At 42.4% G+C, this 280578-nt stretch overlaps 3 protein-coding genes, 1 long non-coding RNA gene and 1 pseudogene across 5 annotated transcripts; 3 read left to right on the top strand and 2 right to left on the bottom strand.

Moving 5' to 3' along the window:
- Positions 1-14955: 14955 nt before the first annotated feature.
- Stx6 (syntaxin 6) lies at positions 14956-58504 on the top strand. Its single transcript, XM_040737252.1, has 8 exons — positions 14956-15164; positions 27466-27635; positions 30919-31013; positions 39204-39266; positions 42262-42387; positions 43887-43993; positions 47088-47182; positions 52681-58504. Exons 1-8 carry the CDS (start codon positions 15130-15132, stop codon positions 52755-52757), a joined length of 768 nt encoding a protein of 255 aa, XP_040593186.1. The 5' UTR covers positions 14956-15129; the 3' UTR covers positions 52758-58504.
- A 7417-nt stretch (positions 58505-65921) lies between these two features.
- On the bottom strand, positions 65922-94059 carry Kiaa1614 (KIAA1614 ortholog). Of its 2 annotated transcripts, none has more exons than XM_040738394.1 (10): positions 93930-94059; positions 91532-92463; positions 90769-90832; positions 83114-83257; positions 76529-78057; positions 75205-75361; positions 73025-73277; positions 70588-70715; positions 69728-69912; positions 65922-66367 (listed from the first exon to the last, which is right to left on the bottom strand). In XM_040738394.1, exons 1-10 carry the CDS (start codon positions 93971-93973, stop codon positions 66174-66176), a joined length of 3630 nt encoding a protein of 1209 aa, XP_040594328.1. In that variant the 5' UTR covers positions 93974-94059; the 3' UTR covers positions 65922-66173. The 2 variants fall into 2 exon arrangements, with proteins under 2 accessions (XP_040594328.1, XP_040594329.1); XM_040738395.1 differs by having other exon boundaries at positions 75205-75283.
- Positions 94060-94061: 2 nt separating this feature from the next.
- Positions 94062-96792, top strand: LOC121136886. The gene is made up of 2 exons (XR_005874062.1): positions 94062-94192; positions 96583-96792. It is a non-coding gene; the product is annotated as an uncharacterized LOC121136886 (long non-coding RNA).
- An 18707-nt stretch (positions 96793-115499) lies between these two features.
- On the bottom strand, positions 115500-256718 carry Xpr1 (xenotropic and polytropic retrovirus receptor 1). The gene is made up of 15 exons (XM_040738905.1): positions 256468-256718; positions 235904-235955; positions 190429-190530; positions 175439-175662; positions 172833-172982; positions 172498-172581; positions 167902-167983; positions 159899-160089; positions 159542-159721; positions 150292-150463; positions 148956-149150; positions 130969-131135; positions 127753-127892; positions 123054-123275; positions 115500-120914 (listed from the first exon to the last, which is right to left on the bottom strand). The coding sequence occupies exons 1-15, from the start codon at positions 256534-256536 to the stop codon at positions 120854-120856; spliced, it is 2091 nt and encodes a 696-aa protein (XP_040594839.1). The 5' UTR covers positions 256537-256718; the 3' UTR covers positions 115500-120853.
- LOC121137066 lies at positions 204474-205563 on the top strand (annotated as a pseudogene).
- Positions 256719-280578: the final 23860 nt, after the last annotated feature.

Below are 280578 nucleotides of genomic sequence, written 5' to 3'. Positions count from 1 at the left end.
GTAACAGCACCATCAACCCCCAAATAAAGTCCTTTTCTTTCTAGACCCTTTTATCTCAGGCCCGACTTGCACTTTGCTCACCTGAAATTTGGTAATTGGGAAATATGAAAGGCCTTCTCCAATAAGAACTGGAAAGATATCTTGTATCATCAGTTGCTAGGTAGTATAGATACCTACAAATTGAAAGTAATGAAATTTAACCCTTGTTGGATTCAGACACTGCTTGCTCCACTCGGTCAGCTTCTTTCCACCCAACTGTTGCACAATTACACGTAAGGCATAGGAAAACAAGGATTAATAACTCAGGTATTGCTTTTTGTTCTTTCTTGAAGTTTAGACTTTTTAGCCAAGTGGCAAGGAAAATGACACCCGGTTTCCAGGATTTGGAACTCGCTGCTCGATCTAATTTCCCCACCTGCCTCATACAGCGTGCGTCATTTAGCCTGTCCTGTAATTTTTACTTATGTCTGTCTTCCCTCTCCTGTTTCCCCTAGAACAATAGGCCCCAAATGTGCCTGTTGAAGTGGGAAAAGAAAAAGCTTTTTGGGGGAGATTCAGAAGGGTTGATGATCATCTTGCAAGGGAAGCAATTTCCAAGGCCAAGCTGTGGTCACATTGTCTTTAGAAGCACAGGGCACGTTAGGGAAAGGCAGCTGAAGTTGTTCAGGGGAACAGGTCTAGACAGGAAAGAGGAAGTGCAACGGAATGGAGAGAAGAATGGAGGCAGAGCAGGAAGGCAGGCAGGCTTTGGCTTGGGTCCAGGGTTTGACCTGGGTTTCCTATCAGCTCTCCGACATGGGGCAGAATCTCAAATTGCACCAAGACTGGGCATCTTCCACTTTAAAAGCAATCTGGCATGTGTTCCACAGGACTGCTGAAAGGCTTGGGGAGGTTTTGTGTATTATGCACATGAGGGATAGTAGAATCAAATATCCTGATTTCCTTCAGAGCTGATTTGAGCGATGGCTCAGAACCTGTGAATACAGCAGCATGTCACAGGGCAAAAGGGACTTTCAGATGCAATTGAATTAAAGACAGCGAGGTGGAGAGAGGATCCTAGATTATCTAGTAGACACAGTATAATCACAAGGGTTTTTTAAACATACTTTTTATTGATTTTTGGGGGCATTTCTTTCATTCTCCCCAATCCTACTCACCTCCCAGTCCCTCCATATCCTCCCCTCACCCCTACAGCATGCCCCACCCAAATTAATTAAAACCAAACCAAACAAAAAAAAATCATATCACTCCTCCATCTTTCTAACACTTCCTTATTCATCCTGGCATGGGGAACTGCAGTGTGTCACAAGGCATACTCATGTCCAATCAGCCCCACCCATAAAATGTTCACTTCAATGAGTCACTGGCCTGGTTCAAGTCCCCTGGCACACCATCATCACTGGATCCTCACCAAAACTCCTCTTTGGTGTCCTACTGTTGCCCCAGGTCATGGAGATCCTGTGGTTATTGTTCCACAGGACCAATCCCTTAATGCACGGCAGCAGGTCATAGATGGAATAGGATGTGGGTCTGGGTTGTAGCTGAATTGGTAGGTCCTGGTCACTGGGACCACAGCCTCAGATGAGGGGCAAAGCCAGCTCTCCTAGGCCCATGCCACTGGGGATCAGCTCTCCCACACCATGGTGAGGGGTAGGATCGTCTCTTCCATGGGGGGCAGTGCCATGAGAGGGTTCTTCTTACTGGAGGCAAAGAGTCAGAATCTGAGAAAGAGCCGTGACAGCAGAAGCAGGAATGGCAACAGTGCGTGGCTGACGGGGGCATGCCAAGGAGGACCGGTAGCCCTGGACCTGAAATGAGAAGGCAGAGATTCTACCCAGAACCTCTAGAGAGAATGCAAGTATCAGCACTGGATTTCCTTTTGCTGGTAAGACTTGTCTCCAGAACTTTGGCATCCTGAAGTACAAGAGAGAAAGTGTGTATTGTTTTCAGCAACCTAATTTTTATGTCTGTTTGTTTTATTTTTGCTTTTGGAGGTTTCTCTGTGTATCCCTGGTTGTCCTGGAACTTGCTCTGTAGATCAGGCTGGCCTTGAACTCACAAAGATCCACCTGCTTCTGTCTCCTCAGTGTTGGGATCAAAGGTATGTGCCACCACTGCCTGGCTTAGCCACCTAATTTTTGCTTTAAAAAAGAAAAAAGAGCACTTTTAGCTACGTCTTTCTTTCCCCACAAAAGACCAAATGAAGTCATTTGAAGGCCACTCCTTTCTTCCTGTCCTTCCTCCCCCAACTTCGCCATCATCTAGAAAATATAGATATCCATATCCCCCTCCCAGAGACCTCTAGTTATTGCTCAATAATGCTTGAGTTCCATGCCAATGCATTTGTTCCTTTGCTTTTTTCTGTTAATAGCTTGTCCCCCAAAATGTGCACTGTACTCTTAAAAAGGAAGTATGAAAAGCATTGGTAGATTAAAATAATTTTATTTTAATTGCAAACTAGTGAAGGGTAGGAAGGGTCACTCAACAGAGGATACCATTCCTGGTCTATTTTAGTATTTGATTCTTTGATGATTTTGCTGTGGATATGCATGAGGTATGTGTATGTGTGGTTTTCTTTTTAAAAAGGGTTTCTGTGTTCTAACCCTATTTTATACATTGTTTCTCAAATTCCCATTTCCCAGGACTTATACACGTATTTACTAGCCCTCATAATTTTTCCTTTTATTATTTTTGAGATTACAAATTGATTACATCATTTCTCCCTTCCCTTTCCTCCCTCCAATTCTCCCATATACCCCTCCCTGCACTTCTTCAAATTCATGGCCTATTTTTTTTATTAATTGTTGTCACATGCATATGTGTATATGCATACACACATACACATATATATTCCTAAATATAACCTGTTCAGTCTACATAATATTACCTGTTGTATATTTTCAGGGATGACTATTGGCAATGAGCAGCCAACTGGTGTCTTCTTCCCTGGGTAAGGCCACTTCTCCCATTCCCAGCCTTCCACAGTTACTTACAGCTCTTTGTGTAAGGTTGAGACTTTGTGGTCTTTTCTCCATATAGTTTGGCATGTTCATGGTGCCATCCTTATTCGGCTCATATTTGGCAATATAGTGGTTTGAACGATATCGGCTCCACAGGCTCATATACTTGTTTGCTTTGTCCCCATATGGTGAATTGTTTGAGAAGGATTAGGAGGTTTGACCCTGTTGGAGGAGGTGTGGCTTCTGGGAGGTAGTGTGTCACTGGGGGTGGGCTTTGTGGTTTCAAAAGGCTCAGTGTCACTCTCTCTGGCCATTGCCTGTGGATCGGGATGTATAAAGCTCTCAGCTACAGATCCAGTGCCATGCTGTCTGTTTCCCACCATGATGATAATGAACTACCTTCTGATGTGAGCAAGTTCTCAATTAAGTGCTTCCTTTTATAAGAGTTGCCTTGGTCATGATGTCTCTTCACAGCAATAGAACAGTAACCAAAACAGAAGATGGTATCAGAAGGGGGGTATTGCTGTGACAAGCCCGACCATGGTGTTATTTGGAGGAATACAGAAGACTTTGAGACTTTGGACTAGAAAAGTGGTTGGTTGGCTGATTGGTTTAGTGTGACTTAATAGGACATCCTAGTGTGAGCTTGGAAGACAGTGGTACTGAGACCAATGCGGAATGTGAGTGGCCAGCCCAACAGATTTCAGAGGGGAAGAATATTCTGGCTGGCTTAGAGACCATTCTTGTGATACATTGGCAAACAATGTGGTTGTTTCTTTCCCTAGTCCTAAAAATCTGCCTGAAGCAAAATGGAAGACTTTTGGATGAATGGCTTTGGCAGAGGAGACTTGGAGACAGCCTAGTATTGACTGTGTCGAGTGGTTAATAGTGATCACTCTTAAGCAGATCCACAATGAAAATGAACAAGCAGGCAAAAAGAAATACTAAGTGTACAGTTTGAGGATAAATGGTGTACCAGGAATAGTGAGGCCCTGTCTCAAAAAAGACCAAAAAACAACAACAACAACAAAACCCACCAAACCGAAACAGTCCATGCTTGGCGCCTTTAATCCAGCACTGGGGAGTCAGAGGCAGGCAGATCTCTGTGAGTTTGAGGCCAGCATGGTCTACATAGTGAGTTCCAGGACAGCCAGGGCTATATACTGAGATGTGGTCCAAAACCAAACCAAACCAAATCGTCAACAAAGAACAGAAGTGTTGGAGCCAAGTCCTATGCTCAAGGAGATAAAAAGTTTAAAGAAAAGCCTAATGCTAAATGAACAAAGGGAGTGGTGACCTCAGGCCAAGACCCCACCCAGCTGTGCTTCCAACTTGTGAAAAGGAATTGTGAAAAGGAAAGCTTAAGCAGCAAAGGAAATCAACAACAATAGAAAGCTTATGCAAATGAAGTCAGGGAGGGGCCCAGGTTCCAGCCCCAGCAAGCAGAAAAACTTGGCGTCGTCAACCAGGTGGTTCTGGTTTTATCAAGAAATATACAGAAAAGGGGTTATAGACTCTTCCTCCATGGTTAAGGAAAGCAGCCGAGGCCAGGTATTTAGCAAGACAGTCCCCAAATGTAGGCTTGGAGAGGCCATTGCATGAAACTGTGAAGGCTAATCCTGGATTGAGTTGGAGACACCAAGATGGAGATGCCAGAGCTGTGAGGGGGCGCCTGTTAAGGAGAGCTGCAGGCTAGGTGTGGAACCAGCCTGGAGAGAGAGAGAGAGAGAGAGAGAGAGAGAGAGAGAGAGAGAGAGAGAGAGAGAGAGAGAGAGAGAGAGAGAGAGAGGATTGTAGTAAACAAAAATGCTGGAAGGAGCTGAAGTTCTGGAGAGCTTTGACATTGGAAATGGAGGAGCAGAATTTGGAGTTTGTCCTGCTGGGTTTTGGTCTAGTGTTTCCTCACTATGTTCCCCTTTCTCTCTTTTGGAATCGAGTAGGTGTGGCCTTGTGGGAAGGAGTGTGTCACTGGAGGAGGACTTTGAGGTTTCAAAAGCTCAATGTTGCTCTCTCTGCCTGCTTGCCTGTGGATCAGGATGTAAAGTTCTCAGCTACTGCTCCATCACCATGCCTGGCTGCTTCTTGTCATGATGATAATGGACTAACCTTCTGAAACTATAAGCAAGTGTCCAATCAAATGCTTCCTTTATAAGAGTTGCCTTAGCCAGGGGTGGTGGTGGCGCACACCTTTAATCCAGCACTTGGGAGGCAGAGCCAGGCAGATCTCTGTGAATTCAAGGTCTGCCTGGTCTTCAAAGAGAGTTCCAAGACAGTCTCCAAAACCTACAGAGAAACCCTGTCTCAAAAAAACAAAACAAACAAACAACAACAACAAAAAGAGTTGAAAGAGTTGCCTTGACAGGCAGGCATGCCTTTAATCCCAGCAGAGGGAGGTGGATCTCTGTGCGTTCAAGATCAGTCAGGTCTACAGAGAGATTCCAGAACAGGCGCCAAAGCTACACAGAGAAACCTTTTCTTAAAAAGAGAAAAGAAAAAAAGATTGCCTTGGGTGGCTGAAGAGATGGCTCACAAAAAAGCAAAGAGAAGTTTTCTTGATGAGGGATGAAGATTTTTCAGATATCCTTATTGCCTCCTCCTTCCCTCAAGATGCCCCCCCCACTTCCCCATTTCTCCTATCAGAACTCTTATGCCCCAATATTTCCCTTTACCCTCTATGGTGGTGGGGAAAAAAATGGGCCCCTAATAGAGTGGCACTATTAAGAGGTGTGGCTTTGTTGGAGTGGGCGTGGCCTTCTTGAAGGAAGTGTGTCACTGTGGAGACTGTCTTTGAGGTCTCATGTATGCTTAAGCCTCACCCAATGTCTCAATTCACTTCCTATGGCCTGCACAAGACGTAGAACTCTTAGCTTCCTCTCCAGTCTGCCTGCATGATATTATGCCCCACTGTTGTAGGATAATCTTTTTGTACACTGTGAAGATGTGTCTCTGCCAAGGCATCTTCTGATTGATTTTTAAAAAGCTGAATGGCCAATAGCCAGGTAGGAGAGGATAGGTGGGACTTCCAGAAAGAGAGAGAGATGGGGGTGGGAACTCTGGGAAGAATCTGAAGCACATGAAAGTCATAAATGAGATGTGGACCAAGTCATACATATAGTATGGAGGAGAGGCAAGAAGCCATGTGGCAGAACATAGATTAATATAAACAGGTTAATTTAAGTTATAATGGTCGGGAACAAGCCTAAACTAAGACCATGTTTTCATAATTAGTAAGAAGTCTCCATGTCATTATTTAGGAGCTGGCTGTCCACAGAAAGTCCAACTATTATCTCATCATGATGATAATGTACCGAACCTCTGAACTGTAAGCCACCCAATTAAATGTTTTCCTTTATAAGAGTTGCCGTGGTCACTGTGTCTCTTCGTAACAACAAAAACCCAAACTAAGACACCCTCTGTGGTGATTTGAATGAAAATGGCCCCATAGGCTCCTGGGAGTGGCATTATTTGAAAGGATTAGGATGTGTGGCCTTGTTGGAGTAGGTGTGGCCTATGGAGGAAGTGTGTCACTGGGAGTGGGTTTTGAGGTTTCAGATGCTCAAGTCAGGCCCAGTGTCACCCTCTCTTCCTGATGTCTGCTCATATGTAGAACTCTCAGTTACCTCTCCAGCATTATGTCAGCTTGTATTCCATCATGATTCTCACCATGACAGTAATGGAACTAAACCTCTGAAACTCAACTCCAATGAAATGTTTTCTTTGAAAAGAGTTATGGTCATGGTGTCGCTTCATAGCACTAGAACAGTAACTAAAACACTCCCCTCCAACCTTCTTCTATTTTTACCTCTTTCCCATTTTCTAAGGATCTCCCCTTTCATGTTCTAATTCCCTTTGTAAGTTCTTTTTCAAATTTATAAATCCCAAGATTGATATACATATTTAATGGTGTAACTTTATTGCTTTTTTAGGTTCAATCAAAATCAATATTTGTTTTCTTCACACAATTTAAAAATTGCATTTATTATTATTGTGTTTCTGAGCCTGATTGGGTGTGGGTACCCTTGTCATAGTATACATGTAGAGGTCAGAGGACAACCTTGTGGGTCAGAACTCTTTTCATCTTTATGTGGGTTCTGGCTATCAAACTCGTTAATAAAATACCTTATTGTAAAAAGTATTTAAAACTGCTATCTTTAGGGGGTTCCTTGTTCACTTGTGATCACTTGGCTTTTTTTTTTAATTAAAGGCATTCCCTTGTCATGACATACTTTTAAACATTTCTAATGACCATCAAGTGAACATTGCATAAATTATCCATCACTTTTTAGTGTTTAATAATAAAGTGACTAACATTGGTATTTATTTATTTATTTAGTTTTTTTGAGACAGGATTTCTTTGTGTAACAGCTCTGGCTGTCCTGGAACTCACTCTGTAGACCAGACTGGCCTTGAACTCACAGAGACCCACCTGCCTCTGCCTCCCGAGTGATGGAATTAAAGGCTTATGTCACCACTGCCTGGTGGTCCTTGTTTAAGCCCAAATGTAGAAGGCAAAAGCAGACATGTTGATGATAACCAAAGAGTGGAAAGAAAACACAACCAGTGTGTGCATGTGTGTGCACACTTTTTTTTTTTGTTTGTTTTGTTTTGCTTTTACGAGACAGGTTTTCTCTGTATTGTTTTGGAGGCTGTAGGTCCAGCCCTGCCTCAAACTCACAGAGATCCGCCTGCCTCTACCTCCCGAGGGCTGGGATTAAAGGCGTGCGCCAGCACCCCCAGCGCACACTTCTTATGTTACAGCCAGATCAATGGAATTTAATGGGTGAAATATATCCTGGAACGACCCAGAGAATGTCCATGGGCTTCATAGTTGTTAGGTTGGAATGCAGGCTGGAGGGATGGCTCAGAGGTTAAGAATGCTTCCAGCTCTTCCAGAGAACCTGTGTTCAGTCCCAGTACTCACATGGCAACTCACAATTCCCTATAAATCCAATTCCAGGGGATCCAACCCCCTTGTCTGACCTACAAGTGCTCTTGCATGTACATGGTGCACATTAACTCATGCAGTCAAACAGACATACACATAAAAAACAAACAAGCAAATAAAAGTTTTAAAGGTTGCAATAATGATAGAAAGTCTAATGTTTTATACCCATAGTACCCTTTTCTTTATCTTCTTTCACAAAAGACTTAGCATGAACTCATAATAAACAACCCAGTTAAAAACAGCCAAAGAAATTATACAAATGGCCCCTGAGTACATGAAAAGATTTTCAATGCCATTAATCATTAGGGAAATGAAAATCACAACCACCTCACACCCAGTAGGCTAGGTGCTACTTAAACAGACCAGAAAATAGCAAGTGTTGACAAGGATGTAGAGAAACTAGAACCCTTGTGAACTACTCATTTAAGTGAGAAATGGTACTGCCACTATGAAAATAGTCCCCCCAAAAGTTAAAAAAAATAAAGACTTACCATATACTCCAGCAATTCAACATTTAGTTCCTGGATATGTTCAAAATAGATAAATGCAGGGTGTTGAAGAATTATCTATACATTTGCACTCAAAGCATCTTTATTTGCAAACACCAAAACTTGAAAGCAATCCGCTTGTCCCATGATGGGGAATGGACAAATGAAAGGTGGCAAATAGCAGTAGAACATTATCAGCTTTGATAGTGGAACTCTGAAATTCACCACAACATGAGTGAACCTTGATGAGAGTATGCTTGGAGGAATAGAGTGCTGTGGAATAATTCCCTTGTGCACTGTGAATATGTATTGCTCTCATTGGTTTAATGAATAGTCAACTGGCTAAGCATGAAGAGGTTAGGCAGGAGAGCCAGACTCAGAGAACACTGGGAAGAAGGGCAGAGTTGCCAGCCAGACTCAGAGGAAGCAGGAGATGAACTTGCTATGCTGAAAAAAGGTGGTTGGACATAAATTTTAAAAAGGGTTAATTTAAATTGTAAGAACTAGTTAATAACAAGCCTAAGCTATCAGTTGAGCATTTACAGGTAACAATAAGTCTCTGTATGGTTATTTAGGAGCTGGCTGGCAGGACAGAGGAAGTCCAACTACAATAGAAAAATCACAGAAAGACAGATCCTGAGTCCACTCATCGGAGGTACCTACAGCAGTCAATTCAAAGACACAGGAAATAGGGTAGTTGATGTCAGAGATTGGGGGCAGGGGACAATGGGGAATCGTTTCATGGGTACAAGATCATAGTATTTCTAGAGATGGGTTGTACCGCTCTATACTTCAAGATGCCTGCAGGAAGCTAGAGAGTTGCCTTAGTTGGTTAAGCACTTACCATGCAAGCATGAGGGCCACCACCAGGAATCCTAGAACACATGTGAAAACTGGATGTGGTGGCATGTGCCTATGACCCCAGTGCTGAGGAGGCAGATCCCTGGAGCTTGAAGGCTGGCCGGCCTAGTCTAATCGGCAAGGTCCAGGCTGATGAGAGACCCAGTCTCAGGAAACAGGTGGACAATACCCGAGGCACAACACAGGGTTGTTGATTGACCTCTATGGGCCCTTGAACATATATATATATATATATACACATGGGCCATTGAACACACAAAAAACATCCGTACACACATTCAAAATGATAGATTTTATGTTTTAAGTATTTTTTATCATGATTAAAAAGTAACATTAAAAATGAGTTTGGATGGTCTCCAGTATTTCATACTTTGTAAAATGTATATGGGCACATTAGATATTTACAACAACTTATAAGGGAGAGGGATGAATGTTATTACTTCCACAGGAATGGGGATATTTTAAAGAGACATTTTCATCCTTCCCTTTGGCTCTCAGACTATAGAAACAATGATATCCCAAAAAATAGGAATTTCCCCTGGAATTCCATGCTGAGAGAAGGCTGAAGCCTGCTGCCAGCCAGAGGAGATTGTTTCCAGGAAAGAGGTTTCATATGGTCTGACAACTTATCAGACCACCTTGTAGGAAAGGTTGAACTGAGACAAGGATGGGGTCAGGGATGCTCAAGACTACACTTTGAAGATGTCCACTTAGCTATGCACCCCTCGATGCTGGCATCCGTGGTGGTTATGAGCTCTGATGCCATCTCCTCTGGCCTCCGTCCCCTCGGCTCTGTAGCACTGACACCTGTGCCCTACTCAGGGACTAGAGTTTCCCTGGAAAACTTTCTCAAGGGCTCCATAGAAAATGGAGCTGACATGTTAGCCTCCCTCAGCAACCTGAACAGACTTAGTGCCATGGTTGGGTGAATTCTGAGAAATAAGTGCACTCTGTACTCCACACCTTGTCAAAATACAGAGTATTTCTAGCAACCCAGAAAGTTTGCAGCTCTACTCCAAAGCATCTACCTACCCTCTGGGTCTTTTACTCTGTGAGAAATCATCACTCTTTTGGGGGGGCAGAAGTGGGAGTGTGGAAGGAGGTGCCTATTGCTGAACATTGTTCCTAAGCTATTGTTCTCATCCAAGATCTGGGACCTGCTAAATGGGGGCGGGGGCCACAAAAACACAGAAAACAAAGAAATAACTTCCTCTGATTCTCACATTGGGCTAAAACTTCCTTTCCTTGGATAGTGGAGGCCAAGTTCTAGTTTGAGAGAGGGTGAAGGAGAACGACCCTCCATACACACACGCTTTCTCAGTCCTCCACTATTTCCATTATTGGTACTTTTTTCAGACCCTAATTACTAAGCTTCTTTAAGTATCTGTCCTCTATCCTCTATTCCTACTTGTAAAACTCTTATGCCTTTGTAGCTCAATTAATAAATCCATAAGCTGGATAACAGGGGTCTGTGCTAGGCCTCGATATGGTAATGACATTTACACAGTACTCAGACCCTCCAGGAGCTTACAGTTTAGTGGGAAAGAGCAACATACATGAAACTAATGTATAAATGCCTTAAATCAGGTCACCTTCTGGAGTCTCTTTCAAAAAAAATTAACAGCTTCTTTTAGCATGTATTAGACATAATTTGTTTCATTGTGGCATTTTCATATATGCATATAATGTACTTTGATCATATTCCTCCCTCTCCTGTTAGCTCCCTTTGTCCCCTGCCTGCTTTCACCAATTGCCTCATTTTCCCAAATAGCAGGAGTCTCTTTCTTGGGGATACAACTAACTACCAACCACTCACTAACGACTCCAAACCCTGTAACACTTCTCCCTGGCCTCTTCATCCTCTTTTTTTTTTTAAATCCACCTTCTCTGCATCAGGAACCAACCACGTCTACTCCTGTGGTCTCCACACCTCTTCTCAAATGCATCCCCCTTCTATGTCTTCATTTCCACACTGGCTTGTGATCTCATCCATCTTCTGGACCATGACTTTCTAGCCACTGTCTCATCTGTCTCAATGCCAGTGTCTCAGTTACTTTTCTATTGCTATGAAGAGACACCATGACCAAGGCCACTTATAAAAGAGACCGTTTAATTTGGTGCTCACAGCTCCAGAGGTTATAGAGTCCACGATCATGGTGAGGAGCACAGCAGCAGGCATGTAAGCAAGGCGCTCAAGTAGTAGCTGACAGTTTACATGTTGAGACAACAACAGGGAGATAGAGAGAGACACAGACACAGACACAGACACACACACACACACACACACAGAGAGAGAGACAGAGAGAGAGAGAGAGAGAGAGAGAGAGAGAGAGAGAGAGAGAGAGATTGAGAGAGACACCTGGGAATAGTGTGGCTTTAAATTTCAAAGTTCACAAATGTCCTTCAACAAGGCCACACCTCTTAATCCTTCTCAAATAGTTCCATCAACTGGAGAACAAGCCTTCAAATGTACTATAGGGGTCATTCTCCTTCAAACCACCGTAGTCAGTCTGACCTAGTCATTTCTCTCACTTTTACAGGGCAGAAAACACTGTATTCAGCACTCCTAACCAGCTAGTCCTGTGTACCTGCAGCCTTAGCTCCTGCTGCCTGTTCCTTCTGAGGCATGGCAGAAATACAAAGGAAATTCATGGATCATTTGAACAAGACCCTCCCTACCCTGGGATCTAGTTTGCCTTTCCTGATGACAGAATCAAAGAACTTCAACACAAAGGATAAAAGAATCACCTACAAAATGATGTATGTTCTCTTAAACACATCTCAATACAGATGTTAAAAACAGTAAATGAACTAGTCTATTAATTTTAATTTTTTTAGTTTAAAATTTACATTTAATTTTGTGTGTGTGTGTGTGTGTGTGTGTGTACTTGAGCATACACATAGCACAATGAATATGTGGTAATGTGTTGTGGAATATCAGTTGAAGATGTGGTACATTCATTCATTCATTCATTCATGCTGTGGAGTATTTGTTTAACGATGTGTTGCATTCTTTTATGTTGCATTTGTTTAACTCGGTGAAGCTATGTTACTTTGCCGGTCTAAAACACACCTGATTGGTCTAATAAAGAGCTGAATGACCAATAGCTAGGCAGGAGAAAGGAGAGGCGGGGCTGGCAGGCAGAGAGAATAAGTAGAAGAACAAGAGGTGACAGGAGCAGAAAAAGGAGGAGAGGAAGACACCAGGAGCCAGCTACCAAGCTACACAACCAGCCATGGAGTAAGAAGGAAAAAGAGGTATATAGAATAGAGAAAGGCAAAAGCTCAGAAGCAAAAGATTGATGGGATAATTTAAGTTAAGAAATGTTGGCTAGAAATAAGCCAAGCTAAGGCTGGTAATTCATAAGGAAGAATAAGTCTCCGTGTTTTTTTGGGGGGGGGGGAGCTGGGTGGCAGGCTCCCTACTTAACTTTTAAACTTTAAACTTTAGACTTTGCTTAATTTTTAACCCCAGTAAATTACAACCTTAGAGAAGTTCAAACTTCTCAAAGTCACAAAATCATCCATATAGACACCCAAGGGAGACTGACTCTCTGTGGAAGAGCTCACAGTCATGTCTTGAGATTGTGCCTGTTTTTTTCCTACACAATTTGATTTCTAAATATTTAGTACATTTACTAACTTGATTTCACTACAGCTCATCCTGAAAAATCTTTCTGAGGCATAGTTAAGATTCTGTCTGTACCTGAGTGGCGGTCCCAAACATCAAAGGAATGACTCAGGCTGCTGGTAACCACGGTGTGGGGCTATGTCTCCGTGATTAAACTGACACTTCTACCCCAGCTCTGGTTCCAGGAGGCTGCTCTTCTGGTCTACACCACTGACCCCTCCTGTCATTAGTTACTGTTTAGGAACCTCCCATCCCTTCCCTGACATACCCACAAGCACACTGATATCTAGGTTCTGTTATCTGGCCAGTGTATTTCTCTGGTTACCAGTGCACTCTCTCATTATCTGTAACTGAATGCTCTTCCCCACAAGCCTGAGAGCTCCTTGAAGGCTAGGGTATTCATCTCTGAATCCTCTTTGAACAGAGAAAAAGCTCAGGTGTGCTAGGCTTTGTCCCAAGGCCTTTCACAGATCATCTCAGGCCTTGAGATACTGTAGGAGAAAAATGTTATTATGGTGTCCATTCACAGTAAGGACAGTGAACAGTTAGGAACTTTGCTCAAACACGGCTGCTGAGAGTAGCAGAGCTGAGGTTTTAAACTCAAGGATCAGGCTCCAAGTATCATTTAGAATCCCTGGTCTCATCTGCCCATCCCCTTACCTGTCATTGTCACGTGAACAATTTTATCTCTCCATCTCAGTAAGTAGGTAACCAAAGCCTGCAACTCTCCCAGAAGCCTCCTTTCTCTACATCTGCCATCCACTGCTCCTTCAGTTCAGTGACACTTGGAGTCTGCAACGTTCCCTTCCCTCCTCATCCCTTCTCCCATTGTGTCCAGGAACTATGTTTTGTATTCCATGGGAAACGTCTCTCAGAGTCACTCCTCTCTTGCTGCCGTCTGGTCAAAAGCTTCCTTCAGGTGTCTCTGACCTTACTACCTCTTTTTTGGAGGCCTCAGAGTTTACATACCAATACAAGAGCTAGATATTGTTTACATCCTCCCCCTCCCCCCAAGACAGGGCTTCTTTGTGTAGCCTTGGCTGTCCTAGAACTAACTCTGTGTACCAGGCTGGCCTCGAGGCCATAGGGATCCGAGTGGTGGGATTAAAAGTGTGCCTTGGTTTGTTTGCATCTTAAAGATGAGGAGTTGATTGAGGGACTACAGGTTCAAAAGAGATTTGTTTGATGCAAGTTCCAAAGAGACTAGAAACTTTGGGCAAGTCACTTAACCTCACAGAATCTCAGAAAGCTCATTCGTAAAATGCAGATACTAAGTAGCAGTAATTACCTTACTGAAGATAGTGAAGAAACTTAGAACCCTGCCCAACAAGACCTTAAGTGCGCGGTGGTTATCAGCAATGAAAGGTCACACTGTTTAACAATGAAAGATATGTACAGCGCTTCGAATATTCCAGTTTACTAACTGTGCCAGATAAAATGTTTTCGGGTGTTTTGGAATCATAGTTGAGAGGAAGTTATCCTGCCTGGTTCCTTTGCCCTCTGCTGTGAAGTTAATTTTCAGAATGTATTTCAAAAGATAATACTGTCCATTTTGGGGAAGGTGTCCAGGATCTGTGGTTCTGTGCTGCCTGGGTCGTGAGATCCTCCCTGTACAAGAGAGACTGAAGCCTCTCACAAAATAGAAAACAGTAGGATCGTCCCCCCAAAGAGTATTGAAGATGTTTACATACATGACTTAAGATTTTATCATAATCATGTTATTTGAGAATCCTATAGTGCAAGTCGTGGATGTGATGGGCGCGGGAGTCATACAACGTTAAAAGCAGGTATTAAAAGTTGAGGAAAGGTAAGAGGTCTAAGCAGACAGATTCAATAACTGCTAAAATCCCCACAGCCTTCTCTCAGCAGAGGCAGAAGACCTCTCCTACCTCCCAGAGCCCGCCTCTCGGACCCAGTGACGCTAGCCCAAGCCCCGCCTCTCTTAGGCCCTGAGCCTGAGCGGTCTGGGTCACGTGAGCTTGAGTGCGGAAGTGGAGCTGCGATACGCATTCTTGATTGGTCGCAGAGAATGTCCTGGGGGCGGGGCCAGGCGCCGGAGGTGCCGGGGGAGGAGGCTGCCGTGGGGGCCGGCTTGGAGTGGGATTCGGCCCACGGCGCTGACCGAGTGCTGGACCGGCGGTCGTCGGGCACCCAGGTCTGCGCGCACCGCTGCTCCGGGTCACTCGGCCGAGGCGCTGGCCACGGGAGACCTCAGGGAGGGCTCGGGCTGCCGGGCCGGGCGCCATGTCCATGGAGGACCCCTTCTTTGTGGTGAAAGGGTGAGTGTGGGCCGAGGACTCTCGCCGCAGGGGGAAGGGAGGGAAATCGAGGCAGGGCGGCACAGCCTCTGCGCCCCGACACCGCGCGTCCTGCGGGGCTGGGCCCCGGGGGTCCTCCTCTCGGCCCGCACGGCCACTTCCTCGGGGTCGCGCGCCGCAGGTGGGGAGCGAGGCGCTGGAGAGGGCGGACAGCATCTGGGCAGGAAAAGGGAAATGGCCCTCCTGGAGTGGGCGTGCGCGGGGGCGAGCTCCATTGTGGAGTCGGGAGCTAGCCCGGGACAGCCACCCCGCGGCTTGCCCGGGGGCGTCCAGCCGGTGCGGGAGCCGGGTGCGGGAGGACGCGCCGTTTCCCGGGGGAGGAAAAGTCCTCCGGGCCCGGTACTGATGTTGGAAGAAAAACAAGATGCAATCAGCCAAACCAAACTTTCCGAGGCTTTCTGTGAGCCACCGGGATTTTCCCACCGTGTCGAAGGAAATGATTGTTTCTTTTGAGCTCCTTGGTTTCGTCCTGGGTGTTTGACAGGTTTCCCTCACTTCACGTTCTGCCTTTTAGAAGTCATCTGCCCTCTTTTTGCGAGAGAGCTGTCCTGACTCCATCTTTGATTGTCTGTTGGGAAATGGATACATCTGTTGAACTTCAATGTATCAACTTTGTAGCCATTACACAAATGCAAGAAAGAGCAATTACGATGTCGGAACTAATTTCATGTCAGTCTTATGCTTTGAATGTCAGATAAATGTCAAAAATCTGAGACCTGCAGTTAAGACAGGATAAGTTCTACTGACTGTGAAGCGAGCGTTCCTTGTTTTTAGCTAGCTGCTACTTGTGTCTTATTTGTGGAGTGGCAAAACCTAACCAGTTGTGTGGGTGTTTGTTTTTATATTTAAGAGTACTGGGAATACTTAAATGGTATTTTAGACTAAATACTTTATTATCTATGGTGTATACAATCAAATATATTAAGACTGTTTCTTTTTTGTTTGTTTGTTTGTTTTTTCGAGACAGGGTTTCTCTGTATTGCTTTGGAGGTTGTTCTGGAACTGGCTCTGTAGACCAGGCTGGCCTCGAACTCACAGAGATCTGCCTGCCTCTGTCTCCCGAGTGCTGGGATTAAAGGCGTGCGCCACCAACGCCCGGCCTTTTCAGTAAAACGGTTTTTCTTTCACCTTGCTTTAATTTAGATGGACAATTAAGAAGGTATAGATTTAAAGTAAAATTTACCTATACAGAAAATATGTTATTTATACGCAATTGATTTAGGGTTTCTTGTTTTGCTAATTTAGAATTGTATATTTTTTCTTGAATGGGAGGCTTTTTTGTTGTTTTTCTTATTTACTCTGTGTGTGTGTGTGTGTGTGTGTGTGTGTGTGTGTGTGTGTGTGTGCGCTGAGGCACACATGTGAAAGTCAGAGGACAACTTGCAGGAGTCCCTTCTCACCTCCCACTGTGTGGGTCTCAGGGATCAAACTCAAATCCTCAGGCTTGGAGGCAGGCACCTTTGCCTGCTGAGACAGCTCATCATTCCCAGAATTGAAGTTTTTAACACTCAAGTTGCAAAAGTTATCTCTGGTGGTGAGTAGATGTCAAGAGAAAACCAGAAAATGTTTGTTTGCTTTTGAGTGTAATTTTTGACAACTCTTCATTGTTCAGTCATGTAGATATCCCCCCCATAGTCTCCCAGCACTTGCTTATTGACTAGATATTACTGCTTTATTAGAACACTGCCATAGGTCTTTAAGGTGCCTGAAGTAAGAGTAGTTGTCAGCCACACGATGTTATTGAAAAATGTCACAAATAGAAAAATTAAAGATGTTTGAAGTATGACTTTTCCCCCCTTTGGTTTTTGGATTTTCCAGACAGCAGCTCTAGATGTCCTGGAACTTATTTTGTAGACCAGGCTGGCCTCGAACTCACAGAGATCCTCCTTCTGCTTCTACTTCCTGAGTGCTGGTATTAAAGATGAGAGCTACTACCACCCAGCCAATGTCTTTGCTAATAGATTCAAAATATTACTGCCAGTAGTGATTTTTTTTTCTTCTTCTTCTTTTTTTTTTTTTTTTTTTTTGAGATAGGGTCTTGTTATGTAGAACTTGCTGGCCTGGTACTTGCAGTGTAGCCCAGGCTAGCCTTAAACTCAGCAGTCACTCTGCTCAGTCTTCTGAGTGCTGAGATTGTAGGCATGCATTTGACTTCAACATGCAGTTAAAGATTATTTGCATTAAATCTTCAAAATTCGTTATTTTAAACTTCTATCTCATTTCAATTTGGCTGCTAAAAATTTGAACATATTGTCATATATTTAGAATTCTTTAAACTTACAGTTCAAAAGATATATCCAAAGTCTGGGGTGATAGGGAACACTTGTAATCCCAGCACCTGGAAGCCAGAGACACAGGGAATGGATGTTCAAAAGCTAGCCTCATAATGAGTTTGAGATTAGCTTGGGCTACATGAGTTACTGTCTCAAAGAAAAAAGAAAAGAAGGAAGAAATTCACATACTCTAATTGCTTCAAACATACATAGTGCTTTTTTGGTAACAAGATTGTGTAGCAGTTTGTAAGATAATTTAAATGTAAGTTTCTCAAGTTTTAAAGACCTTAGTCATACCTGAATAGTCACATGCGACTTTCATATTGGACAAGGCCCAAGCAGATGTAACCTACTTAGTATCACTTAGGCTGCCTGTTGCCTAAAGAATAAAATGCAAAATCAAAATACTCTTCACTTGTTCTTACTGCTAACCAAATTCCGCCAAAGCCAGAAAGTCTCCACTTAGTTATCTACATTTTGACCCTAGCTCACTGCTGTCACTCACTGTCACAGTACTATATACTCACTGCTGTCATTCACTGTCTCAGTACTATAAACAAAATACTAGAGAGAACAAGAGAGGAAAGACCCCATTTCTGCCTCAGGTCTCAGAAGGTTCAGTCCATGGTCTTTTGAGCTCACGTGCTTGGGCAGAACATGATGTCAACAGGAGAGTGTGGCAGAGGGGAGGTGTTCATGCATGGCAGATGGCAGGCAGTAGCAGAGAAAGTGAGACAGGAAGAGCCAGGGTCAGGATTCCCCCAAGGACACACACACACACACACACACACACACACACACACACACACACACAGAGTGACTTACTTCTTCCAGTCAGATCCTCCCTGCTAAGGTTTTGAGAACTCCCAAACAGCATCACCAGCTGAGGCCCAGCCTGTGAGTACAAGGGCCTCTTGAGGTGGCCCTTCATATCCAAAGCACAGCATGCTGCTCCACAGTGCCCTGGGTAGGACTGACACCACTCACACTGCAGGTCTGGTCAGGAGTGAATCTGACTTGTCCTTGTTCAGTACACTTGACTCTAGACCCATCACACTTACTTTCCTGGAACAGCTTTGGTTCCTGTGACCTTGTGCTTTTCTAGTGTATTCCATTTCCCTTTCTCCACTTGGTTCCAGCATTCCTCAGGGTTCTTGTACAGCTTCTGGGTGCTCACCAGCATTGGGGGTGGGGTGGGGTTCAGAGCCCCTCTAGTAAGCTGATGAGTTTCCAGCTGTGTTTCCAACCCTAACCTCTTATCCAGGGTTAACCCCTTCATTGATAGCTACTTAGGAATACTCCCATTGCTAAGGCCAAACATCATCACACCTCCTGCAGGAAAAGCAAGTATTCAAACAAACAAGCCAAGATGGACTAAAAAGAAAGCCTGCTTCCTTCTCTAACTCTTTGGGTAGCCAACAGTGCCACCACTTCCCAGGCTTGGAAACCTATCTAGGTGGAGTCACTGGCCCTTCCTTCACTTCTCATCTTGTACAGCCTGCACTAAGTCAACCACTGAGCTTTCAGACCTGCAAGGAACTTTCAAGATAACCTAGCCTTCACCCACAAACATCTAAAGAGATCCAGAGCACAGACATTTTGGCTGCTTGCCTCAGTTCTGTTGACCTTGAGGATGAAAGCATTCCACTACCACGACTGTTTAATCTCAGCCTCCAAACAAATCTGCTTTCCTTATGGAACCAGAAGATCTGAGTGCGAGCCCTTGAAAAGGTGATTTTAAGTTAGTGAACAGGAACTTCTCTTTAAATACCTGCTGGCAGCTGGAGAGGTGGCTCAGAGGTTAAGAGCCCTTTTTCTCAGAGAGAAACCAGGTTCCATTCACAGAACCCACATGGCAGCTTACAGTTGTCCATAACTCTGTTTCCAGAGGAATCAATGCCATCTTCTGACCTCCGTGGGAACCAGGCATGCATGGGAACACAGCACTCATATAAATAAAATAAATTAATCTTAACATCCCACAAAAGCTTCCTTGACCCAGAGAAGGAGAATAGCAAAGCAAGCAAGCAAACAAACATATAAATGAACAACAACGACTACAAAAGCATCTCCTAAGCAAGTTGTGGTTGGTATGTGCCTGTAATCACAAAACGTGGCCAGAGGATTGCCATGTTTTTGAGGTCAGCCTGGGCTGCGTATTGAATTTCAGACCAAAACCAGAAGCAGGGCCTTAAGAAGGCTCAGTGGTTGAGGAGGCTGTGTTCCTTGGGAAGCATGTGGTGGAAGAGAGGACTGACTCCCACAATCTGACTTCCACATGGACACAAAATAAATACAAATCTAGTTTAGAGATATTAAAAAAAGCAAACTATAAGATAGATATGGCCTAGTGGTGTAGCTTTCTTAGTTCTTCTAAGTACATCTGTGTCATCTCACAATGACAACATTGTCTAATGAGGCATTTCTCAGACTGTAGCCCAATCACAAACAACACGTGACCATATTGCCACATCTCAACATGCTCAATTTTGTGGTTTTCTTGGTGTCTTGATTTAGTAGAATATGAAATTTCGAAAAAACTAATTCTGAAAACTTAGTAATGTGTGTGTGTGAAGAGCCAAAACTTGACTGAATTAACTCATCAAATACTGAATAAGTCCCTATACTGTATTTTTTCACACGATAAATTCATCCTGAATCTATGTACTAGCAAAGGATTAATGAAATAGGCCTGTTAAGATACCCTGGCCCATTCTAGGGGTAGTCTGTCAGTGTTCATGAAAAGCTTTGTTGTGCAAGTGTGCTGAATTAGCTATTATGCTACAGGAATACAGTTAATGAAAACAACCCAAAGCAGGAACAAACTGGGACAAATAATTTACCACCATGTTTAAGAGTGAGAAAATTATAAATGGTAAGTTACTTAGAAACTGCCTCTGCTAAACAAAACAGAAACAAAACCAGGGACTGCTCTTCTGGGCCTACCAGGGACAGCAAGGCCTCCTCTGCAGGACAGACTATGATCAAGATGAGAATAGTCTTGATGTAGAGACTACACCCTGGAGCAGCTCATCTAGTAGGAAGCAGATTGGTCTCCTAATGACAAAGACTACGTTACCTGATATGACCACCTTGTAGGACTGCTTGCTCATCATTGCACATTTAAATCAGTGCTTTTCAAGGTTTCCTTTTAAAATTTCCCTCACACTGACACACTGATGTCGCCAGCACTACTACCAAACCAATATTCCTAAATTCCTGTTTGACTTCCTTCCCAGTTCCAAAAATCTCTAAGGCCATCAAGATGAGGTCTTCCTTGGGTCAACGTAATTTGACTCTGTTCTGCCTGTCCTCAGTGAAATTAGATTATTTAAATGTGAAGTCTGTAGCTGTTTATTAGCAGTGTGGCCACTGTATACTCCCCAGTTTCTCCTCATTGAAATGAAACAAAACTCTCCACTATCTGGCTGTTTTTACAATGTGGCAATTCATATAAAGTGCTCCTGGCTCAGGAGATGCAGCCTTTAAATGCTAGGTATTATTTCTCAACAAACTTTCCCTCCACTTGACTGCTCTGTGATTGCTAAACACACAGTGCCCTCCCCCTTTAAGGACCTCCATGGTGGTGCTGCCTTCCACGAAGCACCCTACCTCCTCTACCAACTCCACCACCAGTAAGCAGTGCTTGCTAGCATCTGTCTGTGCTTCAAGGTACTAGGCCAGAAATACAGAAAAAAACAAAAAGAAAAAACAGTCCATCCCTCTGCTCACAGTCTAGACATGGAGAAGCAGCAGCATAATAAGGAATGATAGGCCCCAAAAGAAGCCCTTCCTGGAGGCAGTGGAGATGCTCACAGTGAGTCAGGGAAGCTGAGTGTGTAAATAGGCGGAGTGGGTGGTTGTGGAGTAAGAGCAGTCACAGACTGGACTGGCAAGCTGGAGCACTAGGGCAAAAGGGAGCAGAGTGAGTGCAGGCTCAAAGAAGGTGCTCCAACAGGTGCTGTTCTGTGGGCTAACAAGGACTGGGCTAACCCTGGATAAGAGGTTAGGGTTGGAAACACAGCTGGAAACTCATCAGCTTACTAGAGGGGCTCTGAACCCCACCCCACCCCCAATGCTGGTGAGCACCCAGAAGCTGTACAAGAACCCTGAGGAATGCTGGAACCAAGTGGAGAAAGGGAAATGGAATACACTAGAAAAGCACAAGGTCACAGGAACCAAAGCTGTTCCAGGAAAGTAAGTGTGATGGGTCTAGAGTCAAGTGTACTGAACAAGGACAAGTCAGATTCACTCCTGACCAGACCTGCAGTGTGAGTGGTGTCAGTCCTACCCAGGGCACTGTGGAGCAGCATGCTGTGCTTTGGATATGAAGGGCCACCTCAAGAGGCCCTTGTACTCACAGGCTGGGCCTCAGCTGGTGATGCTGTTTGGGAGTTCTCAAAACCTTAGCAGGGAGGATCTGACTGGAAGAAGTAAGTCACTCTGTGTGTGTGTGTGTGTGTGTGTGTGTGTGTGTGTGTGTGTGTGTGTGTGTGTCCTTGGGGGAATCCTGACCCTGGCTCTTCCTGTCTCACTTTCTCTGCTACTGCCTGCCATCTGCCATGCATGAACACCTCCCCTCTGCCACACTCTCCTGTTGACATCATGTTCTGCCCAAGCACGTGAGCTCAAAAGACCATGGACTGAACCTTCTGAGACCTGAGGCAGAAATGGGGTCTTTCCTCTCTTGTTCTCTCTAGTATTTTGTTTATAGTACTGAGACAGTGAATGACAGCAGTGAGTATATAGTACTGTGACAGTGAGTGACAGCAGTGAGCTAGGGTCAAAATGTAGATAACTAAGTGGAGACTTTCTGGCTTTGGCGGAATTTGGCTGGCAGTAAGACTGAGCGGGAGGGTGTTTTGATTTTCCCTTAATGCAAAGGATGCATGAGGAAGTCAAGCAACGGGAAGAGCTCTTCTTTCATCCATGATTGGCAGTGGAGTGGGGTGTGTGGGGTGCAGGGCAGGAGCAAGCTTGGGGAGCGTGGGAGGTGGGTGAGTAAAGTGGTTGCTGAGTCTTGCAAGCTTGCAGCCTGGGTCTTTGAGGTTGCACTTGTGAATCAGACTGCGGTTGCCTTTACTAGTCTCATATGTTGTTGAACCAGAAACTTCTCATTAAGTCCTTACAGGGAAGTTTGTTGTCCCAAACACAGGCTGCTGCACCAGTGCATGCATTGTCCCCTTTGCTTCTTCAACTGGGAAGCTGGCATTCATTTCTATCAGTCAGTAATCCATGCTCCCTGTGTTACACCTGGCCAGACCTTTGTAAGTGCCTTGACTGTCAGGATGAAGTGACACTGATTTCTCAAGTCCCTCAGCTAGTGCAGCTTCCTCTGGGTCATCTTCTTTTAGAACACAAGCTTAGGGTGTCTCAGCTGACACGCAGGAAGTCAGCTGCACTGAAGCCACTCCACTAGAGGGATGAGGAGAGACCTCAGAGCTTGGGAGAAGAGACTGGGGGGTGCCCCTGTTTTTAGCATTCTTCTGCTCAGATCTGAGACAGTGTGGACAAGTCATCCTTGTTGTGTCTGATTGCTCACCCACAGGACCTGTGAGCACAACAAACACCACTTTACAAGGAGTAGGGGAGTAATGTTGAACAAGCACAGTAAGAGGAACAAATGCCAACTCAGAGTCTGTCAAAGAAGCAAGACAGAATCCAAAGGGAAGTTGGAACTGCAATCATGCAGTTTCTTAACACAGCCAAATAGCAGCTACTAAGAAACAAAACCCTTTTCTGTAAGGCAGTAACCAAGGCTGGATACTTTGTAAAAAGAAGAGGTTTGATTAGCTCATGGAAGGTCTAAGACTGGGTGTAGAGAGAGTCCCCAAGACTGGGTGTAGAGACACTATGGTCAGTCATCTATGAGAGGGACAGGTGCTGTGGAGGCGGGAAGCCAGAGATCAAGGAGGGGCCAAGCACTGTCTTTTGTAGCAACTTTTCTTTTGGGAGCTAACTGGGGTCTCACAAGAACTACCTTTATAGCTTGAGTGCCATGACCCAGTGACCTAATCACCTCCCTCTGGGACATGCCTCTTAAGGCTTTCAACACCTCCACTCTGTCATATTGAGAGCCAAGCCACCAATATTCATGAACCCTTAGAGACGTACTCCAACCATATCCAAAGCTTGACCCTAGCTATTAACTGAGCTGTTTCTCATTTCTTTTCATACTTGGCAAACTTTCTTTTTCTTTTTCTCTTTTCTCTTCAAGACAGGGCCTCACTAGACCCAGACTAGCTTCACAGTCACAGAAACCCTTCTGCTTCTGCTTTCTGAGTGCTAGGATTAAAGGCCCAGCCTACACTTGGCAAATTCAATTAGATATAAGTAAGAAATTGTGATTTTGGGGGGAAGGGATGACATTTGGGGATATTCTTGTAGTCCTCCCAAACTAGAGTAGTTGGGTGGCGAGCCCCATACTATGGTGTGGCAGATTGCAATGTTGTATGGAAGAGGCTTTAAAATCAATAGCAACTGGTCAGCGTTGAGTTAGCTTCCAAAGGTTAGTCCTGCTGCTGTCAACTTTTGTTTAAAGGGGGTAAAAGAAATCTTGTGCCGAGCGTTGGTGGCGCACGCCTTTAATCCCAGCACTCAGGAGGCAGAGGCAGGTGGATCTTTGTGAGATCGAGACCAGCCTGGTCTACAGAGCTAGTTCCAGGATAGCCTCCAAGACAATACAGAGAAACCCTGTCTTGAAAAACCAAAAAAAAAAAAAAAAAAAAAAAAGAAATCTTGTTTGGAAAGTTTGGGTGACTCTTCTTTTTTTGCAAAGGTGTGTTCTTTATTTACTAGGAAAAAAAAAAAACCCTGCTCTGTTACAAGTGGTCCTGTAGCCATGTGGTGGGTTGGTGTTAGAGTCTGTCATTCTGTGGTTATGAGAACTTGTCAGGTCCCAGGGTTTTGACAGGCTCTGGGTAAAGTCTGTTTTCCAAGTTTTGCTGCTATAGTGCTTTGTTGCCTGTGACATGGTGTGTAAGACTGACTCTGGAAGCTATGAGCAGAAAACTTGCCTGGCTCACAAGGAGATACTTCTTTTCATCAGTGACTTGATCAAGGCATCTCTGCATGAGGAGCTGGAGCCACAGTTCATAGGGAGATAGCTAGTGAGTAAGCTTCCATTGAAATGCCAGACACGATTCCAATGCTGTTGGGGAGCCAACTGTTACTTTCCAAGAAGCTTACTTAGCCGAACCCTAAGAGGTCACAGTGTACCTGTGCTCTTGTATATTCTTTAATCATTCCTATTGCATATTTGGGAGAAAACCTGAAAATAGCTAAGCTGGACTGTCCAAGTAAAGGTATGTGTTTTGGTCACAGCTACTCATTTAATAAAGCGTTCACTGGGCTGGCTGTGTAGGGAGGCAGTTTCCTAGAGGCCCCTCCTCAGCTGGTTTGACTGAGGCCCCTCCCTTTCCTTTCCTGGGAAGTCTGAGAAAGAAAGAAGGACACTTACTTCTCCTTCTGCCCTCCAGGATGGCAAATGGATGGGTAACAGTATTATGTGCTGCTGGGGTTTATGGGTTGACCTAGTTGAAATGCTAGGTACTCCTTTGTGTTTATTGCTAAGTGCTTGTGTCAGTTCTGAGTGGAGAGGGTGTCCTGGTTGGTCTTGTGCATTATTAGAGTGGCTTGTGGCTCTTGGCACTGTGTAGAAATTCAAGTTCTTTGGGAAGTTCTGAATATTGTTTCCAAAAGTTTCCTGCAAGACATAGTTGCATATGCCTACAATAAGCTCAGCCTTCAGGAAGCAGAGGCAGAAAGATGATAAATTCAGTGTTAACCTAGGCTACATAAAATGGTGAGATTCTTTGAATATCCACCACCAGCTAGGAATGGTGGCTCACTCCTTTAATCTGAGCACTTGGGAGGCAGAGGCAGACTAATCTTGTACTAGTCTATAGAGTGAGTTCCAGGACATCCAGTGCTACACAGAGAGACTCTGTCTTGAAAACAAACAACAGCAATCAAGCCAAACAACCCTACCGCCATTAGAAATCTTGGTTGTGACCCACATTATTCCCTATTATTCATGCCTGGAAAATGTTACTAGCAGCAGGTTGGGCTCTTGGGAGGCCTCCGGGATACACTATGAGCTCTGCTTTTTTTTAAAGGTCTTAGCCATTGATGACAGTACCTACCTTTGGGTCTCTTGAAACATCTGCCTTCAAAATGTGAACTAATGACTATTTTACCTTTCTTTTTTGTTTGTTTGTTTTGTTTTACGAGACAGGGTTTCTCTGTGTAACAGCTCTCGCTGTCCTGGAACTTACTTTGTAGACCAGGCTGACCTTGAACTCAGAGATCCTTGCTGTGATTACAGGCGTGGGCCACTACTGCCTGGCTCTTTTTTTTTCCCTTAAAGATAGGGTTTCCCTGTAGCCTTGGCTGTCCTAGAATTTGCTCTGTAGACTAGGCTGGCCTCAAACTCAGAGATTTGCCTGCCTCTGCCTCCTGAGTGCTGGTTGGGATTAAAGGTGTACACCACCATACCTGACTTTCCTTTTTTTAAGGTTTACTTTTCCTATAATAGAATCTACCCCTCTTAGTGTCTGCTTCTGTACAATTACGTGGATTTGTGGTGTGCAATTGCTGGAGCTAGGGTAGCAGCCATGGCTATGGAGACCGTTCACTTGGAAAAGCACTGCTAGGCAAGCATGAGGACCTTGGTTAGCTCTCCAGCAGCCACAGCTTCTCATCCCAGCTTGGTCGGTGGAGACAGGGAGATACCTGGGGCTTGCTCCCTCGTCAGCTCAGCTTCATTAATGAGCTCCAGGCCAACGAGAGACACAGTCTCAAAACTGGGCGGCTAGCTAGCTGCTGAGGAACAGTGCCTGGGGGTGCTGTTTGGCCTTCACATGCACGTACACATATGTACATCTACATACTGACTTTTTGGTACAGTAGTCTCAGGATATAATGTTAAAATGGGATTTAGGTTCAGTGATAGTGAGGGGTATTCATAGACCCTTTTAGCTACACCCGCTGCATGGTAGTGTTTTGGGGCCTAGTTCCACTCTCTAAACAAGAAAAGCATCAGCCTGTTACACAGTGTTGCTTAATCTAGGAAAGCAGATACTAGCAAATCTGAAATGTTTAGAAGTCTTCCAGTGTGGTTTTGAGTTTAAAATGTGTCAGATTAAAATACTTTATAAAACAAAAGCCATGGGAGATTCGTTCTTCACTTCTCCTATCCCAAGCATAGAAAGATTGACTATCACACCGGATGAAAGCTGAATGAATGTTAAGGACCCTTGGCCAATTTATAGGATTGCTTCTTTGTGTCACTTTAGTATTGTCTGTTTAGAAAAAAACGGAACTGTCTTCCTCAAACAAATGTGATGTTAAAGTTGCTTAAATAATGGCCAATTTATTCTGCATCTGCTGGGAACAAAACAGTCTGTGTGTTTAGGCCTTGTTCAGTGCGACAGGTTGTGAGGGTGAGATGGGACTTTGAGGGTGTTGATATGGTGATGTGATGGGCTGTGAGGGTGTGATGGGCTGTGAGGGTGTGATGGGATTTTGAGGGTGTGATGACTCTGAGGGTGTGATGGGATTTTGAGGGTGTGATGACTGTGAGGGTGTGATGACTGTGAGGGTGTGATGGGATTTTGAGGGTGTGATGGGATGGGTTGTGAGGGTGTGATGGGACTTTGAGGGTGTTGATATGGTGATGTGATGGCTGTGAGGGTGTGATGGGATTTTGAGGGTGTGATGGGATTTTGAGGGTGTGATGACTGTGAGGGTGTGATGACTGTGAGGGTGTGATGGGATTTTGAGGGTGTGATGGCTGTGAGGGTGTGATGGGATAGTTGTGAGGGTGGTGATGTGATGGTTGTGAGGGTGTGATGGGATTTTGAGGGTGTTGATACGGTGATGTGTTGGGGCTGTGTGGGTGGTATGTGGTGTTGTTGCCTTAAGTCCTGCTCTCATCCACAGAATGAGTCATGTGTGACCTCTCCTTCCTTTCCCTCACTTGACTACAGAGAGGTACAGAAAGCAGTCAACACTGCCCAAGGATTGTTTCAGAGATGGACGGAGCTCCTTCAGGGCCCCTCTGCAGCAACAAGGGAGGAAATCGACTGGACCACCAACGAGCTGAGGAACAACCTCCGCAGCATAGAGTGGGATCTAGAGGACCTCGATGAGACCATCAATATCCTTTCTTCTCTGTGGGCTCTGCGTGTAGGGACTCAGGGGTGCGGGCAGGACGGCAGTTCTGTCCAGACCTTGAGCCATAGATAAGAGGTCTGCTTTTACAGTGACTGATCTGGCTCTTGCTTGTACCATGACACATGTGAAGTCTGCCCATTGAGCTCAGGTAGGACAGCCATGGATGGAGAGTCCTGCATTATCCAGGCTGCATAGAGCAGTGATCGTCACTTTGTACCCTGGAATCTGTCTGCTGGTGGTCAGTTTCTCACTCCACCATTGTAAAAGTAAGAATAAACTTCTTCCTCGTACCCAGTAAAATACTAATACTTGTGATATCTGTGCAGATTCCCCTCACACACCAGTTAGTTCTCCAGCAGACACTAGCTAAGTGTCCTGCAGTTTCTACCTGGAGATAGCATGGTATGCTGTAGCATTCATGGCTCCCATATCAGACGCCACGTGCAAACCCCAGGTTCTGACCTGTGCTTCAGACCCACATCCTGTTTGTTTAATTTTCAAGAACAGCTTGTAGAGCTCAGGAAAATGCATTGCTTAGGTTGTCTGTGTGTGTGTGTGTGTGTGCTTTTTTTCTTCCTTTTTTAAATTTAAGTTAGGAACAAGCTTGCTTCACATATCAATCCCAGCTCCCTCTCCCTCCCCTCTGTGCGGAAGAGAAGCGCGGGGAAGGTTTGACAGAAGAGCATGTGTGGCCTCCAGGAATGCCATCCTCCTATGGCACTCCACAGGAGCCTGTCCATTTCAGGGTTATGAGAGCTTCATCACAGAAATGTTATTGGTTAGGTGATTGGCCATTGGTGACTAGCTCAGCCTTGAGTCCCTTCTCCTCCAAGGGGTAGTTGTGGGTAATTAGTTCATATCACTAATTGTAGCATTTGTTTGTTTGATAATCAGAGGAACTGTGTAGCAATTATCAGTTGTCTACTAGCAATAGCAATAGAATCTAGAAACCCCAAGGGCTGTAGGAGCTCTGGGCCAGAGTGTTGAATATATATTTGATAATAGTGTTAATATATATTTGATAATAGTGTTAATATATATTTGATAATAGAAGCTTTGGCCACATTAGTAAGGTTTTCTGTGCTCTAGTTTCCTCTTCAGAAGAACACTAGGACAATGAGAGTCCCCAGCTTCTAGTGTCAAGAGAGCTAGATGTGTCAAGAGCTTAGCATGGTGCCTGCCCAGAGTAATTGGCTGTAAAGGATGAGCAGTTGTGCTGGGCAGGCTGTGTGGTAATACAGCACTTGACTAACCTAACACATGAGGACCAGGGTTCTGACCCTGTAGAAACACACACTAGTGATTGCACATACCACACAGGCAGTCATTGCTGCATAGCAGAATATTTAGACTAGTGCTGTAGCTTACTAGTTAGAACTCAAAGGAAAATCTCTTCAAAGACTCCACTTCCCCTTAAGAAGTGATTTTAAAATGCCACTGTCCATCGAAGAACTACCTGTACCATGAGAACTGTTTGTGAGAGCAGATTCAATATGCTGACCTATGCAGTTGATGCTGGGGGAAAGGTCAGACTGATGAACAGAGATCTGTTGAAGCTGAGTTGTGCAGCTTTCTGTTTTCAGCCAGAAAGTCTCGGGAACCAAATTTTAATTAGAAAGTATGCCAGTTCTGTGTCTGACTTCTGGTTTGTGTTTTTCTTTGAAATAACACATCAAGGAAACCAGCTTCTACAGGGTGCACTCACTGGGCGGCATGGGCTTATAGGAAGTTGATATGCAGAGTGTTTAATTGCAATTCTAGTGACCTTAGTAGTTTTTCTTTGTTAATTTTTTTCATGATATTTTTTACGTCAGTAAGAGACAAGTCAAAGCCGGGCGTTGGTGGCGCACGCCTTTAATCCCAGCACTCGGGAGGCAGAGGCAGGCGGATCTCTGTGAGTTCGAGGCCAGCCTGGTCTACTGAGCAAGTTCCAGGACAGCCTCCAAAGCCACAGAGAAACCCTGTCTCGAAAAAAAACCAAAAAAAAAAAAAAAAAGAGACAAGTCAAATAAAATGTGAGGGCCTAGGATTACAGGTGATTTCAAGGTTTCCTTTGAGACAGATTGGGGGACATGAGGCATGAGACCAGGAGGGCCGTGGGGCAGCGAGCAAAGGGTGTGGTGTGCTGCAGAGAAGCCACTGCTTCACATGGTAACCAGATTGCTAGAAGACTACACAGATGACTAAAAACTTAAAACGTGCAAGACAGAAGGGAAAGTTGTCAGTGCTAGGCATGGTGGTGTCCACCTGCACCCCTAGCACTCCAAAGAGCGAGGCAGGAGAATCACAAGTCAAACGACATCCTGGGCTTTAGAGCTATTCAGTGAATTCTAGGCTAGCCTCGATGGCATACTCTGCCTTGTCTCAAAGAAGCCGTGAGATAAAGAACAAAAGTTTGGGTATCTATCATTCATTCAGCAGTCACTTAATGAGTATTCTGTGTACCAAACATTTTCTTGGTTTTCGAGATTAGGGCAAATGAAAGTGACTACCAGGCTTCATGGAATTAGGCTGGGGAACAGATAATAAATAATAACATAGATAATGAATGTAATTACAGGCTATGAGAGAGACCACAAGCTTTTCTAGTGTCTGACCTAAGGCAATTGAGTCAGGCCTGAGGACAAAGGGAGCAAAGGCGGCTCCCTGATCTCTTTAGACTGAGGACGAGGGTTAGCATGTTGGCATAAGGAAAAGAGTTTTGGAATGGTGATTTAAAATGTTTGCAGAAGCTAGCTGTGGTGACGCTATGATTCTAGCACTGCAGGTTCAAAGCCTGGCTGCATAGTGACTTCCAGGCCACGCTGGGTTTCCTGTGTCAACTAACCAGAAGACAAAAAAGGATAGACACAAGTGCTGGCGAGCATCAGGAAGACCCAGTGACCTGTGGTCAGATAACCATGAGTCTGTGGTGAGCCCCTCTCGCCCTTTCCCTTCCTCTCGCCCCAGCTACACCCCTGCTCCTGGTTTTTGAGACACAGCTTGGCCTGGAACTGGCGATCCACCTCCCAAGTGCTGGGATTACTGGTGTGCTCCATTATGCCTAGCTAGCAGAGGTTATTTTTAACTTACCAGGGCATCTCTGTCTTGGGACAGAGGGATCTTCTCAAAGCTGCGTTTGGAGAGAAAATTTAGGCATGTTTATGTCAAGTTGGGTGTTTTCAGGAGATTTGGGCTGTTTAATTCTCATTTCAGGACTCTGTAGTTTAACAAGACGCTTATAGCTTCTGATGGTGCATTTGCCTTACCTTAACTTTTTGATCCACGCATAGTTGAAGCAAATCCTAGAAAATTCAACCTGGATGCAACTGAGTTGAGCATAAGGAAAGCCTTCATCACAAGTACTCGGCAAATTGTCAGGGTAAGGTGCACTCCTACGGTATTAACTGTATAGGAGATAGACACACTTCTCAAAACCCACCCTCAATCACAGACCAGCAGGTTGACTCTGAAATAACCTGTTAGCATGAACTCAATGCAGGTGTCCCATATACAACTTCTCTGGCTCGGCGGAAGTGAGGTGGTGGGGTGGTGGTCGTGTCTACTTTTAATGCTATCTGGTTTGTTAGAATGAACATGAGACAATAAACGGCTGGCTAAAAGGTTAATTTAACAGCATGATCTCACTTGCCTATATCGCCAATTTCTTTAAAATAGTGATTAAAACAATCTCTTAATGTGTTCTATTTCTGGACAAAAGGAAAGTCTTGTAGAAGCATTTGGTTTCCTGATTGACTGTTAATCGTGTGCATTGTTGAAAAGTGGCTCTTCCTGGGTTTGGCTGGTGGCCCTCTCTACCATCTGAGTTGCTTCTGGAACTCCTACCACCCACGCTATTGCTTTTGCCATATACAACTGCTTGACAATCTCTTAGGAATTACCCAGAGCAAGCAAGCCAAGATGGCATGTAAAAATAAGCCATCAAGTAGACACATCTTTAGTACTAAATTATTTAGAATACTACCCACTAGTAAAGTGTAAAAGAGAGAATATAGTTTAGGTAAAATCTTGTGTCATTCAGATGTATTTTGTATTTTGAAACCATAGAGCTAAACTGTTTGATTAGCATAACTAGATGTAAGAGAAGCAGCTGCCATTAACATATGTCCTCGAAAGTAGCTTCCTTGAAGAAAAAGACTTGGGATCAGACCAGTGCTGACATATGGCAGGAACCTTGCTGTGTGCTTGCCAGAAACTTTCATCATGTGATTTCCTCATGAAAAGATCTGAAATGGTAGATTATCATGAACTTTATACACCCTTGTTTCTTGTTTCACTCAGTAGTTGGCCTTTCCCTGTACTTATAACTAGGTTGTGTGTATAACACTCACATGTCATAGAGCAGAGACCTTTTTGACTTCAGGTGTCCCACGGAGACATTGGTATTGGATTCAACATTCTGACTTTCTAGGCAGCTGTAAATGCTCTGCTAAGACACTGTTAGGTGACATCTTTTGTATATAATTCCCTCAGTTGTCTTATTTACTTATTTAGACAAGATCTCACTCTGTAGCCCTCACTAGCCTCAGACTCATGGTGATTTACTTGCCTCGGCCTCCAAGTACTAGCTTTGTGAACCACTGCATCTGGCTGTCTGAGCCTGCGAGTATGTGCGCCTGAACCAAACTCAGGAACAGCAGCAGGTGCCCTTAACCACTGAGCCATCTCCCACCCTCAATTGTCTCTTAAATATAGATGGTTTTCCTTCTCTCCCCCATCCTTGCTTCTCCTGTCCCATGTTCTTTTCCTCTCTCTTTTTCCTTCCCTCTCTTTTTAAATATTGGTTTTTCTGAGGGATGCCTAATATTTCATGGTGCCTTGCTGTAAAGTATATATTCTTTAATCAGTGCACTTACGTTTTCGGTAAGGTGGTATTTGTGAATTTTGAAAATTGGAATTCAAAGATCTCAGTATACTGAAAATTAAATTGGCATAATTATGACTGGAGGTAGATACCAAAGTTCATTTCTTAGTATTTGAAAATCTGTTTAAAGTACATCTTAGAATTACTTTAATTTTGAAGATTTTATTTATTTATTTTATGTTTATGAGTGCTCTATTGACTTTACACCAGAAGAAGGGATCAGATCCCATTATAGATAGTTGTGAGCTACCATGTGGTTGCTGGGAATTGAACATAATACCTCTGGAAGAGCAGCCAGTGTTCTTAACCACTGAGCCATTTCTCTAGCCCCCTTAGGATTATTTTAAATCATGGCAATATATCAGATTTTACTATCCTTATGGAGTTTGAGATTGAACCACACTCAGCTGTGTTTTCAACAGACTATTTGATAGACTTTTAGTTTTAATTTGCCCTCTTCCCCCCATTTTGCAAAACTGTTAGTAATTGCCAGCTTTACTAACAGTAATTACACCTGAACTTTTGCTGATTTGGTTTTAATAACTTTTAATTGACAGTCTTACAGAAAAGAAGAAAATAGGAGTCTCCTTCACTAAAAACAAAAGGTTGCCTGGTAGTGGTGGCACACACCTTTAATCCCAGCACTTGGGAGGCAGAGGCAGGTAGATCTCTGGGTTCGAGGCCAGCCTGGTCTATAGAGTGAGTTCCAGGACAGCCAGGGCTGTTACACAAAGAAACCCTGTGTCAAACAAACAAACAAACAAACAAACAAATAACCCTAAACAGTTGCGTGTATTGGCTTCAGTTTCTTGGTGTTCAGCTGAAGAGATCTCAGACTCTTGATAGAAACTGTGGAGAAGAGACAGGGAGGTAGCAGATTTGGGGAGTGAGGCAAGACAAAGTTTACAAAGGACTTTGAAACCACAGGCTTAGGTAGCACTAATGCTAGTGACCTTGCCCTACTTTTTTTTATGTTTTAATTTAAAAAAATTTTTTCATGTATAAGTGCTGTATTTCTATCATTGCTACTCTCCTCTCTCCCTCTTTCAATTCCTCCTCTGTCTTCCTCACTTTCTCTCAGATTTGTGACCTCTTTGTTCACTATTATTGTTACACACACACACACGTATGTATGTATGTACGTATGCATATGAATGTATGTGTGAATGTATACATGTGAATACATAAATAGAACCTTCTGTTTCTGTTTAGTGATGTTTGCATGTATATTTGTGTAGATCTAACTACTTGGGATTGGTAGCCTGTCACATGCTTGTCCCTGGAGAAGACTGAGTGTCCCTCCCAGCAGCCATTTGTGAACGTATAGGAGTGGAGCCTGTGACATTCCCACATCCATGTTAGGATATCAGCTGGTCTTGTTTAGGTGACCATTGTTAAAATTCCATGGATGCGTTTCCCTGTCATATATAGAAGACTCTGTCTCACAGCAGACTTCCTCGTCTTCTGGCTCTTCCAGTCTGTCCAGCCCCTCTTTGGCGATGTTCCCTGAACCTTTGCTGTAGGGGTTGTGTTGTAGATTCATCAGCTGGGGCTGGGCACCCCACGGCCCATTTTGACCGGTTGTGGTTGCTGTATGGTCTCCATCTGCTGCAGAAAGAGCTTCTGTGATGAGAGTGAGAGCTGTGCTTGTCTGTGGGGTAAGGATAAGCACTTAGAATGCAGTTGGGAGTTACTCTAGTTTAGAAAAGTTTTTACCATATGTTTATACACACACAAATGTATACCACACATATGACAAAAAAACCACACACACATATAATTATATAAGATATATATATACATATATATAAACTATATGTTTTTTATTTATATTTTAGGCAGGATCTCATTACATAGCCCTGGCTGGCTTTGAACTCATAGAGATCAGCCTGCTTCTGCCTCCCAAATGCTGGGATTAAAGGCATGTGGTACCATATCTATTCCTTCTGCTTTCTTTTTATTTGTTTAGTTTTTTTTGAGACAGGGTTTCTCTATATTGCCCTGACTGTCCTGGAGCTTGCTTTGTAGACCAGGCTGGCCTTGAATTCAAGAGATCTGCCTGCCTCTGCTGGGACTAAAGGCATGTGCCACCACAGCCTGATTTCTAGTGACTGTGTCATTTTGTCAGGCAGAGGAGTCAGTGGTACATAATAACTTTTTTATGTGAAGAAGCAAATCTTTCTCCTGTATGATTTATGTGCGTGCGACTTGTGCGTACTGGACAAGCACTGCCCCTGAGCTACAGCAAGAACCCTTCTCCCAAGTGACTTTCTGGTTAATATTCATTGGCCACACACTTTATACTCGTCCCTTGTGTGAAGAATTTTGTGTATGTTTTTCTAAGCATCTTCTAAAACTGTCCAGTTTTTTTTATTAGCTTTTCCTCATAAGTTTTAGCTGAAAAAATAAATTTTAGTTTTTATGTAACACAGCCCCTTTGTCCCCTCCTTTTCTTTTGGCATAGTATTAGAGATCAAACTGAGGTTCTCATGCATACTAGATAAGCACTCTAGCACTGAGCTACATCCTGGCTCATTTATATTCAGGTAATATTTTTACATTGCGGAATCATCTATTTGCCATTCAAGGCTTCACAAGGGAAAGTTTTGTTTTGTAGATATATCCTGCAAGTGACTTTGGGTTACTCTAGCGATTCACTACATTAAGTTTTGCAGCATATACCAGGAGAACAATAAGATCCCAGGAAACATGAGTTGTATGTTAAGCTCTGACCTTAATAGATTTTCATCACAAACCATAAGCCTCCCTGAACCTCCATTTTTATCTATGAAACAGTCCTTACTAACATTCTCTGATTTTAACTTTGGGAGGAAAATCAGAACTACACCTGCATCCTGCACCCAACAGTTCACAATATGTTTTCCTCAAGAACTGTTTGCCACTTATTAGAGCTGAAGTGACTTTGGGTTAGTCCAACAGGTTAAGATAAGCATGGGTACACAGATAGCATTGGGACAAGGGGCTCATGAGTGGGGAGTGTTGCCACCGACAATGTCTCACTCATTCGACTTGGAAACAGTTAAGATGAAAACAGAAACATAAATAACCAGGACATTTGTTGTTCTTTTGGCAGATGGATCATGTTTTATTGGGACTAACTGCTGATCCTAAGCTTCATGTGTTAGAAAGACGATGAGTAATTATGTTTTTGGCATGAAACATTGTTACAAGATGTTTAAAACTGCTTAGTAACACAGCTTAAAATTCCATGTCCCAGTGTGAAGGTAGTCTGCTGTGTGATGTCTGGTGACCAGCCTACATATATGAAATGCCATCCACACGTGAAGGCTATGCTCCACCACAACTGTGAGCATGTATATAGATACACAGCCATTAAGAGAGTGTACCCATCAGGAAGGACTCTCTCTCTCTCTCTCTCTCTCTCTCTCTCTCTCTCTCTCTCTCTCTCTCTCTCTCTCTCTCTCTCAAATAAAAACTTTAAAAATCTAAGATTTAAGCATATTTCATTCAGCTATTGCATGTTTATTAAAGAAAATTAGAGTAGTCTTTTACAAGAGGAGGAAAAATGCCCTGTAACTCAAAATAATCACTGATCCAGCACGGCTGTAGCTTCCTCTTGATGAATATCTGGAACCCTGTTGTTAATCAGGTACATGTTCATGTCTTAAGAATACTCTCAGCCTGGTGTGATGGTGCACACCTTTAATCCCAGCACTCAAGAGGCAGAGGCAGGATTGAGGCCATCTTGATTTACAGTGCGTTTCAGGACAACCAGGGCTACACAGAGAAACCCTGTCTCAAAAGACCAAAAAAGAAAATGAAAGTCTTCATTTAAATTTTATAAAACTTGCAACTGAAAAGTAGATTTACAAACCCAACTTTTTATGGGCATGCTTAAAAGAGTTTACCAATAACAGAATTTACATTTTAGTTAATTAAAATAATTCACTGATCTTGTTTGAAGGAACCACGGCCTGTGTGGCTCCTGTGTTGAAAGAGCAAATTTTGATAATCCTTTGCAATGGGTACATACTTATATATGTGTTCATTTCAGTGGTCACTGTTAATCACCACAGTGGCCCTGTGAGTGTCTGACGCAAATGTACAGAAGAAATGGAAATTTAGCAAGCTGCCCAACTTAGCCCAGTCACCTATTGCTAGGTCTTGAGCTCAGCTCATCTTTCTTGGTCTATCTGGGAAAATGCCTCTAGCTTTGCTCTGTTCACTGGTGGGCTAGTGCCTTTTCCATGCTTGGTTGTCTATCGTCTGCTTTCGAAAAGGAGGCTCCTGATCAGCATGCTGAGTATCTGTAGTACCGCAGTGCAAGGCTTTACGGTACCTTCCTTCTGCAGGAAATTTTTTACACATCCATTTTGGTTAATTCCTTTCCATAAATTGCTATTGATGGGGCCAAGGCAATGAACTTTCTTTTTTCTTTTTTTTCTTTTAAAGACAGGGTTTCTCTGTGTAGCCTTGGCTGTCCTGGAACTCACTCTGTAGACCAGACTGACCTGGAACTCAGAGATCCACCTGCCTCTGCCTACCAAGTGCTGAGATCAAAGGTGTGTGCCACTACTTCCCAGATGGCAGTAAGTATTCTTAAGTTGTTTGAAACAAAACAACAGAATTCACTTTCAAAGAGTATTAGTTTCTTAAATACTTTATTGACATACAGCAGTATAGAAAAAGTCACATATCCTAAGCAGTTTGGCGTGTTTATTACAGGGATACACCATTTGAGTAGCACTTAAAAGCATGAAGTAGGTTTACATAGTACTTCAGGAGCCTGTTGGAGGTGTGTTCAAGTCATTACCTACCCCTACCATCCAACTTTAGTCAGTAAACATATTGTACATACAGCATTTGAAGGCTAAGGTGCTACATGTTTATGCACACAATGATTCTATTATGGAAGTATCATGTTCATTGTTTTCTTAGAAAAACTTATAAACTGTTTTAGAAAGACTGTTATAAAGTTGGCAAACTGGTGAACATCTCCGATATTGCTCTTTCTTACTAGTAATGTACACTAAATAAATGTAACTTCTGGATTGAATAAATGTTATCTTAGACTAACTTAGTTGATAAACAGAAAGGGAATTCTGCAATCCTGGACATGCTATCATAACCATCTTGTTTGAGGTTTCTAGAATTTGTATATAGCAGAGGCGCTCGAGTTTCAGTCTTTGCTGACAGACCTGCTCTGTAGTCCAGGTTGACCTCAAACTCACAGAGATCTGCTGCCTCTGCCTCCCAAGCACTGGGACTAAGGGCATGCATCACTATCTCCTGGTTCAAGTTTCAGTCTTAAGACTTTCCAGAGAGACTTATTAATAAAGAGCCCGTGGCATAGGTCAGGATGGGTGTCTGAGTCAGGTCCTTCATTGTGTGAGTTCCAAGGGAGCAGAGAACTAAACCATGCCACCTGCTGCATGCTTGGTACATGTCAGACATCAGTAAGTGCTTGCTGAATGAATGATCAGGTACTTTGAAAGTTGAAGTAAGGTGGTGTTTCAGAATTAACCCTAGTAGGAATTGTAAAGCCAAGGCACGCCCAATCTAGCATTCGCTTGTCACAGGTCTTGATACCTGGCAGGGTATGATGGTGCACACCTTAATCCCAGAACAGGGAAACAGAAGCATGCAGATCTCAGATTTCAAGATTAGCCTGGTCTACACAGTGAGTTCCATGCCACTCAGGGCTACAGAGCAAGACCTTGTTTACAACAACTTAAGTTGAGTAGCATAACATTTGCATCTGTAAGAATAAGTCCACTTGAAATTTCAGAAAATTCAGAAACTCAGAGGAAAAATGCAGAAAAACAGAAAATTCCAAAGTATCTTGACCTATTTCTTTACAGAAAGAGAAAATTGTAATTACAACATACTTACTTTAGATTTTTTAAAGTATTTTCCATTGTAGTTAAATGTAAGAATTCAAATGGCTCATATCTAATGAAGTTTTGCTTAAATAACATATCCCTGGTTTTTGATAGGACTTTAGAATCACAGTATAGAAGCAGTCTATACCGTGAAGGGATGCTGCTCAGCAGTAAGGCACGTGCAAGAGTCTCTCAGTATCAATGGTAGATGCACTTTAAGAAGAGCAGGTTTTACGTGTGTTTTAGAGGATGCTAGTCCTGAGCACAGGCTCTGCAGTCACACTGTCACACTGTCCTGTTGACTGCATGACTCTGAAAAGATCAGTCTTTCTGGACCCAGGGCCCCTCAACCTGAAAACCAAGATCACGTCAGCTTGTTCAAGTTCAGGAAAGTTTGGGAGAGCCCTGATTCTGTCTGGTAGTTGCCTTTTTCTTTCTAGTTAAATTTAGTGTCTATATTACCTGTTTTTTTTGTTTTTTGCTTTTTTTTTTGGTTTTTACGAGACAGGGTTTCTCTGTATTGTTTCGGAGGCTATCGATCCAGCCTGGCCTCGAACGCACAAAGATCCGCCTGCCTCTGCCTCCCGAGTGCTGGGATTAAAGGCGTGTGCCACCACCGCCCGGCTATATTACCTGTTTTTAAGGGAAGGTCTTTCCTATTTCCTTTATGCTTGAAATGGAAAATAAAAGTCAAAGAATGCTGTCTTTTTTTTGCTTAAAGATAAGACAATCAATTGTGTATTTTGCTAATATGGGAAATACTAGCCATGGTTTTCTTTAAGGGCATTTTCCCCTTTGTTTTCTGCCCTTTCTGTTTGATTAGGACATGAAGGATCAGATGTCAGCTTCATCCGTGCAGGCATTGACTGAAAGGAAAAACAGACAGGTGAGAAAGCATCGGAATGCAAGTGTTCATTAAAGAAAATATGTGTTTAGATACTTGGGATTTGAAATTGCTGGCCATCCCTGGATCATGTGATCAAGAACAAGACCTGAGTACGCTGGCCCTGTGGTGATAGGGCAGGTATGGTGACCGTCTTTTTTGTTAGTGCCTGTTCTTATTACTTGCCACTGTAACAAACTCCCAAACTTATCTGCTTATAGAGAAGAGGGTTTTACTTTGGCTCGTTGGCAGATTTTACCCATGATTGGTTAGCCCCAGTGCTTTTGGGCATATAGCAAGACATCATGCCAGCAGGACACAAACCCCTAATTCCTCTTCTTTAAAAACATTTCATACCATATATTTTGTTCATATTGTTTGCTGAAAGAGCAGAGAAGCAGAGCAGCCAACCACTAGCCCTTACCTCTAGCTCAGACCAAAAGGGCAATCCTGTCTCTAGGAATCCTTAGACTAAATGCTATGAGTTCCTGTCTCCTCCCGCCTTGTATTCCTCTCTCAGCTCTGCCATATCTCTTCCTGCCTCCACCTTCCTAGTGCTGGGATTAAAGGCATGTGACTGCCAAGTAACTGAGATTAAAGGTGTGAGTCTTCACTTCCTGGCTCTGTTTCTGTTTTAAACTGAATCTATCTCGTGTAGTCCAGAGTGACCTTGAACTCACAGAAATATGTCTGCCTCTTCCTCCCTAGTGCTGGGATTAAAGGTGTGTGCCAATAGTGCCTAGCATCTATGGGTAACGAGTGTGGCTAGCTCTGTACTCTGATCTTCAGACAAGCTTTGTTAGAGCACAAACAAAATATCAGCACACTCCAGCTCTTCTCAGCTTTCCCCCTCCTTATCTACTCCATTTCATACTCTTTCTTTTTCTTAAAAAAGCAAAGCCAACAACATGTTGTGTCCATTTTGTGTTGGTGAACTACTTCTGAACATGTGCCCTGCCCTAGAGTATAGTTAATAATGCCCAACGAATAATCTATTTTTCTTTGAAGAATAGGTTTTCACTCCTCCAGCATCATTTAGTGGCAACTAGCCCACTTCCTCGTCTCCATGCTGGGGTTCTGTCCGGTTTGAACCTGGGCAGGGCTTGTCCATGCTGTCATAGTTGCTGTAAACTCATGTGCGCACCAGTTTGTCTAGAGAAATGCTATCTCCTTGGAGTGGCTCACCATCTCTGGCACTTACATCTTTCCATCTCCTCTTCTCTGTAGATCCCTGAGCCTTGAGGGGAGGGGCGTGATGCAGACACCTCAGTTAGGAACAAGAGCTCCAAAGTCTTTGACTCTGCACACTGTCCAGTTGTGGGTTAATTACCATCTACCTCAAGAAGCAGCTTTTCTGATGAGGGTTCATCTATGCACTGATTTTATGGTATTAGCTACACTTTAAAAGATTCCATTATCAGGGGTGCCTCAGGCAGACATTGAGACAAACATTAGCTTCTAGACAGCTTTCCTCAATACTGCCACTCTCTCCCCTCAACTCCCCTGCTCCTGCCCATGGACCCATACCACCTTCTGCTCCTCAGGCACCTCCTGTGAGCCAGGCTTCTGCTAAAGACTCTTAGTAACTTGCTGTCTTTTTCCGGGACTCCAGGCTCCTTGATGACGGCATGATTATTTTTGAATTTTGATATAGCCAGGAGGTTGTCTGTGCCCCCTAAGATGGCTACAATTTCAAGGCCAGTCAGGTCCACATTAGTGTGAGCTCAGTACTAGCCTGGGTTATATAGTGAAACTTTGTCTCAAAACAAAAAAAAATGAAATTGATGTAGATAATTGAGTAATTCTTAACATGTTTCAATTTTATTTTTATTTTATTTTATTTTTTTGAGACGGCCTCTTTACTTAGCCCTGATTGTCCTGGAATTCAGCATATAGACCAAGCTGGCCCTGAACTCACAGAGATCCACCTGCCTCTTGCTTCCCAAGTGCAGGGATTAAAGGCATGGGCTACCATGCCTGGTGGCACATTTCAGATTAAATCTCTTCATTTAAAAATGTTGGTTATTGATTTGAGGAGGGGATTGTTTTGTTTATTTTGAGAGAGGGTTTTGCCATGCATGTAACTATGGATGGCCTATGTAGCCCAGGTTGTCCTGAAACTCAAAACAATCTTCGTGCCCTAGCTTTCTGAGTACTGGGATTACAGACCTGAGCCGCCATGCCTGGTTGTTGAAAGTACTTTAAGAAATGGCACACTTTTGTATAAAAGAAACTCGTCTGGGGGCTGGAGAGGCGGCTCTGCAATTCCAAGCACTTGCTGTCCTTCCAGAGGATGGAGGTTTGAATTCAGCTTTTGATACCTGTAGCCCCAGCTCCGGGGGATCCAGTGCCTTCATTCATATGCTCATAGCCACCTGCAGACACACACTAACACAGGGTTCCAATTGTTAAAATATAATTCTTAAAAAATATACAGCTACCACCTAGAACTAAAGTTGCCTTGAAGTTGGGATTGGTTTGAGTTTCTTTTGGTGAGGTAGAATATTCCTTCAAGTCTGTTCTTGTTTGCTTGGGTTTCTTTATGTTTGGTTTTTTGTTTGTTTGTTTGTTTTCATTGTTCTTAATTACCTCTCCTTCTCATGTTCTTTTTTGGAACTATAGCTAGGAAAAGCTATTGGTCATCTTGTCCCATCTACCTTGAACCCTTCAAAGGAGCTAGTGAATGGCCAAGGTGGCCTTTATCTCATGGGCCTTTGGCACACACTTAGCTAGACCTTAGCCAGCTTGCCCTAACACTGCTCCCCACTGCTCCTTCTCATCTTCCCTAGCTGCTCTCCTTTTGGAGCAGAGACCATCCGTGAGGCTCATCCTGGAGGTCTTGAAGACAGAGAGAGCCCTTCCTGGTGTTGCTCAAACCATTTCACCAGGCAGAAGCCTGCACTGCCACATCAGAGTCTGGTCCAGGTTTGAGAACGGTTTAAGTGGCTCAGCAATCGCTCCCGAGTATTTGCCTAATTGTTTGTCCTTACTCACACAGGCACTGCTAGGAGACAGCAGCAGCCAGAACTGGAATACTGGAGTGACGGATCGATATGGGCGCCTTGATCGAGAGCTGCAGCTAGCCAACTCCCATTTCATTGAGGAGCAGCAGGCACAGCAGCAGGTACCTGAGAACAACCAGCCAAGGACAGGAGGTAGCAGGCAGGGTGCCTCCCCTGACTCTTCAGCTAGCTGTAGGCTCATTACCTAATGAGTAGGTTAGACCCGAGCGAGTGCTATGCTTGGTTGTCCGGGTGTAATGATTTATGTACTGTTTAAAGTCTTGAGAGCATGGGATCCCAAAGAACCAGACTTGACCAGACCCCAGGAAATGCAGAGCTGGCATCAAAAGTGACAAGACCAAGGGTTTGTGCGGGTTTTGGTTTAGTTGCTGTTTTGAGATGGGTTCTCACTGTAGCTTCAGATGGCAGGCTGGCCTCCATCACAGAGATTTGCCTGCTTTTGCCTTCCAGATACAGAGTTTAAAAATGTACGCTACCCCCAAATAAGGCCAAGGATTTTTAAAAAAGAAAACAATCCCTCTTTCCTCTTCCCCTTTGTACATTCAGGTTTTTATTTTTTAACAAAGATACTTTCAGAAACATTGAGGTTTTGATTTTTTCATTGAAAGTTGTTAACTTGTTCATATAAATATATATATGAAGCCAGTTGCTTTGATGGAAGTTGAGGTATAGAAAGAAAATAAACTTGTCTCCATATTGTTACATCTTCTATTTATGTATTTATTTTAGTGAGACAGAGTCATGCTGTGTAGTCCAGACTGGCCTTGAACTCATGGTTGTTCTGCTTCAGCTTCAAGTGTGTTGAGCTCTTAGGATTGGATCACCATGCCAGTTTGTGTTCTTGCTTTTATAGATAGCAATGCTAGTAAAAGGAAGCTAACAATTACATTACATATCAGGATATGAGAATCACCTGTCCATTGAAATTTTGGTTCATAAATACCATGTTTCATGTATATATGTAGACTTTGTGTTATTTTGTTCTACTTGCATTATCACATTAGCCTAACAAGTTGTTTGCTCTCAAAATGTTACGATGAAGCAACGTTTTTAATAGAGAATAAGGGGAGCAGGCACAATTAAAGTCTGTCTTTGTCAGCCAGCAGTTGTCATTGAGGTAAATCATTGTCCTTGAAGAAGAGGAGACAGACCCTGTGCAGTCCTCCTATATCCAGAGATTTTCTAGGCTCTCTTTCACTGTTGCTGTGGCAATGTGTTGTGGACTGAAACCTTGATCTTGGCAGTGGGCTTCCTCTTCCTAACCAGCCCGTGATGTGGTGGTCATATGCCTGTGTGCTGTCGGCCATTGTCTGTTCCCTTATTGGATCTTAGCCAAGCAGAGTAAATCTATCTCCCTTGGTGGTTTTAAGCCCTGCTGACTGTTCACAAGTTGGATCAGCAGGCGATATGGGTAGCTTGACAATCCAGTCTTTGGAGCAGTGTGTTCTCAGAGGCAATGGTCTGCGTCTTTGATTCTGGGCTTTGCTTTTGAAAGTGAATTGTCCCAAGCTGGCAAAGAAACTAGCAGCTGCTGGAGTGCTGGGCTTGGAACCAGGTAAGATGGATTTTTAATTGCTTATTTCCGTTTCCCTGGCACCAGCTGATTGTGGAACAGCAGGATGAGCAGTTGGAGCTGGTCTCTGGCAGCATCGGGGTGCTGAAGAACATGTCCCAGCGCATTGGAGGGGAGCTGGAGGAACAGGCAGTGTGAGTAGTGAGATGCCCTTATCTGCAGTGAGGATGAGGGGGGAAAGCCATCCCATGAGACCCTGAAAACCTAACTGTGAATCACATGGCTGGTAAAGAGTAAAAACAACTTAATTTACAGTTTTTACTTTGTTGCCCAGATTAGCTCCCCTAAAGAAGCAAATCTACCAGATAAAATTCACAATGGTAGTTTAGGCAAAGCTGTTACTTTAAAAACCATTTAAAAGCTAGACAGATTTCTTTGAGCAGATTCTTTTTGTTTGTTTGTTTGTTTTATTTTTTAAAGACAGAGTTTCTCTGTGTAGCTCTGGCTGGCCTGGAACTCACTCTGTAGACCAAGCTGACCTTGAACTCATGAGAGCTGCCTGCCTCTGCCTCCAGAGTGCTGGGATTAAAGGTGTGCGCCACCACCCCACGGCTCTCTTAGTAGATTCTTTAGGCCTACAGACAGAACTGTAGACTCTGGAGGCAGTGTTCTGAAGGGGATAACAGGCATGAAGGAAGCCTTGTGAAGGACCTGATGGGGAGTCAGAGGATAGCAGGAAGGACCTTGTCAGTGTGACATGACTTTTCAGAGTGGTAGGAGCACAGGGAGGCAGAGTTTGGAGTGATGGCGTGAGCAGGTGCTGGGACTGGGATGCTATACCAGAGTGGAGCCAGGGGGTGTGCTGATGGGAATCTAGAGTAACAGGAACCTAAATGCACAGGTTAGTTTCCATTTAAAATGGAAGGGGCTTGCGCCACTTTGTTGGTGAGGCAGCTTGAGAATAAAGATAACCTGAGAGACGGCTAGTTAAAGATACTGAAGTGACGACAGTCTGTAGCTCCATTCCCTTCAAAGGCACCACAGCAGTAACAGAAACGTTTTTTTGCCATGATATAAAACCTCTGGAGAACATATAACCGGAGACATCAGTTATAACAATTTAGATGATGGACAGCAGGCAGGCAGCTGGTTGTGGATTCATAGGCCAAAGAAAGCTGACCCTTGAGCCAGTGGGGAGTGAGCAAGAAGCAGTGTGCATACCACTACAAACCCCTCAGCTGTGACTAGCCTGCACTTAGGTGACTTAAAGTTAATGTGAATATTGATCTAATCCAATTGTGACACAACTGTTTCAAAGAAGTGGGAAGGATTCAGGGGTGAGAATTACATGGACTAGGGCTAAATCCTAATCTAACAGTACTGCACCATCAAGAGAAGTCTGAGGACAAAAGTCAGCATTGTAAGACACAAGCATGCTTCTTCAGAAGTGGAGAGAGTACCAGAAGCAGCTGAAGTGATGGGAACAGAGAGAACTGTAGTTTATATAAATCCCTGTCGCTCTGTTTCCTTTTTAAAGTAGATTCTGATAAAAATAAGACAGAAGAAATATGGGCCCTGAGCTGATAGATACATGTGCTATATACATGTGCTAGCCACCAACCTCATATAGCTACTGAGCATGTGCAATGTGGCCAGACTGAACTAAGATGTGCTGCGAGCGGAAAGTGAATGCTACAATTTGAACATTGTTAAACATGAATATCAGAGGCTGAGGATGTAGCTCCATTGGTGTAGTCCTTGACTAGTGTGCACTAAACTCTGCAGTGAGTGCCCAGCAGTGTATCAGCCAGATGCGGTGGTTCACACATTTGTGGGGTAGAAACAGAAGATCAGAAATTCATGATCATCCTTGTCAGTTTGAGACCTGCCTGGACTGCGTGAGAGATCCTGGTTCAGTGTAAACCCTTTTAAAAGCACAGCTGCCAGAAAATGCAAAGTGCCATTTGAGACCTGCATGGTCTTTCTGTTGGGCAGAACCTTGGCTGTGACTGTGCTTGGCTGAAGATTGAGTGGCATGCCTGTTTCAACTCTAGCAAAAAAAGTTACACCCAGCCACACAAGTAGTCCTTGTTTTTCAGTGCGTGGCCTGGAGATGCCAGCCAGCCACAGGATCAAAGTGCTGCCAGTTTCGGAGATGAGCTAAACAAAGACTTATTTACTTAGTTGTTAATGTGGAGTTTGACAGTTAACTTAATGAGGGCTTAGTGGCTCTAGATCCTGAGGAACTGTCATGTGTCCTTTGTGGGCTTGCCCCAAACCAATGGCTTATAGCTACCAGTGACACTGTCAAAGTAAATAAGGTCTTTGTAGGAAGGCCCCGGTACTAATTGGTGTGTGAATTTTAGCTTCAAAGTAATCATATTCTAGTCAGAAGTTGAAGTCTGGAATGTGCTGTAATTTATGAAACAATGGTTCCTAGAATACAAGTACAGTGTTCAGTTTGCTGGATAACAAATAGTGGAGGCCTCCCCAGCTGGTTCTCCAGTTCTCCTTGGAGAAACTGAAGAGATGGGGTCACACACACACACACACACACACACACACACACACACACACACACACACACCATCCACACCCTACAGCATACACCATCAAGGATGTCAGGCCTCTGGCTCTTAACTTACAATAAGGCAGAGTGTTTTAAAGGAGAATCTAACTGATTTGAAGTCATTCCTTAACTCACACTGGCATTAAGCACTTCCGTGTGTTATGAGGTTTTTACTCTCAACAGGAATTGGGTTGGTAGAGGCACCTACTTGACAGGTGACAAAGTCTCAAGGAGTTGTATAGGGCGCCTTGTTCCAGGCAGCAAGAGACAAAGGCTGGCTCCCTTTGGTACTGTGCCTGAGCTGGCAGTGCCATCTAGTCAGAGCCACACCACCTTGTCTGCGAATCTGAAGTCCACAAATCCAAGTGTTCAGTTTGCAGCAGACTCATGTGATGGAAAAGCTCATCTGAACTGACTGACGCTGTGATTCCTCGTGGGCTCTGCAGAAATACAAGCGTGCTTGATTATGGGAACGCTGCCAGACCTTGCTGAGGGTGTTAGCTAACCTATAGCACATGTAACTTACCTTAAAACCAAAACCAAAGCCGTAGATTCCCAAATTTATAAAAATGCAAGTCATCCCAAGAATTTGGGGTAATAGAATGCAATCCTGAGTCCCAGAGGCCCCTTTTTATCTTTACTGAGACAGAGGCCCAGACCCACTGTAATCCACAGCGGATGCAAGGCTCTGTTTACCACCTGCTCTCTCTTCCTCTCAGCATGCTGGATGACTTCTCTCATGAGTTGGAGAGCACTCAGTCTCGACTGGACAATGTGATGAAGAAGCTTGCAAAAGTGTCTCACATGACCAGTGGTATGTATGTGTAACTCTTGGGAACTCCTGCTTAACTCTGCGTGTGACATTCCCTTGCCGGTGTTACTTTAGGGTCAGGAAATGGAATGCTAGTGTGTAGAGAACATAACTTCTGCTCACGATCTTGTACCCAGCACTTGCTGAATATTCTCCTAGTGCAGAAATTTCCTTGCAATTATAAAATCCTTTTTTTCACTTTTTTCTATTTCTCTTGCCACATTAGAGAACCTGAAATTTTTTCCTTTGGTATTTTTTATTTTAGCGTGTTATGTATGATGCACTCTTGCCACAGCACATGTGTGCAGCAGGCATGGCAGCAGGTACTTTTGCCCACCAAGCCGTCTCACTTGCCCTGGGGAACTTACTTAAAGCCACAGCTGGTATACCATTTGCTCCTTCCTTTGAACTATCTTCCTTTCATCATTAGAAAAGCACCTACTGCCTCAACTATACTAGCCTAAAGTGCTGTCCTAGCAAGTGTGTGCCAGGGTGGGGTGGAGAAGGAGGTTTTCAGGTCAGTTTCTGTGTTTGAAGATGTTTTCTAATGACTACATTTTTTTTTATCACTACAAATTGCCTTCCTTGTCAGACAGGAAGTGACACATTTTAAGTCAATACCCGTATCTCCTCTTTATCTGGAGGGAGTTGCTTGGTGCATGGAAGAACTGAGATATTTCTTGAGGTAATTTGAGTACTTTTGGGCCATAGGACGCCTGCCTCTCTCATTAAAAGACCCTTCCCCCATTCCCTGAGATTGCACCCCTCTGTTGGTTCTCTGCTATCAGGTACACATGACATGGAAGATTAAAATACAGATGCCTGTGTGCTCTTCAGCAGCTTACAGTGTAGCTAAGTTACAGAAGAGTGTCTGGGGCTTCATCTCTTAACTAAAAAATCAAGGATGTAGCTATTCCTCAGTGGTAGACTACTTGACCAGGCATGGGTGAGGCCCCATGTTCTCTGCTAAGCACCATAGAAGGGTGAGCATTGAATGAAAAACAATGCAAAGGTGTTTAGAAGTCGATTCATACTCTGTAAATACCTTAAACTACTGCAGGGTAGAAAAGAATGAAAAACAATGCAAAGGTGTTTAGAAGTCGATTCATACTCTGTAAATACCTTAAACTACTGCAGGGTAGAAAAGAATGAAAAACAATGCAAAGGTGTTTAGAAGTCGATTCATACTCTGTAAATACCTTAAACTACTGCAGGGTAGAAAAGAATGAAAAACAATGCAAAGGTGTTTAGAAGTCGATTCATACTCTGTAAATACCTTAAACTACTGCAGGGTAGAAAAGAATGAAAAACAATGCAAAGGTGTTTAGAAGTCGATTCATACTCTGTAAATACCTTAAACTACTGCAGGGTAGAAAAGAATGAAAAACAATGCAAAGGTGTTTAGAAGTCGATTCATACTCTGTAAATACCTTAAACTACTGCAGGGCAGAAAAGACCCCACAGGACAAGGAACCATCAAATCCAAACCAAAAAAAAGCTCAAGTTAAGTCTTTCTCGAGGCCAAACGTCTTTATGCTTCAAGCAGGCACCGACGCAGTGTATCTTCCCCATAACTAGAGAAGGCTTTTGAAATGTATTTTCTGGTTCCCTATGTTCTCTCCTCTACCTGTGTAGCACTCTAATTTATGTATCTGTTTTAAATTTGTATGTTTGTGTGTGTGGTAAACGTGTTTTTGCAGGTGTGTGCGTGTGTGGAGACCACACGTTATTTTAATTTTACTGTTCATTTATTTACTTACTGTGTGTATACATGCATGTGTAGGTCAGAAGACAGTTTGAGGAAGTCGGCTCCGCCCACCATGTGGGTTCTGGAGCTCTAACTCAGGCTGTCAGGCTTGGCACCTTTCTCCACTCAGCTCTCTTGACAGCCTCTCAGCCTTACTTTTTTGAGACTGAGTCTCTCTTTAACCTGAAACTCACCATTTTGGCTAGATGGCTGACCAGGGTGAGCCCCTGATTCCTGTCTCTGTCCCCTTGCCCTCCCCCACCCCAGCACTGGGGTTATAGTTGCACAACTCTATACTGTGGTTTTACATGGGTGTGGGGATCCAAACTCAGACTGTCATGCTTAACCCGACAGACACTATACCCACAGAGTCATCTCCTCACCACCTTTGTATTTAAAAAAAGTTGTCTTAAGGAAGTACTACATAACAAGTTTAAACAGCAGCGCCTCCCTGGTGTGTGTGTTAGCTGTCCTTCAAGTAGCTACTTCAGCAACACTCTGTCAGGGAGGTGGGTGAACAACGGTGACCTGTGTCTTTTGGTCTTTTGTTTTCTAGCCTGGGTGTGAATAGTTTAGGAAAATCCTGGCAGTGTGTTTGTAACACTGAGGCTTTCTTATGCTTTATTCTACTTCTTCCAGAAAGAAAAGTTTGGGGAACAACATGAGATACTTGGTTATATTTGTCTACAGAAAAGAGCCAGGTATATCAGCAACTAGCAGTCTTCATTTTCATTTTTGCTTGCTACCAGAGACGTACTGCTTCAGCTTGTTGTCTCTTTTCTCTCCTTAACTTTTGGTTAATTAAGTTCATTGCTTTATTATCTAACCTTGTGTAAAGACAGTCTGAAAACACCAGAGTTGATTGAGCAGGGCTGAGCACACGTCAGCAGTTTCTGAGAGTCAGGCCCTCCGTCCATTCTTGGCTGGCCACTTCTTGTGAGAAACGGGCCGCTTTTGTGAATGAACCAAGAGAGACACTAATTTGCTTTCTCTTACCCAGAGAAAAATACTCTTTTGAATAAAGCCAAGATCCCCTCCTTGATCAACAGTCTGTGATTCATCTTTTCTCTCGAAGACAGGAAAATATTTCAAGAAGGAAACTACCTTTGGAGTTCCTTTTGTCTTTCTCAACAAAAGTATACTCTGTGCTGTAGGTGTAGCTCAGTGGTGGAGTGCAGGCTTAGCTCTGAGTTACATGCCTGGTACTGCAGTTAGGACCCATTCCTGGCGTGCTTGAAGCCATACAGGAAGACCACAGATGTTGGCTAAGGTAGTAGCTCCCTAGGGTTGCCTAGTTCATGCCTAGTAGAAGCAACTTACCACTTCAAAGCAAAGTGGCCTTGAAAGTGCAGGCCTGGGCTGTGTTAGCTCTGTGGTGGTCCGCTTGATTAGTGCTCCTGGGCTCTGTCAAGTTGCCCAAGAGAAAGCCATTGGGGGAAAGCCATTGGACTGTCAGAGGCAGAGTGGGTCTAGGAAATCTGGCATTTAGATGGTGGGATGCTGGAGGGGGAGGAGCAGGAAGTATGTGTGAGGTTGTAGAAGAGGAAGGAGGAAGCAGTTACCTTCTCTGGCTTTAGCCTGGGCAAGTGTCAGTTGTTTTTAATAAAGTGATTTATTTTTCATTTTTATATTAATAAGCTTATTTCCTTTCTTCCTCCTCCTCCTCTTTTTGTTTGCTTTTTGAGTCGGGGGTCTCTCTATGTAGCCCTGGCTGTCCTAGAACTCGCAGAGATCCACCTGCCTCCGCCTTCCAAGTTCTGGGACTAAAGGTGTGAGCCACCACACCTAGCCTTGATGATGCTGATGATTCCCCTCCTCCTCCTCCTCTTCCTCCTCCTCCTCATTTGTTTTTGAGGCAGGGTATCATTGTGCAACCCTGGCTGGCTTGGAACTTGCTCTATAGATCAGGTTAGCCTCCAGCTCACAGACATACATCTGCCTGCCTCTGCCTCCCAGTGCTGGAATTAAAGGTGTGCGCTACCACACCAGGCCCATGTATGGGTTTTGATAAAAATATATGTAGCCATCATCATCCTGTCATACAGGACAGCCTTTCTTCTCTAAAACGTCTTGGTTAATTTACTTTTTGGAATTAACACATAATATTTGTACATATTTATGAACTGCATAGTAATGTTTTGATCTATGTGTACATTTGGTAGTGAAGAAAATGGCATATCCTGCACCTTACCATGTTTCCATTTCTTTCATATTCCCCAACAGGCTGGTTGAGCTTCTGGAAGTAAAGCTCACCAATGTTGGGTCTCCTTTGACTGGCCATATCTTAGACTTGTCCACATGGACTCCTCCACAGCTGGTCGGTTATAGCTCATGGTTCCCAGCCCCACACTGGTTCTAATGGATAGGGTGATAAGGCACAGTCCTCCATGGTGGACTGGAATCTGTAGACTCTCCAGCAGACTTTCACAACCTCTATACCTTTATTCTTCTGTTCCGATGGAGTTGTTACTCTTGCTGGTTCAACTACGTTTCATATTGTGTATGTGCTTGTGGAGGCTAGAGGTTGACTTTGAGTGTCTTCCTCTATCACTTTCCTTTATTGATTTTAGTTTTGAGACCTAAAACTTGTAATTTTTGCTCTAATGACTGGCCAGCTTCCCACCAGCCTTGGGCTCCAGGCCATGCTGCCATGCCTTATTCTCCCGAGTTCAGGGTGTTGGAACTCAGGTCTTCATGTCTGTGCACTAGACAGTTTGCATAGGCAGCCATCCCCATCATTGTTCTTTGCTTTTTATTAACAGAATTTGTGTAACTCTGGCTGATTTGGTACTTGTATAGTTCAGGCCGGCTGCCAACTTGTGGGAATCCTGTGTCAGCCTTCCTAGTGCTGACTAACAGGCATAACCAGCATGCCTAGCTCCTTAGTGACATTCTTTTGTAACTTCCTGGTCCTTGGTGGAGGACACTGGGACTTGCCAGTGGAAATGCCACTCACATGGTCTACATCTCGTCAAGTTTCTTAAGTGTCTTAATGATGATGGCGTCTCAGCATCTGGAGCGTGGCCCCTGCACAGCCTGTGATTCAGTTGTTACTTAACCCTCACAGGGGCCCCGTGGGTTAAGTCCTAGATGACTAGGACTGTGGACTGCAGCAGGCATTCCCGGGCCTATCTGTCCTTCTGTCATAGAGAGGACTTCCCTGCTCTCATCCACACAGAAGACATCTAGCTTCTTTGTTTCCTGTGCCAATTGCTCACAACTGGTGGTAGGGCTGAAGGTTTCAGCAGACACTGGCCTTCACTCACAGATACACTATGGAAGTCATTTGCACACACTGACTAGATGTGATGTGAAGTTGCTCGTTCCCTGTCGTGGGTGTTTGCGTACTCACTGCCCATCCCTCGAGTGACCAGCAGGGCTTTCTTCTCCTTTCCACTCTCCCGGTACACCTAAGAGCAGAGCCTGGGCACTGCTGAACTGCAGTTCTTTGGTGGGAGAGTAAAGCAGGCGGGCTTTGATCTGCCACACTAGCGCCAGCAGCCTTTTCACTGCCGCACAGACCGCCAGCAGCAAGCTAAGATCCGTGGCCTTCACTAGGGGCTTGGACTCACAGCCTGTACTTAACGGCCGAGTTGAAGATGTGCTTGAAGTGTAGCCCCAGGCACAGCATGGGGCTTGGTGCCCGGGCAGGGCCAGGATCTGCTCTGCCCCTCCTGGCTTCAGTCTGAGTACCTGTGTCTCGGGGAGGGAGTGCCTAATCCTGGGAGGGTCATCTCTGTGTCCTGCCTTCCAGATCGGCGCCAGTGGTGTGCCATAGCCATCCTCTTCGCAGTCCTGCTGGTCGTGCTGATCCTCTTCCTGGTGCTGTGATGTCGGCCCTCCTCAGGCCCTTCTGCACACGGACTCGGGAGAGGAGAAGCAAGCACTCGGCCACTTACCTTCCTCTCCCAGAAACACGCCACTGCCTGCTTCCTCCGTGTGACTCCGCCACTGAGACAGCTGTCTCTCCCAGCGCTGGAAGGACAAGGTTGGAAGAGGAAAGAGGTCACCACACCTCAGCTGGAGAGCAGAAGTCCCGGCTGCCCATTTTTTCTGAGGACAGCCAGCCACTGCTTTGCCTTACTGGACCTCTCTCCTTGAGGAAGACTCAGAGTCATCAGAAGAAATAACTCTGTTGCTTATTCTGTTGGTCTCTGGCAGCCCCTTCCCTCTGCTCAGATCCTTTCCCTGCTTAGATGGGCGCTGTTGTCCCTTCAAAGGAAACCTGGCAGGAATGGGGCATTTGGGGAGGACTTTTCCTACTGGGTTGTATTTCTTAGTCCCCCAGGAGCTGGCTTTGGAGGAGGACAGAAGGCTCAGAAACACTTCATGACAGAAATGCAGTGTTTCATTTTGCTGGGTAAGAGCTGAGATTAAATTCCTTTCCCAGGTGTGCTCATGGCAGGGCTAAGCCACAGGAAACAGTGAGATCCCTGGGGGCTTGGGAGTGCTGACGACAAATGGCTTTAATGGACAGGAGCAGTTGAGCACAACAGCACCTGTGTTGGTCCAACTTAATGAAGAGCTGGTGATGTCTCCAGAAGCCGGGCCAGACCTGCTGACTGTCTGTCCCGGGGCTTTCTCCCCCAGAGGTACAGCTGCATTCTTAGAGTGCCCCTCCATACAGCGTTGGACAGCATAGCAGCACTGAGTTGGGTGGGACAACGCCTTCTCCTCTGGTGCCTTTATTCTGATGGCAGTCCGAGTGAGGTGGAGGGTCAGACATTTATTGCAGTTATGCAGAAACTGTCCTGACGTACACAGGCTGGTTCAGAGCTAGACATCCCTTACTCTGTAATAGCTCGGGTGGGTAAGAGAATTTAATTCCTTGTTCTCTGAGGAGATGACGCCTCGACTCCATCATGCATTTGAGTAACTGGCAGATGGTCTGTTGGGTTAAAGTAGCTGAGAGCCGCTGACACTAAACTTCAGGCTTCAGGTGACTTTTTAGATGCTTCGATGTGCTCACATCCAGAGGATTTTTTATAATGTCCCTGATGCATAACCTGGTATTACAGCAGCTGTCAGGCCCAGGGCTGGTCCTTCACAAAGGAGGCTGCCGCTGTTCCATTGTCTTCTGTGCTGGGAAGAGCAACAGCTGGACAGAGTTTGACCTTTGACCTCCCTTGCTTTGCCTTTCTGTGCATTCCTTAGCACGCCAACTTAAAAAAAGAAATCCTGGGTTGTTCATATTCCTTGGGATTTTGATTTAGGATCCCCTTTTTTGTTTTGTTTCCCAATGATGTGCTTGCCCAGCTAACTTTTAAATTGCACTTTTAAATAAATATTTGTAACAATTTTTAAAAGAAGGATATTTTATCTCATTTAGGATCACGATAAGGAAACCTACCTGTTGGTGAAAGCTAAAAGTTGTAAAACCAAAAGTGTCGTCGGCACCACGTTTACATTCAACTCTGGTGTTTGATACAGAGATGTTTTTTCTTTTCAGATTAGAGAAAAATGTGAATATTGCAAAGGGCTTCAATGTAGGGTCTGTGTTATTTATGTTTCACGGAATTTTAACGTTTTGAATAGTCTTCTGTGAACTTAGGCCATGGATAGTCCTTAGATTTGCATTAAAATATAGAAGCCTTTTGTTAAAAATCAATGTGGGCCTTGTCTGAGTACTGTAACCCACACTCCACATTACACAGCCGTGAGCAGTCAAAGAATTAGAATTACCCTAGTTAAAGCCATGCTCTTCTGCTGTTAGAAGAGTGTCAGTCTGACCCCTTCAGAAATGCCCACTACTTTAGTAAGATCGGTTTAGGGAGGAAGTTTGTGACCCTGGGCTTAATTGTATTGGATCTATTTTTGAATTGGTGTGTTGACCTCACTGATTTACTTGTTGAACAGTGTTGTAGACCTGAAACAGGCTGGACTGTGTGTGCAGTGTGTACAGAGGAAGTCAACTTCATATGCAGGTGTCCCTCCCTGGGCCACATCGTCCTCAGCAGCTGGCTTAGCCCAGGCCCATCCTTTTGTGCCTGGGCAGCCGCTACAGAGCAAGGGCTCCTTTGAAATTGTGGCCGAGAGAACAGGACATGACTTTCTTCCTCAGTGACCTAGAGAGCTGAAGGGTTTCTTCTACCATGTGTCCTAGAACAGGGAGGGGGCAGCAGGGTGCCCCGCCCTGCTCGCAGGGCAGAGTCTCTTGCAGATCCCCGCCCCCTCCCGCCTTCTGCACTGTCTCAAATCCGTCACGATTAGAGAACTGGCAGAACATGCTGGATAACAGAAAGCTCAGCGTGCTTACTGGAAGAACACTTTACTTAACTGTTTGGGGGTGAGATGGAGGATGATCCATTGAGGGAGTTTGCCAGAGTGCAGATCCAACCGGAAAACCAAATTACCTTTAGTTTTCAGCCTACATTTTGGGTCTTGTCTTTGTTTGGGCTGGGAAATCCCAATGCTCTGCATGCATGCTCTGGACGGTGAGGCAAAGGGAATTGTCATGTATGCCTGAGCCCTCGCCTTGCATTTTCTTCAATTTCAGAATTCAAGCTAGAGCTGAAGCAGGGAAATTTGGTAACTTGCCCATTATTCTCTGCTTTTAGCCAGAGTTAAACAGACTGATGGGTCTGCTAGCCAACAACTTGGCAACTCCCATGCCTTCTCACCTCGTGCGAGTAAGGGCTGTGAAGAGAAATCCAGTCCGACTCCAGCAGGAGTCTGTCTCTGTTAGTGCTGTACCTTCTGTACAGAAAGGTGCTGCGGCCAGGGTTTTCCTTGTGATAATTTCTCTGCCCACAGAGTGAGACCAGAGCGGCATTCACAGCATCCGCACATCCGAAGCTCAAGGGAGGGAGGCGGTCACCGCTATGGAAGCGATTTGGTTTGGCTTCACCTTACCCACAAAGTGAGTTTGTAAACACAGCAGACGTGAAGGGTCTGGAAAGCGAGTTGTAAAATGTGGAGCGCAGCACCGTCTCCCTCTGCCTCTCTCTCACTCACAGCCTTCCCGCCCAAACTTGTAGGAACGATGGGGTTCTTTGTCCATTAAAAGTAGAGAAAAGGCAAAACTGGAATTCCCAACTGTATCAGCTCCCCATCACTGTGCCCGCCTCCCACTGTCAGTTCCTGAAGGGAAGACTCCTCAGCACGAGGTCTTACTAGGCCTCTGGAGACCCACCACAGAGTCCTCCCTGGACCTTCGCTTCTGAGAGGCCTGGTAAGGCAGAAGGGGTCCATCTGAAATGTCCAGCTGCCTGTACTCAACTCCTAACCTTCAGAAGCCATGTAACCCTGAGCATGGCCTCACTCTTGAGAGTGCAGCAATGGGGGCTGGTGAGGTGGGAAAGGCATCTGCTGCCAAGCCAGGTGACCCGCTTTGGTCCCCAGCTCCCACAACTCCTCTGACCTCTACATTCATGCTGTATTGTGGGTGCGTGCACGCACACGGATAAATATATAAACGCACATTTTTTAAAGAAAAAAAAGGATGACATTGGTCTGTTGTATATAAACGTGGATGCCACTGTCACCCGCTTTACTAAAGCTTACTGGTTTTAAAGCCAGAAAAGTGTGAGTTTGAAGTGAAACAGCGCCTGTGACCTGAGCAGCAGGGCTGTGACCCAGGCCAGGAACAAAGCTGTGAAAGGCTCACTTCTGCACCCCTGTCAGTGACTCGGCGAGACCAGAGGCAGAGCGCCCGCCGGCAGGAGGTGAATAGCCACTGCAGGCAGAGCTTAGCCACTGGGAGCCCACATACTTCTGGGACAAGTCAAGACACTTGCAGCTGGCCCTGGTATTCAGCTCCTCACCGTGGTGTGTTTGCCTTGGGACACACTCTGGAGCTCCGAGAGTTGCACAGTGCCTGTTCAGGTGGCTGCTGCCTGGCTGCATTCGAAGGTTCTCCATGTTACATCCTGTCAAGTCAGCTGTCAGGGCAGGGTGAGAAAGGAAGAGAAAAAGCTCGTGTGTGTGTGTGTGTGTGTGTGTGTGTGTGTGTGTGTGCTATCAGCTAACATGTTGGTGCTATTTTTCTTCTGACCTTAATCCAGAAATGCTCTTCCCCTGGCTGTGCAACTAGCTGCTCAGGCAGCGCCTGCCCCACTGCTGGGGTTCACATGACCATTTTATGGACCTGGGTTTGCCAAGTGTAGCCAGAGCTTTATGAGAAAGTGTATTTTACAGTTTGCTTTCTTATGGTTATGAGTTATCTACCGGAAGGCCACTTGGTCCTCGGGGGCTGTTAGAAGTAAGACGGCCCAGCTTCATTGTTTGCTGACCAGATATCTGGGCCCTTCCCCCTTGCCTTGCTGGAAGCCCAACCCCCTGTTCCGTCTGAGCTTTCGTGAGCCCTGGGGTGGGACCAAGATCAGGCTTTTTATTCCACCTCAGCAGAATGTAGATTCAGCTGGGATCAATTTGTGAACAGCAAGTGTGGCCCTGAAGCCAAGGTGAGTCCCGGGAGAGGCAGGTGTCTTTATTCCCGGGGAAAGCAGGGTACCTGTACCCTGGTTGTCTGGGGTGAGGGCAACCAGTTGCCCACTGATGAGACTTTGAAGTCCCTTTTTACTTTGTTGTGCTCTTTTTGGGCTTTGCTGTTGGCATGGCTCGGGATTGAACCCAGGACCTTGCACGTGCGGTGCATTGAGTACCACTGGGCCACACCCCAGCTTTGGCAAGTGTTTTCAGCTCCTGCTGACTTTTTCCTAATTAGCCCAGGCTGGGGTTAGCCCACAACATGCTAGCAGATATGAGTGCCATCTAGGAAAAGGCCAAAGGAACCACACTGTAGATGAGGTAGATTTGAGTTTTATATGTGGAAGTAGCTTCCCTGGCTCATTTTAATCAGAGATTGGTATAATGTACGTGACAAACTAGTGGGGAATAAACCCTTATATATTTTTCCAAGGATGAATAGCTTTACTGGGTTTTACTTTTAAATAATAGAATGTACACAGTGACATGGGGTCAGGGTCAGAACTTTACCTGGTGACTTCCAGGTCATGCTTCCCCACAGCATGGTAGGAGTGAGCCGGATCCCTGGGGTGACAGTTGTGTCACCTCTGCCACGGGTAGATTTATATGATGGCTCTCCCAGGTTAAGAAGCTTGTTAGAGCCAGGCAGTGGTGGCACACATATTTCCAGCAGTTGGGTGGCAGAGGCAGGTGGATCTCCGTGAGTTCAAGGCCAGCCTGGTCTACAGAGTGAGTTCCAGGACAGGCAGAGTTACATAGTGAGACCCTGTCTTGAAAAGCAAAGAAGCTAATTAGAGATGCATTTTCTGTGGAATCATTAAGTCTGGAGATGAGACCAGCTGTCCCCACACCCCAGGTCCCAGTGTATGCCATTGAGGACCCCTGCTGCTACACTGTGGACCTCCATCTATGGGAAACAAGCATTCCTTGCAGTCATCCCTGCTTTGATAATCTTTTGGTAATCCTAAAATTTGATGACATCACACACTTGGAAACATCTAAAACATACTTGTGTAAGATAACTAGCTATCCATAACAGTGATGCTCTTATTTCTTGAAGTCTGTTGCTCACATTTCTTACTGTTGCTCTTGAAGTTGTGTTGCAGCCATGTAAAAGAATTCTGTTCTGTATTAAACATGAAGTGACAAGAGCTTTGTCCTGGATTTCTTTCTACTTTTTTTAAATGGAGGCTTGAGTTTAGGTCACCACCCATGCTAGGCAAGTGCTCTCCCAGATTCCAGCCCCTTTGTTCATGATTTCACACTCAAATACAGGTTACCACCCCTTCCCCTCTGCGCTAGTTAATAGAACATATGGAGGCTGGGGGACAGCTCGGTGGAGAAGAGTACTTACTGAGTAGGCATGAGGACCCGCTTCAGTTCTTCAGTACTCACTTAGAACTAAGCTAGTGTGGATGCTCATGTCTGTAGCTTCAGTATTGGGGCTGGGAGGAGACAAGATGATCACTGGAACTTGCTGGCCATCCTAGCTTAAAACCAGTAAGCTCCTAAACCCAGCGAGAGACTGTGTCTAGAGAGTACCTGAGGACCTTCTCTGTCCTCTGCACATGAACACATGGGTACCTTCACACACACACCACACACACTACAATACACACACACTTACAAATTACTAACATAAAGGAGGCTGTTTCCAGTTGATAACTACTGGGTGTCAGGGAAAAATCATTTTTCTTCTATGGAGTGTCAATGTGTTTATCATCTACACTCTCAGGCAGCCTTCATGCCCAGCAGTAGTTGGCCAACACAAATGAACTCCATATTGTTTTGTGTAAATTTTTAAAGATTTCATTTATTTATTTGTTTGTTTATTTACTTATGTATACAGTGTTCTACCTTCATGTATGCCTGCATGCCAGAAGAGGGCACCAGATCTCTTTATAGATGGTTGTGAGCTACCATGTGGTTGCTGGGAATTGAACTCAGGACCTCTGGAAGAGCAGCCAGTGCTCTTAACCTCTGAGCCATCTCTCCTGCCCATTTTGTGTGATTCTTGTTTTGTTTTTGTCTTGCTGTTTTTTTCTTCCTCTTTTTAGTTTTTTGTTTTTGTTTTTTGAGTGAGAGAAAGAACTAAAACTAAAAAGGGGAAGAAAAAAAAAACAGCAAGACAAAAGCAAAACAAGAACCACACAAAATGGGTAAGGAGGAAATGGGGAAGACCTGGGAGTGATTGGAGGAGAGGAAGTATGATAAAAATATATGAAAAATTTAAATAAAACGATTTGAAAATACTGACAGACATCTGCCTGGGACAGAGAAAGCTGGCCACTGCTCGAAGAAGAGAATTGAGAACTGTGGGAGCTAAAGATTAGCGAAGTTGGTAGAGAGCTTCCCTATCAGGCACAAAGCCCAGGGCTTACTCGCTGGTACCACATAAAACCATATTTGGTACCTGCCTGTAATCCCAGCATATAGGAAGGTGGGGCAGGAGGACCAGAATTTCAGTCCTCCTGCCTCAGCTTCCTAAGTAGCTTGGATTAAAGACCTCTGCCCGCAGACTGCATTGAAGCTACTAAGAAATGCACCAGCATGGGCCTGGAGAGGGCTCGGCCATGGGAGCACTTGCTCTTGCAGAGACCCACATGGAGGCTAACACTGCCTATAATTCCATTTTCAGGGCATCTGACCTCTTGGGCACCAGGCATGCACAAGTGTGCATACATGCAGGCATTTGTTTTTTTCTTGACAGGGTTTCTCTGTGTAGCCCTGGCTGTCTCACTCACTTTGTAGACCAGGCTGGCCTCGAACTCACAAAGCTCTGCCTGCCTCTGCCTCTCTTCTGAATCTGGGATTAAAGGCGTGCACCACCATCTCCTGGCACATAAATCTTAAAAAAGAAGTTAACCACAGTCTAATGTCAAAGGCCTATAATTCTCAGCTATTGCAAAGGCTGAGGCAGGAGGATTTAAAGGTAAAGACCAGCCTGAGCCACTTCAGTGAGACCTTACCCTCCCCACACCCGAAAGAAAGAAAGAATTAAAGAAAGAAAGAAGTATGAAATGGTGTAGTGATAAAGATGCTTGCCATTGAGCCTGATAATACAAATCCAATCCAGTGAGCCCTCGTAGTGAAAGGAGAAGGCGACTCCTCCAAGTTGCTGTCTGGCCTTCACATGGGTGCCATGACACGTGTACCCACACATGCATCGGGGAGAGTGGTGGTGGCGTATGCCTTTAATCCCAGCACTTGGGAAGCTGGTCTCTGTGAGTTCAAGGTCAGCCTGATGTACAGAGCTAGTTCCAGGACAGCTCTGTTACACAGTGAAACCCTGTCTCGAAAAAGAGGCTGGTAGATGCCTGGCTACTTATGTGTGAGACCAAGTTCAACCTCCGGTACTGAGAAAAATCCAGTCAAGGATACAGCTGGAACTGAGTCCGCTTGGACAACAGGCTATGCTTTAGGGAAAAGCTGCCAGTCTGAGCTCAGTGATGGCAAACAGGTGCTCACTAGCTGTCTCTAACCTGACACCAGCATGGATGCTGTTCCTCAAGAGCCAGCCACCTTGGTGATTGAAGCAAGGTCTCCAGCTGGCTCTTAGTCAGCCAGCAAACTCCAGGGCTCCTCCCAGCTCTGGGATTCCAAGCATCCAGTCACTGTCACTGGCTTTTTAAAAACCAAGGGTACTGGAATTCAGGACCTCACACTTTACACGGCACTCTGCTGGTGGAGTCACCTCCCAGCTCCTAAAACACGGAATTCCTCAGTGCCCAAGGTAAAGTCTACTGTTAAATCAGGAAATCTGATCTAGGCCAGGCACGGTTGCATAGGCCTGTAATCCCAGCCATTTAGGAGGCTGAGGATCGGATGGAGGTGAGTTCAAGGTCAGCCTGGGATACCCAAAATAATAATTCTGGTCCAGGATCTCAAAAAGCCAGCCTCAGTGGTTGTGCTGGCTAGTCTGTGTCAACTTGACACACAAACTAGAGTTATCTAAAAGGAGGAAAACTTAATTAAGAAAATGCCTCCTTAAGATCCGGTGTGGAGGGGTCAAGACTGGGCTTGTTTAACCCACAGAAACAGCTGACCTGAACAAGGGGGAGCTCTTGGACCCCAGACTGATGGCTGTGTGGAAAGCATGGAACCGATCCAGACTCCCTGAATGTGGGTGTCAGTGAGGAGGCCTAGGTAATCTATGGGGCCTTGGTTAGTAGATCAGTATTTATCCCTGGCATATAAATGGACTTTGGGTGTCTATCCCATATTGAGGGATGCCCTCTCATCCTGGACACATGGGGGAGGGCCTAGGTCCTGCCCCGGATGATATGACAGACTTTGGAGATCCCCTATGGAGGACCTCACCCTCCTTGGCGAGTGGAGTCGGTATGGGGCGATTGGAGGATTGGTGGGGGTGCCAAGGAGGAGAGGAGGGAGAGGGAGCTGTGATTGACATGTGAAGCAAGCTGTTTCTAATTTCTAATTTAAATAAAAGAAGAATGTAAGAGAAAAAAAAAGATCTGGCTGTAGAAGCCAGGCGGTGGTGGTTCATGGCTTTAGTTCCAGTACTCAGGAGGCAGAGACAGGTGGATCTTTGAGAGTTCAAGGCCAGCCTGGTCTATAGAGCAAGTTCCAAGGCAGGTTCCAAAAGCTACAGAGAGACCCTGTCTCAAAAAACAAAAGAAAAAAAAAAGATCTAGCTGTAGGGCATTTTCTTTAATTAGTGATTGATTGAGGAGGGTCCAGCCCATTGTGGGTGGTGCCATCCCTGGGCTGGTGGCCCTGGGTTCTACAAGAAAGCAGGCTGAGCAAGCCATGGTGAACAAGTCAGTAAGCAGCACCCTCCACAGCCTCTGCATCAGCTCCTGCCTCCAGGTTCCTGCCCTGTTTGAGCTCCTGCCCTGACTTCCTTTAGAGATGAACAGCAATGTGGAAGTGTGAACCAAAGCACTCTTTCCTTCCCGGCTTGCCTTTTGGACACAGTGTGTTCAGTGCACCAGTAGAAACACTAAGACACTGGTGTTTGGATCTTGCTTATAAGAAAGCTGAACCCAATTGCTTATAGTAACTCGAGAAAACCTGGAGACTGATGTGTTCAGGAGGGCAATAGTAGCACCAGAACTCCTACTACATCCACATTGCTTCCTTCCAATTTAGCTCCAGAGCTGGGTCGAAGCTGGTGAACTTGGGAATCACAGAACCGAGGCTAGCCCTCCCCAGAATCCTTTGTGGCCCCCAAGGGAAAACGGGTCTCCTGTAGCCCCTGGCATGCTGATTTACCTTATCTCACAGCTCTAGTTGACTCCATTGTGGAGGTGTTGGCATCCCAAAGGGCAGTGCAGGCCTTGCCTTAGTGCCAGAGCCCCAAGGGCAGCCCCACACTGTCACAGAGGTCTGAGCCCAGATTGCAGAAGGACGAGACAAAGGCAGGCCTGGCAGGTGGCTGGGCATCCGCAGAACAGCCCCGGATGCCCTCCAGGACTGGCAGGGCAGCTGCTGAGCCCTGGCTCCAGGGGCACAGAATTTGAGCCAGTCCCAGCAGTCCCCTTCCTCGGGCCCAGCACAGCGACCTGGCCAAACCCACAGCCTTTGCAGGCTGGGCAGAGCTTGCCAAGGAAGGCTGCTGCCATTTCTGAGCAGGTGCTCTGGCTCCTAGGAAAGATGTCACAGAGCATGGTGGGAAGGGACTCGGGGATGGAAGGGCTTTTGAATAGCTTCAGAACGAGCCTGAGGATAGAAGAAATGGCTCGGGCAGGTGCAGGAGGGCAGAGCAGTTGCCAGGTGAGTCTGAAGGACAATTCAGCTGAAGACAACCATAATCTGAAGTCCCCGATTGCATCACTGAGTTAAAGGAGGGAATTGATGCCAGCATTCAGTGTCGTGGTTTGCTCCCAGGATGGAGACTTCTCTAGTCGTTGGAAAGGTTGCCAGGCGGTGGGTAGGTGGGAGAGTGGTCCAGCAAATGCCAGACAGACAGAGGGAGAGGATGAATGAATGTGTGGAACTGGAACCCCATGAAAGGGCGGTCAGCAACCAGAGCTGTTGTCCCGAATGCCGCAGTGGTTAGCCCCCTTCCCGGAGCCACTGCCAAGGGCCTGCAAGTCCAGCCACGTCTGCACATCTGCTAGATGTCTGGCTTCTCGGTGACTTGGGTTTAGAACCAAAGATGTCTTTCTCTAAAGACCGTGCCTGCGTTCATCAGTTCCACCAACTCAATCCACGGTGGTTGAAACTTGGCATTGTCCTGTGGGAGGTACCCTCTGTTTCCCAGCCCTTCCCCCAACACATCCCACTTTCAGTGTTTACCGAGGTCAGAAACACTGCCAGGACTGGGCGGTGGTGGCACATGCCTTTAATCCCAGCACTCGGAGGCAGAGGCAGGAACTCTGTGAGTTCCAGGCCATCCTGGTCTATAGAGTGAGTGCCAGGACAGGCTCCAAAGCCACACAGAAAAATTCTATCTTAAAAAACAAACAACAAACAAGAGAGAGAGAGAGAGAGAGAGAGGGAGGGAGGGAGGGAGGGAGGGAGGGAGGGAGGGAGAGGGAGAGGGAGAAGAAGAAGGAGAAGGAGAAGGAGAAGAAATACTGTCAGGGAATACCATCTCTCTTGCAAGTGGTAGGGGCTGGACCTCATTTTCCCAAAGGACCTCAAAGCTGAAAGTGATACAGCTCCCCTCCCCTATAAAGGCCAGCAGATCAGGCTGGCACCACTGCCTGCCCCTGACCCCCTGATCCCCAGCTAACTTCCAACTGTAAGCCATGTCTCCTGCGGCTCCCCATCTTACTTGAGATCTGGGGACACTGCACACGAGTACCTAGTGCTCATCCCTGCGCACACACACTTGGGCCCAGGGTGTGTGGCCCAGCATTTGCCTTCCCATTTGCCTTGTGTCAGCTTCAGCCAGCACCCCCACCCCAGCTGGCCTGGTGCCTCCTATAAGTACCCTTCCTCAATGACCCTCCCTCACCCCTCGATCTTCATCCAGGGCAGTGTGTGCAAGGTTGTGGTATTCTCAGTCTGGCAGGAGCAGGCCCTCTGGGAACCTCCCTCGATGGCCAGTGGCCTTGAAGGTGCAGCTGACAACTAGCCTGCCCAGACCCTCAGGGACACCTGCCCTTGCTGGACTTGCACCTGACTCTACAATTTTGTCCTAGGATGTGTGTGAGGGTTGCAGCAAAGCTGCTTCTGGCTGTCTGGCAGGGTGACAGTTACCTACTAGCCTCAAGTACACTTTCTACTCTGCAAGGTGAATCCTGTACCCACAGTGCCTAGCGGCGGGAATCCCGTGCTCAATTCCTGCCAGCTCCTGTGCAACCTTAGAGACACACCTTAAGGGTCACACAGTGTCCTCTTCCTGGAAGCAGATACAAGGCTTGATTCGTAATAGTGCCACCTGTGGGCCTCTCCATCCACCCCGCCCTGCAACCCCCTCCAGAGACTGGCACGTCTGAGGCCACGTTTAGTACTTGTTCTGTGGTCCCCAGCATTAGCTCCATCTGTGAGCTTAAGAGACATAGGTGATTCAGGGAAAACCCACATCTTTGCACAGGGTGTGTATCTTTAATGGCCGAGCATCCTTGCTCTCACTTGGCCAAACCCCACATGGGTGCACTGTTTCTCCTCTCGACACCAGTCTCTCTGGCTCTGCCCCATCCACCCTGGCTGTGACCCTTCCCCTGCAGCCTCCCGCCTCCTCCCCATCCAGTGTCCTCTGGCCTTACCTGTGCCCTTCTGCCCCTGCCCTGCCCCAGGCCCTTAGGGCTCACAAAGGTCAAGAGAACTCGGAATCCAGCAACTCCAGTGGAAGCGGCTTGGCTTTGGCTTTGTATTTTAAGAGTTTAAGATTGACACCTGCCCATGCATCTACAGAGTCCTGAGCCCTCGGGCAGGCTCTAAGATGAGCAGGCTGTGCCTAGGTGGGATGGCCACCCCCAGCACACAGTCACCCTGCCTGCTGCCCACCCACGGCTGCCACCAGGGAGGTCTGGACAGGAATTCTGCAGCTGGGTGACAGCCAGACACCAGCTGCAGCCCTGTCTCCACGCTGGACAAGAGAACAAAGACCAAGGCCCCGCCCAGACCAGGCTGCAACAACCACAGGGGCCACCTAGGCAGGGGTGGAGGCAAAGGGCTGGCTGGGCTGGCCTCCACTCCTGCACCCTTAGTACCATGGCCACACTTACTGAAAATGGTCAATAGTCTCATTTTTTCCAACTTTTGAGTTGATATAAAAAATTTCCTAGAAATTCTTAACATTCTGGCTCCCAGAAGCTCTCTGATGTTGACATTCCCAGACACTCCTGACAGGCCAGACTTCCCAGTGCTTGGTTTGGAATGTGCGCTCTTGGCTGTGGGGCTGTGCCAAGACACTGAACCGCCACTGGATCAGGAGCAAAGGTGTAGTCACGTGGAAACCAGGCAAGCCACAGCTGAAAGAGACAGGTGCGAGGCCAATGCGGCCACTTCGTCTCTGGTGTGCTGGGGGCTGGGGAGGTTTTCAGGGAGTGTGACCAGGCAGTGAGGCCAGCTCTCTGGGACCAACTCAAGGATCTAATCAGTCGCTGATCTCTCCCTCCAACAAAGGGACACATCCTGCTGCTACCACTTCTGTCGTGGAAGAAGACCATTATTTTATTTCCCCAGCTCTGCATAAATTAGTGACCTTAACTGAAACAAACAGGCTGTTCGGCTCTCCCTGCAGGTAGTCAATCAAAACAGCTCTGCCATAGCCGGGACAACTAGATGCCACCCTGATTTGTGAACCACATTTTCCACCCACAAATTATCTCTGTGTGGTGCATTTCCAGCCCCTTCTGCCATGTGGGGGTCGGGAGTGTCAGGGAGAGTAACAGCACATCTGGGTCACTGGGGAACAGGTCTCTGTCTCAAGACACGAACCGACAAGCTCTCCACATGATCCAGGAGCTCCTTGATGTGAGCCAAACCCAGCCCAGCAACCTTGGCCCCATTCACCTCCAGGATCTCATCCCCCACCCCAAGCAGCCCCGAGTACAGCTTGGCAGTATCCAGGTCAGCCATGGCCTGCACGTAGAGCCCTGAAAAGGAGAGAGGAGCGGGGATGAGAATCATCCAGGACACTGCAACACACACATGTCATGTGCTCCTCCTCCCTGCCTCCCCGCGCATTCCCTGTAGCCTCTTTTAGAACAGGAAAATCCATGCAAGTGATGCTTGAAGACATTACTCATCTACAGTTCAGTAAGAATAAACTAACCTTTTCTGAGAGCAGCTTTTAGCACAGAGGGGAAGTTGTTTTAAAAAGGAAGACCAATACCTGCTCTATGTCTTCCCTATGTTGCTCAGGACTCAAACAGATGTAGTCGATGGCTAAAAGGACCCATGCTCAGCCCAAAGGCCAAGGTGGGGGACAGTGTCACTAGAGTGTGCCTGAGACCAAATCTGCTTCACAGTACTGTCCAGGACTTACCCTGGCTACAGCCTCACTCACACAGTTCCTCATTTGGGATTTGGGGGCATTAGGGCCAAAGTCCACAAAAAATAAACATTCTGGCAACATTTATGGCTCACTTGTCCCTTTTTCTCGCACCCTTCCATCTCCACCAATCCAAGAGGCTCAGCCTGGCCAGCATGATCATTCCTTGGGTTGTGATACGGATCAAGCCTCTATTGGGGACTTGTGACTGGCTCAGGAAACCCATGTTGTAGGAGAGGCTATGAACACTTGGGCTGACAAGGCTGGCCTCTAGCCACTGTTGCCACAGTGAGGAGTGTCCAGCTGAGAGCCTGATACCTCTTAAGTTCTCTGTCAACTGCCCCCATCTGGCAGGGTACACGGGCAGGTTCCTGTGGAGAAAGCTGGAGCCCACTACCATGTTCTGCTGTGTGAGCATAGCCAGCCTGCTGGAGGACAGTGGGGGACAGCCATAGTGGGTGACTTTCCTGCATCTGACAACACAGTGGGATTTGGGGACAGCTGGGCACACTCCTGACCCCTTCACCAGCTGGCTGAGAAACACAGCAAGTACCCACACGATAGGGGCTCAGCACAGACTGAGCAAGATGTCTGTTTTGGTGCCTCCATCTCTACCTGGAAGCATCCTGTACCTTGGCCCATGGACCAGGAGGAGCCCCTTCATTACAGCTTCTGGGCCCCAGAGAAGCCAGGCTCTGAATATGGACTCTATAACTCCTTCACCAAGGCACCCAAAAGTTTGCAGCCATTTGGCCAATCTGAGCTGCATATGCACTTCCTCTCCTGTCTGGGGTGTGGATATCCCTCTCCGTGCTCCTTGGCCAAGAGGAGTCTTTTCACTGACGCTCAGCCTCTAAATGACCAAGCGTGCACCGTCCTTTAGCAGGTTTTTCCACTGGGGCCCTGCCCTATCCTTGCTCTCCTCTCTCTGACGCTTGAACAGCTAACCTGCTGGGTATACACACTGTCAGCCTGGAGAGAGGAAGCCACCCCCTGCCTCCCCACATGAACCCACAAAAGTGTTTGGAGTGCAGGAGGAGAGGCAGGTGGGGAGGGATGACAAAACCCAAAAGAATGTAGCCAAGCCAGACCAGACACTGACGTCACTCCAGCCATTTTGGGGAGACTTGGGTAGGCTTCCCAGCTGAAATCGTGACTGCAAGGCAGCTCTGGCATTTATGGTCTGCTGGAGACAGCCTTTGTTGAGGATGCTAGATGCCTGTGGTGTAGCCAGTTGGAAGCAGAAGGCAGGGCCTGCTGCTTTCGTGGGTGTGGTGTCAGATGGGACACATGCTGGCACCCTGACTGATGCTTAGCTAGGAGCCAGAGCAGCCGCAGGTCATGGCTCCCCTGAGGTTCAGGAGAAGTGTCCCTAAGCAGCTAGAGAAAGGCCTGTGGTGGGAACTGCCTAGTGTAAGATCTCTGGGTGACATCTGGTGGCTAAATACAACCGTAAGAGCTGGACACCAACTGGACAGAACCATGCAAGTAAGGGAACAGAGACAGCCTGGATGACACTGTTTCCCAAAGGTCAGTTCCCTGTGTGCACGGACATGCGACTCTTCCTAGGCCCAAACTGGGGGAGGCCTACCCCATTCTCTCTCTAAGAAGTTCAGGTCACACTAACTGCAAACCAGCCAGATTAAAGTTCCTGCTATTTTGTCTGTCTCCTGGACTACGGAAATCAGTCTAGTGCCTGTCCTTGTCCCACTGTGGAATCTCAACACAGCTGGTATCACCTCTTGGCTCCTGTTCCTACTCCATGAGGAACCCCAAGTCCCTCAGGGCAGTACAACCTGCAGCCTCTCTGAGCTCAGCTCCAGCCTGACCTCCTCATTTCCCTACAAACACCGTGGCCCTCTAGGACCTCTGTCCTTGAAACTCATCTCCTACCCTAGATGGCTCCTCCCTTTGTCCATCTCCACCCTCGTCATCTCAAGTAGGTCTACATGGCACCTGCCACACCTGCTTTATTTAATTTGCTTCCCGGCGCTCTTCACTGTGGCACATCCATGATACAAAATACATGAAGTCAAGTTGTAGATCTGGCCCAGTGCGTGAGGTCAGAGGTCTGTGTGCTCCCTGCGTGCCTGCGTGCTGTAACCCCACAGTACTTATGAGTAGGCACCTGGAAGACGCTGAGTGATGAACAAGTCAGCCATAAGGACACATGCAGTGCGGCAAACCCCGCAGCAGGAGGGCTTTCTGGGTTAAACAGCCTTGACCTTGGAGACTCAAGGCCAGGACTACCCCTCCTCTGCGGGGACCCAGGAGCACAGCCCGGGATTGCCTTTTCAAAGTCACCCCTCCCTCCCTCCCTCCTCCCTCCTCCCTCCCTCCGCCTGCCCTCCCTCCCAATCTTCCCGACTTAGCATAGCCTGTGCACAGCTTTCAAGGTCTCTTGTACTCAAATGCATTCTGGACCAGAAGCTTTAGCCTGGGCAAGTCAGGTCTCCATGAAGGACTCACGGATGTAGAGGGACCAAGAACTGGTCAGAATTCAGTGACAGTGGGATTGATTAGGACACAACAGGCAACCGGTTGGGCCAGGCGCCTGGAGCCAGACTCCATCTGAACAAAGCCCTCAGGAGTGGTGGGGTGTGGACAGGACTGCAGACAGGCAGGCCCACTCCACATGCCCAGACACCCCAGCAGCTGGAGGACAGGACCGTTGAAATACATCAACCACATCAAAGGAAGAGCCTAGAACTGGCAAGCACAGACAGTTTTCCTTTGCCTCTCTGAAAAAGCCTTGAGGACTCTGATTTCAAGATGTCACAGGACAGCCGGGGGACAGTGCAGTCAAGTCTGCCAGTTCAACCCCCACAGCAGCAGGGGCTCCTGAGATCCAATGCCCAGTAAGAGCTTCCGGAGGGAAGAAGGAAGCCTTCTCCACAGCTCGGCCAAAGCCCAGAAGGAACCGGACCACACCGGGGACTCTGCTGAGGCTCCCAAGGCATACCTGAGTCTCGCTGGCCATTGCCGTAGGCCACACAGAAACCAAAGGTGCCCTCTGGGGGTCGTTGCAGCTGCAGCTGACTCGTGCCATCTGGGAACACCTCCACCACGCGGCCCACAGTGCGGGCCAGGCTAGGGGCACTCACATCTTCCACACTGAGGGCACGACGAGGAAAGGCCTTGGCTGGCCTACAAGGAGACCAAAGACAGTAAGGGGGGGCCAGGCACCCGGGCCAGCTTTGTTGGCCCTAAGATGACCTGTGTCTCTGACCAGGAACACAGCAACTCGACACTAGGGGTTGGGGTTTCTCTGACCTGAGCTAGCAAAATGAGCTCCCTAGGGTGAAGACGGGAGTTTCCACATTTGCTGGCAGCTCCTTGGGGCTAAGTGCCTTGAAGCAAGGACTGTGGTTTCTAACTTTTTTTTTTTCTTCAGGAAGAGATCTCTGAGAGTTAGAGGGAGCTGTAGTTTTACATAGTGTTTTCAAGAGTTAACCCCTTCCCTCCAGCACAAAGTCCTTCCATGGGTAAAAGCAGATAGGCAAGAGGACCTGGGCAGAGGGGTCAGGAGTCAAGGGCCTCTGGGGTTCTCTCCTCTGGGTGTTTAAAAGGGTCTTCGCCTGTGATAGAGAAAATCTGAGCATTGATTATAGAATGTCATAGGACAGCCAAGGGAAAGAGGCGTCGAGCTTTCCAGCACCACCCTCCAGCAAACCTACACATCTCAGGGCTCACCAGCACAAGGCAAGGGCGCAGAGGTCACAGCCTCGCTTCCTCTTAAGGGGACAGACTGGCTCACTGCTGTGGTGCTAAGCTCCATTGACCACTCTGAGTTTGTCCTTCGGATTCTCGTGCCAAGCTTACCTGCTCGGTGAACTTGTGTCCTCTGACCCCTCTACCAAGTAGAGGCTGGACCGGTCTCCCTTGCCTCCTAGCAGAGCATGGAGGTTCTGAAAGGAAGTTGCTTTCCGATGCTGATAAGAGGGCGACACCTAGTGGGCAAGATCCAATATTGCAGGTGAGAAAAGCAGCCTGGGAAAGGGTCCCAGCAGAGAATTTGCTGACCTGAAGTAAACCTGAAGTCACTCCAAGAAAGCAATGGTACAAGCTTTGGCCAGCACATCTGTCTGGATGACTTGCAAGAGTCAGCAGAGCCTGCTCCAAGAGATGGGACTGCACAGGCATCCAAAGCAATAACAACTTAGCATTATGCTAGCTCTTATCTCTCTATGAAAGTCTACCCAGCACTCAGAGGCTGTGGCAGGGGGAACCAAGTCATGTACAAAACCCTGTCCAAAGGGGAGGGGCTGGGGTGTGGCTCACTGGTAGCATACATGATGTGACACACCTCAAGAATGCTTCCAGCTTGGAGTGGGCATGAGTGTGGTTACCTGATAGCTCCAGGAGCTTGTAACAAGTTCCTAGAGCAGAGATGTTTTGGTCCAGAAGGAATGGGAACAGGGGAGGAGCTGACACTTGAGTGAGGCTGAGAGCAAGAGCTCTCCAGCTGAAAAGAGGGGCGCAGGCACCCGGGCCAAAGGGAAAAAAGACAGTATGAGAGAAGGCATGGGGACATGGGAGAGGGCATGGGGACATGGAGAGGGCGTGGAGACATGGGAGAGGGCATGGGGACATGGGAGAGGGCATGGGGACATGACAGAGGGCATGGGGACATGGGAGAGGGCATGGGGACATGACAGAGGGCATGGGGACATGACAGAGGGCATGGGGACATGGGAGAGGGCATGGGGACATGGGAGAGGGCATGGGGACATGACAGAGGGCATGGGGACATGGGAGAGGGCATGGGGACATGGGAGAGGGCATGGGGACATGGGAGAGGGCATGGGGACATGGGAGAGGGCATGGGGACATGACAGAGGGCATGGGGACATGACAGAGGGCATGGGGACATGACAGAGGGCATGGGGACATGACAGAGGGCATGACTGTAGAAAGGTGAAAGGCTCTATCCAGTGGAGGCCAAGAGTGTTCTGGAAGTGGTGAGAAATAAAAGCAGATCCTCTCACAGCACTACGTGGTCTCAATTTACCCTAAACGTGATAAATGACCAAAATGGATACATTCTTGGCAAGAGACAGTTGATTTGGCCAGGTTCATGCATCCTCAGAAAATCACCATGGAAGCCACATGAAGAGAGACCAGACGACCAGACAGACAGGCCAGTCAAGCCTTGCTGTGACAATACAGATGGAAATTAATTGTGTTTGGGGGAATGGAGAGATGCCTCGATGGTTAAGAGCACTGACTTCTCTTCCAGCAGACCCAGAGTCAATCTCCAGCACCCACATGGCGGCTCATAACTGTTTATAGCCCTAGTCCTCAGGGATCCAATGCCCTCTTCTGGCTTCTGTAGGCACACATGGTGCACAGACATACATGCAGGTAAAACACATACACAGAAAACAAATCTTTTTTTTAAAGAAAAAAAGAAGAAATTGCATTTGGATTAAAAGAGTCACTGTAGCCAAGGGGATGGATAAAGAAATCAGGCCATGAACTCTCCAGGAAGTCGAGGGATAAAGGACCCGTAGGTGGGCAGAAGGGAACTAAGGGGCACTGCACACACAGAGAGCACAGGGAACTAAGGGGCACTGCACACACAGAGAGCACAGGGAACTAAGGGGCACTGCACACACAGAGAGCACAGGGAACTAAGGGGCACTGCACACACAGAGAGCACAGGGAACTAAGGGGCACTGCACACACAGAGAGCACAGGGAACTAAGGGGCACTGCACACACAGAGAGCACAGGGAACTAAGGGGCACTGCACACACAGAGAGCACAGGGAACTAAGGGGCACTGCACACACAGAGAGCACAGGGAACTAAGGGGCACTGCACACACAGAGAGCACAGGGAACTAAGGGGCACTGCACACACAGAGAGCACAGGGAACTAAGGGGCACTGCACACACAGAGAGCACAGGGAACTAAGGGGCACTGCACACACAGAGAGCACAGGGAACTAAGGGGCACTGCACACACAGAGAGCACAGGGAACTAAGGGGCACTGCACACACAGAGAGCACAGGGAACTAAGGGGCACTGCACACACAGAGAGCACAGGGAACTAAGGGGCACTGCACACACAGAGAGCACAGGGAACTAAGGGGCACTGCACACACAGAGAGCACAGGTCCTATGGCTCGGCTGTGAGGACACCAGCAGGTCTCCACTTCGGTGCCGTGGGCTCCAGGCAAGGACCCTTAACACTGCCTGTCCTTCCACCCTTCATTCCAATAGGCTGCAGTACTGTCCAGGGCCCTGGGGACTTACCAGATGCAGCATCTGTAACGACGGAGCTCTCTTCACTTTGGAGGCACTGGTTTGGGGGGCCAGTGCTGAGGGCTGCAGCTGTTCCACACTGTAGCTTCGGGATGTGCCAAGTCTGGGCCGGGGGGTGTGGCCCAGGGCTGAGAGGAGTTTTTTGAGCCCCAGGGTGGAGGTGATACTACTCCTCCTCTTCTTGTTCCCATCAGAATGGGCAGCAGAGGGTGGCCTGTGCCCTGCACTGGCCTCAGGTGATACTCTGAAACACAAGGGGGCAAAATGTGGTTGGGGATGGCTGAGAGGCAGGCAAGAACTGGCTGCATCCTGCATCCTAGGGCCCCACATGGACCAGTGCTGATGTCCCCAGAGAGGAACTATCAGCAAGGGGAGCCATGTAGACTCTGCTAGGTGCTGAGTGAAAGCAACTGCTGGAGAGAACAGTCCAGGATAGCCCCTGCCGTGGCACACAGCCATGAGTCCAGGATAGCCCCTGCCATGGCACACAGCCATGAGTCCAGGATAGCCCCTGCCGTGGCACACAGCTATGAGTCTAGGATAGCCCCAGCCACAGCATACAGCTATGAGTCCAGGATAGCCCCAGCCATGGCACACAGCCTTGAGTCCAGGATAGCCCAGCCATGGCACACAGCTATGAGTCCAGGATAGCCCCACACAGTCATGAGTTCAGGATAGCCCCTGCCACAGCATACAGCCATGGGCTCATCATCCATTCACTCCACCCCTTGGGGATGTCTGTCTCATGGGCTTCCTATCTGTCTGCCCTCAGCTAAGGGTGTATAGAACCTTATCAACAACAGACTGACACATGAGGGAGAAAAGCCATTCACAGTGGGGTGGGGGGTGAATCAGAGTGTGACAGGCACTTGTTTTAAACAGTTTCCAGGGACGGTCTCTTTGGGAAGATACCAAGGGCCAATGACAGGCAGGAGTCCCGACATTAATCCTGAAGGTGAGAGCCGCAGGCACACAGACAGCTGGGGTGTCTGCCAGAGCAGAAACAAGTCAGATGTGTTCAGCAACAGCAGCCAGGTAGTGAGAAGAGCAGGAAGAGGTGTGACATGAGGCCAGGCTGGCAAGCCCATCACACTGCCAAGTGTTGTCAGCCCCAGGAAGAGAAGGAGAAGAGAAACTACTGTGGGCCTTTAAGTAGGACAATGATTCCATTTAATTGGGCTTTTTAAAAAAAATATTCCCTCGTGCAGCTAAGAAGTGAGGCAGCTCAGAGCAGATGGCAGAAAAGGGCTGGGCTGGAGAGGGCTGCCGGAGGATGGGAGCGGGAAGCAGAGGGAGAACACGCAGGGTCTAAGCGCCGTGTGGATGGCGGCACGGCTGCTAGGAACAGGGCGTGGCGAAAGCAACTGTTGAGTTTTTCTTGAGGGGACAGCTACATGCCTGCGACAGATGTCCAGGAGAAACTGGCCAGACAGACCTTGCATTCGGGCAAACACCCAGGCCTGGCTGGGTCACAGGGAGGCTGTGTGCTGTGGTGTGGAAGTAAGTACCAGGTTCATCAAGGCTTTGAACTCGGCCCAAGGAGGTCCCAAGCAAGGCCTCACGGGTCCAACCGCAGATGAAGCAAAGGAGGGAAACAGTTTGCATCCTAGAATCACCCTAAGGCCTGTGGCTCTCAGCTGCAGCATTGACAGCTCGGTCTCAAGGGTGGGGTCTCAGTGGCTCTATGAGGTACATCAGGTAAAAAGATCTGGGAAAGGTAGGGCTGGAAGTAGATAAAGTGCTTAGCACACAAACACGAGGACCCCAGTTTAAATCCCAGCACCCCAGGCACATGTAGGAGCATATTCGTAACCCCAGTTCTGGGGAAGGAGAGATAAGTGGATCCCTGGAGTTCAAAACACAAGGTGCAGAGCAGTTAAGTGTTACTCTGTCAATATCTGGCCTGTACACACACTCACATCCATGTGTCCCCAGACTCATGTGCATATACCCACATGAACACATATGTACAACACACACACACACACACACACACACACACAGAGAGAAAGAGGGGTGTAAAAAGGGTGGTGAAGGTGAGTTAGGGTTCCAGGACATAGTTTAGGAACCCCTCAAGGTTTGGGAGAGAAATGTTAGCAGTGTTACCCCTCCAGGTGGTAGTTCCCCATCCAACATGCTCATTGTAGTAAGGGTTCGTTTTTGCCACTCACCCAGCAGGCATGCGGCCTCCAGAGCTGGATTCTGTCCTGTGTAGATCTCCTCCCAGCTCCAGGCTGCTGCCGGGCTCCTCTGAGGGGAGGGAGAGGGTGATGGCTGTAGAATTGACAGTGGCGGCATCTGCTGACTGGAAAGAGTCCTGGGGTGTTCCTGTAACAGCACAGCACCCCACCTCTGCTACACGGACCATCCCTAGGTCTCAGGCAGAAGGCCCATTCCCCAGGCTTAGGGACAGGAGACACTGGGGAAAGGTGGGAGCCCCAGGAGGTAGTCAGTGAAGGTGGCCAGGGCCCATCCTTGAGCATCCTCTAAACTGGAAACTGAGGACAAGGGTGGGGTCTTATGGACTTACTGCAACCCTATCACCCAGCAGAGCACCTGGTACACGGTGAGCGACTAATAAGTATTTGTTAAGTGACAAGTCATTTGTTAAATATCATGCCCCGTCTATGTCAAGGGACACAATCAAAAGCAGGGGAAACAAATCTAAAGTTGTCACAGCTTTTACAACAGCTTCCATCTTGGGAGCACTGTATGCATTTGGTGATGCTGAGCCCTTCATAGACTTGACCTTGGGGTCATGGCACAGGCTGTATTTTAACCCTTACTTCCTGGATAAGAAAACATGAGCATGGAGAGAGGAAGTGATCCTCAGGGTCCTGTCACTAACAAGAAAATCCTTGCCATGCTTCCAAGGAGGTAGATCTCAGAGGCCCTGCAGGAAGTGGCTAGGTGCAAGCCAGCCACAGACACGTGTGGCCTCGGGAAGCTTTAAGGGCAGGGACCCTGCTTATGCCATTTTCTTATACATTCCCCACAGTGCCCAGGACAGGTCCAAGTGTGTACCAGGTGCCAACAGTGAATGGAAGTGTGCAAGGCAGAAGAGAAAGATGGCGGGAGAGGATGGTGATTATAGAATAGTTAGTTTCTAAGCAACAGCGGATTACGGGGCTGCTGACTTCTTCACAGTTTACAGGAGTCAAATTCCCACAAAGCCTGGCCTCCAGCAGTTGAGGACAGGAGCTTCCCTACATACCTCAGTCTTCCCAGCAACAAGAGGGTACCATTCCCACCTTGCCCACGGTCCAAGCCCTGGCTCCCCATCCCGCAAGCACAGAAAACTAGCTAACTTGCTCCATGCTAATGCTGAATCCTGAATCTGGCCCACATTGCGTCCCCCATCTCCCTGGCACCTGCTGCTGATGTGAGGGACCCACAGGGATGCTGGGAGTGGTGTGTGGTCTTACTATACGGCGGTCACGATGGAGAGCAGATGAGTGCCACAGACCAGGGCTGAACAAGGACCGCAATCCTTACCATCTCCGTCACTCTCCAGGGGCAGTCCAGGCTCCTGGCAAAGGTGGTCCCTCTCAGCTCTACTCTTGTGGGCAGCTGCTTCCCAGGGCTCCTGTAGCCCCAGAGGGACACTGCTGCTGTAGTTGTTGGTGGGCAGGCCCAGCAGGGAATGCTTGACATGGGGGCTGTAGGGCTGGGTCTGGGGTGGTATGAGAACCGAAGTTCTTGGAGGGGACAGAGGCAGGGGGATGTCCAAATGCTCCACCAGATGTTCCTGCCTGTTCCAGGCTGGCTTCTTTGGAGGCATCGGGCAGAGGGATTTCCTTGAGGCGGGAGGGGTTGGCACCCAGCCTTCAAGGGAGAGGGGCAGAGTTGGCTGCAGGGCTGGGTGAGGTGCAGAGAACTCTTCATGGCTCTGTTGGAGGGCAGAAGTGCATACAGTTTCCAGAGACCCCTGGATTTCAGCACCTTTGTCTGGTTGGCCTGACCCTGACGAACCAAGCTTCTTGGAAAACGACACAGCATAATTTGTCCTGCATGGAGTCCAGGAGTCCTCAGGGTAGGCACAGTGATTTCCTAACCGTGCTCCAGGCTGCCCCTGGGACCAAGGCCTCTTAGGTTCCAAGACAGATTTAGGCACAGCATCTTCCTGTACAAACAAAGTTCCCTGGGGTGTGTGTCCTGTGGCTCCTTTTACCTCCCCTCCTACAACCACATCACCAACCTCAGGAAGGTGAGGCCAGGCCTGAAGGCCCCAGGGCAGCTCCACCTCAGCCTTTCTGGAGCACATGGGGCCTTCCCGAGGCTTAGAGCCATGCTGTTGCGGATGGGGGCTGCTGCCTTGGGTCTGCCCACCTGCCCTGCTGGGCTGAGAGGTCCTGGCATCCTTACTGTCTGTCCAGCTGTCTGTACTGTTGGCGCTGTCTAAGGCAGAGTTCCCCTCCTCAGGGGGTGTGGTAACAGTGTCTGTGATGTGTGCTTCCCGGATCCATTCTGTGTGGAGCCCTGGGAATGGTGAGTTCAAGCCGTGAGGATTACAGGGCCCCAGCAGCGACGTCTCTGACTCACAGTCTATCTGAAGATCCTGGAGGGCCCTCAGGTCAGGGGCTGCTCTCCCCTCAGCAGGACAACGCTCCTCAAGACAACTACCACAGGCTGGACACTTCCTCTCATTGTCCCATGGAGACGGTGATGCAGGGAAGTCATTGTGGTCCAGGGAGCCCACAGGCCTGTGGCGTGAGTTGTTCCCCGTGTTACGGTTAATGTAGTTGGTTAGGTCAGGCTTGGAGCGCAGAGGTCCTTGGCCCACAGCATGTAGCACTGTGCTTAACACCTGACGCTGGCGCTGCTGTAGCCGGTCTAGGTACCGGAACTCAGCCTCATGGGCAGACTCATCTTCAAAACGGACATGGGACAGGGGCATTCCCTGCTTGGGCCACTGCCCATCACCAGACTCCATACTAGAGGAGTCACTCCGGTCCCCATTCTGGAGGCTCTCTCTGGAGGCAGAGGCTCTCCTGACATCCAGAACTGGGCTTCTTTGGCCATTTCTAGTGAGGAGACGGAGAGAGGTCACAGGCAAGAAGGTGACGAGGAAGGGAAGCATTGCCCTGGATGTGCTCTGGCCCAGGCCTCACCCACAAGGTCACTCCCAGTCAAGCTCCTGGGAAGTCATACAGCAAACCCTAGGCCCATCCTGCACATCCTGTAGGGTGTGCACATCCCAAGTACGTCCCAGTACGCCCTGCTCAGCAAAATGGGTACAACTTCCTTTCCTTTTAACTTGCTTTCTGTTGCTGGGCTCAGTATGAGTTAACAAGAAAAGCTACTAAACTAGGAAAGGTACAGAGGAAGACAGCAGAGCTTATATGTGCACTCCGTGTGTGTGCACATGTGTGTGTGTGTGCACATGTGTGTGTGCACTCAGTGTGTGTGCACATGTGTGTGTGCACTCAGTGTGTGTGTACACTCTGTGTGTGCACATGTGTGTGTGCACTCAGTGTGTGTGCACATGTGTGTGTGTGCACTCAGTGTGTGTGTACACTCTGTGTGAGCACATGTGTGTGTTTAGGTGACCTGACTTGGCAGTGAGTGAGAAGTTGCAGAAACATGTATCGTCAGTCATGTGTGAGTGGGCTCAACATCTAGGGAGTCTAATCATGTAATAAAAATATTTGAAAATAAACCCTGTATCTATACTGAACATGTAGGGACCTCATTCTTCTCGTCATACCCTAAACATGACAACATAGCAACCATTGCAAAGTACTTCCATCATGTTAAAGGTTTAGGGTAATCTGAGATGGCTTAATGTACACAGAAGTATGCTTGATCATTCATGGGTTCTGGTACCCAAGGGAGTGGGTCCTAGAACCAGCCCCCTGTGAACACCGAAGAGCAGTTCTACGTGCTGCAAAGTCATCATGGGTATTCTGTGAGGCTGGAGTTCTGGGACTCCAGCATTCTTGAGCTGACATCCCCACTCAGAATTCCTCAGGCCTTGCTGGGATGGACTGCAGATAAGCAGCCCCTGGTGCCTTCCTTAGACAGCCCCAAAGCCGCTGTTATCCATCCTACCTCCACACTCACATCTGTCTTCAGATGTGCATGGCTGTGCTGGAGAATCTTCCTATCTTTTATTAGCTTTGGCTCTGGAAAACACTGGCTGGGAGCCAAGTCCTGCTCTGATCCACACAGTCTCATCACAGGACCAGCTAACAGCTATGCAAACGGGCCCAGGTCCAAGGCCCATCCTTTCTCCTTCTCCCTCTGGGGCCTTCCCCACCGATCTGCGGGCTGTCTTTGGGAGTGACCGGGCTTCTCCCACTCATCATTTTATCTCACAGAGAAGTGGCCTCAGCCTGTTTTCTTCGCACCTCCTGACTTGGTTCCTCGTGGAGTAAAGCTGGCATCACATCCCGTTACCCAACAAAGGGCATAAGTGATAGTCTTTGGGGTAAGCATACGGGGCCACCACCTCCTCCCTCTCCAGCTCTGACTCCCACCCATTGGACGGTGGAACTTGGAAGGTCACAAAGTCCCACGCATAACTACTGCTGGGATAGTTAAACATGTACCGTTCTCGATGCCACACTCACATCTGTCTCTTTGAGCATGTGCCTCCTCTGTTTAATAAGCTCCAATTTGCTTCACGAAGACTTATCCTAAAATGCTTTTCTACAGAGTTAGTCAAGAGCTTGGCTGTACCAGAGTGGAGATCTCTGAGAAGTCCTCAGATTGCAGAGGGTAGCATCTCCCATGGCTGGTAACATGGTGGTTAATCTAATGTCCACGTGGTAGGCCCAGGACCTAGGTCAAACCTTATTCAGGATGTTACCACCAGAGGCTTATTTTTTAAAGACAAAATTAACATTTAAGCTGACAGATTTTGAACAAAGTAGATTACCTTCCACCAATGTGGTGGGTTTCATCCTGTCAGTTAAAGGCCTGAGGAAAACCAAGACTGACCTCCCTGAAGCAAGAAGGCATTCTGTCTACAGGCTGTCTTTGGTTGAACTGGCTGGCCTAGCCTTCAGGTTCAGGATTTACCAGGCTTCTACCAGTTTGCAAGCCAACTCCTTACAGTAACCCTCTCCATCTACAGACGCACCCTATTGGTTGTGCTTCCCTGGAGAACTCGAATAAATAAAACTATCCTTCTATGATACGTCCCTGCGCTGAACACCCGGACCACTTTCTTACTGTCCCTGAGGGTTAGGGTTGGAAGGAGCCACTGAGCAACAGCAAACACGTGCTACCTCATCAGGCAGAAGTTCTAACTCCAGCACAGCGGTGGGACAGGCAGGCAGCCGGGTCTGCACTGCACAAGTGTGGTTCCCGGGAGACTCTGTGCCTGGCTTCGGGACACCCTCCCACCTCATGGGCTCCAGCGTCAGTGCCCTGCTCTCTTGGAAAGAAGTGGGGTGTGAGTCCTGGTAAGGGAAATATTAATCTATTCTCAGGGCAGCAGTTGTGGTTTGTGTCACATGAGCTACAGCAGTGGCTTTAAGTTTACACACAGATGGTGAACAGCCATCTTAAAATTCACTCCAAAGCGAGAAACACTATTTCTATTTTAAAAGAAAAACAAAAGCTGGGTATGGTGATACATATCCCCAATCCTAGCACTCAAGAGGCTGAGGCAGGAGGATTCTGAGTTCAAGGAAGTCTAGACTACAGAGTGAGATCCCATCAAAAAAAAACTTGATGGATATGGTGGTGTACACTTTTAATTCCAGCACTCCAAGGTGGGGGGAGAGCAGAGACAGATGTATGTTTATGAATTCAAAACCATCCTAGTCTACAAAGTGAGTTCTAGGCCAGCTAGGACCACACAATGAGACCCTGTCTCAAAAACAAAACAAAACAAAATCCCACAAAACCAAATTCATCGTCATAATAAGTAGAATAAAATAGAGAAGAGCTAATCGTGTAAGAGTCTTCAATGCAATTATTCAGACCGCAAGGCTCCAGGCAGCAACACAGACGACAGCACGGGGAAGCAGGCGCCTAGGCACATGTGCACACGAGGCAGCTAAGCCAAAGGCAAATCCCAGAGCTTCCTTGCCTCCCAAGGTGAGGCCCCTCAAGGACAGGATTCCAGCCAAGCTCAGAGCTTCTGCTGTTGCCCTGAAGTTGCATAGGCTTTGGGGAGGAGAGTCCCTTTCCACAGCCTCACTTTCTGACAATGCTATCCAACTGATGTGATGTTTGCAAGCTCTGCAGCCTCACACAGAACGAATCTTCCCAGGGTGCAGCCTGCTGACATGTCCTATGCCTTTGCGATTATGAATACCAACCCGAGTTTGCCTATTCCAAGTGGCAACAGCATCTGCTTCCAGGAGCTGCTCAATTTTATATGTGGATTGACTTCCAGACAACACACCTGTGCCCACCTCTTCCTGCCTGGGCAAGGCCTGCATGCAGGCTCACCTGGCTGCCTTTAGGGAGGCCTAGGCTAAAGAGGGCCTTCTGCAGATTGCTCAGCCTGCCCCCTGCTCCTTGTGGCTGGGGAGGATCTCCTGCTTCCAGCCGAGGCCTGGGGCCAGCATGGCATCACCGTGTTAGCTCTGCCTGCCCTCCAGGGTGATCTGCTGGAGCGTAACCTTTCGAAGCAGCTGCAGCAAGCCATCTGGTGTGGAGTTTTCAGCTCTGCCCTCTGAGGATTCACCAGCGCTGCCAAGTCATAGAAATTCTTTCCTGGACACAGCAGCTGCTGAAGTAGGTCACCTTGCATTCTTATAGCATTTTTATGGCCAAGGCAGGAGAAACCTGCTTTACAGTAGCTACTGATGTTAAGACTAGGTGTAACGAACCAGAGAAGCAGTGTCAAAGCACGCGCACGTCTGTTTTGCAGAGTCCTGTCTATGTGTGTCTCACCACTCCGATGCAATTCCTACAGAAAACAGGGCAGTCTAAGGCAGCTCTCTGCACATGTGGGGAACAGCTAGGATACCTCAAAGAAGCCGTGTCGCTCCAGCGAGTACTCTGTAGTACAAGTGGACATGAGTGATCTGATTGGCACATTTTACTAGGGTTTGGGGGTCTCGTGTGCCACTGTCCTAAGAGTCACAGTGACATTGAACAGAGAGGCCTCTGCTTGCGATGGAGTCATGGCAGTAGTTCTTTGAATGGCCTGGGCCTTCAGCGAACAGACACAGTATCCCCCATCAAAGAGCACATGGCTCACTTTTACTATGAGTTCTCCATTCCATGTGTAAGCAGCTCTTTAAGGCGCACCACAAGAAGAACAAGAACAATCCTGGGGACAGGCTTGGGCAGTCACATAATGACAGGCCAGTCCTCCCCACCCTGGCTGCACTCACTGTTGCAGCTCCAGCACGATGGACTCACCAGAGCACCCCCTCCATCTGACTTTACTCTTTGGCTAGGGGCCCACGCGCACACTAATGTAACCCTAACCCTGTTTAGCCTCCCTGTTTACCCGTCTCTGCGGTCTCATACCAGTGCAGGGACTCATGAGCTGTCATTCAGTAGACCTGGAGTTCCTCCATGGCCGACCTCCTTGCGGTCTCTGCCTTCATGCTACACGTGACAGATTTCTCTCTTCCACGCTGACTGTGCTTCCTCTCACAGCTCCCATCCGTTAGAATAGTGTCCCCTCCTCCCTGCATCTGCCCCGTGAACAATTACAGCTCCTGGAAGCCCCATCTGGGAAACCTCATCCTTCTTGCGTGAACCTCTCCTGTCCCTTCCAGGTGGAGCTCTGCACATACGCGTTCCCTCTCCTCCACTATAACCCACAGAACTGATTAGGTGTTTGGCTGCCTCTTTCCCTGGAGACTGTGGTCGCTATGGCCCCAGAGAGCTCAGGGCACGTACTTCATTTATCTTTATGTCTCAGCTTATGACACTGTGGGTAATGGTGTGGTGACTGACCAAATGATCGTAACAAGTGCCTGACACAGGAAACATGTGCATAAGTGCACACACACACAGACAGACAGAGACACAGAGAGACAGAGGGAGACAGAGGGGGGGAGAGAGAGGAGAACAAAGCATTTTGGCTGTATTTGAGCTAGCTGTGCTATTGACCCTTCCCTGCCACAAGCCCTCCCAGGTCAGCTTGGCGTAGGCCCCACTCACCGACTGCCCTGAGCAACGGTGGGCATAATGTGATGGCTGGCTCGGAGCGGTTGGGTCCTGGCCTTCATGCGAGCACGCTGTATCAGATTCTTGGTTCCCTCATACCTGGCACTCAGCAGAGGCTCCAGCTTGGGAACAAAGGTCCTGCAGGGTAGCACAGGCCAGGATGGACAGTGTGGGGATTAAAAGAAAATAACACGGCTTAGGAGGCTTTAATGGTATCAAGCCCAGCCCTGCCAGGAAAAGCCTGGTCTACACAGCCTTCCCCTTCTAACTCTCACACAGGGCTCCCTCCTCCCCACCCACCCCAACCCCTGAGGCCTGGAAAACACCCTGAGCTCAGACAGGAGCTGCGGAGACAACCTGACCTTGGACATCTGCTGGGAGGGGCTGGAAAAGGGACAGGGGTGTCTGGCTATCCTATTGTTCCTCCCTGGGCAGAAGCAGGAGCTTTTGGAGAGAGGAAAAGGGAAGGTCCCAGGGTTATGGATCTGGGCCCAGACAGATGGTCTTTGCATGCATGGCCTCCCTGTCTCCTTCTGTCTCTCAACGCCCACACATGCACCCACCAGAGCCCACGCAGGACTGTCCCCAGCTCCCACCACAGACACAGAGCCAAGGCGCTGCCTGTCACAGTCTCGGTCCTTCGGGGGATAACGTTTTATAAATCCTGGTGTTCTCTTGTCACAGTCTCAATCCAGACCTGTCAGGAGTCAACTCAGGGCTCACAGACTCAGGGCAGAGGGAGACTAAGCTGGATTCAAAGCGGCCAGCACATGGCTCCATCTTCACAACAATAAGGGTCCCCTGCTGGCAAACCACCAACCAGATGTGCTGCCTCCCTGGCCAGTCCAGAGCGGCAGGAATGACAGACACCTCCTCCCAAAGCTGTCTTCCAGACAGTGACACACCACCTGTTCTGGGTTATGGAAGTAAGGACAGCCCACACTTCCCTATGACAGGATGTCTTTCTCTGCACAGTTTGCTTCTCACAGCTAGGCTGGACAAGGGCAGGTGTTCCCGAGCTTGACAGATAAGGGTGTCTGGACTTGAGAGGAATATTGACACACTGCTCAAGGTCGAGCATCAATTGAGAGCCGAGCAGAGTGGTGCAGAGGACAGCCAGCCCCAGTCTCTAGCCTCATTCCACATCCTGTCCTGCGGCTGAGGTCAGACGCTGTCACATATGCTTGGCTCTATGCACAGGGAGGGCCACCACAAAGAGAATTCAGCCAAAGGCTCAGCAGGGCTTAGATCTCACACCTGGGGTACCTTAACTCCCTCCATATGCTCCATGGGGGCAAGGGCCTCACCCTGACCTCAGGAAGTACTAGGGACTCTCATGACAGGAGTGGACAAAGGCCTCCGGGACAAGGGCTCCTTGGGACACCCTTGAACTGGCTTTGAGCAGATGATGGCTTTTTGTTTCCTTCTTGTCATGTGCTCTCAACACTGCTTTGGGCCGGGGGGGGGAACGGCTGCTCTCATAAAGGGACCATCTGTGCCATGAGCTCTGGCAGGGCGAGGCCGGGTTTGGAAAGAGGGATTCATCAGAATGATGAAAAAAAAAAAGTACTTCTCCAGGCCTGCTGCCCCATGAGGCCTCATTGGCAGGAGAGGCTCCCCTGACATGGCTTCCAGAGCAGGCAGCTCCCCAAACCGCAGCTGAGAGCAGCTGTGCTCCCGGGGGCTCCAGTTCCAACAGCAGAGATAATGAGGATACCAGGCCCAGAGGTTCTCTTGCAGCCGCAGGCCTCTGGCTGCCAGCCTACATGCTCACAGCCTTCCGGTGACAGCTGTGCTTCTGCGACTGTCGGAGGGCATTTGTCACAAGGCCTGGTGGGCAGGCACGAGAGCCCCTCGGCAGCTGGCCGGATGCTGCCGCGATCAGCCTTGCCCCCAGGTTTCTACGCCATTTCCAGCTTTGCTGTTTCCCTTTTGGAACAGCTGTCCACCTCCCTCCCCGCTTCGTCAACTGCCCTGCTTCAGTCTGGCAGACAAAGCTAGTTTCTCCACTGATTAGAAAGGCAGGCTTTCTGGCTGCCTGGAGGAATCTATGCAGCAACACAGCAGGCAGGGAGGAGAGTGGCAGCCACCTTCACAGACTGCAGCCAAGGTCGGCAAAGCAAGGACGCCACGGTGCACCCTGGAGATGGAGGCTCTGCCAGCTTAGAAGAGTGGGTGGTCTTTCTCTCCCAGGGGGAGGAGCAAGCAGGTACCACACACACCAAGCAGGTATCACCACACCAGAGGTGACCCTCCATTCCAGAAAGATAGGCTCAAGCTTCTAACTGAGAAAGACTCTATTCTCATTTGATCCTGGACCAGAGAGGCACACAGCCCCAGAGCCAACCCTTCTTATCATGAATTAAAACCCACAATCCCAGTTCTTCCAATTCCCTTTGGAAATTTCCTGGCAAAGTCAAGCAGTGTGCAGCCAGGCATAGGCAATACTAGCTACAAACAAACAGCATTTATCACCACCTTGAAGCCTGAGTCTCTGAAGCCCATTAGCTCTGTGGGCATAGGAATACGGCGGCTGAGTGCTTTTCCTGCAGGGTCTTTATAAAGGAGAGGGAGGGGGTTCACACTGCTACCCTGAGTCTGGGGCTTGGACCAGGCAGGCTATGGTGGGGCATTTGGACCACAGGGCTGGCTCTTGTAGAGTGCTCATCCAAAGAACTACTTCTTCGGAAAGTTAGAGGCCCACAGGTGCGTGTGTGTTCCTGCCCTTGCCTCTAACCCTCATACCACCTGCATCCTGAGGACAAAGGGAGCCTGTGATCCTTGCCCTCTGCTCCAGGCCAGGTTCTTGGAGTGGGGACAAGTTAGGCCGTTTAGCACCTCTCCAGCTAGGTAGGTCAGGAGAGCCCTATCTCTCTCACAGGCAGGAAAGCCAAGGGGGAGAGAGAGATGTTGAACTTCTGCAAATCTGCAGTTAACCCCTTCATCTCAGGAACATGAAGCAGGAAATAAGGAATAAACTCCAGGATGCAAACGGCAGAGGGAAAGCATTGAGCATGCAAAGCCTGTTTAAAGCCTTCGCTTAGCCTTGCTCCATTTGTGTATATTGAGGCCTCTGATAGCCAACAACAGAGGTCTTTACTATTGCTTCGCAGGGAGGGAGGGAGGGAGGGAGGGAGGGAGGGAGGGAGGGAGGGAGGGAGGGAGGGAGGGAGGGAGGGAGGGAGGGAGGAGGAGTGGGTCTGAACTGGCTGTAGGGCATGGGTTTGTGAGGGCACACCCTTCTTCAGTCTGCAGGACACTCACAGGATGGAACCCAAAGAGGTTCCTCCTCACTGGACCATCTCTTCCCAGCAGTGTCACTGGCTGAGTGCATTCAGGGGTGAATCTGCTTCCTCACCTGCTAATAGGGGCTCAGCTGTTAAGATCCGTGGGAAATAGTCCCACAAATGTTAGCATTTACTACTGTTGCTTCTATTATAAGCACAGTGCTACTTCCGCCCCTTCCCTCTGGGGACCCTTGAATGTGAACTGAGTCACCTGCTGGTGAGCCTACCCTGCTGTTGGCAAGGAGAAGGCATGTTTACACTCAGCTTGCAGTTTCAGAGGGCTTACTGGGTTTGCTCTACATGTTCAAAAGCCTCTGACAGGCTCTGTGGGAAAATTGACTTCACAACACAAGGGACAGAAGGAGACTGGTGGGGAGCAGAGAAGGCCACACTCTTCTCTCCACAGAGAAGAAAGAAAGGGGTCCTTAGAAAAGGCCATTGGCAGGTCAGAACTGTCTGTTCCACATCCCCAGAGCCAAGAACCAGACCAGGCACTGGCCAGGTCGGCACTGCCTGGGCTCAGTATGGGGCACAGGGGCACCCAGACTGGCAGATGTCTGAGACTTTCCCAGAAGGGACTTTGCTGAAGGTCCACTTAGGCCCACCGTGACGATGTTAACTTCTGCGGGCTCCTCCCTGCTCAGGACTCCTCTCTGCTCAGGTCAGGACTCCTCCCTGCTCAGATCAGGACTCCTCTCTGCCCAGGACTCCTCCCTGCTCAGATCAGGACTCCTCCCTGCCCAGGACTCCTCCCTGCTCAGGACTCCTCCCTGCTCAGGACTCCTCCCTGCTCAGGACTCCTCCCTGCTCAGGTCAGGACTCCTCCCTGCTCAGGTCAGGACTCCTCCCTGCTCAGGACTCCTCCCTGGCCAGGACTCCTCCTTGCTCTTGTCAGGACTCCTCCCTGGCCAGGACTCCTCCCTGCTCAGGTCAGGACTCCTCCCTGCCCAGGACTCCTCCCTGCTCAGGACTAAGCCCGTGAGGTTCTGTGTGTGGCATGACTGTGAGTGTGGCATAGGACAGGACAGCACCCCTGAAGGCTCCGAAGAACTGGCTTTGAGTGGGGTCAACCCAGGGGACCAAACATCGGGCACCATGGAAGCCGGCTAAGCATTAAAGACTTGGTGTGTTGCTCTGTTTTTTTCTTTTTCCTTTGAGTCCCTTGGGACCGCAAGTCCAGAGCTTTCTTTGTGTTTGTGTATCTACGTGGCCCATGCAGGATAAGGCTAAGCAAGCCACACGGGGCTCAACCACTTTCAGTGACATCTTGCACTGTGTGCTCCTCAGCAACCTCTATGGCCCCAAGAATTCTGGAGCTGACCAGTGTCTTGACCCCAAGTCTGGCTACAGGGCTCTTCATAACTGCTTGATGTCCTGGGCCCAGAAGATAAAAAAAGAAAAAAAGCCAGTGACTCAGGATGGCCTCCAAACCCTCTTCCCAGGCTCCTCGATGCTCTTAGCCCACAGGACTCACACCAACCCGTGTTTCCAGGAGATACGGGCCTCCTCTTGCAGTGGGAGCAGGAGACCACTGAATACCTCTGCATTCAGATGAGATCTCAATTCCAGGCCCTCCCCGGGCAGGTGGGCAGCTACTCTCTACAGATCACCACACATTCCATCTCAGATGCTCCCAAGCGTTTCTACAGCCTCTCCTGTCTGGAATGCTCCTTCTGCTTCCATCCAGACCCTTGCAAGCCCACACAGGCTCCAGCTGTCGAGAAGCCCTCAATCAGTTCTTTCCTGCCTGCCTTTGCCAGGCATTTTATGAGCAGAATGGCACAGCTCCTGCCTCCAGGAACTCAAGGAGAAAGAAAGACACCAGCAATGGCATTGGTGGCAGCAGGGGCAGGCAGTGCCAGTAGACAGTGAGTGACGATGATAAAGAGGGGATGATCCCATCTGAAGGTACACTGACACACAAGCTGGCTCACGTGCCTCTCTTCCCACAGCAGACAACAGGCCAGGCTGGAGGGAGGTAGAAGGCCCTAGATCCCCAGCCCAAGGGTTGCTTATCCAAGGGATGGCCTGTTGAGGCATAGAAAGGACAGTTCAAGGCAGTGCCCCATAAGCAGAGCAGAGCATAAGCCTCGGTGCCCGAGTACAAATCCTGACTCCAAGCCCTGGGTAAGTCTCCTGTAGAGACCTCTGCCAGCAGCGAAGGAGCAATGGCTACGATCTGTCCAGTGGACAAAGTGAGATACAGAAACAGCACTTACACAGCACCTGGCGCATAACCAGAGGGGGAAATGGCAATTGCTGGCCTGCTCCTTCAACTAGCCAGTATGTTTCAGTCTATAGGGCTGAGCAAAGGCTGAACAACCACGCCAGACATGGGGTACAGAGGTCTCCTGTAGGATTCGAGGTCCTGAGTCTTTAGGTGGCTCACCTCCATGGCTGACTCCTTAAGACCACCTTGCAACAAGCTGGCCCAGATACTCCAGGCTCAAGCACAGGGCTCTGTAGTCAATGTCATTCCATGAGCTTGTCTTATCACCTTGCAGAGCAGTAACAATTAGAAGCATGACATGTTGGGTTAACCTGGTTCAATATGCCAGGCATTCTAAGGGGACATTTTACTAGTCTTTGAACAGGGTCCTAAAACAAGTTTGTCAGTCTTTCTCTCAGAGTGTATATGTCCCTTCACACGCACATACACACACAAACACACACACGTGAATCATACAATACACATGCACACATGTCATACCTGAGATCTGTCTGTCTGTCTGCCTGTCTCTGAGACAGGGTAGACTATGTAGCCCAGGTGGGCATGGAACTTGTGATCCTATTGCTTCAGCCTCCCAAGAGACAGGACGCCAGCTATGTGCCTTCACACCCGACTCTCATGCTTGACCCCTGCTATACAGCCCATGGCTAAGGATGGCTTCTCAGGTTAAGCTAAACTAGGAGTCTAGTCTGGAGAGTTCTAAACATCCTCACAGGCATGTGTGGAAGTCCTTCCCTCTCCCTGGTTGAGCGACTCCTTTATGAGAAGCAGGCTGCGTTAATTATTATCTCAGTGCAAGCCAGGGGCTGGCCTTTGTTCTACAAGGGCCTCTAAGAAAAACCCCAGCAGCTGCACTTCCTTGTGAGGGAACTAGGGTGGGCTGGGGGGCTGAGTGGGAGAGTGCAGGGAAAGGGGTTCTGTCTCTACAGCAAGCAGATTCCTTTTCCCAGGCTTTCTAAGAGGGTTCCACAGGGATGCAGCTAGAGAGAGGACTTGAGCAGAGTATCCCTAGGACCACAGGGGCAGGGCTGGATAAGGATGTGGTGGGAAGCTGAGAACAGAGCCAGGAAGGCAGAAGAGACCAGACATAAAAAGAGGGACTAAAGAGCCAGACAACCCTCTCTCCACCTGCCACCCACCCCAGCTGAGCGCAACACTGATTACCTGACTTTGGACACCTCATCTTGCCAAAGCAGAAGCAAGAGATGGGCTGTTTCCTAAAATTCCTATGCTGAAATCTCACCCCCAATGTGATGGGATTAGGAAATAGGGGCTGATTACCACCTCTGAACTGCAAGAATGGCATTCCTGCAGTTTGTAAGTTACATGCTGCCTAAGTAAGGCAGAGGTCTTCCCATGTTCTGGGGAGGACAATGGGACACACAGGGAGCAGCCTGATCAATAAGAACAAAGCTGACTGCTGTGGGCAGACACCATGGGACTCTGCAGAGTCTGATGTCATGTGCAGCTGTGGAATGGGAGCCACTCCCAGTGCCAGGGCCTATCTCAGCCTCGTGGGCCAACATCCCAGCGGAGGCTAAGGCTGAGGCCAGCCTCTGGGCACCGGAAGAAGCTCAGACCTCCATGCGGCCCCCACCACGCCTCTCTTTCCACCCTTGCAGGCTCGGGACACTGCCTCCCTTCCCCCACCATACTCTGGACACCAGCTTCCCCAAACAGTGATGGAAGGGCTACAAAACAGTGTATGGGCCCCTTGACCCTGAGCCCAGCACATTCCTCTGATTAGGAAAAAATAGGTGGGGTTAAAGTTTTGGGTTCCTGTACTGACCCTAAGGAGTTTCACATCCATGCCCTTGGCTTCCCAATAACCCAAGTTATCAGACAGCTATGACTTCTCAGCTTGAAAGAGACAAAGCCTGGGCAGGGGAAACGGCCTCCAGGACACAGAGCAGGTAATTGGAAGGCTTGTTGCAGACCTCTGCACACAGTGGCTTTGCTCAAATGACATGCAGACAGCAGCCTGGCACCTTCCACAGGGTCTCAAGGACGATGGTTGCAGTGGCCACTATCCACCGCTGAAGGTTTGCCTTTCTCTCCTCTGGCCTTTGCAAGGTTTCCTACTGTTTTGGTGCAGGGCATGGGGAGGAATGGTGGTAAGGAAAAGCCCTTACCTGCTCTGACCTGAGTCCTGCAGGGGGGTGCCCGAGTCCCAGTCCACGGCTCCCGCAGGTCGCTCTAGGGCCCAGAGCAGAAGCAGAGATCAGGACAGAGCCACCAACTGGGCTCTCAGCTGCTACTCAGTGAACACAGGACAGATGTCCTAGTCCCTATGTGGGCTGAATGCTTGTGTTCCCCAAATTCACACACTGAAATCTAATCTCCAGTATGGTATGATGGGATTAGAAAGTGAGGACCACGACCCATGTTCTGGTCTAAGAAGTGGATGCACGGCTGTCACAAAGATTGAGGGAACCCAGAGTAGGTGAAGAGGACTCCGTGCACACCCTCAGGTGAGTTAATGAGAAAGCTCAAGAGAGATGTCTTTTGCAGTCCGAGCACACACCTGCAGCAGTGTTCCTGTGGTGCTCTCTCCCACAGGGTTCCTGCCTGCCAGCTCACCAGAGCGCGCAAAGCACAGTGGGAATGACATCATCAGTAGGGGCAACGTCATTAGAGGGAGTGCATGAGGCCACTCTGCAAAAAGCTACAAGGCATAGGGAAAGGTCACATGGCTTCTGTCCCCAAGCACAAAGGATGGCCTCCCCCTGACACGGAGGGCCACAGGGTTTGTGGCAGGTAAGGCTGCTTATGAGGTATAAAGGGCCTCATGTCCCAGCTGGACAGTGACTGAGTGACACTACAGTGTTCTCCCATCTTTCCAGATTCCTACCACTTCCCATTTGCTCCAACCCTGGCCTACAAACTGAGACTCACCTGACGCAGCCCTGTCCCAGGACGGAGTCCAGTCTGGGCTTCCCACCTTGGGAGGACTCCGCCTGGAAACCTTCAGCATCTCCTGCAGCAGGAGGCGGTTCCTTTCCACCTGGTCAGACAGGGACAAAGCATGTGTCCCAGTGCGCAGGGCCTCCAGGCCACCAGCTCTCCAGAGCACCTCCTGTAGGTCTGTTCTGGGAACTAAGTCCTCCTTGGAGGTTAGGGCTGTGCTGTCTAGATCTCCCTCGGTGACCACACTGTCTCTAGGTGCGTATGCTCGTTTCTTCTTTAGGCTGCTCACGTGGCTGGTTTTAGAGGCCCCAGACCACTGTGGCTGGTCTGCAGAAACATCATTGTTGGGGCTCTCTTGTAAAGAGCCAGGTCCTGGTGCTGGGCCTTCCTCAAGATCAGCCAGCATCCACGCTGCTTCTGGGGACGGCAGCCTTTGTCCATTCCAGCTCTCAAGGTCAGGGGTAGATGGCCTGGATCCACCATTCCCGGGAGGTTTCTCCTCATTAACACTGCTGTCTAGCTGCCCACCAGTCTGGTTCTGAGCATGGGGGACCACCAGGGCATCTGAGAGAGGAGAGCCCTCAGGTAGGTTCCAGACTGCTTTGGGCTTGACTTGGTGGCCCTTGGATTTTGTGGGGGATGGACACTCATAGGAAGTGGGACAGGGATTTGCCCCCTGTGTCCTTGCCGTCATTTTCTCCTTCAAGGCCTTCACCTTGGATTCGAGCACAGAAAGGCCTTGGTGCTGCAGCGTCCATGCCCCGGGAGGCTTGGGAACCACTGGGCAATGCTGTCTGTCTTTCTGGGGATAGAACGGGGGTCTTGGGAGGGGTCCGCTGTATGGCTGCTCAGAACCATTTCTGGCCACAGCTGGAGTCACGTGCATGGGGCTGGTTGTTCTGCTCCCTGACCTGGATGCTCTGCAGAAAAAAGGAGAAGCTGAAACCCTGTACTTGGATGGCCCCCGTAACCTAATTGTGCCCCCCTCAGAGTGCTCTGGTATGGACTGATATGGTGGAAGCCATAGACTCAAAAGGAGATAGAGACAGTCATAAACTATCAGCCATCTGCTCTGTGCCAGGCAGAGATTTTTCAAACATCTTAAAATTCTCTAAAGTAATTCTGACATGCCTGTGTTAGAGTGTTATTAGTACCCTCTTTTTTATCGGGTGGGGAAACTAAAGCATAGAGAAATTACACCCCATGGATGCCATGGGGAAGTCCAGCTTGTAACCAAAAGCTTTTATCCCAAGCCCAGTGCTCTTCCAAAACAGTGATCAATTAACCACATCCCCTTATTCTTAGGTAAGACCTGAGTCCACAGTAGTCACAAGCCTCACCAATGTTACACAGCCCCTTGGTGGCTGGGCTGATTCCAATGGCTTTACAGAGAAGGACAGTAACAACTGTTTTTACTCACTGTATGTGCTACTATGTCTTAATGGTTATGCTGTCAGACTACTCTGAGGAATCATCCTATGTCTAGATATGTCCCATCTGAAGTAAACTCAGTGTACAAGAATCCATGCATAAACAACACACAGTAAGGGTCCACCAGAAGATGTTCTTAAAGTGTTAAGTTCTTCTACAGCCACTTATTACAATTCAATTTATATGCTTTTCAGGGACGTACGTATTTTATAAAGCAGGATACACCTACAGCGCAACATGTCACAGCAGTAAATCCGTCAAGTGTAAAGATTATCTTTGAGACAGAAGTCATTTCCTCTACTGGATCATGCAGAGCAGTGGTTCTCAACTGTGGGTCGAGACCCCTTTAGGGGTAGGAAGACCCTTTCAACAGGGGTTGGAAGACCCTTTCAACAGGGGTCGCCTAAGACCATCAGAAAACACAGATATTTACATTATGATTCCTAACAAAGTTACAGTTGTGAAGTAGCAACGAAACTAATTTTATGGTTGGGGTCACCACAACAAGGGGGAACTGTATTAAAGGGTCACAGCTTTAGGAAGGCTGAGAACCAATGATCTAGACTACACTAGGGTTCTCTTTGCTACCTCTTCTCTTCTGAGATCCAATCCAGAAGCTAGGGTTGGGATTGTAACATGAACCCTTTCAGTAAAATCCAAAGAACTCCAGAGCCCTTAAACTCTGGAAGGAAGAGCGCTCCAGACAGCCTTGTCTGCAGACCTTAAAGAATGAGACGCTCCCCCCTGAAGGCCTCTGGACCGGCTTCCTGGAAGACAGTTAGGAGTCCTCCACTCCTAGCATCGATGCTGCAACTCAGGAAAACTGGAAAGAAAATGGACGTGAAGAGCGGCCCTCCTCAACTCTTCTGGCTATACCGCGGTGGAGGTCTGGGGAGGGTGGGTGTCTCAGGTCCCCTCTGCGTCCCCCACCCGGCCCGCTCCTCTCCGTACTCACTGAGAGCTGCGCGCAGGCTTCTCTGCCGCCTCCATCCCCTCCATCCCTCGGAGAGGCGAGGCCCTGGCCCACGCTCCCGTCCCGGGCCGCAGCAGAGTCCCGGGAAGGACTCGCCCTAAATCCGGGCAGGCGGGACTGTGGCCCGCAGGCCTCGCCCCTGGGATGGCGTCCGGCCCCGGGGCCTGCGAGGCGAGGCCGGGCTGGCGGGAATGCGCGGCGCCCCAGGCCCCGCAACGACCGCTACTTCACGGCTTTGCTTGAAGGTGAGAGGCCCAGCCGGCCCTGGAAGAGAGGGCGAGGAAGGCGAGAGGAGGGGCAGCGGAAGGGGCTGGAGGAGCCGCGACCTCGGCCTGTCCCCACCCCCAAGCCTCCCGAGTCCTCTTGGGGTCGTGGCCGCTCAACGGGGCGCACGCTGGGAGCTGGGCGCCCGGAGCAGCCGCGACTCCGCTCTCCTGCCCAGACGGCGGGGGATGCGTGCGCCCTGAGTATGGGGCGCACAGGCTGCCACCCGGCCGTGTCCGGACGCCGACCAAATCCCTCCCTGGGGACGCGGGGACGAAGGCGGAGGGGAGATGAAGTGACTGTGGGGCGCAGCCGAGTGCAGGGGGAGCCACGCTTCAGCCGACTACACCAGCTCTGCTGGTGGGGGAAGCTGAGGAACGCCGGGTGTTGGTAACGTTTTGGGATGAGTCGACCCATCGCCCTTGGGCGCCCTCCCAGGTCAAGGTCATTGGCCGCAGCTCTGTAGAGGCGGCAAGGCAAGCAAGCCGGAGCGGACGGCTACCCTGTCCGCCCAAAGTGGGGTTTGCATTGCCAGCTGCATTGGGAAGGGACCGGTTCTCAGGGCGCTGAGGACAGATCTGGGTTCAAGTCTCTGCTGAAGGAGCAACAGAGCGTTCTCTATCGAACAAGAGGGAGGTGATCAAGTCTCAGCAATGTCCAGACACATTTTTTTTGAGGGGGAAAATGCATAATAAGAGGAACCAGGGCATTTCAAATACATCTGAAAAGAGAAAAGTCCTTGTTAATCGTTCCTTTGTCAAGTTTTACCGAAGCTAATAACCTTTTGTGCAGGTCAGCTGCTAGGTGGCGGGTGTAGCTACAGGGGCCTCACAGAGCTAAGGATCTGAGCACAGCACATTGACTTCTGCCCCTTGTGCTGGTGTGTGGGGGCCTGTAATCCCAGTTGATCTGGAGATTGAAGGAGGATCTGCTAGTTCAAGGCCAACCTCCTCATTTCCGTGAGACCCTTTCTCCAAGTGAAAAGTGAAGAAATGGGCTGAGTGAGGTTGTAGTGCTGGGGTAGAGAATTTGCCTAGTGTGCAAGAAGAGGCCCTGGGTGTAATCGGAGCACTACAGAAACAAAAAGGAGGTCTACCTCCCTTCAGTGAGCTGAATGCTAGAACTGGGCAGGTAATCCAGCCCAGATTTGAGCAGACCGGCAGAAACTGATAGTAGGACCAATTTAGGAACCAGAGATGTTATCCACAAAACCCCGTATAAGCGAGCAACTCCAAGTCCACAGCCTGGTGAGCAGAGTCAGAGGCGCCTTCCTGCCATGTTTCCAGAGTAGTGTTCCTTAAACGAGACACTTTCTGCTCTGCTCTAGTGCTGAGCACGGCACAATACCCTGACAGCTTATCAGAGGGTCTGTCTACCTGCACAGGCACTGTTCTAAGCAGACATCATGCTGCTACTTCAGGAGTGCAGCACTATTGTCCCTTTTAAAATATGGTGAACAGTCAGGACCAAGCTAGTAAGTGCAGGTCTTCAAGGACTCAAGGATCTCGATCGACACACTGTTCACAGTTAGCATCTGCAGCATGACATGAAATATTTAGTCTTTAAAAACTCAAATTGAAGCGGTGGTGGTGCACAACTTTAATCCCAGCACTTGGGGGGCAGAGGCAGGCAGATCTCCGTGAGTTCAAGACTAGCCAGTGAGAGCCTGTCAAAAAACAAACAAACAAAAAACAAGTAGATCAAACACTTTGGATCAGGTTAGAATGTAGCTCAGTAGGTGGTGTTCCCCCAGCAAGTGTGAAGCCTTCCTGGGCTTGGGTTTGATACCTAGCATCACATAACTGGGTATGGTTTACACACTTGTAAGCCTAGCACTTAAGAAAGTTACACCTGTCTGTAACTCCAGTTCCAAGGGATCTGACACCTTCCAGATTCTGAGGGCACCAACCATGAAGTAGTACACAGACATACATGCAGGCAAAGCACCTGTATGAGGTTTTTCTAGAGCCACAGAACTTATAAAATGAGTCTCTCTCTCTCTCTCTCTCTCTCTCTCTCTCTATATATATATATATATATATATGTGTGTGTGTATGTGTGTGTGTAATTATTATATGCACATATACAAATTATATATGTACATAATTATATATACAAATATTATATATACATACATACAAACATACATACATATGAATTGGAATGGCTTACAGGCTGCAGCCCAACAATGGCTAGCTGTGAACAGAAAGTCCAAGAACCCAGGAGCTGCTCAGTCCCACAGGCTGGGTGTCTTCTGTATGTGCTGGAGTCCTGAAGAAGTAGCTTCCAATGCCAATGGATGTGATGCCAAGGCAAGGGCAAGCAGGCAAAGAATGAACAATCCCCTCCTTCTTCCCTTGTCCTTACATAGGCTTCCAGCAGAAGGCGTGGCCCAGAGTACAGGTGTGCCTTCTCACCTCAGGATCCGGTTCAAAGGCATGCTGTCTTCCTGCCTCCAGATCTGGATCACAGGCGTGTCCTCCATGTCTGGATTGTAGTGCATTCCAGGTGTATTCAGGTTGACAACCAAGAGTAGTCACCACAGCACCCATACATGTAAAATAAAAGCGAATCATCATCATAATCATCTGGGGGGGTGAATTTTTTCAATACCCAAAATGTGACACCAAGGGGTGGGTGGCCAATCGTCTCTGGATTCTACTTGTTGTACCTCATTCCTGCTGTCCAAGGAAAACCCTGAAAACAGGTTAGCCCCTTCATGTCCTCCACAGGCAGCCTCATAGAACAGTTGGGACCCACAAGACTAAGGGACTTCACAGGCTCTCTTAAATCTTTAAGAAACAGGCATGGTGTGGTGTGCCTCCGCTTCTGTGATGTGGAAACCTGGGGTACAGGGACAGTGACTTGCTCTGGGCCTCACAGCTAGCATAGCTAGAAGGTGACAGCCAGTCCTGTCTGGCTCCAATGTCGTCTGGCTCCAAGGTCGTCTGCCTTGCTTCTTCTCTGAACTCAGACTCCCACAGGTAATTCCCCAGGGTTCCTGGTCCCTTCTTTCCACCACAGTTAATGATCTGCAAGGCAGAGTTCTGAAAGTTTCAGGAGGTTTAATGTTTAAAGGAACCCTGCCTTCCCTCCAGCCCTCTAAGATGCACCTTTGGTTTACTCATTAATTTGTTTGGGGAAAGAGGAGGAGCCTCCAGCCGTAAGGGCACCAAAGAGCAAATTCTTAAAATGCTGTTAAATCATCCTGTGCGGTGGGTGTGGTATGTTCTAATCCAAGCACTCAGGAACCTGAAGCAAAGGATGGCCACAGATTTGAGACTAGCCTGGTTTATGTGTGGCACATACCAGGCCTGCTAGGGCTTCATAGCAAGACCTGTCTCAAAAAACCAAACGACCAGCAAAGCCTCATCATACCATTGATGTCTCAGAAGGCACCTCTCGCTTCAGCTGGGTTCTGCTTGTTTTCACAGGTATCTGTTGAACTCTTGGTGCATCAGGGACTACGGAACACAGTTGAGCGCTGTAGATTATGACCTTGAGTTTCCAGCAAGAGGGACAGGCGTATACACTTTTGTGTTGGAGTTTCAGGTCAGTCTAGCGCAGGGTGCTGTGGACTGCTTGCAGGAACAGCTGACTGAGGGGAAGGTGTTGTGTGGGAAGTGGTGTCCCTGAGAACTGAGGCTCAGAATCAGCAGCGGGGAGCTAGAGCTAGCGGCCGGAAGATGCATCTGAGAAAGAATAGCACGTGCACAGCATGGAGGGGGGGGTGAAAGTGCCTGGTGAAACACACAGCCCCTCACCCATGGGAGCAGCTAGAGGACGACTCTCCTAGAAGCCTCTGATTCACCTTAGGTGAGGCACAGGCAGGCCTCTCCCTCCTCCCCAGCTCCTCCATGGTGCTCCCAACCGAACCCAGCAGGGCTGAGGAACCCGTGGGGGTGTGAATCGGGTTTCACACAGGACAGAGGAATGAGAAGGATTGTCCTTCCAGATTGTCCTAACAAGGCCAGAGAGTTCAGTCAGGTGGAAACAAGGTGAGGGAGACACCTCTGTCATGCCCTACTACAGACTAAGGGCACTTGCTTGACTGGAAACCTTTCTTTCCCCAGCCCTCCTGTCTTGCACTTGGATGGGCAGGTGATGAAGGCAGGAGGCAGCTGGCTCCAGGTGCAGGGCTTTTAGGCAGGAGCCAGAGACAGTGAAACTGAGCGCTCTGTGATCTTCTAATACATGGGATTCTATGGAGGAGACTGACCAGGGCACCTGTGGACTCCCTGGTCACAGGCAAGAGACTGCGTCTATGGTCTCCCCCATGGGCAATGATTCTTTGGGATGGAGAGGACTCAGGAATCTATGTCCCATGAGCTTGCCAGGCAATTTGCTGCACACAGACCTCTCCAGCTCTAACTCTCACAGTCCTTGGCAGCTGCCCTCACACACCACAGTGTCAAGCTGCTTTTGTTTCCCCAACTGTAGGGGCTGATCGGTCTCCTTGCTCTTTGCCCAGGCTTCAGTGCAGCCACCCCAGGATCCTGCCACTGTGGACTATGACTGTGTTGAGAGATGAGATTTTGGCAGGTCATTAGGTCACAAGGATGAGCCTCCACAATGGGGTAAGGGACATTGCAAGAAGAGATGCTGGAGAGCTTGCTGTCTCTCTGGCAAATGAGAGCAAAAGTCAACCAGGAGCAGGGTCCTCACAGACCCTGCCCACACCATCTCCCTATCTCAGAGATGTCAGGACTAGGAGAAAGACGTGTCTGTTCTTCAAGCCACTCAATCCACTTTCCCTATTTTTGGTTTGTTTTTTGAGACAGGGTCTCTGGTAGCCCAGGTTGGCCTTTAATCATATGTGTATTAAAGATGACCTTGAGCTCCTAATTCCTCTGCCGCTACCTCTCTAGTATTACAGGTGGCCTCCACCACACCCACCCGTAGCATCCTCTCCTTGTCCTAACATCCTGCCCAGTCCTAGCGAAACACCAATCACAGTTTTCCCATTAGAAAACACCCTGTAGTAGTGTGGTGTCTGATCCTCACTGTGTCCCTGGCTACACAAAGGGTGCTGGTGGCTACGGGGAAAAAAAAAAAAAGAAAGAAAGAAACCCCTACTAGAAGGATACTTATAAGGACTGATGCTTGCCAAGTAGACTTAGTTTGCTTTTATGGGTTTCAAGCATTCACTCAGAACAGCCAGGCCTGCCCTAGACTTTTTGAGAAAGGTGTTTAGGGGCAAGGCCAGGATCAGCATTCAGGCTTCTAACTGACATGCACACAGCCTTATACATGCCCAGGTCTTCTCCCACTGTCCCCCAAAGGATCATAGACATGGTGTTGCCCTTCACTCCAATTCTGAGATAGCTTGCCAATCTGGAGGTAAAGCAGCTATCAGATAAGAGAGAGGGAGAAGAGGCAATAATGGAGACTTACAAAGACAAGCTAGAACAGACCATTGAGAAGGGTGTAGTGAGCAGTGTGGCCACTGGGTACCTCCAGATAGCAGCCATCATACTTTCTTCTATACCTCCCTGAACACCTTTATGTGCACACACACACATGAACACACACACACACACACATACACATTTGCACACACACGACAGGCACACACACACACACACACACACACACACACACACACACACACACACCAGCTTTCCCATGCCTCAGTGACTGCAGCTAAAACCCAATTGAAAAGTTTCTGTACCCCGATAAACCTTTCTCTGATGTAGCTATCCAATCAGGCCAAATCAAACAGGATTAGAAAAAGTCCATGCTTAATGGATTCAATGCTCCTGGATGGTCTTCCAGCTCCCCAGAGAGGAGATGGAAAAGAGAGACTAGAAAACCATGAGTCTATTTTCTGGGGGACAGTTTAAATACCCTGGGGAAGTGGTCTTGAGCATCTCTGGGGGAGGGGTCATCATTTGTTGGGCTTTCTGAGATGCAGCAGGGTTTGGAGGGAAATGCTGGAGGGGGACTGGAGTGAAACTTCCACCATAACTTGCCAGACTCTTTGGGTATGGACTCCAGGGATGAAGCTCTGGCATAACACCAAGGAGAGCAGAAGTGTGGTTCTTACCTGCCTGCCCGTGGTCAGCCTCTCCCCCTCCCCAAGTTTGGCAGGTAAGGAGTTCACTGGGTCAGGAACCTTCTGCAGGGACTACAACTCCAGACCTCTCTGGCTAAGCAGCTTCTCACTGTGACTGACCACATGCTGATTTTAACAGGCATCTGCTCCCCAACTGGAGTCCCATGGCAGCTTTTTATTTCATAACCCTAATCCCAGAGAAATGACTGAGATTAGGAAAGCATTTTAATGATCTGCCCCACCTGCTCAGCATGAGGCTGTCATTACCATAAGAAAAGGATCCTTGACCTTTGCCTGTCATCTAGTTAACTGTCATCTTGGCCTAGTTCATGTTCTTAGAAGACCCAGGGAGAAGAAAAGCCTTGGAGGGTGACTGAGGCTGTCATTGTGATACCTTTGACCTTGAGAAAGACAGAAAACTCTCTGCTACATTGTTAATTGGCTTGATACATAGCAGAGACTATGAAAAACTGACTGAACTGGCATCATTCTCACACCAGCAGTTCAGTAAAGAGCTATGACTATTTCAGGGAAAGCTAAAAAAGGTATTTGACAGGATTCAACACTATGCTGATAGAGTCTGCCTAAACGGGATAAAAATATCTTTCTCAAATCCTCCATGCAACAGCCAACATGTTACTAAATGGTGCATTCCCCCATGGCCCCAGCAAAGGTCGAGATTGAGTGAGGACACTAGGAACCACCACAGCTGTTTATTGTGGTCTGCTCGGATGTGTGATCACTTAGGAGGTACAGTCAAAATCACTACACTTATTACTTGGTGGTTGACATGACTTATTTTTTACTTTTTAAAGTTGACATGTGAAGTTTTGGGTTTGCTCTAATTCATTCCCCTCCTCACCCCCTCCCCCATTCCTCTCAACCCCCACCTCCTTTGCTCATCCCCTACCTCCTCTCAAATGCCCTGCCTTCTTTACATGGTTGTTTGCCATGAAAACTAAAGCAACATGGACACAAGATAAATGTTAAAATGTGATTTCCTTAAGTACCAACACTAGCCTACACAGAACTGAAAGAGAAAATATTTTAGGCAAAAAAGCAGAAATCCATTTAGAGCCAGATTTGTTTGTGCATAGCTGTGTAACACCAATACTCTGGAGGCTGAGACAGGAGGATCACAAGTTCAAGGCCAGCTTGGACTACTTAGTTGGGTCCTGTCTCAAACAAATGAACTAAAATAATAATAATCCACCAAGAAATAACCTTTACACCACAAGCCTACAAGAAAGTTGATAATGATAGTCTGTATAATTAAAGATAACTGAAAACAACTCAAATGCCCATTGGTGACAGAAGGGATAATTTGGGCATGAATATAAAATGAAATATTGTAGAGCGGGCTGGAGAGATGGCTGAGAGGTTAAGATCGCTGGCTGCTTTTCCAGAGGACCTGAGTTCAATTCCCAGCAACCACATGGTGGCTCACAACCATCTGTAAGGAGATTTGGTGCCCTCTTCTGATGTGCAGGCAGAACACTATACCATAATAAATGAATCTAAAATGAAAAACACTATTGTAGTATTGTAGAGCAATGGAAATGAGCAAACAATGGTCATGGATCAAACATGACTGAATCTCACTAACATTTTGTAGAACAAAGTAAGCTGAAAAACATACAAAGTTCAATAAGTGGGTAAAGCTCTTGCTATGTAAGCAAGAGGGCCTGAGTTTGGATCCCCACAACCCTTTGGGAAGTTGGGTGTGGCAGGACAAACCTGTAATCTAGTGTTGAGACAAGAGGGTACATGAGCTTGAGGGACAGCCGGTGTAGACAATAGGTGAGCTCCAGTTCAGAGAACCCCTCAGTCTCAGAAACAAACAACAAACACATTAAGATAGAAGGTGATTGGCCGGGCAGTGGTGGCACACACCTTTAATCTGAGCACTCAGGAGGCAGAGGCAGGTGGATATCTGTGAGTTTGATACCAACCGGGTCTGCAAGAGCTAGTTCCAGGACAGGCTCCAAAGCCACAGAGAAACCCTGTCTTGAAACACCACAACAAAACAAAACCAAAAAACAAAAAAGGATAGTAGGTGATTGAGAAAGTGCTCAAAAGCAACCTCAGGCCTCTGCCCTTGCATTCATGAGCACAAGACCCCTCACATAAAATTGGATGACATACTTCTTAAAGACACATGTATATGGGGTGCAATTACTGTGGAAAATAAGAGAATTATTAATACAGATCAAAGTGTGTCATTCTCAGTGTGAGAAGAGGAGGACATACAACTGGGCAGAAGGACAAAGTGGGGCTGGTGGGCGGGGCTAGCTCAGAAGAGTGTTCTGGTTCCATCTTTAGTCCTTAGCAGCACACACACACACACACACACACACACACACACACACACACACACACACACACACACAGAGCAAAGATGACACTTTGTAAAGGCAACGGGTACTTTTATGTTGGAATGTATCTGTGTATCTGTATCTTTTCACAGTTTGCCATGAGTACAGTTTGTCTCCCTCTACCTTGCTTGGGGACGCTCCTGCTCCTCTGTCTGCCCCTGGGACCTTCCTCAGACTCTGGCTCAGCCTCACATTGCAGAGCCCCAAGGTGAAACCCATCTAAACCCTTGCTGTTTCTGCCATTCCAGCCCTGTTGCTTAGCACTGCTTCAACTTGACGTCACCAACTGTGCTTTGATGCTGTGAGACCAGGCAAGTCTGCTCTGTGGAAGTGGTGTTTGCAGGAGAAGCTCAGGGGTGGTTAATTTTATCCATCTGTTCAGAGTCACTTACTATCAAGTTGACTCTTGACCAATGTTCACCTCCATTTTAAGCAGCCCTGGGGACAGTGCAGGGAGATCTCTCTGGAGAGCAGGGGTGAAAATCCTGATAGATTATTATTATAATTTTCTTTTTATTCTCTGTTTGTGTTTTTTGAGACTATCTCTTGTAGCTCAGGCTAGCAGAAGCTGGTCTTGAACTCCTGATTTTCTTGTGTCTACCTCTCAAGTTCTGGGATTACAGGCTGTAAACCACCACGTCCTGGGGTGGGCAATTCTCTACTGACCACCTCCCCTCTGTTTTTCTTTTTTAAGTGTTTATTGATTGTATGACTTATCACATGTGGGCCCCATTGGTTTGTCAGGATAAGCTGGGGGCTCCTGGCACATGGGAGCAGAGGTACTTGCTTGAGCCCAAGTTGATCTGTTTGGATTCTCTCACTTGAAGCTACCCGCCAGGCCACCACATCTTGTGACATCATTGTCCAGTTTGGCATTGGTCCCATCTGCATGCACACCTAGCCAAGTTAGACTACTGATGCTCTCATGCGATGGGAATATGTTCACCGGGGTCGCTGTTCTGATGCAACAACACTGAGTATTGAGACAACGGGGTTGCGGTCACCAACTACTTCCCAAGGAGAAAAGAAAAGGGGTAGCCACTGGGGAAGATGCTTCACCAGATCTGAGGTCCAGCAGCGTGAGCGAGTGGAGGGAGGCCTGTTTGGGAGGCTATCTTTGCCTGATCCTTCAGGATTCTCTTGCTAATTTTACTATTGCTAATATGTATTATTTAAATATTATTATGTATACAGTGTTCTGTCAGCATGTATGCCTACAGGCCAGAAGAGGGTACCAGATCTCATTACAGATGGTTGTGAGCTACCATGTGGGAACTGAACTCAGGACCTCTGGAAGAAAGACCAGTTGCTCAGGTCTTACCTGCTGAGCCATCTCTCCAGCCTTTTAATGTGAAGATGTCAAAAAGACAAAAACAAAACCAAAACCAAGGATCCTGGGTGTATTTCCATCTGCCCTTTCCATGTCCCTGCCTGCCAACTTTGGTTAACTGGTTACAGATGAAAGGCTGTCTCTCAAGGTTATCCAGAACAAAGCACTTAAAATGCTTCTCAAGACAGGGTTTCATCGATCCCAGGCTGGTCTCTGAGTCATTGTTCAGCCTACTCAATTAGCCAAGGCTAACACTGACCTCCTGATGCAAGTGCTCAGGTTATAGGCGTGTGCCTGGCTTCACACAGTGTTTGGGATTAAACCCAGGGCTCTGTGCATACGAGGCAGGCTCTCTGCCAGCTGACCAGCTGAGCTACCTCATGACAATTGAATGCCTAATTTTGGGTGGAGGGGTCAACCATCAACTGAAATATGGGGGGAAATAATGAAAGACTTTGGAATGAACTGGAAAGGTTTTTGAGTGCTCTGTCATAGTCCTCCTTTCAGTGCTATTTTCCAGACAGCTTTTGCAGGCTTACATGAGCTGGGTAGCAAGCCCGGGACACTGTGCACATTAGGCAAACAGTACCTCCAAGCTACATCCTCAGCCCCTTTTAAAACTTAGAGTTTTACTTTGAGACAGAGGTTTGCAAAGTTGCCTAGACTAGACTTGAACTCTGCCATCCTCCTGCTTCAGGAGTAGCTGGCATTACAGGAATGCACCCATCATGTGTGGCTGCTATTTTATGATTCTATAAACTTCAGAAAAACCAAGTCATAGAAATGATTTTACCATAATAATGCAAATTGTGTTTGGTAAGACTGCTCCATGAATACTGACCTGTTTTGATAGTTTTCCATTTGCTTATAAATGCTCAGTATTTCTGATGTTGAACACTTGGGATTAATTTTTGAACAAATTGTATTACTTAATGAAACTCTCATTAGTGAGTAACTTAGATAAAAATTCCCGGCACATTCCTTTCATAACTGTTGCTAAAATTCCTTCCCTGGGGGAGGCATGAACAACATTTATCTCTCCTCCTGATGCCCCAAAGACAAACCAAGGTACATTCAACCAAAGAGCACTCTGGGGAGACCATGAGTCTATTGGGTGTAATTACATACAGAATAAGGGGTGAGAAGGGAGGGAAAGGGAGAGGGACCTGGAACTGACTTGTGAAGCAACCTTGTTTCTAATCTAAATTTAAACTAAAAAAAAAAAGAATAAGGGGTGAGGGGTTCCAGGCAAGAGTGTGAGTGGCCTTAAGGCAGTCATGCTAGAAGGTCTGTGCCCAGCATGGACAATGACTCTTCAGAGTCAGATAGATGGAGCCCTCCTCGCTAGGTCTGCTCACCTAGATACTACCCAACAGGGCAGAATTGTTACAACAGGTTTGGAGTGGCTGGATCGTCAGGTGAGCCAGTCCAAACCCCTGCCTCTTTGGGGACATCAACAGTGAGCAAGCCCATCTGTGATGCTCTCCTTTTTAGAAGTAGGCACAGCTGAACTCATGAGTACACTGACAGTTTGGCTCCAAAGATAGTCCTGCGTCACATTCAATCCCCCCACTCTTCCGAAAGGATGTCTGAGCCCTAGGGAAGGTGACATAGATACTTGAGTATTCTCTAACCCCAGTGAGGTACCAAACTCTTGTGCCCTCCCATAAATCCCTCGGTTTCTGGAACATGGCTGTTGGCATGTCTCAGGATGAAAAATGGGGAGTAGAAAGTATCAAACTGGACATGGACTGCAGTGATAGTGATGCATGTGGAGAAGCACCTTAGCTGTAAATCATTTCACAAAGCAACAACAGCTGGTCTCCACTGGACGATGTCTTCCCTGGCCACATGTTTTGTCTAAGCTCCCAGGATCCAATCAGAAAGTTGGTTCAATTTATAACCACTCCTGCCAACAGTCCACTGGCTGGCACACCTTGCCTAGCACCTCCATCACGGAGCATGGAGGATCCATAGTGGTGTATGACTCCGCCTTTATTCTCTCCAGCGTCCTTAATAGCACATTCCAGCACTACAGGGGCAGGTAGGTGTAGAAGACACAAGTCCAGCCCAGTCCTAGCTTTATTTCCCCAAGTCCTGAAACCAAAGCTCTATGACTTTCCCATCTATAACTCTGGAATGCAGCCAACAGCAGTTGTAATTGGCCTTATTGTTTAAGAATTTGGGCTTGATGTAATTCTTGAACATTTGCCTTTGAGTAATCCAAAAAGACCTTTCTCTTGGCTATTTTCTCACTTGATGGACATCCGATACACACTGGTTTAAGTCACTTAGGTCTGTCAAAGCCTTGCCTGCTTCATATTTGCGGGTCTTGTCCCACCAAAGAGCTCAGGAAAGCCACCAGGGTTCCATGTCCATCTCAAGGTCATGGTTGAATGAAGTCATCCTTAAAAGTCACTGGTGAACAATCCCATGAGACCCAGTCAACTGGGCATCATACATTGCTTTCCCCATACCTAGTTCCTTCAGTAGTGCCTGTTCCTCTTCCACAGTCCTCCAGCTGGTGGTAACCATAGCAACCTCCATTGGGGATGATCTAATATCTCTAATGGTAAGCTAATCCTCGGGGACTGATCCCCTCAGACTGCCTCAGTTTATGTAGCCTGTGTCTCAAGGGCGGATATGTGGTAATATTGCTCAGGTTGTGTGTCTACAGCACTCAGAGTGATCCCATCTGCCTCCATCTCCCACAGACCAGCCTGAGAGAGACTCTTGGCTTGTTTGAAGCATTTCCTTATTTCCAGGGATTCCAGTGCTGGCTATGCTCTGATTACCATGGTTTCTCACACTGAACCATTATTAAGAACACATCCTCCAGGTCACTCCCCTCTTCCTGCTTTCAGGATCCTGAATTTTCCTTGTCTTTGTATTGAAGATCACATCTGAGGGGCATCTTTGTTACCCGAGACCTCGCATAGATCCCAGGTGGGGGGGAGGTCCCAGATGGGGGCTCATTAATAAGGATCTGATTTCATTAATAAGGATCTGATTTCATTAATAAGGATCTGATTTGTGTTTATCCTTCAGCACCCTAACTGTGAGGAGTGGGAAGCCAACAGCTACATCTCATCCAGCAATCTCTCTCTTACTCAATTTTCTGGCCAATTCAGAGGCTTACGGGGAAAATGCTAGACATATGTCGTTTCTCTGTTGCAGCTCCTTCCTTAAGCACACAATCTCAGTCTGGGCAGCCATCTCAACCTCAGAAGCGTCTATCACCCCTAGCAGTGACCAGGCCTCCTCTGTAACCACCTGCTGATACCCTCATCTCCGGTTTGCTAAAGCAGATATTACCATCTTTAATATCTGCTTTAGACCTTCAGTTGTTCTCAGGGCATCTCTGTACTCACAAGATGGACCCCACTCATCGGGAAGTTATACCACTGCACAGGCCATGGGAGACCACCATTCAGGAATCCCCCTGCAGATCCTCCCTGTTCTCATTGTGTAATGGCAGTCCACCTCTTCCTAATGGCCAGGGTCAGTTGCCTTGCCAAAATGCCAACCACTCTCTGCCTCTGGTCATTGGGAACCTAGATTTTCTAGCTCTAGGACTCTGTGAGCTCAGAGTTGGAGGGACAGAAGTGAGAAAGCAGAGCCACAGGCATGAAGGCAAGCAGAGCTCCGAGTCCACTTCCTGCTTCTCAGACCCCACATGCCCTTCTTTTCTTGAGGGCACAGCACCATATCTGAGCTTTCCACTCACAGTGTGAATTATGTCCTGAAAGAGAGTCCTCATGCTTCTCATTATGTGCTTTTCATCAGGCACTGTAGGGATGTACTCAGTATATTAGTCCAATGCTCATTTAACCTGGAAGCTTCTAGATGGTGCCTCTGTTCTACCATCAGTGAGTGTCAAAGCCATGGGCCCGCTGACATTCCTCTTGCACTGCAAAGCTGGTTTGGGGGCCTACAGTGATGTTATGTGAAGTCTCATGCCAGTAGATCAAACACTCTCAGCAGTACCCAGGCTGGTTGGACCTTGGTGACAGATCTGTAAATCTTTTTCTCTAGACTCTGCATGCTCTTGACCCATGAGTAGCTTGTCTCCTCTTTACATCAAAGTATTTGATAGAGAATTTGAGCCAATGTGAGTGGCCAGTGACAGAGGCTTCGTGAGGTCTGTGGGCTCGGTCACCAGGTATTTGTCTTTTGTTGTCAATGATGGGTGCTGTTATAAGGGAGCTAATGTGATTGGAAGATTTCCCACTTCATGCCTACTTCCATAAGTCCACCTACAGACTTCTCCCTCTGACCCTTTAAAACTGATCTTTGTTTTTTTGTTGTTGTTGTTGTTTTTTCTGACCAACTGGTCAGACCACTTCCCCCTAACCTGTTGATCTTTCCTGGTCAAGGAGATGAACAGGTGTACTTTTAAAGCCCGATCCCTACTGAAGACTTCCCAGGTGTTGAGTCTGAAGTACAGCTACCAGCTGCACCCACTAATGAGAGTCTGGTAGAGAATGTCTAGCCACCAGGTCAGCAAGGACCTTGTGACTACAACTGCCCAATACATGCTGGATCCTACCAGACCTGCTTGTCTCTTTCTCCTCCCTAGTGGTAGACCTGTGAGTGTATGGTAATCCTGGGAGGCCAGTTGAAACAAAAGGGAAAAGCCCAAGATGAGAGGGGTCAGCTTGGCGTGCGGGTGATGGATGCAAGTGACAATACGATGGTAGCTACTCCACAACCTCAAACGATGACCTGTTGTTTGGTCTCACTTAAGAACTGGTGAATCAGGCGGTGGTGGCACACATCTTTAATCCCAACACTCAAGGGCAGAGGCAGGCGGATCTCTGAGTTCTAAGCCAGCCTGGTCTACACAGAAAGTTCCAGGACAGCCAGGGCTACACAGAGAAACCCTGTGTCTTAGGGTTTGTATCACTGTGAAGAGACACCATGACCACAGCAACTCTTATACAGGAAAACATTTAGTTGAGGTGGCAGCTTACAGTTTCAGAGGTTTAGTCCACTATCATCGTGGTATTGTGCAGACAGACAGGGTGCTGAAGAAGTAGCCAAGTGTTGTACATCTTGACTGGCAGGCCATAGAAAGTGGTCTGTTTCACTGGGTGTAGCCCAAATGAATGAGAACCTCAAAGCCCACCCCCACAGTGACACACTTCCTCCAACAAGGCCACATCTACTCCAACAAGGCCACACCTCCTAATAGTGCCACTCCCTTTGGGGGTCATTTTCTTTCAAACTACCATACCCTTGTCTCAAGAAACAAACAAACAAAAAGAATTGGTGTTTGTTCCTTTTTAAATATTTGGTAGAATTCATCAGTGAAGCTATTTCTTGATGGAAGACTTTTAAGTACTGATACAATTTCATCATTTTTATTGGTTTGCTCATGTTTTCTACTTCATCATGATTCAGCCTTGGGGAGGCATGTATGTCTAGGAATTTCTCCATTTCATATATATAATTTGTAATTATGTATTGCTACTAAATGTTTTGATTTATGTGGTTATTTTTTATCAACCTATTAATATGTCTGTGCGAGGGTGTCAGAATCCTTGGAGCTGAAGTTGCAGTCTTGAGCTGCCATGCGGGTGCTGGGAACTGAACCTGGGTCCTCTGGAAGAGCACTCAGTGCTCTTAGCCACTGAGCCATCTCTCCAACCCCTGCATTTCTTTTACATTCGTTGGCATAAGCTGTTCATCACAATGGCTGATGATCTTTTACGTTCCTGTAGCATCAGTTGAATGCCTCTTTTCACTTTGAAATTAATACTTTTTTAGAATTATTTTCATTTTATGTGTATGGTATTTTGCTTGCATGTGTGCATATGTACCATGTATGTGCCTCTGGCGGTTTGTGAGCCATCGTGTGCGTGGTGGGAATAGATCCTGGGCCCTCTGTATGAACAGCAAATGCTCTTAGCCACTGAGTTCTCTCTCCGGCCCATTAATTAATAATTAATTAATCTATCGAAACAGGGTCTTACCATGAAGTTCTGGCTATTCTGGAACTCACTATGTAGATCACACTGGCCTCGAACACAAAGATCTGCCTGTTTCTGCCTCCTTGGTGCTGGGATCAAAGGCGTGGGCACCACCAGCCAGCCGTTTTTATTTTTGTTTGTGCTTGTGCCTGTTTGTTTGTGTGTAGGTGCACCAGTGTGCATGTGTGTCTATGTGCAATACAAGTTAAAGGGCAACCTTAGATATTGTTCCTCAGGGGCCATAATTGTTCTCTGAGACAGGATCTCACATTGGCCTGAAGCTTACAGATTAGGCTAGGCTGGCCAGCCAGTGGGGCTTAGAAATCCTGCTGTCTCCACCCAGCACTGGGATTACAAGTGTCTACCAGGCTTGACTTTTAAGGTGGGGACTGAGTTCAGGTTCTCATGTGTTGAGGCATTTCAATTGATCTTTCCCTCAGGCCTTCCTTTTCACCTCCCCCAGTCCTCTCATCTTAGTAACTAGCAAAGCATTTGCTCCATTTTATCTTTCCAAAGAGGTGACTCTTGGTTTCATAGATACTGCGTATTTTTGTCTCAATTTCATTTATTTCTGCTTTGATCTTTCTTTTCATCCCCTTCCTTCCCATGTCCTGTTCATTCTTTCTTTTCCTGGCTCTTGAGACAGTTTCTGCTTCATAGTCTAGTCCAGTCTAGCACTCATAGCGCCCCAGGCCCCACTGCTGGAGTGGACCGCTATGGTTTCCACCTTGTCTACATTTAAAGTAGGAAGATCTCACATGACCTGTCATTGTATCTCAAGCATCAGTGGCTGTAAAGGTCCATCAACACTGCTCTGGGTGTAGCCCATAGATTTTAGTATGTTTAGTCCATTTTTGTTTGAAGACACTTTAAATCCCTTTGTTCATTTCTCCCTTGGCTCATGGGTAATTTGAAAGTAAGTCCACGCATTTGGTGTTTTCCCCCTAGTTTTTATTACTAATTTCTGAGTGTTTGTGTTTTCAGATCAGGTATTGCTATGTTTCCCAGCTGACCTCAAACTTACAATTCTCCTGCTTCAGCCTCCAGAGTATCCGGGATTACAACCATGCACCGCCATGCATGCCTGATTTTTGTCATGGATATTATGTTGTCATCAAAAAAAGATAACTGATATTACTTCAGTATTAATTTTTTTGAGAATTGTCTTTATGGATTATGGCTGCAGAGTTAGAGTGCAATAGGACTGTCCATAGCCTAGTTCAGTGGTTCTCAACCTGTGGGTTGCAATCCCTGGGGTAGGGGGTGGGGTTGAGTGACCCTTTCACAGAGTTGGCCTAAGACCACCAGAAAACACAGATTATTTACAACTGCTAACAGTAGCAAAATTACAGTTATGAAGTAGCAACAAAATGATTTTATGGTCGGGGTCACTACAACACGAGGACTTATATTAAAGGCTCACTGCATTAGGAAGGGTGAGAACCACTCACTTAGTTGCTCATGACTCACACAGCCAGGGTGATGGACATTCACAGGCCCCAAAGACTGACCCGAGGCAGGGGCTCTGAGTTCCTTGTCTTACATCAATGAAGATTAGAGATGAAGACACTCAACAGGAGATGCCAAGTGGAAGTAAGCTTTATCGAGGAGAATTACAGAAAAGTGAAAAGCTGAGGAAAGGGATAAACTCTTAGAGAGGGATTTCCAAGAGAGGAAACCTTTGAACTTCCTTGTTTGGCATCATAGCCAAGGCTGAGGTCGTTGCTAAGAGATCGGCGAGTTGATGTTTTTCTGTCAGCTTAGTGACTGCACATGAATCTACTGATAGTTTAATTATTGTCTGCCATCCCATGGCCTGGCTTCTTGGTCCTGTGGTTAAATTAAATCTGTATCAGTCTGTTTACCAATAGAACTCAGAAGTCAAAGACTGGAGTGAAAACCTACTAGCTCAGAGAGGCTGAGTAGCAGCTAGCTGACCTTGCTCTTTGGTCAGAGACACATCTCTCTCCTAATCCCAGAACCAAGCTAGCTCAAACTCTAGTCCCGACCCTTTCCTTCCTGTGCATCTTCTCTATCCAAATTGCTGGCTTCTCTATGGCCAATTCTGGTCAGCTAGTCACTGGCTCCGCTCCCTGATTCAAAGTATAACTTTATTGGGCAGTCTCAGGATTGTCAGAATGCAATCAAAATATTCCACAACAGTTAGTTCTCTGAGCTACCATGGGTTAAGCCTATGGAGGGTCACACTTTGTCTGTCCACCATAGCTCAACAAGGTAGATGATCCCACATTGTGCACTGCCCACCCAGCTAGGGTAGCCGACACCCCCACCTCTAACGTGGGCTTTGCTAGCTGCTGACCTTGAACTTGACTGACAGTTGTTAGCCCCAGCCTGTGTTGCCAGTGTTGACCTGTGTCTTTCTGGGTTAAGTAGATTCTTCTTGGTTCTTCCATTTCCACAATGAGCTTGTATAGCTGTGTCATGGCTGAGAGTTCACTCTATCAGTCACCAAATGTCACTGCAGACTGTTTTGGTTACCTCATATTTAGTTCCTTGTTTACAGAGGCGTCCCAGTTGGGAGTGATTTACAATTTGGTCTGTTACAATTGCATTAGGAGCAGGAGTATATGAAAGTAGGGGCACCGATTGTTTCATTATAGAGGGTAGTCTATGCCCACTTATCCCAGATGTACTTACTCTTGGTGTGTTGCTGAGGAGGAACCAAGAGACTACTTAGCAACAGCAGTCTGTCTTCTCAAACTTCCCCCTGGGTTGGAGGAGGCCTGCATACTTTTCCCATAGTTACCACAATGTGGTCAGGCACTGTGGGATTCTGTGCAACTACAGGCAGACTCACCACAGATGAACTAATGCCAATTCCTACATCACAACTGTGGTGTAAGCTGAACAAACAGCCCGTCAAGACCAACACAACACTGGGGTAGGACCAAGAGCCACACAGCTATAGACTGCCTATTGCCGGGGACTTGTGGCCCAAGATTCCTGCAACCAGCATAAGTGATGCTAGCTGCAATGTTAGGCCAGCATCCTGGAATTCTATGTATTCTCTTGGCATTGAAGCTCTTCCTAAGGCCCTGTGGGCCTGGAAATGAGGTTTCATCTGGAAGCAGAGTTCCAGAGCTATGTCTTGTGTTTATCCTGACCTTTGTAAATAGGTACTTAAAAGCACACTACACTGCCCTTGGCCTCCTAGACTAGATAGCTTATTTACAACCTAGTTACATGACCATGGAGACCTGTAGTTTGGGGAGCGGCATCAGAGTCCACACCATAGCTGGAGGTGATGCAGGCCAACACGGATCTATTCTACCGGGTGCAGGTCTCTTTCTGGTATAAGGGCGGTTTTAGAACCTGTGGGCACCTGCCAAGAGCTGTGCTGTCAGGCTGGAGGAGGGTTGTGGTGGCATTCCCTTACTCACAGTAAGCCACATTATCCCTGGATTTTACCATGGAAAGCCTGGTACTGGGTTTCAAGTCTAAGCCTAGACTTACTGGGTATTAACTAAGGAGGGATCCCTTCACTAAGTGGGAAATGCCTCTGCTGGGCTGCCTGAAGTGGAAGAGGGATGTGGTGGCAAGGGCATGTTTTGTCCTTCTGTTCATTGTCATGCTAAAACCAAGCACTGTGGTCTCTCACTAGATTCCCTTAGCTGCTGAGTGTTTGGTACATGAACTTGGATGTCTGGGGAGATGGTAATTGGAGTGTCTTGTCTGCCACCTTGTTCTGTCTCACATTTGTTTTTCAAGGGATGAAAGTACCCAGAATAGGTTTTACTGATTGCCCAGGACAGGGTGAAGAACCCCTGTGATTTGAAAGAAAATCCAGCTTATTATGGGTGCAGATACCCAGGAATCTGGCTTATTTTGCCAATGGTTTCATAAAAATAACATACTGTCTTCAGTTCATAAAATTAACAAAGCCAACTTCAGTGAAAGCTAAGTAATGTCGACTGAGTGCATGGTAGAGACTCAATAAACATGTGTAAATCTTAAAAAATATAAGAACTATACAATGCCTTTGGGGGGGCGAGAAGCTGGAAAACGAGTCAGAAAGGATAAATGACTATTATTCTTATAACCCTTGGAAAAGGTTGAATTAAAAAAAAAACAGAAAAAGATACAGATGAGTGAAAGTCCAAGAATTTCAGATGTGTCTACAATGGCAGAAAGAGCCACTGGGCTCCTGTAATTATCTAGGGTTACAGTCATCTGCTCTGGGTCTTAATTAAAATGAAAACTTCCCACTGGTTCACACCTAACTGCAGTGCTGTGTACTTGGCAAACCAGGAGGCCACAGGCACACAAAGCTGGATTACAGGAAAGGGGTGTGACTCTCCATACCCATTTACAGCCTAGTCTGATGACTTGGAAACCATAAACTTCTCAGCCTTCATGGAAACAGGAAGACAGAGGGCCAACAACAAAATGAAAAGCAAAGGCTCTTTTCATTCTGGACACATTGCTCTCAGGGTCAGTTAATCCTGTAACCGTCCCTAGTCAGACAGCACTAATCTACCCAGCACCCAGCAAGAAGAGCTGTGCTCCCACCCTGGGCTTGGACTCAAGGCAGCAATGGTGCTGCTCTCCAGTATACAATTGCACAGTGTCTCACTTAATACTCGAGATTCTTGTGGAAGAAAAGACAAAAATTGCTGCAGCAATTCCATTGTTTTAGAACCATACCTTGAAAAAAAAGTCATTTAAGATTATTTTAGTTTTTAGGGTCTCTCCTCTCTCTCTCTCTGTGTCTCTCTCTGTCTCTGTCTCTCTCTGTCTCTCTCTCTCTGTTTCTCTCTCTGTCTCTGTCTCTCTCTGTCTCTGTGTCTCTGTCTCTGTCTCTGTCTCTCTCTCTCTCGCCCAGATGGCCTGGAACCATATAGCCAAGGCCTGCTTCAAACTAATAGCACTTCTCCTGCCTCAGCCTCCTGGGTGCTGGGGATTATAGGTATAGCCCTCTATGCCTGGCTCCCCCCCCCTTTTTTTTAAATTTAAATGAGAAACAATCTTGTTTTACATGTTAATCCCAGTTCCCTTTCCCTCCCCTACCCCCAATAATCCCCTATCCCATCCCCCTTCTGCTCCCCAGGGAGGGTGAGGCCTTCCATGGGAGATTTTCAAAGTCTGTCACATCATTTGGAGCAGGGCCTCAGCCCTCCCCACTGTGCCTAGGCTGAAAGAGTATTCCTCTATGCTATGCCTGGCTTTTTAAAAAATTGCTTTTGAATTTAGTAAGTTATGTTTTTCTTTTAATTTTTAAAAAAGGTTTATTTATTACATATACCACGTTCTACCTGCAGACCAGAAGAGGGCACCAGATCTCATTATAGATGGTTGTGAACCACCATGTGGTTGCTGGGAATTAACTCATAACCTCTGGAAGAGCAACCAGTGTTTCTAACTGCTGAAAGGTCTCTCCAGCCCCAAATGGTGTTTTTCTAATTCACCACTGTAAACTGTTTGTGTTAAGTCCATATACGTATTAGTACTAAGGGGGAATAGGATCAGGAATCCAAGACACCCAGAGAGAAAGGCACACAGTGACACAAAGCACTCACCAGTGACAAGTCAGCAAACTGTTGGAAAACAGGGCTTGTAATAATGAAAAAGGCCAGAGTTTTGTAACCAATCACTTATTTTCTTTTAAAAACACATAAGCACATTGACTTTTTGCTTTTTACACCATCTAGAAACTATAGAACAGTACCACATTGTGCATTTAGTCTACTTATTCAGAAGGGAACTCCACAGGTCATAAGATTTCTACCCATATAAGAAGGAAAAAGGAGACAGTTAATAGCATAGTCACAGATACAACATGAGTCCAAGCAAGCATTGATTCCTTGACGTCACCTTTTCCATTCACAAGAGTGGAGAGTAGGAAAGAAAGCAAGGGGGCAAATGGGGCAAGAGTTACCCACAGAGGACTAATCACAATCCATAGTTACTCTTGACAACTATAGCTTAGGGAGTCACAGGACAGTATCATCTGATCAACGTGTGTGTGTGTGTGTGTGTGTAAAACACACTAGAGAGGGTTTGAAAGGAAAGTAAGTTTTACCCTATTTCCCTCCTACTCTTCATTGATACAAGCTTCTGTGATAACCCAGAAACCTCACAAAATGCATCTTTACAGTGTAATAAAACTTCAAGGGTTTTGTTCTTTTTGCAACTGAAATAGGAGCAGCTTGCACTTTTACCTTAACAGTTCAAAACAGTAACAATGTCACAAACACTTTCTCCCTGTGTACAGCACACTAGTGTTGCTAAGGATGATGGTGGAAGTGCAGGCAAGAACTTTAAGGATAGTGTTTGAGAGACAGTGAGGCAGGACCCTGCCCTTTCTCGCAAGTCCACATCTGTCCAACAGTGCTGCCGGCTGCCCTCTGACAGCACTGTGGTGGTTCACATGGACAGGCATCAAGTATAAATGGAGCTCAAAGGTACACAAGATGAGACTCAATCAATAGACACTGAATCCAAGGCAAACAATAGGTCATTTGATTGTCCTCCGTAGGTGGATGGCACCGCACAAAAAAACTGAAGCTGGCATTGGTTTAATAAAATAAACTGAAGGTTTGCTACAAGGAAACACATTCAGTTGTAAATTGATATGATTTTCCACACTTGAAGGAAACTCATCTTGCCCCCCTTATTTCCTCATCCTTCTTAAGATCCTCATCCTTTGTAAGAAAATATATTCTGAAAGTTGTTTCTAGGGGGCTACTCAGTATTGGTTTTGAAAGGTCATGTGAGAAAGGCATCAGGGGCCACACCCAGAAGCACCTCTTCTCCATAGGCAAATGTTTGTACTGTTTAACTTCCGCTCTCAAATCTAATGAGATGCTTTTGCTTTTTTGCTATTTATTGAGTAGTGTGTGGTTAATGCCGGCTAGAAGGCGATTTGCCACACTGCATACCACAAACTGATGCTACAATATAATCAGCTCTATCCCACATATCTGACATTGTAGAAACTTGAAATAGGCAGGTTGGGAGCTTTAAGCTTTAATATCATGACTGATATCAGAAATGCAGAAATCCATGTTTAAGTGAATGACCAGCAAAAACCAATTAGACCAAGAAGAAAAAATATTACCATTTTCAAAATGCAATCTGAATTTCTATTTTACCTGGTCAATAATGACACTGGCATATTAGACTAGAGAAAAGTTTGGTCTCTATAGTAGAGAGAGATGAAGATTCAGCATGATCAATTTTTAGTCTAAGAAGTTTTCTTAATTTTAGACACCAGAGCATATTGTTTACAGTAAGAAGTATCTATTAAGAGGGAGGCAAATTTTATTAAACTAATAAAAGAATGACAACCTAAAACATACTTATGAAAAAGTATAATCACTTCAGAGAATCCCAAGGGTTTAATATAATGTCACAGAGAGCGTTATTTCTAAATTCCTTTCCTCAGGATAAGAAATCTCTGTAGTTACTTCTTGGAAAACTGAATTTGGATATAAAGAACTATTAAATGATGCAAAGTGACAGGAAATGGAGGCACAGAGGGACGGAAACGTCACGTGATTTACTTAGTGCCCTGTTTCTGCTGTCAAGTCCTTTCTGCCACCTCCAAATCACTGCCAATGTGCTTCTGTGTGACTCGGTTCCACGCTTGAAGGTGCTTTAGGTCCATCTGTTTAGAAACTAGGGAACCATGACAATCGAGTCAGCTAAAACAGCAGAGAACTCATTCAGAATGTTGGGGAGTCACAGCTCCCAGGAGGTAGGGCCTCCTCTAAGAGTTCATCCAGGTTCTCGCTGAGTTATTGGCATATTTTTTCACGGTGTCCCCTGAATCTAAAGTTACACAGTTTGTGTAAGGAGTCTAGTAATAGGGTGCTAGAGACAAAAAGCTTACATGGCATATGTGACTGTCACATCAAACTATCAGATGACTTCATCTCTGATCACTCCATTTTCTCTGATGAGAGGACACCATCAATGATCTATTGTCCTGGCATGGCAGCTTCTGGTAAAGGCATTTATTTGTTATGAAGAAACTGCTAATAGCTCTGTATTCCATTTTTCTACATAGTATAAAATAAAAAACAGGCTTTATTCTCTATTTCATTTCTTTTGGGAATATTTAAGTGCTATTAAAAATGGAGTCCTTTTCAAATAAAATAAAATTAAGGGTTCTAGGGCTACAGTCAGATGAAGGGTTACCTTTGGTTAGTCTGTAACATGACTATGATATGGATTCACTTCTAAGATTTCCATCAGGAGTTTCTGGGCACAGGATTACCCAAGTGAACATTAGCAGGACAGAGTGCTCACAGTGCCTAGAGCAGATGAAAGTGAAGACAGAAAAATGCACATTGCCGTTTTCAAAGGAAAAACCATAACGCATACTTTGTTTCCCAAATTCCTTGGATGAAGTAATCTCTTTAGAGCTAGGGGAAGATGAAGCTGGAGCGTGCCATAAGTACTGGGATCTGCCGTGGTAAGCTGGATAGCATGTAAGCCTTACTTTTGAGTAGTCAACAGGATAAACACCAGAAAAGGAATATTCCATCACTGCATTATTGTAAAGGAATTAATACTGATTAGGACCTGGAATTCCAGGAGGTGAAGAAAGAACAAACTGGCCATTTGTTAACTGACAGAAGTCAACTGTGTGAGTTTGTGTGTGTTGCCAAGAAGTCCACAATTCATATGGCTCTGGATACATAGTACCACTAATTTTATTTGTACAAGAAATGATTCGTCACTGGACTTTTCTATATTCTTAATAATTGCTACTGTTACCTCAGAAACCAGTGAAATCTACCACCTGTTTTAAAGTACAAAAACCCAGAACAGTTAGAAAAAAAAATTCTAAATAGAAATAATGCAACCTTTTATCTACCAAGGGTCTCTAAGTTGCTACCACTGATTATTATAAAGTATACAGTTTATTTAAAGTTTGTTTTTTAAATAAATGTTTGTTTTTTAGTGTTGGGGCAAGGGACATGCTTGACAAAACACAAAAAGCAGCAGAACTTACAATATTGTATGTGCTTTTGGGGGTGTATGTATGTGTTAAAATCTTAATTCAGAAAGGAGAAAAAAATTGAACTTTGCCAGAATAAAAATGAAAGAAACCATTTCTAAAAGGAAGTTAATGGGTGAATTGGTGGAATTTTAGTAGTGCAGTAAAGGTTATGATACATATATATAGGAGGGGCTGATGACAAAAGGGAGAATTAGAGGGCAGCAGCCACATTTTGAAAACAAAGCAAGCGTTCACTGATGTCTTCCCAGTCAGTGCTTCTTTGTCTAAAGTTAATGCGAAAAGGGCCTAACTGGATGAACTCTGTTGAATCTTCTCTGTGGGACTTTCATCTAGATCTGAGGGGTGAGGCCATTAATGCAGACTTTTTCCTGGTATTTATATTAATTTTATTAAATAATGATCCCCCCCCCATGCTGGAGAGAAAGCCCAAGGTCTCAAGAATGCCAAGCAATCACTACTACCAATGATCCATACCCCCAGTCCTGAGGAATACTAAATTTGATACCAACCATTTTCCACATAGTCAAATGCTGTATGTTTTTGGGTTTCTCTAGAGAATTTTGGAAGAAAGGGGATGAGATAAAGAAGTAAAAATGGGTATTTATAGCCTGACACTTCTAAGGAATATAGCATTAAAAGTATGATGAGGTTTAGAGGTCCCAAATTTAAAAGCAGGTTTCTATGGCAGGAGGTCATAAAAACCACCATTCACTTTTTAATACTGCTGGGCTTAAAAATGGCTGCCAAGGTCTTCTGTGTCAATATAATTTGAAGGATGAAGGATTTGTTCTATATGCTCAAAAGTACATTCCCCACAAAAGACTTTTAATTTGATCAAATTCTGGCTAAAGTAGATGACACCAGAAGGAGAAATATGAAGTAGAGTTGTGGAGAGTCTGAAAATGGCCCGTCTTTCCATTTAGTCAGTAAAACAGACTACACTTCTCCTGCACGCAGAAGCACATGGCAGAACCTCATTGTTGACTGGTATATGGGTGGATGTATCCTGCTCCTGTTCCTAAAGACACAACTATCAGACCTTTTCTCTGAATGTCTACTAGTGAGAAGCAAGTGGGGTGCCAGGTCATGACAGTAACACTTGGGACTCTAGAGCAGCAACTTTAAAATTTAGCAATAAAACTTTGGCTTAAAGTTAAAACGAAATAGGAAAAGTCAAACTGGTACAAGTTGTTTCCTGAAAGAGGTATGTGGGTGTGACCCTCCCAAATGTCATCTACCCTTAGTTTCTCCTGCCTCCCTTCACAGGAGTAGTATCATTAATTTATGGTGAAGTTTCATAAATAATGCGAAGACCAAATGTAACGAATACATCACATCCCCCACCCACCCACAACCCTCCCCAAATGAGAAAACCCATGACATCAAATTAAAAAGTAGCTTTGTGGAGGGTGCTGCGCCAAGCTGCACTTTCCCTGCAAGTGCTGCCAGTGCCTCTATGCTGGCTGGGAAGGAAGGGAAAAACTCTCCACATAAACTGACAGAAAATTTAAAAAACAGTGTCCAGTTTCAAACAGTCAAAACTGGGCCAGGCGGAAGCTGAGTCACGTCCATGCCGTCCATCAGAGGCCTCCTTCCAATGCCTGTTCTTCATCCTGATGGGCACCTGCGTCTTTGTGATTGTAAACAATCCATAAGATTCTAGGTTTTTGTTCCTTAAAACATCCTCTGATTGGCAAAAATGAAGTATTTGTTTTAAAAATAGGAAATGAAGATTAAACCAGAAGAAAAGAAAAGAAACACAGTGAGCTTGCTCGGAGTCCATAGGACCCGATTTGAAGAGCCCGGGAACGTGTTCTGTTTTCTCCTGTTCTCAGCTGGAAAAAGGTGCTGGAGGTTGCGTTGGTCAAGGGAAGAATTGTAGAGTAGGAAACCAAGGATGTTAATCTAGACTTCAGAGAATTCAAGTGTTAGCTTCGTCATCTGTGTCTTCTATCAATACCTTAGTGTCTCGAGCCTTGGACCTATGGTAATGAGAGGAAATAAACATGTAACTGACCACATACAGTGCTCAGCGTGTGTCCATTCTTACCACCATCAAGCATGCATTCTATATAGGAACTATCTACTGGAAAAGGTGAACAAGCAGGAACAACAGTGGGTTATGTTTAAATGTCAGAGTCTGAGCACTGACTACCCAGTGATAATGTAGGTGCCTCAGTTAAACGGTTAGCTGTTGATTGCCATCGGCATAAAATGATCGGTTACTTAGGACTCTGTACTGTAAAAAAAATGGGGTTTTAAGTAGCTGGGCAGTGGTGGCCAATGCCTTTAATCCCAGCACTCAGGAGGCAGAAGCATGTGGATCTCTGTGAGTTAGAGCCCAGCCTGGTCTACAGAACAAGTTCTAGGACAGCCAAAGGTGTTACACATAGAAACCCTGTCTCGAAAAACAAAAAAAGTGATTAAGTAACATGAAAATGTTCTGCAACTTGTTAGCCCCAAGTGTGAAGGTAGTGTCTGTGAAAGGAGACTTATTCTCACGTGGCAAGCAGGGAAACTGACATTCAAAAGGCTAAGGATGTACTGCAGGAATTATAACGTCAGAACTCAGACTCAAGCCTCACTAGATTTCCTGCACTTTCTGTGGCATAAACCCATTCCTCTAAATATCGTCCTCTGGCTGACACCTAGTTTTCCCTTAAACACCTGAAATGAACGTAATCTGGTGCCAAAGAGCCTCACTTCTGAAACAGAAATAGTGTGTTTAGACTGCCCTCTGCTGGTATCTCTGAGACCTTCACAGGGAGGAACTCTAGCTGGCCAGCATTTTCTTCAGCTGGTTGAGTCCCCTCTCTTACCTAGCCAAGCAGCTCCCACCCCACCCAGCCTGTCAATGCCTTCCTTTCTGGCTGACTTCCCTGTTGACTTCTGCTGCTTTGTTTTTCCTCCCACCTAAGACTCAGCTTCCTGCTTTTCTTGTCTCTACTCTTTCTTCCCAGATCTCTAACTAAAGCTTGGCAAGACTTCTATTTCCCCATGCTCACTGGGCTACAGCACCCTCTGCTCGCTTCCTTTTTGTTCCTTTTAGTCCGGACTTTACGATCCCAAACCAGGTCTTTACTGTCCCATAATTGTGCAATGTCAGTCATTAAAATCTCCTTTCACATCATTCCTCTTTGAAAGAACATGTATCTTTTTCTTGCCTACAAGACGAAGTTTGCAGCTTTCAGTCTTTGGCTATTTGTTTCTGTTTTTGAGACAGGGTCTAATGTAGACCAGGCTGGCCTTCATCTTGTTTGTAGCCAAGGATAAGCATCAACTGATGCTCTAGCTTCCACTGTTTAAATGCCCCGCCAGTCTTTGCAAGCTCAGGTGAGTCCACCCAATTATATCTTCTCACTATAGATCTGGACACATGCTTTTGTTTTCTACTCTCCATTTCCACTTGTAGTCTTATCCAAATACCACCTTAGTATCACAAAACTGTTCAACCTAGGTTTCTTTCATTGCAGTCTACTCTGCTATCTATTCTCTCAATGTCACTGAATCCCACTGTGTGTATTTCCACTTGCTGGGTTCTTTTTGTTATGATACTGAGTAAGTTTCACAAGTAATGAATTTACTCTCCCCCTCTTTTTTTTTTCTTTTTCTTCAAGATAGGGTTTCTCTGTGTAGCCCCAGCTGTCCTGGAACTCACAGACATTCATGTGCCTCTGCCTCCCAAGTGCTGGGATTAAAGGTGTGGTACCATCACTTTCTGTCGAGTTTATTCTTCTTAATCTCCCTTTGAGCTACGTACATTCCAATGTACAGAAGAGTGGTAGCAGAGAAATTCAAGAACTAGGTCAAGGTTACACAAATGATAGGATTTCTAAATAAACTATCAAAATATACCATATTCAACAATCAAGTGAATCATTTTCCAAGAATTTTTTCCTATGTTCTTTTATATTCCCAGTTAATAGGTAATACACTGACACTTGTCTGATGTACTCATGAAGACATTCCAGAAGTTGATCATATGGAATGGTTTGCTACTACTACTGTCTGGAAGGAAGCATGGCTGAGTATCAGCAACTTCTGGTTCTGCTTCTTAGCTAATGTTACCCAATGTTAAAGACCAAAGGAGTACTCTATTCAGAAGTGTAGGCTATACATACTGCGATGCAAGGCGAGGCCGGCGCAGGGATATGCTCTGGTTGTACTTCCATGACCGATTCTTCTGGCGGTTTCGCACCCCATCATCCTGGTCCATCATCTGCTCAAGGAGTGTCTGATCATCTGCATTCAGTGGGGCTACAGAGATGTCCCGCACGGCACGGAATTCACCACAGTTATTTAGATGCTCATTCTCCAGACGGAAGAAGTTCCATACAAATCGCCTAGGCAAAATGGGGTAAATACATCCAAGTTAAGATCTGAAGATATTACTACCTGTAAACTTCCAGGAGGCTCAAGTTCCTATTCACCGAGAACAAAACAAACCAATTATTATGGGCTAGAATATTAATCAAAGAGAGGGCTAGGGAGATAATGGTTCAGTTAGCAAAGCACTTGCCTCATAAGTGTGAGGATATGAGTTTGGAAACCCAGAACCCATGTCAAAAGCCAGGCACAGTGGTGTGCTTTCGTAATTACAGCAATGGCAAGACGGGTAGCAGACAGGTGGACCTACACTAGACCAGTAGAGCCAGCCCAGCCTACTTGGTGAAGTTCCAGGCTGATGAGAGACCCTGTCTCAAACAAAAGGTGGAAGGCACCTGAGGAATGACACTGAGTTTGCCCCTGACCCCCACATGCACCCCACTCCCCTGACACACAACCATACAATAAATAAAATGAAGGGAAAGATGGTGTGATGATTGGGAGAAAGTCAACAAGATTGTCTTTTGGAATATAATCTTTCTCTTTATTCACTACTGAATGCTTGTTAAAAGGAGGGAATGACACTGAATGGCACAGATATAGTCTCTGCCCTTATTTCAGTAGTGAAGATAGGTGAGCAAATAAATAATCAGCTGTTAGGTGCTCTACAGACTATTGAGCAGAAAAGAAACAGAGTACCTGCCCCAAGACTGGTTGGGGAAACTGACTTTGACAGATAGATGGCATCCAAGAAATATGTGAATGATACAAAGAGGCAAGTCATAGGAAATTCAAGGATCTTAGGCTGGGGGAACAACAGGATAAAAAAAAGCCTAAGGAAATACTTTTGGTGTATTGGAATAGAAGCAAGGTCTGTGGGGCTGGAGTGCAAAACTGTGGTTAAAATTGCAGGAAACAAGATGGAGAGTCAGGAGAGGACCCATCTCCAGAGATATAAACCTCTGGGAAGAGCCCAGGTTTCACAGTAAGGGGTCTGAGGAGACTGACACGATTTGTTCTAAATGGATTACTCTACTGATGGAAGAATGACTGGACTAGGGGAAAAGAACAGATGGAGACCAGTTAGAAGTCTGGGAGAGTGAATGATGACAGGAAGAGTGGATGGTGATGGGGAGCAAGAGACTAGAGATCTTTAAAGATGAGGCTGACAGGACTTGTCAAGTGGTGAAGGGTGACATCATTTATTAGGACCAAAGAAGCAGCTTTCTTCCTGTTAGGCTAGAGCTGCCCAGTCATTAGATACCCAAGTGGAGAATTCAGTAGGTAGATGGACACAGTGAGCCTGGAGATCAAGGCAGAGTTTGTGACTGGAGACAACATAAGGACAATATTTCAAACCACAGGCTTTAGGAATAAAATGATTAGAAAAGACCAGTGCAGAGTACCATCCCAACACTTACAGGTCAGGAGGGGAAGAAAAACCAGTAAAGGAGTTGAGAAGAAAAGCTGTGAGAATTGAGAACATATAGTTCCTGAGAAGCTGAGAGAAGACAGTGCTTTGCTGGGAAATACAGGATAAACAAAGAGTTTTCAAAACAGTATAATCCAGGAGCTTCAACTGAAGACTGTTTAGATTCTAATCACGGCTCCACTGCTTACTGGCCATAAGGATGATGGGTGAGTTTCTTTGCCTATGATTCTCTGTCACTGGGAAATGGGCTAACACTGGAACTTTACCCTGGCTGTGCAGGCTGAGGGACAGTGACAGAAGTATAACTGGTACCACAGAGTACTTGGTCTTTAATTCTTATTACAGATCACTTAAAAATGGATTAGTTTGAGGGTCTGTGAGATGGTTGCATAGGGTATTGGAAGCCAGCCTGGGTAACTTAGTGATAACTCCATCTGAAACACGCAGACACACATGCACACACCACTAAAGAACAGGCTTGTCAATTTTCACACACATACCAATCTCTCATTAGATTTACTTCTGGGTGTTTTAACGTATTTGGCATTATTAAAATGATGTAAGTTCTTTAAAACCTTCCTCATTGTATACCCACACTTGCAGCATTATGGTGGCAAACCAAACTGGTAACAGCAGACATGAGCACATCCTAACCATAATGGAGAGCTTATGGTGCTTTGTGATCTTATATTTTTTTTCTATTTTTTTTTCAGGAACAAGTATCGATTTGATTTTTAAAATGTTGAAATTTTTGTTGTTTGGTTTTGAGATAGGCTTTCACTATGTTGCCCAGCCTGACCTCCAACAGTCCTCCTGCCACAGCCTTTAAAACAGCTGTGACTATAGACAGATACCCCTTTGCTTAAACAGGTATTGTTATCAATGGCCTTTCCCACATGTAACAGGCTCCTCCCTCTTGTTCTGTTATTGAGTTAAATGACATGAATTAGTTTTTGAACACTGTGGTTGTCTGAATACAAATGGCCCCCATAGGATCATATATTTGAATGCTTGGTCACTAGTCGGTGGAACTGTTTAAGAAGGATTAGGAGGAATGGCCTTGTTGGAGAAGGTGCGTCACTGGGACAGGCTCTGAGGTTTCAAAAGCCCAAGGCAGAACCAGCTTGATTTCTCTGCCTGCTGCCTACAGATCAAGATATAGCTCTTAGCCCCTGCGTTTGCCATGCTTCCTGACATTGACTATACCCTGACCCTCTGAAACACAGGCTCCAATTAAACACTTCCTTTTATAAGCGTCACCAGCATGGTGTCTCTTCACTCTAACAGAACAGTAACTAAGACAAATATTAAACCTTAATTCATAGAATGATCCTAAATCTTAAAGTATTAATCCTTCTAGATGCTAGTGGACCCACTGGCTAATGTTGTGTTCAGGATTTCTGCACCTATGATGCAAGACAACATTGTGATAGCACAAGGTCTTTCTGGGAATATCCTTGGAGGTTCAGATGACTGTCATACTCATATTCCTTTTTTGTCCCTCTCCTTTGAAGTTTGTTGAAATGGTAAAAAATTGACTTCAACTATTTGGAAGAATTTCTGGGTCTGGAGTTTTCTTCATGGAAAATATTTTGATATTGATTTAAATTTTGGTGCCTTCAAAAATATAGATTTCTTATTGATTATGGTAAACTATTTTTTCTAAGGCATTTGACTATTTCACCTAATGGCACTTACAGTCTCTTTAAAAACCTTCAGAACTTCTCTCCTGGACCAGGGAAGGAATGCAGAGCTTTGCACAAATTGGTCAGACTCTGCCTCTGAACCACACCCCGGCCTTCTTCAGGGTTCCTGGCAGCTAGGCTTCTTGCTCCCACTTTCCCAAGACTAGTCTTAGGTAAGCACTTCCTCAATCGTTACTCTTTTAGAGTCTGCTTTTGTTAATACTCTCCACTGCACATCTATTTTCTAGTCTGGTAATTTCTAATCTATATATTTCCTTCTTTAGGTTTGATTTGAAGCTTTAATTTTTCTCTAATTTCTAAAGCTTTCTACTCTTCTGATATATACATTTATGGTTATGTTTCCAGTGACTTTTTAGTTGCATTTTCATTTTCTTTTTGTTGTCACTTTCAATTTCAGTCTATTAAAAATATTTGAGCCAGGTGGTGGTGGCCCATGCCTTTAATCCCAGCACTCAGGGAGGCAGAGGCAGGAGGATCTCTGTGAGTTCAAGGTCAGTTTGGTCTACAAAGTGAGTTCCAGGACAACCAAGGCTGTTACACAGATAAACCTTGTTTGGAAAACAACAACAAACAATTTTTACCATCTGTTACAATTTTAACTTTAACCCCAGGGCATTAGACATCACAATAGTCTGAATCTGAAGTGTCCCCAGAGTCTTTGTGTGCTGAGTCTTTCCAGTATTATTTTGAAGGCTATGGAACATGGAGGAGGTGGGGCCTGGCCAGAGAAGGTCACTAGGAATCTTTGAAATTTATACTTGTCCCTAGTTCTGGCCTCCATCTTCTGGTCCTGGTCCACTGTGATAGATAAGCCTCGGCCACATATTATGTCACCATGCCCTGCCACGCCACCCGTGCCATGGACTCAAGACTCCCTGAAACCTTCCTTTCTACCCTGTACCTGTTGCTTCTCTTTCACAGTGAAAAATGATGGGTACAAACATGTTTTGGTTCATTTCTAAATGTCTGATATTTTTAAACCTATCTTTTTGTGATTTTCTAATAATAATAATAATAATAGTAATTTTTGAGACAGAGTCTCATATGTAACTCTGGCTGACCTTGAACTCACAAGGATATACTTGCCTCTGTCTCTTGAGTGCTTGGATTAAAGGTGTACATCACTCCATGCCCAAACAAATTTTATTATATCATCTTCTTTGTATTTGTGTGAACACAAATGCCATAGTTCATGTGTAGAGGTCAAGGACAACTTCCTTCTGCTATCTGGGTCCCATGATTGAACTCAGATCATCAAACTTGGTGGTGGTGTCTTACCTGCTGAGTCAGCTTGCTGGCCCAGTACCTGGCATCTTTTAATAGAATCCTTGATAGATTGTTCAAAGGTTTGCTTACCGGAAAACCTCAAGGGGGGCAAAGACAGTAGCAATGATGTCCCCAACATGAGGTTGAAAGGTTGTAACAGTAATAGAGATTTGGATAGTCCAAGCAAAGCGCAGTATCACATCTTCTATGATGGCACAGTAGTAGTAAGCCTAAGAAATATAAGCAAATAAAGTATGTTTCTCATCACTTTTCTCACAAAGTACCCCTACATCAGCTGTGAAGACCCACAGATGTCCCACTGACAGATAAATAGGGGGAAATGTACATAGGTTTTAGTTTCCCTAAATAGTGCAGTATTTAAAATGATGTAGTACTGAGTTTCAGAAATCACTTAACAAGTATAGTTCATGACCACACTGTGCACAAGACTCCCTTCTAAGTTAAATGAAAAACTTGATCAACTGAGGTTACATTCTAGGAGAAACATGGTAATGCAATGACTAAGTCACTAATACTAAAGGACATTAGCATATTTATTAATTGTACCATTTACATTTTCAAATTTCTTTATCCCATATAGAGTACAAGTTTTGTCTTGTTTTTTATGTTGATAAATCAAATGAGGTTTAGCTTTTACAAACATGGCTGAACATAAGAGATAGTATTCAACTAATCCAGTTTAATTACCCAAGTCTTAAATATAAAAATGCCAATAGATCCCAAAACTTATGGATTTGCTTATTACTAAGCAAAATTAGCCCTTTAAAATGTATTTAAAGGCTGTGGCATTTTGGTAACCAAAACTGCTATGTAATAAGCTGTAGTATTTATGTAATTTACTTTTAGAAAGTATTGTTCTTTTTTGTGAGCAAGTGTTTGCTGGCATGTATATACGTGTACTGTGTGTATGCCTGATGCCTTTGGAAGCCAGAGAGGACAATGAGTCCTGGAACTGGAGCTCTAGGTGGTTGTGAGCTGCCATGAGGAACTGAATACAGGTCCTCTCCAAGATCAGTACGTGTTCTTATGCACTGAGCCATCTCTGCAGCCCTATTTAATTTTAACAAAGTGTGAGTCACCATCAGAGGGCTATTAACAAGAACCGATATTTGATCCCTGTACTTACTCTTTTCCATTCCCCAGAGACAGACATTTATAACTGTCTATTCCATTTGCCCTCCATAATTTTAAATAATGTGTTTAATATTTTGGCTAATCAATTTGAGACATTATCCACCAACTGATTAGTTTTTAAATTAAAAATTTAAAAGTTAGTGTATGATAAGCAATAGATTTCAGTAGGGCATTTTCAGCCTTTATTCTTACTCACCCCCTGCCCTACCTCCTTGCCCCCATCCCCTCTTCTGTCCCAACAACAGCTCCTCCTTTTTTTCATGTCATATGTATTGTCATCATTCCCAACTTCCTTTTCCTTTTAAGATCTTTTTTTTTTTAAAACCCTTTCATGGTCCCCTTGCCAGTTTCACAAAACACACACACACACACACACACACACACACACACACACACACACACACACACACACACACACACAAAATATCTAGGTTCCCGACATGAGAGAAAGCAGGCAGGATTTTTATGAGGACTATGATAGGATTTTATAATGAAGATTCACTGGACTTCACAAGTGGTTACTTCACTTTTTTCTTATAAATTTGCAATTACAATGTAAGAAAGTATATACTTAATTTTCTATGGCATTAAAATATAATAAAGAAACTAATTGAAAGATTCTGCTCACTAATTTCATTACACAGAAAATGGTAAATCAGAATTCATTTTAATAGAAAATAGAATAATTTATGTAGAGATACAGTAAACTAAAGTAACCCACATTAGAAACACCATAAGCAGTAACAGGAAGCACACACATGGTGAACATAAAGATAGCTTTAACTGAATTCATGCCTACTCTGACTACTGACCTTCTTTTTTTTTTTTTTTTTGGTTTTTCGAGACAGGGTTTCTCTGTATTGTTTTTTGGAGGCTGTCCTGGAACTCGCTTGTTAGTCCAGGCTGGTCTCGAACTCACAGAGATCCACCTGCCTCTGCCTCTCGAGTGCTGGGATTAAAGGCGTGCGCCACCACCGCCCGGCCCCTTCTTTTTTTTCTAAATGACAATCTGTGTATTGCCCCTGTTAGTGCTTTACCAGCATGCTATTCCCTGGCCCCATCCCATTCATTTTTCCTCTTAATTGAGAATTATAAAAATGTTTAATGCCTTAGTCACAGCATTCTCTACTCAATCCTATACAATCATATACTTTTCAAAACACAAATTTGATGTAATGGTGACATTTTGGTATACTATTAACACAATCTAATCTATATGCTATCCATAACAGAACTTTAGGCCTGAGAATATATCAAGAGGTAATGTAGTCTACACTCTTATCTTTGAGAATCCCCTGCAATCTGGCTGACTAAATAGCTTGGTTAGTGATGAGATTGGGATTGGAATACACATACCCAGATTCCCAGCTCATTCTTTATTTTTTTTCAAGGTCTAGTCATGATATTTACCTTTACTAAATCATCTGTGTAAAGGTACTTTTTTCCTGATTGGGTTGGTACTAACAAAACCTCACTGCACTAGACAACAGGGTGAGCAGTCAGCAGTCCTTTCCCCATGTGCTCAGAAAGCTCCTTTTCAGTCGAGTATGAGCACTCATTCCGTGTACACCAAGTGTGCTACAAACCAAAAATTGTTCTGAGCAGCGAGGAGTATGAATACCCAAGCATAATTATAACATAATAGGAAGATTATAAAGTAAAGGGAAGACCATTTGAGATAAAAAAGGGAGAGTGCAAATGGGCAAATATGCTAAGAAAATAGAGGTTTCTCAGAGTACATCACACCCTCCATTAGTTATTACATCACACTGCCATTTGCTTATCTGCTTACATTTCCACTGCATCTACCACATGGCATACATGATACATTTTTCTGTGGACTAGATTGGTATCTTGGATGATTTTGTTTTGTTTTGTTTTTTTGAGACAGGCTTTCTCTATGTAACTATCCTGGCTGTCCTGAAATTTACTATGTAGACCAGGCTGGCCTTGAACTTACAGAGATCCACCTGCCTCTGCCTCCTGATTGCTGGGATTTAAAGGCATACACCACCCTGCCAGATAATTATATTTTAGTCATATTTAGATTAATGTAATTAGAGCTCTGGGTCAGTATTGGTGTATGATCTAACTACTTATATAGCTATGGGTTTTTACTTTTTTCGTTAAGTGTGAACATCCCATACACACCTTTTGAGGGTATACAATTTCTTCCCGGAGGAAAGTGTTTTCTCCTGCATTCTTATCGAAGAGACCCCAGTCCATCTTGAGGTCCCAGATGAGGGTGTAGCAGGAACTGATGACACAAAAGACCACCCACAGGTAAAGGAACACCATGGTATCTGAGTGCTGTCGCTCTGGAGAAAAGCAAAAAAGAAAAAGAGAAAATTACTAGATTGAACCAAAACATATTCTTTATAGTGCCCCATAAAAGAAATCCAACTTTTAAGACAAACATCCTTAGTAGAAGCATTGTCTAACAAAGATTAATAATAAATATGACTTCTCTGAGGGCCAAAAAAATCACTCAACTAATAAGATACAAAATTATACAAATGCTTATTAAGGTCTAAGGATTTGTAATGAATCTATAACATTTCAATGTACTCTTTAGATTTTATAAATATGTCATTTAAACTTTTGCCATTAGGTGGCAGCTTAGGGTAAAAGATAGAAAAAAAACGCAGAAACATCACAAAGAACGGGCCACATTTTCTCCAAGAAGTCTTGGGTTGTTTTTGACTTTAGATCATTTTCTTCACACACTTTGATTGCAACAACACTTACTGTGAAGGCAATCAGGTAACTCCAGAAAAAATGCCCGAGAACCCAACAGACTGAAAACAGTTTCCCTCAAGTCAGAGCTTGATTATTTTTGCTTCTTTCAAGGGCCATTACTAATACAAAGGCCCAGTCCATCTTTATACTGGAAACAGTACTTTTGGCTTTATTCTGAGAACACCAGAAAGCACACTAAATCAGAATAAAAATAATTTGTAAACACAGTTAAAGAACTTGGTCTTTTTTTGGTCTTAAGTGCCTTGTTTGCTCTGTGAAATTCTCCTTCAGTAAGTTCCAGAGTTCTCATGATGTTCTCCAGTTTCAAGATATGGGCAGATAACAAATAATCTGGTTTTGAACTATCAGGAGAAAGAATGGTGCATGTGACCTAATTTCAAAAATCTTTAAGTTCTAGTCAGTTTCTCAGACTGTATTATGCATTGTCCACAATTTGTCCTACTTCAATAAATAAGTATTTATTAATCTTTTAAGGTTATTAATGTATTGAATACAGTATGATCCAAAGGTAATTAATAACCTACTGAGTGACAGGCATTTGCTACAAGAATAAACTTGAGTTCAAATGAAGTACAAAGAACTGAGAAAAACATCAAGGAGAATGGGAGTTTCCCACAGAAGGAAATGAGCACCAGTAGCATTTGTGATATTTCTAGAAAAAGAAATAAACAGAATTTTGAAAGCCAGGCAAATGAAGTGAGGTCATTCAAGGCTGAAGACACTTTTGAAAAGGCTTGGGATAGGAAAGTGTGCTATGCTTAAAAAATTACAAGTCATCTACATCTAGGACAGGGGGCACAGAACATAGGACAGTTTGTAATGACTTGAAATGACATTGGAAAAGATATGTGGGACTTGACTGCAGAATGACTTCTTGGATCGTAGGATCAGCTCTGTATTTTAGAAAAATAAATGCTCAGACATTTACTAACACTAACACTAAAGATACCTTATAGGCCTAGAACAACTGGAGTTAGTATGTATCAGCTCATGAGATACACACTGTTGGCTGAAACAATCATTATTAAACATTAAGCCACACAGACATAATTAGCTATATTAAAGTAATAGATACTTGGAATTCATCACTTCTTCAGGCTGTTAAACCTTCTTCTTTTCTACCCTTTCAAGGTTGTATACATTCTGTCTGCAAGATGGAAACACTGTACAATGCTGGTTTACTGTACATCTTTTCTCAACTCTACATCCAATATCAGTAGCCTAAAATTGAGTCTGATGGAAATAGTTACATCATGGAAATCAACAAACGAACAAACAAACAAACAACCCAGTGTCTTCAATCTCTATGCACTACCAGCACATCACTTGTTTAGCTTCTTCTAGAGTCAGGAGGAGGGAAAGGCAAGTGATTCTGACTGATCTAACCAAAAACGGAGCAAAAAAACTCTACTTGGAATAGAAACTAATTTTCAGGTTTAAATCACAGTCATAAAAGTTTTCTTCTTCAAAAGCATATTGGTCTGAATATTTATATTAGAATACTTAATATGAATTCTAAGTGTCTAACACATTAATCACCTAGGTATATTTGGATTTGTTCAGAGGTCAGTTAACTAGTATCAATTATCAGCTTCACGATATGTTGAAACATGCTCACACTAATCTATCAAGGTTTGTAAAAAAAAAAAGTAAATTCAGGAATAGAATGAAACCCAACTCTTCATATTTCAAAAATAAAATGAACACAAATTAAAAGACAAGCAATTTGATAATAAAGTATGTTAACAACTTTTAAAATAAAATGTTTGTAATAAGCCATATACTCTATAAGCATTACTTCAATTTTTCCAATAACAACCTATTAATTAGTTTGCCAGTAGGTAAGGATTTGCACGAAGAGTAACAGGTATACATTCAGTAAGTCACAAATTGGTGTTTATCAAGTGAGTGCAGGTACTACCAAGTCTTAATGCTGAAAGCTGATGCTCTTTATTAATTACTGAAGACAAGGAATTAATAGTGAAACAAAACATACGTGCCCATTTCCCTGCATTTCTAGATTTTAAATTTTGTCTTTATAGTGCAATTCTTAAAATGGTACAATGGTTCAAGTAGCTCCCTCTTTCTAGGCACAATTATTCTATTAAGTTTCTATGAGACACATGCAGACTTCCAGAGCTTTAAAATAAACAAATATTCTTACAGAAGACTTCAGAATGAGTGATATTTTACCTCACAGACTTCAATGCTGCACATGTGCTACATTTTGGTCTCATTTTTGATCTTTCCCATTTCCCAAATAAATGTTTTTCCGTTAAATCTCCCTCCTTCATTGGTATTCAGGGACATACTGGAAGGATGCTACCTCGTTAGGCTAGCAATTACACCTTATTCTCTTTTGGCTTACCCTAGTAGTCCACTTTAGTAATGGTGAGAATCACAGAAAACCAAGTAATTTCTATTCTACCGGAGGAGCCTATCTCTTACACATCTGCCGTGCTGGAAGCAGAATATACGGAATACATTTGTGGAAATAACATCTATTGAATTTAAAATAAAAATAAATTTCATAAGAGCTGCATACCCACAACCATGAGAGGAATGAAAAATGAAGTAAGAGTCGGAGGAAGTGACAACCACAACATCAAAAGCAATCAATCTCTGTCAGGAAGTGTAGTTTAAAGTGAAGAGACTGATCAGTCTTTTTACCCAAAGATAATTCTACTCTGATAATTACCACTTTTTACCTAAAATTAAATACAAAATAAAATAGAGAGGGCATTGTTTTCAAAGTCCAAATCTTGGAGTAAACTGAATTATGCTTGTGCCTAGCATATACTAAATCCTACGTTTGTTCCTATAGTACCCAAACCAAACCATTGAATTATGAGATTAATACTGTTCTCTGAGAAATGAGTAAATACACTGTCCTTCAGACAGTATTCAAACAGTGTCAGGTAGAGCAGGTCTGTGGCAATGTGATGAGAGAGAGTCAGCTTCATGAAAAACTCAAAGAAGTTACAGACACAATGCTACATTTTCTAGTCACCACGTTACAAAAAGTGAAAAGACAAGATTATTTAAATAATAATCTTATTTAATTCATCATATGTAAAATATTTTAGCCATTATAAAGTTGTTGAGGTACTTTGTACTCTTTTTTATGCTGAGCCTTCAACACATGCTTATATTTTACACTTATGGAATATTGTATTTACACTTTATGGCACATTTTAAGGGCTTGGTTATAAAGCTCAATGCCTACCACATGAAATCCCAGCACCAAAGATAGAAGGAAGAGAGGGAAGGAGTAAGGGAGGGAGGAAGGGAAGGAGTGAGGGAGGGAGGAATGAGAAAGAAAAAGAACAGAACAGAAAAGAGAGAAAAATGGATGGAGAGAGGGAAAGAGGAATAGAGAGTAAAGAAAAGATAGCCCGAGGTAACCAAGTGCTTATCGGATGCACGCAGCTGGTAGGCAGACAATCTAGCAGGAAGCCACATCCCTGTTTTACTTTTGAAAACTGGTAGTACAGCACTGAACCACGTGCATGCTAGGTTCCAGCCCCCAAGTATGCTTTGATTACTACTCAACATTACTGACTAATGCAATGAAATAGTGCAGAGAAAGCAGCATTAATGTTAGATGGCTTGGTGAAGTACAGGAAGTTGCTTTAGGGTGGAAGTCTCCTGAGCACCTTGATGGGCTGAAGGAAGGAGTCAGCAATGATGGAGTTCAGGAGATGACTTTCAGAGCCAGATTCTGGGACAGGAAATAAGAGCATAGCACAGGAGAAAGATACCTTGTTTCCCGAGACTGGAAAAAAAAGACTTCAATTTTAGAGAAATAAACATAAAAAGGAATAAACAGAAAATGATTCCTATCAATCTCAAAGTGGAAGACAAAAACAAACTGGTCTGTAAGAGTAAAGAGGGAAACACTGGACTGGAGTTTATGGAAATAACACTTGTAAATTTAAATCTGTGTACATGCCCACAATCCCAGCACATGGGAGACTGAGGCCAGCCAGCCACACAGACTCCTGTCCCCCAAAGAAAAAGACTTCCAAGATAGTTTTCCTGGGGGAAAATCTACCACATATTTAAAGAACACACATTCTGTATAATTTCTTCCAGAAAGGAGAGAATACTTTTCTACTGATTTTATGAAGTCAGTTTCACTCAAGGGCAGTGTGAGAATCTTTAAGAAAACATTAGCATATCAAACTCAGTAATATATGAAAAATTCTATAACATGCCCAAGTAGGATTTATTTCATGGACATAAAACTGATTCTATATATAAAAATTAATCATGGCAATACACAAAACAATTGTTGGCCAACTCAACATCTATTCATAGGGAAGGTCTCTCAGAAAAGATCAATAGAAGAGGACTTTCTACAAGACCCCTCTTGCTAGTGAGACTGTTAGCCTTCCCCTAACAAAGCAAGTAGCTATACTATCTCAGCTCTATTTCCCACAGTTCTTAAGTCACTTCAGCAAGACAACTGGACGACATAAAACTGTCTCTGTAGAGATGAGGCAGGATTACCTATATAGAAAACACAGAATTCAATGTATAACAAAACCAGGAGTGGTGGAGCACACTTTTAATCCCAGCACTCAGGAGGCAGAGGTAGATGGATTTCTGAGTTTGAGGCTACCCTGGTCTACATAGTGAGTTCCAGAACAACCAGGACTATGAAGAGACCCTGTTTTTTTGTTTTGTGTTTTAAAGCCCAACAACCAGGTCTCTGGATATGAAATGAAACTGTACCTCTATGATAAACACATATGATAAAATAGAAGGCATACTTGTACAAATGAAAATATTTTCTATCTTGACTTTACTAAAATCCTAATTACAATTCTGGAGAAAAATGTAAAGGGCACAACATATTCATAATTGTATGCATATACTTTAAAACATATAACAAATATATATTAATATTAAAAATTATCTATGTGTATATGTGTATCTGTTACGTGTGGGTGCCTGTGGAGGTCAGAAGAAGGCTATGTTGCCACTGGGGCCATATTAATCTGAATAGCCTGTACTGCCACCAGAGGTCATGATGATGTCCAGTCCAGAACTGCAGCCAAGGGACCTACAGCAGCTGGGTTGATGTCCGGGGGGCTATGAGAGAGCTGGCCCAGGTGGCCTGGACACCAGAGAGTTGGTCTTGCCACTCACCATTGCCTCAACATAACTGGCCCCTTTGAGTGTGGGAGAGCTGACCCCATAGAAGGTATGGGGAAGGGCTGGCCCCACCCCTCACCATGTACGTGGGAGAACTGGCCTGGACCATACATAGCATGAGAGTGGCTGTCCCAGTGGCCCAGACTGACTAACTCTGCTACCACCCAGGCCCACATCTAGGGCTCTTAATTGGTCCATCCCAGCATCTACTCCATTCATGACCTGCTGGAGCACATGAAGGGACTGGTCCTGTGGAACCATAGCCACAGGATCCGTGTGTCTCAGGGCAACAGCAGGATATCTGTGAGAAGTTTCAGTGAGGGTCTAGGGATGATGATGTGCCAGAAGCCAGAGGCCTTGAACCAGGCCAACAACCCATTGCAATGGACATTTGCAAGGAAAGCTGTTTGAGCAAAAGGGTATACTACATGACACACCACAGCTCTCAGTGCCACTATGACTATGACAAGTGACTATATGATGGAGAGGCGGAAAAGATGGAGAATGCAAGTGGTTTCATTTTTTGGTTTTGTTTTAATTATTATTTTTCTTTTTTTTCGGGAAGGCTACAAGAGTGCAGGGCAGACATGGAAAGGATGGGAAATGAGTAGGATTAGGGTATATGATGTAAAATTTCTGAAGAGTCAATAAAAATAATGTTATTTGTAAACAGAGTTCTTAATTAGTCTAGATAATAAAAACCCAAAGTCAGATATAGAGGAAAATGCTGAGAGATCAGAGAGAAGGAGCAAGTCACTGCCACACCTTACCTCCTTAGTGTCTCAGCAGATCAAGAGCAAGTTCCTATTTCTCCCTGTTTATATCCCTGCTAGCCCATTTCCTGTATGTCTGTACAGACCTCCAGACTTCTGTGGTTAGCTAGTGGCGAGCTCCATTCTCTTACCTTCAGATGGGCTTTATTTTTATAAAGATATCACCACAGTTAATAATAATAAAAAAGAGGGAGATAAAAAAGAAAGACCTAGGTCTAGGTAAAGAGTTGTTAGTCTAAAACAACAACAACAAAAAAACATGGTCCATAGAAGGAAATGCTGAAAAAACTAAACTTTGCCCTATAAAAGGTCATGTTAGGAGAATGAAAAGCTGCAGATAGCAAATATATATTTTAAACACTATGTTATGACTATATACTTAGTAAGTATATAAAGAATCCAACAAATTCAAAAGCAATAGCAAATTCAATCAAAGATGGGTAAAAGGTATATAGTGATACTTCATCAAAAATACATATAAATTGCAAATGAAATTTCTAAATTCCAAATCAACAATCTAGCAAAGTGGCATACTTGCAAACAACTCTACAAGAATAACAGCTGGGAAATGGAAGGAACCCCTGATCTATTGAAGTCCTCCACAAGTGTGTTAAAAACAAAGCAAACACTAGGCGTTGTGGTGCACACCTTTAATCCCAGCACTCGGGAGGCAGAGGCAGGTGGGTCTCTGTGAGTTCGAGACCACCTGGTCTACAAGAGCTAGTTCCAGGACAGGCTCCAAAGCCACAGAGAAACCCTGCCTCGAAAAACCAAAAATAAAAACAAAAACATAAACAACAACAACAACAACAAAAACAAGCAAAAAAAGCACCTTTCTGGGACTGGTTCAGTCATTAAGAGCACTCTCTGCTTTTCCAAAGGGACCTGGTTTGATTCCCAGCACCCACATGGTGGCTCACAACCACCCATAATTCCAGTTCCAGGAGGTTCCATGCCCTCTTCTGACCTCCAAGGATATCAGGCTCACACAAGTGCTTTCTACATACTTTTATCACACCATGGAGAGATCAACCAGTCACGGCCAGATACAGAATTCTTACACAGAAGTTAAAGCTTACAGGTAATTGTAAGAGGCGGAAGCTGGTGTTTTGAATTTATGAACCTACAATCCAGATCAGTGTCTTTTTCAGGGTCACACAATCAATAACTGAATAAACTACACCTGTCCTCCTCTGTCTAAACTTCACACCTATATTCAAGCTCTTCACACACAAGAGTGCTTGTCACGCAAAATGTCACTTTAAAGTGCTTTCCTTTAGAGGACTTGGTTACACCCAGAAGAGGGAGGCACTGAAACCTTACTGTAGACATAGAAAGTTGGGTGGAAGGTTCTGGAAACCAATTACAAACATCAATATTTTAAGTAGTTTTTTTTTTGACAGGGTGTCAGGTGGGGATTTTTTTCAGAGAGGGTCTTAGTGTGTAGCCTTGGCTGTCCTCAAACTAAAAATCCTCCTGTTTCAGCCTCTCAAATGCTGGGATCCCTGGCATGCGTTACCATAACCAGCCATAAGGTTCTTGAAAAAGAAACAACAGTGTGACAAGGACAAGGATGACCATACAACAAATTCTAGACTTTATTCAATTTCTATGGTGTAGTGGGTATTTGTTTCTCCCATGACATGGAGTAGTGCTCTCTTGGGTGGTGAAGACTGGGTCAGCCCCTGTGAAGCAGCATGTGATCGGTCCCCAGCTTTCCAAGCACTCTGCAACTGGATTTACCATATTCTGTATTCGTGAGTGTATTTCCCCCCTTTCATATCTTAATAAATCCTTGTTAACCCTTAAACAGATGAATGTGGATTTCTCATTATCCTGTACCAGATGTGAAATGTGTTGAGTAGGTTTTAATATTCCACTTTATTTGGTAGGTGTTGATTACCCTTGTGTAAACAAGTATAAATTTACTCTTTAAAGAAAACATGCTCTAGGATCTCATTCTATAACTATTAAAAATATGTAGAAAGCCTAAGAAGCTTACATGAGGACTCCAATGAAAATTCTATGTGTCAATGGGATATTTAGGTGACAGGTAGACTTTTATTTTCTTTTCCATTAAGTAGAACAGAAGCACCATTTTACTATATTAAGAAACAGAAATTCTTTCATAATTTTGATGCAAATCATATCGATACCTTATTTAAGGTATTATTGAAGAGGCTACGGTTATAGCTCAGTCTAAGTGTCAGCATGCTCAAGGCTCTGGGTTCAATCGTGTGTGTGTGTGTGTGTGTGTGTGTGTGTGTGTGTGTGTGTGTGTGTGTGTGTATGTGTGTGTGTACACAATGCTGCACAGCCACATTTTGTCCACTACATTCTAAGAAGCATATAGATGATATATCTTGTTTATTAGCATTATAGCCAACTTCCCCCTATTTTTTGATATTTTCTTTTAAAAATATTTCCTTTATTTTTTGTTTTCTATGTATGGGTGTTTTGCCTGCATGTATGTCTGTGCACCACCTGTGTGCCTAGTGTCCTTGGAGACTCCTAGCACAAAGATCTCCTGGAATAGGACTGTTGTGAGTCATCATATGGGCACTGGGAATCAAACTCAGGTCTACCGGAAGAGCCAACAGTGCTCATAACAGCTAAGTCATCTCTCCAATCCCCTGACATTTTTTAAGAAGTGAATTTAAGACCATAAGAAAGAACACGACTCTGATCAGTAGGACTGAGGGAAAAAGCACTTGCTGTGAAAGCCTGACCACCTGATTTTGATCCCAAGTAAAGGTAGAAGGAGAAAACAGACTCCACAAATTTGTCTTATGACATATACATACGCAAATAATAATAAAATAAAAATTTAAAAGGAACACAAACACTAAGCAGATTGAGCAGTTATGCTAAATCATTTCCCCACTACTTGAAATAGCATTAATGTGCCCCCCCTTTTTTGTTTTTCTATGTCGTCTTGGCTGTCCTGGAACTCATTCTGTAGACCAGGCTAGCCTCAAACTCACAGACATCCTCCTGCCTCTGCCTCCTGAGTACTGGGATTAAATGCGTGCACTACCACCATTCAACAAGCATTAATATTTCTGTTTTCCTCTGACTCATAGGTAACTTTTCTTTTCTGGCAGAGGGGAACTGAGTTTCATATGGGTACTGACTGCACACTGCCTGAACCAATGCTGTGGCTGTTAGTGTGGAAGGCGAGTTCCTAGCTCGGTGTTCAGTGGATGTGATGATTAGGACAAAGAACCAGGGAATGGATGTCTTTTCATCAATACAGCTTGTATTATTCTTGCTCACTGTACTTCTGTGCTTTCTCAAATACAGCTCTGCAACCTGGAATGACAGCACACTACCCTACCTGACTGGTTCTGTTTTGTTTACCCAGAGTTTAACACTGTGTCATTGGGTAGTGCTCAGGGTATTTTACAAACTTAGAAGGAAGAACAGTACAACAAAAATAATCATAAGGCCTTGTTGGTATGAATTCTAGCTGTCACTCACATGCCAGTTGATTTTGGAGGCACACTCCTCTATACATACTCATAGGTTCTTTTACTTCCTAGCTGGAGGACTTTGCAAACATCTTAACCATTGTTTTTAATTTCCTTCCCTGCAAAGTGAAGATCAAGTGTTTGTCTCTATTGATGACTCTTTCCTTGACCTATTTAGTTAAGACTCTTTACTCTCCCTAGGCCCCAGCCCAGCACCTGTGCTTTATGGAGTCTGCATCACTTAGCTGTAGCAAGCATCTTGCTAAGTAAGTCTCCAAACCCAACAGGCATCAGAGAGCCGATGACTGTCTTCTAAGAATCCCATCAAGACGGTTTAGCCAGCAGGCCTAGTCCTCCTGTTTCCACAAATGGAGTTACAAACTCAAAAACAATAGTGATCACTTTTCCTCAACTGCAATATTTCTTGCTAAAATGGCATCTTTAAGAACTGCCTACTTCTGCTTTCAATATCTACAGTTGCTGTGAACTAAGCTAGTAAGTACATGTTAAATACTAAAATAGTGCCCAGCCTATAGACGTATTGCATAAACATTACATTTGATGATACAAGTATTCGTTTTGTGTTGCTGCTCTATGTATGGAGGCCAGAGGACACCTTAGGTGCCCTTCCTCAGTGGTCATTTCCACTCCCAGCGACAAGGTCTCTCCTAGCCTGGAACTTGCCAAGTAGTGCTGGTTGGCTGCTATCAATCCACCTGTTTCTACTTGCTCAGCACTGGGATTACAAACATGTGCCATCACTCCTGGATTTTAGATTGTGATGTCACTCACTATTTTTCATCTGCTCTTTGCAGGTGATGGCACTATCCTTTGGCAAGCTACTGTGTAATGTTTCATGTACTGCAGCTACAAAGTCTACGGTAAATTATATAATGCCATGAGCGTGTCTTAATTTTTTGCAATTTCTCTACTTATTCTAGTTGTGGCAAGGATTTACTAGAACAAAAGATGCATATTTTGGTTTTTCAAGACAGGGTTTCTCTGTGTAGCCCTGGCTGTCCTGGAACTCATTCCTTAGACCAGGCTGGCCTCGAACTCAAGAGATCTACCTGCCTCTGCTTCCTGAGTGCTGGGATTAAAGATATGCAGCAGCATGCCCAGCTAAAAAGTATATTTTTAAGACTCTTAACAAAATAAACAGTTACCTGAGAGTGAATGTTCACCAACCTATACCTTTGCTGGCAGTGAGCATCATCAATCTCTCTTTCATCAAATACTATTTTAACTTGCATTACTCTGCTATTAGTGAACTGAAACCCTGTTCATGCGTTTATCCTACAAAATCATGCTTATGTACTTTGCCAATTAAGAAATTGATTTAAATTGTTTTCCAGACAACGGTAGATTAGATTACAGCTGAAAAATATTCATTCCCTTCAGCCCATTCCTATACCCAAGGCAAGAATATTCTTTGCCTTAGTGATGTTGGGTTTGGTGATTGGCTTTAACTTTAGAAAAGACAGACTTCTTTTTGACCCCTTGTGTGATTTCCTTTGGCTAACAAGAAGCAAGCAGACAGCGAGCAAAGAGGCTTTACGTGTCTTGTGCAATAGGTCTTGCTTTCCTCAGTGCCATGTCAGGAGACTCTTTTGGTAAGTGTTGCTCCATCAGGTTAGGCTCCAGAATGAACACACATGGAACAGACCCACCCCCAAATGACAGTGAGAGCAAAGTCCACAGCAGTCCCACCAGATGAGCTCAACCTATTCCAGTCAGTTCCCAGTTGACCCAAAGAATAATTACAGTTATTTAAGTCACCAAAGTTTGGGTTGGTTTACTATGTAGCAACAAAAGCTGAAGAATATACTTACTGTAGTCAACTACATAAAAAATTGGGAGAAAATTCTTTCTGCTCCTTAGAGTCCTACACATAGTAGAAATAAAGCCTTATAGCCTATTTTCTCATTCATTTTTTCTGCCTTTTCTTTTTTGCTAAAAATATGTAGACACAATGAGTTCATTGTTTCTCACTGACAGTATCAATGTACAATTATATGTATAGATTAAAATGCAGAGTAAAAATTCTATCAAGCCTCAAATTTCTCTCTAATCAGGCATAGTTGTGTAAGCTGAAATAAAATAATTTTCACCTTTGCTTCTTTTTACCATCAAATATCCTGTAATTCTGAGCAATAAAATATTAGATATTTAAAAAACTTTAAACCATTTTATATGAGTGTTACTAAAGCAACATAATTTATATAGAAATGCTGTTTTTATGAGTTGTAAGAACAGCTAGAAAAATCAATGTGACAGGAGAAAGCCAAAATGGTATTAAGGTGTCAACATGTGTGTTACTTTTTAAGTCTTTTAAGTGACAAAGAAGGTAAAAAGGTTTAATTTACTCAAAGATATACACACATATATATATATATATAAACACATATATCATATAATGATAGCAGAAAGTGTCAAACAGCATTTATTAAATTATTAATCGGAAGAAAACAATATCTTATTTTTGGTTTTCTGGTATCAACAGGTCTTTTAGCCAATCTTGTCTAGACTATTGTAAAACAGTTTTTCCTGCTGTGAGGAAATTACAACAGAATACATTAACTTCCAAAAGGGCTAATGTTTTGAGCTATTTTAAATAGTGAGGCAAAAAATGAGAACATTTATCCAAATGAGTTTTTTTTAACTGAACGTATGTCTTTTAAAGCTAATGGAACAAAAATTTCCCCAGAGAATAAAAAAAAAAAAACACAGTTACTGTTTCTATTATAATATACGAAAACTGAAATGTGGACTAGAAACCTATTATTCAGGGTAGCAAGAGGGTGGCAACTGGCTGTACCCCAGAGAAGCAGCACTTCAGGACTCTGTGTGCTCACACAAAATAATGAAGTGGCTACTGCCCAGAAGGCCTGACTGCTGCTGAGGAAACCTCACTGGGAGGGGAGGCTCATACCCTTCAGAATGCACAAAGCGATCCAGGTGAGACCTGGGCACCAGTAACATGAATGTAAATTAACTTGAGCGACAATCTCTTTCAAAAATTTTTTATAGCGAATCCTACCCTGCCCACAAAAGTCTCAGGAAATGTGAAGTGTAAGTATCCCCTCTATATATTTATATGACTAGTAAGGTTCTAATTCCACTAAGAACTTATGAGGGTTACAGAATTTTAGAAGCTACAAATGCAATGTGATATGAAGAAGTACAATTTGTTAGAAGCAATAACATCATGGCCTTTCTGCTATTATACTTCCTTGCAAAGCCCAGAAACCTCAAGGAAAACAAAACCCACTTAAAGCACGTCCCCATTTCCTCCAATCTCAAGTCCAAGAGAACACTTGTAGGAGTTGTTTCAAATGTGGTCATAGCCGGGCGGTGGTGGCGCACACCTTTAATCCCAGCACTCGGGAGGCAGAGGCAGGCGGATCTCTGTGAGTTCGAGGCTGGGCTGGACCCACAGCCTCCAAAACAACTCAGAGAAACCTTGTCTCGTAAAAACAAAACAAAACAAAAAAAATAATGTGGTCATGTAATGACATATGAATCTTAAACACAGAGACTGGCTGCTAGCTGAACTCTAAAAATCAGTGACAGAAAATAAAATGTCCTGAATTATTTCAAATGTGCTTCTTTTTTTTTACAACAAAAGAGGCCTAACTGAAATATTATTATGATTAATCTTCCTAAATGGGATGCCTAAACTCTCACCTTCTAAAAAGATTCTAGGAGGAGGGTTAATGCTTACACCTCCATTTTTACAAATCATGCAGCATACCATAAGAAACAACCTCTGTAACAATTCTGAAAGTGCACTTACTATAATGCTGTTACTATGGTAACCCTGGCAGGCTAGTTCTCTGAAAAGACTCAGAACAAGGTTATGCCATCATCTTTTACTCTTCTTCCCTCATAATGTAGCTCTTGCAACAGCACATGCACGCCAGAGGAAAGCACATAATTAGTCACTTTGAACTGATTCTTCTGATTCAGTAATTATTTCTAAAGTCTGTGTTTTCTTAGAACACTGTCCAAGAAAACAGAAGAACTTATATCTCAGTGGATAGACCATTTGCCTAGCATGCATGAACCCCCAATTTGATGCCCCATCACCACATAAAACTGGGTGTTGTTGCACATTCCTGTAATCCCAGCACTCAAGAGAGAGAGACGGAGGCAAGGGGACCAGAAGTTCAAAGTCATCCATGCTACACAGTAAATTTGAAGACAGCCTGAGCTATGTGAGACCCTGTCTTTTTAGTTTTATTTTATTTTATTTTTTCTGAGACAGGGTTTTCCTGTGTAGCCCTGGCTGCCCTGAAATTCACATTGTAGACCAGGCTAGCCTCAAATTCAGAGATCCAACTGCTTCTGCCCCCTGAGTACTGGAATTAAAGGTGTGCAGCCACCATGCTTACTGTGAGAGCCTGTCTTAAAGAAAGAAAAAAAAAAAGAAAGAAAAGAGAAATTTAACTTAATCACAATTCAAATGTCAAAATTTTGTCATTCCAATTTCTAGACTTTTTGGTAAAAAAATTTAGTGATTATAGCCAACATACAGCAACTATAGAATATTTTTTAAAGACTTAGGGATATGATCAACATAATGGTGTCCTCTAAAGAGTGCTTTTTCGCCGGTTGTGGTGGCACACGCTGGTAGGATTTGCTAAAGGAGGCAGAGCCAGGAGGATCACAAGTTCGAGGACAGCCTGGGCTATACATTAAAAACACAAACAAACACAAACAAACAAACAAAAGAGTGCTTTTTCCTCTCTTAACTTTTAAGAATCTGACATGGGCACATGAACTGTGTTCAGTGAGTAAGCTGCTACTGTATCAACAAAAGGTCAAACTCTTCCTGACTGACACTGGCCCTCTGCAACCCTCATCCCAAGGTCCTAAGAGTTTCCCTTAGGAATCTTTGTAAAGGAAAGTGCACAACATCAGTGCTGGTCAGCAAAGGGAGCTGTTCTTTCATTTTCCTACCTATCCGTTTATATAGCATATTGTCTACAATGTGATTTCATGTGAAATTCTTACAATAAATCTGTGAAGTAAATAGATATAAGAAAAGATACAGCTTTGTGTGAAACAAAAACAGCCATGACAAATGAAGCAAACAGAAGTAGGAAACAGGATTGCTTCTCGCTTCTAATTGCAAGGTGAGGCTAGCTCAGTGACACAGTACTTGCCTGGCATGCCACATACAAGGCCCTGAGCACAATCCTAGTATTGCAAAACAAAAACAAACAGCCAGGTATGATGGCATGCATCTGGAATCCCAGCACTTGAGTGGTGGAGGTGGGAGGGTCAGAAATTCAAGTTCATTCTTAGGTACATGTCATCTGGATATCATCTTTCATCTGTGGCCTATCAGGCTGGGTCAGAGACTTGTGCTGTGTAGCTTTCTGGTACCATGTTTACACAAAATAGTACTTCATTTTGAAGCCTTACAAAACATGTAGTTTCAAACCTCCATAAAATTTACCATTTTAATCATTCCTTAGTGTACAACTCAACAAAGCTCAATAATTATAAAACAGAAGTAGAAAAAATTTTCTTAGCATCTTATAGTGAAAGGTTATAATTTAATATCAGTTTACATATACATGTAGCAGAGAAGTCAACAACTATAAATACATATTACAGCATTTTAAAACTATTTTATATTAAAATATAGTTCAGTAGGAAATATATATATTATCTATTACAGACTGCTTCATTTAAAGATAAATTATGCTGGTTCACCTTCCCTACGTTTGGTAGTATTGGGGCTAGAACATATATCTAGTTTATGGCATGGTGAGGACTAAATAAGCACAGGGCTTCATGCATGGTAGGTGAGCTACATCCCTTGTCCATTATACTTCTTATTTTGAGACAAGGTCTAACTACGTTGCTAGGTTCACCTAACTCACTGTGTAATTAAGGCAGGCTTTGAACTTGTCATCCTTTTGTCTCATTATAGGTCCTTGTATAAACTGAGGTTCCCGGCGGGGGGGGGGGGAGAGAAAATCCATACCTGTGTTAAAAGATTCTACAAGGCTGAATGGCTGAACTTTGTGACTGTAGATAGTGTTGAAGACCAGAACCAGATTATCTTAGACTGTCTCCAGTCCCTTTAAAAGTCATTCATTGTCCATTCCCATGTCCAAACATCCCTGTGACTATCAAAATCTTTAAAATGTATTCTTTGTGTGTGTGGAGAGTTTGGTATCAGTGTCTTCCACAGTCACAGTCTACCTTATTTTCTGAGACAGTGTCTCTGATTTAACCTGGAGCTTGATGATAGATTAAACCACTTGGCCAACTTTTTGAGCCACAGGGATCCACCAGTATCCATCTCCCAGAGTTGGGATTACAGGTGCCTGTTGCCAGGCCCAGACTTTACAAACACAGGTCCTCATGTTTGTGCAGAAAGCATTTTCTCGAAAGAGTTATCACTATAGCCCTAAAACTTTTTTTTTAAACTAGCTCCAACCAATCTAAAAGCTAAAATGTTATCAGACAATATCCCAGACCTACACAATTTCCCTTGGTTTGAGGTAGCCTGCCTATTTATCACTGATATACTCAGTAAATACCTAGGCTTACGACTTTCTTGGTTCTGTAACTGTCAACTCTCATGTAAACTTCCTGTGGAACACGTCTTTCAGGGCAACCCGAATCTGTGCTCCCTGGCTATCACCACTCATGTTTGGCTCAAGAATAAACTGCATTTCCTGAGGTGAGTGTTGTATTTGTGTTAATAGCACCGACAACCCTGGAGACTGTCAGCTTCTTTATGAATATATTATTAGTATAAAATATTTACCCCAAAATAGTAGTTCTCATTTTTACTTAAGATGGGAGGCAAGTGTTCCTGATAATTTAGGAAAAGGAGCTAGAAAGCATATTGTATCAGATCAAGTTGTCAAATTTATAAATTCTCTAGGAATAACCTTATAAACCACAGTGCATTCTGGTACTGCCTAGTGGCATTCCTTGGCAAGAATTAAAAGTTATGGGAGCTATGGGGATGTGTTTCCTTCACTGAGGTACTCAGTTAAATCCTATCACTTAACAAGAATGGCCACATGGTGGCGAAATTATTGGCTACATTTATCAATACTCTTGTAAGCACAGAATCTATGTCATAGTGTGGATGGACGCTCGGTGTAATATGCTCCCCTGATACCAGTCTCACAGTGTTAACGATGCCTTCATCTTTCATGACCATTAGATACATGTTAGAACAACAGCAGTTTTGTACCACTGAATCAAGACTCCCAAATACAGCCTCACAAAAAAGGTTTCTGAAAACAATTTACCTGAGTATTTAAAAAGCACTACACTGATTTCCAATAGTCACATGTCTTTGCCACCTACAGATGAGAAATTGTAGTGTTAAGGCATGGGCTGATACTGTAATGTGTAGCAAAAGGAAACGAAATCACTGATTGACAGTTCTTGGGGAAAAGGTTAAAAATTCAAGAGTGTCTGCATGTGGCTCAGAGCTTAAAAGCTTTTTTTCTCTTTCCAACAGAAGAGCAGTAGCAAGTAATAGCAGGTTTCCATGGAGACGAGAAACTAGAGGGATCAGAGAACTCAATTTGCAGTTAAATGGGCTGGAAACAATCCTTACTAGTTGGTGTAGGAAAACGATTAAAAATATACTTGATTGCTAGGGGGAATCTTGTTCACCTAGCCATTTCCTAACCTCATTAATGAACAAGAAGAAAAAAATCCTAAATCACTAAATGAAAACCCAAGGCATCCATAGGTTAAAGCCACTGAGCATAATTCCTGATTTCAAACATTATCACAATTGTTCCTATCTGACTATGATTCTTGTTAATGATATTTGCTAATATACAATGAAATGAGACTAAAACTCTGTCCAAGAATAAACCACGATAACCAGAAGCTGGAGCTTCAATGGAAACGAACAGCACAAATGGTGAAGTCCAGGGCAACAGATTCAAGAAATAACAACTCAGATTTAAAAATCTCAGCATACCTTTGTGAGTGCTGTAAAGGGCTGCAAAGGTCACGGTGAAGAAAGTGGTGGAGTATTTGCCAGCATTTACTAAATGAGGAAAGGCCCTTTTTGTGTCACGGTACCGGCGCAGGCACTGGATGAAGCGAAGCCAAGCAGGAATGCACTGAACAATGGCTCGCACACCGTATGTATATCTGTGGCAAAATTCTGGTTCTGTGAAGATTTCAAAGAAGAAGAAAATCACAATTCAAAAGAGTGAACTGATCACACCAGTTAGTCACACAGTTCAAATGCCCATCAGCACACCCATAAAACCCAAACCATCCCGATGGGTTCACTTTCTCCTATGCAGCTACAGTTTGTTCAAGCTTTCCAGTGGCAGATAAGCAAGGAGAGGAGGTAAAAACTGCAGAGGGACTACTGGGAAAATCTGCAGTTTTAGACTTCTGAATATCCTAGGATTATTTTTCAACTGTAATAAAACTATAGAAAAAAGAGTCTGTGAACCAGAGAAAGGAAAAAGCTGCTTTGTTCTATGACATTAAACATATGAAAAACCTACAAAAATAACAGGTACCTGGACAGTTTTATAAGTGCCAAGCTACTATAAAATATACCCAGAATACATGTTCTATGGTCTCCCTTCTAGTCAAGGACTCATTATTAATTTCTTATTGCTGCTTTGTTGTGTTTTTGCTTTTGAGATGGGGTTTCACTATGCAGCCGAGGCTGAAATGGGACTTACTATCCTACAGCATCAGCCTTCTCAGTGCTGGGACTGTAGGTGCCTGGTAGGCTGCCACACCCAGTTTTTCATTATCTTTTGGAAGCAGATGCTACATTAGATCTTTGTTATGAATGCAAACTTCCCAACTATACAAACTTGGCATTACCTAAGAGTTGGTAAAGAGCCAGAAGAAAATCAAGGTTCCAAATAAGATTTCTAAAGCAATCTACCAGGACTTTCTCAAGGCATTTGACCTGATTCTAAGCAATCAGTACTTAGATCACTGGTATCTACAATGGTATCCTGAGCATTTCTGTGAGGACAAAGTGCTGGCACTCTAGCATTTGTGATACAGCTACCAACATAGAGGAATGTTGAGAAATAACTGCAGACTTCTTCAGTATAAGTTGTAAATTTCTTGGCAAGTAGATGGCTAAAATAACACAATTTAAAAGCCAAATTATTTCAGATGAGGAGATTGCTAACAAAATGCCAAGCACATTTAATTAAATTTGTAATGTTATTGGATGAGTTTTCACCATGACCTTAACTGCTGCAGTTATCATTCCCAATATTTTTTGGTTTATGCAGGCAATTCAGCAGTGTGAATACAAAATCATAGCCTACCTTGTATATCATTTGGCAACAGGCCCTTACTCTCATCCCATTTGAGCTCAAAACTGTAGAAGCAGATCATATATTCCAGGTCCATGAGTATCACTGACAGGCTGTTCAGCTGATCGGCCAGCCAGAAATCAGCAAAGCCTACCTTATGGAAGGGAGCTGTAAATACTCGAAACTGAGAAAAAGAAAGAAAAGAAAAAGAAAAGAGGGAAAACACAGAAATAGGAAAACATATTAAATTTCTTCAGTTCATGTCTGACATTCAGAGTGATTGCTGAAAAAAAAAAAAGAAACCAGTAAAGCACAGTCATACAGAAAGCCCAGCAACAAAGGCTGAGGTAAGCAGTAGTAAAGGGAATGAGTTGAATGCAAAACTGAAAGAAAACAGTGTGCCTGTGTAAGTGTGTGGAGTTGTTGGTAGGAATTACAGGTAAAAAAATGGAAATCAAGAAGGAGAATAAACTATGCATAGTGGGTCATTCCTGTAAGTCCAGTACTTAGAAGGTTAAAGCAGGATTATCATAAGCTAGAGGCCAGCCTGAGCTACAGAGTAAGACCCTGTCAAGAAAAAAAGTGTTGAAAGTACAGAGAGGAACTCTATCCTTAGGTTACAAAGCAAACTTTGCTGGACAGAAGACTTAGTTAACTGAATACAAAGTGCTTCTTTGTAAAAGACAGGTAAGGAAGGGTGGTTGTATCTTCTGAGGCAGGTCACATTCTCTAACTTAAATGGCATTCTTACAGCACTGGGTTTCAAACCCAGAATCTTGTGCATAAGTCAAGTACTCAATCACTCAACCGCATCCCCCAGCCTATGTAATATTTATTTCACTAACTAGTGGTAATGACTTGTTAACCCTGGAATTTCACCACAAAATCACCTCTCTTACTACTGTCCTGAAAATAATGGCAAGTCTATTAAGCAAACATATTGAACATTAACTCATGGAACATATTTTCTTCAGGTTTCTGGAATACTACAGCTCAATTATTCTAACAACTTTTCTTAAAGGGAGTAGGCTGAGTCAGGCTTCATTATGTAGCTCAGACTGGCCTCTAACTTGAAATCCTCCTACCTTTACATACTAAATGCTAGGATCATAGGTTGTGTTCCACCATACCCAACTTTCTCAATTCCAAAGCTAAGTATTACTGTTATTTCCATTAAATACAAACTCATCTTGGCTTGTTCTACATTAACCTGTTATAAATGCAAAGAGAAATTCTGGTATTGCAGAGAAGATAAGACTCAGGCACTAATGTCATAACCAGAATAAGCTCAAGTAGTGGAGAGTACTTGGATGACCCTGTACGAAGGAGTATGGATGCAGATAGCTTTTATATCCTGTCAGACTCCCTTGGTTTTATTACACAGAAGAAAATGTCTAAGATAAAATAATGATGTACATCTTTGTCAAAGAAGCAATCTTGAAAATGAGTAAATTTCTAGCTCTCTGGATGTATAGCTGTATTCACTTAGTAGACAAATTTAACCTGGGAATCTGTGGCAACCCTCTTCTCAGATGTGGCTGGTTCTTTCTATTCAGTCCACAGGCACTTCTCTTCAGAGAGATATATGACTATATAGTATGAATCAATCCTGACTGCCATCTATAACACTGTATTAGAAATAAACCAGGAAACAATACAGGTTTTGAGATAATTGGTTTCTGGAGCTGGTATCTTTGGGTTCTATCTCTTGATAGCTCCCTTATATTTTGTTGAGTCTAAAATGCTAGGTTACAAGCTATACTATTGCACCATAAGCTCTAGATAGAGGATACTTCCTTATAGGGAAGCGGTAGAATGAGGTCTTGGCAATCAATGTATGAACAGACTCTGGTGTGAGTCTTTGTAATATTTTGAGATACTCTAGGATGTAGAATAGACTTAAATACTTCAAAGAAACAAAGGCAAGAAGATAATTTCCAATATAACACCAAAGGATCAGAAAGTCTAGTCTCTAGTAGTTGACTTTTACAAAATTGGCAGCGTAGGGGAAACTGATTCCGTCTGACACGAGACAAGCTTCCATTATTTTAATTACCAATTCCATCCTCAAAACCTGGCTAGTCCAGAACGTTTCTCTAAGTGCAGCAGAAGAGTGTATTGCAATAAGAAATAAAGGATGGAGGCTGAGACTACAAGAGGAATTCATGTGAAAATTAAAAAAAACCCTGAAATGGAGGGATTTTTTTTTCAGAAGGGAAAGAGTTAATGTTAGTCACTTAGGCATTTAACAAGGACTTAAGTACTTACTATATGTCAAGCATTGTGGAAGGGTAGGTAAATAAACATAGTCTCTACTCTCAGTGACCTCGAAGGCTTACGAGACCAAGTCTTGGAAATAAATGCACAGAGATACAATAATGCTACCCTATGACAAGTGTATCCTAGAGATACATTAAAAAGGACACCCTAGAAAACAGATGGGAACAAACAGTTCTGTCACAGGCAAGCTGAGAGGGAGGACAGGTCATACTTAACTCTGACATTTATGCACAACCAACTTCATTCCAGATTTATCTGAATTCTCCTTCTAAAAGAGTGTCATAAACTCTTTTTTCTATTCTAGCCAAAGCCTTCCAAAGTCTCTATTTCTACTCTGATTTTGATGAAAATGATAGATCCCTGGAGTAACAGCATTATGAAACGTAGAATTAATTCTGAATGTTTAATCAAATGCACAAAAAATACCACTGGAAAGTTATTGATAAGTTACTGGCCTAGGGCCAGTATATTTTAGAGTCTGGAATATTTGCTAATCCTTTATAAGCTATCTTGGGGGTGGTCTACATTCAGAATCTATGATAGCTGAAGGTAAATATATACTATACTTAGTATGGCTGCTTTCTCTGATCTCACAACGAATGACCCACTACTGATGGGATATTGATGTTAAAAAAAAAGGATTTTGAAGCATTTCAGATTTCAGGTTAGGGATGGTCAGCTTGTGCGTAGAATAAGCTAATACAGACAAACAGCTAAGAACATGAGACAAGTTCTACTTCAAAAATTATTATATGTATATGGATGTTTTGCCTGAACATATGTCCGTCTGTGCACGATGTTTGTGTTTGATGCTCTCAGAGGGCAGAAGAGGGAATCAGATCCCTTGGAAGTGGAGTTATAGGCAGTAGTGAGCCACCAAGTGAGTGCTGGGAATCAAACCTGGGTCCTCTGGAAGGGCAACCTGTGGTCTTAACCACTGAGTCATTCTCCAGCACCCTGAGTTCATGTGAATGTACACACAACTTTACTACAGAACAAAAATATTGTTAGAAACTGTCCTCTAAATTATGTAACTAAGGACTCTACTTTTTATTTGTTTGTTTGTTTATTCATTTTTTGAGACAGGGTCTCTCTGTGTAGCCGTGGCTGTCCTAGAACTCACTTTGTAGACCAGGCTGGTCTTGAACTCAAAGAGATCCACCTGCCTCTGACACCTGAGTGCTGGGACTAAAGGTGTGCGCCACCACCACCCAGCTCTATTTTAAATCTTTAGTTAGTTTACTAGAAGAATAAGGTAATGTTACTGTTGGAAATCTGGGGCTTTGCTTATACTTTCTAATTGGATTTCTAGTTGGGACAAATAGAGATGTAGGAAAGAGACCTATAAATAGACTGTGCTATATTAGACATTCAATATTGCAGTAAGTTAGTATCTTACAGTCCTTAAGTTTTTCTTGAAGGGAAGGTAGCACATGCCTATTTCAAAGATTCCCATATAACTACGAACATAATAGGAAATAGTCTTTACTATTATGGCCACATGACGTATGTGTTTCTTACACTGAAAATTGGAGGTGGAAAAAAAGGGAAATATGCATTTTATTTTAGGAAAAGTCTTTTAAAAATGATTTCAAAGAAACATAACTGCAGTGAAAACATTGTTAATTTTCTGGCATACATTATAGGGACTAATTCTACCAGTGAAATTTGAATAAAAGAAATTAATATGATTTTAAATGACCTACACACAGTAACACTTTCATTTCAATAACAACATTACAAAAGCAACAAATCAAGAACAGATAAGCAATTTAAATAAACCTATAACCCCTATGGAAATAGAAGCAGTCATCGAAAGTCTCCCAACCAAAAGAAGCCCAGGTCCAGATGGCTTCAATGCAGAATTCTACCAGAAATTCAAAAAACAGTTTATACCAATTCTTCTCAAAGTATTCCATGCAATAGAAGCAGAAGGGTCTTTGCCAAACTCTTTTTATGAGGCTTCAATAACCTTGATATCCAAGCCACACAAAGACACAACTAAGAAAGAGAACTTCAGACCAATATCCCTCATGAACATTGATGCAAAAATACTCAATAAAATACTGGCAAACCGGATCCAAGAACACATCAAAACAATCATTCACCATGATCAAGTAGGTTTCATCCCAGGGATGCAGGGATGGTTCAACATACGAAAATCCATCAATGTAATCCACCATATAAACAAGTTGAGAAACAAACAAACAAACAAAATCACATGATCATCTCACTAGATGCTGAAAAAGTCTTTGACAAAATCCAACACCCCTTCATGATAAAGGTCTTGGAGAGATCCGGGATAACAGGAACATACCTAAACCTAGTAAGAGCTATATACAGTAAACCAACAGCCAACATCAAATTAAATGGACAGAAACTCAATGCAATTCCTCTAACATCAGGAATAAGACAAGGCTGTCCACTTTCTCCATACCTCTTCAATATTGTACTTGAAGTTCTAGCTAGAGCAATAAGACAACAAAAGGAGATCAAAGGGATACAAATTGGAAAGGAAAAGGTCAAACTTTCATTATTTGCAGATGATATGATAGTTTACATAAATGACCCAATGACTCTACCAGGGAACTCCTACAGCTGATAAATACCTTCAGCAAAGATACAAGATTAACTCAAGAAAATGTAGCCTTACTATATATGATATAGATGATAAAAGGGCTGAGAAAGAAATCAGAGAAACATCACCCTTTACAATTGCCACAAACAACATAAAATACCTTGGGGTAATGCTAACCAAACAAGTGAAAGGCCTGTATCCCAAGAACTTTGAGTCCTTAAAAAAAGAAATTAAAGAAGACACCAGAAAATGGAAAGATCCCCCATGCTCTTGGATAGATAGGATCAATATAGTAAAAATGGCAATCTTGCCAAAAGCAATCTACAGATTCAATGCAATCTCCATGAAAATCCTAGCACAATTCTTCACAGACTTTGAAAGAACAACAATCAACTTTATATGGAAAAACAAAAGACACAGGATAGCCAAAACAATCTTATTCAACAAAGCAACGTCTGAAGGCATCACCATCCCTGATTTCAATCTCTATTACAGAGCTATAGTCCTGAAAACAGCTTGGTATTGGCACAAAAATAGACAGGCAGACCAAAGAAATCGAATTTAACACCATGATATTAACCCATACATGTATGAACATCTGATCTTCGACAAAGAAGCTAAAATTAAACAATGGAAAAAAGAGAGCATCTTCAACAAATAGTGCTGGCAGAACTGGATGCTGGTATGTAGAAGAATGCAGATAGATCCATGTCTATCACCATGCACAAAACTTAAGTCCAAATGGATCAAAGACCTCAACATAAATCCAGCCACACTGAACCTCTTAGAAGAGAAAGTGAGAGGTACCCTTGAACGAACTGGTACAGGAGATCGCTTCCTGAACATAACACCAAGAGCACAGACACTGAGGTCAACAATTAATAAATGGGACCTCCTGAAACTGAGAAGCTTCTGTAAGGCAAAAGACACATTCAACAAGATAAAAAGGCAACCCACAGAATGGGAAAAGATAGTCACTAACCCCACATCTGACAGAGGGCTGATCTCCAAAATTTACAAAGGACTTAAGAAGCAAGTCTCCAAAACACCAAAGAATCCAATTAAAAAGTGGGGTACAGAACTAAATAGAGAATTCTCAATAGAGGAGTCTAAAATGGTTGAGAGGCACTTAAGAAACTGCTCAATATCCCTATCCATCAGGGAAATGCAAATCAAAACAACTCTGAGACACCATCTTACTCCTGTCAGAATGGCTAAAATCAAAAACACCAATGACAGTTTATGCTGGAGAGGATGTGGTAAAAGGGAATACTCCTCCACTGCTGGTGGGAGTGTCAACTTGTTCAGCCACTTTGGAAATCAGTATGGAGATTCCTCTGGAAAATAGGAATCAGCCTACCCATAAGACCCAGCAATTCCACTCAGGCATATACCCAAAAATGCACATTCGTACAACAAGGATGTCTGTTCCACCATGTTCATAGCAACATTATTTGTAATAGCCAGAACCTGGAAACAACCTAGATGCCTCTCAACTGAAGACTGGATAGAGAAAATAGTACTCCATTTATACAGTTTATGTATTCAGCGGAAAACAAAAACAAAAACAATGGTATCTTGAAATTTTCAGGCAAATGGATGGCACTAGAAGAAACCATCCTGAGCAAGGTAACCCAGTCACAAAAAGACAAACATGGTGTATACTCACTCATATATGGATTTTAGACATGGATCAGGGGAGTGCCAGCCTTCAACCAATGACTGATGGAAGCAGAGGCAGACAGCCACAGCTAAACACTGAGCTGAACTCAAGGAACCCAGTACAGAGAAGGAGGACTGATGAGCATAGGGGTCAAAACTGGGCTTGTTTAACCCACAGAAACAGCTGACATGAACAAGGGGGAGCTCTTGAACCACCGACTCATGGCTGGGAATCCAGCATGGGACTGATCCATACCCCCTGAATGTGGCTATCAGTGAGGAGGCCTAGGCATTTATCCGGGGCATACAAAGAGATTTTGGGTGCTCATCCCACAATGAGAGATGCTCTCTTAGCCTGGACTCTTGGGGGAGGACCTAGGCCCTGCCTTGAAAGAATCTCCTCCCTGGGGAATGGAGTGGGGATTGGGGGAGGAGCGCTGGGGGGGGGTTTGTGGGAGGGTATGGGAGGAGGGGAGGGAGAGTGAGCTGGGACTGACATCCTTGTTTCTAATTTAAATTAAAAAAATAAGAATTAATAAATAAAAAGAATGACAAAAAATAAAAATAAACACCTTATCGGGATTTTACATTTATAGGTAATCTAAGATAAAAGATAATACTTTTAATATATTCAAGAGATAAATAATGACTCAATTTTGTTCTTCTCCCTCTGAAACCTAAAACTATCCTCTCTAAAAAGTATGCTGATACTGGGTTCTTGGCACATGCCTGTAATCCCAGCATTTAGAAACCTGAGGCAGGAAGGTTGTAAGTTCAAAGCCAGTTTGGTTTACATATTAAAATTCAGGATAGCCTCAGCTACATAATGAAATTGTATACACCCCCCCAACAAAACATTGTTTCCTAGGTTATAGTTTCATTATGACTGACCAAAATATTCTTGTACATCTAAGATTTATACTCAGAAATCAAATCTAAATTTGGAGCAGTAGTTATACTTAAGTGTCTTTTAATTAATTATTTTTTTAAAGACAGAGTCTCATGGGTACTCTGGAACTAGGTACACAACCTGTGATCTTCTCGCCTCTCACTCCTGAGTGCAGGGATTACCACACCCAATTTATACTGTTGAGGCCTTTTTGTATGCTAGGCAAACACTCAACTAACTGATGTATATGCCCAGCCCTGAGCTTTTGCTGTCTTCCCCACTCCCAAGAGGGAAAAAGGAAGAATTTTGATTTGTAGTAAAAATCTTGGTAGAAGGTAAAATTCTCATAAAATCCAACTTTGGAAAAGTCAAGAAAATTTGGCCATCTTATTTTCTTAGTTGCTATAGCATTTATTTTCATTTAAAAGCAAAATAAAGAAACAGGGAAAGAAAGCTGTGTTTCAGGTTTTAGGGTGTGCGTGTGTGTGTGTGCGTGTGTGCGTGTGTGTGTGTGTGTGTGTGTGTGTGTGTGTGTGTGTGTGTGTATTCACACAGGGTCTAACTATGGAATTCACTGTGTAGACCAAGCTGGCCTTGAACTCTTTGCAATCTTCCGGCCTCAGCTTCCAGAATACAGGGATTATATGAATGAGCCACCAAGTGTAACATGTTTTAGTTTTAATTTTTCAACTAGTATTGCTAATTCCCCAGGGAAAAACAAAAAGCAAAGGAAACAATTACATTTTTCAGGGAGGTATATTTATATGAAGAAGAAGAGGAGGAGGTAGAGGAGGAGGAGGAGGAAGAAGAAGAAGAGTGTTACGGTAATTCATCTTAACCACTATTCTTCCCTCTATTATCAGTTGTAATCCATATTCTAAGAAACATCTACATAAGAACATTCTTAATTGACGTCAAAAATAAAGCTGGCTCCATTTAGGAGTGTATCAACTCATCCCAGAACTACATTTGCACTATATCACAAAACAACACAGCTATAATTTTCCAGGACATTCTCTAATCTACTGTTAAAGGGTTTTGAGATCATTAAGAAATAGGCAAAGGCCAAGCACTGTGGCACACTTGTTGTTAATCCCAATTTGGGGCTGAGGCAGGAAAACCATGAAATTAAAGTCAGCCTGGGCTATATCTAGAGACTCTGCCTCAAAAAAAAAAAAAAAAACTGAAAGAAAAAAACCTGAAAGAGCAGATAAAACAAAATAAAGAAGTTACTACAAACAAAAAATACAAATTCAGCTTGGTGGTCTGACAAAATATCCCTATCACTTTCAGAGAACCAATTGGTCCTAAAATAAATGGCTTGGCTAACTAATCACATCAACTGGACGATTAGGAACAATAGTGTCCCTAATTTAACAAGACAGGTTCAGGTTGGCCTCAAACAAACTGTTACATAGTTGAGAATGACTGTGGAATTCTAATATTTCTGTCTTTATCTCTTAAGGACAGGGATCACATGATGCTACCATGCCCAGCTCTTTTTTCTTTAGAAAGAAGCAGAAAGTTCTACATAGTACTGCACTGGTTAAAAAAACCTGTATAACATAATATAAATAATCATGATTTGCAAAATCAATTCACTATCTGATTACTTTATACTTCATTTTAGGAGGGAAAAAATGCAAAGCACTTTCCCAGGGCTGCCATGTTGGAAACTTTCAAGGTTATCCAGCATATCAAAAGCACTTTTGCTCCTAAAGCTGGGCACCACAAACATGCACAATACAAACTGAGCATATGGTCTGTACCATTTAGCAGCCATGAGTGACCTCTGAGGAAGCCAAAGACTAACACACTGCTCTAAAAATATTACACTAGCCTTCTAGACTTACCAGAAGTTTAAGCAGCCAAAATCTGGATTTATAGTAGAATGTTTTGGTGGGGTTGATAAGAAAGAAGACCATAAATCCATAAAGGGCAAGTGGGTACACATATATAGGGATGACACTAATTGGAGCAAAAAAGCATGCCAGAAGGCTCAGGCACCATAATATCCCCAGGAATCCAGCAATCTATAAAGTACAGGGAACACAAAAGAAAGTTATTTTTTATCATGACACAAAAATTTTTAATAAACAAAAATAAGAAAAATGATAAACAAGCCAACAATCTTCAAGTGGAAGGTAGACTTCAAGTCAGCTATTCAGTTATTTGCAAACTACAATTCATGAGACTCCATGCTTTATTACCTCAAAGAGATGCTGATGAGACAAATTGTTTCTTGGATTAAGTTCAAAGATGAGGACATGATTTACTCCAGCCTGTCTCCAACCATACGTGTTGATGCCCAGTAGAAAAAGGAATTCAATCAGAAGAAAGCCACCCCGATAGATTCTTATCAAGGGCCACACAGTTCTATCTGTTTCAAGTTTAAATACAGCTGAAAGAAAATGTATTGGTTAGTTATAAAACTACAATGTTCCCTTTAATTATTTTTCTTCATTCCCTGAGACACAGCCCTGGCAGGAGGTTTTCATAAAGAAAGACTGTATCTAGATTATCTTAAGAGTTCAATAAACTTGCCTCTAGATGTTTTCCCTCTTCTGCCTCTTTACTCTGCAGAATGCCATTAAAACAATTTCCTCCAAACTTGGCTTTTATCATGTTATTCTACTGTTCTATAAATTTTTTACTATTTTTTTAAGCTTTAGCGCTACAGAGTTAAATGGCTTTGAATGCTAAGACCAGTTTTTGTTTTTGGATATGTAGTCTGGCTATCCTGGAGCATGCTATGTAGACAGGTTGGCCTCAAACTCAGAGATCCTCTTGCTTCTTTCTGTCTCCTGTGTGCTGGCATTAGAGGCATATACCACCATGCCTGCCTGGTATAAGAATAGTTTTGACAACGGGGCATCTCATATGATACTGTCCTCTTCAACACTGCTTTCTCTACCATTAAAGTAGTTACAGTAACTTTTATCTCACAAGTTACCGTAAAATGTTAAGATACAAAACACAAGAAGACAATGTGAGAATTTAAATGTCATATAAATAGACAATAGCTGAAATATATAAGGTGCTTAGCCTTATATTTTGTACTTTTACATGTAACAATTACTTTAAGTCACTATAATTGTTCTCCAGCCCATGTTGACTGAGGAAACTGGAGCACAGACAGGTTAAGTAATCTGTTCATAGTTACTGAGATAGGATACAAATGGCCTGGTCTTGTATCCACCTGCCTCTGTGAGGATTAACGGTATCACCACCATACCTGTTTGCAACCTATATAGTTTAGCAGGGTGGTGGCGCACGCCTTTAATTCCAGCACTCAGGAGGCAGAGGCAGGTGGATCTCTGTGATTTCGAGGCCGGGCTGGACCGACAGCCTCCAAAACAATACAGAGAAACCCTGTCTTGTAAAACCAAAAAAAAAAAAAAAAAAAAAAAAAAGAAAAGTTAGTAGTTTTAGCAAAGCCGCAGAACACAAAGTAAATCAATACACAAAATTCAGTTGTGTTTATATACATTAGCAATAAGCAATCTGAAAATAAAATTATGAAAACAATTTTTAATTATTACAGTACCTAAAAGAATAAAACATGTAGTAATAATTTTAACCAAGGAGGTGAAAGGCTCATATGTTAAAAGTGACAAAACATAGAAATTAGAGTAGACTTAAGTATATACAAAAAATGTCATGCTCATATATTGGAAGATTTGATATTGTTAAGATGACAACAAATCAAGCCACATATTTAATGAAATCCTGTCAAAATTCCAGTGACCACTTTATTTTCAGAAAAACAGAAAAGTCAAGCAATGTTGCATGATGCCCAATATGCATAATTTCATTATTTTCACTGCAAAAACATACATTGGATAGGGAAATGGTGGTGCATGCTTTTAATCCCAGAATTTAGGAGGTAGAGGCAGGTGGATCTCTGTGAGGTCAAGGCCAGACTGGTCTACAAAGCAAGTTCCAGGACAGCCAGGGCTGTTAACACAGAGAAATCCTGTCTGGAAAAAAAAAAGAAAAAAATTCATACATGCATATTTTATGTTTTGATCACATCCACCCCTCAAATTCTCCCCGATTTCCATGCCACATTCCTTTCTCAATTTCATGTACTTAGTTTTTAAACTCACGAAGACTAACTAATGCTGCCTTTATGGATATAGGTATAGGACCATCTACTGGAGCACGGGTAGCCTCCCCAGGAACATGTCCCTGAGGAAACTGCACTGAGTCCACCAAGAGCTATCATTTGCCAATAGATCCCCAGCCACGGGTGGGGCTTCAGAAGCCTTTCCCCACTCCAAGCTGGGATTTTGGATGACCAAATCAGTTTTTGTTTTGCTAAAAATATTTAAGGAATTTAGCTGGGCGGTGGTGGTGCACGCCTTTAATCCCAGCACTTGGGAGGCAGAGGCAGGCGGATCTCTGAGGGTTCGAGGCCAGGCTGGACCGACAGCCTCCAAAACAATACAGAGAAACCCTGTCTCGTAAAAAACAAAACAAACAAACAAAAAGAGTAAGGACTTTATGTATAAGAGAAAAGGCTCTCAAATATAAAAATGTAAGAAGCTTCCTATGTTCAAGTCCCTGCCTCCTTCCCTAGAAGTTACCATGTTAAAGTTTTGTTTACTCCCTTGTAAGAAATTCTTCACATATAGAATACCAATTAACTTTCAAAACAATGCAACTAACCCTGAATTATAATTAACAGCATGCCACATATGGCTATCCTAAGGCTTATTTTTTATTTACACACTAGAGTGGCTATTTTTCTCATAAATATATACAAAAATCTCACTTATTTTTCTAATGTAGGTGTCATATACTATAGGAAGATGGAACAAATCATAAGTAAACAGTATGATAAATTTCCACAACAGTGAATCAGGACCTAGAACACCAAACAGTGCCTGATTAACACCTCAGAGGCCTGGCTTTGCATCTTCTTTCCAGCCATGGTAAGCATTCTTTTCTAACACTAACTTTTTAATCTTCCTGTAAATTAAATCATGTAACATGTACTTTTGGTGTCTGGCTTCTTTTGTTTACTTTGAAGTGATTCATTTTGTTATATAAACCCCACTTTCATTTGCTTGTGAGATTCATCTATGTTCTTGCATGTGGATATATTTCATTCTTCTCACTGCTGCATATAGTACTCCATCGGGTAAAACATCTGCCATACTGCTGATGAGCATTTGGGTTGTTCCAGTTTGGGGACATTAACACAGTACACTTACTAATATCCTTGAATGCTGCCTTGTAGATATATGCACTCATTTCCATTACAAGAGACGGATCATAGGTTAACACACAGTCAGTTTTGATAAACAGTGGCAAACCATTCTTCAAAGTGCTATGCCCACCTTTCAATTCCAGCACTAGTTCCCATGGTATGCCATTGTACACGGCAACACAACTCATTTGCATAGTTCACAATCAGTGGCTATATGAGCATTCCAAGATATTGCTATTATAAGCAACATGACAATAAATAATTTCTTTACCTTTAGGAGCCTAGGCAGTAAGTTAATTTGCAAAAAACTAAAGTTAGTCAAAATTATTATAAAAATTTTACATATAGTACATTATTTTCAAAAGAGCCTTCAACAATCAACAGTCTTATTAATTTACAAGTGCTTAGTTTATACCATTATCTTACTGTAAATGGTGAACTTAGTAAGTGAAATATGGCATACTGTGATTATTTCAAATTGAGCAAAGATTTCTAAAAGAAAATTTGAAAAAAAAACCTATACAGCAAAAATTTCATTTTTATGAATCTAAAACTCTGGGACATTTTTCTGGCAAATTATTGAATACTGGGCCAAGTCCCCTTGAGAAACGACAGTAATTATGCACATAATTTTTTATGTGGATGCTCTAAGAAAAGAATCGTGCTTGTACATGCATTACTGCTGTTGCGGTTCCCTCTGACTCTCAACACTGTTATCATCTGAGTACCCGAGGGGACATATATAAGGATAGACAGCTGGCTTTGTCTCTGGTTACCCTCCCCCTCACCAGTACGCAGGAAGATCAAACAAAGAAGGGTTCTGAGGTTAGGACATAATGCACAATGCTAGATGTATAAGTTGCATGCATTTCAAAAATCAAACTATCCCAATAATATAGTCTATATTAAAACCCCAGCTTGACATAATTAAGACATAAAACACACAAACAAAAACCCTTTCCATTTAATTCACATGAAAATACATTTGTCTTAAACTAGTGAGGATAACACCACCACATACATACATCTTGAAAATTAGACAAGTAAATCCACTCATAAATAAGTAACAATATTTTCCTAAAGAGATAGCCACACACGCAGTTATACTGAGGTTATTGATGATCCCAGATGTGAGCTGCTCTCAAAGATGGACCTTCACCCTGCTCTACTAGCCCACCGCTCCTCAGCCCAGGCAGATGCATTACCTCTCTGGTAACTCCCTCTCTCCTCCTATACCTGACTCTCATCCTAGACCAACTAAGTTGTTCTCTTTCCTTCTGTGGGTAATGTTTTTAATTCCATCAAATTATAATGTCACAGTGTTGGCCCCAATAGTCTAATTTAAAAAAACACTCAGTTGTCTCAATGTACTGCTTAGAACATTTAATACCCTCCATGTTTTTGAGGTATATATTACATGTAGCTCAGGATAGTCTCGAACTTAAGATAATACTGACCTCCTGATTCTCCCAGTTCCATTGCTAAATGCTGATTACAAGTATGCTACACACCTGTCTGAAAAATTGATTTCATCTAGTTTTGCGGTACTGGGGACCTAACCCAGGAGTCCATTTGTGACAGCAAGCATACTACTACTGAGCTATACAACTCCCACCCCCTACACACAACTTTTTATGTTTAAGACTCCTGGGGATCAGGGACAATTGGGAGATGCATAAAATTGACTTGTGGATGGGCTGGGGAGATGTCTCAGTAGGTAAAGTGCCTGTGCTGCAAGTGTGAGGATCTAGATTGGAATCCTAGGAACCTACATAAAAAGCATGATTTTAAAACATTAATCCATAATCCCAATGTTCCAGCAACAAGTTGGCAGGTGGAGACAGGAGGATCTTGGAGGCTCATAGGCCAGCCAGTCTGGCAGAGCACAGGTAAATAATAGAGCAACCCTGCCTCAAAATGAGATGGAAAGATACTGGATCTTATCCTCTGACTTGCCACATGTGCAGAGGCATCTGATTGTTCTTGAATCTGCATTTACGCAACACACACACACACACACACACACACACACACACACACACACACACCAGATTTTAAAGTTACTTGTGGATGAACAAATAAATTCTCAAGTAATGAGGAAACTGTTTTAGAAAAGCTAACAGTTGTCCATACACCAGTAACAACTAACAACCAACAGTGGAGCTGAAACTGAAACTCAGGCAGGACTTCCGTCCTTTTCATGGCAGCTAGCTTGGTAAGTTAGGTCGGGGTGTACTACAGAATTTCCATATGTTTTATACAAGTAGACTATAATTACCTTATATAAACAGAAACAGGTTACCAAATGATCATAAATTTCACCAATATTACATTGTAATCTATGGATCCATAATACATAGCAACTGGTGGGAAGGGGAACTTGCAATGTTTTTGTTGTGAGCCTAGCCTTTAATGGCTGAACCATCTCTCTAGCCAGAGAACACTAGTAATACAATGAAAACATACTGTGAATAGGTAAAGTTCATGTAAAAGCACTTACAATTTGGGTTATTACTTTATAATGCAAAACAGGCAGTGGTGAGGAGAATTCTTACAAGGAATAATGAGTTCTGTACACCATTTAATTACAACTCTTTATCTCTTCCATCCATTCAAACTTCCTCAATATTTTTGAATTCCTGTTATGTTCCATGTAGCATTCCAGTACTGGAGACAAAAGCCCAGGCACTGAGAAATTTGGTATCAAGTTCAAATGTGGCTTACATGTTAGTGGGAAAGCAGAGACATAAGTATGTGACACCCTGTCAGATAAGCATTCTTAAGAGAACAAATGTAGACTAAAAGAACAGAAAGATACAGAACAGACTGTTCAGTGTAGGGGACCACAGAGGGTCTCACTGAAGAGACAGCATTTGAGTAGAACCTTAAATGAAGGGAAAGAATAAGCAAAGAAACACCCTGGGAAAGAATCCCTCAGGCAACAGATGTGTTCAAAGAATAGTAAATGAAAGTGGATGAGCACAGTGGAGAAAGATAGGATAGGAAGTAAGAAATGACTAAGTGTGAAGTATCCTTGAAGGTCTTGCATAGTATGGTAAGGAATTTGAAGAAGGGCTGAAGAAAGGAGAAAGGGAGGAAGAAACCACTCTCCCACAAACTTGTGGTTAGAAGAGGACAACACGCCATGTAAAGAGATACGTTTAGGCTATTGTACAATAAACAAGAAATGGCTCTTGAGACAAGGACAGTACTAACTGATGAAGTGAAAAGAGATCAAGTTCAAACATAGTATGAATACAGAGCAATAGATTTCTTGTATGTATTAGTGATAACATATGAGGGATGTTGTTTGAATCCTAAGTGTTGGCCAAAGCTCACATATCTTGGTCATGTATCATGTGTGTTGGTTCCCAGATCATGGTGTTACTGGGAGGGAGAAACTTGAAAAGTTCAGGCCCAGTTGGAGGAAGAAAGTCAACTGGGAAGGCCACATGAAGACTACACTAGAACATCTTCCCTCCTCACCCTATACTTTCTGGTTTCCACTCAGTGAGAAATTTTATTCTTCAATAGTTTCCACCATGATGTTCTATCTTGCCACAGGCCTGAACTGAAAGTGATCAAGGACTAAAATCTTTAAAACCATGAGCCAAAATAAATCTTTTGTCTTTTTAAGTTGATAATTTCAGCTAAGACAGGGGTAAAAAGGGACTTAAAAGGTTTGGGCTCTATTTGGGCAACTTAAAAAAACAAAAACAACAACAATAATAAAAAAAAAACCCAAGGGTCCTTTTGTCTATTTAAAAGGGAAATACCCATTAGATATCCAAATAGCCAATTAGATCTTTTTTTCAGAAGAGAGAGGATATATACTTGTGAGTCATTAGCATATAGATAGTATTTGTAGCCATCGGCTTGAATAATTTGCCTAGATAGTAAATGAGCAAGATGGTAGAGAAATGAGGATTGAATTTATTGGGACTACCCAATATCTCAATGCCACAAAGAATAGCATGACTTGACAAAGAAATGCTAAAGAAATAATAGGAAAAATAACAGGTATGTGGCATTTGAAGTTTTTCAAGCAGTGATAACATGAAATGCTACTGAAGGACTCCTCAAATTCTTGGGCAGGCATAGTAAGGCTGTCTGTCAGAGTTACAAAGGTTACCTGTTCCTTGGTACTGTATTATTTCCTAATGTCAGGACTACAGCTGATCCTATAGAAATCCTTTCTAATTGTTAACTTCTTTGTGGGTGGGTTTGTTTTGAGACAAAAATCTCATTTATCCCAGGCTGGCTTCAAACACACTATGTACCTGAGGAAATTCTTGGAACTCCTGATCTTTATGCTTCTCCTTCCCAAATGCTGGGATTATCAGTATGTGCTACTATGCCTGGTTTTATGTAGTGCTGGTGAATGAACATAGGACTTCATACATGCTAAACAAGCAACCTATCCCCTACTTGTAACTTCCATTGCATTGAAAACTACATAGCCAAGCATGCAGAGCAGTTATAAGCAGGTTCAGAAAAACATGAGGGGGGGTCTCTATAATAAGTAAGTAAGGTTTAGTGAATGAACTTTGTAACATACTTATCTTCATCTATGATCAAGAAAACAAGTTCTTAAATTAATTACACTTTTTATCTAGTGTGCATTTGTGTATATGTGTACATGTGCCATGTCACTCACAAGGGAGTCAGCTTCATTCTTCCACCATGTGAGACCTGGGGGTCAAACTCATGTAGTTAGACTTGGCAGCAAGCATTTTTACCCACTGAACCATCTCACTTAAGCCTAAGCTTAAGTTCTTGATAACTGAACTCTAAAATTCCTGAAGTTAAATACCAGAAAATGATAGTAAATAAGAAATCAACATTTTAAAGAATTATATCTCAAAGGAAAAATAACTATCTAAAACCTCTCACAAAACTTTCAGCAGTTTTGGTAGATACATGCTTGATTATTTACAAAAGGAAAGACTATGCCATAAACATAATAAGAACAAATGAGCTAAAAAGTTTAAGAATTACCTGCAAGCACGAGGGTAATATTCAACACAATGAATATTCCACAAAATAGGCCAACTCTAAAAGTAGTCCATGCTGGCGCAGGCTAGGGACAGAAAACAGAATTCTGAGTTGAACAGACAAGACACCAAACACATGCAATACATATTATAGTATAGTAACTTAGTAGTATGAACCTCAAAGTTCTACAAGGAAACTATATTTTATTAACTTTTTTTTAATAACTCTGAAGCAGAGGATCATTTACACTCTATCATCCTGTAACTAGAATAGGAACACTATTGAGTTATTTTACAGAAATCTGAATCATGAGACTGGGGAGGTGCTCATCCAGTAAAGTGCTTGCCATATTGGCATGAGGCTGGATCCCCAGCAACCATGTAAAAAGTCAGGCAGACCCCACATTAAAAGCTGGGTACTGTGTATGTTTGTAATCCCAGTGCCAGGTGGGTAAAGGCAGAAAGATTCCTGGAGCTCGCTGGACAGTGAGCCTAGATAGACTGGTAAGCTCCTGGTCATAAAATAAGATGGTAATTTTAGGCTTCAGATTAATACATTGAAGTATGTTTCCTTTGAGTGACTTAGAATGCAATTATTTCTATAAAATGTATTTATTTCTACATTTTAAAATCACAATTATTCAGTTAGAGTTTACGTTTTGGTACTATGAATAATGAGAGTCAACGGAAAAGATATAAACACTTTCTGATAATATGTTATACCCTTATACTGAGAGCCCTTAAATGAAAAAATTTAAATAGTTATTCTTTTATTTACATATATGTGTGTCTCTGTGAGTTGTATGCACCACATGTGTGTAGGCACCCACAGAGGTCATATGACATCAGATTCACCTGAAACTGGAGTTAAGGTAGTTTTGAGTTTTCTATGTAGGTCCGTTGGGTCTTCTGCAAGAACAATAAGCACTCCCAACCTTGGGGTCACATCTCTAGCTAGCCCTTAAATGAAACATTTTAAAATTTGCTAGAGTTATTAAGAGATGAGCGTATTAAAATCTCCAGAGCATTGGACTTAATTACATTCTTCTTTATAATAATTGGATTTTACAGCAATAACAAATAGAGAATTCCTTAGATTTTAAGTATAAAGGGATGAAGGACAGATAGATAAACTTATGGCTTTTTAATGTTGCTAAGGGTGAGAGATTAGACTTAATTATAGTCCCCTCCCTGCAAGCATCAAAACGCTGATTACTTGTCACAAGAGGGATCTGTATTGTCAGTTTCCAAATGAAAATATCTAGAAGGAAGATGATAATTTATATTTTCTTGAAAGCTACTTTAGTTTCAAAAATTACACAATTCAATTCTATTCATATATTTAGAATGTTATAAGTAGCTGGTGAAGTGAACATATATGGTGACTACATCAGTCTTGGGATAACATCCCACCCTGACGCCCTTCCCTATCTCATCAGAAACCTTCCCTCCTCTCCAGGTAACCATGTCAGTCTCCTCTAAACACATTTTAAACACTTCAGTTTTCAAATTACTTTTCCTCATTTTAAAGTTTTATTCTGATATAAATAGTATAATAAACTATATACACTTAAAACACAATTTCTTTGTTCTGATGCTTTTACAGTTTTTTCTTTTTATCTTTCAATCAATTTGACTCTGATATGTCTATGGTTTTTTAAAATACTGTTTTATTGAACACTGGCATACAATGAATTGCACATACTCTAGATTTAAAGTATTTAAAGATTTTTAAAATAATATTTAAACATATTTAAAGTATGATAAGATTTTTACAAGATTAGTACATATAGATATTTATTAAATCATAACCATAATAAAGACAATCAAGACAGTATATTGAGGAAGGCAGGGGTACCAGGTGTTCAAGGCCAGCCTTGGCCACATAGTGAGTTTGAGGTCAGCCTGGGCTATACAAACCTTTTCTCAAAAAAACAAGTGAAAGAAAGTGAACAAAAACAACACCCGAACATATTCACTACTTCTAAGAGTTTCCTCCCTTTGTTGTCACTCATTCTCCTCACCACTTTACTTTGTGTCATTTTTACTGGGTTATATTTTCCAAAGTATTAAGTAAATGGAGTCAGAGAGTGTATACTTAAAAAAGAACAGAGAGAGAGAGAGAGGCCTTCTCTTTTTACCTATGTTTTAACATGTATCAACAAAGTATTTTTCAGGCTGAGAAGATATAGCACAATTGTTTATTCAGGCTGGTTCCAGCTTTAGGCCACTACAAACAAAGTTGCTATGAACTCTTCTTTGTGGGCATATGCTTGCACTTATTTTAGATAAATACCTAGGACTATAACAGCCAGTCATGTGGTAGATGTACATTTAACTGTTTAGGAAACTCCCCAACTATATGCTAATGGGTTATGCCATCTATTCCACCAGCAGCATATGAGATGAGGATCTGGTCCTCCAATCACGGGTGTAGTCAATCTCTGAACTACAGTTATGGTTACAGGTAGTATTTCTCTATGGTTTTAGTTTGCTGTCTCAAAAGGTCACTGAAGTGAAGCACCTTGCCATGTTCCCATTTTCCACTTAGACAGGCTGTTTTCTGGCTGTTAACTATTGGAGTCCTCTATGTGCTCTTAATAAAATATGCCTTTTACCAGACATGTTTTTATAAATATTTTCTACTAGTTTAATACTTTTCAATTTCCTTTACAGGGTCTTTTGAAGATTTGTTTTTAACTTTTATGAAGCACTTTCAATGTCATTTCTAAAAAGTCTTTGAATCACCTAAAGCTGCTATGACTGTCCCCATATTTTCTTTGTAGTTTTAGGTTTAACTTAGGTTCATGTTATGTCTAAAAACACGTGGTATAAAAAACAAATAAAGGCTTGTGCTTTCTTTTTGCATAGATAATTCAACTATCTAAGCTATTTGTTGCAAACATCATTCTTCCTATACTGGTATGCTTTATGTCTATATTAAAATTAGTTATATACATATATTTGTGTATTTTTAGATTTTATTCTGTTCCATTGAAGTGTATGCCTATCTTGACTCTACCTTGACTACTGCAGCTTTAATAGGTTTTTTAGACCATATAGTGATAATATTTTAACCTTCAATTTGTTTCAAAGATGTACTGGCTATTGTAGGTTTTTGCATTTCATGCATTTTAAAACTAGCTTACCAATTTACATGCATATGGGCACGCACACGCACACACACACACACACACACACACACACACATACCATTGCACCATTACTGAGATTTTTTTTTTGAGACAGGTTTATCTGTATTATTTTGGAGGCTGTCCTGGAACTCACTCTGTAGACCAGGTTAGTCTCGAACTCACAGAGATCCGCCTGCCTCTGCCTCCTGAGTGCTGGGATTAAAGGTGTGCGCCACCAACACCCAGCTGAGATTTTTTTGATGGATTATGCTCTATATATCTAAAATTAAGAAATGGCTTCCTAAAAATACTGAGCTTACTTACATAATATTCCCATAATTCAATATACCTCTCACTTAATTGATCTGTATTTTATTTCAGCAGTGTTCTGTAATTTCCAATGTAAAAATCTTTCAGATCTTTTGCCAGAACTATTACTACACATTTCTTATTTCTGTGGCATTACTGGCAATGTCCTGACATTTAACTGTACTTGATGTGCAGATATACATTTGATTTTTTTGTAAACTGGTGATATATTCTATAAGCTTTCTAACTTCCTGATTAGCTTAGTAGCAATACAGATCACTGGATTTTCTACAGAGATCATCAATTTACTAATAGCAAACAAACAACAAAACCTCCAACATTTTTATGTTTCTTTCTATGTCTTTTTTTGATCCTACCACACTGGCTATAATCACCAGGAAAAGCTTCAATGGCAGTTTTAAGACTGAATACCCAATTTGCTCCTGGTAACAAAGTATGACATCAAGTCTAATTTTTTCAAACATTCCAGTTATTAAGTTACAGAAGTTCTTTATTATTAATTTAAATACACTGTGATCACAGAAAATACTCCATGATAAATCTTTTTAATTTACTGAGACATGTTTTATGTGACAGAATATACCACTTAAGTGCTATATAAATAGTATTTAATAAGCCTCTCACCTCTTTTGCAGGGTTATAATACTGCTATTTTGGAAAAAGCTATATGGTAATTCAGTACATCTGAACTACTCATATCATGAACAACAACAAAACCTCATCATAGTTGATAAGGCAATTACCATGAAGCAAATATGTGTAGGGACAAATAGGAGAGGGAGTTGAAGGGGAGCATTAAGAGATAGGTGCAAGACACTGCAATTCATTATGATAAGAAGGCTCACATCTAATTTTTCCTTCTTTCTTTCCTTTCCCTAACATGGGTCTTATGTAGACCAGACTGGCCTTGAACTAATGGTTACTCTGCCTTAGCCTCCTAAGTACTGGATTAAAACATGTGCCACCATGTCTGGATCCTAATATCCATTTTTTGGTTTTATAATGAGAATAGCAATAATAGCAACTATTTACAAAATCTAGCTTAAAAAATTTTAAGGTAATGACAGCAGTCAACAATACTGTATTAATTATAAAGTATGAAAAAGGAAAACAGACCACTAGAAGCATATACTAACCTGAGCAGCTCCCAAAGGAGGGACACGCAATCGCTTCATAGCCTTTTGTCTGTCACCATCTTCAAGTTCATTGGTTACTACAGCCTAGAAAGATAAATTGTCAAGTTTTGGTATAAATTATCCTAAATAAAAGTGATACACATACATACACATGTGTATAATGTTCTGATAGCCTCTTGATAAATATACTGATAAAGCAAAAGCAAAAGACCTTAAATAAGAGCCTAAGTATTCTAAACCAGTAACTTATAAAAGGACAAAAATAGTGGATCATTTCTTTAAAATACCTACAAATGAATCTGAACATATATGGCAAGCAAGCAGAGGTGTTGTACCTCAGTCTCAGAAATGAGCTGGTTAATTTTCTTGCATGTATAAAATGGGGCCACCTCTACATGAGCCACTCGCCAATCTGCTCCACGAGATGTTTCCAGGATCTTATCATGCTTTTTAAGGATTTTTCGAAACCCTGTAAAATTCAAATTCTATAGGAAGAAAAGAGAAATACAATAATCATTTCTAGCATCATTAAAGACAATTAAAACAGTGAAGCAACAGACACCGACAGAGTTGACTGAGCCGACACTGAGAACCCTGAGGAGCAGCAGTGCCTTCCTAGAGGCATTCACTGCTAACAGGGTAAGCTCTCTTGCCACTTACTGCTTCCAAGGTAGAATACTACCACGAACACACCTCTGTTATTTTTCTTCCAAGCAAATCAATGAAAATTCTAAGCTCACAACATTTTTATTTCCAACTTTCCACATATAACCATTTTAAAATTGGTTGTTTTGCTGCTTTGACCATAAGAGTATTTTCATAAAATGTTTTGCATTTATCATGCATTATTTTAATTCTTTGCTCTTTGAGGGGTGTTAAAGAGTGCTTTTCACTTGTACAGGCATGTATACATGTAGGACAACGGAAACTCATCTAGTTCTCGTAACTCTGCTTTTCCATTCATTTCAGTTTGGGGATGGAAGTAAGAAGGAGAGGTGGGCAGAAAGGAAGAAAGAACCATTGCACAAGGCAAGTGACATTGGGTTCTACATTCCTTCAATTTCTACAAAATCTAATCCTACACTCAAACATTCACTTGTTGTTTGCCCATCATCTGAAATGGCAGAAACACAGATTAGATCTACCAACCTGAGGTTGTCTGTATTTGCTGATAAGGTTTCTTACTTATTTGTTAGAAACTGTTTCTCATACCACAATGTATGATTTTAAATTCTTCTTGGGTATAGCATACATTGTAACCTAGAAACAGGTGTGTGCATGTGTGTGTGTGTGTGTTTTGTGTGTTATGTGTGTGTGTGTATGTATGTGCATGTGCATGTAGTGTAGTGTATGTTCATGCATGTGTGTTAATAGAGGTTACTAGAGGCTGAGCTTGGGTATTACATTCTATAGCTCTCCACACTTTCTTCTTTTTTTTTTCAGACCGGGTTTTTCACTGAACCTGGAGTTCACCAGTTTGGCCAAACTGGCCCTAGATACCCTCACCAGGCCTGGGATTAAAGGCTAGTGTAGTCAACCTGGCCTTTTTACTTGGGTGCTAGGAATCTGAAGTCAGGTCATCCTTGCAGAAGATCTGGGTTGGATTCCTAGCACCTACACAATGGCTTACAATTGTCTATAATTTCAGTTCTAGGGGATCCAAAGTAATGTTTTTGTTCTTGGTTTCTGTTTGTTTTAATAATTGTCCAACACAAAAGTTACTGGAAATATGGATATTTCCTATTACTTTTTAAAAGATTTACTTTTGTATTTTGTATATGTGTCTGTGTACCTATATATCACATATGTACAGGTGCCTGTGAAGGCCAGAAGAGGAGAACAGATCCCTGGAAATACAGTTAACTGGCAGTTGGGAGACTAAATGATGTGGCTACAGGGAAATGAATTCAGGTTCCCTAGAAGATCAGCAAGTGCGCTTAATAGTTGAGTTCTCTCTCACCAACTCAAAAGGTTAATACTTAAAAACCTGTGGAAAAGCACTTGGTTTCTTTTAAATATTTAGTTATTCATATGAATTTTTAAAAAAATTATAAAGCTGTGGGAAAAATGTCAAAAAATGAGCCTAAACTTGTGGTTAATGAACCTGGCCCTCAGCAGTCTAAGGCAGGAGAGCTTCATGTTCAAATCAGTCTGGGGTATATACAGAAACAAAGAAATTTATCACTTATTTCTCTTGCATTATTACTTTTCTGCTGAATTATTTCTCAGTTGGTTCTTCTTTGAATGATAAAACATTAATTCATCAAAGAAAATTATGAAATCAATGGAAAAGGCATATATATTAAACACTTAGATCACTGTAGATAGGAGATTTCTGGTACTCTGTATTTTAAAATTCCAACACTGCAGGGAAAACCTTTATATTTATTATTCTGAGACAGAGTCTTGAAGCCTACACAAGCTGCTTTCAACTCCATGTAGCTGAGGACGATCTTGAACTTCTGATTCTCTTGCCTTCACTGGCCTAGTGCTAGAATTACAGGCATGTGCCATCACACTCAGTTTTATGCTCAGCAAGCACTCTACAAACTGTGATGTATCACCAGCTACTACAGGCAAAACTTTCCTTGCACAACTTTTACTTTTTTATTTAATTATATTTTACTGTTTATTTGTTACGTATACAGTGTTCTGCCTGCATGTGTCCCTGCTGGCCAGAAGATGGCACCAGATGGCATGACAGGTGGTTGTGAGCCACCATGTAGTTTCCGGGAACTAAACTCAGGTCCTCTGGAAGAGCAGTCAGTGCTCTTAACCACTGAGCCATTTCTCCAGCCCTCAGCTTTTACATTTTAGATGTTCTATCATTCTACAATGTGCTAACCATGATGTCCCCTTTTGAGGACTCAGTGTAGATCATGGTAATTCCACTTACTGGAGTTGACTTTAAAATGCCACTCCCCAGAGTAAGACTAAGCACCTGATAGTTCTGCAGCAGAATGAGGCTGAGGTAGAACTCGCTGAAGGCCAGCTTAAGGTCTTTAATATTCCTATGTTGGACACGCTCCTCGTGGGACAGGTGGAAGACTGGCTTTCTGCGCTGTCGCAATGTAGTGACACCAATGCTCTCTTTCTGCGCATCCAGTGATGACTGAAGCTCATTCTGAAGTGTAGCAAACCTGCGCTGAGCCTCTGCCAGCTTCTCTGTAAGTAAAGAGCAGGTCCAATCATGTTAAAGATAGACATGCAAACAAAACACCTATACATAGGAGAATTTTTTAAAAATTTAAAAATAAAATAAAGTATATTCATCTACTAAACTTGTGTAGAAAGAAGTGGCAAGTACTCTCAATTTTGAATCATTTTTGTTTTATTGAATTCTAAATTTTTCTTAATTATACTAATTTGCTTCTCCAGAATTTCTAGGGGAAATATTACACATGATGTGTAGAACTAGATAGGAGAAAACATTTTGGCACAGAACCTGTACATTCTACCTCATACTTTCCTCCTTGCAAAACTGTTATGTACCTATTCTCAAAGATAAAAAGAATGTACAATCACTAAGAGTGCAAACATAAAACAGTACAACTATTAGGAATTTGGAAACAGTGAAACACAGAATTTACCATATGATTAGCAACACCCATCCTAGGTATATATATCTAAGAGAAGTGAACATAAGGCACCCACATAAAACCTTGTATACATATATAAAAATATCCACCTAACAGCCAAATGTCTATCAAGTAATAAATGGGTAAACAAACAGTAGTGTGCTGTATATACAAACATATATACAAAATGGACTATCAGCCACTCAGGAGAGTAGGTATCAATTTACAAGATACAATTTGAGTGAACCTTAAATGTATGTTAAGTGAAAGAAGCCAGACAACCCCACCACCAAGTATTATGTATTATATGACTCCACTTATATGAACTGTCTAGAATAGGAAAAAAACAAAGAGACAGAAAGGAGATTAGTAGCTGGCAGTAGCTAGGAAAGGAAAATGTAGAGTGCCTGCTAGCAGGAATAAGGAGTAGTATGTCTTTGAGGAATGACAAGAATGTTCTGGAATTAGATAGGGATAACTTTGTGATATTGCAACTACACTTAAAATTACACATTCTAGGAATATGGTCCAGTTAGTAAAGTGCTTGCCTGCATAGATAAGGCCCTGGGATTTATCCCCAGCATCTAAATAATAAAATATTTTTTTGTGTTTTGATCTTGTTTTAAAAGAGCTATATAAGATATGTATCTGAAGGCCCAGCAAAAGGACTAGAGGCACTTGCTGCAAAAGCCTGTTAGCCTAAGTCTAACCCCTAAGACCCACATCGTGGGAAGAAAGAACCAACTCCCCCAAGTTGTCCTCTGGCCTCCACAAACACACTGCAGCATACATGCACACACTAAATAAATGTAATTTTGAAAAATGTTAAATAAATGTTCCTGGTTCTCAACTTCATACACAAACAGGATTAGAATTAGAGCTTTAGGCTGATTGCTGTGTTTCCCACTATACCTCATCATTTTTCTAAAAGAGGTGTTCCAAAACAGACTAAAACTAATGTAGTATGGGTTAAAAACTAGACTATTTCTGGATACATATGTTTATGTATATGTATACATATACAGTGGTACTCCAGTACAATAAGAACTGGTTCCATGACCCCAAATCTCCAAATGTTTAAGATAGTGTAATACTTGCATGTGACCTACTGGGTTACTTATATTTATATGGACTTTTGAACTGTGAATCACAATCAGATAGGGTATGTAGTTGAATATGGGAGTCTTCAAAACATCTGGAAACAATAAAAGCTTTCTGAACATGTAATGAACAAAATTCAATTCAAAATCAAACAAGACATGAACCAGTAGTTAGTTTCTAATAGTGACCATCCAGAGTGCATTGTACAAGTTCATTTGAGCTTTGATTGTGAACACATAAATCCACTTTGCACAGACATTCCATCAAGCCATGCAATGCCAGCAAATGCTAACTCTATCATCTCTGCTCAGAGCCAAGACTATTGTACATTATGATTTTTTTCTGTATATACAAGGTTTCCTGCTCTTACAGAATCACAACGGTTTAATTAAGGAAAGACTTTCAGCATTTTCCTACCACCATTCCTCTAAGCATCATGTAGGTAGGAAATCAGTGTATTTCTAGGTTGTATTGTTAGAATGTCTGATCTCAAAAGTTGCTGCTATCTCGTTTCATAGAACCACAAGTGTGTAGCTGCAAGCAAAGACAAAAGTCCTTTACTATTTCTTTATCACTGCTGATACATTGAGTATTACCATCATTTTTAAATGCTATTTTTGAAATTAAAATATAATATACTGTTTCCCCCTTTCCTTTACTCGCTCCAACTCTTCCCATGCACTTCCTATTCTATCTCAAATTCATGACCTCCATTTCTTTAACTGTTGATACATGTATGTATCTATTTATCTATCTTACTAAATATATAAATACAACCTGCTTATCACAAACATTACTTCTTAAAGCTAGAGCTGTATGCATGTGAATATAATTTTATAAGTTTTATTTATCATTTTGTGAGTATGCATGATTTGTGTGTGAGCATGTGTGGGGATGGGTATGCACCATGGTATGTGTGTGGAAGTCAGAGGAAAGCTGTAGAGTTGATTCTCTCCTTCCACTTCTATGCAGGTTATAAGAATCAAAATTGGGTCATTAAGCTTGTATCATTGAGTGACAAGTGTTGAGGCATCTTGGCTGCCCCATAATCATCAATCTTAAATATTAAAGATAAAATATTATGTTATTCATTAAGGCTGGTATTTACTTTAGACTTTACTAGTAACTCTTTCACTTCAGGCCAAGAATATTCTCTGTTATGGATAAGTGACTAAATTTGAACAGAAGAGGTAAAATAATGATCACAGCGCAGCACTCTTTGCATCAAGAACAGATTATGCAGTAAAATCGCTTTTGCAGGAGGTGGGAGGATATAACTGGGGAGCTGAACTTTACACAAATTGAGCTTTTTACAGCAAAATATATGGTGCTGGAGCAACACAGAGTGAGAAGCTGAATTTGCAGCAAAAAAGAAAAAAAACTGGTGGCAAACTTATCACTTTTACTCAGTGCTTCATAGGGAGGCCCTCACAGCCTCCATCAGAGTACCAGTGAGATGGTATGTTTTGTGACATCAGAAAAATCATTCACTTCAATAAAAGCTACGCCCGAAATAATAGCTCATTTTTAAACCCTTCCTTGAAATGTTTACTAAACAGGTAACAAATGAAAGACCAGGGTTTAAAAAGATGATGTAGAAGCATTCACAGTAAATATCTTAAAATGTTTAAATGAAAATAACTTTCTCAACAATTTAAATGTAAGAGTTACAACTGATCATTTGAAATGTCTGGAGGCAGAATTTCAGAAATTCTTATGTTTTAAATTTTGATTATTAAAAACAACAACAACAAAAACAACTATGTTTCACCAGACAGTTTTGGCACATGCCTTTAATCCCAGTAGGTGGGAAGCAGAGGCAGGTGAATCTCTGTGAGGCCAGGCCAGCCTTCTACAGAGCAAGTTCCAGGACAGGCTCCAAAGCTACACAGAGAAACCCTGTCTTGAAAAACCAACGCCCCCAAAAAACCCCAAACAAACAAAAAACCCAACAACAACAAAACTATGTATGTTGCTCTACACACTAAGAAGGGCAAGTGAATACAAAGTCCTACCTCCCACCAAGAATCTATTTGTCATTGATACCTGCTGGGAAAGGGAAAATGAGTTTTCTTCAATGGAGTGTCACGTGGTATATCAACCACAGTCCAGGGCAGGCCCCATGTGCAGGAGTAGTTAGCTAGCCACAACAGATTTCGTTTTCTTGTGTTGCATTTCGTTTTGGTAATTTTGTGTTACTGGGTTTTTTGTTTGTTTTTTATTTTTGTTTTCCTTTTTTTTTTGAGAGAGAGAGAAAAAGAGAGAAGAGAGAGAAACTCTTATTTTCTTGGTTTATTTTGAAACAGGGTCTCTGTGTGCAGCTCTGGTTACTGGAGCTTGTTCTGTAGACTAGGCTAGCATATTTCATAATTTCATAAACATTAAATTAATTATGGTTTGAGATTAAGAAAAATTATAACAATTCTGAAATAGCCCATACAAAACTGCTGCCATTTTTATTACACACTGAATGAGAAACAAGCATTCTTACTATTGACAATTGTAAAGACATTATAAATTGTCATTAAAGACAATTATAAACTATGGATCAGCTCTGAAAAGTTTTAAAGCTATTCAGTTTCCTACAGTATCAAAGAATCAGCAAAATTCAATTATTTATATAAAAGTAAATAAGCACAACCATCTCATTAGTATTCAAATTTGTTTCTTAATAAATGGTAGAATGAAACCAAGTATTATTTTAAAACATTTTTATTATTTTTACCAGCAAACATGTGATCTATAATCCTATGCTACATACCCTAAGTCAAGTAAAAAATTGGGGCTTAAAAAGGTGTCATGAACTGAAAAGGTTTAAGTCCTGACTTACGATAGTAACACAATGTAAATAGTTGTTGAAGTGTACTGTTTAGAGAATGAGATGAAAAGGCATATGTACATGTTCACTATAGATGCAATTTTTCCTTGGAACAAAATCAGGGTGGGAGCTGTGCTAAAAGTAGGTCTCTCTCAACACACACACACACACACACACACACACACACACACACACACACACACACACAATTTGCCATGGTAGAGATGGAACCTAGTGTCTCATACATGCTAGACAAGTACTCTACCACTGAACAATGTACTTTGCTCTCCTGATTTGTTTTCTAAATATAATGGTTGAATTCTGAGATGCATATTCCATTGATATGGAGGGTCAATTACATTTTAAAATAACTGTAACTTACACTCCAAGATCACAACTTAGTATATGGAAATAGGCAGATTTGTGTTCAAATCTTTCCTATTAACTGGTAAGATTTTAGTTGAGTTTATTTTTTCAACTCAATGTAAGCCTTTCATAGGTGAAAAAAGATAATAACAAGTCTCCTATAAAGTACTTGTAAAGATTGAGTGAAGCATAAAAACGCCATCGGGCACAATTAGCACTCAGTAAATAACGGTGGTAATTAGACCATAACAATAAAAAGGAATCATCTGTGACTCATCCTCTCAGAGTTCTACCCTTCTCTGCTGTGGAGACTGTCCTACACACTGCAGTGTAGGGTTAGTATTTTTCTGTTCCTTGGCACTGCTGCTTCCTTCATGACTGACACCATTCTCTTTCTCAGGAGTTATTTCTATTGGATGCTTCATCTCTGTCCTTAGCCACCTGACTTTCACTTATGTTTAGTAATAGGTTTTCATGTATACTTTGTAATTTTAAATTATAAATTTAAATTCAAATTCAAATTAGGTTTCACTGCTCTTTCCAAATCATTTTAATCTATTCTATAGCTCCATTTCTGCTTTTAGACGACTTTTAGATCACTCTCCCCATCTCCAGAAGGCCCAGAAAAACCCCTTCCCTTGGGTATGTAGGAGGTGAGCCACTGAGGAAAACACCTGCATCTTTGAAGAGCTCTGAGTCTGCTCTCCACTGCAGAATAGTCACAGTCCTAAGAGATGTATTCATCATGGCTCACTGATTTCAGTGGTAACAAAAAGACCCTGGAACAGAAGGGCCAAATGGTAGCATTTAACCACCAAAACAGAGTGGGTGACTTATCATAAAAGGCAACTGGGTGAATCACTAACCAGACTGCTTTAGTCCACAAGATTTTTAAATGTGGTTAATTGATCAAGGCTTTTCTTAGGAATGAAACAAATGGGCTAGGTCATCGTGAAGACTGTACAGTCTAGTGGCAGACAGTTGAGTTAGTCAACTGAGCTCTTGTTTCCAGATGGAGAGCTAATTCACAGACAATAAGGTCCCTTACTGAAACACTGCAGGTTGCTCTCTCTTGCTACTTCCACAGGAATATATTGTAAATCTTTTCCCAACCCTTTTTCAAAGGGCCTAGTGACCATCTTCTAGGGTGACTGTGGCTTGTGGAAAAGGAAACTTTCAGATATTTCTAAAATTACTAGGCACTGGCTTTTGTACTGGTTTTCTATTATTGTATAACAAACCAGGGCAAACTTAGTGGCATAAACAAACCAAGCATGATGTAACTGGGTCCCCTGCCAGTGTAACTCTCAGGGTTATCAAGAGTTTGGGGTCCTCCTTCATACTCACTGGGGTGCAGCTGAATTTAGTTCTTTGCAGTTGTTAAGACTGAGATCTCCTTTTTTTTCTCCCCTGAATGTCATTGTTACCAATGGAGAACGGAGAAATTCCTACTTCAAGTCCCTTTTAAGAACTCACCAATCCAGGCTGGGCTAACCTGGGGGTAATTACCATTAAAACAATTGATTTGAAACCTTAATTACTCCTGAAAAAAAATCTTGTAGCAGGAATTCTGTGCTTGAAGGCTATCTTAGAATTATGTCTATGATAACACTGAACTGATACAAATTTCCAGAATCGCCAAACACTACTGTAACTTAACAATCAAACTAACTGTACATGTTCAAACCATGGAATTCTCATCCAGGTTTGACTCACAGTAGACAATTGGCCTATTGACTCATCCTAGGACAACTCTTTCAGTTCCACAACAGGTAAATGGAATAGGCTACAATTAGGATTTCCATTCTGATTGTGATCCAGAAGTAAAATCAATGTGGTACCGGAAGCTAAGCCTAGGTTCCTGTGACTTCCCAGTATCACAATAAAACTTTAAAGGTGTTGCCACCAGACCGTTAGTTGCAAGACAAATGGATGATGAAGCCTATGCAAGCCATCATTTAACATAATGCTTTACTTTGTGCAGAGTTGGATAACTCTTGGGAAATACAGATTTTACTGTTAACCAAATGTTCTCTCCCTAGCAAGTGGTATGCACCTGCACACCTGATAATGCAAGTATTCAATTACACTCTTGACAATGCAGCTACTCACCAGGTAGAGACCACTCTTGACTATCAGATATGACCCCACTCCCCACTGGGACTGCCCAGACACTTAGGAGCAGGTTGATTACATTGGTAAGTTTCCAATAACATTCAAGATAATTTAAACCACTTCTATATCATCAACCAGCTAATAAGGATTAATCTTCAGTTACTTCAATGAGCTTAACTAGTTTTTGAGAGAACAACAAAGCAATCACATTCTTATACAATTAAAGAACAATTCTTTAAAGCTACTATCTTAGACTTATTGCTTACCAGTTTTGCAATGTTAGTATCTCATTGATTCAATGTAAAGACTAAAATGAAGTTTTAAAATGCAAGGGAAACATGCTGGACCATCATAAACATTCAATATAGTTACTCTTATTACATTATATACAATTTTTATACTGCTTTCAATGGGTTCTGAACACTTGGAACTTTATACCTCAAGTACTGAAAAGACCTAGGAGAATGCTAGAACATGAACTACAAATGTTTCTATCATAAAGGATTCCAACTTTTAATATTTTTAACTGGGCTTATTCAACCATCAATGTATTAGTGTATCTTAAATTATGTAAAATAATGGGTACCATTGTGACTTTCATACATGAAATAACACCATCCATGTTTAATCTGTTATTCTCCCTTATCCAACCCTTCGCTTACTGTCTTCTATATTTAAAATAGTCCCTCTTTCACTTGTGCACCCTCCCCTACCCCTTAATTTCCATATCAACAAAAACATGCTATTTTTGAGTCTGGCTTATTTTACTTAACATGTTAATCTTCAAATCTACATATTTTCCTGCAAGTTACATGATTTCATTCTTCTTTATGGCTGACTGAAAAATCCATTGTGTTTGTGCATCACGTTTTATTTGCTGATGGACACCTAGGCTGACTTCATAACTTAGTGATATAATACCTCAATAACATGTGTAGGCAGGCATCTTTGAGTAAGCTAACTTAATTCACTTAGGAATACATCCAGAATGTTATAGCTGGATCACATGATAGCACTAGTTTTCAGTTTTTCTGATAGGCCTCTATACCAATTTCCATAATGGCTAAGCATCCTCACAAACTTTGTTGCTTTCTGAATGATATTTCTGAATGTAGTGAAATACAATCTTAATGTATTTTTGATTTCCATTTCACTAATGGCTGAATCTACTGAACATTTTTTCCCCAGCAAGTTTTGTACTCACTCATTAGCTAATTGTGTGATCAGTTAATTTACCTTGTAACAGACTGGATTATTTGTTCTCTGGGTGTTTCACGTTTTGAAATTTTATATATTCTGTTGGCTGCACATCTGTGAAACATTCTCCCCCATCCTCAAGGTTGTCTTTTCATCCTGGTAATTGTTTCCTTTCCTATATAAGCCTTTTTCATTTGATGTAATTCCATTCATTCATTATTGTTATCCTCAGCTACTGAAATCCTATTCGAAAAGCTTTGTCTATGCCTCTATATTGGAGCATTTCCACTATATTGCTTTCTGCTAGGAATTTCAGTTTCAGGTCTAACATTAAGATCTCTGACCCATTTTGATTTTTTTTTAGTATAAAATAGAGATGCAGTTGCAATTTTGTATATATCACTTGCTGAAGAGTCTTTCTCCCAGTATCTGTTTTGCAGTTTTACAGAGATTCACATGCTAGTAGCTGCATGAGAATCTTTTTAGATCTTCAGGGGCATTTGTTTACATGGCTGGTTTGTGTTTGTACCATGCTGTTCTTGTTACACTGTGGATGGATAGTTTGGCTCAGATATTGTGATACCTCTAACAGTGCTGTTTTTGCTCAATGGCTTTGCCTGCTGGGGTCTTCAGTGTTTCAGATGAACTTTAGGACTTTTTTTTTCTTCTATTTCTGTGAAGAATGGCAGTAGAACTTTCATGGCATTACATTGGATCTGAAGGTTACTTTGGGAAGTACAATCATTTTAATTTTGCTAGTTCATGAACATAAAGAGACCTTTCTATCTTCTAATGTTTCTTCCATGTTTCAGAATTTTTATGCTACTGGTGTTCTCATATCTATTCTCCTCCCACCCTCTGTGACTTGAGATAATTATGAGTGGGACTGCATTCCCAAGCTACTGTTAAGTGCATATAGAATAGCTACTGATTTTTAAATGTTTTATTTTGTATCTTGTTACTATGCTGTGTTTATCAAATCAAGAAAGTCTTCAGGCAGAGTCTTTAAAGTGTAGGATCAAACCATCTGCAGACAAAGACAATTTGACTTCTTCCTTTCTCCTTGCATCCCTTTTCCTTTCTCTTGCCTAAAGACTCTAACCACCACACCGAGTAAGAGTGGCAAGAGGGAGCTGGGTGTAGTGGCGCACACCTTTAAAACCAGCACTTGAGAGGCAGAGGCAGGCAGATTTCTGAGAGTTCGAGGCCAGCCTGATCTACAGAGCGAGTTCCAAGACAGCTAGTGCTACACCGAGAAACCCTGTCTTGAAAAACAAACAAAAATTAAACAAAAACAAAATGTAATTAGTTGATGGAATTAGCATTTTTATTTTATTTATTTATTTTATTTTATTTTATTTATTTTTGGCATTTTGGTATGATTAGAAAGACACAAAATTGGGGAGGTGTAATTGGAAGTTTTTATGTGTTTTGCTGGGTCCCTCTGGACAGGTTTTCTCTCCACCCACTGGGTCTCCATAAAATAACCACTCTGAGACTTAATATCAGTTACAATTGTTGGGCCAATGGCTTAGGCTTCTTACTGGCTAGCTCTCTCTTAAAATATTAACCCATCTCTGCTAATCTGTTTATTAGCCATTGCTTCCCTGGTGGCTATAATGTATCTCCTCGACCTAGCTTTCCTTCTCTCTCTGTTTGGATTCCTGCCTAGGTATATTCTGCATGGCCATTGGCTTTATTCATCAGCCAATAAAAGCAACACATATACACAGCCTACAGAAGAACATCCAAAAGCAGGGAGGTATTAAAATGTTTGAATCCAGAATAGATGTCACTTAAAGATTGATCATTTTTAAGTATTAAGTAATCTGTGTGACCTTAGTGGATGAAGGTGAAATTAATAAAGAATCCTGAGTAGGTGGCATACACAACTATACCCAGCATTGGAAAGTCCTGTCAGGAGGATGGTGTCTGAGGCTGGCTTGGGCTAAATAGTGAGATCTTCTCTCAACCCTTACCAGAACTTAACTCTCTGGTTACTTATGGCTTCCCTCAGGGATGAGTGTCTGAGAACTACAGTCTATACTATCTGCTGTGCAGAAAGCAGCTAAGTAGGGAGGAAAGTGATACTGTTTACAAGTGCCAAATTCTATTTCTGCCAATCATGTTTTCCTATTACTCACCACTTCCTGACCTGGCAAAAATTCAGTCAGTGACTATCAATTTGTACCCCAACAGCCCTGCCAATACACACAAATAAGTCATTATCACATAGCATCCAAAAAATTTAATAATAGCCAACCCAAAATAATTTTTGAAAATTGATGTACTCAAAGATATCACTTTTCAAACTGAATCCTGCAACCAAATATGGGTCAGAACCAATGTTCAAAACCAGTTAAGGTTGGGTGTGGTGGTACATTCTAATCCCAGCACTCAGGAGGCAGAGACAATCCAATCTTGTGAGTTCAAGGCCACCCTGGTCTACAGAACAAGTTCTAGGTTAGTCAGAATTGCATAGTGATACCTTGTCTTAAAACAAATACAACTACAATCAACATTTTAAAATCAATCAGAAAAAAATATTTTAAAATAGATTAAAAGCAGACAAAATACTGTTTGATTAAAAACATTTAAATAATTTAAACACTTGTATATTTATACTCAGAGGTGAGTAAGTACACATGAGATATAACAGTCTAGCCAGGTGTAGTGGCACACTAGTCAGTTCGAGGCCAGCTTGGTCTACATAGCAAGTTCCAGGACAGCTAGGGCTACACAGAGAAACACTGTCTGGGGAAAAAAAAAAAGCAAAACAAAATGGGTTAATAATTAAGACAGAGATAGTCAATAAGAAGCCCAAGCCAATGGCCAACAGTTTCATAATTAATATAAGTTTTGTGTGTTTATTTGGGGGCTCTGAGGCGGTCGTAGAACTGGGCAGAAACTCTGCAATAGCATGCTTATTCGTAAAGTAGATTCTTTTATTATAACACAAAATTCTCTATTGCTAAGAGTAGGTATTTATTTGCTTTGTAAACCAAGAGGCACTATCTATCCTCTGTACACAATTATCACTTTAGATCTAAGATCAGAGATCCTTTCTAAAAACATCACAGTGCAAGAAAAATGCTAATAAACCCAACCTCGTATATTTTTCTGTTTATAGTCTTAGATTTTCTCTAACAGCATTTTCTTAATGTAGACTCACTCTTCCCAATGTCCTTACTTTTGTATCACAGTAACCAAATCCCTGACAGAAGCAGGAAGGAAGATTTACTTTGGCGCAAGGATTCAGATTTGAGTTCAGCAGTAGGGAGGAACAGCAGAGCAGTAAGGATAGAGGCTGTTCACATCACCGGGAAACAGGAAGTACAGAAAGTAGCCTACAACCAGGGGCCAAGTGAACCATTAAAAGTCCATCCCCAGTGGCTTGTCTCTGCTATCTACGACCCATCTCCTGTAGGATCCATAGTTTCTCAAAACAGCACCAGCAGCTCAGGGATACAGAGTTAAACACGAGCTTGTAAGGGGCAGTTCAGACAAACCACAGTATTCTCCCACAGTGGCTGCCCTTTTCTCTGTCTACACTGCTGGCGCTTTCTTGACCTTTTAGCTCCTAAATGGAAATCACACTTGTCTTTGGGACACTGCACGTACTTCTACACAATTTCCTGAAGATCTACCCATTTTCATGGTCACAAACAATATTTCAATTTTTTCTCTGCCTTTGAATGTTCTTGTAATCTCTTAATAAAGACATGTATAGACACTGTGTCTTTATAAACTCCTCTATCTATCTGAAAAGAAGCTCCAACATAATGAAGAAAGAGGAGGATATAGTTATAGAACTTGCTTATTTTCTTTTGGTTTGAAGGAATGACTTGCTAAGAACACTGAACTGGTTTAAAGGAAAGTTACATCCATTTATTTAGTTGCTCTCAGAGGAAATCATTTCTGAAACAAGCCTTAGAGAACTGAAGAAGTGTCATAGAGAAAAATAAGGAATATCTATAGACATCTGGGGGAGGGGTAGCATAGATGTGTATATTACAAGTCAACAGGAATAGGTGGCTATTGTGGCTTTTTTTTTACTATTTATTGTGTGGATGGGTGTGTGGGGGGTAATGTGTCCCTGAGTGTACATCCCATGCGAGTGCCTGTAAAGCAGAGACTGACATTACAATGCATTGCTCAATTACTTCTTGCCTTATTTTTACTCATTCTCTCCCTCCTACCCTCCTCTGTATATGTGAGCATACAATTTTGAGTGTGAATGAGGTTGCACAAATGCCACAGTGTGAATGGGGTGGACAGAGGACAACCTCAGGGGTCAGTCCTTATCTTCTGCCTTGTTTGAGGCAGGGTCTTATATTTCCCCTACCCTTCCAATCTCCCTGTAGGACACTGGGTAAAGAGACACATGCACTCCTGCATGCAAGCCTTACAAATCTAGGGATTTGAACACAGGTTCCCACACTTAGGTGGCAAGTCCTTCACCTCATTTTTTTTAAATCAACTTTATTATTAAAAAAACAACACTTTTTTTGATACAGGGTCTGCCTCAGAATCCAAGTTTGCATTTCAGCTAGACTAGCTGGCTAGCAAGTCCCAAGATATCTTGTTTTCCCAGTGCTGGGGTTACTGACGGCATCCTCAGGCTCAGCTTCTATAAGGGTGTTGGGATCTCAACTCTGGTCCTCATGCTTCCACAGTGAGCACTTTACCATCTAAATTGTCTCCCTTATTTTTTATTTGTAAAGGATGTGGTTATATAATGAACTCAGGGTTTTAAGAAAGGGGTAGGGCTATAAAGAATTCAAGAGTGATGGCAGGGATAGCTCAGTAGTCAGGAGCTTGCCTAGAATACTCAAGGTGTTGAATTTGATCTTACTAAAGAGAAAAGTAATAAAACTAAATACCCTTCTAAGTTTTGAAGACCTACTTAAGGGTATAACAGTGAATTACTATCTGTTTTAAGTTGTCCTATTGTTATGTGAAGCCTTAGTGCCAGAATGTTGGCACTAAGGTACAAGATGCATTGAGTTTTGCTAGGTGAGCACAATATAAAGCAATAAGGATAAAGAAATTGAAAGCACAGGGAGAAAATGATTAAAATGACTGATAAAAAGACATCAATACTGAGTGTAACGTGATTGACAGGAATAAAATGAAGATGTGAAGGAATTTGAGCTCTGTAAGATTAAAAAAACAACAAAAAACAAAGAATAGGAGGCTACAGTAATGACTCAATGGTTAAGAGGTCCACTTTCTCTTTCAGAGGACCACGATTCAATCCCCAGCACCTACATGGTAGTTCATGACCATCTGTTACTCAAGCCCCAGGGGATCCGATGCCCTCTTCTGGTCCCTGAATATACTGCATGCACATGGTGTACAGACATGCATGCAGGCAAAACACCCATACACACAAGATATGTGTGTTTGTATGTATATTAGAGAAGGGGTGTAAAAAGTTTAAAGCCTGAGGAATATGGTCATAGAACCTCACATTTGGACTAATCTGGAGGAAAACAATTTTGGGCAAGTAGGGCCATCAGAGAATGTGACCAAAGTAGACTGGAACTCAAAATGGACTGTCCACAAGGGCAAGTAAGTCACCATGATTAAGCAGAAAGTTGAGATAAAACTTTAAATTGGGATCTCAGTGAGAAACCAAGATATCAGCAATAGCAAATAGACAGGAGTGGTGAATTCCATGAGATACCAGATGTTCGTAGATCCACTTTGAAAAACAGCAGCACCTAAAAGAATGTTGGACCTAGCCTCTTAGGGCTTGGCAGCTGCTTCATACTGCATCTTACCTCTCCCAATCTCCCTCTGTGCTATACATAAGAATAACCAGACCCATCTGAGGGTTGCTAAGAAAATATCTGAGTAAGATGCTTCCAAAAATTGTATACAAGCTAGAAGGGGGAAAAAAATCATCCTTTGAAAAAGAAACTAATAAAGTCATGCAACTCATCCTCAAACTAACCCATACTAGTGGTTTTGTTTGCTTGCTTGCTTTTAATGATTATGTCAGTTTTAAGACGATGGTATTTCCAAAGCCTCTGCCAAGAGAAGAGGGAAATTCATTATTGATCATTACATCCAGGAGGTGATTCCAAGCATAAAGGGGTAAATTCAGCAGGTTCATTCAAAGTCTGGATGAAATATCTCTGAATCTAAATCTCCTTTTTGATTCTGTACTCACCAAACCATCTAATTATCAACTAGGTCCCACAGGATTTGTGATGACTACGGCAATCCTCTGGGGAATCTATTACAAGGACATTACTTCACTAATCTCTATTAAAACACACACTTTAAACAAGCTAGACATATAAAAATAGAAGTTAATATTTTTTCAAGCTTCAATAGTATCTTGCAGATGACACTAGTGAAATCAGTGCTTTAGAAAGATGAAGATGAATGTTCTAGTCAACGAAAGGGCATAAAATTAACCTAAGTGATAATCTTGAAGTGAGGATTAAAACCTACAAAAATATGAAATCAAATTTATAACTGAAGGTCTTATAACTAACTGTAAGGGAAATGAGCATATAAAGTGTAAACACAGTAGGAGCTAGGATTGACATGTGAAGCAAGCTTGTCTCTAATTTAAATAAAAAGAGATGAAAAACAAAACAAACAAAAATAAAGTGTAAACACTACAGTGCCAGACATGCTCTTAATAGAAACAATCACATCACTGCAGCATAAACAAGGAAAGCTAGCCTCAAACAACACTGATCAAGTCTGAAGGACATCACAGAATGAAAGACTACTCACCTGAATAAAATGTGTTGATTTTGGCAAGTTCCTTTTCACAGGTTTGGAAAAACTTTTCTTCAAACTTGGCAAAATATCTCTTAACTGTATCCTCATCTGTAACTGGAAAGCAAGAAAAAAAATTCAAATTTAAGGCAGGAGGCCAAGTGGAGAATGTAGGATAAAAATAGGATTACTTTCTTAGTCTTCAAAAAGCAAGTAGACATCTGTATGTAAGTGCTGGGCAGTGAGACAAAGCTAATCCAAACACACTACTGCTATAATAGAAATTATCCCATTGAGAAAGGAAACTCAGAACAGGGAGAAACTTCTGTAGACAGTTAAACAAAGAGGTCTCAAGGTGTTGGCAGTTGAGCTGAGTAGAATTCACTTAGCAAAAAAGGAAATTAAACATTTCAAAGAAAAAAAACTACAACAGCAAAGGAACAGAAGATGTGAAACTGCAACATGCTTCTGAAACACAGGATAGATTTTGTTTTATATTATGTTAGTATTTACCATTTTTATTTTAGCTGCACAGACAGAGAAGGTGGTGTGGACCGATGGATGGATGTAAGTTAGATTGTACCTAGTGTCAGAAGCTTGCTGAGTAACATACTGACCCAAACGAGACACCTGTACAAGTAGATAAGTGGCAACTGGCACCTGTAGGACAGACTGAGACGACTTCTGGAAATACCCATTTGGTCACTTTCATGTGTTACTATGACATGTCAGATCGTTCTGTTTTCTAGCAGATATCATAAACCCAGGTATTTTTAAAACACTGTGTGGACCAATAGTATGCCTTTCTGTAGGCTAGATCTACTTTGTGAGTTTTATGGTAGACCTACCAAATACTAAATATACTAGAAATGCAGAATAAAAGTAGCTTCGGGGGCTCCAAGAATGTTTTTGTTTCCATGTGAGATTTGACCAGACTTCCTGAATCTTAACTAAAGTATAGAAAGAGTCTATTTCTGGATCTGGGGTAGCTTGAGATGTGTAGAAAAAGAATAGGTTCCTTCCCATCCCCCAGATCCTAGACTCTTGGTGCAATCCCAGAAACCCTTAAATATTAAGAATAAATGAGATGGCATTTCCCTAAGAAATGTGATAAATACACAAATTCATAGCACTAGAAATACTTACATGAGAGAGAAAGGCTTAAAATAGTCAAATCTGACCAGTGAGATAGCTGGCTCAGTGGGGGTAGTGCTAGCTGTCAAGCCTGATAATTACTGATGTACGAAAGAGAGAATAGACTCTTTTAAGTTTTCTACATGGTAGCAAGTGTGTACCTCACAAACAAATTAATACTATTTTTTATTTGTAAAAATTTACTTCTATTTATCCACTACTCTATTCTATAGGCTTTAAGTCTAAGCATTCAATGCAGAATGTTATACTGATTCTTTAGAAATACGGGGATGACTACTTTATGTTCCTCATGTAAAAGTAGCAATTAAGGAATAACAAAGACTACAGCTACTCAAGGCCACTGAGAATTACTTTTCAAAGTATAAAACAGGCCCCAGCATTTTAAGGTAGCTGTACCTGAGTAAAGGAAACGCCATGGTAACAGAAGGTGTGCTTAGAATAGCACCTAGCTCCATCTAATTGAAAATAAGAGCAGTAAATTATTTTCTACATTCTTTCCTTTAATTTTATCCTCTATTGTTAAGAAAGATGCCCCAAAAGCAAAAAGAGGCTTGGTTATATTTACTTTGCTTCCCTACTAACATTAAGAGATAAAGTAGCAAAGTCCAGCAATTTAGTTTAAATATGGCTTCTATTCTTAAAAATAATTTTAACACACATCAAAGTTTATATAGGAGTTACATATTCAAAAACATCAACTGTGAAAATATTGCCAAGCATCCATCTATGAATTAACTGTGAATATTCTACTTTCTTATTTCAAAGACTAGTTTATCTAAAATACTAGCAGTTTGTTTATCTATATTCATATGCAACACAACTGCCACAAATCTTAATGGAATACAGTAAGGTTACAGCAACACAGAGCAGTAATATCTGAGGGTAAAGAGGAGAAACCATAAATAAAAACAGCAGGGGCAGCTGTGCAGAAATTAGTGAACGACAGTGATTTTGTCCTCTCAGATTTCAAAGACCTGATACATACAGGAACTATTAGATGCACGCTACTGGTAGAGGATTAGAAAACAACAAACAGAACAGAGACTCAAAATAGACTTGCACATAAAAGAATGGATTATACAGAGAAGTCTTCCTAAAACACAACATAAAATACAGGAGCCATGAATAAGTAATTAACATGTTTACAAAATGAAGTATCTCATTTTAAAAGATGCTGTAAGTGCAGTCAAAAGAGAAGCAAACATTAGAGAAATTTATATGTGCAGCATTTAATAAAAGATTCATATTCACAATTTATTTTGGGACTGGCAAAATGGCTCAGCAAGTAAGAGCACTTGAGTTCAGACCCCGAGAACCCATGCAAAACTTATCTTAGAAAATGTTTATAAGTCAATACTAAAATGATTTTTAATTTCTTAATAAAATGAGCTAATTAAAGCAATTCATAGAAAAATAACAAGGGGTCAAAATATTGAAAGGAGGTTCAACATCAAGATTTCAAAACATTCAAGATCAAAAATATAAAATGAAATTTTGACATTAGTATGGAAGCAATTTTAAAACAGTAATATTTTGGCAATGATAAGGGTAAATCAACACCCTTACTCCCTGTCGATAGCTATGTGAATTTGCAGTCTTTCTAGGAAAACAGTTTGGCAACAGTTATCAAAATGTTCAGTATGCTCAATCCCACATGTAGGAAACACTCTAAAGGAATCTGTACAAAATAACATATTTGTACTGATTTCATACCTTGTTATTTTGGGGGGGTTTACGAGACAGGGTTTCTCTGTATTGCTTTCGAGGCTGTCGGTCCAGCCCAGCCTCGAACTCACAGAGATCCGCCTGCCTCTGCCTCCCGAGTGCTGGGATTAAAGGCGTGTGCCACCACCGCCCGGCTATATACCTCGTTATTTTTAATAATGGAAAAGAAAACAAATGAGTCCAGTAGTTACACTATAGCAGTCATTTTTATTTAAAGTACACATGCTTTGTTTTTTTTTGGCATCTCCTAGGGGGTTAGCTGTGTCAAAATAAAACTCAGTATCTCCTTCCCAGCCACTGGTCATCAGAAACTCACTGAAGTTGACCATGAACACAAGCTTTGTACTGTCTATGAAAAGCAAATAGCCACAGAAGTAGCTGCTGATGCTCTGGGTGAGGAGTGGAAGGGTTGTACACTAATTGGGACCAACAAACAGTTTTCCCATGAAGCAGGGTATCTTGACCCACAGCAGAGTGCACCTGTTGTTGACTCAGGGGTACTTTTACAATAGATAGACCAAGGAGATTTGGAAGGTGGAAGCACAACTCTGTTTGTGGATGACAATCTGAGTGGGTTTTATTGTTGTATTTTAAGACAGGGTTTATCTGTGTAGCCCTGGCTGTCCTGGTTTTTAAAAAGGAGAGAAGCATTTCCTGGACTGACAGATACTACTGTGCTTTAGGGGCTGGAGCTCAAAAGAGCCTGCAGAAACTGAAATTTTTTCAGTCTCTCTAAAGATGATGATCTCCAAAATACTATCTGAAAGCTCTTAAACAAAAAAGGTAAGAAGTCCAAGACCAAGCCACTCCTTGTGTCCTGCACCTCAAATCCAATGCACTGCTCTGAAGAAACAATGCACTAAGGAAAACAAAAAGGAGGCTACACATAGAGCTAAACTTTTGGTTAAGACAATGAAGAATAAAAAAGAAAAGTGCCAGGAAAAGAATGCCAAGAGACTTAGGCTGTGTCTTCCCAGAGAACTTCAGATTCTGAGTGCAGTAAAAAAATAAATCTTTAAACCAGGTATAAAATGAAAAGGTAAACTTAAGGAGCCCATCGAGGCGTGGTGGTGCACGCCTTTAATCCCAGCACTGGAGAGGCAGAGGCAGGTGGATCTCTGTGAGTTCAAGGACAGTCTAATCCACATAATGGGTTCCAGGTCTACAGGAGAAACCCTGCCTTGAAAAACAAAAACAAAAGTCTACAAATAAATGATCAGACCTTGGAAACACACACACACACACCAGGTCTTGGAAACACACACACACACACACACACACACACACACACACACACACACACCAGGTCTACAGGTCTACAGGAGAAACCCTGCCTTGAAAAACAAAAACAAAAGTCTACAAATAAATGATCAGACCTTGGAAACACACACACACACACCAGGTCTACAGGAGAAATCCTGCCTTGAAAAACAAAAACAAAAGTCTACAAATAAATGATCAGACCTTGGAACACACACACACACACACACACACACACACACACACACACACACACACACACACACACAGACCAGGTCTACAGGAGAAACCCTGCCTTGAAAAACAAAAACAAAAGTCTACAAATAAATGATCAGACCTTGGAAACACACACACACACACTGTATGAAATAACCTCCAAAATAGACAAATGGGTTATTTCATTGATGAATTCATACTGAGTGACAGGTAGAAGAAGCCTGGCTGGAGGAATCTGGAGGGGCGTCTGAAGAGTAGATCTTGCCCTGCTCTGTCTCCCATCCCCACTTTGGGTTTGCCATGAGGTGGAGTCGCTTTGCCTCTGCCATGACGGCCAACCTTATAGCTGGCCCAGCAAGGATTGAGCCAACCTTGGACTGAAACCGGTAAAGCTGTGAGCTAAAACAAAGAATTATTTTCTTCTTTTAAATTGTTTCTTCCCGGTATTTACCTTAGCAACAAAAACTTAATTAAGACAAAGTTGAGACCTTAAACCAACTGGAATAATTTTTGTGTGTCCCCACTATGAACCCCACAAGGGTCTTAAACTCATGGTCGTCTGTCTTGTCCTTGTAAGGCACAGTCATATCCAGTCAAGACTGGTATTATTTTTCTTCTTTTTTAAAAGATTTAAAAAATTTTAAATTATGTGTATATGGAGGTGGGGTGGGATGAGAATGCAGGTGCTTGCAAAAGCCAGAAGATGGTGTCAAATCCCCTGAAGCTGGAGTTACAGTGGTTATGGGCTGCCTTTAAAATGATGAGATAAATAAATGCCTTTTGCTTATAACACCCAGTCTGTGACCTTCTGTAATAGGAGCCTGAGTAGACTAATAAAATAGGCCAAATGTTATGGGATATTTGTACACTGTGTGAAGATATATTGGTGTGATTGGTCTAATAAAGAACTGAATGGCCAATAGCTAGGCAGGAGAGAGAGAGAGGGAGGGAGGGAGGGAGGGAGGGAGGGAGGGAGGGAGGGAGAACAGGAGATGAATCTAGGTGCTCAAGAGATACCAACAACGCATAGAGGGAGTCAGGCATACAGAATGAAAGATAAAAAGCCACAAGACAAAACAGATTAATATAAATGGGTTAATTTAAGTTAAAAGAGCTAGTGGGACAAACCTAAGCTAAGGCCAAACTTTCATAATTACTAATGTTTTTGTGTCATTATTTGGGAGCTGGCTGGTGGGACAGAGAGGGGCTAGTTAAAGTCAAACATGTCCTAAACTCAATAATTAGTCATAAAAAGACCAAGCTTAACTCAAAGAGAGCTAGCATGAAAGAGTACAAATCTTGATAAGGTACAGCAACATCTTCTGTTGATTACCATTATCAGGAAAAAACTCAAGTGCACAAAAAATGTAGAACTGATGAAGACTGATTCACAGACTATTACTGTAGAAATCTCTTTCTGGAGGTTAAGCAGTCAACTATGCTAACACAGTCTGATTTTTATCATTTCTACAACTGTTTTATAACTACTTCACATTTGTGGATGACAATTTCTCATCCAGCCTGCCACGCTCTTTAAGAGTGCCAATCAAAGCAAACAACTACCACTGTGCAAAAATTACCATCAAGGGTTTTACAACCACTCTCAGGAATATTTTAATTTTTACCAAAGAGGTCATATTAATCTTCTAATGTAGTATCTGGGTTAGATAGATCAACACCAAACCTCTCAAAACACAATTTAAAGCTTCTATGAATTCCATTTAATTTCTGGTGTTTCATTAAAATTTTTATGATATTCTTCTATAAAGAATACCCCTAATTTCCAGATTTGTGAGATACCTAGGCTAGGAACTATGCCATCTTTATTTTTATAAGTCATATATCAAACATATCGTCTTATACATTTGCTCCATATACTATTTTTGAAATGTAAATGTTGAAATCATATTAATATGAAGACAATTTATTTTTGTGATGATTTATTAAAGTTAAAAGTCAACAACTGGCCAGGCAGTGGTGGTGCATACCTTTAATCCCACCACTTGGGAGGCAGAAGCAGGAAGATCTCTGAGCTCCAGGTCAGCTTGGTCTACAGAGTGAATTCCAGGACAGCCAGGGCTACACAGAAAAACCTTGTCTCAAGAAAACAAAAGCAAAACAAACAAAAAAGTCAACAACTGATAAGGGAGTGGCTCAATGGATAAAGCTACATAAGCCTGAGGACTGGGATTTGGATCCCCAAAGCCCAAGTAAAAGCTGGGTTAATATGGCTACTGTTTACTATCTCAGTACTTGAGATGCAGAAAGAAGGGATCCCTAGGCAAGCTGGCTACCTAGACTAGCTGGAATTGGTGAGAACAGCTTGTAGAAATTGGTTCTCCCCTTGCATCATATGGGTTCCAAGAACCCAACTTAGGCCATCAGGGTTGGTTGGCAGAGCATCTTTATCTGCTGAGCCATCTCACTCCCCACCTGCTGTGATTTTTTTTTAAGGTACTACTCTCAGTGATGGAAAGTCTGTCCCCTACAGTGTATCTAGAGAACTTTTTGGTTGTCATAACTGACTTAACAGGGTACTACTAATCTAATGGGTCCAGGCTAAGGATACTGCCAAAATGTCTTCAATGCCCAGAGCAGCAATACTTCCCTGCCCCTGCCCCTCCCAAACAATATCCCCAAATGATAACAGTACAGGCTGAAAATCTCTGCTTGAAAGCAAAGAAGCTTTACTAAGCCAACAAAGGGACTCAGAGTATTGCTTCCCAACATTATACATAACAGTGCAATCAGAATCAGAACTCTAGGGAACACTCCTTCTGGAGGCATTAACTTTAATGTCACCATGACTACCTCTCTGCACTTCTCATTGTATTCTACATGCAATGACTTCTTAGTTTCTCCTACTTATGAGATAGCGTAAAAACTAAAATTCAGTATGAGACTAGATCAAAAGTAGGAGTATTTAGTATTACTGATTTCATGCTTTTAAGAAAACTAGTTGGAGATTTTAAGAGTGTGAAATTTATAAATGGGAATAACTAACTTGACATTCTATTTTTTTCCCACATACTATACTACATCCACAGATGGGAAGATAAATTATAAAAAGCATATTGCAAATAAGATTCCAAAGATAAAAATGTTACTCTGAAATCAGTGATGTAGTAGAAATGGGAATAGACTGGGAGTCATTCATTCAACAATACTAAGTCCTTCCTACATACCAAGCCACATGGCACATATAGCAAGAGTGATGAGTAGAATACATTAATTCTGCACTCACAGATGATAGCCTACCTATGAAAAAGATGTCAATCAAATAATGACACAAAAGTTTAAACATTAACATGGAATTTGAAGAAAAAGCAAAGGTGAAAAGCAAACAAAAAAATCTCAATAGTGAGATTATATCAAGTGTAAAAGGACTGGGAGAGTAATGTGGTGTCTCTAAAGATGTGTCCTTTGAGATGAAATCTGAAGGATAAGCAGTCACTCACTAGAGAAGCAGTAATGGTCCAAGCAGCAAGAACAGCATGTAACAAAATGCTAAAGGGAGAAAGGGACAAAGTAAATCTGAGAGTAGAGTTTGTGTAGTGGACAAGGGAACAATGGTGACTGCTGAAACTAGGGGACAAGCAAGGCCTAGGTCGGTTAGGGACCCATGCAGAGTAGCCTTCTTTCTGAGACAATAAGTTATAACGGAGTATACTAAGCAGAGGTTAATTATGGACGGATGTGCTTTCTAAATGAGGACATGGGATCAACCAGGCATAGACAGAGAACATGAGAGACCATGGTAGCCTGGACTAGGGAGAAGACAAGAGGTAGAGAGATCCAGGTGACGGGTCTGGTGGGCTGGGACTGAGGTGCAGGGCAAGGGTGTGTTGTCAATGGACTTCTTCATCTGTTCCTTTTCTCACCGTAGTCACTCTGAATAAGTCCTTTCTCTGCTTCACCTTAAAGAAGAAATCTAAGAGCTGCTTTAGAGATAAAACCAATAGATTTTCATGACAGGTTTTGTTGCCCATTGCCTGCATGAGTTAGAAGATTCTTTACATTCTCTCTTTAAAAGGGAAGACATTTGAATAGATAATCTCAAAAATTCTCTCTTATTCTTAAATTTTATGTTCCATAATTAAAATGGCTAATTGATATAATGATTCTGAATCCAGCCTGCCTTCTGTGGTCCTAAACAGGAGCCTCTGATCCAAGTCTATCTTTGAGGTTTTATCACATAAATTTTTAACTAAATGTGGTCTTAAAATATTCTTGGCAGAATACAGACCGAACAGTCTTACAACTTATATTTGTGATATGTAACAGATGAAATTAATCTCATTTGTAGTAGCTCTAATGTAACCTAAAGCATTAATTATGCCAATGAATATTTGCCTAAAATCTCCTAAACAAAGAAATCTAACATGAAAACACTGACAAATAAATTTAAATAGGGCATCATTCAAGACTAAAATGAGTTGGATAGCCTAGTGACTTTCAGAAATGTTTTGCTCGTATAATCCCTAGAAGAATTCTAAATAACTATCTTACATATTTTTAAATAAAGACCACATGTAAGTAGTTAAAACAATGTTAATTTTGTGATTAAAATGACACTTTGAGAGAAGGTATAATGGAATTCAAATCCCACAGTAATTTTATTCACTACTACCAAAATTCACTATTACTCACTTCAAAATACATAAATAAAAGAATTTGGGACACAGGTCAGCTGTAGAATGCTTTCCAAGCAAGCCTAAGGCCTTGGGTTCAATACTTAGGACTCCATGAAAACCAAAAGCACTTGTCAAACACATAAAAAACAAGATCTTTGCTGGGTGGTAGTAGTGCACACCTTTAATGCCAGCATTCGGAAGACAGAGGCAGGTCAATCTCTGAGTTGAAGGTCTACAGAGAGAGAGTTCCAGGGCTACACAGAGAAACCTTGCCTGGAAACAAACAAAACCAAAACACAGGATCTTTAAGAGCTGAAATGTTCATATCATTATGTTTTCTTCTTGAACTTATTCCCATTTTATATAGACCACAAAATCTATGTTAATATATTTTTATGTTTAAGTCATTTACTGAACACAGTACTATATTTCCTGGGGATTAAATATTCATATGAATTAAAATTTAAATACCAAAACTTTTCTAACTATCATGCTTTATATATTAAAATTTCTCCTGAATAGAGATATCATTACAATTTTTAGAATGTACTACATCAAAACATTAATATTTACAAATATTAAATTTAAAATGGCATCATTGAAGATTTGTAAATAAATTTTATATTTAAAGGGATGGAGCTCCTCTACCCAGCTAGTTCATATATCCTTTGATAAATGTTATACTGTTACTAGAAAGATAAATAATGTATAACTTGCAAGAATAATAGATATGAAATTGCCATCTCATTATGAATAGTGTGGAAGATCATCTATCGCATTCTAGAAATCTTATCCATGTGAGCAGCTTTGTACATACAAATGATTAGTATATACACATGAATAATTACAACAGGTGTTTGCCCCCCAAAATGTTGACTATGTGCCAGGCAACAACTTGCTGATCAAGGACATGGTGACCAAGAAAACAAACTCAGTCCCTGTACTTTGAGATAAAACAGACACTAAGCAAGTAATCAGAAGAGCCATGTAGTAATGCAAAGGAAAATACAGGCTGTGAGGACACATGCCCACAGGCACTAATACACTACTAAGAGCTTAAGCAAGCCATGCAGAGGAAGTGACACTGCAGGTGAGTTATGAAGGAGAAACTGGAGGATGTGGGTAGGAAGAAGTAAGAGAAATGAGTCCAGGGCAGACTAATAGTAAAGTCTGAAGCAGTTTTTAGCAGTCATTATAAATAATAAAAGGTAAAGAGAATGAGCCTTGTATTTCAGGGTCATAAGGAACTCAATACTTTGAGGAACCCTCATAGTCCAGAATATCTGGTGTCTTGCTCACCAAAAATTCAAATGTTGAAGCTCTAACCCACAATATACTGTTCAGAAGTAGGGCCTTTAGAATTAATAGGGTTCATATAAGACAAAAAAGATGGAACTCATAATAGAAAAGGAGAGAAAAACAAGCTCACTCTCTGCTACCACAAACCAAGAACATATCATGTGATGACATAACCAGGAAGAGAGACTTCACTAGAACCTGGCCGTTTCTGGCACCCTGATCTTGGACTTCCAGCCTCCAAAACTATGACAAACAAATGAATGTTAAGCTAGAGAGCCCATGATCATTTGCTTCAGTAGCCTGCGGTAATCTGCCATCTCATTAAATGTGTAACTAAGAATGAGTAAGGGGAAAGTTCAGGAACCAAGAACATGGAGAAAAAAATCCTGTAAGTTACTAAGCAGCGAAACAAAGGACTGAACACCAACAGTGACTAGAGACATGCTGACTGGTGAAACAACAAAACTATCCAAATTAAATAGCATTTATATATGAACAGCCATTAGCGTAAAACCCTAAGTAATCATTTGACTTCAAACACAGGTGTAGATATGCTGCTATAGATAACCTGATGTGATTTCTCTGAAGGTGCTTCATGGACCACACCGCTAGGAGCACCAAGTGGAAGTTTTTTCTTTCTTGCTGCTCACATTAATTTATTCCTTCCATCCTATATGCTATCATATTTACCCTTCAGTAGATCCTCATTTTAATTGGTCATTCAACTTGTTTACTGTTACATGAATTCTAATTGGACTTAATAATAAAAATTTGTGAGTAGGTTATTAGATAGTGAAAGCTGAAATATCAGAGAAGCAGAGCGGCCAGCCACTAAAGTCCTTACCTCTACCAATGCTCAGACCATAGGGCAATCCTGTCCACAGACTGCATCCTCAAACAGACTACTGCTCAGACTGACCTAAGCTCCTGTCAGTCTGCCCAGCCATATCACTCCTGTCTCCACTTCCCTAGTGCTAGTATTAAAGGTATGGGATCCGAAATGCTTGGATCACCTTTATGTAAGCTCTGTTTCTCTTTTAAATAGGTTCAATCTCAGGTAGCCCAGGATGGCCTTGAACTCAGAACCATCTGCCTTTGTCTCCCGAGTACTGGGATTAAAGGTGTGTGCCACCACTACCTGGCCTCTATGGCTAATTAGTAGCTCAGCTATACACTCTGATCTTCAGACAAGCTTTATTTGTTAGATCATAAACAAAATATCACCAGTTTACAATGAAAGAACACACATTATTGATACACCTGAATATTTGAGCCTTGAATCCACAGAGAAGAGTTAAAGCCTATTTCATCTCCATGTTAAGTATCTGTCATCAAGTGAGTCAGTTTGTGTGTAGGGAAGTTCAAACTAAAAGTTTGTCTATGTTTAGGCAACTTATACCAAAGGCACAAGACTATATATATAGTCTTTGGCCCCCAGATTCTTTCTAGGAGACTGATGTGAACATATATCTATATTTGATAAGGTCTAAGACAATCCATAGTTATTCTGATCAAGATTACCCTTAATTTGACGGTAGAAGGTATTTAATTCTACTTTTGCTTTGCCAATCTCAAGTTAATGAAATGTATGCACTATGTATGAAGGGCTGCTACCTTTCACCTTCACTGTTTTTTTTTCATAAGAAAATCAGATCTTTTGCTTATTTAGGAAACATCAGAGTAAGAAAAATAGGTAATACAATATAAAGAATTAACAAAATTTCTAGAAAGCAAAAGAATACAAGTTTTTTTTTAGAAAAAGACAAAACCAATGCAAAATGAGTTTAAAAAAACACACAAACAAAATCAAAGATACCTCCAAAATGTATTCTTAATCAGAGATTCCCAGATGGGTTTAAAAATCAAAATTTACTCCATAAAGTTAAGCCCTACTCCTTCAGCATGCTGTAATCTCCAAGAGAAGGAGAAGCAGCATCGATTCGATGGCCCGCCATGCCTGGAACAAGTGAGTACCAGCAGACTAGAGGAAGTGCACTCAGCTCACTGCTCAAGAGTAGAGATGTCATTCTCCTGAGCTTATGGATAGTCTCCAGTCACAAAACTTTATGAGAACACATTTAGTCTCAGAGAAAGAATCAAAGCATCATATATTGCATTCTTCCACTCAGATGTTATTCTCAAAAAGACAAAACTACAGAGATGAGAAACCTCAGTGGTTGATGGGATTGTGTACAGCTGTATTCGACTGCAAAGGGATAACTCAAAAACTTCTGCATCTTGATTGTAGAAATAGCAGCTAGCACTCACTTCTACATGTTAAAATCCATAGATTAAAAGAAATAAAAGTTCAATTCTACTGTATGTTTACCTAAAATATAAAATATTAAAGTCAAGCAATTACAATGTCAATATAGGTGACTATTATTTCAAGAATCTATTTCCTAACTCCCCAATGGGGGCGGGGGTGTGAAACAAATGAAAGTTAAAGTCAAATAATTTGCTTTACAAAATGCCTTATTAGCTATAATTTAAATGTTCCTTTGTCTTACCAGCTTACAGGTGTATTGAATAACTCCAATGTTTACTGCTTATTGCTTTTACACATACAATGCCTTATTATTTTCTCTTTGTTCTCTAGTCCATTCCTTATAGGAGGCCCAGATAACTTGCAGCATTGCTAAGCTTTTCATACTCTGTTTCCATTATGTTTACATCCGGTTCTTATAAAGTCATTGAAAGAAAGTGATTCCTTCATATCCATCACTAGTGGGTCTCTCCCAAAGTTTCAAAGCCTTAAAGAACTACTTTATTTTTCAACATTAAGACCCATGCTAGGGTCCTGCAGAAAAGAACAGGTGCTTTCCCACTGGAATTGGTTCAGGTCTTCAGTGTGCCATGTTCATAACTCCAGATCCTGGTATATATTTTTCTTCATCATGAAAAACTTTTCAGCTATATCTACCTAATTCACCCTCCAAATGTCAGCTAAAGCACATATACCTTAAGGCAACATTCTTGAACTCTCACATATTATATGAAATTGTCATATTCTATTAACACTGTTTCTAAGCCAAGAGTACTTTAAACTCAGCCCCTCAGGAGGCAGAGGCAAGTGGATCTCTATGAATTCGAGGCCAATCTAGTCTACAGAGTTCTAAGACAGCCAGGGCTACAAAGAGAAACCTTATTTCAAAAACAACAATGAAAATCCACCATATTTTTTCTTCACAGAATGATGTATTTAAAAGTCACTGTTGAGCCCAAAGAGATGGTTCAGTAAGTAAAAGTGCTTGCCTTATAAGCCTGATATTAGAGTTCATGCCTGGAACCCACATAAACATAGAAGAATAAAACCAATTCCACAAAGTTGTAAAATTGATCATACATGTGCCTTAACATAATGCACATACACAGTAATTTTTAAATCTGAACTTAAGCCCAGGTGTGGTGCTGATGTCTGGGAAACTATAACTGAGGAGACAGAGGCAGAGGTTTACAAGTTTAAACTTAGCCTGGTATCCATAGTGAGCTCCAGCCAGACCTGGGATATAGTGAGTCCCTCAAAAGGAGAGAAGAGGGGAGGGGAGAAAAAAAAAAGAAAGAAAAAGTCACCATTAGGTTTTAGGCTCCATGAAGACAGGACAACTGTCTCTGTTGTCCATTTCCAGATCCCTGGTGACTCCTGTAGTATGAGTACTTATGACTGGCTACTATATAACTGGCAAAGCAAAGAGTTCTGGAGAAGTGAAAATAAAGCCATGTGATGATCATATCCATCCTGGAAATAATTAAGAATTTCATCTAGCTCTCGCAGGCGTCCTCGTTGGAGTGACATCGTCTTTAAACCCTGCGTGGCAATCCCTGACGCACCGCCGTGATGCCCAGGGAAGACAGGGCGACCTGGAAGTCCAACTACTTCCTTAAGATCATCCAACTTCTGGATGATTACCCAAAATGCTTCATTGTGGGAGCAGACAATGTGGGCTCGAAGCAGATGCCGCATGTCCCTGCGAGGGAAGGCTGTGGTGCTGATGGGTAAGAACACCATGATGCGCAAGGCCATCCGAGGGCCCCTGGAGAACAACCCAGCTCTGGAGAAGCTGCTGCCTCACATCCGGGGAATGTGGGCTTTGTGTTCACCAAGGAGGACCTCACTGAGATTAGGGACATGCTGCTGGCCAATAAGGTGCCTGCTGCTGCCCGTGCTGGTGCCATCGCCCCGTGTGAGGTCACTGTGCCAGCCCAGAACACTGGTCTGGGGCCCGAGAAGACCTCTTTCTTTCAGGCTTTAGGCATCACCACCAAGATCTCCAGGGGCACCATTGAAATTCTGAGTGATGTACAGCTGATAAAAACTGGAGACAAAGTAGGAGCCAGCGAAGCCACACTGCTCAACATGCTCAACATCTCCCCCTTCTCCTTTGGGCTGATCATCCAGCAGGTGTTTGACAATGGCAGCATTTACAACCCGGAAGTGCTTGACATCACAGAGCAGACTCTGCACTCTCGCTTCCTAGAGGGTGTCCGAAATGTTGCCAGTGTTTGTCTGCAGATTGGTTACCCGACTGTTGCTTCAGTGCCACACTCCATTATCAATGGGTACAAGCGTGTTCTGGCTTTGTCTGTGGAGACTGACTAAACCTTCCCACTTGCTGAAAAGGTCAAGGCCTTCTTGGCTGATCCATCTGCATTTGCGGCTGCTGCCCCTGTGGCTGCTGCCACCACTGCTGCTCCTGCTGCTGCTGCAGCCCCAGCCAAGGCTGAAGTCAAGGAAGAGTCGGAGGAATCAGATGAGGAGATGGGATTTGGTCTCTTTGATTGATCCCTCAGAGCAACCAACTCAGCCAATTTAATTTGAAAAAAATGGAAATAAAAGCTTACTTCTGTTAAAAAAAAAAAAGAATTTCATCTAAAGAATGGGAATTGGAACTAGATGACCTCTAGAGCCTTTTGCAATATTTGTATTGTAATAAAGATTTTAGCATTAATACTGTGGGGGTATATAATAAAACTTGTAAACAAAACCTATCATTTATTCTTATTTAAAAATATGTTTTTAAAACTGCAGTGCTTCAGAGTTATTAAAATCACTAATTATAAGAGGGGGCTGGAGAGATGGCTAGGCAGGTAAGAGTACTGACTGCTCTTCCAGAGGACCCAGGTTCAAATATCCAGCACACAGAAGTTCACAACTGTCTGGAACTCCTATATCTAACACCCTCACATAGACAAACATGCAGACAAAATACCATTGCACATAAAATAAATTTTAAAAAAGCATTAATTTTCATATCATAATTGAAGGAATGAAGAATTCAAGTCAAGAGAATGCTACACCAATCAAATGTCACCATTAGATCTAGCTATAAAATATTAAATTTAATGATCACATACAAATCAGTCATTCCCTACATATTAAGGTTTTGGTCAGTGATGGGTCATATACACCCCAGTAGACCCATACAATTATAATGAAGCTGAAAAACTATCATCTAGTGACAATGAAGTCAACATAAAATCATGTGATACATCATATTATTTATATTTATGAGAGTAGTGGGGTAAACAAACTGCCTACATTACACATGAAGGTACAGAACACAATCATGCACAGTATATAGGAACTGATGGTAATGTATAAATGTTACTGGCTTCTTATGTATTTTCCACATTATACTTTTTCTCATTACTTGAGTGTACTCCTACTTAAAAAAGCTTACTGTAAAACAGTAAGCCATGCTGTGCCACCAACGGTCTTACAAATCTTGTATTTACCCCATTTTTCCCAGTATTGTATGTGTCTCTGTGAGAACACATCAGAGACCATGAGTCACATGTTATCAGAGTAATATCAAGTATCTGTCCTTTCCTTTGTCTTCTGCCTTTGTTTTGAGACAGGACCTCCTGTCTCAGGTATCCTACTGTTTCTGCCTGCCATCTCACCTTAAGTACTCTAAGTACTCTTATTTATAAATTCACACAATGAGATCACCTAGAGACACAGTTCTCACAAGTAGTACTGCTATTAAAAGACACATACATGACTAGACAGGGTGTGGCGGCACATGCCTTTAATTCCAACACTGGGAGGCAGAGGCAGGTGGGACTCTATGAACTGGAGTGAGACCTTGTCTGAAACAGAGAGAGAGAAGACAGAAACAGAGAGAGGCAGAGAGAGAGAGACAGAGAGAGAGAGAGAGACAGAGACAGAGACAGAGACAGAGACGGAGAGGGAGAGGAGTATAATTTTAAGTTGTGGTGTAGTAGTACTATTTAATAAAACAGGCAGGCGGTGGTGGCGCATGCCTTTAATCCCAGCACTCGGAAGGCAGAGGCAGGAGGATCTCTGTGAGTTCCAGACCAGCCTGGTCTACAAGAGCTAGTTCCAGGACAGCCTCCAAATCCATACAGAAACCCTGTCACGAAAAACCAAACAAACAAACAAACAAGCAAAAAAAGCCAACAACAACAAGAACAAAAACATTCTTGGAGGAGCTGGAAAGATGGCTCAGCAGTTAAGAGCACTTGCTGCTCTTGTAGAGCACCTGGGTTCGATTTCCAGTGCCCACATATCAGATCACAACCAGGGAATCTGATACCCTCTTCTAAGCTCCCTGTGCATCAAGTATGCAAGTGGTGTATATGCATAAATGCAGGCAAAAACACTCACACATAAAATAAAAATAAATTTAAAAAATGTAAGATAAGATCTTACTATGTAGCCCTGGCTAGCCAGGACCTCACTATGTGGACCAGGCTAGTGTTATATAAATCCAAAATTAATAAATAAATTTTTAAAAAGGCACACTTGAAATAAAATTCCAAACAATACTTAATTAAAAACTCAAAAGGGTTTTACTTCCATTTATACTACACTGAATTATTAAACTCAAAACTATTCTAGTAAAAAAGAAAAAAACAAAAAAGGAAAGGATCAAGCTCAGTCTTGTCTTCCCAAATGAATTAACAGATGTGTCTGGTTTTGTTTGGAATACAAGCTACTTGATGGAATTGTTTAGCTAATATTATTTCTTATGAAATCTGGTGTTAATTGGAAATCAATTTTTCTTAAGTCTAAGCAAGTTAAATGTCTAGAGAGAATCACAATGCAATAATACTCAAATCTGTTTAAAACCATTTTTAAAACACTACTTAATCAGTTTTCAAATAGACTTGAACCATTAAATACAGAACAGACACAGTCTGTCTGACAATATGTATTTCTGAACTAAAGTATCTGCACTCTAAAAGGCATTACTGAGAAAAGTCACAATGTTCTCAGGAGTAGTCAAGGTGACTAGCTCATTCTACCTGAATTAGGGTCACTTTCTGGTCAAAGTAACATCTTTTTTGCTAAAATGATGGATCCATGACACATTTCACAGTTCTGATCACTCATAGTAGCCTGTCTTGGAACTTGCTCTGTAGACCAGACTGACCTCAAACTCACAGAGAACTGCATGCCTCCGCCTCCCAAGTGCTAGGATTAAAGGCCTGCACCACACCACCACCGAGGCCCACTCATAGTTCTTGACCATACCCCTCCACATATTCATTTCCACAACACCAAAACGCATGGTAGGTGCTTCCTACTGAAGCCTACCAACTTATATTATGGTTTCAGAATCCTAATCTCTAGTCCAGCATTTACTGAACCCCAGACTAGTAAATCATACTGATCACTGGCTACTGTATCTCATCTACACCTCAAGTTTAAGAAAAATAAAAAAGGAAAGCTTCTGATTGATAACAACTGAATGGTGTTTGTAGCATTTGCATCTTGCTAGCTCCTATCCATTCACTATACTTCTCTGAGTTGTCCTACATACAAGTGCATGTTTTTAATGTCTGTCTTCTGTACTGTTCCTGTAAGTTTGCTATTAAAATAATTTAAGCATGTTTATGATTTTTAACAAGAATATTGAAATGCCTTAAAAGTCATCCTTTGAGAAACAATGGACTAAAAGTGAAGTGTCTAGTCAGTATTTCCAGGTTTCTAGTTTACAGGTTATCTTTTGGGATTCTTATCCAGAATCACCCATGGACTTCATGCAGCTTCTTTTATCATCACCCATGAAAACACCCGAAAGAAGCCATTGAAGTGGGTTCCAGAATTCACCCAGTCCCTGGGTCTTTTGTTTGTGGGGCTACTGTGAGGCAGTTCACACTGGCAGTAAGGCACCACAGTCAGTGTGTCTAATGCACAGGCCTGCTTCAAGGCCTGAACAAGATAAATAAATAAAACAAGCAAATAAAGTCAGTTTGCTTAGCTCTTCTTTGATCTCCTTCCAAAGTTGCCAGAAGATAGTTCTGCAGCCTTTCTATTCATGCTGTACATGGTTTCCTTCTCATATACTACCTCTCAGAAAATCTCGACGACTGTCACATTCAGGGTTTTTAGATAAAATTCTATTTGTTTCTCTTTGGTACAATTGTTGGTGACAAACTGAAACTGTTAAGTTGACAGACTAAGAACAGATGCAGGTAGACTCAGAGAGAACTCATTGTCCTCTCCATCTTTGTAGAAATAAGGGTAAAATAAGAAGGAAAGAAAAGGAAGGGGAGAGGGGGTCAGAGAGATGGCTAACAGCACTTGCTGCTTTTGTAGACAACCCGAGTTTGGCTTACAGCACCCACTTTGAAAGGCTAGCAACTGTCTGTATCTCTAGTTAGAGGGGATCTGACACCCTCTTCTGGCCTCCTTAGGCACCTGGACTCACATGCACATACCCTTCCAGCACACCAATATCTATTATTTAAAAATTAAATCTTTAAAAAACAGAAAGGATTAATGAGCACTAATGGTCACACAGAATATGCACATGATTTTCAATCATGTAATGCAAGATTATAAAACAGCCAATGTCTCAAGACACAAGCTATTTCTCTTAGCATAGTAAATGTGCTACAAAGCTGCAACTATCCATGGCTTAACTGACACAGGACGGAGAACTTCTGGGCAGAGATGGCATGTAAGGCAAAGAAAAGGAGACATATTTTGCATTATGTTACCTAATCTAGTAACTAAATTGAAATATACTCTCAGCTTTCAAAAAAGAACAACGCAAAAGGAAGAAAAGGAAAGTTTCAGAAACAGACTCTTGTCAGGGAAGACAGCTACTAAGGACAGGTAGACTAGAAAGAAGAGTTCTGAGCTGGGATTTTGGTGGCACACACCTTTAATCCCAGCACTCAGGAGGCAGAGGCAGGCAGATCTCTGTGAGTTCGAGGCCAGTCTGGTCTACAGAGCGAGTGCCAGGATAGGCTCCAAAGCTATACAGAGAAACCCTGCCTCGAAAAACAAAACAAAAACAAAGAAAAGAAGAAGAAAACAAGAAAGAGGAGTTCTGTTTGGTGCTATATGATGTCCTTCATGTCAAAGTGGTCCTAGTGTAATAATTGGAGGATCAATTCTAAAATGCCTAATGAATATGGCAGCAGTTTTAAATTAAAAAATGGCACAGTTAAATTTAAAAGTTTTAGTTATAGTATTAATTAGCACGGTATTAGTTTTAGTACCATACGGTTAATTTAGAATTTTACCAAGAGTCTCAATAATGCATGATAAATATCCTGTTTCTACAGGATAACTCCTTAAAAATATTCCTATCATATAAGGTCAAACTACAAGGGGAAAGAGTATGTTTAAAACTGGTATTTTCTTTACAAATACACAGAAATAGACTTTAAAAACTTTAAGACAAGGCTGGTCATGGTGGTACACACCTTTAATCCCAGCAGATGCTGGAGGATCTCTAAGATCTAGGCTACATAGTGAGATTCTGTTTCAAAACAAAACAAGATCAAAAAAAGAAAAGAAAGCCTTCCCACCTTCATCTATCCACATCATTACTCTTGTCTTTTAATTACAAAATGTGATGATAAAATGAAATGCTCTGACATTAAATAGGCTCAGGGACATTTGATAATTCTACTGATCTATGTAAACACCGCACCTGTTCAAAGCACACCAGTCTATAAATAATCACAGCTCTTCCAGTCCCCAATGGAAACATTTCAGGAGGAAATGTATCAAGTTGAAAAATAGTCTGAACCCTATTTTGGGACCAGTATTCTGATGGTCAAGCATTTAGCTTTCTTGCCTAGGAAAACAATGGACTTAAAAATAAAAAACAACTGATAACTATGTCTTATACTAGGTCATTTCACAATAAGCCAATCTCAAATGCACAGTTTCATTTCTCTACTTCTGTAGTTTCATTTCACGCTTTCTTAAAATCTAGGCACCAAGTAAAATAACAAAACAGACATTTCTAGTTTAACCCTTTCTATAAACACCAACACAATGTTTCTGAAATAAACTCTACACATATTAAGATAACAATCTCAAATTAAGACCCACATACCAAGGGCAAAAATGTCAATTCCAATGCTTACTGAAGATCAAGACAAGAATAATCTCTTCCCTCATCTCCCTCAGGACTTATTCTGACAACATACCAAATGCCACTCCAGACTGCCCAAGATCAACTAAGAGAGTCTGCCTTAGTTTGTCAAACCCAGGAGTTCCACCAGTCAACAAACACCAAAAAGAATGCAGTTGTAAGCTACTAGGAAGATAAGACGACTGCATTCTCCGGTAAGATAAGGCCATGTAGAAATACATAGATTAATAGTTATGGGTTAATAATTAAGAGAGAACCAGCCAGAAGCCTGAGCCATCAGCCAAACAGTTTATAACTAATATAAGCCTCTATATATTTATTTGGGGCTAAACATCTGTAGGACCAGGTGGGACAGAAACTTCATCTACAAGCATATTTGCCATTTTTTCATTAATAAAGTATATTGTATTTGTCATTTCTCAATAATCAAATTCATTATTTAAAACATTCCAATCTACTTTATATGAACTACAATTGTATTTTTGCTTCTAATAATTCTTGAAAGATAATCTGGTAATTTTTATTTTAAACGTGCCACAGTCTCGGAACGAATTAAGAGTGACCCCTTTCTTTAAGGAATTTATGATTTCCTCCAATTTTTTGTTGTTTCCACCATTTCTTTAAAGTATGTTTTCCCTTCCTCTTTAAAGGTCTCTATCATCTTCATAAAGTTAGTTTTAAGGTCATTTTCTTGTGCTTCAGATGCATTGAGATACTCAGGTCTTGCCGCCATAGGATAGCTAGGCTCTGATGGCAACATGTTGCCCTGGTTGTTGTTGATTTGTGTTCTTTCTTACACTGGCATCTAGGCTTCTGGGTTTGGATGATTTTAGGTCTAGGTACTGATTTCTGAGTTTGTGTTTGTTGGATAGGTGTTTTATTCCTTCAAAAGCTCTTAAATATCAAACAAGATGAGCCCAATATATCTTTCTAATTCTCTCTCCAATCTGACCTCACAATGTATCTCTCCAATCTTATCTTTCCAATTCCAATATACCCAGTCCCTAGTCTACCAGCTAACATTTTTTAGATATCATCATTCTCAATCACTGTTCTGTAGTCTTTCAAACTAATATCAGTTCTAAAGTACATCTTAACCAAACACCAATTCTCTCTTTTCTTACTATAGTCATCTGATCTCATACAGTCATCTCAGCATTCTTGATCTGTATATATTTACTTTGAACTATTATTTTGCTCTTTGAAAAACTGCTTTTATGTCATTCAGTACACATTTGTTCTAAAATCCATATATGAGTGAGTACACAACATGTTTGTCTTTTTGTGACTGGGTTACCTTACTCAGGATGATTTCCTCTAGTGCCATCCATTTGCCTGCAAATTTCAAGATTCCATTGTTTTTTCCCACTGAGTAGTACTCCATTGTATAAATGTACCACATTTTCTCTATCCACTCTTCAGTTATGGGGCATCTAGATTGCTTCCAGAATCTAGCTATTACATATAATGCTGCAATGAACATAGTGGAACAGACATCCTTGTTTACCTACATTTTGAATGAATCTTATATTCACCTACAATTTTATAATATATTCTATTTATCATTTGCAAAATATTTATTTACTGAATTATATAATTCCTCTAAAAGTTGACATATTTTTCCATATATGTATTTCCTGTCAGGGCTGAAATGTGAATTCAGGGACTTGTGCATATTTGGAAAGTGCTCTACCTCTTAGCTGCACCACCAGCACATTTAAAAAGAAAGATTTGTTTTTCTCTTGTGTATATGGGTGTTTTGCCTGCACATATGCATGAGCACCACATGTGTGCCTGGTTCCTTCAGTTCCCCTGGAACTGGATTCACAGAGGCTTGCGACTTATGATGTGGGTTCTGGGAACTGAATGTGGGTCCTATGCAAAGGTAGTAAGTGCTATTATCCACTAAGACTTTTCCTTCCCAGGCTCAACCTGATTTTTACATTTTAGTCTGAGACACCATCTAGTTAAGTTGCCTGAACTTATTATACAGCCTAGACAAATCCTGAACTTGCAGTTTTACCAGAACTACTGAGTGTTGGGGTTACAGACATGTACCATCACACCAGCTTATATAATATTTTAAATGACAGTTATGGATTGAATATTTGTGTTCCTCTCAAAATTCATATGATGAAATACTAACTCCAATGTGACAATATTAGGATCTGAGGCCTCTGGGGAAAAGGTCAGTCACAAAGATTAGATCCTCATGATTAACTCATTAGTTATTAATACACTTAAAACTAACAAACCCAAGGCTAGAGGCAAGGAGTAGGAGTTCAAGATCATATACTACATATCCAGTTTAAGGTTAGCCTGAAATATACAAGATTCTGTCTCAAAAACAAGAAAAAGAAACAAACAAACAAATAACATTGTTTTTAACACACTTTACAAAAATAACTGTTTTGGTAGAAGATTCATAAAAGAGACAGCAGAGAGTGCTCTATTCCTCTCTATGCTGTGTGGGAATACAGAGCACCAGTATGCACCCCGGGAGAACATACTCACTACCCCAAACATGCTTCACCCCATAGCTACATGCTTCACAATTACTGAAGACAAAGCACTGGTTAATAAAACTGTTGGTCAAAAAGTAAAGTATGAGGAAGCTACCAAACTCACAGTGGGAGATAAAAATATTCCCAAACTCAAATTTCACTTAAAACTTCAAATTTTATTATTGGCAGCAATACTATAGGTTTTTCTTGAAGTGAGAGACTTACTGTACTCCCTTTTATGAGAAAATGTCTGCCAAATATCCAAATGTGGACAACTATAGACTGCCTGTCATCTGTTCCATTAATTTAAAAAATATACGTAACTACGCAGAAGGTGACACTGTTGCTTAGAAAACTTGGTCAGTAAATTCTGAGCCAAATGTAAAGCATCAGTAAAAAATTTTAAGATGGACAATTCATGCCTTATTTTTAGGAAAAAGAAAAACTTTCAAAATATTTTCAACTTGTCAAACTTCTTCCATGGTTACTACTGAGACATTCCTTCTTGAGTTGGAGACTAGGGCAATGGAAAGCTCAATAGGATAAGAAATGCTTTCAGAAATCAAGACTTTAACCAATTGGGCTGTAGAAACACAGCACAATGCAGGATTTCTTTAACTCATTCCTAAATTCCTAGATATGTGACTTTTCAGAAAACATGAAGACTACAAGTCATGTTAATTGAGTTTAACTGAGGGGTCTCCTTGACAGATACTTTGTCTAATACCATCTCCTCTGTGGCCTAGACAAGCAATCACAGAAAAACACTACTAGACCTAAGGAAGAGAAAACAAACAAAACAAAACAAAAACCACCACCACCAAAAAAAAAAAAAAAAAAAAAAAAACCCACTGGCCACTGTAGAAGGTCCTTAGCATTCAGAAAAAAATGGAGTTCTGAGAGAACATGAACATCAGTGATTATATAGTAAAGGTTCACATCTCCTTCAGCACTCAATGTATAGACTGAGTCTTTCTAGAAAGTATAGAAAGCAACAATTACACAGGAAGGAAGCTGATAGCTCACCTTTACCAGAACATATCCACAGGGATGCTCTGCTTTCAACCACCATAGGATTCCCACCAACTCACAGTACTCAAACTTAGGGCTAAATTCAAACAGACTGGCATGTAGTCAATAACAAGCAGAATAATAACAATATACAATGATGAGAACACTGTGAAATAAATGCTCACAAGACAAATTGAGTGATATAACTAGCCAGTTTGAAAAATGTTTTCAATTTCTAAAAATTAGTATTTCCTCTATTAAGGATAAAGCAGATATTCAACAATGAAACCCAAACTATGGCTGCAAAGAAGATGCAATAGGTATCTAAGCACAGAGCAAAAATGAAGATGCAGGAAACGAGAGGAAAGACAACAGATGCAGTGAACAGGTTCAGGAGATCTATGTGTAAACAGTAGGTATCTAAAATGAGACCTAGTCTTAAACAAATTATACTAACCCTACATTTATAGGTTAAAATAATTGATTTTTAATAAGACGGAAATTCCACATTTAAACATAGTCTGATAAAAGTCCCATTCTTTAAATGTTATACCGTTTGAATGTTTTTACTCTTTTCCTCAGTTCATATGTAAAAGTATGAATTCCCAGAGTCTTTGGAAAGAATTTAGGTGATGAGACAGACACCTCACAAATGGCACTTGTATCCTTTATAAGGAGTTTACCTGTCCCTTCTACCAAGTGAGGATACAGCAAGAAGTCACCACCAACAAGCTAGAAACAAGCCCTTACCAGACACAAAATGTGCTTTGAGCTTGTACTCCTAGCCTCCAGAAATATAGATAATAAAAAATATGGTTTATAAGTGATCCAGACTAAATCATTTTGTTAGAGCAGCCCAAACAGACTAAGATATTATATCTGGAATAAAAGACCAAAAGACAAACAAACAAGAAACAGACAAAAGTAGATGAAGGAAATAAGTAATATATTGTTAACTATAGTTCAACAAAGAACATTCTCAAATCCATATCCTATGAATCAGCCCAACAAAATTAGAAGCCAGTAATAAGTATCATGTTAGAATACTGGATCCAGGCCAGGCAGTGGTGGCGCACGCCTTTAATCCCAGCACTCGGGAGGCAGAGGCAGGAGGATCTCTGTGAGTTTGAGGCCGGGCTGGACCGACAGCCTCCAAAACAATACAGAGAAACCCTGTCTTGTAAAAACCAAAAAAAAAAAAAAAAAAAAAAAAAAAAGAGAGAATACTGGATCCAGTAAAATATAAAAAGAAAATGAGGGATAGAGAATGAGATGGAAGCAATATTTGTAGAGGTAATACTAGAGAGACAATCGGGAGGCGGGGAAACAGTTGCCGAGTAAATTTCATACTGAGTGAAAAATAACACATCAAGACCTGAGGACTGCACACAGCAGATCCGGATCCCAGCCCCACGGCATAGAGACTGCCAGCTTCCAAGTCCCATTCTCCACCCATGGGACAGGCCAGGTAAGCTTGGGTCTGTCTCCAGCCTGCTTTCCGGTGGCCTGAGCAGAACCACCAGAGACCTGAGCACTGTGCACAGCGGATCCCAGCCGGATGGGATTCAGGCCACCCAGAGACTGCCAGCTTCCAAGTCCCAATCTCCACCCACAGGACAGGCGAGGCGAGGGTCCAGCCTACCCAGAGTTTGGTAAGGTCCCAATACTAGGATGGCCTCCATCCATGCAAAAGGAAAGCCGTCAAGGTATTGGACCTGCTCCCACCCACTGGAAAGGAACCATGGACACATACCCACCAGGGGAGGAAGACTCCTGCTTCACCCACAGGAAGAAATGATGGGAAGGAGACAATACAAAAACACACCACCAACAGAAAAACCAACATGACACCACCAGAAACTAGAGACTCTACACCCACAAGACCTGAACAGTTCATTGTGGAAGAAGCAGATGAGAAAGACCTTAAAAACAACTTCATGAAGCCGGGTGTTGGTGGCGCACGCCTTTAATCCCAGCACTCAGGAGGCAGAGGCAGGTGGATCTCTGTGAGTTCGAGGCCAGGCTGGACTGACAGCCTCCAAAACAGAGAAACCCTGTCTCGTAAAACCAAAAACAAAACAAAACAAAAAAACTTCATGAAAATGATAGAGGCCCTCAAGGAAGATATGAGAAAATCCCTTAAAGACATGGAAGAAAAAAACAAACCAAAAAATACAAGAAATGGAGGAAAAAACAATCCAAAAAATGCAAGAATTGCAAGAACTCCTGCAGCTGATAAATACTTTCAGCAAAGTGGCAGGATACAAGATCAACTCAAGAAAATCAGTTGCCCTTCTATATACAGACGATAAAAGGGCTGAGAAGGAAATCAGAGAAACATCACGTTTACAATAGCCACAAACAACATAAAATACCTTGGGGTAATGCTAACCAAACAAGTGAAAGACCTGTATCCCAAGAACTTTGAGTTTTTAAAGAAAGAAATTAAAGAAGGTGGAAAGATCTCCCATGCTCTTGGATAGGTAGGATCAACATAGTAAAAATGGCAATCTTACCGAAAGCAATATACAGATTTAACGTAATCCCCATTAAAATCCCAGCACAATTCTTCACAGACCTTGAAAGAACAATAATCAACTTTGTATGGAAAAACAAAAGAGCCAGGATAGCCAAAACAACCTTATTCAACAAAGCAATATCTGGAGGCATCACAATCCCTGACTTCAAGCTCTATTATAGAGTTGTAATCCTAAAAACAGCTTGGTATTGGCACAAAAATAGACAGGTAGACCAATGGAATCAAATTGAACACCCTGCTATTAACCCATACTTGTACTAACATCTGATTTTCGATAAAAAAGCTAAAAATATACAATGGAAAAAAGAAAGCATCTTCAACAAATGGTGCTGGCATAACTGGAGGCTGGCATGTAGAAGAATGCGGATCGATTCATGTTTATCGCCATGCACAAAACTTAAGTCCAAATGGATCAAAGACCTCAACATAAATCCAGCCACACTGAACCTCTTAGAAGAGAAAGTGGGAGGTACCCTTGAACGAACTGGTAAAGGAGACCGCTTCCTGAACAAATTCCAGTAGTAGAGACACTAAGATCGACAATTAATAAATGGGACCTCCTGAAACTGAGAAGCTTCTATAAGGCAAACGGCACAGTCAGCAAGACAAAAAGGCAACCCACAGAATGGGACAAGATATTCACTAACCCCACATCTGACAGAGGGCTGATCTCCAAAATTTACAAAGGACTCAAGAAGCAAGTCTCCAAAACACCAAAGAATCCAATCAAAAACTGGGGTACAGAACTAAATAGAGAATTCTCAGTAGAGGAGTCTAAAATGGCTGAGAGACACTAGAGACAGTGCTCAGCATCCTTAGCCATCCAGGAAATGCAAATCAAAACAACTCTGAGATACCATCTTACTCCTGTCAGAATGGCCAAAATCAAAATCACCAATGACAATTTATACTGGAGAGGATGTGGAGAAAGGAGAATACTCCTCCACTGCTGGTGAAGCCACTTTGAAAATCAGTATGGAGATTCCTTAGAAAAATGGGAATCAGTCTACCACAAGACCCAGCAATTCTACTCTTAGGCATATACCCAAACGATGCACATTCATACAACAAGGATGTCTGTTCCACTATATTCATAGCAGCATTATTTGTAATAGTCAGAACCTGGAAGCAACCTAGATGCCCCTCAACTGAAGACTGGATAGAGAAAATGTGGTACATTTACACAATGGAGTCCTATTCAGTAGAGGGGAAAAAAACCAATGGAATCTTGAAATTTGCAGGCAAATGGATGGCACTGGAAGAAACCATCCTGAGTGAGGTTAACCCAGTCACAGAAAGACAAGCATGGTATGTACTCACCCATTTATGGATTTTAGACATGAATCAGGGTAGTGCCAGCATACAATCCTACTGCCTGAGAGTCTAGGAAACAGGACCTTCATCCAGCGACTGATGAAAGCAGAGGCAGACACCCACAGACACTGAACTGAACTCCTGGAATCCAGTGTCAGAGAGAACTGATGGGCAAAGGAGTTAAAACTGGGCTGGTTTAACTGACAGAAACAGTTGGCCTGAACAAGGGGGAGCTCTTGAACCCCAGATTGATGCCTGTGTGAAAAGCATGGAACTTACCCAGACCCCCTGAAAGTAGATGTCAGTTAGGAGGCCTATGTAGTCTATGGGACCTTGGGTAGTATGTATCCCCGGCGTACAAATAGGCTTTGAGTGCCCATGCCACAATATGGGAGGCTTTCTCAGCAGGGACTCTTGGGGAAGGGCGTAGGCCCTGCCTTGGATGAAATGACAGTCACTAGAGATCCACCATGGAGGGTCTCACCCTCCCTGGGGATCAGAGTGGAGACTGGGTGGGGAACTGGGGGACCTGGTGGGGAGAGCGGGGGAGGAGGGGAGGAAGAGCGAGCTGGGATTGACAAGTAAAAAAAGATTGTTTCTAACCTAAATTAAAAAAAAAGATTATTTTAAAAAAAAGTAACACATCCAGACTTATTACAGTATAACTGGTAGAAACTAAACAAAAAGGAAAACATCTTAAAAAACATATCCACAGGAAAAAAGGTGTGTCACCTTCAAGGCATCAATGACAAGAATGATGGCTATCTGTCCACAAGACAGCAGTGGGACAGCCTCTGTAGACTGCCAGCAAACCAACCGGTAACCTGTCTTATATTCATGCCAAGAGCATCCTAAAAAAGTGATGGTGAAATAAAGAATGTTTTATTGCTTTGCTTTCTTTTGACAGAAAGCCTGAAAGAATTTGTTACCATGAGACCTTCAGTGAAAGAGTCACAAAGGGCAGTTCTTTAGGGAAAATTATCCCAAGTTGAAAAACAGAAATTCAGAAAAGGAAAAAGGATACCAGAAACTGTACATGAATATTAAGTAACTATAAAGCCTATAATGTTTTCAAGAATTTAATATATGTAGAACTAAAATTGTACCTAATAAAGTTAAAGGTTCTGAAATTGTACAGGAAGTAACTTAGACCTAACAATAATTCAAGAATGCAGTCTGCACTGGTACAATAGCAATAAGTCTGTTATAGGGGCAACAAACTACATCCAGCCTTATATGGGTTCTGGGGGTCCAAACTCATACTGGCATGGTAAGTACTTTACCACTTTGCCCATTCTAAAACTATGGCCCAGTCCAGGGACATAGTTTTATTATCCCTCTGAATCACATTAGTTTTTCCTAAAATTTCATAGTAGCTCTAAGCTCAAAGAAATGCCTCATATTTCCACTTACTAAAGCAGATAAACGCAAACAGTTTAATAGTTACAGTCAATCACTTATACTCTGCACAACTTCCAAACTTTGCAATCACTGGACACCACCAACCACATATCCTGATTATTTTCACACAGTACCCACAATTTATCTCCCAAGTCCTCCAAATTCCATCTTTATAAATATGTGACAGCAACAAAAGGAATACAGTAAAATCTAATGCTGAAATTGTAAAACTATCTTGCATTAGCCTAAGTATTCTCCTTTACCACCCCAGGACAAGTCTGCAGTTTGGGCACTTGAAGTACTTCTTAGCAATGCCTCCATACTGTGAAAGAATGCATGAAAGGTAAATGTCAGGCACCGCAGGCATTGGCAAGAAGGGAAAAGGAAACAAATGGGGGCAGGGAAGCAAACAAGGGCACGGGGGGGGGCATGTATAAAGCCAAGGAGATCTTTCAGCAGAACACAGAAGAGAAAATAGTAAGGGCGGGGGCAGGGGGCATTAAGAAAGACACAGGTGACCAGGAAGAAACAGAAAGACAAACAAAGAGAAGGAAACAGGCAGATTGAATGGGAGATAGAAAAACCAAAATACAAGGACAGACAGAGAGTGAGCATTATTAGTCAATGAGGCAGAAACACAGACTGAAACAGATGAACAAATTGAGGAACAAAAGAGAGGATCAGACAAAGGTGATACAGAATGAGAAAAGCAAAAGAGAAATGGGGAAGAGAAAAACAGACAAGTCAATGAAGACATCAGAGCACAGCAGGAGTAGCTGAAAGGCAGACAGACCAAGAAAGATAGTCAGTGGATACAACCTGATAGAGGGGAAGGAGAAAAGAACTCAGCTGGTAAGGCTACACCACTGTGAAAGCACCAATTTCATCTGACCCTGGAAGATAAGCAGAGGCAGGCTGTTCAGTACAGGCTGCTCTTCCCTTCCCACCCCCTCTACCCTGGGGAACAAGGATTGTACCCATTAATTCACTATTTAAAGGCATGGTCCCTACAGTCCACTAGTGCATGAAAATGAACTATGAATTATCAAAATCATTATTAATGGCACTGAGTTCTGTACACTAAGGCTTTTCCCCCCTGGCTGAAGGGTCTCTTTCTATATATTACTAGCAACCACAGTTTCTTATTTCAGATATTAACACTCTCAGGGAGAAGCTATGTGTTTCCAAGGGTTTCTGCTCCAAGCACTCAATATAGTATGCCAATAATTCATTTTTCTAGAAAGATTATAACCACATAAAATTATATATGAACTACTTTTAAGAGGAGGAAAGTAATAAATGATAATACAGTTTATCTCCAGGACATATCAGCCTCACATCCCCTTTCACTGTGTTGTAAGACCAGCACTACTGGAACTTCATTTTGCTGTGTATGTGTGTGTGTGTTTACCATTTTTTTATTCTTCTATCAAATTTTAAAACCAACAAAGAAGAAAGTTGAAGAGAATAAAAGTCCAAACATGACTAATGCTGGGGTTACTAAGATTTTGCAAATGCCATCTCATCACATTTTATACACAGAAACTAAAACTCCAAAAGTAAAACCTTTTCTTCATTGTTCCATGAACGTTAAATGCATTTTTTTATTTGAATAGGGATCTTAAAAATCTTTTTTTGCTATTTATGATGAAATCATCATACAGATACATAGTTTCTAGAATGAGAATTTCAATGAATCTGTATTTACACAACAGATTATTCAACGTTCTTTCCTGGAAAAGAAAGTGTGGCCATTGTATAGCTAGAATTACACTAGGATTTGTCTATTCCAATGGTTCTCAAGCTTTTCTGCACAATACAATGACCTGAAAAGCTGCAGGACAACATACAGATGCCAAATCCGTAGATTCTGGTTTAATGACAACATACAGAAGCCAAACCTATGGATTCTGGTTTAATGACAACATTCAGATGCCAAACCCATAGATTCTGGTTTAGTCTTGTAAAGTACATCAAGCTTCTGTTTTGTTGGTTTGGTTTGGTTTTGGTTTTTGAGACAGGGTTTCACTGTAAAGCTCTAGTTGTCCTGGAACTCACCATATAGACAGTCTGGCCTTGAACTCAGCGATCTACCTGCCACAGGAACACTGGGTTTAAAGGCATGCACCACCACATGAGACTACACAAAGCTTCTTTTTTAGACATTCTCTGGTAATTTTAATGTGCAACCACAGTTTAAAGTCACCAATTTAATCCATCTTCCTACCTAAAGCAAAATTTTCTCTAAAATCTATTGTAGCAGCTACCTGGCATACATTCTATAAGCCTATTAAATACCTACCAATTTAATTTTGAAGCAATTTTAATTATCTAGAAGTCCTAGAAGGCAAAAATTGCCACCTAGTCCTACTTCTTGTTCATTATCCAAGCTCTTCTCATTATCCATGTATCCCCCAAGTACTCGGTGCTAAACTTTTCTTCAACCAGGGCTAGTCTATGCCTATTTCCATATGCTAATGGCTCATTTCTAGAAAAGTTCAATAACCTTATAATCCATGCTACCCATTATCATGATCAGTATTCTAGACATGGGTGCAAGGTGCGCTGTTTATTTTGCTATTGCTGTTCTTTAAAACTTACTATATGCCAATGACTAGGATTTTACTCGTGGCTCATACAAAGGAAATAGCTAAATCCCTAGACATCTTTAAATTACATGTAACTATGCCTTCACTCTTCATTCCCACAGGCTTTTATAACTTCAAGTCTATTCAATCTTACTTAATTTAACTAATATTGTGCTAGTAATTTTCTCCAAAGTGACAAACTAGTCTATAGACATTACCAAGTTCTATGATAGAAACAATCCTATCATATCTAATTTTAAACTACCAACCTAAATATAAGGTTGAAAGGAGATGCAGACAACGATCACAAGCTGGTGTGAAAAGGCTCAGGAACTACATTGAGTTCATCATTTTAGCTACAAGTTCCCATTACAGTTTCTACAAATGCATTTTGAGAGTAATACTTCCCAACTGGTCTCCAAGACTCTAATACAGAATATAGCCTGGGTTTCAGGTGCCTGGACATTTTAACAATCCTCAATTATCTCTAAATACTTGAATAAAAACTTCTGGCTGCCACGGAACTGCCAATACTTTCTGAATAGAATTTGCTCAGTTAGCTAAGAGTTCTGCTAATTATATTTTCACTCATCTCACACTTTATCCTCCATGAGCAGAACCTAACAGGCTTGACCTAAAATGACAAGCCTGCCTCCAGCATTTGCCCAGTCAATTAGGAAAACCAACTTCAAAAGAAAATTAGGTCAACAATCACATGACTTGCTTTTGTGAACCAGTATGAACTGCTAGAAGATGAGCTAGTTTCTAAAAGCTCAAACTTCATGTTTTAGAAGGGTTCCTTCCAGGCACTAAGAAGCAGGCAGAGGCTCAACTAGCACACACCTGGTTACAACCAGAGTACAGTTCACTTTAGGCATCTGCTTCAAAGTAGGAAATAACTAAAGAGCAAAAACTAGAGGTGAGGTACCTAATTCCGGAGAGGGAAGAATCAAAGAGAGGCAAGTTGACCTTCCATGCCATCTAGCCTTGCATGTTTACCACCTGAGCTATCAGGCAGGAAGCATGGACTCTGCACATGCAGAGGGAGCCACATAAAGCAAGAATCTTTAGCATAGACAAAAGCTTACACTTGAAATAGGAAAAGAAGGACAAGTTAACCCCAAGGAATCAAAAAAGGAAGTAAATAATAAAGAGAAACACCTGGTGATATAAAAATGTGATACTTTGGCAATATCCACAAAACTCATAACATTTCCTCCATACTTGTTGGAAAAAAAGATAATGGACAAATCCCCAATATCAATAAGAAACAAGACCTGTAACTACAGCTCTTAGAGGCATTATGTGGTAGTACATGCCTGTAAAACCAGCATTAGAAGGAGAGGTAGAGGCAAGAGGACTGTGACTCTAAGCTACATAACGCAATCTTGCCAAAAAAAAAGAGAAAAAGGAAGAAAAGACAGAGAAACTGGAGATGTGTAGCTCAGGGGTATAGAGTGCCTATGGGGTGAAAGGGAAACACTTAATAAAAGAAAGCTACAAGGTCAGATGGTTTCCTTAGGAACTTAACATTTAAGGAAAACATTACTCTATACAAAAAATTCTACAACACAAAATGGAGGGGAAATCCCAACTCATTTATGCCACCAGCATTAACCTAATTTAAAACAGGGGGATTCAAAAGCAAAACACATAAAACTACACCAATATGCCTTACAAACACACACACACACACACACAAACACACACACCTCACTCAAACAATCTGACACGTGGGTGTGTATTCATACCTTTAGCTGACCTATTAGCCAACAACCATGCCCTCCCAAACTCCCTGGAACTAAAGCAAAAGGGTACCAAGCACCTCTTCAGCATATAAAACAGGGCAGCAGCTATGGCCTTTTCAGGGATGTTCAGGCACTTTCTCAAGGTGAGTCAAACACTCAGTACCACAGAAGTCAACATGGCCTGAAGAACCTCAACCTTGTCAAACTTCATGCCCTGGGTTCTGTCTACCTAGACCCCATTCCTGTGACTTCCTAGATAAAAAGGTAAAACTCAATGAGAAGACAGATGCGCATCTGACTCACCTCTACCCTTGACAGCTCCCAGACAGATAACTGTTAGCAATGCTCTCCTTCAGGCAAGACTAAGAGCCTCTAGAGCCCAGTGACCTCTGAGAGGCCGCTCGCGTCTCCAGGTGTCAGCGCTTCTTTCTGAGCTCCCCTCAAACCCTCAGAAAGCAATTCTCCATCTGTTTTCAGTTTTGTTGAGCCTGGTCTTACTGCATCACACAGGCTATCTTCAGACTGTCTCCTGCCTCAGCTTCCCAAGTCCTGGGATTACACATCGGCACCACCCAGTCAACCCTGGGCAGCTTTTAATCACTCTGGAGTCCTATCCCAAACCTAAACCAAATTAAAATAAAGCACTTTGCAGAAAAGTAAAAATACATCAGTAAATTTAATTCATATTTTAAAAAAGAAAAAATGCTTGAGACTACCCCAACTAAGCACAAGAAAAACACATGAAACCCTCTGACAATGCAGGGGCAGAGCCTTCTTACTGACACATAACAAACATGCCAATGAACACAACAGCCACCCATCACATAGTCATCTCATTTCTATGAGTTTAGATAACACACGTATTACTTTTTCAAAGTTATATTCAGGAGATAGAAAATAGATTTGAAAATCAGAGTATTAACAGTAACAGCTGTAGCAATAAATTAAAACCCAACACTGAAAGTAGGGCAAGTGCATTATAGGAATCTGATAATGGTAAGCCCTCTTACCAACTCATTAGTTTTGCTCCATTGTCTCATATTTCTTTTTAAAAAAAATGTGATCCTCTAGGACTAAAACTTAACTTGACTCCTAGAACAAAAGGTTTGAGAGGCCAGGGTAATTATTAGTCTTGGAGTAAAAGATCTTCTAAATCCCATCAGGAGCCTTGCTGATCAATAAAATTAATTAGTTGACAGTTGTTATGGTCTCGACACAAAGCAAAGGAGGCATAATGAAGTTTAAATTACACCGCTGCCACACCCAATAAGCTGACCATCTTCTCGGGAAACCCTCAAATAACATTCAAGTAAGCGTGAGCAATGGGTGTCAAAAGCACACCCATCCATTGTGTAGCCCTTGCAAAAAGCCAGCATTACTTGGTACTGCTCAAAGCGGGGTCTATGCACAGCACTGCACATGCGGAATGCACCACGGAGTGCCTCCCACCGCTTACTCTCTCTTCTACCAACTAGTGATTTCCACCATGCAATCAGTGAGGGCACACACCTCTAATTCTAGCACCTGGGAGGCAGAGGAAGGGGTATCCCTGAGTTTGAGGCCAGTCTGGTCTACAGAACAAGTGCCAGGACAGTTGGAGCTATGCAGAGAAATCTTATCTTTAAAAAAATCAACACACACACATATATAAATATATATACACACATATACACATACATGCACGCACACACACACACACACACACACACACACACACACACACACACACACACACACACAGTAATATCTACCGACTTTTCTCTGAGGTGGCCTAATCTAAAAGTTTGGGTAATGGTTTGCAGTTCTCCAGGCTTTGTCTGCCACTTTGTTTAGGGACTGATGTGCCATGAATGATATAAGACCATGTCAGCTATTGTAGTACCCTGAACATTTTTGAGGAAGAAACTAGGTTAGACACAGTCTTCAATGTAGCTCCAGGCTAGCCCTCTATTTACTGTAGCCCAGGGTGCCTTCAAAACAAGATCCTCCTGCCTAGATTTCTATAAGGCTAAGGTTATAGGACAGCACCACATATAACTGTACACATAGTTTCATTCATTCCTGGTCTCCCTACACATTACATAACATGAACTGCATTAAAAAATATATGGTGATAAAGTTCACCATAAACTCCTTAAAGATCTGAAGTGGGCCTTAAAGGAGTAGGAGTTGCTAGAAGCACTTCCAGAGAAAGCGCATTCTAGAAAACAGAACTAAGAATGCATGAATGTTAAAAAGCCAAAAGTAATTGGTTTGCCCAACGATCACAACTGTGGTGTTGACTACATTCTCAGTACAGAAGCCAAGGATTACACTATGCCAAAAGTACAATTATTTCTACATAAACACAAATCTGTTTAATACGATACAACAGCATAATGAGAAAGTAAATATGACAGGCAACAAAATTATTTGACAAGTTCCACAGTTACTAATTTGCTTACTTAGTTTTGTTTTGTTTTTGTAACCTGCCTCTTAATTACAATTGTTTTCAAGACACAGTTCAGCTGAGGTTTGACCTTGAACTCATAATCTTCCTGCCACAGTCTCCCAAGGCCTGAAGTTACAAGTATCGAATTTGTATAGGTTCCTTGTGCCTAGAAGGCCCTCTCTTACAGTTGTGTAAAAAATGTTAGCTAGGTTTCAAGATTCAATTAAAATCCCATCTCCTCTACTAAGCATTCTCTTACTACTTCACTCATAATGATGAGATGATTTTGTGGTCACTGGATAAAATAACCATGAAGATATTTATCTTCCTGATCTACAGTATTATTTTATACTCTTAACTTTTTCTGTCCTAATATTATTTACCATTTCATAAGTGAATCATCACATTTTTAAAGTTAAAAAGTCACTGGAGTCTTGAAAGATAACAACATATTTTACTAACAAGAGATCTGTATTTTTATTTCTTACAGAAAACAAAAATATGAAAATAATATAGTCTACCATATGAATTATCTTATTCTGATCTAGTCTTTGTAAAAGAAATGCACACAACTAGTTATTTTTTCTTATTGTAATGACAAAAAGCATTCCTTTATAAAAAAATCTAATGAAGACTTCGTATTCTAAAATTACATGGTGATTATAGAACAGAACTCTAAAATATATATCACACTATGTCAGATCATATACATTTCTGGAAAAAGATTCATGTGCCTCTGGTGTATATTCAAAATTAATTGCATGTGATAACACACCAATATAAATTCAATTTCCTTTTCCAATCCCACCGATTGCACCTCTTATAACAAACATATAGCAGGTCAGTTTCTCATCAGGAGCCACAAATTGCCACTCAATCTTCTAGGTGGTAAACAATGTTTCACCTCTCACTTTATGACTAGGAAAATGAAAATTTAATCAATATAGATTCCCTATCCTCAACACTCTAATCCTAAGGAGCTGAGCTTGTGGTTGCTACATTTGAGAATATTACTCAATCTAAAACTATCACATTTCAGCTAAAGCACACTTTTTCAAATCCAAAGTGGACTTCCTAAGAATCTAACATTTAACAAATAAAGTATCTTGTTTCTTTTAAACGGATGCACATATGTTTTTCTTTTTATGTTTTCAGGTATGTATGCCTGTGTTTCATTTCAATGAACAGCCCAGCAGCAGTGATACATTCAAAAAGATGCCCAGTATGCAGTTTCTAAAGGAAGAAAACCTTCCTGGAAGCCGCTAAGAGAGCCAAGACTCCATGATAAAATGGCAAGATCGGTCTGGGTTCCAGACTAGAATTAAGGGTGATCAGTGTATCATTATACAGAAAAGCTATCCAAGACTACTAGGATTATATCAAAGTGATTTTGGAAATGACCTAAAAGAGACCCCCCACTGTCTAAAGTTGAGAATTTGATAACTAATAGATGTAAAATTACACTGGACCAAAACACACTAAATATGCTTAAATATATGGATTTGTTACAAAATACTTTAAAAATAAAACTTTCACTGTTAAATTGGGTAAAATACCAGATAACTAAAATTACTTTAAAATTTCAAATAAGGACAGAGGAACAAACAATTATATTACATTTCTTAGAAAACCCATATCTAAGAATAACCCACTGACAAAGGTAAGTTTCTCTTTACAGAATTCTAGCTAATGAATCAATGTATCAATAGAACAGAATCAATCTATACCTCTTAATTAACAGATCTAATGCTAGGCAAATGTCACAAATACGTAGTAATATTATCGCAAAGCAAGGAAAGAAAACCCTTGAATATCATGTATGTATGGCTCCCAGAATTGTTAGATACAAAATTTCTATTGTTTTAGGCCATCTAGTTTGTGGTACAATGTATAGCAGCTACAAAAAAATTATTTTGAAGGATTACCTACTTTTTAATATTACCTTTTAAAAATATATTCTACTAAATGAGTTTTAAAGTATGATAACCAATTATTTCGAAGGGATGTCCTGTACTCGCCATTGGGTTTAAGGGGAAGTTTCTTGGGCTTCTTTTTTCCTTCGGGTACAGTTACAGTGAGGAAAGGTGAGATAAGGCATGGAGTCATGAGCAGGGAGCTGTTTGCCAGTGCTAGCACAGAAAGTTTTACCTGAAGCCATAACATCCATTTTCTCTGCAGTGCCGACTACACCAATAATCCCCAAGGGTTTCTTTCATTATTTAATGTTTTATAGTTATTCCTTCTTTATTTCATGACCCTTAAACAATTCTTAAATAAAAGAGGGGTGTGTTCAGAGCCCCTGCCACTCTCTAAAAGCCAAGGCTTCCTCTAGCTCACCGAGCTCAACCTGAAGAAGCAGTCAGGTGAAGAGGACTCCACACCATGGTTCCTACAGAGCAGACTGCCTGCAAACCCACCAGGAAGCAACTGGCTACAAAAGTGCTCCCTCTAGGAGACGGGTGAGGGAGCTTCTGCCTTACTGGCTTGCTACTGTGACACTCACCAAAACTCACAAACACCACTTCTAACCTCTGGTGTGGAAAACTGCTCAAGGCTTCAAAACAGAGCAGTCAATTGGTGCTTTCAGGAGACAAGTCGCCTCTTTGAAGATACCAACCTGTGTGCTACCCATGCTAAACTGTAGCAATTATGCCAAGAGATATCAGCTAGCACAACCACTTCCATAGAGAACATGCTTAAGATTACACTGAGGGTGGTGTCAGTGAGGAGGCCTCAGCAATCTCTGGGGCCTTGGGTAGTAGATCAATATTTACCATGGCATACAAATGAACTTTGGGAGCCCATTCCACATGGAGGGATGCTCTCTCAGCCTGGACACATGGGGGAGGGCCTAGGCCCTGCCCTGGATGAAATGACAGACTCTGGAGATCCCCCATGGAGGGCCTCACCCTCCCTAGGGAATGGTGTGGGGATTGGGTGGGGGGCTGGGAGGCTGGTGGAGGGGCAAGGGAGGAGGAGAGGGAGAGGGAGCTAGGATTAACATATGAAGCAAGCTTGTTTCTAATTTAAATTTAAAAATTATATATATATGTATATATGAATACACCAAGGGAACCATTTCAATCTAAGACAATTTTTCTCCCTAGTCTTCCTGTTATTGATAGTTCTAAAGTAAATGTCAGATTCCTCCACCCTGTGGGGCCAAAAGGCACCCTAAGCATATGATTGGAAGAGGGGACAGAAATCAGTATTGACTATAGTTTTATTTGTATGTGAATTTTTAATATAAATATGGGATGTAAAGCATTAAAGTCACATGTTTCAGTGACCATGGTTTAAACTTCATAACAATTACAAACCTGCTATCTTTGATTCTTTTCCCATTGCTGTAGTAAAAAAAAAAACTTAAGGGAGAAAGGGCTTAGTTTAGTTTATAGTTCTATCTGCTGTGGTTATAGGCTTGTACAGCCTTGTAGTCATAGCCAATACAGTTTGAGGGAGCTGGTCACATGACATCACAATCAGGAACAAAGAGGAATGAAAACAAGTAATCTAGTAGTCAGTTCCCTTTCTCCATTTATATAGCTCAGATTATGTCCACAATTAAGATGGGTCTTCTCATTCAGGCACAGTGGTGTATGCCTTTTATCCTAGCACTCAGTGGGCAGAGGCAGATCTCTGTTGTGTTCAAGACCAACCTGATCTACAGAGTGAGTTCCAGGGCTACACAGTAAGACTCCATGTCAAAACAAAACAAACAAACAAAAAAGATAGAGTTTCTTAATTTAGAAATGTAACCCAAATAGTCCCCATACATAGGTCCAGATGCACACCTCCTAGGAGATTCTAAATTCTGGCAAACTGAGAACTAATATTAACTCTCATACCTGCTACATTATTCTGGATAATGCCAGCATTTGGACTTTTAAAGGACTTTTAAATTTTGTTATTTATTTTTATTGGTGATTGTGTACGTACAGGTGACATATGCATGTGTACATGCCATGGCATGCACGTGGAAGTCAGAAGACAACTTTAAGGAGTTAGTTCTCTGCTTTAACTTTTCTGTGGGTTGTGGAGACCAAGCAGGTCATCAGGGCTGCATGACACCATCTGAGCCATTTGCCAGTCCTAGATTTTTGTTTTGTTTTTTGAGACAGGATTTCTCTGTGTAACCCTGACTGTCCTGGAACTCACTCTGTAGACCAGGCTGACCACAAACTCAGCGTTTTGTCTCCCGAGTGATGGAGTTAGAGCCATGCAACACCACTGCCAGGCTGGATTTTTTTTTTATGTAAACTTTGTACTGATGGCAAATAATGGGGCTTGTAGCATTTTTATCATACAGCAAATCCCATCTTTCTAAATGACTTGTCTTACATGCAAGTACACGTTTTTAATGTTGTCTGTTCTGGGCTGTTCTTATAAATGAAGAAACAGTACTATGTGATTAATGGTGACTCTGTATATTATACTAAAGGTACTTTACTTTGTAGGATCACCAAGATTAAAAACCTTCATTAAAAACATTTCATTTCCTCCAGCATCCCCCATCTATAGTTTACTAAGTTGCATTTATTTTTATAATAGAATTCTGTTACCTATTTATATGATTAGCTAATGTCTAAGAATGAGCATTAAATTATCCCTAATTCACTTTCTGTGAAAGAGTAGATATTTCTTCTGCTGGGATAATGCTATTTGTTCTTCAGAAGTACTCTATTATCAAAACACACTGAGTTGGTGGCATCTTCAAAGAACACACAAGCCCAGTTTTCCAGGGAATAAATTGTTTTCATCTATAAGCTGTCACTTAGCATTGCAAATGAAATAAATACACAATCCTTTTCCAATATAAACATGAAATAAGGAAAATAAGGCATATCCTAACTCTGCTTCGTGCTTGGTGTATCAATTGGGATCTTATATCCTTTCTAATGGAAGTTAATGAAAGATTTTAAAAATTCTTAAAGAAATGACAGTAGATGGTTTGGCTCTCTTATCTCAATTTCCAATTCTTAGTCATATTTATTTCTTCATGGTTCTCAAAAGAAAGTTGCTAGAAATAAACTGAGCATTCCATTACCACTCCCGAATTTAGTCTTCTCTTACAACAAACTCATCTTAAAAGAATTTTTGAAAACCTAATGACAAAACAACACCAACCAAAACAGGAAAAGCTACTCTTTGCAGCTGCTCAACTTAAAAGGTAGCACATTTATATCACTCTTTCTTTTATAAATGTCAAAGATTTTATTTTTGGGTCATAAAAACCTATGAAAAACAATTTTCAGAGTTAATAAGACAACATAATAAAAAAAGGAAATGGTGACTATAAGACCAGATTACAAACACCATGAAAAAGTAACATATTATGGATGTACACTTGACAGCAATCCTACACATACAGAATCTACTTCATTAATTTTAGAAATGCAATTCCATTTTCAGAGAAAAAAAGGCTCACATCTGTTAAAAACAACAAAGATCTAGGGACAGAGGTGAGACACAAGAAAATGCCTGAAGTGGACTCTGTTCATTCAAGCAGATAATCAGAATGAATTATTTACAAGCATACTTTTATCTTCAGCACCACTAAGAGCTCAATTCTAAAGAGCTCAGGCAAACTGTAACACATCTGCTAATCAAAAATAAACAGATCGAAGGGGAAATGTTCCAATAAAACCCATGTATAAGACTAGAGAGACAGCGATGAGAGTAAAGAAAAAACTGTTAGAAAAACACACAATAGGCTGGTAGACAGTTATTTATATCAAGTCAGATAAATGCATTAAACTAATGAACTAAGTATACTTAGCTAAGGATGGCTAAGTATGTTCCCCACCAAGAGGAATGCATTACTAAATAGCACAAAGGCCATTCTTTCTATATTAATTCACTATCATTTAAATTTTTAACTAGACTGAGAAAAAAACTAACAACTCACACATGATATTTCAAGTCTATACCTACACTTCACATATCTTTGAAAGGAGATATATCAAACATATAAAAGCACAAAAGAAACTTAGTATCCTCCTGCAAAGAAAATATAGTCTCAATACTTTGTCATGCCTTGGGCATCAAAACAATAACAAATGTCACAAAAACATAAGAACTTTAAAATTAGGATCTTGTCTCATGTGTTTTACTCATTTTAAAGAAAGCTACTTGTCACATCAAAAAATGTTTTATCAAATTACAACGTCAACATTATATAACACAACAAATAAAATGCCTGATAATCTAAGCAGCAGGTGAAATGCTGTATTCTAAAGAATGCTGTGGAATGTTTCTGTACACTGTAAAGATGGGTTGCTGTCATTGTTAATAAAAAGCTGACCGACCAATAACTAGGCAGGATTTTTCAGGGCAGAGAGAACACTGAGAGGAAGAAGGGCGGAGTCACAGGAGTCTGAGGAGATGCCATGAGACTCAGAGTGAGCAAGATGGGAAGTACATACATGAGGTAAGCGTGGCTGGGGCAGCACACGGATTAATAGAAATGGGTTAATTTAAGCTATAAGAACTAACTAAAAACAAACTTAAGCTATCGGCCGAGCGTTTATAGTTAACATTAAGTCTCTGGGTGGTTATTTGGGAAGTAGCTGGAGGAACAGAAAAGTCCACCTTTCCTGAATGAGATGAGAACAAAACAAACAAAAATCACTACATAAAGAAGCAAACTAGATTGATTTCCTCTTTCTCCCCAATAACAATACTTAGGCTTCATATAAAATTGAAGGTAAAAATTTATGTATTCCTACTCATTCATGAGCTAAGTAAATGTGTAAAGGTCATGTGTATTTTAGATACTAGATATAAAACAGTAAAAAATAAATAAATAAAATCTTGAACTCAAAAGATTTTATTTCAGAGCTAGGCATGGTGGCCCAAACTTGTAATCTCAGCTAAGTCGGTTGTGAGTTTAAAGGCAGCATGGCAGCACATTGAAACCTTGTTCTACAAAACAAAATAGAACAAAACAGTCACAAAATATTAGATAGTGACAAGTGTTATAGAAACAAATAAACAAAACAGGATGATATAATATAATGTAACTGTGAGTATGTGTGGGAGCACATTCCACAGCTCATGTGCAGAGGTCAGAGAACAATCTGTAGTGTTAGTTCTCTCCTTCCACCTTTCCTGGGTTGCAGAAATCAGACTCAGGTCACCTGGCTCGCATGGCAAGCAACTTTACTCCTGAGCTGTCTCATGTGCACTTTGAAATTATGTTCTCTTCTATCCTATCCTTGGAATTCTAGAAAACCACAGAGTTGAATCTACATTTAGCTTCTGGCAGCTGCATAAAACCTTATGGTATCTATTTTCTTTTAAAATAAAAACTTCACTTTAGAATAGTTTTAAATTTACCAAAGAGTGACAAAGATAGTACAGAGTGTTCCCATACACCCCCATCCATTTCCTGTCATGAGCTTCTTATACAACAGCTTATCACAATTAATAATTAGTAATAATGATACATTATTATTAGTCAAAGTCTGTAATTTAATCAGATTTCCCCAGCTTTTACTTTTTGATAGCTATGGTAGTTATTATTATATAATTTATTATAATATTTATTAAAAGCTTGCTCTGGTGCTACCTCATCTTTTCAAAGGTTGCACTTAGAGAATAAGACAAACTCAGAAATTTCATAAATGTTCTTTAATCTTAACAATAAGCTATAAATATTTAACATATCTAAATAACATGGTACAGCTATTACCTACATTCGATTCAATAATAAACATTTTAAAAATAAATGTCCATTAGATACTATTAAAAAAACATTCCTTATATGATATATGACCAGATGTGGTGGCACATTATAATCCCAGTGCTCAGGGAGCAGAGGCAGAAGAATCCAGTTTGAGGTAGTTTGGGTTATCTGGTGAGTTTGAGGCCCAGTCAGGGCTATATTAGACTCTGTCTTTTAAAAATTCCTTATATAAATAAACTAACAAATTATCAATGAACTTAAGAAGCCTACTAACCTATTGGCTAATTAATGTCTAAAGGAGGCTTAGAATTAACCAAACTGATTTTATTGTGGTTACACAAATATACATGAGAATCACTGGAAAATGGTTTAAAACTGTAAAAATCAATACCTACCCCAAGCATTATAATGCCCATGTTCTACCTCAAGATGCTATCTCAACTAGTCTGAGATAGTGACAAAGTGCTATTTTTATTTTTTTAATTGTTTGTGTTAAATAAAAAGACACTCAGGTTTGCTGCATGTGAGACATAACTGGTAATCACAAGTTTAACATAAAATTATTCCTCTCTGGCATCAAAGCTTTTAACTCTATTAAAACTTAAGGTCTGTGGGGGAAAGAGAGAGTGAAGACATTAGTCCTAACAAATATTTTCCCTTTAAGAATTTTAAAGCTTAGAGAATGTTGAGATAACTCAGCAGGTGAAGCACTTGCTGCCAAGTTGACAACCTGAGTTCAACCCCTGGGACCCACAAAGTTGCCCTCTGAATAAGTGTACAATGTATACCCCACCACTACAACACATAAGTGAAAAAAAAATGATGACGCTAAAATCCTGTCTCAGGCTTTGTTGATACAGCTTTGTGTACTGTATAAGCAGAAAAGTTGTATTGGTCTAACTACTTCTGAACAAAGACTTTCATGGATGGAGGGGTGGATATAAGCACCGAGGGAGGAAGGCAACAGAAAAACCTTGGACTAAAACAAGTATGTTTCACAGTCCTAAGATGACGTGTTTGTCAGTTTTGTTTTTGTTTTGTTTTGTCACTGTACCAAATTTCCAAGACACACAATTTAAAAGGAAGAAAGATTTATTTCGGTCTACAGTTTCTGAGGCTTTAGTCCACAACTGGCTAGCTCAGCTATTTCTGGGCCATGAATCATGGCTGGTAGCATCTGGTGGAACACAGCAGCTCAGCGCATGGCAGAACACTAAAACACTAGAAGGGACTGAGGCCAAGATCTGTCACTCCAGGGCACATTCCCAGTAACTTGCTTGCTCCAAGCAGGCCCTAGCCTTCCTCTAAAGTTGCCACAACTTCATACAATAGTGTCACCAACTAGGATCAAACCTTTACATGAACCTATGGGAAGCACTTCATATCCAAACCATAGCAGATGACTCAAGAATATAATACAAAACCCATCACAAGCATCCAAGTTTAAGCATGAAGCAGACAATAAAAGCTAAAATACTAAAAAAAAAAAAAATCAAAACCAAAGACATGAATAATAAAGTTATAATAGTCATTTCATAGTCTGGTGTTTAAATTATTTTTCCTTAAAAAGAGATTTTTCTGTGACTAAACCTAGAAATCAACTCATCTTACCTTCGACAGACGGTGCCTGGTCCTGAGCTGAATACAGCATATCCTTGAATGCCTATCAGAAAGAAAAAATAAAATACATGAAATCACAAATTAAAGTTATATCGAAAGCACATGAGCTAAACAATTCTTTTTCACTATTCAGTAACTACATTTAGTTTTCTAAATTAAAAATATAGTGAACTATTTCAGGTAACTTTAATATTGTGCAATCTTTAAGATGAGTGCTCATTTATATACTTTAAAAGAAAAGATCAAAAACCCATTGGGTTAAGAAAATTTGGGAAATACAAGAGATTTTGTGAGTGAACTGAGGGCAGGTGGGGATGGGAACATAAATGATTAGAGACAGGGGAGCCTAGGGGAGAGTACTGAAAGAGACTACTGGAAGGGGGAGGCATTTTGGGATCAGGAAAAAAAATGGCACAAGACAATTTCCCAGGAATTTATAAGGATGACCCCACCTAAGACTCCTAGCAATACATTGCCTGAGCTGGCCATCTCCTGCGACTAGACTGGTGCCTTGGTAAATTGTCATCTAGCAACTGAGAGACACAAAATGCAGACCCACAGCCAAACACTAGGGGGGGGGTTGGGTATCCTGAAGAAGAGGGGGGGGAAGGACTGTAGGAGCCAGAGGGCTCATAGGGACTTACAGAGGCTGAAATGACAACAAAGAAGCCTGCATGGGACTGATCTAGGCCCTCTGCATATATGTAACAGTTGTATAGTTTGGTCCTCTTGTGGGACTCCTAACAGTGGAAACAGGGACTGCCTCCGACTCTTTTACTGGTTTTTGGGAACCTACTCCTCATACTGAGTCACCCTGTCCAGCCTTTGATACATGGGGAGGTACTTAGTCTTTCTGCAATTTGACATGCCATGTTTTGTTGGTACTCAGGGGAGACCTTCCCTTTCATGAACAGGAAAGAAAGAGGAGTAGATTGGAGTATAGGAACAGAAAGTGGTGGGAGGAGGGCATGGGAGGAAAGGAGGGAAGGGAAACTGTGGCTGGGATGCAAAAAGAAAGAATGAATGTAAGAAAGGAAGGGAAGGGGAAGGGGAAGGGGAAGGGGAAGGGGAAGGGAAGGGAAGGGAAGGGAAGGGAGGGAAGGGAAGGGAAGGGAAGGGAAGGGAAGGGAAGGGAAGGGAAGGGAAGGGAAGGGAAGGGAATGCCCTAATGATGGGGTTGGCTTGATGGACGAGCATATTATCTCAAGCCCGATGACCTAAGTTCAATCCTTTGGACCCAAATACTAGAGAGAACCAACCCCTGAAAGTTCTGATCTCCACATACCTGCATATGCACACTCAATAAATACAATATAATAATAAAAAAGGTCCTAAAGATAAACACTGAACCTACATAGTAAATGCAAAGAACTAGAAAAACTCTGTAGCCTGAGCTGGCCTACAAGTCATGGCAATCCTGGCTCTACCTCCTGAATGCAGGGACTAGAAGACTTGAGCCACCATACCTAATCCCCAGAAATCTTTCTATTTTAGATATAAATGTTTATTAGTGAAACTCTGAAACACTTAGGACTATAAAAAGAACAAGGATTTTATAGTTTTTCTCCCCCTAATTACATAGTAGATTAGCTAACAACCATATTTAGGTAATTTGGATAGTTACAGTATAGTTTTCCAATAAGTAGGTTGGGAACTGGAATAAGAAGCACTTCTCAGGCTAGAGATGAGAAATGGATCAGTAGGTAAGTGCTACTGTGGCCATACCAGACAACCCGAGTTCAAACCCCAGGACCCAACTTCCTGAGCTGCCCCATGACTTCCACAAATGAACTATGACATATGCTTCCCTGCCCCCAAATAAATAAACTGTTTTAAACAGAAAGAAAGAGCACTAATTTAAAGAAAAGACATATAAATCAAATATTTAACCCACTAAGTGGTTAAGGTTCCAGGGATGAAGAGCTAGCAATAAACTTGTGACTTTAACCACTTCAAGTTTCAAATACAGCTAACTACTGCCAATTCCCAAACTGGTATATAACAGAGTTCTTCAACCTTAATATAATTGACATTTGGGGCAAAATAATTTAAGAGGAGGAGTTCTCAGCATCTCTAGTGGCATCTAGAGACAGCAGCATCAGTCCTCACCTCTCAGCTGTGATGCTGCTAAATGTCTCCTGGCAAGCAAAATCACACTTCCCCAGAACCATCCTCCCACAACTTTCAAGCATATAAATACTGAAAAGGAAGAAATAAACCTCCAGAGTGGCCCACCTAACGAGTACTCACATCTAGCACATTATAGTCTCCCCAAGTCAATTTACTATTTGCTTTGCTTTAATAATTAGTCCATTACTTACACATCTATCCAAGCCTAACTAAAAAGATCTCTAGGAAAACAAGAAAATTTAAAATTCTTAAATTAATCCATCTTTGTTCACTTTGTTTCATAAAGGTGTGAGAAAATGACCTATACAAAAACTTTATGTTTAAATGAAAAAACATTCAGTAAGATTCACTGTATAGAATTTGAATAGGCAATATAATAACACCTCTGCGATATAAAAAAGAATACACTTGCATATAGTTCTTGGTAGAATAGTAGAAAGTTCTTTCCTAGGGCCTATAACTTTTCTAGGCATACGTTCTTGGTCCAGTAATGGTGCTAAGTATGAGTTTCATCGTGTGGAGTGTTACTTAGATGCAATTTGAAAGTGGTTGGTTACTCCCATGATGCTCATACCACTATTGCAGCAGTGGCATGTCCTGGCCAGCCAGTTGTCACTATAGCTCGCAGAGTCCACAGATAGGTAATTGATGACTACGTTTCTCCTCTGGTAGCATGCACAACACCTTTCATCATTATGAAAAGCTAACCAGTGAGAATGAAACTTCCAAGTCAGTACCAGCTTGATTTTCTCCATGTTCTATGACTCAAGAATGTGGTGTCACCAGAAAGTGGTGGAGGACCCCTTTAATCCCAGCACTTGGGAGGGAGGCAGGCAGATCTCTGAGTTCAAAGCCATCCAGGTCTACAGAGTGAGTTCCAGGACAGTCAGGACTACACATCTCAGCAATAGGGTAATCACAGCATGGGCCTGTAATGTTTAGAGTTAGAGGGGATCTCACTGCTAACTAATGCCAAAAGAAATAAACTTGGCACTAGATTTTTATTTGTTAGCCTATGGTACCTAGTGGGGACACTGTTGTTCTATTATAGGGTAACTCCATTTTAATTCTTTTTTTATTATTTTTCAGTTTAAATTTAGATTAGAAACAAGGTTGCTTCACAAGTCAGTTCCAGGTCCCTCTCCCTTTCCCTCCCCTCCTCCCGTGCCCTCCCCCCACCCCCCCATTATCCTCTCATTTCCCCAGGGAGGGTGAGGCCCTCCATGGGGGTGTCCATAGTCTGTCATTTCATCCAGGGCAGGGCCTAGACCCTCCCCCAAGAGTTTCGGGTGAGAGTGCATCTCACATTGTTGGATGCGAGTCCCAAGTCCGTGTGTATACTCGGGATGAGTACTGTGTATGTATATAATATATAAAATATGAACTATATATAATATCATATACATACATGGAAACTTCTATGTTAGGCTCCAATATGACTTTTTAAAAAGGTCTCTATTGTTATCTCACCCAGCATTTCCTTCTCCACCTTGTACTACTATCCCCACCCCAATTTAAATCTTCTTGCTCATTCTTCCCCTTTAATCCTTTATATCACTGCATTGTATCTCCCTCCTATGGTGGTCTGAATGAGAATGGTCCCCAAAGGTTAATCTATTTGAATGATTGATCCCTAGTTGATGCAACTGTTTTGGGAAGAATTAGGTATGGTCTTTTTGGAAAAGATGTGTCAACAGGGGTGGGCTTTTATCATGATTTAGGCCAATATTCAGTCCATCTGTCTCCCTCCCTCCCTCCCTCCCTCCCTGCCTGCCTGCCTCACTCTCTCTGTCCCTCCCTCCCTCTCTGTCTCTTCCCCTCTCTCTGGTGCTTGTGGATTAGCTGTAAGCTCTCACCTATTCCTCCAGTACCATGCCTGCCTGCTTGCTGCCACAGTCGCCATCATGATGGTCTCAGACTCACCCTCTGACACTGTAAGCAAACTCCTAATTAAATGCTGTCTTTCAAAAGCTACCTTGGTCATGGTGTCTCTTCATAGCAATATAAAAGAAACTGAGACAGTTCCCTTGAAAGTACCCTCCATGGTCCTTTACTAACTTCCTGACATCTATGGTATTTCAAATGGAATACTGAAGATTCAAATACATACATGAAAGTGAAATACTCATAAAACAAAATATTTGGATTCTTCTAAATTGGAGCCTTTAATGGGTGTGGTCTTGCCCTCAAGACACCTTTCCTATTGTCCCACTGCAAAAAAATATAAGGTTTCTCCTTAGTTGTGCTCATCTCAACAGCTGCAGATGTTTTCTATGTTGTATCCTCCTTGTTAGAACTTTAAACACACTCATACTCCTTTCCTTACCAAACCTTTTCATATCTTTCAATTCCCCTTGCTAGTCTCTATAAACCAGTATAAAAGCAGTAAGCAATAACAACAGGAGAATGCTAACCCATCTTAAAATTTCCTCGACCAAACTAGATTATTATTTTTGCTTTAAGTCTCACAACTTACCAGAATTCAGGCAAACTGAAAACAGATTCTTTGCTGGAATATAACATGAATGGCCTCTAAACAACTTCCCAATAGAATCTTGTTCCCCTCTGAAACCTTACGAGTTGTGGGTTTAGTTGATTTGTGGGAGAAATGTGCAAGTGTTTGGAGCTATGGGGGTGAGACGTGAAAGGTTATTAAGGTACTTTGCCCAAGTATTGCCAAGTATTAGTTACTTTACAGTCAACATTCCTTTGAGAAAGATAATAAACAGCTCATGATTGGGAGTAAGATCTTAACTTCCTAAAACAAACTCTTATCTTGGCCTCACATCTTTCTAATTGTTTCCACATATTTCTAATTTTTTTTCTGTATCTTTAGCTTGGTTTTGGTTTTGGTTTTCATAAGAGGTGTGGTAAACAGTCTCTGACGATTCTTGCCTCCTGGTAGTAGAGCCTCCTCCAGTACTACAGATGGCAGGCCTGTGTAAGCAACTGAATAGTGCAGAGATGCCAGGGTAGAACTTCCAAAGATAGATCATAAAGTACAGTGTTTTTCTTCTGATTCTGTCTAGTATCACCCACTCCGGAGGAAGCCAACCAAGAAAACCTCAAGTAGCCCTAATCAAGATCTCCATGTAGTAGAGCACAAGCCTGCAGACCCTCCCACTGAGCCATCCTACACTGCTTTGTCAGCTCCAAATGAGCACTGACAATGTCACAGAAGCACCTGAGTAAGCTGCTCCCAAACTCTCGCCCCACAGAAACTGTGAGACAGGACAAGTCTATTAATTTAAGCCACTACAATTAGTGACAACTCGTCATAATGCAATAGATAAATATACCAAGCTAGATTTTTTAAGTTATATAATCAAATGTACCTGTTAGTAAATCATAAATAGCATCTTTGGTTTGTTCTGATCAAAGTAGCTTAAATTTTTATTCCTATAAAATTAAGGACTACAAAAAAGTGAGACTGGAGAGATGGCTTGGTGGCTAATAGCACTTCCTATACCTGCAGAGGATCTGAGCTCACCTCTCAGATCACAGAACTGCCTATAATTCAAGCTCCAGGAAATTCAACACTGTCTTATGGCCTGTGTGGGTACCTGCACATTCATGCTACACAGACATACATGCAGGTGCTCACATATATACATAAAATAAATAAATAAAATCTAAATAAATTTTTAAAAACTATAGGCCAAGTGGTGGTGGCACACACCTTTAATCCCAGCACACAGGAGGCAGAGGCAGACAGATCTCTGTGAGTTCGAGGACAGCCTGATCTACAGACTAGTTCCTGGGCATCCAGGGCTACATAGAGAAACCCAGTTTCAAAAAAACAATAAACAAGAAAAACTATTGGGGCTGGACAGATGGATTAGTGATTAAAAGCACACTGGGCACACTTCTGGAGGACCTGGGTTTGATTCCCAGCACCCATATGGTATATCATAACCTACTGTATATCCAATTCTGGTGGATTGGATGCCCTCTTCTAGCTGTGGTATCAGGCGCACACATGATACACAGGCATAAGCAGGTAAAACATTCATACATACAAAATAAAAATAATTTAAAAATTAAAAATACAGAAGAGCTATAGAAAGGAAAACTATGGCAACTTCAAGTTATTTATTTAATAATAATGAAAAATACATTCCTATGTCAAAGCCACCACTATGATAATTTAACTTATCAATTCAAATGCCCTTGAAAAGTCACTCATGTCTAAGGATCTTATTCTGATGAAAAAATAAAACTAGTAAAATGCATTCTTCCACCACTGAAATCTATATGGCTCATTCATACATTCCTGTGGCAAAATGTCACTTCAACCTTTATGAGGCACAGCATCTAACAAAGTACACATTCAAAATGTATTTATAAACTATACTGACTTATCACTTAATTTTAAGTGTTCATCTGATTATTATTTTATTAAACTATTCTACAGTGTTTCCAGTTTCATGAGATATCAAATTACAAAGTCCTTTCTCAGTTATCCCAAATTTCATTATCTTTTCTTTTTATATAAAAATCAAATCCCTTTCACTCACTAGACAAAAATTTTTCAAGGTTTTGCCTTCTAGGCTTCCTAAATATTTACTATTTTGACTATTCAATTTAGGAAAACACATTGAATTTGTGGTCAAATATAATAGTTACCACAATTTAACATTGCTAACTGCTATTCTTAATAGGAGTTTGCCATTGAATAGGGGTAAAAAGTCAAAAATCAAAAATAAAAGTAAACTCAAAAGGGAACTAAATTTTACAATGCTACTGCCTACAAGTCTATAAATTCTCTTTTTAATCTAGGGATCTTAGACTACTTCATGACTCAAGTTTAAATGTTAAAACCCTTTAGGAGACTAGGTTTTATGTTTACAGGTAATGTTTCCTACAAACTTACTACTACATTTTGAGAGACATTAGAAAAAAAATACTACTTCATCAAACTAAGACCATCCTGTCAGGATACATGGTAATTTTACATATCATTCAGAAAGGAAAACATCACCAACTAAACTGTGGTATGTATAAGATGTATCCCAATGATGAAGATACTTAACTGTGGCAGTGCCATTGTAGCTGCTGGCTTAGGAAACTCATGGGAATAGAACTTCCATTTTCAAGAGTTTACTAAGCTCATAGTTCTGGAGATGCAAAGCCAGGCACTGGCATCTGCTCAGCTGGGTGAACAAACTCTGGCTACATCAAAATGTAGCAGATGGTATCGTGTTGGAGCACACGTAACAGGGAAAGAGTACATGATAACACAGGAAGCCAAAGAGCAAGGCAGGGCCTGACTTGGTTTTTATAACAATGTTCTCACAAGAACTATTGTGAATCATAAAAGAACTACATGAATCTCCCCCCATGATGGCATCCTCAATCACCTATACACCTTTAAGAGGCCACACCTCTTAAAGATTCTGAAACTTCATCCAATACCAGAAACTGAGCCCCCAGCACATGAACCTCTGCCACATCCCAAACACAGTAAATGGAGTCTAAATGCCCAGCTGCCATCAGTTGGTTTCTAAGAAACATTCTGACATTGAAAAAGGGTAGTATTATGTAAAAATATTGAGTTGCAACATATGATGGAAATGGTCAGGTCTTCCAGTCCTTCAAACACTGTTACATCTAATTCTCACAACAATCCAGCAAGGTATACTTATGTACCCAGACATTGTCTGCACACTTTATATTTATATTTTATTCATTTCTTCCATTATAACCCTCCTAAAAAGAGGGTTTATAGTTTATGGATGAGAAAATTAACACAGATAGTCACAGATAATAATCTGCCCTAGCTGAGCTACCACAATTTTATTTTAAGTGATGTCAAAATCAACATATTTTCTGAATCACTCTACTAAGAACCAAAATTTTCGACCTGGCAGTAGTAGCCCATACCTTTAATCCCAGCACTTGGGAGGCAGAGGCAGGAGGATCCCTGTGAGTTCGAGGCCAGCCTATTCTACAGAGTGAGTTCCAAGATAGGCTCCAAAGCAATACAGAGAAGCCCTGTCTTGAACCCCCCCAAAAAGAAATCCAATGATCAATTCTTTAATTCTTTTTCCCTTCAACATATTGTATTAAATGCTGTCAAACAAACCAAATATTTGTGGAAGTCTTCATACTAATTTAGAGCAAATTACAAACAATAAATGAAAACACTTATTTATAACATAAATCCGAAAGGTACCACTATTCTCAATTTAGGGAGTGGTATACTGATTATTGAACCTGGAGTTCTGCTGTTAGACAGAAATTCTACCAGCTATGATTCTCAGTTCCAAAAGTATGTTTTAAATAGTTCTCCTAGTCATTCCAAGTAACAGTACTAATATACATAATGGAGTAACTAAGTTAACAGTGAGTATATATTTCAGAAATATGACATGTTAACTACATATATGTGGTAGAGTGAATGTAATTGCCCCCTCTATAGGGAGTGGCACTATTAGGAGGTGTGGCTTTGTTGGAGTAGGTATGCCCTTGTTGGAAGAAGTGTGTCACTGGGTGTGGGGGTGGGCTTGAGGTTTCCCATGCTCAAGCTATGCCCAGTGACACAGTTCATTTCCCGTTGCCTGCAGATAAGAACTCTCAGCTCCTTCTCCAGCACCATGTCTGCCTTCGTGCTGCCATGTCTCACCATGGTGATAATGGACTAAACCTCGGAAATTGTAAGCCATCCCAATTCCCTTTCCTTCCCAAACCTCAATGACAATGCAGTTATTCTTTTAGGTATAAAGCTGTAGGAAAAAAGAATGGGGAAGGAGATAGCAAGCATCAGGTTTAATACATCTGCCCCAAACAGACAGTAGGCAGAGAAGTAAACTGACTTACCACATGACACAGAAAATTTGAAATATCTTCAGAGTAGGATCCTAACAGGAAGCAAGCCAATTCAAGTCTTTAAACCCAGAACAGACTAGGAGCTGAAAGTATCATGTGGTTGAAAAGGCAAAGTTAAAGAAAAGGCTAAACATAGGATTGGTTGAAAAAAGTAGTTAACAGGTCTACTCCTGGCTTACCACAATGCTTTCTACACATACTCCACCAGACATTAACATCATTTAGACCAAGAAACTGAATTAAAGGATCAAGGAAGGATTAGGACATTGACTGCAGACAAGCATAGACTGAAAATGAAGTGTATACACTAACAGTAGGATCCTAAACTGGTTTCTCCCTGCTAACCCTCAAGTAAGAACATCATGCCTACTAAGAAAATACAACTAGAGGGACTGGCAACAGGCTCAGTAGGTAAAAGTGCTTGCTGGACAAGCATAAAGACCTGAATTCAAACTCCCAACACCTATGTAGAAAGTGGGACATACAGACATGCACCTGTAATCCCAGAACTGGAGGGAGAAGAAACAGAAGAATCCCTGGGGTTTACATGCTGCCAGAACAACTCCAGGTTCACTGAGAGACCTGTGTCTCAAGGGAATAAAGTAGAGAGTGATAGAGTAGGACGCTGTTGTCTTCCTCTGACCTCTGAGTATGCACAGGTACAAGCACCCATAAGCACATGTGCACATACAGTACATAACACACACATACACAGAGAGAGAGAGAGAGAGAGAGAGAGAGAGAGAGAGAGAGAGAACAATTGAAAAAAACTAGGATATTGCCTCTCTGTTTCTCTATTCCAAAATACATTAAACAACGACATGTGAATATGATGGTAATTACATAATAGCCTCAACAGAGCACATTTGCATATATCACTCAAGAGTGATCTCTAAAGTCAAGCACTTACTATTTTATTTTAGCTCAAGAATCCTCCTGTGAGTTTGCCTTAAGGTAGTTATCCATCCTTAATTCTTTAATCAAAGCATAGAGGCCATTGACTTTACACTAGAAAAATGCTATTCTAGTGCAAAGCAATCTATAACAATTAAAAAATTAGACCTTGATTCAAGGCTGCTGGACAGCCATTAAAAATGACAAGCCTAGAACACTAGCTTCTGCTATCATGGATGCTAGGAAACCCAGAATCAAGGACAGAAAAAAAAGGTGTAAAGTAATAAAAGAAATTTTAACTGGGATACTCTGTCCTGGTCATGGTCATGAATACAAAAGTTTGAGAGCTTCGCAGTAGCCACTAGCCACGTGTTGCTACTAAAATTTTAACTAGCTAAAATTAATATTGAGTTCCACAGTCTCATGAACCACACTGCAAGGACTCATCAGTCATATGTGACTTGTGGCCACATACTGAACTACACAGATCCAGAACATTTCCTCTATCACTGAAAGTCCTACTGCATAGTGTGGTGCTGCAGTTTACCTATCAAGATAATTGTCAATGCTGCTTTCCTTAGAACTAAATAATGCCTTCCAGTGATAAAACCTATCGCAGTCAGTGTCTGCTCTGGATGGTAAGAAGTAATACATTATCACTGCCTGTAATATACAGAGCAGATGTTTTACCTTCACTATCACAATTACTGAGAAAGCTTGTTCTACAGGTGGAATCTAAGATTCAGAAATGGTAATAACTAATAAATAATAAAGTCAGACATCAAATTAATCTCTCAAAATTCAACTAGGCAGAGGCTGGGGATATAGTCCAGTGGTAAAATGCCTGCATAGCATACACAGGCTCTGAGTTCAAGTCCTAGTACTGGAAAAAAAAACAAAGCTGTGAACAAAACACTCATGTACCAGTATAGATATTATTAGCATTGTCTTCTTTAAACATTCTTTAAAATGTATGTGTGTGAATACATGCATACATGTGTTGCAGCACACGTACAGAGGTCAAGAGGACAAGCCATGGGGGTTGGGTCTCTTCTTCTACCATATGGTTCAGATAGTCTTTGGGCTGATAATAGGTGCCTTTAACTGGTGAGACAGCTCTCTTTAACAGTGAGCACTAACATTATCTTAAAAAGAAAAAGAAAACAGAACAGGGGAAGTCAATATTAAAAGTAAAGGTGAAAGGACGTCTCAAAACAGTAACAATGGCAGCACATGGAAGCATATTCCAATACAAAAGATATCTCACAAAGAATTGGATCCATTCAAACAGTGTAAGACCTTGGCCTTGTGGAATGACATGAGTGCATCATTAACGCCAGCTTTCTAATCACACGCTCAGTCAGTCTCATAATTTATATCCTCTCAATAGGCTGGTGGAGAGAACAGACAGACAATATGATGACAAGGAAAACCTGCTTTAGCCTAGAATGTGGGTGCTGAGCACACTTCCAACTGTAAAAAGTAATTTGGCACATGGGTATTTAAACATCCCTCCTTTGTGAGCTTACAACATTCAGCCAACACTTAACAGTATACAATTGGCCAAGCCCCATCAATCTAGGGTCACTGAAAAGATCAAATTCAGATTGGAACTTGGGGCACAGTGAATTCCCCAAAGTAAGACATTCTGTGAAACTTCTTGGCAACCAGTAAAGTGGTGTTCCCTAGCAAGGCACTGACCTCAAATGACACCTTTTATTCAAATTCCAGCAGCATTTATTAGTCCCTGTAGCAAATGCCCTGAAAGTCCTAACTACCAAATTTCTCAAAAAAAAAAATCCTTCCTCTTCAACCCTTTTCCCATTCAGCAGAACCATTGCACAGAAAACCTACCAGTGATAATAGAATTGAATTTGAAAGAGAGCAAGGGAATGGGGAACATTGAGGGGGTTGAAGGGAAGAAGGAGAGGGGAAAATAACATAATTATATTATAATCTCAAAAAATTAGAAAGGATAGAATCTTGGCTAAGACAAACCTGAGTTCACAATCTTAATTCATCCTAAACTAACTGTGCAACCCCAGACTACTAAAGTATGACATTATCTTTCTTCAAAAATAGGATAATACCTACATATCAATAGGCCTGTTGTAAAGATCTAATTAGAAACTTTATTCAACAAATTGCATAATTAGTTAAATGTGACAGATGTGAGCTAGATACTAGATGGACAATATCTACACCTGTTTGACATCTGATAAATGTTCCATTATAACATCAAGTCTAACAGTCACTAACAGCAGCACACATCATTGCTTTATATACCTCTAAGACTGAAACACTATGTCAAACTGAAAAATGAATATAGCATTAATTTTAACACAACCCAATTTCATTTAAAATGTGGAATACATATAAAACCGATTAAATAAAACACTGATTCAAGCCTTTATAATTTTTTACTATATTATCTGTTCTGTCTTTGATCACTGTTTTATCTAAAGCATCATATAAGATACACATTATATACACACATACAACATTGTGTCATCTCTTTAAAATCTTTGATGAACCAAAAATGGCAATACATGCCTAAATCATAGATAGCAGTTAGGAGGCTGAGGCAGGAGGATGGCAACTGTGAGGCAACTCTGAACTACATACTGAGATCCTGTCAATAAGTAAATAAGTATTTAGAAGCCACACCCAGAAAAATATCTTAATGTCACATAGTGTTCTAGGCCTTTTAATCCCTCCCAGACCCTTTCCAAGTTCACTCTATAGACTGCCCAGTGCTCTATTAAAATCAAATTCCATTATATATATATATATATATATCTGGATAGTCCCACCTATGGCATTGTTCAACGTTATTCTTTCTGTCTACGCTGCCTCTAGTCTCTTTTCCCTTCTTACCTGTATGGCAAAATCATACTCAATCTCATGTATGCTACTGAAATAATACCACTGTAGATCCTTCTAATGTAAATACCTTTGCTCTCTAGAGCAAAATCAATTGGCCATTCTTTTGTAATAAACTCTGTGTGTGTGTGTGTGTGTGTGTGTGTGTGTGTGTGTGTGTGTACGTACAATATAGACCATATAAGTTAAAAATTACTCAAAGGTAAAAACTAGTGCTCACTGACTTTGCCCCAACACCCTGCATGATCTCAAACGTGTATCACCATGTTAGACTCTAAACTAAGACGCACCTGCTTTTGCTTTCTAGTTCTAAGCACTTTGCAGCTACAAAACCCTAGCCTACCTATTCATCCTAAAATTCATTGTTTTCTCCTAACAGGAATAACAACATCCTTGCTAATGAAGATTAAAGTGTACACCAGAACACTCAATAAACATTAGCCGTGGTTATTATCATTGTTTTATTGTTTTTTTAAAAAGAGGGACACTCATGAATAATGAATATGTATAATACACACTCTAATAACATCTAGACCTTCCTGTTGTTGCAAACCTTACAGTTCCTCATGGTGTGGTGACCCCAACCAAAAAATTATTTTGTTGCTACCTCATAACTGTAATGTTGTTACTGTTATGAACCATATCATAATGTAAATTGTTTTTGGAGATAGAGGTTTGCCAAAGGGGTGGCAAACCACAGGTTGAGAACCACTGCTCTACATACATTTCCATGACTTTAGCTTGGCAGCTTAAGCTATAGGAGGTAGGAGATGTAGTCTCCGTGTAGCACAGGTAACCTATGTGACAAAACATAGAGGTATGTTACAGAGAAATAGGCAATTCATTTTAAAAAAAATATCTTATTTATTTATTGTGTATACAGCCTTCTGCCTGCATGCCAGTGGAGGGCACCAGATCTCATTCAAGGTGGTTGTGAGCCACCATGTGGTTGCTGGGAATTGAACTCAGGACCTCTGGAAGAACAGTCAGTGCTCTTAACCACTGAGCCATCTCTCCAGCCGTAGGTAATTCATTTTTAACCTTCCTGAGTCTTCCTTTTATTTCTACCTGACCCCTCAAGGCTTGCTATAATCACTCAATCCTATCTCCTAATTCAATAGCTTTCTACTTGTGATCATAAGTGGGGCAATAGTTAATTTTATGTAGGTAAATAAACAACAAAATCATTATTTGAGTCTCATCATTTACTGAGTTGTTTAATTAGCATTCAGGAAAAACATTTTAGGTTGCTAATGTGATCTAATAGATTATATTTAGATAAATGTATTAGCATAGAACATCTATTAATTTGAACAAAGAAAACTCATCCTTGAAATTTGAAGACAAAACAACAACAAAAGGCAGTATTTATATGGCCATGTTAAACCTCAACAGCCCTCAATTTATCCACTGAAAAACCAAGGCATTGAGAAATTCCTTTTCAATTCTAAAGCTAACTTTAAGACAAAATACTGTTTTACTACAAAATTGCAAAGAACCAAAGTTAGGCAGCCACTAGAAGCTCACATAAGCCACCTGGGTACATTTAAGATGCACTTTGATTTCTCATCTCAATTACAAAATAAAGAATACCTTGACACAGGCTAGCCAAAATAAATGAACTCACAAAATGACCATCACATCGAATTTATTTCACAACTACATCATCATTTGTGCCTGGCTTCCTTGGTGTATACTAAAAAGCTAAGAACAATTCATCCAAACAAGTACTATAGACATCTGAAATATTAGATCAAATGAACACAGCCATTTCCTAGAAAAAGCCACATCTGACATCTGACAGATAAAGCTTGAGGCTCCATCATTCTAATATAAGCACATCTAACCAAGCACTACATAATACCCTTGAGCTCTTTGAAAAAAGAACTTTAATATATCCCTCTTACTATATGCCAGGCATTGTACAATGAAAGCAGGTGGATCCTTGAGGTTTTCTGGCCATCCAGTCTAGTCAAATTCACAAGGTCCAGGTTCAGAGAGAGATCTGCTTCAAAAACTAAGGAGGAGCTGGGTGTGGTGGTACACACCTTTAACCCAGCCCTCAGAGCAAGGGCACAGATCTCTTGTGAGTTTGATACTAGCCTGTTCTACATAGCAAGTTCCAGTACATGTTCTAGGGTCATGTAGAGAGACTGTTTAAACAAACAAACCAATAAGATGGTGCAGGGCTTTGATCCCAGAACTCAGAAGAAGAGGCAGGTGGATCTCTTTGAGTTCTAGACCAGCTACAGCCCTATTTTGAGATTGCCTCAAAAATAAATAAGATGGAGAACAAGAGAAGAAACCTATGCCAACCTCTGGTTTCTAAAGGGTGCATACCTGTACAAAGAAGTGTGCATGCATGCATTCACGCACACATGAACCAGCACAAGAGTAGCCATTTGCTCACTATTTATTAATACTCAATGACAGAGTACCTTAAGGACTTACTTAGCTCCTTATTTCTGACCTAAATTCTTTATAATAGTATAGGCATCCCAGTATTTCAAAGGGCTAGTTCAAGGTTTGGGACTGTATTAATTTGAACTTAATTATAATGGATACAACTGAGAACAGAACCATCAACTTTAAATGTAAGTTAATTGTGGATGCCAGAGGATATAAATCCTGACTTCAAAGGATTATCTTAATAATTGTGAGATATTTTGGTAAACTTTTGTCAGGTCTAACAAAGTATTGCTACTCACCTGTTGTCTGGCTAATAGCTATTTCTAGCTGTGTCGGCTATCACTGCCATGCTGTTCACTGTACTTACATTACTGGAATTACTGTTACGGCATCTCTAATTGGGTGTCTTTAAGTTATATCTACTTTAAGGGCTGGCTGAGTTAAACTTACATGGTATTCATTTACTAGGCACACATAACTGCACTAACTGCTACCGCTGACAGAGAACAAAGAAGTGAGCAAACCACTGAAAACTCAACTCCCTCAGAATTTTAAAACCCTTGTGGGTAGCCTCCTTGGCAGCATGCTACACCAATCCATTTCCTAGACATTTGGGAAATGTTATTTCTTCCTTCTCATATGCATGAAATTAACAAAACTAACATTTTTAACACTGTCTTCTCTTACTCCATAGAATTTGGGGGTACACTCTTGAGGCCTAAAAATCAAATTTACCTGAAACTCCCAGCTAGTGTAACTCAGTCTCTCAAATATTTTCCAAATGAGGACTGAAGCCAGGACTAGTTTTCCATGGTCACCCCAGGTCAAATAAGATTCTTAGGTTCTTATGATCTGGGCCTTCACCCAAAAGCTGATCCAAAGCCAGCCTCAGTGATGGATGGACAAGTATAATCTTACCAGGATACTCACCCTAGCATACTTTACTGAGACAATAAAGAACAGTCATAGCTTCCTAGCTCTCCTTTTATTTACTCATTTAAATCATATTTGTAAATGTCAGGCATCTATCTAACTAACAATAATTTACAAGCTCATTATTTAAAATATACTACACTGTACTTTTATTTGCAGAAGTCCTGTAAAGAAAAACAGAGGTTTGTGCCCCATCGGGTGGCCAAACTGGAAATTTCAAACAAGTTCCAGCAAGGCAAGTGAACCCTAACTAATCAACATAATGCCGTTGAGATACTGAAGCTGCAACACAAGTTTTCCCACGGGAGGGTTCTATAAACGAAAATCAGAACACCACAGCAATGCTTCTTTCTACATGACAATAAGGGAATGCAGTTAATGTAGTACATTTTCCAGATCATGCAACAGAAAATTAGTTCATGACCACTGCTTTCCGTTTACTCAACTTAAATAAAAGTCTCATGCTGGGGAAGTAGTTCAATGGTAGGTAGAATGGCTTGCTCAGTATGCCCAAACCCCTAGGTTCAATCCCCTGCAATGGAAACAAAACACTGGGTTTTCTAGTAATGAACAAAATCTCAAAAAAAAAAAAAAATAAGGTTTTTTTGGGGGGTATTTTTGGGGGAATTGTTGGTTTTGCTTTTTAAGACAATCTCACTGTGTAGCTCTGGCTGTCCTAGAACTTACCATGTAGATCAGGTTGACCTCAACTCACAAAGATCCTCCTGCCTCTTCCTCCCAAGTGCTGGGATTAAAGGAGTGTATCACTGTGTCTGGCTTTTAAGTTTTTTGAAAAATGATTTTTTGAACATTAATTTATATTAGGATTTAAAAGTAGCCCCTTAAACTCTCTCATCATAAACATAATTAAACTATAACAAAACATAGAAACTTAGAGTTGAATGGGTGCTTAGGTTATACAAGGCTTACTTCGAAACTATCAAAGTTCAGTTCTCCAACATCACATACTGATGAACAACCTGAAACCCCAGAAAGAGGAAGTGATTTCAAGATCACACAGCTAATATGACCTGGCTCCCAACTCTGTGTGTGTGTGTGTGTGTGTGTGTGTGTGTGTGTGTGTGTGTGTGTGTGTGTGTTGGCTTAACCTTTCTAGACTTGAGGTTTCTTTGCCACAAAAGCAAGGAAATAGGTAATCTTTGTCTTTCAATTCCTAAACTTCGGAGAGCTAATTGTTTTAGTATCTCGTGCTTACTACAGTATACACTAAAAAGAGTCTGTCTTGGTTCCTGAGAAACCAAAGCACAGGAAAAAAAATCATGTCAGCAATCAAAGGCATCAAATATATCTGTCTCTTTTGTTAATATTCCATAAAGTATTATCTGACTGCACTAGTCTATTTGGATGAAACTGGTCTCAGTTGATTTCAATAAACCTATTACAGACCTCTAAAATACACAACCACTGATTCTAAAATTTTTAAAGGATTGTTACAACATTTACTGAAGTACCATTTTCCACCCTGAGGTTGGTACTCAGGTTATTAGAAACAAAGATGTCTTTGCTCATTTGTATTTCTTCTTAAACTATTCATAAAGCATCAACTAGATGTCCTGTATATGGTCTTTCCATGTTTCTCAATTTTTTTGTGCTTATTCTGACTATGAATGCCACAATTTTTTGGTTAAAGACTAATAATTTTCAGGATGTTGATGTGACATTAACATTAATAATTTTAGCAATTCAACAAATTAAAAGTTAAATCAAACATCTAGGAAACAGAAAAGGCCTTAAAAGGCTCTGGCCCTATAGGTATTTTTTATGGAAAAGAAGTGAGCAGGAAAAGCAAAGCCATTCTCTCAACATACACAAGAACTAGCACTTTCCATGCCGCCCTATATCCATAATATTACACAGAATTATAGATGTAAGAAAAATGCTCAGCTTCTATCTGAAGCTCCGCCTAACTCAAGCAATACTTAATAAACTGACATAAACAAAGAGGCTGAGCAGTTCAAAGCACTAGAAAGCAGCCTAGGCTTGAATTAAAATTAATATATCAAAATGTCATCACCAGTGCTTGAAAAACAAATCCAAGTATCTGTTCTGCTGTTTTGGAAAGCACTGTTTTCAACTACATGAAAATACATATTACAAAAAAGTAAGCAAAGATCCCTAGCTAACTTTTTAATATGCATACCTTTTATCCCTGACTTTTTTTTTTTTTGAGACATGGTCTCTTCCCTGACATTTTTAAGTAGCTAATATTCCCAAACCTTAAAAATTCTTACTCATACCTCTATGATATTTTGACAGGAACAGCACCAAATCTTTAGAAATAATACACAACACAAAGACTACACTCCCGTGCAAATGTCTTTAATGGTTCCAACTTACAAAGAAAAAAGCCCCTTATTTTTCATTTTGCCTATGGAACAATGAACTTACCAAGAATATGAGTAAAATAGTAAGGAATCTCTCTGTAGAATTAAATTTCAATTATCCACAATAAATGAATTTTTCTAAAAGTAATTTATAGTTGGTCTGAGAAAGATAATGCAGTCACTCAGAAGCATAGGAATTCTGTCCCTCTGTGACCAATCTAGAGTAACCATTTAGAAATATAATAGTAACCAAATAGACTATGTAAATTGAGGAGTCCCAGAGTCACTGTGGTACTCCTGCCACAAAGCTGACAATACAAATCAAGGGTTAATTGCATTTTTAAACTAAATCATATGCTTCTCCTTCCAGTCCAAGATATTCCAAGTTAATTCTATAAAATAGTCAAATGTTGAAATACTTAAAACGAATCATAGGATGCATCCAAGCACTATTACTTTGACCAGAAATCAAGCATTGCACACTGTGTAATAATACGATGTGCTTCGGCATGCTCCAGTCCTAAGCACTCTGAAGAACTGGCAGTGGTGCTGAAAGTGCTAGAAGGAAGATGAAAACCAATGCCCTTCTTTCAATGAAGCCCACCATCTGGATTCTAGCCAAGGTTTTAAACCTGACTGGATGTTATTGCAAGCAATAAATCAACACACTACAGCCTGAAATGTTAGAACCTTTTCACACAGAATGTAGTGTGGCTAAAGAACACTACAAGGAAACTGTCAAGAAAGAATTAATAATAAGCCATTCCTTTCTAGCATTAAATACAATATGCTATAGGCAAACTTATTTTACAGTCTTCAAAATTCTGTTTAACCTAACTACACCCTTTCCCCGTCTTCGCTTATTACATTGACTACATGAATAAATGAACTTACTGCTGTTGCCTAAACATCCTATCACTAAATGTATATAAAGTTAAAAAGAAGATCCCAAATATCTTAATTCATAAAACCTAGCCAATGAGAGAGTGTGTGTGTGTGAGTGTGTGTGTGTGTGTGTGTGTGTGTGTGTATGTGTGCCCGCGCTCCTATTGATTTTATACTCTTTGTTCCTGCTCATACCATAGATGTGAGTTCCTGGAGGTTACAGATCTGGCTGTCTTTCTCTACCCAGGAGCTGTGCTACTAGCTTCTGAGAATAACCTACTGCAAGCTTAAAACCCTTCAGGTATCCTAGTTTCTAAATATTTAAGTAGTTTTCACTGTCTTTACTATTCCCAATATTGACTCAAGGTTCCTTACTCACACGATCTATTAAATACCTTCCAAAAGCTGTGGAAGAAGAAACTGTGAGGAAAGGAGAAACATGACTAGTGTAATACACAAGTAAGGTACAGTATTATACCTTATAATATAGTGATTTTCTCCCTAACAAGAACTTAGCAGAAAATCTGAATTTTTAAATAATCCTCTTGCCTCCTTCCTCTTCCCTCCTTTCCAAAACCTGAGAAGAGTGAAAAATCCAAAGATGTACAGTTAGTGCAATCAGTACAAAGACTAGACACCGTCTCCTTATCAAAACAGAACTACTGGTTCAATGCGTTTGGAAACTATAACCACTGCATTAGGTGATACACGTTTCACCAAGTTTCAATCCTGTTACAAAGCCTTTGTCAACAGTGGGCAAGTGGGGGTAAGCCCACGGGCTCAGTGGCATGAAGGCAATCGCTAGAGGGGCTTATCTTGCAAGATTCCTTGGCGAGAGGTGAGCAGCGAGAAGCACCTAACCTTGGCGAGGGGGTAATCTTCCGCGGTGGAGACCGACCGGAGGTCAGGGGGAGAGGGGAGGAGGTGGCGCCGAACCGCCGCGACCCCGGGCCGCCGTCACACCTGCGGCTCAGCCTCCCACCACCATTCCCCAGCCCCAGCCCGCTTGTGCCCTTCCTCTCGCCGCCGCCTGCATATCCGTTACCCCGGCGGCAGAGGGCTGCGGGGGAGGGGAAGGACGGCCTGGCAGCCGGGGGCCCGGAGCGCAGGGGATGCCGCAGTGGCTCCCCGCGGCGGTGGGTCAAAGTCCGCCCGCCCCGGCCGGAGAGCTCAAGGCGGCGGCGGAGGTCGCAGCTAGGGAGATGGCAGCCCCTCCGAGCCCGCCCCGACCCCGGCCGCGGCGGGTACCTCATACTGGATGTACTGCTTCCTCCACTCGGGAGTGATGTGCGCGGAGAGGTGCTCGGCGAACTTCATCCTGCCGTGTCCCCCTCACTCCCACCAGGCTCCGGCAGCTACAGGCGGCGGCGGCAACAGCGACTCCGACTCCTCCCCACATGGGCCCCGGCGCTGCGCGGAGCTGCGCTTCTCTCCTCCTCCGCCGCCGCCGAGGTCTCCTCAGAGCCGCCCTCCCGCCATCTTCCTCCTCCTCTTCATAGCCCCGCCCCTCCCGCCCACTAAACGTCATCGCCATGGTAACCGCCTACGCCGCTCGGGCGGACGGGGCGGAGTACGGGGCGGAGACTCAGTGGGGCTTTCCGCCATACTCCGCCCCTTTGGGCCGGACGTGGTGAAGGCACCTCCCCTGACCTCTTCCGCCTGTCTCTTGTCTTCCTGCAGCTGCTATCTACTGCCTGCCTGGGAAGCAGAGCTGTTGTTATTTCAATGAATATTAGTACTGAAGCAGCAATAATCCCCACAAGACGCTTCTATTTGCAGAGAACTGTGCAAATATTTTTCCCATTTTAATATTGATTCTTCATAAAACCCTTAAAGATGAATCAGCACTAATCCAAATTGAATAGTTGAAACAGTTAAGAGCCAAATGTATTTAAAGGAACTATATTTGCACACTCTAGGTGCTCAATAAATGCTTGTTGAATTCAATTTAAAATGCCAGCGCCAAAAAATATGTGCTGTTTCTGCCTTTCAATGTAATTGTCTAGTTAGTCCTGGAGTTATCAGAAAGACCAAAACACCTGGAAACAAACCAGGGCAGAAACTAATCTGTGATCCAGCTCATTGGGACTGGGGACAAGGACTGAGAGGGAAAACAACGCTGAGAGGAAAACGAATCCTGCTGGCATCCACCCTCTGGTGAGACAGTCCTGTATCCAGGCTGAATCTCTGGGACGATACCACTCACAAAGAAAGCACCACCGTATGAGAGTGACGCCCTGGAGGACTTATTTGAGGCAAAAGCCCAGATACCACCCTGGGTGGAGGAGCACTGGATAACATAACAGTTGGCATTTTTTGAGCTCGTCTGTCCTTGTACCTATACCAAGCACTGTTCTAAACCCTTTATATGTACCTTGTCCTTTAATTTGATGAAATTCAAAGGTTTGCTCGGAAGTATTGTACCTAAGACAATATAGATCTCTGTTGTTTGCTTCCCAATACACACACACACACACACACACACACACACACACACACACACAGCATATTGTTTTCTTCCCTTCCATTTAATTCCCACCAATAGGGTTCTATAAATGTTTCTTCAGGAGATAGATGGGGCATGAGGCTTAGTGGAAAAAAGCCTAAGTCTTTCTGGCAAAGGTTTGTACAAAAGCCTCAACCTCCAGCGTTAATCAGGGGCTAAAGAGATTGCTCAACAATTGAGAACAGACCTGAATTTGATTCCCAGCACCCACGTCAAGCAGCTCATAACCACCTGTTACTCCAGCTCCAGAGATATTTGTGGCACCCGAGGGCACCTGTACTCATATGTGTGTACCCACACATATATGCATAACTAAAAATAATAACAATAGATTGTTTTTAGAAAGAAAGGATAATCAAGGCCTAAGAGAAGGAAAGGAGATGGAGGCCTCATCTTCAGTCCAGTACTCCTCCGCCCCCCTCTTCTAAAACAGTCTAGTGTCAGGAGAAAAACACAGGCAGTAGGGGACACTATACATTGGGCACAGTGCTCCCACAGCACAGCCCACCCGTTCCTTAACTGTATATAAGATTCAGGAACTGTGGTCTGGTTGAAGGAAAAATCCTTAGTAGTAGTTCTAAAACCAATAATTCTTCGGGGTTTTTTTCCAGGCTGACTCAAAGTCCAGCTGTCCAGTCAGACACAAAGTCTTCATTTATCCACACAAGTAGTTAAGGGAAAAAATGTGACAGGGTCTCATTATGTAGCCCTGGCTGGCCTGGACTTCTCTAAGTAGACCAGGTGCCCTCTAGCTCAACAGAAATCCTCCCCTACCTCTGCCTCCTGAGTGCTGAGATGAAATGCACACACCATCACACCCATCAGAAATTTCTTCCTTCCTAGCATTATTACAAACGTTTCAACAAATATTTCAATGGTGTTTACTGAACACTTACTCTCTGTAGAGTATAAAGCTGAGTGTTTTGAAGATATTATGAATGGTTTTGCTGTGAGCCAGAAGGACCCTCTGCTTAAGACTTTCCCTTTGTGAACATAATCTCTATTGAACAAAACTCTGCTGAGCATTGTAATAGTCCAGTCATGCCCTTTGGGAATGAAGGACAGTTCAAAACTACATAAAACTGCCTTTTCCTTGAAGGAAACCACAGTCTAGTCAAAGTGATGAACAGACAGACTAATAACCTAGAATGTGCTCTATGTCGTGAGTTAGGTTTGATAAAGAAACAAATATCTAGCTGAGGGAAAAAGAAAAAAGATGGTGTCATGGAGATGATTTTGAAATCCGGTCTCAGACAATGATGACAAGTGAAAAGGGACACCTCAAAGACCTCAAGGGCATATAGAAAGATGCCAGGATTGCAAAAGAGTAACTTGATGTTACATGACCCAAATATCCTCCAGAAAGCTGAAACTGCCTGCCTGGTCCCTCTCGCTTGATCCAGTTGTGCTCCATTCACTGTATTGCTGTTAATATTTGATCAGACCATGAGCTCCTTGAGGATTAATTGCTCATTTTTCTTGTCTTCTAAGACTGAGAGCAGTGCCTGGCACTTAGGCATTGAAAAAGAAAGTAGAGAAGGAAAGAAGGACGAGAGAAAGGAAGAATGAAGGGAAGGGAGAAGAGATGGAGACGGAAAAGCAAGACCACCTGAAATCTCAGGAAACGAATGGAACAAGATTGTAAAGAAATTGTGGTAGTTTGAATGTAATTGGACCCCATAATCTCACAGGTAACGGCACCGATAGGGGATGTGGCTTTGTTGGAGGGGGTGTGGCCTTGTTGGAAGAAGTGTGTCACTGTGGGAGCAGACTTTGATGTTTCTTACGGTTAGGATTTTGCCCAGTGTCTCAGACAACTTCCTGTTGCCTGCAAGGTGTAGGATTCTCAGCTACTTCTCCAGCCTGCATGCTGCCATGCTTCCTGCCATGATGATAATGGACTGAACCTCTGAACTATAAGTCGCCACATCAATTAAATGTTTTCTTTATAAGAGTTGCTGTGGTCATGGTGTCTCTTAACAGCAATAAAAACTCTAAGACAGAAATTGATCACAACACCAACATGGAGTCTGAAGAATTTTTATTAAGTGCCTAACTTGGGTCTGGGCAAGTAGCATATAAATGTTTCCAACACTGACTCTAGGAATAGGCCTAAGCTCCTAACTCTGGTATGTATAAGCTATATAGCCTTGAGCAAGGTACATTAGCCTTTAAAGGCCCAGTTTCCACATTTCTCCAAAGACAATTAGAATACCTCCATAACAAAATTTTTTGTGAGATAAATGAGATTCTGCACTGACAGCACTTAGTATGAAGATGGACCCTGATTGAGCATTCCATAACTAGTAACCTCTCAAAACCTGTCAGCAAAGGGAGGGATGGACTACAGTGGGAACAGACTCAAGACCAGTGTACCTACAAGCACTTACTATATACTGGCACTGGTCTGACCACTTTGCAAATGCCAACCTAATCCTCACAGTAACCTGTAAGAGGTAGTTCCCATCATTATCCTCACTTGGGAGCTAAATAAAGCAGAGGGGGTAAGTGTCTTACAGGAGATCACCCACCTAGTAAGTGGTAGACCTGCATTTGAGCTGATGCCACCGAGCTCCAGAGTACCTTTGAGTATTGCATTATGTGTCTGTAGATGCAAGAGTTCAAGCCAGATGGGGCATATGAATGTAAGGACAGAGGAGATAGTGTGTCCATACACTGAGATGAGGAATGCAAGTGGAGAGTGGTTGGGGTGTTAAGTATTTGGAGATCTCGGATCAAGTGTGTGGGTCTAGAGCTTTAGAAACAAGTTGAGACTGAGGACTGGGGAGTGACTCACGTTTAAATGATAATTAACTCCAGCAAAACTACCCAGAGACAAAGCAGAGACTGGAAGGGAAAAGAGGCCACGGGGACATTCCTGTGTCAGGCTGATGAAGAATAGGTCAAGAAAGGAGGCCGAGATGTGGCCAGAGTGAGCAGCAAGACAATTAGGGGTGAGCGATGTCAAGAAAGATGTAAAAAGATGCAAGTTTCATAAAGGAAGCACCGATCAATAAGCCAAATGTCATAGAGAAGTTGAGCTGTCCAACTCCTAAGCTCTTGAGCTTAGCAAGTTGAAAAATCATTAATAGGGGTTGGAGAGATTTGGCACAGCAGTTAAGAGCACTGGTCGCTCTTCCAGAGGATCCGGGTTCAATCCCCAGCACCCACATGACAGCTCACACCTGCCTGTAACACCAGCTAAAGAGAATCTGACACCCTTACATAGATATTAATGCAGGCAAAACACCAATGCACATAAAATAAAAATAAATAGCCAGGCAGTGGCACACACTTTTAATTAAAGGGGTTCATTGCTTCCCTTTAACCCCAGCTTTCAGGAGGTAGAGGCAGGTGAATCTCTGAGTTCAAGGCCAGCCTGATCTACAGAGCAAGTTCTAGGATGGTCAGGACTACATAGAGAAACCCTGTCTCCAAATAAATATTATTTTTAAAAAGTCATATGTAAAAAAAGAAGTCATTAATAACCTCAGGGGAAAAACAGCTTTGATAACATTAAGGCTGTGTAATGCAGAACATTTTGTTTCTCTTGGTCCTACATTGTATTTATTCTGTGTACCTGTTATGCATACCTGTTGTGGAGTGACCAGGAGTGAGGATTTAATAGCACACCCAGCAATTTATTTAGAAATTCCTAAGAACTAACTATAAACGCTTTATATTTATCACACATAATTCTATGTTTAGGAACAATTATACTTACCACAAAGTAACTGTTTTAAACCTTAGAATTATGTGTGATAAATATAAAGCCAAACTGTTGCTTGAAGAAAGCAAGACTGGTGCTCGTAAAGACAGAGGAACTGACCTGCTGAGAAAACAAACCTTAAGATACACCTTAAGCTGAGCAAGCTATAGTGTCACGAGAGTTAAGAGCACGTTCAAAGTACACCCCAGATTCGCACTCATGCAGGGCCCAAGCTACACCCCAGATTCACACTCATGCAGGGCCCAGTGCAGCTTTAAAACACAGTCAATTTACAGACTCCGTAGATGGGCTTTAGGTATCTGAGATGCCTTTAAAATGGCATAAATAATGCAAAATGTTTCCTGTCATTTGAATATTTTCCTGGAAAGACTTCACATCTCACAGGTTTGCCCAATCTGAAGAGCACCTGAACAGCACCTGATAGCAGCACCTGAACATTAATGTCCCTTCTTCTTCCTCTGAAGTGAAAGCACATTGGTGCTAGAAAGATGCTCAGTGGTTAAGAGAACTGGCTGGTCTTCCAGAGGACCTGGTCTTCCACAAAGCAGCTGACAACCTTCTCTAACGAGTCCCAAGGGATCCAACATCACCTTTGGGCACTGAATTAGCATGTTATACAGACATACATGTAGGCCAAACACCCATACACATAAAATAAAAATAAGTAAATCTCAGCCGGGCGGTGGTGGCACATGCCTTTAATCCCAGTACTCAGGAAGCAGAGACAGACGGAGCTCTGTGAGTTTGAGGCCAGCCTGATCTACAAAGAAAGTTCCAGGACAGCCAGGAATATACAGGGAAACCCTGCCTCAAAAAGAAAATAGATAAATAAATCTCAAAAAATAATTTAAGAAATAAAAACAACAGCACTATGACTTCAATACAGTTTCAAGGTAGTCAATCAATGGTGTGATTTCTGGAAATACGCCTATTTTTAACACAGATGAAATTATATATACCTTTCTGGGGGTGGGGGATGTCTGTGTCTGTATGTCTTTGTGGTATATATGCATGCGTGTTTGCACTCACGCTTGTGTGCCTGTTTAGGCTAGAGGTTGACATCACTCATCTTCCTCTATTGCTCCTCACCTTACGTTTTGAGACAGAGTCTCTCACTGAACCTGGAGCTCATTCCTTTGGCTAGGTTTCCTGATCAATTAGCTCCTGGCAACCACCTTCTTATAACCACCCCAGCATTGGGGTTACAAACACAAGGTACAGGACCTAGCTTTTAAATGAGTGCTGGAGATTCAAACCCAGGTCCTCAAATTTGCGTGGCAGGCACTTTACAACCTGAGCCACCTTCCCAGCCACTTGAGTTTGCTTGTTGATGGTGTATTTTGAAAGTTATAAAAGAACATTCCTGGACCAGGGCATAGCTCCATGGTAAAGTGGCTGCTCAGCATACATAGGCCCCTGGTTTTAATCTGCAGCACAAGCACTTGTGCACGTGCATGATATTTACTTTTATTCAATATTCATTCACCAAATCCTCATTAAGCACGTATTAGCCACCAGGCACTCTTCAGGGCACTGTGGATAGGGCAGTGACTGAAAGTCCCTTATTTGGGGGAGCTTGCTGGAGATATAGAAACCAAACAGAGCAGTGTGTAACAGGTTACCTGGGGATACACATGTATGGAGGAAAAGAAAGCAGGGTGGAGAAAGAAAGAAGACTGTATAATTTTATATAGGGTGGTGAGGCGAGGCCTTCCTCATAAGGTTAGTTTGAGTAAGGCATTTGAAGGAAAGAGTGAGAGCCATATAAACTACTCTGAGAACTTCTTTGAGATTGGAAGTACCAGTGGGAGGTGAGAATGGTCTTCAGAGCTGAGGAACCTGCAAAGGACATGGCTCTTAGACTGATGTGCATAGTGTTGGGAGAACAGCAAGAGGGTGTCCCGGGGAAAGTGGTAATGCCAGACAGGGAGGAGGCGGCTGCATTTAGATAAGAGGAATGAATAGAGGCCTTTGGGGCCTTTTTCCTTTTTGCCTTTTTTTAGGTGGGGGGAATGGTCTTTATATGTCATAATAACATCATTATTCATCAATGCATTTAAAAATAGTACTACATAAAGCTTACCATTTTATTCATAAGTATACACAAATAGAATTAAGTATACTTACTGTGTCGCACAGCCATCACCACTATCAATTTCTCGAACTTTTCTGTCTCAAACTGAAGCCTGTCTCTATTAAACAATAACTGTCCTTCCTTCCTTCCTTCCTTCCTTCCTTCCTTCCTTCTTTCCCCAAGCCCCTGGAAACTTCTGTTGAACTTTCTGACTTTATGATTTTTTCTTTTCCTACTTTCCAGCTGTGCTTGGTTTCTTTCACTTAGCATGTTCTTCCCACGGTTTATCCATGTTGTAGTATACGTCAGAATTCCATTCACATGCACTTTGACCTAGCTCTCTCCTGATGCACGCTTAAGCTGTTTCTGTGTTTTGACTCTAGTGCATAGTGCTGCTATGAATGTTGATGTACACACACCTGCTTGAGACCTGCTTTAAGCTACTGTGGGCCTCTAGCAGTAGACTTCTGGAATCACACTATGCTTCCAGGGTGAACTTTCTGGAGAAATGTCTACCTTTTGGATATTATCCATCAGATAAGGCATATCTGTTTCTGTTGTGTGAAAAAGAAGTCTCCAAGAAGAAGAGAAAGAAGTAAGGTGAGTGCTTAACAGAAATTTATCTCCCAATTCTAGGAGTAAAAACTCCAAGGTATCAGTAAGACACAGGCGGAAAATCTGGGGAGTACTCTTCCTGAGCTTCTGTTACTCCAAGTGTTGGTCTTCTTGGCTTGCTATTGTGCCTGTGTGGGTCTGTGCTTCACGCGCCATTCGCCCCCTTTCTACTTTTCCTTCTTCTTCTTCTTTTTTTTTTTGGTTTTTTTTATGAGACAGGGTTTCTCTGTATTGTTTTGGAGGCTGTCGGTCCAGCCTGGCCTCGAACTCACAGACATCCGCCTGCCTCTGCCTCCTGAGTGCTGGGATTAAAGGTGTGCGCCACCACCGCCCGGCTTACTTTTCCTTCTTCTAAAAATACCAGCCTGGTTGCATTAGAACCCATTGGAAGCTACTATGAGCTTATCCTAACATACTCTCTCCAAGGGAGATCAGGAAACACACAGCAAAGGTGATGAGACGTGGCAAGAAACTGAAATGTATTTTGAAGTCAAAGCAGATAAGACTTGTTGATGTAGTAGATGTGAGTCAAAGAGAAGTATCAAGGAAGACTCCAAGGTCTTCTGCCGAGTGACTAGAAGCACGGGGCTGGGAAATACTGTAAGTTTGAGGTAGCGGGTAAAGTGCACAGATTCTACTTTACATGTGCTATAATGAGAATGCTAGTCGGACATCCAGGTGGATATGTCCAATAGCAATTTGGAGTCTGAAGGTCAGCAGAGAAGCAAGCTCTAGATAGAGATATAAACTCATATAAACTCCTGAGTCAACAGGCTAAGATGGTATTTAAAGTCACGAGCTCCATGGGATCACTTAGGGAATGGGTATGGATAGAAAAGAGAAGAGCTTTAAAGACAGATCCTTGGAGCACTCCCAGGCTGAATACACTGAGGAGGAGGAATCTGCAAAGGAGACCGCATGAGAGAGGGGAAGTCACTACAGTGGGAAGCCATCATTGCTTTAAAAATTGCTTCCTTAAAAGGGAGCAGAGTAATAAGGTGATAGTCGGGTTAGAATGTAATAATAGAGAATTTCTCAAGATAGGAGAGTAACAGCAGATATATATTATGATGGGAATGATTCAGTACAGAGAGGGGGAAAAGTGATTATGCAGGAAAGAGAGGAAACATAAATTTTCTCGACATAAAACCAACCATAAATATCTGTATGTTTGACTAGACAGACAGGAGCAAGGCTTTCTTTGGGTTAGAGATTTCAAGCGATTTCTATTCTTTGCCTGATTTTTTTTGTCTTGTTTTTAATTAAAACTACAAAACAATGAGTTCTATTTTAATAATTGTGAAGTCTGTGGCATCCAATGAGTGTGGAAATGTCCCCCTGCGACTTTGATTGTGCAAGCTGCAGGGAAGAAACCAGTGGATGGACTGAGAGAGAGAGAGAGACAGACAGACAGACAGAGAGAGACAGACAGACAGACACACACACACACAGAGACAGACAGACACACACACACAGAAAGAGACAGACAGACAGACAGACGAGAGACAGACAGACAGACAGACACACAGAGAGAGAGAGAGAGAGAGAGAGAGAGAGAGAGAGAGAGAGAGAGAGAGAGAGAGAGAGGATGGAAGCATAAGAAAGGGTGCAAGCAATGGCTCAGAGAAGGCAGACTAGGACAGTCAAAGCAGGGGACTGACTTGAGAGGAGGAGGGGACTGACTTCAGTTTAATCTTCGAGTGGAGATAATAATGACGTTAATCAGGGCAAATGTAGTTAACTGATGCTCGGGAGGCAAGCTAAAAGAGCTCACATATGAACTCTATCTGAAGGACACAAGTGAACCCATTTGCTCAGGTCTATGAAAGCCGAGTTGAGCGGGAATTGTGGGAGCCCTCAGCAGTCTCCTAAAGTGGGGGACTAGTTGTTTGTAATGAAATTGCCTGAAAGGATATATTGATCTGAGATTAGGAATTGCAAACTTTCTTCAAGACAAAGAGAAAATAACAGACATGAAAACAACTAAGACTTATCTTAGTTAACTGTTCTTTAATCATAGCAATGGAGAATAAAAATCACTATTCAAATAAAGATTTTCAGCAAAGGACAAGGATCTTAACAGAATGTTATGGTCTCCATTGTACAGATGAGGAAACTGAGTCTTAGGGGGCATGATAGACACCAGGTTTTGGCTGTCTGCATTGGAGCTGTCTTGCTAGACAGTGAGTTCCCCATGTTAAGTCTGATGCAAGCCAAGACCACTGCTCTTTCTAGGCTTAAAATAAACTTATATCCTACCCCAACTCTCCACAAGTTGCATAGGGTCCAGGTTTGACCAAACACATGCTCCTGTCAGGGATCTTACCTAATGAGGAAGTAGCCAAAGACATGGCAACAACTAGAGCCTATCTAGGTGAAGCCAACGATGGGTCATCAGTGAAAATGACAGTGTCCAAAGCTGACTGCTAAAGATAGGGTACCATGCTGCTGCAACATCTCCTCTGCCCTCAGCTGTGAGCTTTTCTTGATGTCTGCCTTTTTCTTAGATTTGTTTCCCTGCTTCCACATTGATACTGTGAGCTACCCAAAGCCACCCAATAAAATCTATTTCTGTTTAAGGTAACCGGCATCAGATTTTCCTACTTGTGGCCAAGAACCCTGAGTGGGTCGTAGAGATTAAGAAATGTGCCCATGGCTGCTGCTAAAGAGTTTATAACCACATGCAGAGAGATTTTCATCAAACACTTTAGGGTTTGGCCAAGGGGCTCACATTGTAGGCAAGCACTCTAGCACTGAGCTACATCCCTAAACACATAATATTTCCTATTATTTTGTTGGAATTGGTAAATGTTATGTCAACCCTTAGGTTAAAGTTATTGAGACCAAACTGCAAGTCCCAGGAGTTTCTCTTAGCCAGCAACCCACCCCTCCAGCCCTTCCAAAGAAGTAGTAAACATCCAGTTTCCTGAGGTTAGCCTACCTGCTTTCAATTGCTAGGGTAGTTTTCTGTTATCTTAACCTAAGCCCTAACCAAAAAAACCAACCCTGCATGAATGAAAAGGCACACATGGGTGATTTTGATTTTGGATCAGAGTGATTAGGAGACAATGGCTTAGGTTATCTGTTTTTGGTTACTTACAAGAGCCTTTGCTTTCTATTCAGCAATGAAAATTGCTGCAGGCCATTATGTAGTTCAGTTTGACATGGTTTTGTCTTTCATTACTTTCACAGATGTCTTGATCAAAGGGAAAAAAATCACTGCTTTCTGCTAATGCTTTAAAGGTAGAGAAATAACCTTCTCAAATTGCAGTTGGCTCCTTCGGGACAGATACCATGCCTGTCTTAGTCACTCTTAACAGCACTTAACATAGTAGATTCCACACCGCAGTGCAAACAGGCTCTTTAATACACAAGGTTTCTTCCTTCCTTCCTTTCTTTTTTTCCCATCCACAAGTGATCAAAATGACAATTTTTGAATCTATGAAGATCTAGTCCTTTCACAAAAATGTGTCTTCAGAATTTGTATTCTCTCCAGGGTGGTGGCGCACACCTTTAATCCCAGCACTCGGGAGGCAGAGGCAGGAGGATCTCTGTGAGTTCCAGGCCAGCCTGGTCTACAGAGCGAGTTCCAGCACAGCTATGGTTGTCACACAGGAAACCCTGCCTCAAATAACCAAAAAAAGAAAGAAAGAAAGAGAGAGGGGGAGGGAGGGAGGGAAGGAGGGAGACAGAGAGACAGAGACAGAGAGGGGGGGAGAGAGAGAGAGAGAGAGAGAGAGAGAGAGAGAGAGAGAGAGAGAGAGAGAGAGAGAGAGATTTTGGGTCCTTCCCCAGCTTTTTAGGATAGCTGGAAAGTCAAATCAGAGAGCAAGAGAGATGCTCTGGAAAGCAAGAAGTTCAAGTATTCAGAGGGTGGAAGGACTGGGCCAAACTTGCTAAATTCATGAGTCCTGCTGTTTAGTTGCCAGTGCATTCAATCAAAAAACAAAACAAAAACAAACAAACAAAAAACCCTTCCGGTATTAAAATTAAAAGTCTCAGGCTGACAAGATAGCTCAAGATGTTTGCCACCAAGCCTGATGGGAGAGAGCTACTCCCACAAATTGTCCTCTGACTCCACATGAGAACCATGCTGAAGCATGTGTACAAATACACACAAAACAAATGAATAAATATAAAAAGGAAATTTAAGGTCAGAGCAGAGGCCCTGGATTGCATCCTTAACACACACACACACACACACACACACACACACACACACACACACACATTAATTAACAATTAATTAAAAGTCCTGATCTCATAGAATCTTGGCTTTAATTTTTAGGCTGTTCCTTAATGATCAAATTAATGTATCTTTTTAAAAATAATTTTTTATCTTTATTTTATATTCATTAGCACTTTGACCATGGGTGCTGGATCCCCTGGAACTGAAGTTACAGACAGTTGTGAGCAGCCAAGTGGGTGCTGGGAATTGAACCTGGATCCTCTGGAAGAAGAGTCAGTGCTCTTAACCATTGAGCCATCTCTCCAGCCCCAAGTTAATATAAAGATTTAGAATGTCTAGAAAGTGTAATGCACACACACACACACACACACACACACACACACACACACACATACACATATCCCACCATAAATTTTTATGTCACAGCCCAGAAGGAAATAATATCAACATTTAGACAAATTAGTTTTGTCTTTTTAGATTAACATGGTTTTGGAATTAGGAAAAGTGTGGCATTTGGAGCAGAAGCAGAGTCCTCTTTCTTAAATCTTCAGTGACCCTGACACCAGGATGCAGGTCTCTGGAGAAGACCCTACCTTCATAGACATCTCTACAAGCTACACTAAGTCTCTGACTTGAACCTGAAACACAGTCAGTCTCATCTTAACTGCAGGGATAAGGGTTCTTTCTGCATGACCGATTAGCATTAGGAAGAGCCATTCTGGGAAGCCCAGCATGTCCTTCCAATACTTCACAATTCTTCACATCACACAGTTTTTAGTTGTATCATGAGAGCCAAGATCTGGATAAAGTCGTTGAGAAGAAGGCTTTCTTTATATAGGCTATGCCTACACAAAGGGAGTGCATCCCTGTGACTGGCCATGGATGTGTAGATTTGGAAGTTTTCATGGCAGGTGCATTTGGAAGATAACTTCTGTAGGCTCTTGCTAGTGAGTCAGGGAAGAAGTTAAGAACCAGGAGAATGCACCAAGAAAGGAAATGTCTACTTTATTAGCAAAAACATGATTTCTGTCTGCTATCTGAATACCTCTGAAGGGTAAACCCTGATGACAGCCTTTAAAACACACACACACACACACACACACACACACACAAGCACAAAAACATTTGCTTACTCCCTAAAGTCCTGACGTAGACCACACAGCTCGGGAGAGCAAGCACTAAGAGGAAAACCACATGCCCCATTTGGAGGCAAATCAGGGACTTCATCTTGCCCAGTGGTATATTCTTGAGAAGCATTAAAATAGATTCTCTGTAGTGACGTTGGTGCTCAGCAAGTAATCAATTTCTAGGTTGCAGGTTGTTGGGATTTGTGCCTGAATAATTCAGTCCTCTACATTGTTGAGATTTTCTTTTCAAACTTCTCTGGAAAGAAACTTGCTTACTTTACCTCTAAGACATCTCTTGCATGTGTCTCTGCTTTCACAGTATCGGCCACTTTGGTGGCTTGAATGGGATTGGCCCCTATAGGCTCATATGCTTGAATGTTTGGTCCCCTCTTAGTGGAACTGTCTGGGAAGGACTAGGAAGTGTAGCCTTGTTGGAACAGGGACAGCCTTGTTAGAGGAGGTCACTGAGGGTGGGTTTTGAGGTTTCAAAAGCCCAAACTTTTCTCTATGTGTGTCTCTGTCTCTGCCTCTTCCCCTCTCCTCTCTCTCCCCCAAGGAGCAGGATCTGAAGCTCTCAGTTACCACTGCAGTACCATGTTTGTCTGCCTCACACTTTGATGATAAAGGACTAACCCTCTAAAATTTGTAAGCAACCTCCAATTCAATTCTTTCTTTGGTAAGAGTTGCCTTGGTCATGGTGTCTCTTCAGAGCAATAGAGCACCAACCATGGTAGCCACCATCTCCTCCCATCACGTCTTAGTTTCCTGGTCGATTCTCCACCATTCTACTCCATTGTCTACTCAGCAGGAAGAATGATCTCTTCAAAACATAAAGTTCATTGTATCTCTTCGGTTTAAAAATTCTTTTTTTTTTTTTCATAACAGGGTTTCTCTGTATTGTTTGGGAGGCTATCCTGGAACTCGCTCTGTAGACCAGGCTGGTCTGGAACTCACAGAGATCCACCTGCCTCTGCCTCCCAAGTGCTAGGATTAAAGGAGTGTGCCACCAATGCCCGGCTCTGTTTAAAATTCTTGATGCTTCCCATGGCATATATGGTAGACTCCAGAACCCTTGTTATCGCTATTCAGGATCTCCTTTTCATCTTTTCTCACCGTTATCCTAATTCATGGTTCTGAAGGTTCAGAGATCTTGTTTTCATCTCCTTCAAACCATCAAACTTTTCACAACCTTAGGACCTTTCTATGTGCTGTTCTCCTGCACAACATGCCATTCGTATGGATAAGAACGTAGCTCAGTTGACAGAGTGCTTGCCTACCATGCAGGAAGCACTGGGTTCAATTCCCAGCACCATATAAACTGGACTTGGTTCACACCTGTATTCCCAGAAAATGGAGGTGGAGACAGGAAAATCAGAAATTAAAAGGTACCTTCGACTTATGAAGTCAAAGCTAGTCTGGATTACGTGTGACCCTGTCTCGGGGGCTGCTATTGTTTTCTTTCCAGTCATCCTTCAAACATCAGATTAAATGTTAAAGACTATCTATGTTCAATCTAACTTAGGTTCTCCCAACTGTATGAAGTATCCTACCTGCTTCTTCCAGGGTTCTCCCTGAAATTTGTGAATCTAGATCTGCTTGTAAGATTGCTACTGTTTGGGTTCCCCATCCAATGGTGGGTTCAAGGAAGATGCAGAGTTTTGTTTCTGTTCTATCCCCTAGTGTATGGCACAGTGCCAACACATAACAGATGCTCTGAAGTCAATCTCTCTTTCTTTTTCTTGGTTTTTCAAGACAGGGTTTTTCTTTGTAGTCCTGGCTGTCCTGGAACTCACTATGTAAACCACACTGGCCTTGAAATGTACGAGTTTCTATAGCCATTTAGTCCTAAATAAACACACTGAGCTTATATTAATTATAAACTGTTTGACTGATGGCTCAGGCTTCTTATTGGCTAGCTCACTCTTAATTATTAACCCATTTCTCTTAAACTATACATTGCCATGAGGCTGTGGCTTTCCCATAATGCTCCTGCATGTTACTCCTATGACAGCTACATGGTGACTTCCTGGTGACGCTCCCTCTGTGTCCTTCTTCCCAGTCTGGTAGCCCTTCATATATTTCCTGCCTGGCTACTGGACAGTCAGCATTTATCCACCAACCAATAAGAGAAACATATATTCACAGCTTACAGAAGGACATCCCCCATTATTGAACTCACAGAAATCTGTCTGTCTCTGCCTCCTGAGTGCTGGGACTAAAGGCATGCACCACCAAACTTAGCCTCAGTGTTTCTTGGATGGAGGATTTAAGTCTCTAGGTCTGAAGAGTTAAAAAAAATCCTGAGATCTAATTTCCTTCTGGTTTCTGCTAATACAGTGTACACATGGAATACTCAATAAATGCTTGTACATAGATCGAATAACTAACTGTAGATTGATATCTAGGTGGAAGGAATAGTATAGCATCTTAGAGGCATATGGGTACAATTACAATTACAATCAAACCTTTTCTTATTGTGGTGAAAGTGAAAAGTGTCATAGTGGGAACATGTATAATTACTTTAATAACAGGGATACTCAGGAAAAGAATAAATCAAAACACTTGTTAAATATTTATGGGCATGGTTGTGTTATCCTTGAGTGAGTGACCGTGATTGGCTAAAAGGGCTGTGGTATCAAACATCTCAGTCAGTAGATTTGAAGGTTTGGCAGCAGAAGGGTTAGAACTGAATGTGAGGTGCACGGGGAAAGCCTTCCTAAAGGGGAGACATTCTTTTCATCTCTTCAGCAGCAGACCTAATAAACAGCACAACCTAACAGGTGTCGATGAGAAGCCTTGCAGTGGATTTTCTTTGGACCACCATCTCCCAAATAATGACACAGAGACTTCTTATTATTTATGAAAGTTTGGCCTTAGCTAAGGCTTGTTCCCAACTAGTTCTTATAACTTAAATTAAGCCATTTAACATTAATCTGCATTCTGCCACATGGCTCGTTATCTCTACTCAGTACTGGGAATCCCATTTCCTCTGTTTCTGGCTGGTGAAATGCTGCCTCTCATCTTCCCAGAGTTCCTATCTCTCCTGTGCGTCCTGCCTATTTTCTTCTGCCTAGTTATTGACTGTTCAGTTCTTTATTCAACCAATCAGAAGGTGTCTTGGCAGAGACACATCTTCACAGTGTACAGAAATATTGTCCTACAACAAAACCTTATGCTGCAGTTACATTTTTAGTGAAATTAGTTCAAACACATATCAGAGGAAGGCATAGTTGTAGCTTAAGAACCTAACTGCTGTTCACTCTACAACTCCTGTTGGGAATGATTTTTCTGAAAAATGCTACCTGTAGCTTGCTTTTGCTAATCAAACTCTCACCCAGCCAATAACCAAGTTAAAAATATCCTGTTTAGAATTAACTGACCTTTGAAAAGAAGCAATGTAACCAGTCTCACCGTGCTTTGGATTCCTGATGTCCATGCTTCTCACAAACTCAGCTGAATGCATAGCACCAAGTGCCCCAATACTATCCCAGGTTTCCTGCTTCTCCTTCCTGACCCATTCACGCTCCTGATTCAGAACAATGTGTGCATGTGTAAGACATAGTAATTAGACCTAAGATCATTGACTGGAAGCAGCAAAATGTTGAAAACATGTTCCCCCACAGAAAATGTTAAAAACAACATGGCATGGAGTGATAACGTCTGTTTGTCTCTTTGTGTGCTGTTCTGAGTTAATAGGGTTGAAAAAATCAATCTCTTACTTTGTGTGACTCCTGTAAAAGATTGCTTAGACAAAAGCTCTTCATTCTTTTTCCATCCCTATTTCCTGTGCTGTTCAGTAAGTAGAGGAGCTGCCCTTTGTTTGAAAAACTAGAACTCAGTGGAGGGTAATGGTGCACACCTTCAGAAATCACAGCACTCAGGAGACATAGACAGGTGGATCTCTATGAGTTTGAGGCTATCCTGATAAACAGAGTGTTCCAGGAAAGCAAGGGCTACACAGTGTCTGTCTCAAAAAAAAAATAGAGCGCTTTAGAAAAGATCATGCTCACAGTTCTTTTAAATGACCCCAAGAGTTAGACTCTTAATGTGACACTGCCTCAATTACTGTTGACTTCTGGGCATGTTTGGGAATAGTAGAAGTTTTATTTGTGCCAAGTGATACCAATAATTGTCGTCAGACCAGGGGAAAAGAAAGATGAGACTCACAGGGTCATTTCAAGGACTCTGGTTCAACGTCAGTAGAAGCAGGAAGGATGAGTGAGCCTTAAACAGCATCATCATTCTGATTGGTCTAGCCCCACTGAGCTTAGGGAGTGGGACCTGCAGAAGTGTGGACAGAAGTTCAACATGCAGTAGAATACTACATTGCCATCTACAAAGAGGGTGGGGCTGTACAACTGTGGAGGTAGCAAGGTAATTATGTGGGAAACATGGGAGTTCAGAAAGGACAGAGTAGACCATCTATAGACAAATCAGAGATAGCCCAAGGCAATCTACAAGAGGTTGCAGTAACAACATGGAGAGGCTAATACTTTGGGAGAGCATCATCCATCTGAGGCTTCTTAGTAGGTCTGTTGTATACTGACTGGCCTTGGTGCCATTATGGAAGACCCCACTGCAGCAATCCAAAGCAGGAGAGAGAAAAGCACATTGACACAAAGAGTGAAGTTCGTGAACAGGCAAGAACATTCCTGTGCTTTTAGAGATAATTGGAAGAAATTTGTTTTGCATTACATCACATGCTCTAGAAAAATATATTGGAAACATAGGCCCTAGAACCTCCAAATGTGACTTTGAAAATAGTGTCCCTCCGAAACAATACAGAGAAACCCTGTCTCGTAAAAACCAAAAAAAAAAAAAAAAAAAAGAGCAGGGTAATGGAAACTGGCAGGACAGGTCTCACTCAGTAAAGTACTAGCTGTGTAAAGCTAGTATTCAATCTGAGTTCAATTCCCAGCACCCATCAAAAAAGTCAGGTAATCCCAACACTGGGAGGATTGGGAAAGCTACATAGGCAGCCCAGTCTAACCAGCAAGTTGCAGATTCAGTGAGAGAAAAAAACAACAACAACGACAACAACAAAACATCAGTGGAGCGTGATTAAGCTGTACACTTAATCCTACACACACACACACACACACACACACACACACACAGAGAGAGAGAGCAGAGAGAGAGAGAGAGAGATCTTAATGCAGAAAAAGAGAACAAGGAAATGCTATTTGACAACAGAAACACAGAAGAAGAAGAATCATGGCTGTGTCAACAGAAGCAGAGAATGGAGAAACTCAGCTGCAAGCTGAGGGACACCAAAGATCATCAGCCACCACTAGAGGCTAAGAAGGCTAAGAAAAAGTCTTCTCTGCCTCCTCAGAGGGAACACCACTGTTGCATCTTGCTTTCAGATGTCGGGTGTCCAAAACTGAGAGACCATAACTTGCTATTGTGTTAAGCAACTCAAGTCATGGCACTTTGTTTATTAAGCAAAGTAAAGCAGGGCTGGAGAGATGACTCATCAGTTAAGAGTGAGGATAAAAGCATGAACTGCTCTTGCAGAGGACTCAAGTTTGATTCCCACATCTAGATGTAAGTTCACAACTACCTGTGACTCCAGCACCAGGAACCCCGATGACTCTGACATCTGTGGGCACTGGCACTTGTGTGCGTATACCCACACAATACACATATTTAAAAATAATAATAAAAAATTTTAAACCATTCACTCCTGAGAAAAATTGGCGTGGACTACCCAATGAGGTGGGGCATTGGTGGAATGTAGCAGTCCTTTAGGTTCTGAATTGTAGATTTTCATTGCTGTTTTTGAGATAGGGTCTTACTATGTGGTTCTGACTGGACTAGAACTTTCTGTGTAAACCAGGTTGGCCTTAAACTCAGAGATTCACCTGCCTCTGTCTCCTGAGTGCTAAGATTAAAGTCATGTGCTACTGTGTCTCTTCTGTGTAATAGATTAAATTTTTTGACTATTTATGAGGTGAGTGGTATATTTCACATGGATCAGATTACCTTTTTTCCCCCTCTTAAATTATGAAGGACCAGATCTCTCATTTAGGGTAATTCTTACCATAATCCCCTTGAAAAGCCCAAAAGGAAGTAGGAGTGTGGTTGCATCAAAATAAAAATGCATATGATATTATAATGAAGCCAGGATCCTTTGAGGATGCAGACCCTTTTTGGTATGTATGCATGCCAAATCAGGCAGTAGTGGTGCATTCCTTTAATTCCAGTGCCCAGAAGGCAGAGGCAAGTGGATCTCTGAGTTTGAGGTCATCCTGGTTTACAAAGTGAGTTCCAGAATAGCCATGGCCTCACAGAGAAACCTTGTCTCAAAAAACCAAAAACAAACAAACAACAAAAGTGCATTTGTGCCAACTGAGAAAGTGCCCTGGTGCCTTAGTTTCTGATCTAATAGGAAGAACCTAACTGCAGTTTCAAAGTTGTTTAACTACAAGGGGCCATTCCAGCCACCAGGAGATCCAACTACCAAGATGCAGCTACAGTTTCCCTTGGTTGCCTTTTATCTAACTCCTTACCTACCTGCTCTCATACAGAAACTCATGAAAGACCTTCCTGTATCTAATTAAATGAGATAGTGTCTGTGAGTGTCTTAAAAACAGCACTGAGTATGGAGTAAACCTTTTAAAAATATTTATTTTTATCTTATCTGCATTGGTTTTTTTTTTGTCTGCACGTATGCCTGTGTGAGGGTGTCAGATCTTGGAGTTACAGACAGTTGTGAGCCACCATGTGGGTGCTGGGAATTGAACCTGGGTCCTTTAGCAGAGCAGTCAGTGTCTTAACTGCTGAGCCATCTCTCCAGTAAACCTTTAAAAAGTCAGTGTCAGTGATGTTGTTATCTGATATGAATTTTCAGATGCTTCTGACTCCTCTATACCCAGCAGTTCTGAGAGTTGTTGAGCAAATCTCAGACCTAAGGCAATACAGTGCCACTAAACACCAGCATGTTTACCAGTTTTCCATCTGGTAAATTTCCCTAGTAGAGCCTCTCATCCATTATCTGTAGGTTGGTTTTCACTCATGGTTCTCTCATACTTCTACTACCAACATTGCTCAGCTCACCCCAGCAGGTGGACTAGGAGCTTTCCTACCTCTGAGAAACACGAGAAAGAAGAGTTCCCCAAATCTATTAACTCATATCTATCCACAGCTGTCTTGTTTCCCTCCATCATTTGGACATAGAGATATGCTGGCTGCCATACTCTTCCCTCTTCTCCATCCACAATTTCAATCCTTAGCCAAACGTACTTAGTTCTCTGTTTTAGTATCTGCAATCTACTCACTGGTCTATCCCCCTTGGCCTATTAAAAATCAGATTGTGTCTCTGGCCACTTAAACCTTGTCAATGACTTCCTGTTGCTTCACGAATCAATAAAATCATTCATATGTTTACCCTACCACTCTCTAGACTGGGTTCTCATAAGCCAAGTTCTATCAGCTTCCCTAAACTCACTTCTTATTCTGTATCTCCTGTGCACTACATACACTCTAGCTTCAGATGACTCAATATATTTTCGCTGTCTTGTTTAAAGAACTAGCATTTTTACGATGCTTACTATGTCCTGGGCACATAGCAACTCATTTACCAGAACAATAGCTGGCTTAGTACTGCCGCTTTATAGACGGAGAATAGCTGGGCAAGGTGGTGCACACCTGTAATCTTAGCGCTCCAGGTGGACAGGGGAGGACCGTGAGTTCAAGGTCATTTGCTTCCACGTAGCAAGTTCATCCTCTGCTGTACAGCGAGGCCAGCCGGGCCCAAAGCAAAACAAAAAACAAACAAGGAAATGGAGGCATAGAATTAAGTGGCTTGCCTCAGGAATGAGAAAAATGACAAGTCAGGTTTGAATCAAGAATGCATCACTGTCACTCTGTGACTGTGTCTCTGTCCCCCAGACTCTTCCCATTGCCACAGCAGCATCTCTCCCCTCATCCTTTGCCGGCTCCCCGAAACTTCTGTCTCAGGGAAACATCTCTTCTTTGAGGCCAGACTTCCCTTTCCTGCATCTTATGTCTGCCTTTTCTCCCCTTATTATTACTTAATGTATCCTCTCTCAACAGTTTCCTAAGTTCCATGAAATCAAAGTCTTGTCTTCTGTATTCACAGCCACATCCAGACTTCTTGACATACAGTAGGTAACCATTAAGCATTTTCCAATTAAATTAAAGGATAATTATTAATTACCTTGAAGTACTTCTGTGTATCTAGGACACATAACACAGTATCTGGAACAGAATATGGACTTGATAAGTCTTTATTTTATTTTATGTACAGGAAATGGCAGGGAGTCCAGTTGGAGTAATATCAAGGATTTGATCCATTTGTCTAGCAAGCAAAGAGAGTTGCATGGTAAGAGAGATTGTCAACAGTATATAATCTTACAAAGGCAAATATTAGCATTTCAGCATGCCTCCTTCCCAGCCCAAGATGATTTTGGATTTTCATTTAACCACAGGGTCCAACTTTGTTATTGCAGACTCCAGCAAAGTATAATTGGTGTACTCAGGGGATCTTGGCCATAATCAGAACCGTGCACTAATGACCCAGGTGAAAACAAAGATCAATTGTGGTGTACTCTGTTTAGCACAAACAGCTATGTCCTACTCAGAAAGGTCTGGCTATCTCAAAATCCAATCTCCATGAGCACAATTGAAGACTTCCTATTCCTACCTGCTTTGCAAAAAGTAAATAATGTTATCCTCAAAGGGCTTCCTGGGTACTGGCTTGACCCTTTTAAAAGAATACAGCTGAACACTCTAAATCCATCACAACTCTAGACTTGGATGCCACCTGCTACTTTTGTTGTTGTTGTTCCTCTTCTTCTCCAAACTGAGTGGTGCCAGGGAGTCTAGAGGCAGCAGCCGACTAGCCAGGTTCAAATCATTGTGTCTTTCAGGCTGTGCTTTTGACAGCCACCGCAACAAGCAGGCTCAGCCTTCAAGGAGCACCAACTTGTCACCTCTGAGTGACCCTGAGTGGGGAAATGGGAAAGGAAAGAGGATGACCTTCAGGGAAAGCAGATGACCTACTGCCTGCACAAACACGCACCTAACTGGCCTGCTGTGGGTGCCTCCTGGGAGGGGATTTGGGAAAGCTGAGGAATCGTCAACACGTGGGGTCAAGTCGTTCAGTGCCCTTGGCCCCTGCCAGAACCACAAAACGACTGCGTTATCTGTCAGAAACCACCAGTGTTGCACAGCTGCTTGATTCCACTCTGTTTTGTAAAATCACATCCCTACCCACTAACCGGCAGCCGCTGTCCAAGCCTCTTGTCGTAGGATCAGCGTCTTTGGTCCTATTTTCACACCACAGGAGACATCTCTCCTTTCACAACATTCTGATGTCGGGCTAGCTCTTAATTATATTTGCCGCCAAGAACCAGTTAATGAAGGGATATTTCATGGCCTTTAGCAGAAACCTCAGATTCAGCAACCAAGAGACTGAGGAGCCTGACCTCAAGGCAATCTCCACACCGGCCCCTTGCCTGATGCATATTTCAAAGGTTTCCAGGTTTTAAAGCACGGATTATCTTAGCAAATGAAAAATTCAACAAGCAAAAGCAGTTAGTGCATGCTATTACAGCTCCAGCACTTTCCAAAAAGGTTTCTCAGTTTAAGCAGACGCCAACTTTCAAATAAAAATAGAAACAATTATGCACTATATTTTTCATAATTTTCTGTTAATTCTGCTGCCATTTATAGTATATATTGGTTCCCACCTAAGGTTGCTTGGCATTATGACAAGCATATGTCAAACTATTGAAAAAATTAAGCATATTGATAAAATATTTAATAGCTTCAGGAACATACAATATCCAGCCACCTCCCCAAATTGGCTGGTTGTCTTTCATGGATATCATATTTTAAGCTTGAGTCAAAAGACAGTCTTATTCTTCCAACTATTCCCAATCTTTCATTTATGAGGAGATTTGCTTAAGTAGAATATAAGCAAAATCAGTTCTGTTTTACCACTGAACACATACTGAATTTATGAATGCTATATTCAATTATTATGATGCACCTATATGAATTATTTCATTGATATTAAAATTAACCATAGATTAAGTCAAACAAAGACACACTAAGAAGTGGCATAATGCAAAATTGGGCCAATGTGTTTCCTATGGGCCTTAAAAAATATGTATACTATCCATTTTCACTTCAATAGGGCTAAAACTTGCATTTGTCCCTCCCTCCAAAAGAAGATTAAAAATTCCAAGCATCAAACCAAACTTCTCAAGGTCTTCCCTGGACTCATACTCAATGCCAAGAATGAAAATGAAGGTGGGTGTGTGCCCCCACATCTGGTTTTTAGTTCTAAAAGGCCTGTGTTGTAATACATTCGGTGTATGATCCATTTTTGTGATAACTTTCCTGTGTGACCATTGCTTCATCAATGAAACAAGGATGTTAATGTATATCCATAAACCTGACAAGACTGCACAGTTTTCATATAAAGTAACAATAAATGTCTGAACACATGAAAATAAAGAGTATAAAAATGCTATGAATTTGTTTTTGCACATTTAAATGACAAGTTCCAATGGGACAGTATTTTTTTAACCTTTACAGAACAAAATTCCTTTATTGTAGGGAAATAAAAGCATATTATAATGTTTATAATCCTTTCTAACAACCTATGCAACAATAGGAATAAATCAATAAAAACACAGGTTCATCTATTTCTGACTCCCTGGCACAGTGTGGTTTCTCACTCCCCCCCCCACTAGTACTTCCCCCACACACCCCCCACTAGTACTTCCATCATATCTTCAAAACATTTCCATTTCTTGGCTTTTCCCTTAGAATATGATTCTGCTTATCAAATCTCAATTGGAATCTTGAATAAAGAAAAACAAAAACAAACAAATAAAAAAGCAACAAAACAAATCCCAAACCTGTTCTTCTAACAAAGCCTGACCTGGGTTCTGTCAAGCATACCTAGAAATTGCTAAAAATAGAAGTTTTTTTTTTTTTAGTTTGGTCTCAATTGACTTGTACTTCTTTGGACCTGTTAAATGTTAAATAATAAACTGTTATCTCTGAATAGGTTCTTCCTTGCCCAAGACACAGTTGGAAAAATGTGTTCCAGATGAGTCATTTAACCAGAATAATTTTCCT

This window comes from Mesocricetus auratus, unplaced genomic scaffold (assembly GCF_017639785.1).
Source record: "Mesocricetus auratus isolate SY011 unplaced genomic scaffold, BCM_Maur_2.0 Super-Scaffold_100676, whole genome shotgun sequence".
NCBI classification, from domain to species: domain Eukaryota; kingdom Metazoa; phylum Chordata; class Mammalia; order Rodentia; family Cricetidae; genus Mesocricetus; species Mesocricetus auratus.
This window is presented reverse-complemented; position numbering and strand designations above follow the sequence as displayed.

Coding starts and splice junctions, on each gene's coding strand:
- Xpr1 (XM_040738905.1), bottom strand. CDS start 256,536: ATGAAGTTCGCCGAGCACCTCTCCGCGCACATCACTCCCGAGTGGAGG. Junction 235,956..256,467: donor AGCAGTACATCCAGTATGAG/GTACCCGCCGCG, acceptor TCTTTCTGATAG/GCATTCAAGGATATGCTGTA. Junction 167,984..172,497: donor CTCCTTTGGGAGCTGCTCAG/GTTAGTATATGC, acceptor TTCTGTCCCTAG/CCTGCGCCAGCATGGACTAC.
- Stx6 (XM_040737252.1), top strand. CDS start 15,130: ATGTCCATGGAGGACCCCTTCTTTGTGGTGAAAGG. Junction 27,636..30,918: donor GGACCTCGATGAGACCATCA/ATATCCTTTCTT, acceptor TTTTTGATCCAC/GCATAGTTGAAGCAAATCCT. Junction 31,014..39,203: donor GTACTCGGCAAATTGTCAGG/GTAAGGTGCACT, acceptor CTGTTTGATTAG/GACATGAAGGATCAGATGTC.
- Kiaa1614 (XM_040738394.1), bottom strand. CDS start 93,973: ATGGAGGGGATGGAGGCGGCAGAGAAGCCTGCGCGCAGCTCTCA. Junction 92,464..93,929: donor AAGCCTGCGCGCAGCTCTCA/GTGAGTACGGAG, acceptor TTTTTTCTGCAG/AGCATCCAGGTCAGGGAGCA. Junction 73,278..75,204: donor GGAGGCCGCATGCCTGCTGG/GTGAGTGGCAAA, acceptor CTTGTGTTTCAG/AGTATCACCTGAGGCCAGTG.